The sequence below is a fragment of the Homo sapiens genome, chromosome 13 (genome assembly GCF_000001405.40).
Source record: "Homo sapiens chromosome 13, GRCh38.p14 Primary Assembly".
NCBI lineage: Eukaryota > Metazoa > Chordata > Mammalia > Primates > Hominidae > Homo > Homo sapiens.
Window position 1 is genome coordinate 111,110,144 of NC_000013.11, and position 260,341 is coordinate 111,370,484.

At 45.4% G+C, this 260,341-nt stretch overlaps 2 protein-coding genes, 4 long non-coding RNA genes and 1 pseudogene across 67 annotated transcripts, besides 21 other annotated features; 2 read left to right on the forward strand and 5 right to left on the reverse strand.

The window, feature by feature from the left end:
• Positions 1–3,668: 3,668 nt before the first annotated feature.
• On the reverse strand, positions 3,669–5,535 carry ARHGEF7-AS2 (ARHGEF7 antisense RNA 2). Its single transcript, NR_046667.1, has 2 exons — positions 5,404–5,535; positions 3,669–4,775 (listed from the first exon to the last, which is right to left on the reverse strand). It is a non-coding gene; the product is annotated as an ARHGEF7 antisense RNA 2 (long non-coding RNA).
• On the forward strand, positions 4,476–195,591 carry ARHGEF7 (Rho guanine nucleotide exchange factor 7). Of its 60 annotated transcripts, none has more exons than XM_047430722.1 (22): positions 4,476–5,548; positions 43,762–43,848; positions 95,146–95,230; positions 99,729–99,859; positions 107,536–107,737; positions 123,062–123,150; positions 133,729–133,823; positions 134,056–134,151; positions 157,405–157,527; positions 163,671–163,809; positions 164,588–164,647; positions 165,389–165,535; positions 167,444–167,530; positions 170,129–170,207; positions 170,395–170,534; positions 172,996–173,256; positions 176,004–176,097; positions 178,211–178,300; positions 181,975–182,151; positions 190,605–190,704; positions 191,335–191,389; positions 192,848–195,591. In XM_047430722.1, the coding sequence occupies exons 1-22, from the start codon at positions 5,384–5,386 to the stop codon at positions 192,968–192,970; spliced, it is 2,625 nt and encodes an 874-aa protein (XP_047286678.1). In that variant the 5' UTR covers positions 4,476–5,383; the 3' UTR covers positions 192,971–195,591. The 60 variants fall into 60 exon arrangements, 59 of the variants coding, with proteins under 59 accessions (XP_047286678.1, NP_001340977.1, XP_006720019.1 ...); NM_001354048.1 differs by having other exon boundaries at positions 4,476–4,914; positions 172,996–173,220; NM_001354046.2 differs by having other exon boundaries at positions 5,167–5,548; positions 172,996–173,220; positions 192,848–195,589.
• Positions 5,040–5,129: a silencer, noted in NCBI's record as "silent region_5526". NCBI's record gives its function as "represses an Ori minimal core promoter by ATAC-STARR-seq in GM12878 lymphoblastoid cells {active_cell/tissue: GM12878}" and the evidence as "EXISTENCE:reporter gene assay evidence [ECO:0000049][PMID:35858748]".
• Positions 10,360–10,498: a silencer, noted in NCBI's record as "fragment chr13:111772850-111772988 (GRCh37/hg19 assembly coordinates)". NCBI's record gives its function as "represses an EF-1alpha promoter that drives an FKBP-Casp9 reporter gene in an ReSE screen in HepG2 liver carcinoma cells {active_cell/tissue: HepG2}" and the evidence as "EXISTENCE:reporter gene assay evidence [ECO:0000049][PMID:32094911]".
• Positions 19,395–19,444: a silencer, noted in NCBI's record as "silent region_5527". NCBI's record gives its function as "represses an Ori minimal core promoter by ATAC-STARR-seq in GM12878 lymphoblastoid cells {active_cell/tissue: GM12878}" and the evidence as "EXISTENCE:reporter gene assay evidence [ECO:0000049][PMID:35858748]".
• ARHGEF7-AS1 (ARHGEF7 antisense RNA 1) lies at positions 34,162–38,422 on the reverse strand. The gene is made up of 3 exons (NR_046516.1): positions 38,383–38,422; positions 34,542–34,648; positions 34,162–34,433 (listed from the first exon to the last, which is right to left on the reverse strand). It is a non-coding gene; the product is annotated as an ARHGEF7 antisense RNA 1 (long non-coding RNA).
• On the reverse strand, positions 38,054–43,434 carry LOC101060553 (uncharacterized). Its single transcript, NR_120398.1, has 2 exons — positions 39,873–43,434; positions 38,054–38,562 (listed from the first exon to the last, which is right to left on the reverse strand). It is a non-coding gene; the product is annotated as an uncharacterized LOC101060553 (long non-coding RNA).
• Positions 43,565–43,924: a silencer, noted in NCBI's record as "silent region_5528". NCBI's record gives its function as "represses an Ori minimal core promoter by ATAC-STARR-seq in GM12878 lymphoblastoid cells {active_cell/tissue: GM12878}" and the evidence as "EXISTENCE:reporter gene assay evidence [ECO:0000049][PMID:35858748]".
• Positions 65,660–65,819: an enhancer, noted in NCBI's record as "active region_8024". NCBI's record gives its function as "activates an Ori minimal core promoter by ATAC-STARR-seq in GM12878 lymphoblastoid cells {active_cell/tissue: GM12878}" and the evidence as "EXISTENCE:reporter gene assay evidence [ECO:0000049][PMID:35858748]".
• Positions 65,830–66,049: an enhancer, noted in NCBI's record as "active region_8025". NCBI's record gives its function as "activates an Ori minimal core promoter by ATAC-STARR-seq in GM12878 lymphoblastoid cells {active_cell/tissue: GM12878}" and the evidence as "EXISTENCE:reporter gene assay evidence [ECO:0000049][PMID:35858748]".
• SALL4P4 (spalt like transcription factor 4 pseudogene 4) lies at positions 71,968–72,553 on the reverse strand (annotated as a pseudogene).
• Positions 73,997–74,136: an enhancer, noted in NCBI's record as "active region_8026". NCBI's record gives its function as "activates an Ori minimal core promoter by ATAC-STARR-seq in GM12878 lymphoblastoid cells {active_cell/tissue: GM12878}" and the evidence as "EXISTENCE:reporter gene assay evidence [ECO:0000049][PMID:35858748]".
• Positions 74,597–74,726: an enhancer, noted in NCBI's record as "active region_8027". NCBI's record gives its function as "activates an Ori minimal core promoter by ATAC-STARR-seq in GM12878 lymphoblastoid cells {active_cell/tissue: GM12878}" and the evidence as "EXISTENCE:reporter gene assay evidence [ECO:0000049][PMID:35858748]".
• Positions 74,827–75,086: an enhancer, noted in NCBI's record as "active region_8028". NCBI's record gives its function as "activates an Ori minimal core promoter by ATAC-STARR-seq in GM12878 lymphoblastoid cells {active_cell/tissue: GM12878}" and the evidence as "EXISTENCE:reporter gene assay evidence [ECO:0000049][PMID:35858748]".
• Positions 87,883–88,088: a silencer, noted in NCBI's record as "fragment chr13:111850373-111850578 (GRCh37/hg19 assembly coordinates)". NCBI's record gives its function as "represses an EF-1alpha promoter that drives an FKBP-Casp9 reporter gene in an ReSE screen in K562 erythroleukemia cells {active_cell/tissue: K562}" and the evidence as "EXISTENCE:reporter gene assay evidence [ECO:0000049][PMID:32094911]".
• Positions 92,553–92,602: an enhancer, noted in NCBI's record as "active region_8029". NCBI's record gives its function as "activates an Ori minimal core promoter by ATAC-STARR-seq in GM12878 lymphoblastoid cells {active_cell/tissue: GM12878}" and the evidence as "EXISTENCE:reporter gene assay evidence [ECO:0000049][PMID:35858748]".
• Positions 95,721–96,222: an enhancer, noted in NCBI's record as "H3K4me1 hESC enhancer chr13:111858211-111858712 (GRCh37/hg19 assembly coordinates)". NCBI's record gives its function as "activates a minimal SCP1, AML or CMV promoter by ChIP-STARR-seq in naive H9 embryonic stem cells {active_cell/tissue: H9 hESC(naive)}" and the evidence as "EXISTENCE:reporter gene assay evidence [ECO:0000049][PMID:30033119]".
• Positions 96,223–96,722: an enhancer, noted in NCBI's record as "H3K4me1 hESC enhancer chr13:111858713-111859212 (GRCh37/hg19 assembly coordinates)". NCBI's record gives its function as "activates a minimal SCP1, AML or CMV promoter by ChIP-STARR-seq in naive H9 embryonic stem cells {active_cell/tissue: H9 hESC(naive)}" and the evidence as "EXISTENCE:reporter gene assay evidence [ECO:0000049][PMID:30033119]".
• Positions 101,545–102,072: an enhancer, noted in NCBI's record as "OCT4-NANOG-H3K27ac hESC enhancer chr13:111864035-111864562 (GRCh37/hg19 assembly coordinates)". NCBI's record gives its function as "activates a minimal SCP1, AML or CMV promoter by ChIP-STARR-seq in primed H9 embryonic stem cells {active_cell/tissue: H9 hESC(primed)}" and the evidence as "EXISTENCE:reporter gene assay evidence [ECO:0000049][PMID:30033119]".
• Positions 103,726–104,261: an enhancer, noted in NCBI's record as "H3K27ac-H3K4me1 hESC enhancer chr13:111866216-111866751 (GRCh37/hg19 assembly coordinates)". NCBI's record gives its function as "activates a minimal SCP1, AML or CMV promoter by ChIP-STARR-seq in naive H9 embryonic stem cells {active_cell/tissue: H9 hESC(naive)}" and the evidence as "EXISTENCE:reporter gene assay evidence [ECO:0000049][PMID:30033119]".
• Positions 104,797–105,331: an enhancer, noted in NCBI's record as "NANOG-H3K27ac hESC enhancer chr13:111867287-111867821 (GRCh37/hg19 assembly coordinates)". NCBI's record gives its function as "activates a minimal SCP1, AML or CMV promoter by ChIP-STARR-seq in naive H9 embryonic stem cells {active_cell/tissue: H9 hESC(naive)}" and the evidence as "EXISTENCE:reporter gene assay evidence [ECO:0000049][PMID:30033119]".
• Positions 169,768–170,967: an enhancer, noted in NCBI's record as "BRD4-independent group 4 enhancer chr13:111932258-111933457 (GRCh37/hg19 assembly coordinates)". NCBI's record gives its function as "activates an origin of replication core promoter dependent on BRD2, P300/CBP, MED14 and CDK7 cofactors, and independent of BRD4, by STARR-seq in HCT116 cells {active_cell/tissue: HCT116}" and the evidence as "EXISTENCE:reporter gene assay evidence [ECO:0000049][PMID:35650434]".
• Positions 185,983–186,482: an enhancer, noted in NCBI's record as "H3K4me1 hESC enhancer chr13:111948473-111948972 (GRCh37/hg19 assembly coordinates)". NCBI's record gives its function as "activates a minimal SCP1, AML or CMV promoter by ChIP-STARR-seq in primed H9 embryonic stem cells {active_cell/tissue: H9 hESC(primed)}" and the evidence as "EXISTENCE:reporter gene assay evidence [ECO:0000049][PMID:30033119]".
• Positions 194,111–194,180: an enhancer, noted in NCBI's record as "active region_8030". NCBI's record gives its function as "activates an Ori minimal core promoter by ATAC-STARR-seq in GM12878 lymphoblastoid cells {active_cell/tissue: GM12878}" and the evidence as "EXISTENCE:reporter gene assay evidence [ECO:0000049][PMID:35858748]".
• Positions 194,261–194,320: an enhancer, noted in NCBI's record as "active region_8031". NCBI's record gives its function as "activates an Ori minimal core promoter by ATAC-STARR-seq in GM12878 lymphoblastoid cells {active_cell/tissue: GM12878}" and the evidence as "EXISTENCE:reporter gene assay evidence [ECO:0000049][PMID:35858748]".
• Positions 205,476–206,031: an enhancer, noted in NCBI's record as "H3K27ac-H3K4me1 hESC enhancer chr13:111967966-111968521 (GRCh37/hg19 assembly coordinates)". NCBI's record gives its function as "activates a minimal SCP1, AML or CMV promoter by ChIP-STARR-seq in primed H9 embryonic stem cells {active_cell/tissue: H9 hESC(primed)}" and the evidence as "EXISTENCE:reporter gene assay evidence [ECO:0000049][PMID:30033119]".
• TEX29 (testis expressed 29) lies at positions 206,042–234,105 on the forward strand. 3 transcript variants are annotated; one of them, NM_001303133.1, is made up of 7 exons: positions 206,042–206,114; positions 210,714–210,805; positions 218,040–218,150; positions 229,151–229,295; positions 229,720–229,789; positions 232,613–232,788; positions 233,940–234,104. In NM_001303133.1, exons 3-7 carry the CDS (start codon positions 218,058–218,060, stop codon positions 233,978–233,980), a joined length of 525 nt encoding a protein of 174 aa, NP_001290062.1. In that variant the 5' UTR covers positions 206,042–206,114; positions 210,714–210,805; positions 218,040–218,057; the 3' UTR covers positions 233,981–234,104. The 3 variants fall into 3 exon arrangements, with proteins under 3 accessions (NP_001290062.1, XP_016875876.2, NP_689537.1); XM_017020387.2 differs by lacking the exon at positions 229,151–229,295 and having other exon boundaries at positions 233,940–234,105; NM_152324.3 differs by lacking the exons at positions 206,042–206,114; positions 229,151–229,295 and adding an exon at positions 210,499–210,619 and having other exon boundaries at positions 233,940–234,105.
• Positions 208,799–209,549, reverse strand: LOC105370365 (uncharacterized). Its single transcript, XR_001750031.3, has 3 exons — positions 209,433–209,549; positions 208,956–209,071; positions 208,799–208,861 (listed from the first exon to the last, which is right to left on the reverse strand). It is a non-coding gene; the product is annotated as an uncharacterized LOC105370365 (long non-coding RNA).
• Positions 234,106–260,341: the final 26,236 nt, after the last annotated feature.

The following is a 260,341-nucleotide window of genomic DNA, read 5'->3' on the forward strand; positions in this document are numbered from 1 at the left end:
GGGTCAGAAACAAACGACCATATGAACCCTGGCTGAGCAGGCAGCATGGGCTTCAGGTTCATAACAGGCTCCTTGCTTCTGAGTCCCATGAGGCCATGCAGAGGTGGCCCAGGGGAAGGCTGCAGGCATGGTGGGCTTGTGTCACAGCTAAGGGACTTCAAGCTTGGGCAACCCTAGTCTTTAAAGGCACTGCAAGCAAACCTGCTCAAACTCTCCCAGAGACAGACATTTTTTAAATCTACTGGTTGGCAAGCAAATTTGTCCTCTTCCCAAAAGGGGAACAGTATATCTACTTTCCAAGGCTGTTTGCTTTAAAAGACTTTTGAAAATATAGTCTGCAACAAAAGCTGTCATTACCTCTGCTCAGATATTCAGAAGTGGAAGAGACTCATGGAGAAAGGTCTCCCAAGAATTCCAAAAAGAGAAATTAAGAAGAGGGAAATAAGAAATTGAAATGTATCAAATGTGTTTTTCAAAGTCTGTGAATTCATAATGGTATTCAGAAAAATCACTGGTCTCCTCTGCAGGATGCTGGAGCACCAACTCGTGATGCTGAAAAGTGGTAAACAATGGAAAATGAGTGAGCATTTATCTTGCCTTTCCTGTAGGAACTACGTTTCAGAGTACACATATAGCTGATAAAGAACAGTACCTCTTGCAGAATTCTAGCTGAAATATAACTGAAGGACTTATCAAGATATGGCAATTCTGAATGAAACACTGAATCTAGTAGGAATTATGAATAGTTGCTGAAGCAAATAGATGATGATGGGTGGAATCATAATGGATGGATCTGGATAGTAACACCAGAATGCACCAATCGATCCTGCATCACAGAGATCCCAGGACACCACGTTCCTTCTGAGTGATGATAGTAAGTTCCACTTCCCCTTCCTCTCATGTAATATTTCTGGGGCAGGGTCCTGATTTCTCAAAGGGCACTATTGGGAGTAAAATTGTCCACCAAAAGATATGTTGAAATCCTAACTCCGAGTACCTGTAAATGCAACCTTATTTAGAAATAGGTTCTTCACAGATACAATCAAGCCAAGATGAGGCCATCCCAGATCAGAGTGGGTCTTCACCCAGTGACTAGCATGCTTATAAGAAGAGAGAAATTCAGACACTGACACAGAGAGGGAGAAAAGTCCATGTGAACACAGAGGCAGAGATTAGGGCGATTTATACCCAGTACAAGGAGGTTCCCTTGGATGGCTGGCCACCCACAGAAGCTGGGAGAGAAACCTGCAGCAGATTCTCCCTCTGGGCCCCAGAAAGAACCAATCCTGCCCACACCTTCACTTCAGACTTCCAAACTTCAGAAATGGGAGAGAATATATTTCTTTTTATTTGAGCCGCCCAGCTTGTGAGACTTTGTTACGGCCTCTCCCAGAAATGCATAGGCCCCAGTAGGACTGCAGCCCAGGTTCCCGTAGCAATAACCTGCCAACAAGGCAGCCTTGTGTTTAGCTTCTCCCCTTCCCTGTCCCATCGTCCCATTTTCTCCTTTGTGCTTTTCATGGTCACTTCCCAAATAGGCAGCCTGCACTGAAGCCCTGGCTCAGGGTCTGCCTTCGGGGACAGGAGGGGACAAACCAAGGCAGATGGTATCAGAGGGGACCTTGGAAAGCAGATGCCCAGGGGGAGAATCCCAAGACACATCTCTCCCCAGCCAGATGGCACGGCCTTAGGACACTGTGTCAGTCAGCGTTCTCCAGAGAAACAGACCAATAGAATCTCTTTCCATTGACCAACTGATCAATTGGGAGAAAGGGAGACAGAGGGAGGGGAGAGAGACTTATTACAGGGAAGCAGCTCATGTGACTATGGAGGTGGGCACATCTGCTCTGCAGGGGGCCCACAGGCTGAAGAACCAGAGAAAATCCTCCCTTACTTGGGGAAGGTCAGTCTTTTTTTCTATTCAGGTCTTCAACTGATTAGATAAAGCTCACCACATTGGGGAGGGCCATCTACTTTACTCAAATGTTCATTACATCCCAAAACCCCCTTTCGCAGACACACCCAGAATAATATTTAACCAAATGTCTGGGCACCCTGTAGCCTCGTCAAGTTGACACATAAAACTCACTGTCACAGATGCCATTGTTGATGCGCCATGAGTGGCAATCTCCCACGCCCATTCTGCACCATCACAGTGACTGTGCCGCTCACCTGTGCGGAACTGGCATGTGGAGCAGGTGCGGTGGAAGCGCTGGCTTATGAAATAACGCTAATGCCTGCAGTTGAATTGTCCCCCAAAAGATACGTTGGGCTCTGCTGAATCAGAGGTCACTGGTGGGGGAGCCCTCAATCCAGAGTCCATGGGTAAAGTCAGCCTTCCTGCCCTCTGGCCAGAAGGTGCTGAGACCTGTTCCACTTGTTTCTCAAGGGCCCCCCAGGGGAACAGAGCCCTAGTGCTCATTTTCACCCCTTGACTCCCTTACCTGCTTCACTCCCCTTCCTCACTGTCCTTCCTGGGGTCACTCCCTAGCAAGCCACTTGCACCCAATTTGTGGGCTCAGGGTCTGCTTCTGGGGGAAACCCAACCAGGAGAAGCGTCTTGTTGGCATCATGTTTCATAATATACTATACTGGTCAAATGCTTTCTGATCCTGCATACTCCTCCAGCCATATGTGTTGATAAATTAATGTTTCCTGCCTTGCATCTTTTAATTTTAGCATTTGATCATATTTATCCCAAATGAACAGGACCTTGTTTCATACAATAACACACAGCAGATACAATGAGCTGCATAGAGCCACTTCGTAGTGCATTCTCCAATCTAGACAGGGTCCAGTTGGATAAGGGTAGTTCTACAGGGAGTGATTACTACCCACTCTAGGTAAATGGTCATCTGATTGTCCAGCTTAAGTTTGGAGTGAATTTTGCCTTATTTTTTAGATTTTGGCATTTTTATAGTGACCCCACACACGCTGAGTTGGCAGGGTTCAGCTGAGCTTTGGGTGGTAACTGGTTTGCAGTAGGGTTTGTGCGTGAACTCCTAACAGTGATGTGGAAGGTGCCTACCAGGCACTAGCAAGCAGCCAAGCTGGGTGTGAGGCTGACATTCTCTCATTAGAAACGAAGGAAGCGAAGCCACAGGCTTGCGTGGAAAGCCATTCTCCACCTCTTGAGGCAAGTCCAGAGGAGAGCCACAGAAAGGGCTAAACTTCCCCTTAGACAATAGTCTTAACTCGAGCTAACCCAATAGCCCAAAAGTGATGGGCACCAGATTGCACTCCGCGTGGCCTCTGTAATAGGAACCTGGAAAAGTGCTAAGGAAAGTTTAACCAAAATGCCCACTTTGGATACTAAAACAACTCAATTAAGCACCTAAAAATATCTAGCTTTGAGCAATGTTACTTTCTAAAATCCCTTCCAAGTAAACTCTTTTTCTGAAATTAATAAATACCCAACATAAAAGAACGCAACTAGTAACCATAAAGTGTTTAAAAGTCTGGGCTTCTCCCCACCAAGAAAAGACGAGTTGTAATACCTGGACTGTGGGTCTCCAGTCCGACAAGAATTGGCTCTCTGCTTCACTGGTCTCGTAAGGTCACTCCCTAGAATTGGCTTTCTATAGGACCATTTAATTGAGTCTATTTGAATCTTACTCAAGTCTACCACCTTATAAGTATCAAACCGAATTTAGTAGGATTCGAAATGGTAAGGACTGCATTAAATTATTTCTCTAATTCAGCAGTAAGGAAAGTGAACAGAAGTCTCGGTGTACAACCACGCCCCGGGTTGACATCTTTCCTTCCACGAAGACACTGGGTACAAGCCTTGATGTAGCTGTTAATTGCCCTCCTGTTTCCTAGAAAGCTTATAGGGCAGCAGTAGGAAACGGGTTAGGTATGCCTTTCCTGGTAGGAGCCGAGCTTTGGGTCTTATCTCTGCCACTTGTTCGGCATCTGATCAGTAAAAGGGGACCATGATGGGAGGCGAGGCAGTAGACAGCACTTTGTGACGGTTCCTAACCAGTCGCTGTTATCACTGAGCACATTGTCCTCGTAATCCAGAATTCATACTGCCATTTGAATATTTTTTGTATTTGCAAAGAAAATTTTAACCACTTAACTCAAGGCTAGAAATAAAAGCAATTAGTGATTGCAAGAGAAATCCACCGGCAGAAGGCAGGGGGAGACGACTTAAGCCTCTGATTATTTTTGGAAGCTTTATATGCTTTCTAGCCTTTGTCATTGAATGGATTAATGTATGTGCCTGGCATAGACTAAGTGCTTTGCTTGTTAAACTGCCCGCGGGTCATAGCGAGCAAACTGGGGGAGCGCCCAGGGACAGTGGATGGAGTGAGTGGAGACTCGTGTCCTTTTAAGAAGAGGCTCCATTTCTTCCTCGCATGTCAATGTGTGCGTGTCATCAGTTGTTCGAGGAAGCTCGCGCATGACGCGACACTTGCCGTCTGGGCTCTCCAGGTTCGGCCTGCTGCTTTCACAGCCCAGATCTTCGGCGTCCCCGAGACGCAGCCAGGCGCCCGGCCCGGCCCGGCCCGGCCCTCTGCACAGCCCCACTTCAGGCCACGCCGTTTCCTTGACCTTCCCCCGGCAGGGTCTGAAGCGTCACCGTCCGTCTAGAGCAGAGTCGCGCAGGCCCCTGCCCTGCCGGTGAGGTCGGCGCCGCGCTCCGGAGAGTCGGTTCCTCCCGATTCAGACCCATATGGCTTCAGATGGAACCATCATTTCTGTTCCGTCATGACCGGCTTGCAAGGTAGCAAAGCGAAACAAACGTCTCGTTTTCAGCCTGTCCCCGCCACCTTGAAATAAAACCGGCAAAAATAAAAAGAGCATTCTGGGAAGTACTTCATCATTTCAACGCTCACGAATTCAAAACATAAACAAAGGCTTCCGAGTGCCCCGGCCAGGGGCGCGGGGCGCACGGCGGGCCCGGGGCAGGTAAGCGCAGGTGCGCGCCCGCCCCCACCCCCGGCTCCCTCCCCATCCGCTCCCCGCTCCCCTTCCCCTTTCCCTTCCCCGCCCGCTCCCAGCCGCCGCCGCCGCCCCGCGCACGGCCTGGAGCGGAGGCTGCGCAGGGCGCGGGGCGGCGCGGGCCGGGCGCGGGCCGGGCGGACGGCCGCGTCTTTCTTCTCCTGGCGGTGATGTCATTGGGCGACGGCGGCCGAGGCCGGGGGGCGGCGGCGGGCGCCCGCAGGTTCCCGAGCCGCTCCTGAGAAGGCGCCTGACAGCGGGCCGGGGCGCACGGAGAAGCGGGCCGGGCCGGACCTGCTGGGCCGCGCCGAGCCAATCGCCGGCGCCGGCCGCTCGATGGGCGAGGCGGCGGCGGCGGCGGCGGGGGCCGCGGGCCGGGCCGCCGCTCCGAGGTGAAGGCGCGCGCCCCTCCCCGCCTGCCTCCCGGGCCGCAGCGATGAATTCCGCCGAGCAAACCGTTACGTGGCTCATCACTCTGGGGGTGCTGGAGTCGCCCAAAAAAACCATCTCGGACCCGGAGGGCTTTCTGCAGGCGTCGCTGAAGGATGGGGTGGTCCTCTGCAGGCTGCTGGAGCGCCTGCTCCCCGGGACCATCGAGAAAGTAAGTCCCGGCCCGCGCCCCCGCCCGCGCCCCCCGGTCCGGCCCGCTGCGGCCCGGGATGCGCGCGGAGCACCTGAGGCCGGCCGCGCTCGGGAAACCCGTGCGCCCTCCTTTGTGCGCGGAGCGGCGGCGCGGCCGGCGCCAGGACCGTGGCGGGAGCTCGGGGGGCGCCATTGTGTGCGGGGCAGGGGGAGGGGGCCGGGGAGCGGGGTCGGGGGGAGGGGCGGCGCGGGCGGCGGGGGTCCCCGGGAAGGAGAGTGCACCGCAGCGAGGAGACGGGGCTTCTGCGCCGCCCGAACGCTAAGTTGCCCCTCCGCGTGGGGGGCCGGCCCCGCTCCCTGGCAGCAGCCGCATCGGAAACCGCGTTCCGACGCGGTGCGGCTCACTCCGCTGGCTTTGTGTGGACAGTTCTTGCCGGTGGCGTTGCGTGAGTTTCGCCTCCCAGGTTAATTGACCGGTTGCTCTGTATTTTTAAAGAGGCACGCATCTGTAGCTGAGGGCTGCGCTGTGAAACGATCTACTACTTTCCCCTCGAGAAAATTCCCCACCTATCCGAGCCGAGAGGACGGCAGACACAGGGTCTAAGTCCTGGCACTCTTCAAGGCTTGTTAAAATTCTAGATTTCGTTCTCAGGTCCCTCCCTCGTTCTGAACAGAACCTTTAGTCCTGCAGGCACTGCTTCTCCCTTCCGGCTGGTGGTTCCCAGGCTGGAGCGTGTGAACCCTGACCCGAATCTCTGGAAGTGATTAAAGTTTGTTTTCATCGCCCACAAGCCGGCCAGCAGGGCCGAGGAGGCAGGAGAGTTTCTAAAAACGATGTCTCCCTGTAGCTCAAAATACTAAAATCTTATTCCCAGGGTGTTTCTTCGGGGGGTGGGGTGGGGGTGGGGGTGGCCAATATATAGCGTTAAGATCAACAGTTATTTAAAAGGTGTTAAATATAGAAATTGAAGTGTACCATAATTAGGAAGAAGGATTTCAGTTTTTAAGTGGGGTGTATTGGCCCCCATACAGGATGACAACAACTTGTAAATAAAATGCCACGTAAGTGACTTGAAAAAGTAAAATGTTTAATTTTTTTCATTCACATGTACATATTCTCTTGCTACATTTTAAATGAGGTCAGAAAACATTTTATTTAATATGAATTTGGCTTGCATTCCACTTTTAGCTATTTTTCTTACTTGGAACATCTTTATGAAAACAGAATCTGCATATTAGAGTGAATGGCTGCCTGCCTGTCCATGAAATAAAAATGTTCCTTAAAAATGAACCTGATGTCACAGTGAAATTATGATTTAAGACAGGAGGACTGAGGAGCAGGAGCTGACTTTCAAGGCATTCAAAATACTTTGCTGTTTGGATACTGGTACCTCTGGTAATGAAAGACAGATGTTGAAAAGTGTTGAAATGCATGCAAAGTTCACCAAAATAGGCTTAAATAAAATTCTGTTCCATCCCTAAGAGCAAAGCTTTAAGAAGTGTCATATGCTGTATTGATAAAAACATGTCGCCATCAAAGAATATGTTGTTTGGCATATTAACTGTATTAATATTGATTGGCCGACTTCAATAATCATTTTCTTTTAAATTATAGAAAGATTTTCCTAGAAAACCGTAGCGTTCATTTCATCTCTAAAACAACAAAGAGAAGAACGAATAAAATGTTGAGCTTGCAGAAGCCAAGTTGAAACAACTCAACATATTCTAAAACTACAGTCATCTGGAAATTTCTTAGGTCAGAGCTGTTTTTGATTCCCCCTGAGCTCCAGTTGGTTTGTGTTAAACTGACTCTGTCACAATGAAAGTTTAATGTGAAGGCAGCGTATTGTAGACACAGTTACTGGTTCTCTGGAGTTCAAAGGTAGGTTTTTGGAGTAAAATATTAGCCGTTTTCTGCCTCTGAGATCCCTGTGTTTCAGAAGTTTTGTGAGCTTTTTCCATTTGCTAGGCAGAGTTATCTGGGTTTCTTTCTTTCTTTTCTTTTTCTCTTTCTTTCTTTCTCTCTCTCTCTCTGTCTCTCTCTCTCTTTCTTTCTCCTTCCTTCCTTCCTTCGAGATGGGTTCTTGCTATGTTGGCCAGGCTGGTCTTGAACTCCGGGCCTCAAGGGATTGTCCCATCTAGGCCTCCCAAAGTGCTGGGATTACAGGCGTGAGCCACCACGCCCAGCCAGTTATCTGGGTTTTTGGTGTTTTCATGCTTACCAGATAATCTATGCCACAAAGCACACATGCTGAATAACTTTTACTTAAATGTGGGAATGTGAGTCTGAGGATGTTTTTTCCTTAAAAAGAAGCATTTGGAAACTTAACTGAATGTTCATGTGGACATGACAGGGGCTTCGCTTGACCTCTGCTGCAGGAGTGCCCTGACAGCCAGTGAGCGGAGGGCAAGTGGCCTGCAGCCTTCGCCTCTGCAGGCTCACAACCTGGCATGGGCCATGAGGCTGGGGATGAGGGCAGAACTAAAACGTGGCTGGGTGCCTCGGGCTTCCCATATGTCTTTTATTAAGAAACCATGCCCTAATGTGTTTCTTCCATTACGCTCATTTGTTCTGTTTCAGAGTTAGGAAGAGGGTGGAGGGAGCAGAGAGGACGTTCACGGCGTGTCAGATTCTTCTGCTCATTTAAAGGAAACTTTCCACCCAGGTTCCCGCTTTGCTTTTAAGGTGGAAGGTTAGACAGTGAGAAGATGGAATTATAAACTTTACATGAACAGTTCAGAAAAGAGACACTTTTCATTATACTGGACAGATGTTTTCTGCTGTAGGGGAGAGGAAAATGGGATTAAAAAGTTTTCGCCTTCTCTGTATCTGGAGATCCTGCACTTTGGTTTTCTCCAGGAGGGGTCAGGATGTTTGGCTGGGCTGCCCATGTCTTCGGCTTCCCACACTCCTCCCGTGAGCAGAGGTCATGACGTCTAGGGAGCCCTGGAAGCCCTTTTCTCACAAATTCACTTTAAACATCCCTAGGGTATTTAGTCAAAGGAGGTGAAATCAAGATACATGAATTGTAGAGGATGGAAAATTTCTATAAGACTAATACAACACATTAAAATCATGGAAATCATGAAATGCTCTTTTAATTTCACTTGTGAATGCAACAAATGAAGTCTCTTAACTCACTATAAAAAACTCAAGGAACTTGGTTCTTTCTCTGTGTGTCCCAGGAGAACAGAACACAGAGAACCTTCCTGTGTAATCCATGTGATGTGCTCCCGAGAACCCTGGCTAGGTGTTTGTGGAATGTAATTGAAAATCAGACGCTGCCTCGGGTCTTAGTGCTGGATGTGGAGGCATTTGTCTCTCAGCTCTGGAGGCCCAAAGTCTGGGATTAAGGTACCTGCAGGGCCTCGTGCCCTCAGAAGGCTCCAAGGAGGGGTCTGTCCCAGGCCACTCTCAGGCTTCTGGTAGTTCCTGGCTTGTGGCAACACAAGTCCAATCTTCACATGATGTCCGTGCTGTGGTTTCTTCTCTGTGTCCAAATTCCTCCTTTTTAGCAGGACATCAGTGGAATTGCATTAGGGGCACCCTACCCCAGTATGGCCTCATCTTAACCGATTACATCTGCATTAACTTCATTTCTGAATAAGGCCCCATCCTGAGATACTGGGGGTTAGGACTTCAAAATACGAATGCTGGAGGAGCACAGTTCAGCTCATGACAGGTTGTTTCTACATTTGAACCAGATCAGTTTATTAGCTATTGATCTGATTGCACAATGCCAGGTGCTAGGGGAGATTGCAAAACCTAAATAATAGAGTCTTGGGGGTTCCAGTACAGAAAATGTAACTCGAAAGACAAGAACAGCATGAGGCAGAAGGAAGTCAAGAGTCGTAATGTCAGATATGGATGAGAAGGAGCAAAAGAATCAAGGAGCTAAAAAGACCAGCATTTGAGCAGGTCAGACCCAAGACTTTGCTGACGTGTGGGTAAGAATATGGTTTGCATTTCCCAAACTGTAACCTGGCAGCCCTAGGTGATTTTCCACAGGCTTGCAGAAAATCAGCAAATCTGATGTTGCATAGGAAAAAAGGAAATACTTTTTTCTAGGTAAACTGGAGACTCACTTTCTGCTCAGTGTCAGGATTCTGGGGTTGGTTAGGGGCTGGGGTGAGGAGAAGCAGAAGTGCTCACCTGCTAGAAATGTGCCTTTTCTTAGGTCCTTTGGCCCTAAAAAGAACGTGATGAGTGATCACATGTGGTGGTAGGGTAAGGTTCTCACTCAGGCCCGTGACCTGTAGCCGTCATAAAGACTTGTTGATTGGCTAAGTCACTTATAGAGAAGTTATAATATGGTATCTCCAGACTGTGTTTTTAAGGAGACTTCTTTAAACCCTGCAAACTGAATAACTGGTTATATCAAGTTGCTTCTAACTAAACTACCCTGAATATGGTTCCAGAATAGTGAATTTTGCAATAATAAACATTTCCTTTTGAAGCATGTGACTTTATAGTCCTGTCTCAACCCTGAACCAGTGTGATTCTTGTTTGGGTTTCAGGCCTAGGGAAGAAGGTAGCTGGAACTGCATTTGCTGGCTCACTAAAAAGAAAGCAAACAAACTGAAATTCAATTTAAATCAGGAGTGCCTGAAGAGATTTCCTGAGAACCAGACTAGAAACTAGTGTTTATGTTGGCATCACACAGACACAGGAGAGCACACACACAAGCATACACACACGCATACATGCACACTTGCACATGCATGTGCACACACGAACTTATGCACACACGCATGCATGCCTGCACAAACATGCACATACGTAAACACATGCATGTAAATACACACACACACAGACACATGCGTGTACATAGACACGCACACACGCACACACAGACACGTCTGACGGGGGTTGAGGGAGTGGGGGAAGGAGTGCTGGCACATGTGGCATTCCATTTTCTCAGGGGCAGCTGCTCTGTGAACTCTCCAAGCCCAGTCCAAAGGATGCCATCTCAGGACCCGGCCCTCATTCTATTAATAGAAGTCACTCCAGAATCTGCCTGCTCGCCTCCTTTCTTTAGGCACTGCCTGCCTTTCTATACATCTTAAAAGAGAATAAGATGTCTGCCCAGCATGGCAGGCAGCATGCTCCTCTCGTTTGCAGGCGCTGTCCCTCGCAATACCCATACTGCAGATGAGGACCCTGAGGTCTGGCAGTTAGCTTTGCCCCAGGTCATCTGGCTGCACTCGGAGGCGGAAGATTCCAGCTCAAGACTGTGAGCTTTCTCATGGAAAACAAGACTGATTCTGCCACCTATACTGAACTTAGGGGAAGATTCGCAACCACTGCCTTCAGAAATTTACAAACCAGATCAGGAAAGGAGACGGAGGCAGCAGTGTAACTGAGCACCCAGGGGGGACAAAAGTGAGGACTGGAGGGGCTGGCTCAGGTCACCGGCCACAGGGGCAGAGTGGGAGCCCTCAGGAGTGCCTGGAGCCACTGCAGGTGTCTCACTTCTCGGGACATCTGGAAGCAGCTCTGCCCTTCAGTAGACAGACCCCAAAGGCACCCAGGGTAGGGCCCCTTGCCCTGGGGGAACCTGCAGAAGCTCCTGCAGAAGTCTGTGTCTGGGCCTTTCTCCCCGGCCGCAGAACGTGTGTTCCGTGTTCCTGTACCATCCAATAACTCACTGTAGTTTCTGGGCTTCCCTACTCTGTAGGGCTTACCAGATTTCCACTTAGTCCAAGATTTCAAACTGTGTGCATCTACACCACACACACTTTTAAAATTCAAGTACTATGTACACACGAACATCTCTCTCCCTTTAGAGGCCACTGATCACTCTAAAATGTAAAGAGTGGAGGCGATGGGGGCTGTGAGGTGAGTGGGGGCAGAGCCGTTTGTTCTTGTGTAGGGTGGATTTTAGCCGTTTGGATTGGAGTCTTGTGTAGGCTTGACGCCCACGCGTCTCTCACTGCACGAGGGAGGTGGCAGAGGCACATCATCCCTTTGGGCACGCAACTCTACCACGTGCATCGCTGGGAGATGGGAGGACTGGCATCCCCCGAACCCACGGGTCCCTGCCTGGAGACACTGGGAGACCCGGTCCTCTGCGTGCTTCAGAGTCAGGCACACCTGGCTTTGTTCCCGCAGCCATTTGCTCTGTGACTTCCGGCACCTGTCTAACCTCTCGGAGTCCTAGTTTCTTCCTCCTAAAAATGAGATGAATGATATCCACTGGTGGGGGCAGTGAGGTCATTACCAGGGTAAATGAGTAGATGTGCTGGGCACAAAGTCATTCCTCAGTACGCAGTAGTTACTGTTTTGTTGATTGACACTGAAAACCTTCCCCATCGTGTCCAGAAGACTGTAAGCCAAGATTTGAACCTCAGAGCCATCCAAATCCAGGAACACGGGTTAATTCTCACAACAGGGCAGACTCTTGCAACTTTCGGGGGCTGGCAGCCTCTGCATCCCACTCTGGACAGACCACCATTGTCTGGGTTGGTGGGCCTGCTGAACGTGGCTTCCAGGGCCCTCTGGTCAGCGCCAGATCTGGGCGCAGCTGCTGAGTGCACACAGCTGCTGGTTGGGGAGCGGGAGGGCTGAGCGGGTGGACTCAGGTTTCGCTTATATAAAGTTTCATGCATCAGCAGGGCCGGGAGTCAGAGATGGGAAGTGAGGGCCAGCCTGCCCCACCTGGTGTCTGCAGAGAGAGGGCTTTGGGGCCGCCCCGGTCCGACTGCTTCCCGGGTACAGCTTCTGACTTCTCCCTCCTTTATCAGTTCTGTCAAGTTAGGGTAGGAGAATTAATCTCTTGATGTTTTTATATTTCTAACTTTAGCTTTGAATTTTTAAGGTTTGATGCACCAGGCTGGCAGTTCTCAACTCTGTTTTTGCAGGATGGTGTCATGTCTGCTGGGGTCTCAAGGCGAGGCGGTGAGGGGAACTGAAATGGAATGTGTGCACAGTGTATTTCAAACACATGTATGTGAATTCATTTAATCATCCCTTTTACCAGGTTCCTATTGTGTGCGTGCTAGTGACCCAATCACACGCATGGAAGCGCACGCATGGATGCCAGCCATACCACCTCTTCAGGCAGGTCAGAAGAGAAATGCTAGGATCTTGGGTATAAAGTATTTGTGAGTTCTCAGGATGAAGGAATGTAGAGTCATCCAGCCCAGACGCCTCCTTTTGCAGATGGCTTCACTGAGGGCACCTGCATGTGGTTGTGTAAGCTGTGTACTGCCCGGTCTTGGGAGAACCGTTCACACTGTAGTCTAAGCAAATGGCTCCAAGGCCTGTGCTGGGAGGCGGCCCTGGGATACTGTGTATAGAGGTCAGCCTCCCAGGACACAAAGCAGAGTGGAGAAGGGTTGGGGTAGACGATAGAAGTGGCCCCAATTCTCCAACCCTCCCATGCCCCTGGCAAAGTGACCTTGTAGCGCCTCCATCAAGAGGTAGGAGTCTGCTTCCTCACTTCTTGAATCTGAGCTGTGACTTGTTTTGGCCAATGGACTGTGGCAGAAGTGGCCAGTGTTAGTTCCTAGCCCAGGCCTTGGAAAGGCTTGCACTTTTCTGCACTCTCTCAGGCCCTGTGTCTACCTCCGAGGAGACCCCAGGGCTTGGGTGCTGGTGGGGTGTGATCACATGGAGGAGAACTCAGTTGTCCCTGCTAGGCCATCCTGGACCTATCCACAGCCAGCCAACCTCAAACATTGAAGAGAGCCCAGCCAGGGTCAGCAAGCTGCCTGCCCTGCCCAGAGCAGGCACAGCTGCACCAGCAGGCCCGGACCAGGCTGACTCAAGCCAGCCACTGAGGTTTACCATGGCCATAGATAACAAATCACACACACACACATACATGCCCGTGCCATTCTTAACTAGGGGACATGCCGATATATGTAAATACAGTCCATCCCAATCACAAGAGTGCTTGTACCTTTGTTTAAAATACCCTCTATATCCTTTATTTCCTTGATAATTTCCTCTCTAGTATTTTCTCTATTCTCATTTTTTAGAAATCTTATTAAGACTAATCAGAGATAATATCTATTGAGTGCATACTGTATGCCAGGCACTGTTCTAAGGACTTTGCCCATAATAATGGATTTAACCCTCCTCACCACCCTATAAGGGAGGTGGTGACAGGATCGCCCCCATTTTCAGATTAGGAAACGGAGCTCCAGAGCGGCTGGTAACTGGCCATCGTTGGCTGGTGGGCTGCGCCCCCCCCCCCCGGCCCCGCCCCCTGCCCCTGCGGCTGCCAGGCCTGCTGGGTTGAGTCTCTCATTTGCTGACCTTTCCACTTGTATGTTTCTTCTCCTTCTGAAAGACATTTCCTTGACTTTATCTCCCAACTTTTCTACTAACATTTTTTATTTTGACCTACTTTGGCTATTTTTTTTTTAATTTCTAAAAGTTCTTTTTTCTCGTTATCTGGTTTCTCTCTGTTTCTTCCCTTTCAGTCAGTCCCTTCCTGTTTCTGGGAAGATTCCTCTCTTCCTGTGAACATTCATTACAGTTTCCTTGAAGGGTGCTTCCTTCCCTGCATTCACTGTCTCTGTTTCCTCTGAGTCCTCTTATGCAATTCTTTTTTTCCATGTTGGAGATTTACTGAAACATCATGTGATCTTTCAAGTGTGAGGCCCTCAAAATGACCAGGAAGTCCTGTGTGACTGCTGGGGCCCAGGGACATGCAGGTCTCGCCATGGGGCAGCCTGGTGATGCCCAGAAGTCTGAACCTGTTGGTCTCTTCTCCAGCAGCCGTGAGTCTCTCCAGAGACTCCTCCATCTGCTGCCTATCAGAGCAGTGTCCATCCTCACCTTGGCTCCTGTCCATGCTGGCCCTCTCCATGTTCTGGCCTCTTTGGTTCACTTTTCCCCAGAGAATAAGCCTCGGACCCCTGCAAGGATGGCAAGAGGGGTGGCCAGCTGTGATGGGGCTGGGGCCCCTAGGCCTGCATCTGACTCTCAGACAGGTGGCTTGTCTACCACCTGGGAGGGTGCACTTGCCACTGGCTACTGGGATGGGACCTTCTAGTCTCTGCTGAAGCCCCACCCATCCTCCGTCTGCTCCCTGCCTTCATAATGGTGGCCTGGGGATAGGTGTCTTCTAGTTTTTTTTGTTTTGTTTTGTTTTTTAGACAGAATCTCACTCTGTCACCCAAGCTGGAGTCCAATGGCACGATCTCGGCTCACTCCAACGGCCGCCTCCCGGGTTCAAGTGATTCTCTTGCCCCCGCCTCTCGAGTAGCTGAGGCTACAGGTGTGCGCCACCATGCCCGGCTAATTTTTGTATTTTTAGTAGAGACAGGGTTTCACCATGTTGGCCAGGCTGGTCTCAAACTCCTAACCTCACGTGATCTGCCTACCTCGGCCTCCCAAAGTGCTGGGATTACAGGTGTGAGCCAGTGCGCCCAACCAGGTGTCTTCTAGTTTTATTGAAGATGATGCTTGTGTTTCTTGTTCTCCTGGCTGTTTTGGAGGGATTTTTTTTCAAGAGAAGTGAGGCTGAAATAATTTTACTGTACTGCTTTGGACCTGGAATCTTTCCATGATGAGAAAAAGAGAGAGAGTGAGAATATATGAATGAATATCCATGTCCTATGCCCTGGGTTTCATATCTCTTCTTCTGAGTACTTTAAAATTACTAGAGAAAACAAAACTGGAAGCTGGTTATTTGAAATGTTCTTTTTTTTCTTGTTGCTTGGTATTTTGTGCATAACTTTATTATTACACTTGGAGCAGCTTTTTTTTTTTTTAGGGGCTGGTGATCATCCTATCTTTTCTCTATAGAAGCTATATATAATTCAGAATCCCAAAAAGTGTATATAAAAGAAACGTAAGCCTCGTCCAGTTTATATTAAATTGCCTTTGTCTAAAATGGGCATCCACAGCTCCAAGTGTGTTTGGATTTGCGTGTTCTCTCGCCATGAAGCCTTGTTCTGACAGTGTGATCTATTAGCAACGCCTTTAAAGTGGCCTGGTTTTGATTATTTGTAAATATTATGGCCAGTGATGGCTTTTCTCCCTCAATTCTGAGTGTCTCACTACTAATTTCCTGTGCCAGAATACTTTTTCACCAATGTCCTGTCCTTAAAGTAGCTTAAGTTCATAAGGGACTTTTAAGTACCCATTTGTAGTTAGCAGATTTTTCAGATGTCTTTTGTTAGGAATACAGATTTTCTGAAAAAGCCTTTTGCTTTCTGAACACATGCCAAAAGATTGTGGCTTTGTCATTCACTTTAAGGAAGAATGCTACAGTGATTTTGATAGGAAATTGGGAGATTCAGAGGATATTCCTGGTTCTGATTGTGTCTGTTTGGCTCCTCAGGAAGAGGGAGAGCCTCACCTGCCCATGTGGAATCAGTCCAGGCCTCTGTTTACCTTGAGCAATGTCATTGGGGCTTCCTCTGTGGTGCTTAGGAAAGTGCCTTAAGACCTGGGTTTGTCTCACTGATCTCATAAAGCACTGGTGCTGGTGACAGATGTCTTCTGGTGGAAACACATTTTCTGGTTATAATCATCCCTATTTGTTAAGGATTTTTGTTTCTTTTGAAAATAGGCTTTAAGGCTGGGCGCGGTGGCTCACGCCTATAATCCTAGCACTTTGGGAGGCCGAGGTAGGCGGATCACCTGAGGTCAGGAGCTCAAGACCAGCCTGGCCAACATGGTAAAACCCTGTCTCTTCTAAAATACAAAAATTAGCTGGGCATGATGGCGGGTGCCTGTAATCCCAGCTACTTGGGAGGCTGAGACGGGAGAATCACCTGAATCCGAGAGACAGTGGTTGCAGTGAGCCGAGATCGTGCCACTGCACTCCAGCCTGGGCAGCTGAGCGAGACTCCATCTCAAAAAAAAAAAAAAAGCCTTTAACAAAATAGAATATGGCCAAATTCTTGTGACTTGTGACAAAGGTTAAACTTCCAGAAAGTGCCCTAGAAGCCATAATTTTCCATGATAAGAGACTAGAATGGAATGTCTTTCAGACTTTATCAATTGATGACAAATGGAGAAAAATAAAAGTTCATTTATGGCACTTCTGACCAAGCTCATTTCCCTAGATTGAATCTGAGTAATTGCAATGTCAGCTATCTAGGGTTGGCTCTTCAAACAAATAACCTGGAGTCATAAGCACACTGTTTATGAATTCCTCAAATGAAATTCTGGGAGTGAGACACCACTCACCCTGCACATAGTCAAATCTTTTGTTGCCTGTAATGGAGCTTCCACCTTAAGAAACTAGAAAAATAAGGGCAAATTAAACTCAAATTAAGTAGTAGGAGAAAGAGAATAATAAAGAACAGAATGGAGATTAGAAAATTACTAGCGAGAACAAACAAAACTGAAAGGTGGTTATTTGAGAAGAATCAATAACATTGATAAACCTGTTTGTGGACTGATTAGGAAAAACGGGGAAAAGACAGAAATTACCAACGTAAGGAATCACCACAGATCTTACAGATATCGAAAGATAATAAGTGGATATGAAAACATTGTTATGCCAACAATTTCTACAACTTAGATGAAATGGATAACTTTCTTGGAAGACACGAAGCTCACTAAAGAAGAAATTGATAACTTTAATAACCCTACATCTATTACAGAAATAAATTTGTAGATAAAATTCTTCTCATAAAGAAAATTCCAGGCCAGATAGTTTCACTGGTAAATTCTACCAAGCTTTTAAGAAAAAAATAACTGTAATTTTACACAAGCTCTTCTAGGAAATAAAAATTGGGCCAGGTGCAGTGGCTCACATCTGTAATCCCAGCATTTTAGGAGGGAGGATTGCTTGAGGCCAGGAGTTTGAGACCAGCCTGAGCAACATAGTGAGACCCTCCCCCCATCACTACAAAAAATTTTAAAAATTAGCTGGATGTGCCTCTGGTCCCAGCTACTTAGGAGGCTGAGGTGGGAGGATCACCTGAGCCTGGGAGGTTGAGGCTGCAGCGAGCCGTGATCACACCACTGCACTTCAGCCTGGGTGCCAGAGTGAGACTCTGTTTCAGAAAAAAAAAAAAAAAAAAAAAAAAAGAAGGAAGGAAGGAAGAAAGATTAATAGTGAGGTTGTACTTCCCAAACCATTCTAAGTGGTAAGCATTATCCTGGTAACAAAACCTGACAAAAATATTATAAGAAAAGACTATAGGCCAATAACCCCTATGAACATAGATGTAAACCTTCAAAAAATTTAGCAAATCAATTTCAGCATTACATGTAAAAGATAAGATATCATAACCAAGAAGCATTTATCTCAGGAAATAAAAATCAATCAATACAATTCATGATATTAACAAACTAAAAGAGAAAAATCCAGAGGATTATCTCAATGGATGGCAGAAAAAGCATTCAATGCAATCCAATCCAACGTAAACTCTTGGTAAACACTCCCAGTGATCTAGGAATAGAAGGAAACTTCCTCAACATGCTAAGGGGCATCCATGAAAACCTACAGCCTATGTGAGACTCAATGGTGAAAGACTAAAAGCTTTCCCCCTAAGATCAGGAACAAGACAGGGGTGTTCACTCTTACCACTTCTGTTCAACCTTACACTGGAGGTCTCACCCAGTACAATCAAGCAAGAAAAAGAAACCAAAGCCATCTAGATTGAAAAGGAAGAAGTAAAGCTGTCTTTATGTGTAGACTATATGATTGTGTAGGAAATTGTATAGGATCTACAAAATAGCTACTAGAACTAGTAAGTCAGCTGGATGTGGTGGCTCACACCTGTAATCCCAGCTACTCAGGAGGCTGAGGCAGGAGAATCGCCTGAACCTGGGAGTTGGAGGTTGCAGTGAGCCAAGATTGTGCCACTGCACTCCAGCCTGGGTGACAGAGCGAGACCCTGTCTCAAACAAGCAAACAAACAAACAAACAAACAAACAAAAAACCAGTAAGTCAGTTTAGCAAGGTTGAAGGGTTAATATACAAAATCAGTTGTATTTCTATATATTAGCAACAAATGATCAGAAATTGAAACTTAAAATACCATTTACAATAGCAAAGAAATGAAAGAAAAGACAAATGCTTAGGAATAAATCTGACAAAAGATAAGAAAAACATGTACACTCTCAGCAACATATATTGCTGAGTGAAATGAAAGATCTAAGTAAATGGGGCTATACATAACATTCTGGGTCAGAAGTCTTGCTTTTAAGCTGTTCTATTCATATTGATCTATAGATTCAACAGAGTCACAACCAAAATCCCAGAATTTTTTCAGTAGAAATTGATAAATGATTCTAAAGTGTCTATGGAAAGGCAAAGGGCCTAGAAACAACTTTGAAATGGAAGAAGAGAGTTGGAGGACTTGGTTTCCAGGGTTTTCATAAAACAACAGTAATGGAGTCAGCACAACGTTGCAATAAAGATAGAGAAATAGATCAACAGAACAGAATAGAGGTAGAATTAGATCCTTAAAGACATAGACAACTGATTTTCAACAAAGGTGCCAAGACACTTGGCTGTCCAAAGGACACTCTTTTCAGTAAATGATACTGGAACAAGTAGATACCCATATTTTTAAAGATGAACTTTGATCTATACCTCTTAGTATACAAAAATTAACTAAAAATGAATCATAGATCTAAATGTAAAGCCTAAAACTAAAAAACTCCTAGAAGAAAATATAAGAGAAAACATTTGTGACTTTGGACTAGGCAAATATTTTTTATATATGACACCAAAAACATGATCCATAGAAGAAAGAATTCCATAAAAGAAAGAGTGGACAAATTGGACTTAATCAAAACAAAAAGAACTTCTATTATTTAAAAGACGCTGTTAAGAGAATGAAAAGACAGTCTATATATTGGAAGAAAATATTTGCAAATCACATGTCTGTTTAAGGATTTGTGGCTAGAATATGTAAAGAACTCTCAAAACTTAATAAAGAGCCTAATTTTAAAAATGGGCAAATGGTTTGAATAGACATTTCACCACAAAATATGTACAGATGGCAAATAAGCACTCAAAAAGAAGCTCAACATTATCAGTCATTAGGGAAGTGGAAATGAAACCTGCAAGGAGATAGATACCACTACACACGTATCATCACGGCTGAAATCTAACAGAGTGATCCTCCCAAGTGTTAGCGTGTATGTGAGGGAACCAGCACTCTCATGCACTGACAGTGGGAAGGTAAAATTGTACAACTGCTTCGGAAAACAGTTGATCCGTTTCTTAAAGGAGTAAACATACATCTACCAAATGTTTCAGCTATTCTACTTTGAGATGTCTGCCCAAGAAAATGGAAACGATACGGCCATACCACGCCTTGCACACAAGTGTTCATAACAGCTGTATTTTTAATAGCCACAAACTGGAAATAATGCAGATGTTTTACAGTTGGTGAATAGATAAACAGATTGTGGTATATTCCTGTAATGGAACACGGCTCAGCAATAAGAAGGAATATTCCATGACATGGATGATTCTCAAAATTATGCTGAATAAAAGAAGCCAGACAAGAAAGTACTTAATGTATGATTCCATTTATAGAAGATTTCTAGTGACAGAAAGTAAATCAGTGCTCGCTTGGGGACAATAGCTGGGGTAGGAGAAAGTGATTGTGGAGTAGCTCAAGGAGACCTCTGCGTGAGGGGCAGAGTCATTACCTTGCCTCTTGTGACAGTTCCATCAGGTTGCACTATGTCAAAACTTATCAAAGTGCACAGTTTACATATGAGCAGTTTATTGCATGTCAGTGATACCTCAATACGGCATATGACAGTCTTTACCCTGAGCATAATTACGTTTTTGTTGAGTGTAATGGAGCTTTAACTCATGTTATTTGCTGTCCCCTACTTTTGAACCTAATCGTGAATTTAGAAAATGTATAGAATTTTAATGTGCAATGGTAAATTGTGTACTTATGTTTTATTAGGGGAAGTGATTTATTGACAGTTCATTTATTGATTTATTTGTTTATTTTCTCATCAAATCTTTACTATGTTCCAAGGATAGTGCTAGGAACTGGAGATTTCGCAGAAATAGACTCGCATACTATTTAGTGGGGGAGAATAACGTGAAAAGAATTACACGAACTGATTGTATCACACATGAGCTATGTGCGCTGAAGGCAAGAGACAGATTTCCAAACACGCAGCAGAAGAAACTATGCCCCTTGGCAGATGGGGCCCCAGTGGCGGTTTGGGGAAGGCTGTCCTCAAGAAGTGGCATTTGAGTTGCCCTCTGACTGATGCATAGCTGTCGTAAGAGGAGGGGCATGCACCCCTACACAGAGGGGCCCTTCAAGGCCTGGGGCAAGAGGAGGCCTGCTTTGCTGGGAGTGGCGAGGAAAGGCCTGGATGGGTAGTGCTGGAACCGAGGGGACGCGGAGAGACAGGCAGAGCCAGGCAGCACAGGGCTGGTGGGCCCTTAGTTTGCAAAGGTTTTGATACTTTTCAAATTTTTAAGGGAAGAATGATATGATCAGTTCTGTGCTTTGAAAACAATACTCTAGCCATAGCGTGGAGAACAGATGAAATGAGCCCAGGATGGAGGATGTGAAGATGGTTATGAAACTCCCACGGTTGCCCATGGAGAGCTGTGGGAGCCTGGGCTGGAGTGGAGGCAGTGCTGACAAGGAGATGGGGATGGCACCAAGGGAGCCCAGGAGGGTGCGGCGGCGGGCAGACAGGGGGACAGTGATTTGGGTGACTCCTGGGTTTCTGGTTGCACAACAGGATAGATGGGGCGGTCGCCTGTGCTGGAGCCCTGGGCGAGGCTTACCTAGGTTTGGGGCAAGGAGATCAGGAATGGATTCAGGGTTGGGTGTGTCGTTGGAGGCATCCGCATAGAGCTGTTGGAGCTTAGAGGCCCCCTGGACTGAAGCATACACGTGGGACTCGTAGTACAGAGATATGTACTGAAGCTGAAGGACTTGTGAGGTTTCTTACAGGGCAGTTAAAGTGCGAACGTGAGAAGGCCAAGGGCCAGCCTTGGGAAGGGTGGAGATGAATAACCAGGTGGTGCTGATGAGCCTGAAGAGAGAAACTAAGGCAGGGTGGTCAGAGGCCATTAGGAGACGGGCAGTGACCTGAGGTCAGGGGACGAGAGTGCTGGTGTGTTTCTGAGAGGTCAGGTGAGTGCAATTCAGAAGATTGTCTGCTGGCTTGGGCCTGTGCTGGGTGGGAAGGAGGGTGCTATTCCTAGCTGTTCTAGGACAACTGGCCAGCACACACCCAGAGCCCACATACTGGAGCAATGCAGGCATGCCCAGGACTGAAGAGGGGGCTGGGAGGGAGCCTGGCAGTCGCAGAGGGGAGTGGAAATGTTGGAATAGAGTTGTGGAGTATGAGAGAGGGGTGGACTCAGTGAGGGGGTGGACCGTGAGCCCTGTGGAAACCCACCCATGGAGGGGTGCATGCACCTGTAGCAATTGGCAGGGAACTGAGCGGGAGATTAGGGCACTCATTAACTGTCTTGAATGTTTGGTTAAGAGGAAGTGATCTTCAGTGAGGGTCAGCGTGTTTTTCTTGATAAAGGAGGCTCTAGCAAACTGTATCCCTTTCAACCGCTTTAGGGGAGAATGTCTGATATTTTTTCTTTCCTTTCCCACATTTTAAAGTGTGTTCTTTTCCTTCCTGATGGATGCATCTGGTGGTTTAAGGCCAATAAGTGTTGCGTTGAGCCTGAACAGTTGTTTGTTACTCTCAAAATGTCTAAGACTTTCATCTCCAGCTTATACATGTATTGATGTCAGGTGTTTAATATTTCCCCTTTGATTCATTTGATAGTGAATGGCTTCTGAGGTCAGGATGGGGACACTGCCAAAACTAGCTGCTCTCTGCTGAGTCTCTGTTTTGCAGGTGACATTTGATAGTCTAGATTTGATATCATTAAGGTATTTTAGGGAAGTCAATGTATAAGTTTTAGAAAGTTCAGGTGCATGTTGAGGACTATTGTTGTGAGAATGTTATGAATACACTTGTGTCTCTCCTGGGATTGACTTTTTCTTTCCCTTTAGAAAACGCTCACAGTGTATTACATATCATGCTAAATGGATGGAGATGAAGCAAATCCAGGGGTGCTCATTGGGAATATAGTTCCTAAATAACTGCAGTAAATGTAAGTCATGTCCTGGGGAATTATTTTTCTAACTCAAAGCATGAAAACATGAACAATTCAGTTCTGTCTCCATGTGTGGGAGAAGTAAACTCACCACTTACTTTTTTCTTTTTAATCCTTTTTTTTTTAGAGGAAGGTGGGTAGAGAGTGTTATTGGGAGTAGGGGTAGGGATATTGAGGGAAGGGAGAATGATATACACACACACATACATGTACACACATAAGTACACACACATCTATGCATATACACACATGCATCTGTACACACATGTATATATACACGTATATGCATACATATTTATATATACACATGCACAGATATACACATGCATATACACATATGTATGCACACATATACACATGTATATACACATGCATATATACACATATACATACATGCTATCTACACATTTATACACGTGCATATGTACACATGTGCACGTGTATATATGTGTATATATGTGCACGTGTATGTATGTGTATATATGCGTGTATATGTGTATATATGTGTGCATTATATAATGCACACATATGCGCATATATACATACAGTATATACACACCTCTATATGCACGTATCTATAAACACATATGCCTATACACATGGATATGCACATATGCAGACATACACATGCACACACATAAACATACTTGAACACGTGCATATCTATACACATGTTGATACACGCATGTATATGTATGCACATATATACATACGTTTCAGCTTATGGGCGGAAAATATCTGGGTTGGTTTGGTTTTCCTCCTTTTATAGTCAGAAATGGCAGAGCTGCTCAACACGAACTTTTGTCCATCACATACAGAAATGTCAGTGATGTCACTGACATCAGAATTGGCAGTACATGTTTTTCCAAGTTGTCTTCAAGTAAGATGGTTCTTCCATCTTTTTTTTCTTTTGTCTAGGTGGTTATATGGTTTGTAAATTTGGGTGTATGTGAGACTGCCCAAGGACCTGTGGAAATTGAGTGCTGGACACCACCCCCAGAGTTCCTGATTTCGTAGGACTGGGATGGGGCAGAGAATCTGCTTTTCTTTATATATATATATATATATATATATATATATATATATATATATATATATATTTATTATACTTTAAGTTCTAGGTACATGTGCACAGTGTGCAGGTTTGTTACATATGTATACATGTGCCATGTTGGTGTGCTGCACCCATTAACTCCTCATTTACATTAGGTATATCTCCTAATGCTATCCCTCCCTCCTCCCCCCACCCCACAACAGGCCCCGGTGTGTGATATTACCCTTCCTGTGTCCAAGTGTTCTCATTGTTCAGTGAGTGAGAACATGCGGTGTTTGGTTTTTTGTCCTTGCGATAGTTTGCTGAGAATGATGGTTTCCAGCTTCATCCATGTCCCTACAAAGGACATGAACTCATCCTTTTTTATGGCTGCATAGTATTCCATGGTGTATATGTGCCACATTTTCTTAATCCAGTCTATCATTGTTGGATATTTGGGTTGGTTCCAAGTCTTTGCTATTGTGAGTAGTGCCGCAGTAAACATACGTGTGCATGTGTCTTTATAGCAGCATGATTTATATTCCTTTGGGTATATACCCAGTAATGGGATGGCTGGGTCAAATAGTATTTCTAGTTCTAGATCCCTGAGGAATTGCCACACTGTCTTCCACACTGGTTGAACTGGTTTACAGTCCCACCAACAGTGTAAAAGTGTTCCTATTTCTCCACATCCTCTCCAGCACCTGTTGTTTCCTGACTTTTTAATGATTGCCATTCTAATTAGTGTGAGATAGTATCTCATTGTGGTTTTGATTTGCATTTCTCTGATGGCCAGTGATGATGAGCATTTTTTCATGTGTCTGTTGGCTGCATAAATGTCTTCTTTTGAGAAGTGTCTGTTCATATCCTTCACCCACTTTTTGATGGGGTTGTTTGTTTTTTTCTTGTAAATTTGTTTGAGTTCTTTGTAGATTCTGGATATTAGCCCTTTGTCAGATGAGTAGATTGCAAAAATTTTCTTCCATTCTGTAGGTTGCCTGTTCACTCTGATGGTAGTTTCTTTTGCTGTGCAGAAGCTCTTTAGTTTAATTAGATCCCATTTGTCAATTTTGGCTTTTGTTGCCATTGCTTTTGGTGTTTTAGTCATGAAGTCCTTGCCCATGCCTATGTCCTGAATGGTATTGCCTAGGTTTTCTTCTAGGGTTTTTATGGTTTTAGGTCTAACATTTAAGCCTTTAATCCATCTTGAATTAATTTTTGTGTAAGGTGTAAATTTTGTATAAGGATCCAGTTTCAGCTTTCCACATATGGCTAGCCAGTTTTCCCAGCACCATTTGTTAAATAGGGAATCCTTTCCCCATTTCTTGTTTTTGTCAGGTTTGTCAAAGATCAGATAGTTGTAGATGTGTGGTATTATTTCTGAGGGCTCTGTTCTGTTCCATTGGTCTGAATCTCTGTTTTGGTACCAGTACCATGCTGTTTTGGTTACTGTAGCCTTGTAGTATAGTTTGAAGTCAGGTAGCGTGATGCCTCCAGCTTTGTTCTTTTGGCTTAGGATTGACTTGGCAATGCGGGCTCTTTTTTGGTTCCATATGAACTTTAAAGTAGTTTTTTCCAATTCTGTGAAGAAAGTCATTGGTAGCTTGATGGGGATGGCATTGAATCTATAAATTACCTTGGGCAGTATGGCCATTTTCACAATATTGATTCTTCCTACCCATGAGCATGGAATGTTCCTCCATTTGTTTGTGTCCTCTTTTATTTCGTTGAGCAGTGGTTTGTAGTTCTCCTTGAAGAGGTCCTTCACATCCCTTGTAAGTTGGAAGGTATTTTGTTCTCTTTGAAGCAATTGTGAATGGGAGTTCACTCATTATTTGGCTCTCTGTTTGTCTGTTATTGGTGAATAAGAATGCTTGTGATTTTTGCACATCGATTTTGTATCCTGAGACTTTGCTGAAGTTGCTTATCAGCTTAAGGAGATTTTGGGCTGAGACAATGGGGTTTTCTAAATATACAATCATGTCATCTGCAAACAGGGACAATTTGACTTCCTCTTTTCCTAATTGAATACCCTTTATTTCTTTCTCCTTCCTGATTGCCCTGGCTAGAACTTCCAACACTGTGTTGAATAGGAGTGGTGAGAGAGGGCATCCCTGTCTTGTGCCAGTTTTCCAAGGGAATGCTTCCAGTTTTTGCCCATTCAGTATGATATTGGCTGTGGGTTTGTCATAAATAGCTCTTATTATTTTGAGATACGTCCCATCAATACCTAATTTATTGAGAGTTTTTAGCATGAAGGGCTGTTGAATTTTGTTGAAGGCCTTTTCTGCATCTATTGAAATAATCATGTGGTTTTTGTCTTTGGTTCTGTTTATATGCTGGATTACGTTTATTGATTTTCGTATGTTGAACCAGCCTTGCATCCCAGGGATGAAGCCCACTTGATCATGGTGGATAAGCTTTTTGATGTGCTCCTGGATTCGGTTTGCCAGTATTTTATTGAGGATTTTTGCATCAATGTTCATCAGGGATATTGGTCTAAAATTCTACAGAACTCTCCACCCCAAATCAACAGAATATACATTCTTCTCAGCACCACATCACACCTATTCCAAAATTGACCACATAGTTGGAAGTAAAGCACTCTTCAGCAAATGTAAAAGAACAGAAATTATAACAAACTGTCTCTCAGACCACAGTGCAATCAAATTAGAACTCAGGATTAAGAAACTCACTCAAAACTGCTCAACTACATGGAAACTGAACAACCTGCTCCTGAATGACTACTGGGTACATAACAAAATGAAGGCAGAAATAAAGATGTTCTTTGAAACCAATGAGAACAAAGACACAACATACCAGAATCTCTGGGACACATTTAAAGGAGTGTGTAGAGGGAAATTTATAGCACTAAATGCCCACAAGAGAAAGCAGGAAAGATCTAAAACTGACACCCTAACATCACAATTAAAAGGACTAGAGAAGCAAGAGCAAACACATTCAAAAGCTAGCAGAAGGCAAGAAATAACTAAGATCAGAGCAGAGCTGAAGGAGATAGAGACACAAAAAACCCTTCAAAAAATCAATGAATCCAGGAGCTGGTTTTTTGAAAAGATCAACAAAATTGATGGACCGCTAGCAAGACTAATAAAGAAGAAAAGAGAGAAGAATCAAGTGGACGCAATAAAAAATGATAAAGGGGATATCATCACCGATCCCACAGAAATGCAAACTACCATCAGAGAATACTATAAATACCTCTACGCAAATAAACTAGAAAATCTAGAAGAAATGGATAAATTCCTCAACACATACACCCTCCAAAGACTAAACCAGGAAGGAATTGAATCTCTTAATAGACCAATAACAGGCTCTGAAATTGAGGCAATAATTAATAGCTTACCAACCAAAAAAAGTCCAGGACCAGACGGATTCACAGCCAAATTCTACCAGAGGTACAAGGAGGAGCTGGTACCATTCCTTCTGAAACTATTCCAATCAATGGAAAAGAGAGAATCCTCCCTAACTCATTGTATGAGGAGAATCTGCTTTTCTAACAAGTTCTCAGGCAGTGCTGGTGCTGCTGGTCCTGGGGCCATGATTGAGAATCACTGACCTAGCCCACTGAGCTCATTAGCCCAGCAGCACCATGACCTGGACCAGCCAGATGGTGTGCATGACCCTTGAAGCAGACAGGAGGCCACGGTGTCCTCACCTGGGCGTCTTTTCCGTGCGTGGCACAGGCTGCTCACTCACCTTGGTGTGCCCTCCCCATCCTCATGCTTAACAAGTTTCCTAACTAGTACCTTCTTAGTTCAAGACAGAGCAGACCCCGAGTGCTGCTTCCTCATGGGCTTTTGGAGTATTTAAGCATGGAGGCAGAGAGACAGAAAGGACATCCTGCTTGGGTTGGAAGGGGACTCGGAAATTTATCTGAAAAATTGGAATCCCATTTGTTTCTGTGCATAATTTTTTAAAATAAAAAAGAATATGTTTTTTTTTCATACAACAGAAGAGAAACAATCTCCATTAAGAGGCCAAGCTCAGGAGGTTTGTACAAGATTTGATGAAATATGTTACTTAAATTGAGGCATGTATGGAGACATCAGTGAAATATTCAAATTAGGGTTGGGAAGAACTATAGCTAAATAAGATATTGAGTCACAAAAAATGAACAGAAGATGAAGTCACACTGTTTTAGGTAAAGATGCTTTTTAATGCTGAGGCTTTTAAAGAAGAGTAAATCAACCATGTTGCCTGGTTGTGGGAACTAAGGGCAGCCTCAGGGAAGAGTCTGGGTTGCCAGTTCAAAAACACAGCTGGGGCCAGGCACGGTGGCTCACGCCTGTAATCCCAGCACTTTGAGAGGCTGAGGCAGGAAGATCACTTGAGGTCAGGAGTTCGAGACCAGCCTGACCAACATGGAGAAACCCCATCTCTACTAAAAATACAAAATTAGCCTGGTGTGGTAGCACATGCCTGTAATCCCAGCTACTCGGGGGGCTAAGGCTGGAGAATCGCTTGAACTCGGGAGGCAGAGGTTGCAGTAAGCCAAGATCTCACTATAGCACTCCAGCCTTGGCAACAAGAGCGAAACTCTGTCTCAAAAAAAACAAAAAAAAATTAGCCGGGTGTGGTGGCTCATGCCTGTAATCCCAGCTACTTGGGAGGCTGAGGTGGGAGGATCACTTGAACCCAGGAGGTGGAGGTTGCAGTGAGCCGAGATCACACCACTGCCCTCCAGCCTGGATGACAGAGCGAGATTGCATCTCAAAAACAAAAACCAAAAAACACAGCTGGGCGAACGGCTGCTCATCAAGGAAGCAGTTCATGTTGTGGAGTTCAGCTGAGCCGTAGCCTCTTTCTAACTCGAAGGGGTGGTGGGTTTTGCCATCCTTAAATTGAGGATGCCCTTGTTTTCTGAAGGTCTGAAGCAGCCTGCACCGCTCGCACCGTCCTTTCGGCAAAACCAAAGACACATTGCTCAATTTCAGTCCAGCGTATGCTTTGCAATTCAGTGGCCAATTGAGGGTCCATTTGTAAAAACTGAATGTGGAGAAAATGATGACAATTTTGACAACACCCCACCCCAAGTCTGGCCATAGGAGAAAACACTGCATCATGTAGAGAAAGAGCTGGGTCTGGAGAACCGGCTCCAGCTGGCACAGAAGCTCCTTTTCTAGATGGTTCATTCCCTGTGGCTTTGCTGAAGCCTTTGGTGACCGTGGCTGCTTTCATGAATGGCGCTGGAATCACCTGACAAGGATTTCCAAGCAGCCATCATGAAAAGGGCTCAAAAAGCAATGACAGGTTCTCTGGAAACAAATGAAACAATGGAACATCTCGGCAAAGAAATAAAACTTATGAAAAGGAAATTAAAAGTATAGAACTGAATAGAATAATGGAAATAAAACACTGGATGGGCTCAAAGGTACAGTAGAGATGGCAGAAGATTGATTAGTGAACTTGATCGAGGACTCATCAAGGGAGGGGCTCAGTGTAGACAAGAGAGAAAACAGACCTCAGAAAGCAAGGGCTGCCCAGGGCGGCACACACTGCAGGACAGCAGACAGTGTGGGAACGACAGCAGGATTCTTCCCTTCCCTCGCCGGCTCCTTGTCTCTCCCTCTGTGTCTCTCTGTGACTCTGTTTCTCCCCTTTTTGTCTCTCTGTATCTGTGACATCCTCTACCTCTCTGTCTCTCCCTCTCTGTGTCTATGTCTCTGTCTCTCTCATCTCTGAACTGTCAGAATCACAGGAGGCCTCCAGAGCGTGTTTTGTCCCCCTTGGTTGAAGAATGAAAGCCACCCTGTGAAACCTGTGGCTCTTGTGGGTGCCTGCGTGGAGCACTGGCGGGTGCCTGCGTGGAGCACTGGCGGGTGCCTGTGTGGAGCACTGGCGGGTGCCTGCGTGGAGCACTGGCGGCAGACAGGGGCCTGATGTGGGCTGCAGGAGCAGGCCAGCTGCTTAGGGGCAAACCCAATTTGGGGCCTGCGATTTTCCTTAGTGATAGGGAGGCAGGAGCTGTAACCAGAGCTTGCTCTGGACAGCACTGGCTGAACTGATGCCCATGCACAGAGGAAACTGAGCCATGGGCCTGCAGGTGGGCAGTCCTGGGAGAGCACTGGGAAGCCCATGGGCAGCTGGCCGCAGGCAGAGCCAGTGGCAACAGGATGCAGCCATCAATCTCAACAGGGAGGGTTGAAACTTTTAAGGTAAAACTAAGACAATCTTTCATTTGTCTCTCACTTTGTCTACAGTGATCATATTTCCAGGTCTTTTTCGGGATAGTTCCTGTCTTAAACATCCAATTCTCACATTAGACCAACTATATTACTTTTTGGTATATTACTTTTTGCCATGTCAGCATCACTGAACTTCACTTTTGGTAGCCATAATCAAGTGATTTATTAGAGTGTCACAGGCACAGGTCCTTCGTTCATTAATTCACAAATAATATACCAAGTGCCTGTCTGTATATGCCATCTGTTAAGATTCAACCGTCATCCAAACAGACCAAATATGCTGCAGCTGGAGCGTGTATTGTATAGTGCAGGGAGAGATTCTGTAAACATCACACAGAAATCAATGAGACATTTCATTTACCAGTGATATGTGTCATGGAGGAAAACAGCAGGTGGCGGGTGGGAAGTGCCAGCACCTAGGGCGGTGGTGCAGGTTTACATCAGGTCATCGGGGAGGTGTTACTGAGAAGTGACATGAACAGAGACTTGATGAATGGGAGCAAAGAAAGGAATGATGTGAAGATCTGGGAGGATGGTGTTGCAGGCAGAGGGAACAGCTAGTGCGAGGTCCTGGGGTAGAAGCCTGCCTGGCGAGTTCCAGAACAGCAGAGGCCAGTGAGAGTGGGGAGGGTGGTAGCTGGCTGACGAGGTCAAGGAAGGAATAAGGGAGCGATTGTGTAGTACCTGCTTGGCCATTCGAAGGACTTGGCCTTTTATTATTAACCTTTTTTTTGTTTGTTCGTTTGTTTGCTTTTTTAGAGGCAGGGTCTTTTTCTATTGCCCAGGAGGGAGTGCAGTGGCAGATCACAGCTCAATGTAGCCTTGAACTCCTGGGCTCCAGTGAACCTCCAGAGTAGCTAGGACTACAGCATACGTCACCATGCCCAGCTAATTTTTAATGTTTTTATAGAGACAGGGTCTTGCTATGTTGCCCCGGCTGATCTTGAACTCCTGGTTTCAAGTGATTCTCCTGCTTTGGCCTCCCAAAATGTTGGGATTACATATAAGTTCTAGGCATGAACTACCACACCCAGCCTGGACCTTATTTTTTAGAGCAGTTTTAGGTTTCCAGAAGAACTGAGCAAAAAGTACTGAGTTCCTATACACTCCCTTCTTTCAGCCCACCCACTTTCCCCCATTATTAACACCCTACATTAGTATGATGCACCTGTTACAATTGATAAGATGATACTGATACTTTATTATTAACTAAAGTTCACAGTTTCCATTAGGGTTCACTGTGTGTTGTATGTTCTGTGGGTTTTGACAAGTGTATAATGACATGTAGCCACTGTATAATATCATGCAGAGTAGTTTCACTGCCCTGAAGTCCCCTTTACTCCGCCTAGTCATCCCTCCCTCAACTCAACCCCTGGCAACTGTTGATCTTTTTACCGTCCCCATGTTTTTTTTTTTTAAATTACATTTACTGGTTTATTATAAGAATATTGCAAAGGCTACAGATGAAGAGACATGTAGTGCGAGCTATGGGGGAAGTGTCGCACAGCTTCCATGCCCTCCCTGGGTGTGCCCCCTTCAGGAACCTCTACGTATTCAGCTGCCTGGAAGCTCCAAAAGTTTTATCTTTTCCAGAATGTCATATAGTTAGAACAACACATTCTGTAGCCTTTCTGATCGGCTTCTTTCACTTAGCAATATGCATTTAAGGTTCCTCCATATTTTTTTTTTTTATGGATTGATAGCCCATTTCTTTCTATCACTGAGTAATCCCATTGTATGATGTACCACCGTTTTTTCTCCATTCACCTATTGAAGTACATCCTGGTTGCTTCCAAGTGTTGGTAATTGTGAAGAAAGTTGCTATAAACAAATGTGTGCAGGGTTTTGTGTGGACATACGTTTTCAGCCCCACGTGGGTAAATATAATACCAAGGAGCACAATTGCTGGATCATATGGTAAGCCTACATTTAGCTTTGTAGGAGACTGCCCAACTGCCTTCTAGTGGCTGCACCATTTTGCATTCCCACCAGCAATGAATGCGAGTTCCACTGCTCCACATTCTTGCCAGCATTTGGTGTTGACAGTTTTGTGGATTTTGGCCATTCTAATAGGTATGCAGTGGCATCTCCTTGTTTTAATTTACATTTCTTTTATAATATATGATGTTGGATATCTTTTTATGTGCTTATTTACCATCTGTGTATCTTTGTTGGTGTTTTTTTCAGATCTTTTGCCCATTTTAAAAACTAAGTTGTTTTATTAATGAGTTTTAAGAGTTCTTTGTATATTCAGAATACCAGTTATTGATTAGATGTGTTTTGCAAATATCTCCTCCCTGTTGGTGGCTTGTCTTCTTGTTCTCTCAAGGACTTCGGCTTTTCCTGAGTGAAATGGGGAGGTTTTAATGGTTTTGAGTGGAGGAGTGACATTACAGGCAAATTATAAATAATGATAGTAATATGAACCAAATGGAAGATCAGTTTATAAGTGGTTTTTAAAAAATGCATTTCCCAAGTACAGATTGCTACACATCTTATTCACAACTATGGCCCTATTGATTTCAGCCCACCCTGCTGATACTTGAGTTTTGGGTAATAATGATCTTTTTGTCAACCTTTTTATTACTCACAGATAATATGAAAGTCCCAACTGGCCCATCTTTCATGCAAGAGGCTTTTATAGCCCACAAGTGTCCTTGGCCAATGCTTCCTGCCCTCTCTTCCTATCCTCTCACCTCTCTCTCTAGGGCAGCCCCAACTGCTATTTATAGAGAGATGTGCTTAACTGTGGATGTCCTCAGCTGTTTCCAGTCCCCTTATTTCACTTTCTTCCTCTGGGTGAATGGCTCCCTCCTGCTTCACCATCTCCTCTCCAAAATGAGCCTGCCTCTTTGCATGCCTTCAAATCCCCCACAAGTTAACATGTGGATGAAAACAGTTTCTTCCTAGGTGGCCGGGTTCAGTCTTCTCTTAGGTGGCTCTGAGACTTGAACTTGCATTAAACACAGCTTTGAAGCAAAGACTCTTGAGTGGGAAAGGCCAGGAACAAAACACTGCATGACTGCGGAGCTCCCACTCTTGCCCCCTGACTTCACTGTGTGTGGAGCTGGGTGGCAGTAGGACACTTCAGAAGCAAATCTGAGTGGTGGAGGCAAACAAAGGCAGGGCCGCCATAAAAAACCCTAGACGTCTGAGAACACAAGTATGAACAGCGGAGTAGCACTCGGGACTGCAGGGACAGGAGCTGCCATTCTCACCAAGGTGCCTTGGTCAAGAATAGGACATTGGGTTATTGGTGAGGCAGAGTAGATACAGGAGGCAGCATCCCGGCAGAGAACAGACTGCTTGTGCTGAGGGTGGACATGACCCTGCCTCATTTTGAAACTCACCCAGACAATGACTACACAGCTAGTACCCACCTTGGATTCACTAGCACATTTCCGTCAGAGGCCACAGCCTTCTCCATAGGTGTCTTTAACAATGGGCAATAAGAAAATAATCACCAGCCATGCTGAAGTGCACTCAGTGGGAGAGGGAACATGCCAAAGGGTGGGAAACAATAGAGCAAGGGAGCTTAACAAGAAAGTGATGGGCAGCTCTGATTCACAGAATGCCATGCCATCATTTACAGTCTGTTTCCATTAGGTCACAAGCATGAAGGTGAAAGAAAAAAGACAATTATTCCACGTGAACAGGTGAAAGAACAATCTTCGACCACCAGACTCAACTTGAGTTGTCTTATGAATCTGTACTGCTCTCAGTTTTCTTGTACCCAGATTCTTCAAGGGCACATGGAATGGTGGCTGCCGATGGAAGTGGCGAGACCTCAACGGTGCCCACCCCAGCTGCACTTGCTTCCTGGGGATCTGCATCGCTGCAGCCTAACCTTGAGGGGTGGCAGGGCAAGTGCTGTTTCCCAGCTCACTCTCATTCAACAATTAAGATACAACTGCTACGTTTTCATCTAACAATACTGGGAGAACAAAATACGACTCAATGGTGAAATGTATTCTGGGTTATCTGATGAAGTTTTATCTTTAAATATTTTGTTATCCATTTTTGGCATTGCTATGAATTTGGGACTGTTGCCACCAACTCTGAGGGATTTTAAACTGCTTTTAGAGTTTGTGAGAACCAAGCCTCAGGGGATGCATGAGTCAGTTGAAGCACTGTAGTCTTGTTGGTCTCTCTTTGACATTTCATGTCTCTGGCATATCTGAATTTAGGTTGGGAACTGGAGGTTTGGTACACTTGTATCTATTACTACCCTTCATAATCTGGCCAGTTCCATACTCATGGAAAACAATTTGTTTGTTCCCAGATGGCTGCAGCATTTCATTTAGAGTTGGGCTTTGGGATTTCTTGAAGAAGGAATGCAAAAGAGAAACATGCTTTAAAAAAGGTTTAAATTTCTTCCAGTAAACGACTTGCTTAGTATGCTGAAGACTTTTTGGGGGAGCAGCTTACTTATCTGGTATTTAGCAGTCAAATCCTTGGCATTTCTGCCTGTTGCTTCATGTTTTCCAATGGATTTGGAGGAAGAGTTGTCCTGGAGACTTCCAAGTTAGCTCCACTGACCTACATTTTCACTCCATTTAACATTATTGACTGTGGAATGAGCCAGAGTGCCGTGGAAGAGCATAATTCCTGATCAGAAGACAGCTGCAATTTAATTAGAATAAAGCAGTGACTACCATGTAATTAAAAATTAGATGAACCATTGAATGCTAAGCGGACTTCTAGAAGGTGAACTTAGGATTTCAAACCTACCACTGCATCTCTGCATGACATGGTGGAGATCTGCCCTATGAAGACCCCAGCACGCTGGCAGCCCATCTGTCTTGAGGACTGTTTTGTGACGGGGGAGTCACGTTGGCCTGAGGGGAAGAATAATAGATTGGGAGTGGTCATCGTCTTCTTCTCTAATGTATTTAATAATACTTGCACATGGGACAACATTCAAAGGGTACAATAAGTAGAGAGAGAAAAGCAAATTTCCCTTGTTCCCTTGTCCTCCATGCCCAATTCTCTTTCCCCGTAGGGAACTCTTGTTAAGTGGCATATGCTTGCAGAGACAGCTCCATGCATTTCTAAACACCTACATACATTTTCTTCTTGCTTTTTTTTTTTAAAAACACAAAAGGTAGATATTATCCACGGTGTTCCCCACGTTCCCTACCACACCAAACATAACTTGGAGATTGTGACATATCAGGATATAAAGCTGCCCCTTTTTTAAAGGCTGTATGGTAGTGGTGATAGTCTGTTTGTGGAAGCATTAGAATTCATTTAATCTGTCCTCTAGATTGTTTCCAATCGTTTGCCATTACATTGTGTTCTAATTTTAGATGCCGCCAGGAAGCTCTCCAGGTTAGGGCCAGGCAGAAAACAGATAGATGGCACACTGAACAGAGGTGGTTTATGAGACGATTTATGAAGTGAGGGCAGGAAGAAGGACAACCTAGAAGAGATGGGTTAATGACAGAAAAGTCATTAACTCTCCCTGACCCCGAAGCGAAAGGTCAAGGGAAGGAGGGTTTCTCCAGCCAGTGAGAGCTGTAGTTACAGGAGAGGCTGCCTGACAGGAGCCATGGTCTTCCGCGAGTGGTGTGTTGGTAAATGTTAAACACCTGGCTGTCTGGGAGGGGTGGCCCTGGCGTGTACCGTTTGCTGATTTCTGTGCCGTAGGTACTTACACCAGGGCTTTAAAGGCACCAGTGTGACGGGGTGACACCCATACAGCCCACTGTGAGCCAGCTCCAGCATCTACTGCTCTAGGCCCCTGCTTCCTGCCAGGGCCTCCTATTGGCTCAACCCCACCAGAAGCCAGAGAGCAGGGAAGCCTGGTTGATGCAGTCCTCAGAGGCTGGTGCAGGTTGGTGAAATCCACGGGCTGTGTAGTTTTGGACCTGACATTTCAGCTGTCTGAGTCCCTGTTTTCTCATCTGTAAAATACCAGAACTACCTCAAAAGTTTTCTGTGACCCTTTCAGCTAAGGTTCTTTGTTTCACTTACTCCGTGATGAGTGGATTTGGTGACCTAAGTGAGTTAGGTCATTTAGTGCACAGTTGCTGACTGTTTAACATGAGACATCGGTGGGCCCTGCAGTTAGGGAGCTTATGTCTAATGAGGGAGATGAGATGTGCACAAGTAGGTCCAGCCGTGTTGTAGGTCTAGCTGTGGACAGAACCACATGCATTCAGAGGAAGTGATCTTTCATACCTGGGGTGTGAGATTTGATGGCAAAGACCTGGGGTGACCTTCATTCTGTGGTTGGGAGTCTGCATTATTCTCCAAGTAGGAAAAAAACAGAACACTTCTAGAGTCAGTCTATATATACCACTAGGTTCTCTAAGTATGGTCCTGATACCATCAATGTCTACAGGGAACTTGTTGGAAATCCAAATTCTTGGGTTCCACCCCACCTTCTGAATCTGTGTTACTCCAGGTGATTCTGATGCATGTAGATGTTTAAGAAACACTGAGTTATACCATACCAGTGGTTCCCAAACCTGGCTGAAAATCAGAATCAGATGAAGACTTTAAACATACACACACATGTGCACACTGACGCTAGGCTCCTGGGCTGTACTTCAGATCTATGCAGAATCAGAATCTCCCTGGGGAGATAAATACTTCTCAGATGTGACTATTTTCTACTGGTGATCTTAATTGTTGAGATAACATTGAACCTGTTTAATTATTTGCCTTGCTGATACTGCTTGTTCTTCCTTCTGTAGTGGTTTTTTTACTCAAACTCTTTCAAAGTTTGAGAGTCTTTAAATTCTGAGAGGTGGCAGCTGTCTTAGTCGGCTCTCTGCTTTGGTTGAGGGTGGAGATGATTGTTCCTGCCCTGGAGTAGTTGGTAAGGACTTGACATGAAAACTGGATAGCTGTGGATGCTTCTGAAGTCTGACCTTAATGTTGCTTTGTGATTAATTTGCAGCAAATTTTCATATCACACACACTGCTTATCAAATATTAAGTACAAAAGGCATACTTTGAAGGAAAATTGTAATGATTCTGGGACTATGTCTCTGCCTGGTTAGAGTTCTTGATGGAAAAGCCTGGAGTTTATTACCACGGAGAATTTGGCACAGGATTTCTGAAAAGTGAACTGGGCAGAGTTGTTGGTCACTTGAGGCCTGAGTTTTCTGAATATTTCTGGAGACTACATGAGAAAGCAGACTTCCCCACCCCTTTGAATTGTGAAGGCTTTGCTGATTATAAATAAAGCTATGAACATTGCTGTACATGGCTTTCAGTGGACCTATGCTTTCATCTCTCTTGGGTAAATACCTAGGAAAGGAATTGCCGGTCTTAGGGTAGATGTATATTTAACTTTGCAAGAAACGGCCAGTTTTCTAAGCATACCATTTACACTCCCATTAGTCGTGTCTGGGAATTCCAGTTACTTTACATCCTTGCCAACACTTGATATATTGTCAGCCCTTTCCATTTGATCCATTCTGGTGGGGTGCAGTGTTATCTGTGGTTTTAATTTGCATTTCCCTAATGACTAAAGAGATTGAACTGTTTTTCACGTGCTCACTGACCATTCGTTTGTATAGCTTCTTCAGCGAAATATTAAAGGGACTTTCAGCCATCTTGTTTGTATCACAATATTCCAAACATGTTTTTCCACCACAGCTTCACCCATGATCTCAGCTGCCCTTTTTTACTCGCCATCCTTGAGAACACCCTGGACTGCCAAAATGGCACACCTTTGAGATGCAGTTCCATTTGCCTCTTCACCCTTCCAACTCAGAGGTCACCTTTTTTTTTTTTTTTTTTTTTTTTTGAGACGGAGTCTCGCTCTGTCGCCCAGGCTGGAGTGCAGTGGCGGGATCTCGGCTCACTGCAAGCTCCGCCTCCCGGGTTCACGCCATTCTCCTGCCTCAGCCTCCCAAGTAGCTGGGACTACAGGCGCCCGCCACTACACCCGGCTAATTTTTTGTATTTTTAGTAGAGACGGGGTTTCACCGTTTTAGCCGGGATGGTCTCGATCTCCTGACCTCGTGATCCGCCCGCCTCGGCCTCCCAAAGTGCTGGGATTACAGGCGTGAGCCACCGTGCCCAGCCGAGGTCACCTTTTATGCTGGTTAAGCCTCTAGCCCTGCCCTATCTCTGCAGAATTTAGGTTTCCCTCTGCCATGCTTCTGTAGTGCTGAGTCTACATCTCCGTGGCCACACTTGCCATGCTGTGTGCAAGCTTCTGTGCGTCTCACTCTTTGCATTCACCGTGCTTATGCCATCATCTGCCATGGAGTCTAAGCCCAATATTGCTGGATTAATTTATTACCCATTTCATCCTCCCAGCCACTCTGTGCAAAAAGATGTGTTAGCCTTAAATCAGGGACAAAGGCATAGACCCAAGGGGTCAAGTGACTTGTCCAGTGTGACACAACATATTTGTTATACAGCCAGGCACTACTTACTATAAAGTTTTGACTCTTTGACATTACAGTTTTCCAAACAAGTATGTTTTAGGTACAGTGTTCTTTGACCTAGCTTGCTACAGGTACCCATGTACATGTACAGAAATATTTTTCAAGGGATATGCAGGCACAGGATGGTTTTAAGGGAATCCACTTCCAGACCCTCAACTTACATACACAGTCACCTAAAACTGACTAGCCTTAGAAGGTGCCAAGCCATGGAAGACATGAAGCTGGTTGGGCCGTCCCATCTCCTCTCTCATGATGGCCATTCTCCCAATTCATACAGAAAGGCAGACTTTGCACCTGTCATCTTCCTGAGGTGCACTGCTGCAAGATGGAAAACTTCCAGGCTATGTAACAAAGAGACAATGAGAAATATTGATGGTATTAAGAAGTCAATGACTTTAACGACTGAAATGTTGCTACTCAGGGGTTTCCACTTCTTAGCTTTCACAGAAATCAAAGGAGACCTAATCAAGATGTTAATAAATGATTTAAAATATTTTTAACTTACGAGAGACCATATCTGGACTTTGTCCATGTAACTCAGAAGACTTCAAAGAGTTAAGATATATCATGACAAATCTCCTTGCGTTTTCAAGTATTTATTTTTGTGAACAAAGTTTTTCCGGGTTTGCATAAAAATCCTCCAAGACAGGAAAACAAGCGATGCTGGGCCATACCTCACTCTAGCAAAAAGTGATAGTCATTCAGGGGTAAATTAACAAACTAAAAAAAAAGCCCTATACATTTCATTAAAAAAACCATTTCTGTCCGGGTGCGATGGCTCACGCCTGTAATCCCAGCACTTTGGGAGTCTGAGGCGGGCAGATTGCTTGAGCCCAGGAGTTCAAGTCCAGCCTGGGCAACATAGTGAGACCACTATCTCTGAAAAAAAAAAAGAAAAGAAAAGAAAAAGAAATACACTTCCAGATAAAACTTTGCTTTTTATATGTAATAATTTATAAAAATGGTAACATATTGTTTTCATCATTTGTGTACTCATAATAGTTGTGTTAACTCAGTTCAGAAAAAAATCATAGCAATTAGATTCTTATGGCTTAATACTCTTAAATGTAGAGTCAATTATCATTATTTGTGGTAGTTATGTTCTAGAAAGTTACCTTGATCATTGAATTACTGACAAATGCAACACTGCTCTGAGGAGAAATATAGCGTTAGGATCCACGAAGACTCTGGCCAGAACATTTTGCCAACCAATCAATACATAACCTTGTTTTATGTGTATTTTTGTTTGAAGATAGCTTATTTAATATAAATTTCTTACAAGTACTCATATGCAGTATTTCTTTATAATAAACACTGTGTTTCAGTTACAGCATTATGTACTCCTATGACTGTACTAGTTTAATTCTCAGTCATAAGTACACACATGCACACAATACACATACATATACAGTACTCACATAACACGGAATACTGTGAACATGCTTTATACTGTATAGCACAGTAATAACAAATACATAAAGTCCTGAAAAAAGCATTAAGTGAAGATTAAGCATTTAAAGTTTTATACACATTAACTAAAGTCTTACTGTAATGGAGCTGCAGGATGTGTGATGGTCAGTGAGTGCACTGTGGTTTACCCTATCAACCTTAGCTTGCCCCATGAAAATCAAAAGAGGCTGGTGGAACTCACCCTGCACAAGAGGAAGATGTCAGTAAGAGCAGCACATTGTGATCTGGCAGAGCTACCTTAGGAGTTTGTCTTTTGCAACTTGTTGATGGTGTTGGCAACTGTCTCTCAAACTGGCTAGAAAAATTGGTTCAGCCTTGTCTGCCTGGCTTTTTGCCTCAAATCTTTAAGCATCTCAGAATAAGGGATAAATGCAGTGGAAGTGAGGTGCTTAAATGTGAGGCCACGTTCAAGTACAGGGTCACATTCTTCCATGTCATTGAAAATGTTTTCCAAGGCAGAATTCTATTCTGATATTTTGGCTGCTGTGAGAAGGACAATTCTTGGAGTCTTAGGGTGACTTTCATCCCTGACTATGCTCCCATGTTTTGCCATCTCATCCAGGTTTTTGTTTGTGGGTTCTACTGCCTTCTCTGACAAAATTTCCTCCACATCTTCTTCCTTCATGTCATTGAAACCTTCTCCACTTATTTGCCTTGCAATATGCATTGTTTTTTTACATTGTTTTTTATATTTTCTGAAACACCTTCAAAGCCTTGAAAAGTTTTCACAGAGTCTGGCCAAATGTTTTCCCAGCAGTTATTGATAGTAGCCTGCTTGATGCTGTCCCACGCTGTGCCAACATAATCAATAATGCTGCGTATAGTGAGTGATTTCCAGTAGTCTGTCATGGTGGCTTCCTTGTTGGCGTCAAGAGCCTCACAAGCTTTACAATAAAGTTCCCTCGTGTAGTGTGCCTTGAAAGTTTGTATTATGCCCTGAGGGGCTGGACGAGAGATGTAGTATTGGGGGCATGAAAAGAACTTCTTTGTTGGGGTGAGCATTTTCAAGTTCATCGTGCAATGAACTGGGGCATTATCCAAAATTAATAAGACCCAGAAAGCAAGGTTTTTGCCCTAGAGATATCGTTCAACTTCTGGAATGAAGCAGTGGTGGAACCAATCCCAGAATATTTCAGATACCAGCCATGCTTTTCTGTTCTACCGCCAATGGACTGGCATGCAGTTCAGATTTTTCCCTTTAAGGGCTCATGGGTTTTGGGCTCTGTACACCATCAGAGGTTTGCACTTAAAGTCGCCCTTGGCATTGGTGCACAATAGCAAGGTTGAATGCTTTAAAGTCAGGGGCTCGTGTGACCATTTACATTACATAGGTTCATTTGCCAACATTCTTATAAAACAAGCAGTCTCATCAGCATTGAAAACCTGCTCTTTACCATAACCCTTTAACCCTTTTCACGTATAACACTTAGCAGACATTTTAAAAATTCTTCCGCAGCCTCCTTATGGCAGAACCTGCCTTGCCTGCAAGTTTAAAATTTGATTTCATGCTGTACCGCCTTTTGAAACGTGCCAGCCAGCCTGCACTGGCTGAGAAGGGTTTAATATTTTCCTGACCTTGGGTAACATGGCTGTAAATTTCTTTGGCTTTCAGCCTCACAACAATACTGCTCACTACACTACAAAAGTCCATATATGACTTTTTTTATTGGTTGTCGTCTCATGAATCCACAATTTTAGCTGCTTTTCCATCTTTTCCATAGCTTCATCACACACTATAGATGTTACTTTAGCACTTTCTGGAGCAGCCTCATGTACAGATGTGAATGCACTGTATTGTTGATTCATTAACATTGAACTCATGGCCAACAGCACTATAACTCATGCCCGAACAAAGCTTATCTAACACATGTATTTTCTCTGTTAAGACACATCACAGCCTTCTTGCGCTTAGGGACATTAGACAGCATTTCAGCACTACGTTTGGGGGCCATTTGAAACAGAAATCACCATCGGAAAGCATAGAAATTTGAAAAATGTGACACTAAGTAGAGTGAGAAGAGGACATATGTTTACAGAATGAGAACTAAAAAAAAAAGGCAGAGCATGGCCTTATTCAAGCACAGCTGGGAACGTGTACATAAGGTGATCCAAATTTTTCACTGTTCTGCTTGTGTCCATATATGACTGAGAGTGCTTCAAGTATTGATTTTTGGGTTACACATAATTTTTAGCCAAGTAGCTGAGTTCATAAATACAGACTCTTTGAATGATGATTGACTGTATTTGTAGAGGTTACTTGCCAAAAAAGAGTGTGTTTCAAGCATAAAAATAGACTATATGAGGATACAACTTTTTGGGTGAAGTGGAATGAATTAAAGGAGAAAGAATTAATGTCTGACTTGTTCAGAAACTTTTTAGATGGAGAAATGGGTATTATGTTTCTATTACACTTAGATTCTATTGGATATATTTTTTATAAAGGATGCAATGGTTTAATTTAAAAATGTCATCAGAATGTCAGAAATTACATCCTTTACAACTATTTAAAACTATGAAGAAAAAAATTAGGTATTACCTAGATATGTGATAATTTTTGAAAATTATTTTAAAGAGCAAAACGGATTAGGAAGCAGCTTTGCTTTTGCCATTCCACTGAAAAAATGTACAGTTTCGATGGAAACATGTCAGCACTTGCTTGAAGGAATTTTTCAACTATAGAAAGAAAAAAGCTTCATTTCATCCCTTTTGGCATTGCTGAACACTTGGTTTTGATGTATAATTTTAAAACACCTGAGCACCATAAAATGAAACCACAGTATTCCTGAGTAGCCTGGTGAAATGTCGTGATTTTCTCCTACAGTACAGAAGGACAAAAATGCCTTTAATGTCCTCAAATGCTAGAGTTCTAGATGACGCATTAGTTTAAATGTCAACGCTTAATGTCTTCACATGTAATTTGGAACATAAGTTTTCTTACAGTTAAAATAATCCTTAGAGCAAAAAACAAAATAAAGTTTTTCGTATGCCTCAGGCTTCTTAAAATTTTCTAGTAATTGGTACTGTTTCTGGTTTCCTTAGTTTCTTGCCGTGGGTAAGGTCCAAACACCTTACATGTGTTGCTGGTGGCCCTCACAATTCTACCTTGGACTAAAGCACTAGGGAGTCTGTAGGCGCCTTCCTGCGCTCCTCCACTGCGGTGGATCCACAATTTCTTCTCAGCTGACTTACTGGTTTTCATGTTAACTATTTCGGTTAATCATTCATGAAGCGCGTGGCTTATATTTGGGAAAACATTGCACCTTAATCCCAACATGCATAATTTATGTTGCTTAATTATTTTAAGTCATTGCATTAGAATAGTAACTGCGCTCTCCATGAGCCTAGGCTAGAAAGAAGGGAAAAAATCCCAGGTTCTCTCCCAACGATCAGGGGTTACTCAAGCCGCCCGAGTTCTCTGGGGCCCCTCTGGGCCAGGCTGCGTCCACTTGGGAGAGGCCGAGGACCTGGCGCCAAGAGGCGGCGGTGTCTGCGCTAGGGGCCGAGCGGGTGCGCTGTGTCTGCGGGGCCAGGCCAAGGACCTGGAGCAGGGAGGAGGCCGAGCGCGGAGCCGGGCCTTGTCGGCTGCGTCCGCGGGGCTAGGGTAGAGACCGAAGACTGGACAGGAGGAGGCGGCGGTGGCCGCGCGCGGGGCCAACCGGTGGGCTCCCTCTACCGGACCGAGGCCCAGCACTGGGCCAGAGGAGGTGGCAGCTCGCCGGCAAAGCAGGGTGGGCTGCGTCCGCGGGGGCGAACACCCGACGCTATCCGAAGACGTCCCGCGCGGGCCGGCGGGGGCGCGGTCTGAGGACGTCACTTCCGGCGCCGGGGCTCACTTCCTGGTGCGGGAAGGGGCAGAGATTGGTGCAGCCCCGGAGGAAGAAAAAAGGGTGAGGAGAAGCAGCGGCTGAGCGGGTTGGCATCTGGGGCAGCGGGCTCGCTCCAGGCCGTCGGGGGCCGCTCGCCAGCGTCGCCCGCTGTGTTGGGAGCGCGGGCCGTGGGCGTCGCTCGGCCTTGTCCGCGGCGTCCCCGCTGCCGGCCACGGCGCTCAGCGCTTGTGCTCTGTATTGCAGGTCTACCCCGAGCCCCGGAGCGAGAGCGAGTGCCTGAGCAACATCCGCGAGTTCCTGCGCGGCTGCGGGGCTTCCCTGCGGCTGGAGGTGAGCGCGGGCGGCCACGGGCCGAGGGAGGGGCCGGGAAGACGGGGTTGGGCCCGGGGTGGGTGCTTCGCTCCAGCCGGACCTCCTGCCTCCTCCGCGCCCGGATCCGACCCTCCCCGGCTGCTCGAGAGTCCGGGATGTGTGGAACGGGGCGTTGCGGGTTTGGGTAATGGCCGGGAGGTGGCGGCGCGCGGGCCACCCCCAGGGCAGGGTGGAGTCTGCGTGTGGAACCCCAGACATTGCTCTCGTTCCAGTGAGGAAGAGTGGTTCTGGTCGCTGGTGGTGCAGGTGACACACATTTTCAACAACCGTTTATCAGGGGTGTGAACCGATTTCTTGGCACCTGCCTCAGCATGAACTCTGCTTTTAGAGATTGTCATCTAAGGGCTGGCATCTAGGTCTGGGTCAGGCCTTAGAATCCTCAGCAGGTGATCAGGCAAAGTCGTGCAGAAATAAAATGGGCCAGCCCTCCGCCTGCTTCTCCCAGCCGCACTCCTTTCTCTGCTTTTTCTTCCTGAGACCAGAAATTCGGTGGTTTTTCCGTACCCTCAACACTTAATGTCCAGAGAATTCACATTAACCAGTATGTGACGTTTATAAAACATGCTGTCGGGGAACATACTGGGCGGGGTCTCGATTCCCTGTTGTAAAATGTTGTGTCACTTTACTAAACATTGTCTTTTCAGTCTTTCAGTGGCAGTTTCTGGGAATTTAACTCTTTCATTTTATTTTGCTATTGCGATTCTTCCTACACTTGGGGTAGCACTTTAAATACAGAAATCTAGCTTTGCTTTTCTTGGGATCTGCTTAAGTGGTTGCAGTCAGTCCTGTACTTAAGTCCTGCCGTTTATGTTGCCACTTTGTCACTCTTAACCTTAGTTTTCTTATCTGTAAACTGAGATGGGCAATATCAAGCTCCCAGATAAGAGTACAGTCGGCCCTCCGTATCCAAGGTTACCCACCCGTGTATTCAGCCAACCTTGGATTGGAAATACTGGAGGAGGGGGAAACCAATTAAAAAAAAACAATAAAAAACAACACAGTATAATGATTATTTACATATCATTTATAATGTACTAGGTAGTGTATGAAACCTAGAGATGATTTAATGTTTACGGGACTATGCCATTTTATATAAAAGACTTGAGCATCTGAGGGTTTTGGTATCCACCGGGATCCTGGAACCAATTCCCTGCTGATAAAAAGGGACAACTGTATATGAAAGCATCTTTGTAGAACCTGTTATGTAGGATAACCCAACAGAGGTTTCCCTTCCCGAAGAATATTTTGCTATAGGTTTCTCGGAAAACCTAGAACATCAAATCTGTGAGGGCAGGTTACATGGAAAGTTTATTTAATTGAATTAGACATGTAGGAATTCATAGATTAAAGTATTACTGGCGTTGTTTATGATTGTAAACACAAAGAAATTTATTGTTGGTAGTATTTCATGTTGGCAAGGAAATTATTACACGTAAGTGAAAGTGCTAGGGGAGATTCCAAGAAACTTAGGGCCTTTTCAAAGGGGAAAAAGACAGTGTTTCAGTAGTCTTTCCCTGATACCCTTTGTCGTATCAGCTTTGTCATTTGTAATCCAGCTGCCTTATTGGCTGTGATAATATGCCTTGCTAGTGGCAGGTTTTACTTTTTCTTCACCTTTGTGAGGGATTTTATTATATTATCCTCTTGAAACTACTGAGTTTTGTTTACGTTAACATACTTTTGAAACTCAATTGGCACATTAAGATTATCTGACTTTAGTGTAAAACTTTTTAAAAAAGTTTTGTTTTAAAGTAAATTGAGGCTGGGTGTGGTGGCTCACGCCTGTAATCCCAGCACTTTGGGAGGCCGAGGCGGGTGGATCACATGAGGTCGGGAGTTCGAGACCAGCCTGGCCAACATGGTGAAACCCTGTCTATACTTAAACAAACCCAAAAACAAAAATTAGCCCGGCGTGGTGGCGTGCACCTGTAGTTCCAGTTACTCAGGTGGCTGAGACAGGAGAATCCCTTGAACCCCGGAGGCAGAGGTTGCAGTGAGCTGAGATTGCCACTGCACTCCAGCCTGGGTGACAGAGCAAGACTCCCTCAAAAAAAAAAAAAAAAAAAAAAGTAAATTGAATGTTAAAAACTTACCGTTTTTAGTTTTCCAAAGGTTGCTGACATTTCATACAGTAACTATTGTTTTTATAATTAAGAGTTTATTTGAAGGTTTTCTGGAAGAGAGTTTTCACTAACATATTCCAAGCATCTACAATAGTGCTTGGCACATAATAGGCTTTCAATAAATATTTGTTACTAATAGAATGAACTTGAGGTTGTAAGTGATAGCAAGTGAGTTTCATTTTAAAGTAAAAAATTAGTTTTGACTTATTTTGTGCTATTTTTAAAGAGTAAATATCTCTTCCAGTAAATTTAAGCAAGAGGCAAATGTTAGCATTCTTCAAGCTTAGTGTGAGTCACACTTGTAATTACCTAGGAGATAATAAAAATGAAAATATGAAAACAGCACATGAAAAACCTGATAAATTGTTCAGTCATTGTGTTTTTTGGGAAGTTACCCTGAGAAGTCATTTTGTATGCTATGCATCCAGCTCTGGCTTCCAGCCTTGTAAGGTGATGTGAAGGGACAGGGCTGGGCCCTGAAGGACTTGGTCATCTCCCATGCGGGCCACAGTGCAGCAATTTCCCAGTGTTTAAGAATTGCTTAGGGAGTCAGGAGGGAAGGGCCTTGCACTTGTGAAATATGTTGTGGGATTTACACATTTCATTTTCACAAAATTCTGAAAGGTGGGAAATTGATAAGAAATGTTTTGAAACTACAGACACAAAACTTAAAACTAATAGCTTAAATTCTAGATTAGCTTTTGTTCTATAGTTGTAAATGTCAAGGTGCTTTTCTTCCAGGGGTTAGTTTAGACTGAATTGTGTTTGTAACAGATTGTTTTTGGTGTATATATTCTTATTTACTGTCAGTTTAAGCTCTGCTAAGATTTGTTAAAGGGAAAAAGGAAGTAAACTTGGTTAATATGTCAGCTGTTTTGGTGCATGCCCTCCTTAATTACCTGTAGAAAATCAGATATTATCCCCCAATTGTTTTGATTATGAAAATATTTTTATAAATTGGTTTTAAAGGAATATTGTGTGAGTCGCATTTATTGGTAAACTTTGAGAAGCACTGGGTTTTAAGCTGGAAAACTTTGAAATTTGGAAAATTAAAAAAATTTAATTACTGTTGGAAAGCAGTGCAACTTGGATGACTTCATTTTCTTATAACTTTTTTACTTGGCATGCTTAAATTTTTTTTTTTTTTCCAGTTAGGGCAAAAAACCCCTAGGCACACAATTTCTATTTGTATCTCAAAAGCAACCAAAATAATAATTATTAATAAGAATAATGATGATGTTGGCTGGGTGCAGTGGCTCATGCCTGTAATCCTAGCGCTTTGGGAGGCTGAGGCGGGTAGATCACCTTAGGTCAGGAGTTTGAGACCAGCATGACCAACATGGTGAAACCCCATCTCTACTAATCACGCCACTGCCCTCCAGCCTGGACAACAGAGCAAAACTCCGTCTCAAAAAAAGAAAAAAAAAATGATGATGATGATGATGTTTGTAGAATTTCACTTGAGGATAAGTAACTTACTGAGGCAAACCAAGCAAGTGATAGGACATTTCTTTGCATTTTCTTAGGTAAACAGCTACAGAGAAATTCAGAGTGATTTCTGTTTCCAGTATTTTGCTATGTTACTGTGGAATTCTGATTCAAGTGTTGTAGCTACTGTAGGATGTGTATGTGTGCATGTGTGTGTGTGCACATGCTTGTTCACTGAAAAGGTCACAATGAATTAGCTTCCAAGATGTTCCCACCCTATGCAACATTGTCTGATTAGGCATCTGACAACTAGGGAAGCAGGTGAAATGTAACTGGCAAAAGCAGATTTTATGTTCCTAGGAGAAAGCTTGTTTGGTTAAAGCCATCACGCCTGTAACATGTTTACCAGTTTTTTATTTCAAGAGCTGAAAGTTAAGGATATAAGATTCCAGTTAATTGATACATTATTAAGCTCACATTAATAACGTGGTTTCAGGAATATTAGCAACAAAATTATTATAATAAAGCTATGGATTTTAACTTAGTTCTGTTTGAAAGAAAGATGTCTACTGTTCTTGATACTTAGCTATATTCATACATAATAGAAAAGGGTAATCTTGATGGATAGTTTGATATTAATGAGGCTTTTTTGCTTAAGAATTGACTGTGGGCTCACATACAGTGTTACCATCACTACTTGAAAGGAAAACAAAACATTTCAGATGAAACTGGGTGAGCCTGTTCTCATAGTTGCCAAGAGGGAATAAAGCCAATTTGTCAAGTGTAAGGAAACCACAGCTCTTTCTTGTCATAGACCATTTCTGGAATAGTTATGTTTGATATGATAGGGATGGTAACCCTAATATATTAATAATTGATCTTTCCAGCTCCTTGGCACTGCAACTAATACTAAAATTATCTGCAGGTTTCACAGTTGCTGTTCATTTATTTAACTGTTTTTCTGGAAAAGTGGAAAGCATCCAAAGGCCCAGGTGGTTCAGAACAGAAATCTGCTCTTTTCTCATCCTCACCCTTGGAAGTTTTTGGTTGGCTTTTGGTCTCTCAGATCAACAGAGCATGAAATGTAGACCAGCTAGTCACATAAAGCTTGCCTCATATCCAGTTTCTTTTCTTTAATTCTTATATTTTGTTTTTAAATTGACAAATAGTTGCATGTATTTATGGAGTAACATCATTATGTTATGGTATATGAATGCATTGTGGAATGATTAAGTCGGGAATGAACATATCCGTTACCTCACATACTTCTTATTTCTTTGTGGTAAGAACATTTAAAATCTAATCTTTTAGCAATTTTGAAATATACTTTAAATTATTGTTAACTGTAGTCACCTGCTGTACAATAGATCACTAAAATTTATTCCTCCCGTCCGACTGAAATTTTGTACCCTTTGACTAACATCTCCCCTTTCCCTGTCTAGCTCCTGTTTCCTCCTTCCCAGCCTCCTCAGCATCTGGTAACCACCATTCTCTTGTCTGCTTCTGTGAGTTCAGCTTTTTTACACTTTACATATAGGTGAGATCGTGCAGTATTTGTCTTTTTGTGCCCTGCTTTCTCTTAGCACAATGTTCTCCAGGTTCATTCATTGTTGTTGCAAATAACAGGATTTCCTTTTTTTAAAAGTCTGACTAGTATTCTATTGTGTATATATCCCACATTTTCTTTATTCTCTCATCTTTCAGTGGACACTTAGATTGATTTTATATCTTGGCTGTTGTGAATAGTGCTGCCATGAAAATGGGAGTGCAGACATCTCTTCAACATACTGATTTTAGTTTCTTTGGCTATATACCCAGTAGTGGGATTGCTGGATCATATGATAATTCTGTTTTTAGATTTTGGAGGAACCTCCATACTGTTTCCCAGAATGGCTTCAGGAATTTACATTCCCACCAACAATGTGCAAGGCTTATCTTTTCTCCACATCCTTGCCAACACCTGTCGCCTTTCATCTTTTTGATAATAGCCATTCTACAGTTGTGAGATGCTCTCATGATTTGAATGTGCATTTCTCTGATCATTAGTGATGTTGAACATTTTCTAATCTGTTGGCCATTTGTATGTCTTTGGAGAAATGTCTGTTTGGGTCCTTTGCTCATCATTTTTTAATCAGGTTTTTTTTTGTTACTGAGTTTTTAAATATATTTTGGATATTAGCTTCTTATCAGATGTATGGTTTGCAAATACTTTCTTTCCGTTCTGTGAGTTGTCTCTTAATTCTGTTTTGCTGTGCATAATCTTTTCAGTTTGATGAAATCCCATTTATCTTATTTTTGCCTCTGTTTTCGGTGCTTTTGGGGTCATATCCAAGAACTCATTGTCCAGACCAATGTCTTGGAGCTTTCCATGGTGCTTATTTCTGGTAGTTTCATAGTCTCAGGTCTTACATTTAAGTCTTTAGTCCATTTTGAGTTCATTTTTGTATGTGTTGTGAGACAAGGTTCCAATTTAATTTTTCTGCATGTGGATATCCAATTTTCCCAGCACCATATGTTGAAGACTGTCCTTTTCCCATTGGGTGTTCTTGGCACCTTTGTCAAAGGTCTATTGACTGTATCATGTGAGTTTAATTCTCAGCTCTCTATTCTGCTCTGTTGGTCTGTGTGTCTGCTTTTATGCTAGTGCCATGCTGTTTTGGCTGCTATAGCTTGGTAATACACTTTGAAATCAGGTAGTGTGATGCCTCCAGCTTTGTTCTTTTTACTCAAGAATGCTTTAGTTATTGGGGTTTTTTTTTTTTGTGATTCCATGTGAATTTCAGGATTGTTTTTCTATATCTGTGAAGAATACCATTGTAAATTTGGTAGACATTGCATTGAATCTGTGGATCACCTTGGATGTTTTAACAGTACAGGTTAAGCATGCTGACTGATACGGTTTGCCTGTGTCCACACCCAGATCTCATCTTGAATTGTAATCTGCATAATCCCCACGTCTAGGGAGAGACCTAGGGAGAGACCCAGGAGATTATGGGGATTACAATTCAAGATGAGATTTGGAGTTAGAGATCAGCCTGGGCTACGTGGCAAAACCTCATTTCTACAAAGAAAAAAAAAATCTATTGGACAGTGCTGGATCCAGTAGAATCCTAGGAGATGGGATCATGGGGGTGATTTCCCCCATGCTGTTCTTGTGATAACGAGGGAGTTCTCAGGAGATCTGATGGTTTTATAAGGGGCTCCTCCCCCTTTGCTCCTCACCCTTCTGTCTCCTGCTGCCCTGTGAAGAGGTGCTTTTCGCCATGATTGTAAGTTTCCTGTGGCCTCACCAGCCATGTGGAACTGTGAGTCATTTAAACCTCTTTTCTTTATAAATTACCCAGTCTTGGGTATGTCTTTGTAACAGTGTGAACGTGGACTAATGTACATGCCAAACCTGAAAATCCAAAATGCTCCAAAATCTGAAATTCTTTGAGTACCAATGTGACACTCAAAGGAAATGCTCATTGGAGTGTTTTGGATTTTCAGGATTTGAGATGCTCAACTGATAACTATAATGAAAATATCCCTAAATCTGAAATACAAAACACTTCTGATGTCAACTTGTGTCACTTCTGAGAATGTGTACATGATGCTGAGTAGCACAGAGCATGCTTGTGGCATGGGTGCTAAATGGTTAGCTTGGCACACTCACAGCTAGTAATTGTGACTTTGATCTTCAGCTGATTTCTCCTTTTTTGATTCAGGGTTATTGCTCACTCCTGGTAGCTGCCCATGATTATCAGGTATTTGCTTTGCGGGGGACGGTATAGGGGGAGGGAATGTAGTGCCTGACCCCAACCCCTTTCCTGGGTTGCTGTCCTGTGTTGCCACTCGCCAGCTGTGCCATCAGGAAAATGGGTGTCACACGTGCTTGCCCTTTGTGTCTGTCGTGAGGATTACATAAATTCATGCAAAACTCTTAGAACAGTGCCTGGTAAGTTGGAGGTGCCAAAGAGACAATAGCTGTTATTATCATTTGCATTATTATTCTTTCGTGTAGTTGGAGCCATATGGTATATTTTAAATCTTTACCCAGGGTTCCATATTCATTTTTTAAACTGCAGTAAATAGAGCTATGTAAGAAGAAAATGAAAAGCTGTATAATGCTACCGTTTAGAGATACCAGTGTTAAAATTAGTATTTCTTTTTTGGTAATTTTTTTTTTAACCATTGCAAATATGTAAATATATTTTTAAAATATCCATGACATCATAGATACATGTAATGTTTTATAACATGCTTTAATTTGATCCAGTGTGAGTCTTTTCCCATGTTAAATAATTATTTTACTACTGATTTTAATGGCTGCCTCTTAGTTCCTGGTAATAATCCCCATTTTTGGATACAGAGGTGGATTCTAAGTTTCCACGGTTGTGAACAGTGGACTGTGCAATGGACATTTCTGTACCACACCCTTAATCCTTGATTTTCTTTGTAGGACAAATTCCCTGATAGGGCACTGCAAGGCCAAAGGTGGGGGCTTTCAAAGGCTTTGAACACCTGCTACCATACAGCTTCCAGAGAACTTTTGCCAGTAGCAGTACATGAGAGTACTCCTTCCTGTCCTATGGATGTCCTGTGGACAGCTGTCTTGAATCTTTTATATATTTTCTTTCCCTTAGGAAGATGGAAAACTTGTTATGGATAAACATTTTGGCTTTTCTATCTTATATCTTCCACAGTGCTTTATATTTCTGGGGAGATTGCAAACTAAAATAAATGTAAGTCAGTCAACATTTCCTGCATTGGACTTTTGAAAGAGGATGTGAAAGAAAAGCTGCTAGAATTGGAAATAAAAGTTGAAAACCCTAGAAATTTGCAGTGTTATCAGCTGTTGCACAAGTAACCTTGCATGGCACTGGGTGGGACATTCTTGGGCCACTCTGTACAAGCTGGAGTTCTGGCTGTAAATGCATCTTGAGACGGTCTGCAAAGGTGAGAGGGCAGGTTTTCATTTTCTCACTTTACAGTCGAGAGACTTCAGAAGGAGTTCAGGTGGGCAGTCCAGCATCGTAAGGAGCTGGGATAATTTAGTGAGTGAGAGGTTTTGGAAAAGAAATTGCCTTACCTGTTTCTGAAACACTCATCTTCCCTGTGTATTTCTGAAGGACAAGTTCTTTTATTATACTGCTCTGCCTAATGCTCAGTTCTCTTTTAGATTTTTTTTAGCCAAGATTGTGATTAGGATTTCACCCACAAGAATAGTTAAAAATATTAACACTTTTGAAAGAATTAAAATGTGGGAACCACTTACTGAAACTCAAAACTTGTTGATGCAGGCTTAATAATTAATTGCAATAAAAACAGAAGTAAATCTATAGTCTGGGATGGGACGCCCAGCCAAGTGTTGTCTTTGTTCTAGATTCAGACAGATGAGGAGGTAAACTGTTTATTGAAACTTGGCATTGAAGGTTTATAAGCACCAAAGATATGTTTGAGGCATTCTTTTTAGCTGGGCACCCTTCTATACTGTTGATACCAAGCGTGAAACGGTTGGTCACAACATAGTGTTTATTGACTGATTCATTGAATAAGCTGTTGAAGCTTATTCCTGTGTAGGACTTTAGTTAAGGAAGTTAAGTAAAAATATTGTTTGGGAGAAGAAATGAGTAACTATTCCCTGAACATTTTGTAGGTAGTTTAAAGAAAGACAGTTTCCATTCAGATACTGTAATTGTGTTTTAATTTCACCTGGCAAGAAGTGTCAAGAGATGGCCCTCTGTCTTGTACCTTAGTGCCTTGCTGTACTGTCTTGCTGGGTGAACATGAAGTGTTCTGGTTATCCAGGCTGCTTTTCTAGTGTAGACAGCTAGACTTCCCCCTTCGTTTCAGATCTTTGGAATGTCTTCTTTGTCTAGATCAGCACTGTGCAGTAGGAATATACTGGGAGCCACAGATGCGATTTTAAGTTTTTTAGTAACTACTTTAAAAAAGTGAAGCAAAGTTAATTTTAGTTTTCATTTTTAAATATTTATTTATTTATTTATTTATTTTTGAGACAGAGTCTCACTCTATTACCCAGGCTGGAGTACAGTGGCGTGATCATGGTTCACTGCAGCCCCCACCCCACCAAGTACCTTAGACTACAGGCATGCACCACTATGCCTGGCTAATTTTTGTATTTTTTTGTAGAGATGAGGTTTTGCCATGTTGCCCAGGCTGATCTCTAACTCCTGGGCTCAAGCAGTCTTCCCACCTCAGCCTCCCAGAGTGCTGGGATTATAGGCATGAGCCGCTGTACCTGGCCTAAAGTTAATTTTAATAATGCATTCTATTTAACCCAGTGTATCCATAAAATTATTTCAACATGTAATTGATACATATTAATGAGGTATTTTAGTTTCTTCACATTAAGTCTATAAAATCGTGTTGGAATTTGTTATGGCCACAGCACATCTCGGTTTGTATTAGCCACATTTCAGTTGCTCAGCAGCCCATCTGTGAGTGGCCCCCGTATTGCGTGTTGCGTTTGGATTATTTAAGAGGCTGGGGAAATACGGTGATCTTTGAAATGAAATGGGACCCAGGTTTGTTGAGAACAAATTGTGTGTCTAGGCATTTTCCTTGTACTGTTTTGTTGAAACCTCACGATGCCCTGCAGAGAAGATGGCAGTTCCCCACTTAGCAGATCAGGAGGCTGAGACTTGAAGTGGTTCAGAAGTCACAGGTCCCGGCTCAGCCAGTGAAGAGATGCGGAATTTGAACTGAGATGCATCCACTCCACTGGCTGGGTTCTTCATACAAGCATGCTGCTGCCTAGTGTGGCATTAGGTGAGGTGTTTGACAACATCAAGGCAATACTCTTAGGCTGACTCCTGGCAAGGCCCATGGGCAAGTTCTCAGGAGAACTTACCTGGTGACAGGGCCTGCCTCGTGGGTGTGCGACTAGTGTTGCCACACAGGGCCCTGTGCTTGGTTTCATGCTCTGCTGTTGCCATCAGAAACTCTTAAGAATTTTTTGATAAGGAGCTTTGCATTTCCAATTCGTGCTGGACCCTGCAATTGAGTACTTGGTCTAGCCTGCTGGTATTGTTCTTAGAGGTCTGTGATCAATAACAGGATTAAACAGCATTTTCTGAGTGCCTATTATGGCCTAGGCCCCATTATGAAGTGTGTGTTAACCCGGTTTGAAAGTAGCTGTCTCAAGTTGTTACCACCATTTTCCTCACACGATTGCATCCGTGACCCCAGGCAAGCGGAATCGGGATAAGAATAACCCTCAACAATCCCTGCTACTAAAGAATTGCTTAAAGTACTTCCTCCTGATAGGAAGTTAAGATAATTTGTTGTCTCTCATGCATTAAAAATTGCCACAGCTTCCAAGGCAGCCACCATTTTACCTGTCAGTGATAAGGACCCGTGATAATATTGGCTATGGGTTTTGTTTTTCTAAAGGATCCTTTTGGGAAAGCCATCCTCTCCAGTGTTGGGATGATAAAAGGATGGGAAGTCGGAGTCAGCTTGAACTTACCAATCAGAGAACATGTAGGGGTTGAGTGGAGGGGAAGATCCTCTCCAAGGAATTGGAGAGAACTTTCTACTCACATTACGTCTAACTAGCCAGAGGATGGGCACTGGGACTGTATACTTGTAAGGTTCCTTCAAAGCCTGAATTGTGTGAGTCAGTGATGCAGCTACTTTCTAGATGAGCTACCAGTTTAATAATAGGACTTAGCCCCAGATTCCTCTCCCTTTTTGGCCCTTGACATGGGACACAGATCCCTTAGTAGATGTTCATGCCTGGCCCATGTGGGCAGCCGGGTAAGTCTTTCCAGTGCAGCTGGTCAGTTGGTCTCACCCAAGAGTTGCATCACTTGTATCTCCGCTGGTTGTTCAGCAAGTACTGGCAGCACTTAACACGTGCAGTAAAGCAGTGAGGCTGTTTTGCCACCGTGACAATGCAGTTGAGTTTTGCCTAACGTGAAAATACTAAGTTTCTGTGTATTCTCTGCTACCCACAACCAGAAGGCTTGGAGGAACAAGCGTTCTGGTTTGTTTATCTGCATCCCTTCCCCTTGATAAAGCAACTGTGAATTTGGTCTTCATTAGCTGTAGTCTGTTGAACCGACTCAGTATAGCCAGGGTAGAGGCAGAAGGAAGTGTCCTGCACAGCGGTACAGCTGAGGGCTTCGTGCTCCTGAGTTCGTGGCACAAGAGAGGGATTCAGTGGTCAGCTCTGCATAGTCTCTCATTTTCTAGCAAATAGAAACCAGAGTGGATGGCCTCATATGTGTAAGTTCTCATGAGACTCAAATGGAAATTAGTTGTCCCTGAGGTTCTTCATGCTTGGCTGATTGAACTAGATGGTTTGAGAGGGATATTTTGTAGATTAAAGGGTGAGATTAGGGCTGGGGAGAACAATGGTGGTAGAGTGGCCTTAAAGACCAGCCTCCAGGAAAGCCTCTGGCAGTTGGAGTCCCCACTCCCTGCCATTAATCATCTGTCACATCTGGTTCATCTTCCTTTTACTAACCCCAGAATCTTGGCTTTTCTCTTTGCCCACCACCATTAGCCCAGGCTGTCCACATCCCTCACCTGGATCACTGCAGCAGCTCCTGGCCAGTCTATCCTTGCTTTTCTCCAGACTGTTTTTTTCTGAAACGCAAGGCTGATTTTGGTCATTTTCCTCCTGACTCTGATTTTACCTAATGTCTTAGAATGAAACCCATGACCCTTGGAAGAGATGGGGAATAATAGGAAGTGAGGCCAGGGAGTCGTGGGGAGCGAGATCAGGTGGTCCTGTAGGTCCTGTCTTTTCCTCCAAGTGATATGGAGCCTCTGAGGGTGTTTGGGCAGAGGGGAGAAGGGATGTGATGTAAGTTTTAACAGGATCATTTTGGCTGTGTTTTGAGTATAGACTGAAAGACTCAAGGGCAAAAGCACGGAAACCAAAGAGGACAGGATGGCACCAATCCGGGTGACCTCCCAGGTGATGGTGGCTGGAACCACAGTCCCGTCAGCATAGGTAGCAGGAGAGACTGAATTCTAGTTTTTATCAAGAGGGTAGAGATGAGATGATTTACAGATGGACTAGATGGGGTATGCAGGAGAGGAGTCAAGGAGGACCAAGGGTTTGGCCTGAGCAGTTAGAAGAAGTTGTCTTTGGGATGGGGAAGTCTGGCAGGGCCAGATGTGGGCACTCAGCTTCAGACATGCTCCATCAGGATATCTGTGAGATGCCTCAGTGAAGATCAGGTCTGGACTTCAGGGATGCGGCCTGGGCTGGGATATCAGCTTCAGACTTCGGCACAAGCAGGTTCTGATTGTGTAGAGTGATGTTCCTGTTAGTCTGTATCATGTGGAAGAGTGTCTTAAACACATATTGTGGGCAGGTGCTGTGGGGAGGAGGACATCCATGCCTCAAAGAGAATGAAGGAATACCTGGTGAAGGGCTGGGGGAGGAAGTGAGGAGATGTTAGTCCCAGAACATTTTAGGCCCGCTAGACGTGCGTACTGACGTTGCTCATTTCCTGGCCAAGCTGTAACCACCTGAGTAAACGGTTGGTTTGTTCTTGGGTCAGGTGTATCCACAGCAGTCATTCAGTGCGAGGGTACTTAGGTCCTCTTTATCGTCAGAAAATCACAGAGAAGCACCATGCAAAAATAGGTTTGTGGTCATATAGCGTGAAAGTTGGCAAAGATATGATCTCTGGGCTATTTGTACGTGAGCTTAGAAGAAACTGAGGACTCGTCATCAAGTTGTATTTTATATTTCTTTTATCCAATAAGACTTGTACATAGCTTAAAAGATAAACAATACTTAGAGCCTCAAAAGGAAACACAGTCCTCCCGCACTCTCCTTATCCCAGAAACACACTCTCAGCTGGTGTTTCTTCTTGGTCTTTACTTCCTCCTTTCCATATTGTATCCTGGCACTGTTGTTTCTTATCAGTTTTAGTTAATAACTGTCTAAGATGAGGGTGTAGCTCTTTGTATCACTCCTATCCCCCAGTTCAGGAGAATCATTCTTTGCCCTGCATGTGTGACATGATATCCCTTGGTGCAATGTTAGTTGTTTTAGCCAATGTTTTTTCTTAGTTATAAATGACATGTGTGCATTCTGAGCAAACAGAGTGTTACAGGCACACGTAAAGGGAAATGTCCACTCTTCTCTCTCCCTCCTAAATACCCTAACCCTGCTTCCTGCAGGAGCCACTGTTGAATGCTGAGGCACACACGGACTCTTTTTCAGGAACTGAGGCCATGCTAGGAATGCTCTTGTGCAGTTTGCCTATTTCCACTGAGAATGTAGTGCCTTTCCTGGGGGCACCACTGTGGTGGGCAGCACACCAGAGCGTGACAGCGACATAAGGCGCTTTCCGGAGGACAGAACACCAGAGCCACCCCTTCCTCACAGGACACTTGAACAGTAAAACTGAACCTTCTTGCTGTGACAGTGTGGAGTTATGGCAGGAGAGCAGGGTGACTGTCCAGCCTCGATAATGTTCCCTCCTTGGCAGAGTGAGGTCCTTCTGCTCAGTTTGCCTCTTGAGGAGTTGGGTACCAGGAGCCTGAGGAGAGGGTCCTGGCTTACCTAGGTTTTTCCTCTCTCGTCCAGGTCATAGGGAGACTGTCAGGGCTGAGATGGCCAGGGTAGCTGGTGGAAGGTGCTAGCCCTCCCCTGTGCCTGCTTCTCTGCCTCTGCCGCTCTCCCGCTTGGTCTCATCTACTCTGTCTCTGCGGTGTGCGACAGCTGTGTGAGGCCCCACTGTGCGACAGCTGTGTGAGGCAGGGGTGTGGGTCCCCTCCAGGCCTGCCCAGCCACCTAGCAGCTGTTGCCATTCCAGGCTCAGAGTCCCCGCCTCCTGCAGATTTCTTCAAGCTTCATGCTGCCTTGAGGATAAACACGAGTGGAGAGTTGACACTTTTCCTTCCATGTCTTTATGTTCTCAGAATGTTCCAAGAACTTGGAATATTAACAGGGAAATACCAGGGTTTCTGCATAGAGGTGGATAAAATAGGCAAGAATTGTTCAGGTTCAGTCTTGAAAGGTAATGATTGAAAAGGGATATCCTTATAGATTATACAGTTTTGAAGGCTATGAAAGGGTTTCAGTAAATTGTCCATTCCCACCCCCAGAAAAAAATCACAGAATCACAAAACTTGGGTTTAGTTTTTTGAAGCTTGAGAGATGATTTTTGAAACTAAACAAAGGAAATATTAAAGATGTAAAAATGGCATAGTTTTGTGGTTTTGATATGTTGACTCCAAGAAAGTGATGCTGTGTTGAGAGAATAGGTTCCTTGATGACTGATCGCCAGTGAAGTGTTTATGGAAGCCAGGAGTGTTGGATGACATGAGGAGGGTAGGTGACATTGCTTCTATAATATGTTCTTTGATGCCTGTGCCAGAGAGGATGCAGACAGCAACTCAGTATTCACAATTTGAAGCAGACCTTATCATTTCTCTTTTAATCAGTAGTTCTGAACTTTTTGGTGTTCAGTAATTCGGGAAGTTGGCTTAGGTAACAAATAATGACAATAGTAGCGGTTAAGTTTGGGGATGCTTACTGTGGGGTTGTGCCAGGCAGAGGCAAATCCGTTTAACATGTACTAGTTTACTTAATCCTTAAAAAAGTCACTTGGCATTGTTGGGAAGAGAAGAAAGTCGTGTGTTAGGAGAGAATTGCAGAGGTCGTTAATGCCACTGTATTAGTCTGTTCTCACATGGCTATAAATACCTGAGACTGGGTAATTTATAAAGAAAAGAGGTTTAATGGGCTCATGGTTCCACAGGGTGTACAGGAAGCATGATGTTGTCATCTGCCCTGTTTCTGGAGAGGCCTCAGGAAACTTACAATCGTGGTGGAAGGCAAAGGGGAAGCAGGCTCGTCTTAACTGGCCGGAGCAGGAGCAAGGGAGTGGGGAGGTGCCACACACCTTGAAACAACCATATCTCACCAGCACACACTCATCATCACGAGAACAGCACCAAGGGGAAATCTGCCCCTCACGATCCAGTCACCTCCCACCAGGCCCCACCTCCAACATTGGGGATTATACTTCGACATGAGAACCAAGCCACATCAGCCAGAGGCTTCTTCCTGGTCCTTGCGTTGGTAACCAGGACCTTGCTTGTGAGACATTATTGGAAGATTTTTTGGTGGAATTATATTTTTAACTTTGGAGTCATTCTTACTGTAAAATATATTTATGCTGTTACAGTAATGAACATTTAATGATCACCTCTGTTTGCTAGACACCGTTCTAGTTGCTGGAGGTGGCTTGGTGAGTAAGGGAGGAGGGGCCCTGCTCTTAGGGAGTGTAATTCTAGTTGGGGAGACACTTAAGCAAAGGAATGAGCGTGTGAACAAATAAAACTGTCATGCGCAACAACTGCAGAATATCAGGGGGTGAGGTGAGAGAGCACCTGAGTGCTGACTTAGATTGGGTGATCAGAGCAGGCCCCTCTGCAGAGGTGACGCTTTTAGAGATTGGGTGATCAGAGAAGGCCCCTCTGCAGAGGTGACGCTTTTAGGATTTGCTCTCACAGCCAACGTGATACAAGCTAGCCACTCTTCTTTTTTTGTAGACAGAGTCTTGCTCTGTTCTCCCTGCTGGAGTGCAGTGGTGTGATTTCAGCCCACTGTAACCTCTGCCTCCTGGGATCAAGCAGTACTCATGCCTCAACCTCTCGAGTAGCTGAGATTACAGGCATGTACCACCATGCCTGGCTAATTTTTGTATTTTTAATAGAGACGAGGTCTTGCCATGTTGGCCAGGCTGGTCTTGAACTCCTGGCCTTAAGTGATCCACCCGCCTTGGCCTCCCAAAGTGCTGGGATTATAGGCGTGAGCCACCGTGCCTGGCGCAGTTAGTCAATCTTCTGAGGAAGACCAAACGTGGACGTCAGAATTGCTCTTCTGTTGACCATTTTCTTCCTTCTTACTGGAATTTCTTCTTATTTTATCTCTTATGTAGGGAAGCTGGGTGAGAATTGATCATGTTACTGGCGTTATCAACGGCCTTGCACAAGGCTGCTCACTCAAGCCTTCCTGCCTTTACTGAATGCAGTGCTAAGTGGCCGGGGAAAGTGCTGTGTGTTACCCTTAGGCCAGATTCACTTTCTGGAAGGTTCTAGAAGGTTCCTTGTTGGGAGATGATGGTGGCTACCCCAAGGGTCTGGCTCCGCTCTGGGAGGACTTGGGAGAACTCTGATGACGGATGGTGCCCAGGCCCCTGGAAGCAGAGCCTGCTGCTGTGTGTTTGAGGTAAAAATGGGAGACCTGCTTGTTGGGTACTTGGGACAAGAAGTTTGATTTGGGAATTTAATTTATGGCAGATAACAGATAATCAGTCTCAGTCTTTTCTGTTGCAGATATAAAAAGCAGCAGTGGTTATCTTTAATTTTTAAAAGCATTTTATCCTTTTTCTGTTGTTTGTGTCCATAAGAAAAATGCATGCATACCAAATATCCATCATAAAATAGGGAACTAAGAATTTTGTGTGCACTGGATTTTCTTTTTTTAAAATTATTGTTTGAAATCTGTTAAACAAGGGCTTGAACTCAAATGAAAGAACTGGCTTTTACTTTAAGCTTAAGCTCACCAATGCACTCTTAGAGTTACTTTTGTTCAGGGCTCTGTATAACCAAATGGAATTAGCCTGAGGAAGGTACGGTTTTTTCCACAGCATTTTGTTTGTGATGAGGAGGCTAAGATAGTTTAAACTGTGTGAGCTGGCACTGTTGTAACCATAAAGATTTGAGGTATTTGGGTTTTGGTTGTAGCCAAGCCTAGCTTGGGAGCTGCGTGTGCAGGAGTACAGGTGTCTGAACAGAGTGTGGCTGCTCAGTGCTGGATGAGGCTCTTTGGTGACAGTCTTTGAAAGCAAATTAAAAAAAATAAAGTGAAAAGCATTAAAAATAATTTCACTTTGTTTATAGAGTTACACTTTAATATCGCTCCAGGTTACATGCTTGAATCTACAAGTCCTTTCCCTTCATGCTTTGATCTTTTAGTTGAGGAAGTTGGCTCATTATGTATGTGTTCAATTTGCATGAGCAATTTTTATGTGATGGAGTAAACATCAGTGTGATCTTTGAAGTTAGCTTGGTGAATGCTTTTCTAATTGGGGAAAGCTGTTAAAGTTTGATTTCAAGAGAAAAAGGAATGAGCCTCTAAAAACAAAGCTCTTCTGTGGCTGCCATGGTCTGAATGTTTGTGTCTCCTCCCCAAATTCCCATGTTGAAATCCTAACCCCCAAGGTGACAGTATTAGGAGGTGGGGCCTTTGGAGGTGACTAGGCTCATGAATGGGGTTAGTGCTCATATAAAAGAGGCCTCAGAGAGAGACCTCTGCCCCCGTGCCATGTGAGTTTGCAGTGAGTTCATCTGTGAAGAAACAGGCCCTCACCAAATACTGAATCAGTCCATGCCTTGATCTTGGACTTCCCAGTTCCAGAACTGTGAGAATACATTTCTGTGGCTTATGAGCCGCCCAGGTTATGGTATTTTCTTACAGCAGCCTGAACGGCCCAAGGCAGTGGCAGAGAGCATCAGTACACGGTACCCTGAGAAAACACGTTCGTAATCTTGACGAGGGGCTGGTACTCTAAATACGTAAGTAGCTCTTACAAGCCAGTAAGGGAGATTGTAACAAAATGAATTCAGTTCTTTAAATGGAAGCACTCACTGATCAGTGCTCTAGGGGCCTTTAGAGCATAGTCTCTTTGGAAATGTGGTCCTGGAAGTATATATTCTCTTAATATCCCTAAACGAAATAAATTCAGTTCTATAAATGGAAGCACTCACTGAATCAGTGCTCTAGGGGCTTTTAGAGCATCGTCTCTGTGGAAATGTGGTCCTGGAAGTATATATTCTCTTAATATCCCTGAAGTCATGGCATTCTCCAGTTCCAAGTCACGTGGTGGTGCCGCTCTCTAAGGCTGCAGGTAAGTTGGTGATCACCTCATCCTGTGACAGTGTCACATCCTCTCTGACTGCTTCTGCCCTTCACACTTTTTGGGAACCATTTCCTCAAAGAAACTCAAGCCATAATAAAACTTGGTTTTAAAAAACCAGCCTCTTTTCTTGCAGTAAATTTGAACTGTCATTTGCACACTTAGTAAAAACACCCTACAGACTGGGTTAATAGCAGAGAGAGGGGTCCTGGTGCTGTAAACCAAGGCTTGGCAGTTTTCTGTAAAAAGCTAGACAGTAACTATCTTGTGGGGGCTGGGGTGGGGCAGACCTCTGTCACAATTATTCTGCCGTTGTTGTGCGACAGCAGCCAGAGTTGGCATGTACAAACTAGGCATAGCTGTTTTCTAGTCAGACATTACTGATGCTGCCTTTTTCTCCCGATTATAGTAGCTATGTGTGTAGACAGGTTGAGCATCTCAAATATGAAAATCCAAAATCTGAAACGCTCCTGGTCCCAAGCATTTCAGATGAGGGATGCTCAACCTGTGTATAGAAATAAAAACTGCAGAAAAGTATATGAAAAAACCATTCCACTTGTATCATTAATAAGTTACCTTTATTAACGTGTTGCTGTATTTCCTTCCAGCATTTTTTAATGCCATTTGCTCACTCTCAACCCACACCTTTTTTCTTTTCACAGAGTTGGTGTCAGAGTGCACACAGATCCTGCCAGTTACCTCCCCCAGAGCATGTTGCGTTTCTGGGCAGAAACAGCCTAGCCATGGTTGGGGTGGAATGCATACTGCCTGGGAGGGCTGGCCGGTCTCAGAGCCTGGCAGCCTGGAGGGGTGGTGTGCTTGGCTAGCTTGTCTTGATATTTTGCCCCCTTTTAAAGTCTTCCAGTCACTTTTATCTTCACAGAGTAGCAGGGTCATACTGGGGAGTCAGAACCAGGAAAATTACCAGGAGTTTGACCAATTCCAGGCCTCTGTGTCTGTCTTGGGAGGATGCTCCACCTTCGTACCTACTTTGTGGCATCAGTTGGAGATGCTCTGTAGCGTAAGCTCAGCCCCAGGATGTGGAGGGACAGGGCAGAGTGCTCACTGGGGACACAGTGTATTCACTGATTGGAAGCCTGTGAAATTTCATCCACGGATTGCTTTCCCAGGAGGTTGGCAATTTGGAAAGCACATTTTGGATGTGCTGTTAGGGTCAGCTTTAAGTCGGCTTGTGTTTCATGGCTGCCAAGTGAGCATGGAGACCACTGCCTCTCCCCACATTGAATGGAGATGTCTCGTGTTTGAGGATGTCATTTGCTACCTGCAGCACCTGGTCTTGGAGGGTTGGGAGGTCAGGGGGTGGGTGGGGTGTGCCCGTGAGACAGGTGCGGGTGTCTGTAGAGGGATGTGGGTGTCATTCAGTTTTATCAGGCTGCTTAACTGCTTGTGGTGGTGTTTGCATTGCACTGACTGGGTCAACTTGTGTAGTGATTACTATGATAAAAAATTTACTTAATTTTCAAGACAAATTTGTGATCTCCGATTGGTATTAATAATTCATAAGGTAGATTTCCCTCCTTTGTCTGGCACCCAGCCCTCCCCCTGTACTATTCGGATAAGATTAATGAAGCGCCTGAGGTAAACAAGGTAGAATCCGTGTTAGCTTATTTCAGTGTAAAAGGTTTGTTTTGAAAAAAGGAATGATATTTGCTGCTATTTAAAATCTAGGTAATATTTTATAGAGACTGCTGAGATATTTTGGGATTGAGGATAATTAAAATTGGTTACTCTTATTTCTCAGAGCTTATACTCTAAGATCATTTACTGATTTTTACATTTAACCACACTGTTAAAATGTCCAGACGGCAGTGCCTGTGGAATCCCTCTGTTGGCACCTGTTGTGTATTGGCATCTTCATGTCTTCCGAATTCTTCAAGGCTTTTTTCTCCCCCTTTGGTCCTTGACAGATTTCTGCCCACCCAGCAAGGAAGAGGCCATCTTGCTGTCTTCTGTCATCTCCTTGTCTGTCTCCCTTTCTTGCTCTTCCTTCACCTTTCTCGCAGTCTTGCTCTTGCATTTTATGACTTCCTGGTCATTACAAGGAGCTGGGAAATGCCATGCATTATCTGGGCATACGTGGCTTAGTTCACTAAGTTTTCCTGTAGTGCTATTTTGAGTTCATTGTCTTGCCTTAGTTAAAGTAGACATCTGGAGGGCCACTTTGCTCCAGCTTTGTGAAAACACACCTTCTGGGTTTGCCCTGCTCTGTGTCCACACCCCGTGCCTCAGCTGTGCTAGCGGTCTGGTCCATCTGTACGCTGGGGGTCGTAAGCAGAAAGGAGAGGAAACACCGGGAGGTCCTTGCAGCTCCTAGGAAGCAGTTTGCTGATAACTCAGCTAGGCGTGCGAGGACTAGAAGTTGCTGACAGTCCTCGGGTTGGTTTTGTGCAGCACATGTGCTTGTGCGTGTCGGGTGAAACCTAAAAGCTCCATCTGTTGCCTGTGTCTCGGGATCTTGCTGTCTCCTCCTCAACCGTCCTCCTGTGTTGGGAGCATACAGCAGTGTGAATTTGACTCTTCCCTGTTTTAAGTTGAATTAAATTAGATTGTAGCCTTTCCACAAGGTAGATCTGCCTTCTGGGAGTGGGACGAGCTTCTCTAAATTGAATATTTGTTTGTGGTAAGCTGCTTATTTCTTTTCGTAATAGTTCACTGAAATAGCCACTAAGGAGTTGATGGGATAATTCAGCAGCTGTGCACTGAGGGCCCCTGTGGGTCCCACACTGTCTTAGAAGCTCTAGAGTCAAGGCCCACACTTGTATGGTTCAGAATGTACAGAGGACAGACATGTTCACAACAGAATTCCTGGCGCTGATGGAAGCCATGAAGAAGACAGAGTGAGGGGAGAGTGAGGGAATGGGAGAGGGTGAGAGAGCAGGGCTGCCCTGTGAGACTCAAAGCCTGGGAGCACCTCTCTGGGGGCCCTCTCAGTCAGGGTGTTGCCATGTGAGTGTGGGGAAGGGCACCCAGGCAGAAGAGTGCCTGGGCAAAGGCTCTGAGATGGAATTGAGCCTGCCTGCTGCAGGCTGGAGCCTGCAGTGGGGTGAGTGAGCTTTTGGGGGAAGGACTGGAGGCCCCAGGGGCGGGCCTCCTAAGCTGCTGGCTCCTCACTGGGCGTCCTCTGCTCCAGGCGCTTTGAAAGGTATTGCCTTGGACGTCCTCATAGCAGCCCTGGGAGGTGGGACTGCCCACTTCTCTTTGTGGATAAGGAGACTGAGGCACAGGGGTTGAGTCTTTCTGAATGTGTTAGTCTGTTCTCACACTGCTATAGAGAACTGTCTGAGACTGGGTAATTTATAAAGGAGAAAGGTTTAATTTACTCACAGTTAACACAGGGCTGGGGAGGTCCCAGGAAACTTAACAGTTGTGGCAAAAGGGGAAGCAAACACGTCCTTCTTTACATGGCGGCAGGAAGGAGAAATGCAGAGCGAAGGGCAGGGAAAAGCCCCTTATTAAACCATCAGATCTTGTGAGAACTCACTGTCACGAGAAGAGCATGGAGGTAACTGCCCCATGATTCAATTACCTCCCACTGGGCCCTCCCATGACACGCAGGGTTTCTGGAAGTAGAAGTCAAGATAAAGAGTTGGTTGGGGACACAGCCAAACCCTATCAGCCACACAGGTAGTCTGTCACCAGCACCATGCTCTGCCTAGGACTCTGAGCCCCCTTCTGTAGGTTGATGGAAGTGTGGATTTTAGTCTAATGATGGCCAGAAGCTGCTGGAGGATTTTAAGCCTGATCTTTTACCCATAGAAAATGCGACCATTGCTGCTATGTGGAGAATGACTGTAGGTGAGCAAGATACTTTTTGATGTCAAATTGCAGTGTTTGAGGTGTGTAAGGCAGTTTCTGTTTCCTGAGAATTGTGCGTGATGTGCCTCTCCCCCTCTGGCATCTGGCTGCCATTTGTGTGGTGGATCTGGTTAGATGGCCGGCCCCTGGAACTTGTGTTTTGCTTCCTCCCCAGTTTCTTCCTAGGTCCCACTCTCTCCTTTCTCTTCACTGTGTGCTGTGCCCTGTGGGGTGACCCACGTAGCCCCTGCCTGCCACCTGTCACTGCCTAAACACCCTCCCTGGGAAGTTTCCCATCAGGTAGGGTCATGTCCAGGAGTGTAACCATGATGAGTGGGACCCCCGCGTGCGGACGTTTGTCCTCCTCTTGTCCCCCATCTGCTCTTGAGCTTTCCATTTCAGGCGTGTCACATGATCTGAGATGTCCTTAGGTAGTATTTGCTGACTGGCTTATTTATTTATTTATTTTTTTAGATGGAGTTCACTCTTGTCACCCAGGCTGGAGTGCAATGGTGCGATTTTGGCTCACTGCAACCTCTGCCTCCCGGATTCAAGCGATTCTCCTGCCTCAGCCTCCCCAGTAGCTGGGACTACAGGCGTGTACCACCACGCCCCACTAATTTTTGTATTTTTAATAGAGACGGGGCTTCACCATGTTGGCCAGGCTGTTCTTGAACTCCTGACCACAGGTGATCCACCCGCCTTGGCCTCCCAGAGTGCTGGGATTACAGGCGTGAGCCACCGCGCCCGGCTGACTGACTTATTTTATAAATAAGTGGTGTGTATTCTGTGCTAGGCGTGGTTCCAGTGACTTCACCGAATTAACTCATTTAAACCTGTACCAGTGCTGAGGAAGCAGGCATCGCTTTGCGGGAGAAACGGAGGTATTGAGAGGCCTGGGAACTGGGCCAGGGCCACACAGCTGGTGCATTGTGGCCGGGGCTGAGGCTGGGCCTGTTGTGATGCACTTCCTGTCTCTGTGCCTGCGTGCATATTGAAGAAACACAAATGATGTTGTGTTATCGTCCTTTTGTCCCTCTACTCTCAAAGGAGTCCACATTCTTCCTGTTGCAAACTGGTCAAGGCCCATTGGTCATTCTGGGAGCTGAGCTCAGGCGGGGTGTGAGATGTGCTATCAGTGGAGTCAGTGTGTTCTGAATGCGGCTGGAATCTAAGGAGCAGGTCTGTGCTCACTGAGGAGGGGAGGGTCACACCCCCTGAGAATGTGTTCTCAGTATCCCTGAGCCGTGTTGGTGAGTTTGCAGGTTCTCACACGGTCCTGCTGGCAGTCCCATTAGGCACTGCTGCCCCGGTGCCACTTGTCTGGACTAGCTCAGCTGATGACGTTTGTCCTTGGGACTGTCACTGGGAAGGCCTCTCACTAGCCTCAGACAGAGTGGCCCAGACTGGGTAAAAGGCATGTCTTTCTGGGTATGAAATATGTGCTATCTTGAATATATTAGCTCACGTGCATTTTTCAACATGCTATTGAACAAGGATGTTTGATGTTGGCCAGATGGTGGGGAAAAAAGTGTTAAGAAGGGTATATGTTGTTATTTTCTAAAAGTCCTTGTGAAAAATGAAGCAGACAGTCATGACCAGTGAGTGGGAACAGTGAAGCTTGAACTCGCACGCAGTGTGGTCCCGAGAACCCTGGAATAGCTCACCTCCTCTTCTCCATGCGCAGGGAATTCTGTGTTCACTCAGTGCCTGTCCTTTGACCTCCTTCCTCTCTCCTAAACTTCCTGTTTCTCAGCTTGACTGAGGCTAGTAAAGCAGGGTTCTTTGATCATCTTTTAGTCATTGCTTTTCTATTTTCATTTAAAAATAAAGCAAGAAAATGCCAGCTGATCTTGTAGGGATGGGAAGTCCTCCTCTCTCTTTTTCTTGACAGGCGCTTGCCCTGAAGCACTCTGAGTTCCTGAGGAGTTCCCTTATGTCCTGGGAACCAGCGAGAGAACAGGTTCCCAGTGAGTAATTACAAAAACACAAAACCCTGAGTTCTTTTCAGACCATATTTAGATGTGCAGTCTACATTTAATGTGTTTTTAAAAATAGCATTCTTATCCAAAATATGTGTTTTTGGCCAGATTTTTGTCAGTTTACCTTGTATGTTTTCTGTGATAGTTTAGAGAAAGGGAGTGGTCTTCAGTTCAGAGGTGATACAGTATTCAGATGGAATGTTCACTCTTGCCCTTTAGGGAAGGTTTCAAGGTTAGATTGGGTGGTATCCACTTGGGATTCTGAGTATGCGAGTGTTTTTAAAAAATGCTGACCCCAGCATCTCTCTGGAGAGTTTCTGACTGAGTTAGCTTGGTACTTAGCGCTGTCCAGCTGGGCATGGTGAGGAGTGCCAGCCATCTGTCAGGGAGGCAGCTGCCGGTACCCACCCAGCTTGGAAAAGGCAGGGAGGAAGCCACACTTTTCTCTAACTGTCTCGTTGTAGAATGGGCCAGCCCAGCTATGCTGAGAGTTTGAGGGGAAGATTAGTGTGGCAGTGACTGAGATCTTTAAGAAATGTCGGGCCGGTCAGAAGGATTGTTCATGTGGGTGTTTATTTGCACGAAAGCCCCACAGATGATGAGTGAAATGCTTTATTTTCCTCCTAGGCTACGGATGGTGAGCGGATGCTAGAGAGAGCCACTTAATGTGCCGTCCCCCCCCTTTTTTTTTGTTTTGAAAACTTTAAAAGTAACAAAGGTTGGGAGACTAGAGTTCGGTGAACATCCGTGTGCCCTTCTCACAGGTCACCAGCATTCTGAGTTCAAATGCCTGTTCTTTTTTTTTTTTTTTGAGACAGAATCTTGCTTTGTCACCTAGGTTGGAGTGCAGTAGTGCAACCTCAACTCACTGCAGCCTCTGCCTCCCGGGTTCAAGCGATTCTCGTGCCTCAGCCAGCCTAGTAGCTGGGATTACAGGCACGTGCCATCACTCCCAGCTACTTTTTTTTGTGTGTTTTTAGTAGAGACAGGGTTTCGCTATGTTGACCAGGCTGGTCTTGAACTCCTGACCTCAGGTGATCCTCCCGCCTTGGCCACCCGAAGTGCTGGGATTACAGGAATGAGCCACTGCACCCGGCCTCAAACGCCTGTTTCTGTTTTATTTTGCCAACTGTGTAAGTCATGTTGTAGATCCCATGATCCTTACCTCTGAATACTTCAGCATGTGTATCTTAAAAATAAGAACATTCTCCTACATAACCATGGTGTCATTATCACACCCAGAAATTTAACGTTGTGTTGCCGTATGCTATATCCTATAATGTTATCGCTTATGCAACCCATATTCAGATATCTCTGGTGGTCTCAGAATGACGTTTATGGCTTTTCTTTCTGTTAAATGTAGGATCTGAACAAGGGTCATGCATTACATCTGGTTTGTCTCTAGTTTATTTTCCTGTAGGATCGTTTTTCTGCCTTTATCGCTTTAACGTTAGGATTTGACGCTTTTGAAGAATCCAGGCTTGTTAGTGTGTAGCATGCCCTACAGTCTGGACATGATTTGGTTCAGGTTAGACATTTCTGGCATGAATTCTGCATAGGTAATACTCTGTACTTCCCATTGGGTCCCAGCGGAAGGCACTTACTGTTAGTGGGCTCCGTCACTGCTGGTGCCACAGTTGGTCACTAGGTTAAAGTGATGTCCACCAGATCTCGGTTATAAGGGTGCCTTTCCCTTTGTGCTTAATCCATGGATGATACTTTACCCCCAAACGTTTCACTGATGCTTCTAGCATCCACTGCCTACGTGCCTGAATTACTTCCTGTTATGGTGGTTCAGGTGGTTCTCAGGCCCTTTGATTTGAGGCTTTCTTTAGGGCCTCAGGCTCCTGTTGGCACTGGAGGGTGGTGGTGGGCATCTAAGCCCGCAAGTTGTGGGATGTGGGAGAGGAGAAAATGTTACTTTGCTTTCAAGAATCCAAAGATTCTATAACATTTGTGAACTTAGTCATTTACTTCTGAGGTCTGTTTTACTTCCCTTACGAGCTTTTCATTACCAAGCAAAAAATCAGTCTTTGACTCAGACTGAAGCCATGAACTGAATTTTATCCATGTGAGCTTCAGGAGTGAATAGAAGGAAGTTGATTGACAGGGAAGGAACACATACAGATAGGATATTTTCCATTTTATGAGAAGTAACGGTGGAAATACAGAAGAGGTAGAAATGTAAGATTCTTTAAAACATGCATGACAACAGCTTAGTAGTAACAGCTGCTGCTTCCAGAGGAGCTTCTCAGTACCAGAAGCCCCAGAAGGCTGTGTTGTAAGGCAGAGATAGTGATCACACTACAGGAAGGAGAAGCTGAGATGTAGAGAGGTTAAGGAAGATGCCCAGTGTCTAACATTTACTAGGTGGCAGAGTTGGTATTTGAATCCAGGTTTATGGTGATTTCAGAACTTCCAAATTGAGAATTAAAGATCAGCTCCAACAAGAGAATGAGAGCAGTACAGTTGGTGGAAGATTATAGACACCTGGAAATTTAATCTTTATGGGGAACTATATACTGTAGTGTCCATAATGTTCTGCATTTTGAATTTTTAATACGTGTGTTTATATAGATAATATACATAATCTGCATCATGCAACTGGAAGGACATTTAAGATTTAAGATGTCTGATTGCAAAAATGTTAGTGTTCAAAATGCCCCCCATCATTCTGGGCATGATGTGTAACTCAGTGAAGGCCGTTGAGTGTAGTGAAAGACTTACTACTTGGAAAATAAATTGGAGCAGGTGAATGGCCACTTTAAAATTTGAGTAGCTCCTGTCCCTGTTGTATTTGCTAATTGTTTATCTCTTAGTGGTGAATTTATTCAAAATTCAAACTTCAACAACTTTATGGATTCTGTGTGTATTGGTTACATTGTGAAATACATTTTTTAGTGTGGATCATGGTCAAGAGTTTGAACATTGATCACATGGGGGTCTTAGAAGGATCAGGACAAGGGAACTTTGGAATTGGTAAATTTGTGTATTAAGGGTTTCAAGTTGTCCCAACTTCAAATTTTACATCCCTTTGCTGAGAGAAGACCTGGAAACCTACTTTTGTCTTGTTTATGGCAGTTGATTGGAATCTTAGTTTAGAACTGGCCCCTGGAAGAGGTGGAGGTCATTTTGTAGGACTTGGAGCATGCCCAGAAAGAGATGGGACAAAGTCATGAGATCCTTTGACTGGGGCATTTCTTGGATAGATCATGTTTTTTTTAAACAACAACAACAACTGGGGAGCATAGTCTGGATTTCATTGTGGTGGAGAACTTGGAGTATTTCTCCAGGTGCTGTTCATCAGTTTGCACTCGGTTCTGAGGAAGTGTCTTGAGCTGGGTGCCTTGCCCTGAGGGAGTATAGAGGTGAACAAGATATCTGTGCCCTGAGGCATCATGGAACAGTGCACTGAAGTGGAAGGAACCCATGTAACCTGAATAGGGGGCAGCAGCTGTAAATGCTTCAAGAGAGGCGCAGCTGTCATGGGGTTGGGACTCAGAGAGGGGAAGAAACATTCCAGGTGGAAACAGGAAAGAGCTTCAGGTAGGAAGCGACCTTTGAAAGGGCAGAGGGGCCAGACATCATGCAGGTAATGCTGCTGCTTGGTTGGCCTGTGAGCTTTTCAGGTTGATGTGTTGAACTGAACCAACAAAGCGTTGTGGATTTGGTGAGCTGTCCTAAATGTGGAGTCAGGGGAAATGTGAAAAGCCTGCAGCATTGTGCATCTTGACTGCTAGGGGATGGAATAACTTGAACCTGATGTTTGTTCAGAGGAAGCTGGGAGGGTTTTATTCACAAGAGTGGCCTTAATTCACAAGAATTGGAGACCAGGAGGGTGAGAACACCGCCGTTCTGGATCGCAGCAGTCTCGTTGATCTTCACGGTGTCGAGCGTGCTGGTGTGCCGCCTCCATACGACAGGTCCCTGTTCGCCGGAGGGTTCAGGACTTCCTTGGGAAGCATTTCTGAGACTCTTTTCCTCTGTACCTAATGGAGCCCCCGTGTTCTCTGGCCAGCTTCCTTCCACGGGGTGCTGAGTTACTGCCCCGTGTGTCATACAGTGGACCTTCAAGCTGCCTTTGGTGGTAAAAGCTTGTCTGCATGTGTTGCATACAAAAGGCTTTTCTCCAGTGTGACTCCATCCGCCTTTAAATCTGAGGAGCCGGAGAGGATGAGAAGGTCTTCCCACACCTTGTGCATCTCTGTTGCTTGGCTGTGGGCATGGCTGGGCCTCTTAACAATGGTGTCATGCCCAGGGGTGGGGGGAACGTGGCCTGGGGTCTGACGAATACCAGGAACTTCAGCTTTGATGGAGTTGGCTGGGCTCTGATAAACTTGGAGACTGCTCCCACCTTCCATCTCAGCGTGGCCGCTCTCAGCTCTGCCCCCGCCATCGGGAGACTTGGACTAGATGTTTAGAAAGCAGTTTTAGGGTTCAGAGAAATTGGGCCTAGCATCTGTGGGCTCATACAGATATGGTTCGTCATCTCCAGTGGTTCAACTTACATGTTTTTTTGACTTTGCCATGGTGCAAAAGCAATGCACATTCAGTAGAAACAGTGCTTCGAGTACCCATACAGCCAGTTTTTCAGTATTCAGTACGTCACATGAGCTATTCAACGCTGTGTTATAAAATATGCTCTTGTGTGAGATGATTTTGCCCAACTGTAAGCTAATATGAGTGTTCTGAGCAAACTTAAGGTAGCTAGGCTGAGCTGTGATGTTGTGTAGGTTAGGTGTATCAAATGTATTTTCAACTTCACGATGTTTTTCAGTTTACAGTGGGTTTAACAGGATGTACCCCATTGTGAGTTGAGCATCTGGGTGGCCCTACAAGGTAGAACCAAGGTGTAAATAGTCAAGAGTTAGAGGAAGGCAGATTACTAGCAGTCACATTGCACGCACGCTATGTCATTGTACTCGTGCTAGCAAGTTTTGTTAAATGGCGCTTATTTTGAAATACATATGCAGTGGACATGTACTGGGAGTTAGAAATTAAGTGCAGAAGGCAGACAGCTATAGCATTCTATAGCATTTGGATGGGAGTATTGGCACCTTTTTTTTTTTTAAACAAAAATGTTCTCAGTGAAAATGTGGTTATAAGCTTATTTTTTTCTATTTCTCTCAGAAGCTGTCTGGCAAATGTTTTGATTCTTTGGATGTTTTTTGATGGGGTCTACCCTCAGGTCTCACACCTCCGGCATCATCTGTGGCTTCGTCTTTTCTAATCAAACCTCCTTTGAACTTTTCATGTTGTCTGCTGAAAGTTACATTTGCATAGCATCAAATAGTGCATAAACTACATGTACATTGTCATTTTATCAATTATTATAAAGTCCTGTGGATTTTTACCTATAAACCCTCTTCTAATCCATTTCTTCTCTTCCCCATTATGGCCTCTTTATGAGGGAGGGAATTTAATATACTTGCTCTGTCTCTCACCTTCCCCACAGCCCCTCTAAATCCCAATTTTTGCTAATTGTACCGGTTTTATAATTTTCAATTTTTTAGTAGTCACCTTTTAACTGTATTTCTAGTATTTCTTGACTTGTCATCTTAGACTTCTCTCCTGTGTAAAAGATGAGGAGCTCTGTAAGTCTCCACCAGGACTTGTGGGGAAGGGTTGACGGGGGTCACTTGCTTATGGCCGGGTGCGGGTGGGACTGCATTTTTTAACCCTCTCTGTGTGGTTGGGGTAGGATGGTGTTATGGTGTGACTCTGTCCCCACCCAAATCTCACCTTGAATTATAATAATCCCCACCTGTCAAGGGCGGGACCAGGTGGAGATAATTGAATCACGGGTTGGTTTCCCCGCCGTTCTCATGATCGTGAATTAGTTCTCACGAGATCTGATGGTTTTATAAGGGGCTTCCCCTGCTTTGCCTGGCACTCATTCTCTCTCGTTGTCCTGTGAAGAGGTGCCTTTTGCCGTGATTGTAAGTTCCCTGAGGCCTCCCCAGCTATGTGTAACTGTGAGCCAGTTAAACCTCTTTTCTTTATAAATTACCCAGCCTTGGGTATTTCTTCATAGCAGCGTGAGAACGGACTAATACAGATGGTTATTGTTGAAGTTTTTTGACCTACTAGGCTGCCCTGTCCTGGTCCTTTGGCTAGAGAGGATAGGTCTTTCTTGAGGCTTTTCTTCTGTACCTGTTGGTGTTTCTGGGTTGCTGGCTTGTTTAGCACTCAGTTTGGAGCATTTGAGGCAAAAAGAAAACCCAGAGAACCCGCTGGCATGGTTCCCAGCCCTGAAACCCTTAGCCGGTCTGCCTCCTCTCTCACATTCTGAGGCTGACGTTTGTTTTATAGGCAGCATCCAGGGCTTTTAGCTGCATTCAGCTGGAGGGAGGGGGAGATGTGTCTTCTCCATCTTTTTGGGAGTCATAGGTCAGTTCTCTTTGTGCTATGCTGTTATTTCCTATCAGGTGTGGCCTTGATGGGTTCTTCCTGTTTGTGAATAAAAGCCCAGTTGACTGGCATCAGAGCGGAGGGGACTGTGCAGTCCTGTGTGTGGGTTACCGGCCCCGTGGGCTTCACTGTGCGGGTTGTGTGTCTGGGAGCAGGTGGGGAGAACCGGATGGAGGGCTCTAGAAGCAGCTACACGAGCAGAGCTGAGGGAGACACTTTCTCTGCACCTGTTTCCTGTGTCACACTTCAGATGGGGGATAGTCCAGGCTGGTGGTGGAGCTCCCAGGGGATTTCGCTTCTGGGTAGAATTGTCATTTTTTTTTTTCCTCAGAGACTGTTGTGTGGGCCTAGTGGTGCATCAGGTTCCGGTTAGAATCCAGTGCAGGCCGCAGGCTTCTCTTTAATTAGAGAGGGTCACTTCACCTCCGGTTAGAATCCAGTGCAGGCAGCAGCTTCTTTTTAATTAGAGAGGGGTCTGGGTGCTGAGCTTCCCATCAGGAAGAAGGGGCTGTCGTGCTGAAGTCCTGAGGTGGGTCACGTGTCCCTTCCTGTGTTAGAAAACCGTCTTTGGTGCTCCTGGGGCTCCCTTACAAGTGCTGTTCTGAACTGTTAGGTCATTCAGAGTCCATCTGCGTCCTGTCCCCAGGGATCTCCTCAAACCCTGTTTAGACTGCTCATAGCCTTTCCCTTTTTAGCACTACAGCGGGTTCTTTCTCTGTTAATTTTTTGAAGCTTTTTCTTTCTCTCATTTCGGTGGCACCTTGGGAGGGATGGGAGTTAGATAGGTGTTTGCAGTGGGCCATCTTGAGAAACTTCTCAAAACTGGAGTCTTGTAACTGCTTGCATTTTGAAGTTAATGGAATGGGCGCATTGCCTTTATAGCTGTAAATGTTACTGCTTCACTTACTGTTAGCCCAAGCCAGTGTGTTGCATCTGCCCAGATCCTTCTTTGTGGTATGTGCTCACTTTCTGGCGACAGCCAGGCTGTTCTTTGCAGGCATGTGCTCCTAGCAGTCGAAGACAGAAGTTTGGGGGCCTGTGTAGGCTGTATGGGCTGCTGTGTGTGTGTACGTGGTGAGTTGTGTCTGAGACCACCCCTCCTCCCCTGGGTGCTGCCTGATCTGCCTGCATGACCGCTGTGGGACACCACTGTCTCTGGTGTCCTTTCCTGGCTGGCAGTGTGGTGGTGTGGGCAAAGCCAGGCTGGTGGGCTCCGATCTTGGTTCTGCCTTTGTAAGCTTTGTCACACTGTCTTTTGGGAGCTCGTGTGTGTGTGTGTGTGTGTGTGTGTGTGTGTGTGTGTGTGTGTTTTCGTTTTCTGCCTGTAAGATAAACTGGCATGCAGTCTACACTGAGGTACGGGCTGTGTGGGCCAGCACAGCATGCCGTGGTCCTAAGCAGGGAGGTGTCCTTCCTTTCCCCTGCCTGTTGGGGCTGCGCTTCCCTGCCTCGTGTGGAGGTTGCGCCCGGTCTGCAGAAGGCAGAGAGCATCTTGTTGGGAAGAGCCCTGCCTGCCTTCCCGTTGCTGTGCTCCTGCCTCCCTGCTCTGCTCCTCTCACCCCTTCCTGGAAACTACCTAAAATACTTGGTTACTTCTTTTTTGAAGATGTATTCTCTGTCCTAGTGTTTGGGTGTTGATACAGTGGAATCCACAAAATTGAATAAGATTTGATTTTCATTTTAAAGTGAAATAAATCATTTGGGTGCATGTTGGGTGAAAGTGCCGTAATTGATAGCATCCGTCATCAGACTTTAATTTTACCCCTGGGGTGTAGGAGTGGGTGGGATTAAGTACAAAATCTGCAGAAGCCAGGAAGTGAAAACGTACTGCTGGATTTCTGTTTTTCACATGTCCCCAACAATATGGACCATTTGCATTAAACTTAAATAGCACCACTTATTTAAGATTCATTTTTTACTCTTGTTCTGAAATCACAAGTTCCATTTGACAGTGATAGGACAAAATTATATTTTTAAACTTTGCAAACCACACTCCAGAGCTGTGCTAAAAATAACAATTTCTTGTGTCAAGAATAACTTTCTCAAGTTCCTGGAGGAGGCGAGCTGACTGGTGGCAACGCAGACCACTAAAGCTTCAGTGAGCCCAGAAAGTGTGCGCTCAGTCCCACATTGCAGAGGCCTCTCCGTCAGTATTGAGATGGTGGAAAGTGAGGAGAAGCAAAAAGACGACTACTTCTTTCCCCATTTCCCGGTCTGGTCTTTTTGGGGTCTACTACGTAGAGGTGCATCAGCCAGCGCTACCATGGAGGCAGGAGGCATTCTTTTGCTCTCGTGTCAGTACTGACGGGGTTGATTAAGGTTGCTGTGCTTGTTGGTGTGGGTATTGGGAGGGTGGTGTGAAAGCAGTTGGGCTGGAATAGAGCTGGTCAGTGTGTCCTTTTGCGTGCATTTGTGTGGCCCTAGTGCTACAGTGGTGTCCCTTAGCTCTGGGGGACTGTCTGAATTTTTGTGCTCTAAATTATTAATACATGTTTATGTGTGGGTTTGCCAGAATGCTGTGTCCGTTATTGTTGGCTCCTTGGACAGCTCTCCTTGTTCTGCTTCACTGGCTGTGAAATTGGTTCACGTGGTGGGCTCTGGGTCCAGCGAGATGCATCTGAGGTGTTGACCTGGTGGTGTGGGCCTGGGGCTGCCAGTGGTCCTGTTGCCTGATGAGGGAGACCGTTCCTGAAACTGTGGCGCACACTCAGGAGAGTAGGAAAGAGAGCGGAGAAAGCCTTCCGGTTCTGAGCTTGTGGCTCTTGCCATTCCTGACTTGTTTGTTGTGCGAACCAATAATTTCCTTTTTTTGTTTAAGCCAATTTGAGTTGGGTTTACTTGCTTGTAGTGGAAAGGTTCTGACACAGGATCTTTATTATATGAAGTATTTTCATAATGTACATTGTGTTATATATTAGACATATCACACGATCTATTTTGTGATGTAGTTTGCTTTGCTGTTTTTATTCTGTGGAAGATATTCCTGAATTTCTACACTTCCTATGAATTTGGAAGTGGGGTGAGGCAAAGTCACTAATATCGGGGTATCAGTAGGGGAGCCTTTCGAATCCCAAACATTGGAGTGTCCTTCTGTGACCCGTTTCTTTGTCAACTTTTGTCCGCTAGGCAGAGTGGCTGTGACATCTGACATCCAGTGTGAAGGTGTGGTCACTCAGCTGGAAGAGAAAAACCTAGCACTCTGAGAGTGGGTGGATCTGCTGGTGATTTTCAAGCAATGTCTTCCCGTTTTTGGATGCTCATCCCTTCTGTAGTTGGAGCCTTGTTCTCTTTTCCTTGAGTACAGGTGGGGCTGATGACTCATTTCTTATGAACCGAGCACAGCCTGCCTGACTGCTGAGGCTAGCTCATAGGATTCCTGAAGCTGCAGGCCCTGCTTTCCTTCCTGCGTGTGCCCTGGGATCACTCGCTCTGTGGAGTCCGTTGTCCGTTCTCTGAGGACTCAGGAACTGAGGCCTCCTGCTCACAGCCACGCTGTGGAGCTGTCTTGGTAGCACCTCCTCAGTCCCTGCAAGGCCTTAGGCTGCCAGAATCCCACAGCTTCAGCTGACATCTCAACGACCTCCCCTGAGACCCAGAGCCACATTCACCCAGCTAAGCTGCCCTGAACGCTGACACGCAGAAACTGAGATAACAGATGCTTGTTGTTTGGGCCACTGAGTTTTAGAGTGAGTTGCCTGTAGAAATGGATGAGCAGCATCTGTGCCTGGAGGTGAAGGGTGGAGCCAAGTGCATGTCTGTCAGAGTCCACTGCTATCCATCCTTTCCCTGCCTGCCTTCCTCCTACACGGTGCTGGATCCCCCAGAGGATCAGCAGCCGAGAGGCTTCTGCGAAAGAATGTGCTCCTTCAGGGCCGACTTGCATTTGTGTCTTTTTTTCTTGGAGATTTCTGTAAAACAGCAGCCGTTAGCAGTTATGTGATTACTGTGTTTAGAATTTGAGAAGAAAGGGAAAACCTTGTTTGCCATGGAATACATACTGTGTTGATAAGTCTTCCTTATTTTGAATAATGGAGAATTCTCTGTGTCTTAGCCAGCTAAGAGCTACTTACTTTTATCATGTTGTGTTAAAATGATAAAAGTTACTCTTCGGTGACCTAACTGCTTCACTTAATGAGTTTTGATTTTGTTTTTGCAGGATGCATTTCCTCTCCTTCAGGAATAAGTTCTGTTGGGGAAATTATGAAATATGGACATGTTACCACCTCCTGCTAGATGATGGCGTATTAATAAACAGTTCCTACATTTCAGTGTTTTGCACCCCCAAAGGTTTATTATGTCAGTTATGTGTTAGCTGCAGATAAGGTGTTGCTCTGCTCCAAGTGTCTTTCTTCAGCATCCAGGCTGATAGAACAGCTCCATTTTGAGCCTTGCCATTCTCATTTAAGGAAAAAGGATAGGAGGTTGGCTGGAACACCTGAAGGCTTCCAAGGCTTCTGCTTAGAACCAGGGTGCTTTCTTTCAGCTTGGAGCTGGTGTCTGCCTCTTCTGTCATATTTTGTCCGGAATTGGTTCCTTCTGGTGGGTTCTTGGTCTCGCTGACTTCAAGAATGAAGCCGCAGACCCTCGCGGCGAGTGTTACAGTTATTAAAGATGGTGTGTCTGGAGTTTGTTCCTTCAGATGTTCAGATGTGTCAGAGTTTCTTCTTTCCGGTGGGTTTGTGGTCTTGCTGACTTCAGGAGTGAAGCCGCAGACCTTCGCAGTGAGTGTTACAGCTCTTAAAGGTGGCGCATCCGGAGTTGATTCTTCCTCAGAGTAGGTTCGTGGTCTTGCTGACTTTAGGAATGAAGCTGCAGACCCTCGTGGTGAGTGTTAACAGCTTATAAAGGTAGTGAGGACCCAAAGAATGAGCAGCAGCAAGATTTATTGTGAAGAGCGAAAGAACAAAGCTTCCACAGCGTGGAAGGGGACCCAAGTGGGTTGCCGCTGCTGGCTCGGGTGGCCAGCTTTTATTCCCTTATTTGGCCTCGGCCACATCCTGCTGATTGGTCCATTTTACAGAGTGCCGATTGGTGCGTTTTTACAGAGTGCTGATTGGTGCATTTACAAACCTTTGGCTGGACACAGAGCACTGATTGATGCATTTTTACAGAGTGCTGATTGGTGTGTTTACAGACTTTTAGCTAGACACAGAGTGCTTATTGGTGTGTTTACAATCCTTTAGCTAGACAGAAAAGTTCTCCAAGTCCCCACCCGACCCAGAAGCCCAGCTGGCTTCACCTCTCAATCCGCCCTCTAAATAGGAGACTCCAACTGCTGTTGGGAATTGGGCAGTGACCGCTCTAGCTACTTCCTGCTGGATAGGGATGAAGAAGGGGCCCTGAAGTTGTAGTGTCCTCCAGAGGAGAACTATTTAGGCTAGTGAAAGGGCCAGTGGGTTTGTCCAGGGGCCCTTGGTAGAAGTTGTTAGTTGAGCTCATTTGGGGTTCCATTTGTAAGACCATCTGTAGCTTGATAGCCTTGATTCTAGAGGAAACACATTTGAGGAGGTTAAAAATACAGGGCCCGAAGGCGAGTAATAGCAAGATGGCTGCCACGGGACCTAGAAAGGGGAGAAGCCATGTTGCCCAACTCCAGAGGTTCGTATAAGAGTTTGAAAGGCATTGTCTGACTTCAGAAGCCTTTTCCCGTAAACACCGGGCAGCATCTCGTACTATCCCTGACTGGTTAGTGTAAAAACAACACTCTTCCCCTAAGAAGGTGCAGAGTCCTCCTTTCTCAGCAGTGAGGAGGTCTAGGCCTCGGTGGTTTTGGAGAGTCACTGCTGCCAAAGAGTCTATTTGGGATTGTAGAGTAAGGATAGATTTCGTTATTTCTTGCAAACTGAGAAATCCTTTGAGAGTGTGTGGTAGTAGGATAATGAAGTAGATAAACTGGCTACTCCGGTTCCTGTAGCAGTAGCCATTCTTAACCCTATAAGTAGGGGTATTAGTTGTATGGCTCTGCGATGACAGACTTGAGCTTTGAGGGGTACTGATAAAGTCTGATTTCCTGAGGCAATGTTAATGTTGGGACTTAGAAAGACTAAGGTGCAGGTGCCTGTCCAGTTGGTGGGGAGGCAGATATAGGTCGATGTTCCACATAAGAAGAATACATCTTGGCTGGGTAGACAGAACTGGTTGTGTATGTTAAAAAGGTGTGTGAGTTTGTTGTTTTCATTTTCCCATACTCCTAGAGTACTTGCCAAGGTAGCTCTGGTGAGTGGCTGGAAAGGGGTGTTGGGAGCAAACTGAGTGGCTCCCTGTGTTCTGTTTTCCCATTGGAGAAAAAACTGTTTTGTATCTACTAGGAACCATTCATTAGAGAGAGTGATTGAAAGAGGGGATGAGAAAGCATTCACTAGTGGTGGGGGCGCTGCTGCAGGGGGTCCAGGGGTGAATGGTCATGCAGGGAGTATGTTTGCCATTACAAAACCTGGACTGTTTAGGGAGGAGGTGATGATTTTGGGGGGCCCTGAGAAGTGGACAAGCCGTCCGCATGGAGCTGTTTGGGTGACTTGGAAGTTACTATGATCAGTTGGGGCTTGAAGTTGTGAGGTGTAATTACACTGATGGGGTGGTAGGTGCCCCAGGGGCAGGCCTGATAACAGGTTGCATTGGATGCATAAAGGGACATGGAAAGTTAAGATGGTATTCATAGTAACAGGGCCGTGTATGCGCTTTTCATTGCTTGTGTAATAGATGAGGTTGGAAATGTAAGAACGTAAAAGTTGGATTGCACGTCCTGTTAGGGTATTCTTGGTCTTATCAGAGATGGGGAAGTTGGCTAATGATTGCATATTTAGAAGTTGGAAAGGGTCTTTTCCTTCATAATGAGGGTGATAGGTTAAGTTGGTAGAGACCCAGGTTTTTGCAGGAATGGGAGTGGCTACGTAAGCAGAGATTGATAGATACAAAGCCAACAGTCATTTGTGAGGGAAGGATTGGACTGGTTTAACAGAGAGTGGGTTGAGAGTCTTGTAGAGGTATTTAGGAGCTAGTGGAAGGGGAGGGGTGATTGTATGAGGTATCCAAGGAAGCAGGAGGGATAGATAGTCAAAGAGTAAATAGGAAGGTAAAGAGGGTGCTCTGGAAGACGAGATCATTTTATCCAGGCTGAGTTAAAGGTAGGAGTAAATTGCTGTCAGAAGGAAGGAAGATAGAAAGAAGGTTGATAAGATTAGGATTTTCGTCCTAGCAGGAGCTGTAGTATATAGCCCTATCACAAAGAGTATGGTTAGTATGCTGCTTAATCATATGATGAAATAGTAAAAGGATTCCATTAAAGGGTTAAGGAGAGGTGTTAAAGATTATGTAGGTTTTCACTTATCTTTTTTAAGGAGGAAGGGGTTTTTCTTCAGGATCAGTGGTAGGAGCCTTTTTAGTCTGGGATATTTCCTTCCAAAACAGGAGATGCAAGTCCTCCAGTGGTTCGCAGGTGTATCAAGGCTGGTCTGGCTGATCTTGGGACTCCTGAGCTGATGGTCCTGCAGGTTTCTCAGCGGGTGTCCAAAATTTAACTCGGGTGTGGTGAATCCAAGATTCCACTCCTGCCACCTTAACTGCAGTGGGGGTAGAGAGGATTACCGAGTGTGGTCCTTCCTACAAAGAGCCCATGGATGGGGAGGTAGAGGGGAGAGATTTGACCAACACTAGATCTCCTGGTTGAAACAACTCTGTTCCCTTTTCTCTGTGACATCCTTCAGGTAGGATTTTAAGGTTTTGTTGATATTTTGCCAAAGAAGTTATATCTTTGACGAAGTTGGCCGTTTCCTGATGAAGTAGGACGTCATTTGTGAGAAAAGGTCGTCCATACAGCATTTCATATGGACTGAGCCCCATTTTGTGAGGAGAATTTTGGATTCTCAACAAGGCCATGGGCAAAAGAGTAGGCTATGGGAGATGAGTTTCTTGTGTTAGTTTCCTTTAGTGCCTCTTGAGTGTTTTGTTTGCCTTCTCGACCTTCCCTGAGGATTGTGGCCTCCAGGCGCAGTGAAGGTGATATTGTATCCCTAGCGCCCTGGAAGGGTACCGAGTTACCACGGCTTTAAAAGCTGGACCATTGTCGCTCTGTAAGCTTTGGAGAAGCCCAAATCTAGGAATTATTTCATGAATTAGGACTTTAATCACTTCCTGAGCCTTCTCTGTCTTGCGAGGGAAAGCCTTTATCCAATTTGTAGAGGTATCAACACACACCAATAATTATTGAAATCCCTTCGACTTAGGCATATGGGTGAAGTCTAAATGCCAGTCCTCTCCGGGCTAGTGACCTATTCTTTGTTCCCTTAGAGGGGACTTATGATGGACCAAGGGATTATTCCTTTGGCACACCTCACAGACTTTGACTACCTGTCAGATGGTCCGGAGGAGATTTGGCCCTGTAAATAGGGATTTGGCCATTTGATGAGTGTTTTCAATACCCATATGAAAAGTTTGTTGGAGGGTTTTAAGTATTTTCCACTGGATGGCTTTGGGTATAAGTACCTTTCCTCCTTCTGTCATTAACCACCCCGAGGGGAGACAACTATGCCCCCGTGAAAGTCCCCATTCTGTTTCAGTTGGGGAATACTGGGGCTTAATCTCTTGGAGGGGGTTGTTCCATACCAAGGGTCCTTCCGTAGGTATTTCTAATGGGAGGTTCCTCCTGGCAGCAATTTTGGCCTCAGCATCTGCCCTGCGGTTTCCTTCTGCCTTTTCTCCTTCACTTCCTTCTGCCTTTTCTCCTTACACTTTGGCAGTGTAAGACTGCCACCTCCTTGGGTTTTTGCACTGCGTGCAATGACTCCATAATTTCCTTGTGGTATTTAATGGGGGTTCCCTCAGAGGTTAGGAACTCCCTTTCTTTCCATATTGCAGCATGGGCATGTAGGATTAGATAAGCGTACTTGCTATCTGTATACACATTTATTCTTTTTCCCTTTCCCAATTCCAAGTCTCGGTTAAGTGCCACTAGTTCTTCTAACTGGGCACTGGTCCCTGGGGGAAGAGGCTTACTTTCAAGTGTCGTTACATCACTAACTATGGCATAACCTGCCCTTTGTATTCCATTGTCCACCAATGAACTTCCATTGGTATACAGGTTAAGGTCAGGATTAGTTAAGGGGACTTCCAAGAGATCATCTCGGGCAGCATAAGTCTGGACTATAATTTGTTGGCAGTCATGCTCGATTGGTTCGCCATCCTCTGGGAGAAAAGTGGCAGGGTTGAGGGCCACGCATGTACATATTTGAAGCACTGGTCCCTCAAGGAGTAGTGCCTGGTATCTGAGTAGGCGGTTGTCTGATAGCCATAAACTTCCTTTGGCACCTAGTATGCCATTTACATCATGAGTAGTCCAGACAGTGAGATCCTTTCCTTGTGTTATTTTGATAGCCTCTGACGCTAAGACGGCCACCGCCGCAACTACCCTTAAACAGTGAGGCCAGCCTTTTGCTACTACATCGATTTCCTTAGTTAGGTATGCCACCGGTTGTGGGGTTGTCCCACGAGTCTGAGTAAGGACTCCAAGAGCTATTCCTGCTCTCTCTCTGATATATAAAGAGAAGTTTTGTCCTGTGGGAAGGCTTAAATCTGGAGCTTGTACTAGGTTCTGCTTTTTAAGGTTTTGAAGGCTGTTTCTGTCCCTGGTTCCCATTCTACTAGATGAATATTTGCCCTCTGGGTCTCCTTGATTAGAGTATGGAGGGGCCTGGCTATCTCGCTGTATCCGGCAGTCCATAGTTGGCAAAACCCAGTGATTCCAAGGAACCCCTGCAACTGTTTTAATGTCTTAGGGTGAGGATAAGCCAGTATAGGCCGTACTCATTCCTTTCTGAGGGCCCTGGTCCGTCTGGCTAAGATTAGGCCTAGATATTTGACCTGCTATAGGCAAAGCTGGGCCTTCAACCTAGATGCCTTGTTCCCTTGATCAGCTAGAAAGTTCAGGAGATCTAGAGTAGCCCACTGACATGAGGCTTCTGAACTGGTAGCCCAAAGTAAATCATCCACATGCTGAAGGACCAGAGTGCCTGGACTTGAGAAGTGGCCTAGATCTTGGGCCAATGCCTGACCAAACAGGTGAGGGCTATCCCTAAACCCTTGGGCCAAGACTGTCCATGTAAGTTGGGATGTGTGGTCTGTGGGATCCTCAAAGGCAAAGAGAAACTGTGAGTCAGTGCAGGGGAATACAGAAGGCGGCATCCTTGAGGTCCAGAATAGTGAATCATTCTGCTTCCTCTGGTATTTGAGAGAGCAGGGTATAGGGGTTGGGTACAACTGGATATAGAGGAATTACTGCCTCATTGATGAGTCTAAGGTCTTGCACTAGTCTCCACTGACGATTGGGTTTTTGTACCCCTAGAATTGGGGTGTTGCAGGGACTGCTGCATTTCCTTACTAAGCCTTGAGCTTTCAAATGTTTAACAATATCCTGTAATACTTTATGAGCTTCAGGCCTTAAGGGATATTGCCTCTGATAAGGAAAAGTGGTGGGATCTTTTAGCCTGATTTGGACTGGGTGGGCATTTTTTGCCCTTCCAGATTGTCTTTCCAATGCCCAGACTTCAGGGTTGATTCCCTCCTCAAGTAGGGGACAACAAATGGGTAACTTGTTCCCCATATTCGTGTAGATAATAGCTCCAGCTTTGGCTAATATATCCCTCCCTAATAAGGGTGTGGGACTTTCAGGCATAACAAGAAAGGCAAGTGAAAAGAGCAAAGTCTTCCAATTACAACTGAGGAGGTGGGAGAAATACCTGGTTACAGGCTGCCCCAGGATTCCTCGGATGGTAACAGACCTTGAGGATAGTCGTCCAGGACTGGAGATTAACACTGAGAAGGCCTCGCCAGTGTCCAAGAGGAAGTCAATTTCCTGGCCCTCAATGGTTAAATGTACACGGGGCTCAGTGAGGGTGATGACAAGAGCTGGCGCTTGCTCTGGGCACCGTCAGTCCTGTTGTTGGATCATCTGGTTGGGGGCTTCTGGCCCAGAGAACCATTGCACTCTGGGGCAGTGCGCCTTCCAGTGATTGCCTCGGCATAGCGGACATGGATGAGGGGGTGGCTTCTCGTTGGACAGTCTTTTTTAAAGTGTCCTTGTAAACCACACTGATAACAAGCCCTACTGGGTGATTGGCCTTTTCCATTTTCTGTCTTCTCTGAACCACCAAGGTTTGTCTGTCTGAGGGCCATGACTAAGGCTGCTGCCTTTCTCTGATCTCGCTTTTCCTTTTGGGCCTATTCCTCTTGGTCCCTATTATAGAACACTGAGGTTGCCAGGTTTAGTAATGCCTCCAGATTTTGTTCAGGGCCCAGGGCTTGCTTTTGGAGCTTTCTCCTGATATCTGCGGCTGATTGGGTAATAAACTTATCTTTTAGGATCAATTGACCCTCTAGGGAGTCGGGTGACAGGGTAGAGTATTTTCTTAAGGCCTCCTGTAGCCAGTCGAGGAAGGCAGAAGGATTTTCTTCCTTTCCCTGAGTTATGCTAGACATCATTGAATAATTAATGGGCTTTTTCCTAACTCTCCTTAGTCCTTCTAGAACACAGGTCAACAGATGTTTATGACTCCAGTCCCCATGATCTGAGTTGAGTCCCAGTGGGGATCCATACTGGGGACGACTTGCTGACCGGTAGGGAATTTGTCCCTTTCTTCGGCTGTCATTCTGTCATTTACTTGACTAAGATACCAGGTATCACCAAACTCTCGGGCTGCAGCTAAAGCTGCATTCTTTTCATTAAAGACTAGGGTTTGATCTAACAATAGCATGACATCTCTCCAAGTGAGATCGAAGGTTTGCCCTAGACCCTGTAGGAAATCTATCAGGATCATCTGAAAACTTCCCCAGGTCTGCCTGGATCTGCTTTAAATCAGAGAGGGAGAAGGGGACATGTACCCAGCTTGGGCCAAATTCCTCTCCCCCTACAGCTTGAAGGGGACATAACCGATAGCCCGGGGGTTTTTGTGGTCCCTTGGAGATTTCTTTGCTTATTTCCTTCTGGGCAGGGGAGATTAGAGGAGGCTTATCATTAATAGGAAGGGGAGCTATAGGGAGGCTAGGATATGGGGGTAAGCTGAGAGGTCCTCCTGTGGGACATAAATTGCAAGCTTTGCATATTCTCCTTCAATGAAAAGAAAGCTGGACATAAGGTATTTCAATCCATTTGCCTTCCCTCTTACAGAAAAGGTCAAGCTGCAGGATAGTATTGTAATTTATACTTCCCTCAGGTGGCCATTTTTACCCATCAGAGAGAGAATACTGGGGCCAAGCCATAGTGCAGAAAAAAATAAGCTGCCTCTTTTTCAGGGTTTCTGGGTCAAATTGGTCCGAATGGCTTAGGATGCATTTCAAGGGTGAGCATGTTGATGCCTGAGTGTTTCCCATCTGAAAGACAAAACCACCTGCAGTTTTGGTTTGTTTTTCTCCCCCTGCCCAAGAACCTATAATGGTCCCTGGACCCTGCTGATCGGAATAGTTGCGCTCACCGACGCAGCAGCAGAAACACCTCTTGCCCAAGAACCCTGGACCCTGCTGATGGGAATAGTTGTGCTCGCCGACGCAGCAGCAGAAACACCTCTTGCCCAAGAACCCTGGACCCTGCTGATCGGAACAGTTGCGCTCACTGACACAGCAGCAGAAACACTAGTTTCCCTCCTAGACCACAAGGAGGACTGAGGAAGGTTGGATTTAGTGGCCCTTACCGACGCATTCTCGTAAAACCTGCACCTTGCCTGTCCTCCTAGACCACAAAGAGGACTGAGAAAAATCAGATTTAATGACCCTTACTGACGCATTCTTGAAAACCTGTTAAGAGTCCTAAGCGTTCTCCTGTTAGTATTGGGACTTTACTTGTGTCCTATAAAGATGTTATGCCCCCAAAATGAAGTGGAGGGCCATACCCTGAGGGAGAGAAGGGATCTCCAGGGTTGGAAGAGTGATGCCTTTTGTCCTCACTTATATGAATAGGAAGGATACAATTTCTGAGGCTCCCCATATCCTAGCTTCAGGAATAGCTTTTGTTAGGCCTGCTTGTCTGAGTAGGGGTGCTAAAATTCCAGATAGTACCCCCTATGACAGGGCTTTGGGCAAAAATTATGTCTTTCTGATTGGCGGGCCCGGGTGCCTAAAGAAGGGAACAGAGTCCTGAAACTAGAAAAGAACTAGAGACAGGGAGTGGTTTTTAGAAGCAGGACTAGCCTCAGAGAAGAGAGGTGAGAGGACGTTTGTCTGACAGGCATTAGGACCCAGGAGGCAAGGGTCAGGATGGATAGGATAGATGGGCGAGTCTCACTTGGGCGACATAACTTTGAGAGTTCCGCTCATGGCCACAGGGTCAACCAGCTTGTTGTTGGGACCCCGGAGTTGAATGGCTTTCCTCTCTGTTGACCGTTGGCTCAGCCTGGAAGTACAGGAGAAGTGGAAGCTGGTACCAGGCAAACCACCGCTCCCAACTCTGAAGAGTCGGGGGTTGTTAGCCCTTTCCCAGAAAGCCTGACACGCGTGTCTTTAGTCCGGTGGCTGTGCTAGTTGCTTTTAACTGGCCGACAGGTGCCTGGTATTTAGCCCCCGAATTCTACGGAAAAATAGGACAGAATAGCAAGCAAAAGGGGTCCGATGATACTCACTGCTTGGCGATAGTCCCATCTGGGTCGCCAAAATGTGTCCAGAATTGGTTCCTTCTGGTGGGTTCTTGGTCTCGCTGACTTCAAGAATGAAGCCGTGGACACTCGCGGTGAGTGTTACAGTTCTTAAAGATGGTGTGTCCGGAGTTTGTTCCTTCAGATGTGTCCATTCCTTCAGATGTGTCCAGAGTTTCTTCCTTCCGGTGGGTTTGTGGTCTCGCTGACTTCAGGAGTGAAGCTACAGACCTTCGCAGTGGGTGTTACAGCTCTTAAAGGTGGTGTGTCCGGAGTTTTTTGTTCCTCCTGGTGGGTTCGTGGTCTTGCTGACTTCAGGAACGAAGCTGCAGACCCTTGCGGTGAGTGTTACAGCTCATAAAGGTAGTGTGGACCCAAAGAGTGAGCAGCAGCAAGATTTATTGTGAAGAGCAAAAGAACAAAGCTTCCACAGTGTGGAAGGGGACCTGAGTGGGTTGCTGCTGCTGGCTTGGGTGGCCAGCTTTTATTCCCTTATTTGGCCCTGCCCACGTCCTGCTGATTGGTCCATTTTTACAGAGTGCTGATTGGTGCATTTACAAACCTTTAGCTAGACACAGAGCTCTGATTGGTGCATTTTTACAGAGTGCTGATTGGTGTGTTTACAAACCTTTAGCTGGACACGGAGTGCTGATTGGTTCGTTTTTACAGAGTGCTGATAGGTGCGTTTACAAACCTTTAGCTAGACACATAGTGCTGATGGGTGTGTTTACAATCCTTTAGCTAGACAGAAAAGTTCTGCAGGTCCCCACCCGACCCAGAAGCCCAGCTGGCTTCACCTCTCAATATCTCATTGGTCAGAGAAAGTCATGTGGCCAGGCCTGCCCCTGCCTGTAGGAAGCTGATGGGCATCACTGGGCTGGATGTAGACTCCTCCTCGAAGGGCAGGGGGAGTGAATGAAAGCAGCCATACTGTCTGCTGCAGTGAGCCTGGGTTAGAGAGGCAGAGGAAGTTGGAACATAGTGTACTGAATGTGAAAATTTAAGTTTGGGTCAATATCAGCTCTTAGAACTTTTGTCTGCTGAAGCCTTTTTATTTTAGAATAATACTCTTTTTGATTGAAGCTGTCCTGGAAACCACTGTGGATATTTCTGCTAGTAGTCGTCCTCTGGTCAGAGGTTTTCATATTTGGGAGCACAGGTGACTATAAGCTCCCTGATGTTGCCTGTGCATACTTGTAAGGTTACCCTAAGGGCCTTAGCCTGCCAGATGCTTGCTGGTGACCAGCCGAGCCCCATCTTCCTCATGTCCAAATGAGTCCTCCTTTTGTCAGGTGTTAGTTCAGGAGGTAAACTTAATAATAAATGTGGCTGCTTTGGTGTAACCATAAAATGAGGAATATGCTAAAATAGAATTCCTTTGGAGGCATGGCAAAAATTAAGGCTGGAAGTTGAGTCTGGGCCAGATTGTAGAGCCTTTGATGACTGGTTCCAGCATCTTTGGCTTCAGTTTCTTCTGTGGGGTTAGGAGTTGGAGTGCTGGGTGCCCAGGAACAATCAGCCTGGGCCTAGAGACTGGACAGCAGTGGGGAACGGGCACCAGACAGTGACCTCCTGATATGCCTGTTACAGATGGTGGCCTTAGGTCCACATTTGCATGGGCTCACCCCTCTTCCTTTTTTCTGCTCCAAAGTCTGTGCCTCCATTGGGAGCACATACAGTTGTCACCCACTCTGTGAAGCCCTTTCTGACTCATGTTACGGGTACTTGCTTTCTGCCGCCGTGGACTACTCGGTGACTCCTCCTCCTCTTCCTCAACACCTAGGGCGACTTTTCCCTACCATCTTTCTGTGTCTGTGGACATCACCTCTCTCGGCCCCTAGATGGGAGGGGTCCTTACCAGCCTTGGGCTGCGGCCTCTCTGGGGAGAGCCCAGTGCCCTCCCTGCTGCATCCTTCATTTTCCTCCCGGTCATCTCCAAGCCGAGCCTCCTTTCTCTGGAACCAAGTGTGGGAGATGCAGTTGTGGTACAAAGGAATGAATGCCCACTTGCCTTAACTCATTTTTTTTTCTCTTATTGTCCTGTAGCCAGCTGCTGAATTCCTCACCACTCACCTTCACCTTTCTCTCGTTTTCTGTTCAGCCAGCTCTCTTGACCCTGGTGCTTCCTTGCTCGAAATCATGTCTTTTTTTTTTTTTGACAATACACTGTGTCAGAGGAATCCTTGAGTTTTACAACTGGAAGTGACTTTAGAGGTTAGCTGATTCAGCTTCTCTCCCTTCCCAGGTGAGGAACGGGACACCCACAGCTGTGTGGAGACTTATCCACCCTGCAGGTGCCAGCTAAATCCTTCAAAATGACCTTTCCAAAATTAACGCCATGTTCTGACATAGCCAAAACTGTAATGTCTGTCATACATGACAAGGTTAGTATTGATGTCTCAACACCATCTGATACGTAGTCTGTATTTACATTTCCCCAGGTGTTCCCAAGTACACTTTGTAGATGGTTTATCCAAAACGGTCCAGTGCAGGGCCCCTTCTGGCATCTGGAATCTCTTGATCCAGAGCAGTCTTGTTTTCCATGGCCCAGAATTGTGGACAGACTTAATGTCTGGCTTTTGTAGGTGCCCAGAAGCTGCTTGTTCAGTGAAGACATGGTAAAGACAATGGGGATGAGATACTGAAGACATTTTTTTCTTCTTTGGCTCGGGGGGGATTTCCCTCAGTCTTAAATATTAATGAAGTTCGGCCTTCAATTAAAAAACCATGCCCTTGGTCGTCCTCCATGCCATTGTCTTCTGAACCTAGGACTTGATCCCCAGGCTTGTTGGCTCCTTCCAGTCTCTCCCCAGTGTTTGTCCAAATCCCCATCGTCCCCCTTGTTCCTGTGGCTGAGGTTCTCCGACCTACGATTGCAGAAATCTTCCTCAGATAGTTTCTCTGCGTCTCACTATTTTCTTCTATGGTTTGTATAGTTTAGCACCTTCTAGCCATTCTATTTTATGCCCAAATCGCTTTATATATGGCCTGTGTATTTCACAGAGGGCAAGATAATTTTCCTAAACAGTGCCAGCTACAATTCAGCTTCCTAAGAAGCAATTTCTGGAAAGCACTGCAAGAGAAACGAGGTCCAGTAAACATACTCTATGAGAATAGAGTTGAGAAAGTCATTGTACTTTGGGGCTTCATTTTATCTCTAAATGAGAGGGCTGACCTGTAAGTCATGTAGATGATTCTTCTCTCTGTTCAGTGGGCTTTTTCTTGTGGTTATTTTGCATTTTTAAAAGTAAGAGTTTTCCTTGGCAGAATGGAGTTATCTGTAGGTCTGTTTTGATAAGTGAGATTTGGTGTGCCCTTTTCTTTTTGAAAGTGTGGGGCATTCCAGTTGCTGCTTCCTGTCCTCAAGCATGTTCCCCTTTCCCTGGTGAGGATGAGAAGTCTGAGGTCTAAGGGGCCCAATGCAGGGCTGTAGCAAGCAGGTGGTCAGGGAGGCTCTGCTCCGTAGTCTCAGCCCTCTTCCTTCTTCCAGCACCGCCGTGTCCTTCCCACAACGTGCCGCATTGTGTTGTGCGGTTCAGTGTTAGACCATGGGAACTCCCCTCCCCGCCACTTTTAAGAAGGTATTTTTCTATCCTTGTTTGAATACTCTGGGCTTCTTTTATCCCTGATTTGGTATTGTATTTGATTATGTAGTTTCTATTGAGAGCAAAATACCAAAAATAAGCTAAGGAATTTTAATGTTAGTTTTCTGGTGGAAAACTGGTAGGATGATTTCATTTTGGGAGTATCGGATCATTCTATTGCACATTTAATTCACTTAAATGTAAAAGTAAGGGTGAGTGTTTGAAATACGCTTTTTCAAATGGATAGATCCTAAAGCGTATTATGGTGCGAAGTGTGTCTGTGCAGCCACCCTTGTCCCCAGCATGGTGCCTGTGTGGGGTAGTGCAGGTGGCAGGAAGTGTGCCTGTGCTGGCATTGAGGCTTCAGCTGGGCAGGATTCCTAATGACCTTCCTTACCTCACCAGGAGCGCTTCTCACGCTTGGCTGTGTGTTGGAGTCACTTGGAGAGGGTTGGCATTTTGATTTGAGTCTCTGGACTCCAGAACACTGCTGGAGTATCCTGCCCTTTTACAGCCCCCCAGGAGGTCTTAACATGTAGCTCCTGCTGAGAATTGCTGCTCCTGAGGCTGAGGCTTCCAAAAGGAGGCCTGGAGACAATGGAATATGGTTTGTACTTCCTTCCCTCCTGCTGCTCCTTGCCATTGCCAAGAGTGGAAATACTGCTAAAGCACCCAGCAAGTCATGGTGGGGAATGAATGAATCCCGTCTAAGACACTTGTTTTAATAACCCTAGGGAACAATTTAGTGTGCTAAATGTCATGGTAATTCTTACATACACACTGATTTACTTTTTGCAGAGAGATTTCTATAAAAGTTTTGAGACTTCCCTATTATTCCCATAGTACAAAATTTCTCTGTACTCAGATTTTTCTGTTTCTGTTTTTTGTTGAATAGATTTCTATTTTAGGAAATAGTCTGTTATCTTTCTCTAGAGAAGCACTTCAATCGAAACATTTTGTTGGCTGAGAATGTGCATTTTCCCCCTCTCAGGGGTAAGGATTTGCCTCATCTCATTGTCTAGCTTCCTGTTGAGAAGTGTGGTGTGTGTATTCACTTAAACTCTGATGTCATATTGAAGCCCATTGGTGGGCAGTTTCAGCCAATCAGATGCTTCCTGGGTATCCAAGTAAGAAAGATATATAGTTCTGGAATAACAGGAAACTTCACATTTTTCACATCCTGTTATTCTGGGTTTTGTGACTTGCTGCCTTGCCACTATGAAGGTTAGTAGAAATTTATGTATGTATTTCTTTTTGTAGTATACAAAATTGACAAAATAAAAAATGACTTGAATTTTCAGAGCACTAAGATTAGATCTGTAGAGCTGAAAGACATTCAGATCTCCTATTTAAAAATGTTATGATGAAGAGAAATTTTATGTTTTGCATATAAGGAAGCTGAGGCCTATTTAATTCCTTTTAAAAAATGCAGCTTAACCCGTATTTGTTATAGGTGGTTATGTCAGCCTAGATGCTGCTCTCATTTGAGTTGGGATTTCTTCTTAAATAATAAATATTACAACAAATGTATTCTGTATGAAAGATGATTCTAAAGACTATCTGTTCTAAGGACTGTTTTTTAAAGGAAGGATTTAGCTTCATGAAATCAGTTATATTTTGTGCCTTTTGTTAGAAATGGCATCGGTAAGCACATAGAATGCTTAGATGTGTTCACAGCTTTCCTTTTACGTTTTGTGGTTCCATCTGATATTTCCTTGTGAACTTTAAGAAAGTGACCTCTGGTTTTCAGCTCCTTTCTTGACTCTTTTAGTGATTTGGTGGGTTTTTCTCTTGAGGTAGTTTTTCAAAGTCTGGTTCTTCTTTATTTATGTTTAAACATCTCATGACTATTTTTACTTATTTGGAAAATTATAGACAGAAGGCCTTTAGCTGCAGATGAATTTTGAATAATACAGCAGGACTTTTTCACATTTGGTGTCACTTTTCTTAGCTTCTCTTGGCGTGAGCTTCATTACAGCAGCATGCGGTGCCTGCAGGGTGGGTGGCTGGTTGGATGCTGGTGCACGTCTCCATTCGGATGCCTTTTCACTGTGCACCGGCCCCTGTGCTGGGTGTTGGGAGATGTACAATCTGCCACTGCAGATTTTTAGTCTAGGGAGGCCTGTAGACATCCACCATCAAACTATCATGACACGTGTTCTGGGGGAGCCTGGCTGGGGACCTGACCGGGTGTGGTGGGGGCAGCCAGGCTGTCAAGGCAGGGCTGTGTCAGGAAGCAAGATGAATAAGGATTAGCCAGGAAAGGGAAGGGACCGAAGGCAGGAAGAGGAAGAAGTGGGGCTTCTGGCAGGGTCTGCTAGAGGTGTGGGGAGAGGGCAGGACTGACAGGAGGAGACGACAGCCCTGGAGAGAAGGTGGGGCCCTTGTCCACTGATGCTTATTTCCGGTAATCTCAGTTAGAACATATGGCAACAGGATACACGTTTTGGTTTTTAAATGTATCTTTCTGTTATTGGCACCTCTGAAAGAATTTTTTTCTTAATTTTTCTGGAACATAGTTGTGGACGATTTGACTGTTTATCTTTGCTTGAGGTTATTTGGTGATCAGAAGCCATATGTAGTCTTTGGGCAGTATCTGAGATGAGAGCTCTGTTTGTTTTGACATGGCTGTGTGTGTGCACACGCGTTCTAGACACTAGTTGCCACATACCTAGGCAAACCAATGTGCTTTACCTTTCCAAGCTCCAGGATGGTGGTGGGAAGTGCCTGCCAGTGGCAATGTGACCAGCTCCATCGTGGTCCCAGGGCTCTAGATAGCCCTGGACTGGAGGGGATGCGGTTGTGGGCTTGCCTGGTTCTGGCCTCAGAGCTCTGAGGGTGGTGGTCTCTTGTCCCTGCCCCTTTCCTATCTGGGATCTGCTTCTCCTGTCTGTCCTCCTTTTACCCTCACATCCACTCTGCTCTCTGATGTCCGCATTTTCTTTTGCTGCTGTTAGCTTTGGAATCGACTGTCATTTTCCCTTATTTTCTGTGGCTAGGAAAGAACATCTGTAGCACGCCTTGCCTGGGGCCTCTGTGTTAATCTAAGGAGAGGAGGATTGCGCAAGCACCGTGCTTGCTTGCTGAATGCCAGCAGCCCACCCCCCCACCCCGCCCCGCCCCCGTGAATGAGCTCACACTCCAGAGGGGCAGGGGCGGGTGTTGGGTAGGGAATTGGCCTAATGCCGAGGGGGGACCCTGCACCTAAGTAGGAGAATTTTGATTGGGTTCTTACCTCAGGACTGAGAGACTGAGCGTGCTGGTCTCCCTGTCGCAGGTTGTGCGGTCTCCTTAGGATTTCAGGCTGAGCATCGTCGCGTTGCTGGGAGAACTTAGTTCATCCTGCACCCAACATAAGACTCTACTAATTTTGCTTGTTTAATTTTTCCTTTCAGACGTTTGATGCAAATGATTTGTATCAGGGGCAGAATTTTAACAAGGTCCTCAGTTCCTTAGTGACTCTAAATAAAGTAACAGCAGGTAAGACTCTTTTTTATTGAACTCGAGGGGGTGGGAAGACATACGGGCTGACACCTTTGGTTTTCTTGTTTTACCAAAGCCAGGGGAGCATTACTGAATTTAAAAAATAAGCTTTTGTTGCATTACGTTTTGATTGTTCCTTTTGCTGTGATATTTTATTTGCCTTGTTAGAATAGAATCTTCTTTAAATGTTCTGGTATATATCAGGTGTTTTCCTTTCTGTGGGTGGAGAGATTTCTCACCTGAACGTATAGCAGGAGAAAAGTGTCTAGTTCTTATGGGAAGGCTCATGGGCTGTGTTGGAGCTAGAAGCACCTTTCTCTCAGTTTTTACTGAGTGTATGCTGGTTAAAATTTGTATCTAGTGGGCAGAAGTTTTGAGCTGTGACCATGATAAGGGAGTGGCTCGTGGATTGGCCTGTAAAGTCCACACTACCTGTCCAGGGCTCCTGAGGGCTGTGGCACCCAGGTACATGGTGTGTGTGGTCCTAGCCCCCATTAGTACTGAAGTGGAGAGGAGGTTTTGGGGACATGGTGTGCCCCTCTCATGGGCCACAGCGAAGACAGGAGTTGTTCAGACAGGTCCTCTGAGGGAAGGTGCATGTTGTCCATGATGCCAAGGTCCCCGGAGGAAATGCTCCATGAGCCCTGAGGAGCTCTTTCTTGGATTTCTGTGTGGCTCAAAAGGAAGGAACTTTTTAGTTGCTTTTTTGGTCTTATTAGAGTAATTTTTTTTTCCTATTTACCTTCACGGATGTTAAATATCAGGTTTGTGGGGGAAAGTGCCGTGTCCTTTTCAAACAGAAACCTCCTGAGTTGATTTTGTCGGGGTCGCTTCTCAGCTTCGTCTGGCCCTTCAGAGGGGGGGGTGTACTTGCCTCACTGCACATTGAGGAGAGACGGGGGTTATGCATGCTTTGGGGCTGCAGTTCCTGGCTCCCGGAGGCTTCATCGGTGGTGCAGGGACTGTCCTTGGTGCTGCCTCCCAGCGCATGTGTGCTCTGACTGCTGTCTGGAAGCTGATGCTGCTGCTGCTGATGCTGATGCCCCGGCGAGAGGCACTGGCCCCCATCCCTGGGAGCAGGGGCAGACCCCAGGCAGAGGTGTGGCTGTGGCTGCGTGTTCACAGCTTGACTTCTGAGGTTTAAAGGACTGTTCAGATGAAAGCATCGAGGAAACAAAAATTTAAATGGCAGGATTATGAAGATGGATGTAACTAATGAAAATTGTCACATTATTTAATGCCTTCTCTGTCTCTACAATCTAAAAATGATCCTTTTAATATGAACAAACAATAAGAAAATCACAGCCGGGTGTGGTGGCTCATGCCTGTAATCCCAGCACTTTGGGAGGCCGAGGCGGGCGGATCACGAGGTCAGGAGATCGAGACCATCCTGGCTAACACGGTGAAACCCCGTCTCAACTAAAAATACAAAAAAATTAGCCAGGCGTGGTGGCGGGCACCTGTAGTCCCAGCTACTCGGGAGGCTGAGGCAGGAGAATGGCGTGAACCCGGGAGGCGGAGCTTGCAGTGAGCCGAGATCGCGCCACTGCACTCCAGCCTGGGCGACAGAGCGAGACTCCATCTAAAAAAAAAAAAAAAGAAAAAGAAAAAAAAAGAAAATCACTTATCTAAAGTTATGGATGACATTGAAAAGGACATACATTTAGAGTGGATCACTGGAATTTAATACAAGAAATACTGCAACAGGTGATGTACAGAAGTGGCATATTCATGTGTCCTGACCACATGGGGGAATCTGCCTGCAAACTCATATTCATCCATGCCTCAGAGTTTTGAATTATTTTTTATGGAGGCAGGGTCTTGCTCTGTCGTCCACGCTGGAACACAGTGGTGTGATCTCAGCTCACTGAAGCCTCAGCCTCCTGGGCTCAGGCAGTCCTCCCACCTCGGCCTCCTCAGCAGCTGGGTCTGCAGGTGTGTGCCTCTGTGCCTGGCTAATTTTTGCATATTTGTAGAGATGGGGTTTCGCTGTGCTGCCCAGGCTTGTCTTAAACTCCTGAGCTCAAGCTATCTGCCTGCCTTGGCCTCCCGAAGTGCTGAGATTACAGGCTTATGCCACCATGCCTGTCCTAAATGATGTGCCTTATAATTAACGTAGATCTCTGTGGCAGATGGGGCAATAGCACAGATATGTAAAATCTACAAGTAATCCTTAATTTGACTCTGCTCCCATTGAATACTTTTTTAGAGGTTGCTCACAGGAGCAGAAGATAGTAACTTTGAATTTCATTGTAGATGTTTTCTCTGCTTTTGCTGTAAGTGGGGGTGCTAATTAGGACGAAGTGGCTTTAGAACATGGCTTTAATTTGTACACTCAGTCTTGGGATTGTCAACCATCTAGGTTTGAGACGGTAGGATTTACAAGTAAATAAGAGAAGTCAGAATCCAGTAGCTCTCAGGCTATTAGTTTTTACCTCTACCTTATGGAAATGTATTTTGTATATGTTCTTGGTATCATTGGCTATGTGTTGGATGTAAAATAGATAGCTTTGTTCTTTACAAAGACAAATTTGGAAGTTACCACATAAACTTGGTACTTTTAAGCTTTTAAACTATAGGAATGACCCCTCCTAGATGGAAGGAATGCTTTGCTTTTCTGTTTGCCCTTTGTTTTTGTTTTTGAAGTCAGTGGGAAGGCAATACCCGTACGTTTTCTTTTTGAGACAGAGTTTCGTTCTTGTTGCCCAGGCTGGAGTGCAATGGCATGATCTTGGCTCACCGCAACCTCCGCCTCCTGGATTCAAGCGATTCTCCTGCCTCGGCCTCCCGAGTAGCTGGGATTACAGACACGTGGCACCACACCCGGCTAATTTTGTATTTTTAGTAGAGGCGGGGTTTCTCCATGTTGGTCAGGCTGGTCTGGAACTCCCAGCCTCAGGTGATCCACCAGCCTCTGCCTCCCTAAGTGTTAGGATTACAGGCATGAGCCACTGCGCCTGGCCTCGTTTCTTTCTAGATTTCAGCTTTCCTTGATTGGCAAACAGTAAGACAACTGCAGCAGCCACAGTTACTGTGGACATTCTTGGGAAAATTGTCATTGTCTTTCTGCTTCTGTCTCTTAAAATCATATGTGTTCTCAAGGCATTTAGTTGACTGTAACTGGCCTTTTAATTGGATAGAAGAAAGCTTGGTGATGGGGAAGTACAGAATGTCTTCAGGATGGCCCTCCTTGTATGAGAATTTCCTGGAAGGCTGTGGCCAGCAGAGCACTGCAGACCATGGCCGGGAGCCCTGTAGAATTTGCTGGAAATGCCCTTTTAGCTGGTTTTGTGCTGCGGGTTGCCTGAGACCCCTGTGTTCTCAAGCAGAATGTGCTCTATAGAGATTACTCGTAACCTGCCCTCAGCAGGTCCTGGGAAGTGTAGGGTGAGGGGGTGACCTGAGAAGAATTTAAGATCGTTGGAGTAGCAAGCCCCCATCTGTGGGGTCAGGCAGGTGGCGTGAAGGGAGGAGCTGGATGGAAGGGCATGGGTGCTGGGTCCTCTCAGGACAGCCCCTGCCCAGCTCTGAGCCAGCTTTACCTGATGGGATATAGACCTGGTGTGGCCACATCCTAAATGTGTCAAGAGCAGTGGGGAATCTGGGTTTTTGGTGATACCTTCAGACTTTTCGATGTTGACCGTTTAATTCAGAATTTTATAAGATACGTGCAAGCCAATCCAAACACCTGGGAGGAAGCTGGGACCTGGAGACTTAGGGTTGCTTTCATGGAAGCCTCCCTGGAGTTTAGGACATGGCCGGGCACGTGCCTCTCAGAACAGCGATTTTCCCAGCAAAGTTTTTCACAGCCTCATTCTCTCTTTTTTTTAATTGAGTCACTTTTAAGAATAAATTGCTATTATTTATTTGTTGGATGGCCTGTGTGGAGTGTCTTATGAAGGGAGATCCAGAGAACAGAACTAAGCCTCTTACTGTCTGTTTACTTTGATTCTGTCAGCAACTTCATGAGGTGAGTAGAGCCTGTGCTGCCTTAGTGTTGGGGAAATAATCCTCACAAGGTTCTCTCTGGCTGAAAAATACACTGGATTTTCTCTTTTAAATAAGAGTCTTTTCCTTCTGTTGCTTATTGCATGACACATCGTCCTGGAAAAGTGGGCATGTGGTGGTGATGCTTTGGAGAATCAGTACTTGGTTGTTCTCCGCTCCATAATCAAATTTGAGAGGCTTTTTTTTCCAGGTGAAGGGAAAATCTTTAAAAGTTATAATACATTTCACAAACTTTTGAAAATTATATTAGAGAAGAACTGATTAATAGTTATCTCCAGATAATTTCTGGAAAGGTAGTTGGGGAATGAATGCAAGTCATTTATGTAGCAAATAATTTGTTCTTTGTTTTCTGCATAAATGGGCTGCTTTGTTGTGGTCTTTTGGTGTGTCCCTCTGTGCTGCCCTAGTTTTAAAGTCTAGTGTGTAGTGTGGGTGCGTGGTATCAGGCGCTCTCAGCTCTCTTTTTCTGTGTGCATGCTCTTTGCAGACATCGGGCTGGGGAGTGACTCCGTGTGTGCCCGGCCCTCGTCTCACCGCATAAAGTCTTTTGACTCCCTTGGATCACAGTCTTTGCACACTCGGACTTCAAAACTGTTCCAGGGCCAGTATCGGAGTTTGGTAAGTTTGAGAGATTTTGTTACTTAAATATGTTTGGGAAGGATATGAGTGTGTATGGATATATCTGAGAAGATACGTATGCCTCCATTAATGGTGTTAAACAGGGCAAAGGTAGCTGGACTTCGCCTCCGTTGTGCCTGTAATCTGGTTTGGCATTTGCTCATTACCAGATGATCCAGATATTATGCTTAATGATTGCTTTTGAGAAACTCATTTGTTTTTAGGTTGTATTGCAAGACTCATGACTCGATATCTGGAGTGATGCTGCTTTAAAAAAACACACCCCTTGTCATTTGCATGGCATTATCAGCTATGCACATGTACAGAAATATTGAGAATAAGAAATATGTATGGAAAAGTACTCAGCTCCGTAAAGAAGAGATGGTTAAAACTAAAGAATCTGGCCTTTCTTCTCTTCATGAAAGCATGGCTTAGTGTGCTTTACTAAGTCAGGATTTAGTTTACAGGGGAGGGAATCCCTTAGAATGACTGATTGGGACGCAGAGAAAGAAACTTAGATGATCGAACAGTTGTCGTGGAGAGTGAAAAAATACTCGTTTAAAAATGCTCAGGATACAGGCTGTGAGTAAAGCCCATGGAATGTAATAGTGAAGTTGAAAATGAGAAACTCAAGCAGGGTTAAACAGGGCTGCCTGTAGAGTGTTGGGGCAGAGCCAGGGCTGCCACTCTGCAGTCCTGCACCCTTCTCTGAGCTGCAGCTGGCGGGCAGTGACTTCGATTGGCTGCTGGGGATACCACTGCTTTCTCGCGACAGTACATACTTTGTTAGAAACATAGTGATCTTGTAACGTGAGTCTAGAGAGAACCCTATTCTAGAGTCATGAAGGGTCCATGGATTTTCCTCTGCCTTAACATGGGGGAGTATTGCTAAGTAAGCTGATGGTGGTCCTCAAGAAATAAAAGTTAATTTAGATAGAGTCGTGATTTGTAGAGGGAAATAAATTACAGTGGTTTATGAAGCATGTGTGAAAAATGGAAAGATATGCGAGGAATGTGATTTTTATGTTTCTGAACTTTTTGAACTCAAGCTCGCTATCATTGCTGTGTCTCCTCTTAGAGGATCCCCGAGGGGTCTGACTGCTTCAGGCGTGGTGGGCGGTGGGCTGCATGGCCTGAGTGCTGCAGTCCTCACAGCAGCCCCGAGAGGCCTGGCTGTTGCTGTTTCCTGCTTTGCAGGAGCCTGTTCTGGAAGAATTCTGTGGACTACCATTGGGAGCATTAGGATTCCAAGTTAAAGAGGACTAAACAAACCACTTTAAACACACTTGAAATGAGCTCTGTAAAACACATGAGGAAAACATAAGAGAAATCAGCTCGCCTTGGGTAAAGCTGTGATTTGCTGTCTCACCCGTTCACTGGTGGCAATTTTCATCTGATTTTTTTTTCTTTTTGAGTAGAGGACTAGATTACAAATGTATAATTTTAAGTAAAATAAAGTTAAATGTAATGTTTGTTGGTAATGTTACTGAGATCATAGTAAGTATTGGATTAATTTTTCATTAGCTGCTGAAATTTCGTTATACTAGAAATAGACTTGCGCTCTCTGACCTGTGTGAAGTCTTTTTGGGCTGATGTTTTGATTGGGTGCTAGAGAGCTGCTTTCTCTTTGATGGAATGTGCAAGACCTCTCTCAGCCATGCTAGGTAAGAATGAATGTTTCTTTACCCTTAGGTTTTTCTGTGTAGTTTATCGATAGCACTTTGTAGTAGTTTTCTTGGATTAAAAATTAAGAACTTATCTTGAAACAAGAATGGCCTAACATTCCTTTGAAGCTGGGCAGTGGATGCATGGAGGGCCACCTGTCACTCTCTCCTTTTGTGTGCATTTGAACATTTCCATGATAAAAAGTTAAGCTAAAAGGCAACTTGCAGTTTCTTGAATGTCAGTTTTGAGATCATATTAAACCTAAGCTTTGAGATTGCGTAAGACGCTTCCATCCCCCAGGCGAGGATCTGTGTTCTGAGGGGCTGGTGTTGTTTATGCCCCTTTGCTCTTGTGTTGCTCCTTCATTACCTGCCTCCCTTTCAGTGTAAGAATGTGTCCTCCAGCCACCACTGCAGTTGCTGGTTGTTTTTATAAGCTTGTTTTTCATCTGTGAAACCGTCAGCCCCCTGCCTCGGGACAGATTTCCTGTCTTGGGATATAGGCAGGCTTGAACAGTTTGATGTTGCGTTTACTGCTTTGCACTGCAGTGGAGGTTTTCACTTGTCTGCGGTGCCCCTCCACCATTCCAAGGAAAGAACAGTCAGGGGAGAGTTCTTACCCACTTCCAGAGGCTGAACTAAATCGAGCTCTTTATCCAGTTCGGCTCTGTGATGGGCCTCGGTGGTGAAGAATGTGGTAGGCGCCAGTTGTAGATTTAGGTATGGTTTTTCTCATAGATAAGGCATGAGTTCATACTTCACTCTTTGTTCGACACCGCTGGAATTCCTGGTGACTGCTGTGCTTTTAGTCTTCAACTGCTGGCTGCTGATTGGTACAGCCTTGAGTGCTGAATGCTGTTCTCAGAGTTTGGGGATGGCGTTTGTGAGGTGATTGTCCCCATCATCCTTCATTTCTGGGAGAGGTGACTTGATTTCTTAAAGTGCTGCTTCTGCTTCTGGAAACCAGGGACCTGTACGTCTGGCACAGTCCTGATGCTGGCAGCTAACCTTGGCTTTGGACCAGTCACCGAGTGTATTTCCAAGACATGCAAGAAATTATATCCAAATGTATTGTACACATTGTTAAATATTTTCATATACCATATTTTGTCAATTCAAAGACTTCTCTTTTTAAGTCATTTTAACACATCTGGAAGTACGTGTATCTTACAGTTGATGGTATGCCATAATGTAATTGACAGTATTTGGTGGAATATAAAGGCATTGTCTAATTTTTGGCATCTTATATTGGTTGACATGAGGAAACTGAAGCTTAGAGAAGATATTTACCCAAGATCACAGCACTCAGAAATAGTAAAGTTGGAGTAAAAATTGTGTCTCCGTCCTTTGGCAAGCATTTCTCCTTCTGTAAAGGAAATTATAGGTGCTCTTAGAGAGCGGAGGAGAGGGTATTGTTGGTGTGAAGCAGCACTCCAGAGTGTCCTGGTTTTGGATTGTTAGGGTAATTTCAGAACATGGGATACAATAAAGTAATCAGGTGATTAATATCCAAGATACTGATGGGTGGTGCTTTGGCTCCAGGCATCAGAAAGAGGCCGTTAAGGAGCATGGTGGGCATAGATGACTGTGCCCGGCCAGGTCGTGTGTGCCTGGATGGGGTCTCTTCTCCCTTTGGGTTAGGGCAGTGGGGGAACTGTCTTCACTCCCCTCCAGTTACTAAATTTTATTGACACGTAACGTACATAGAAAACCAGTTCATGTATTGTGTGCATACAGCGTGATGTATTGCATGATGAAGTTTTATACATGGAACATTCCCGTGTAAGCACCCAGATGAGGAGGCAGAGCATGACCAGCCTCCAACTCCTCGATGGAGCTTGCGTTCCCCAAGGTATCTGCTGTCCTGATGTCTGATGGTGAAGATGAGTTTTATCCATTTTTGTATTTTTTTTAGCAATGGGATTCTGTGGCATATCCTTTTGTTGTTGTTGTTGTAACGACTGGCTTGTTTTTCTCAACTGAATGATTTAGATTCCCTTAGAGTGTCATGTTGAGTCCAGACAGGTAACAAGCTACAGTTTCAGGAGAGCTTTTTAAAAAAGGGAAAAAAACCCCACAATGATAAAATAGTGATGAAATCCATCTCTTCCAGCTTCCTGTAACACTACTGACAGTGAACGGACCCCTCACTCAGCTGCCGTGATTTTAGGCTGAACGTGGTAGTATAGAGTGTGTAGTTGGAATATAGCCTTTTCTAGGACACCCTTTTCCAGCCAGTCCCATGCATCTTGCGCTCTGATGGAGCACTTCTTGGCATGTTCTAAGTAACCTGTCTTGAGAGTAATAGGCAGAAAGAACATTACAGAGCCCACATGTCCTTCAGTGTAATGACTGCTGAAGAATGGAGGTATGTTGCGACGTTTCACCTGGATACCTGGATCTGAAACAGCTGCCTGCCCCCTGTACCCTTCCTTGGATTCCCCGCTCTCTTAGACGCCGCCCTTTCTTTCTGGGGTGTTGCATTGATGAAGTAATGTCAGTAGGCGTGCCTCCCTCACCCGTACCTTAAGTGTAGAGCGTGCATGCATTTGCACACTCAAGACTGAGGTGGAACTCCGCTGCCTCTTGATCATACCTCATCTCCCCTCTGCTTCCATTCAGGCCTGCCCTGGCCTCAGCCCTGGTGCTGGCTGGAGCCTCAGGGCTGGCCAAGGGTGATCTCGGGCACCTGACCTGGGAAGGGGCCTGCTGCGCCTGCGTTGCTTTGCTCACCACAGCTGTGTTCTGGCATTGGAGCTGATCACCAGGGTGCATGCACTGTGAGCCTGTTTTCCACAAGGCCGGCGTGCCCAGGTGACGTTGGATTACTTACAGGAGAGCATGGTCGCGATCACAGCAGACAGCTAGTGAGTGGAGATGGTGGTTTGCAAAAAGAGAACTTGACATAGCACAGTGAACTCGGGTCACGTTTCACCACACAAGAGCAAGGAACACGTGACAGTTTCTGGATGGGATCTTCAGTTGCAATGGCAAACTTGACCCTGCCCCTTGTTGGTCACAGGGCCCAGAGAGCTTTGTGTCTGCGCTGGTAATTGTTCGCTGGCGCTTTTGTTGCCAAACACTGAAGAGAGGCTTCTTGATTAAATATGAAATATGCATTAAGTATTTCACTTATGAATTTGAATTACTAAATACATATTTATAATTAATACTTAATCTGTAAACACATTTAAATAGATAAGTATTAAATATTTTTGGAATAATATTACAGCTACTCCTTATTGAGGATCTGTTGTGACCTCTTTGCTTTGATGCTTTACCTTTTAAAAATGTTTTTTTTTTCAGTGATTTATACATTCACTTAAAGTCAGGTGATTCGCTGAGACCTGCTATTAGGAAAAAACAGTAGGGACGGCCACTTTTAATTTTTTTCCACTAGTTCTTTTTTTGTTTTGATTTTTATGGTGCATAGTTCATCTATATTTATGGGGTACACGAGCTGTCTTGATACAGACATACAATGCGTCATAATCATATCAGAGTAACTGGGGGCATCCGTCCCCTCTAGCATCCATGACTTCTGAGTGCTGGTTCTTAAGGAGTGCTTTCTAATGCGGATAGTTGTTAAGTTTGGTGTCCTGCGGGGCTGAGGGGGCGATCTTGCTGGAGGATTGTATTTGGCTGTCCTGCTCCTCCGTTGGTGCTTTGTAGGTATTTGCCTGTGTGTCTCTAAATAAAGTGCCCTTTTTTTTTGTTTTTCCTTAATTTGGGGTGATATCAATGTGGACTCCCACAGAGAAAGAGGGGCTGGTGCTGTTTTCCTCCCCTGGCCCCTTGACCTGCATAAATGCCTAGGCCTGTCGTCCCCATGGCTGAGTTCCACCCTGGTTTCACTGAGATCGGTGTTCAGGGTAACATGACGAGGCGAATAATATTTGGAGCAGAGCCACGTTGTATGCTATGACTGTTCTTACCTTTCTAATATTTTGTTTTCGAGAATTAGTAATTCTCGTTTCTTTGTTTAGTTTTCTGTGTATGTTTTGCAGGTTGCAGATCTAGTCTTTTGCGTATTTCTAAGGGTCTCTTTGACATTCAAACACATTAATTTTTCTCTTCTCTTCCCGATTAACTAAGCTCTTGGAGCCTGTGCCCTACTTGAATCTCTCTTGGTTGTGAGCCAGGCTGGCCGCACAGCTGCTGCCTCTGAGCCGCCTTCCATTGTCACCTGGGACACTCCCCCTGACTGTGTAGATCTCCTCTGCCTCTTTCTTTTCAGTTTTTTTGTTAATTCCCCTGTTTTGGAGAAGCACATTTTTAACTCCTTCAGAAAGTGGTGCGTGGGAGGTAAATTTTTGAGATCTTGTATATCTGCAGGTGTCTGTTTTATTAATAACTTTTTTGTCTTTAGTTTTCAGAAGTTTAATTTATGGTATGAATTGGTTTGAATTTCTTTAGGTTTATACTAGTTGGGGTTCACGCAGGTTCCTGGATTGGTATATTTATGTCTTCTGTCAAATTTGGGATATTCTGAGCCATATTTTCTTACCCTGCTTTTCAGCTCTGCCCTCTTAGACTCAGCTTCTGAGACTGATACCAGTGTTTGAAGTTCTTTTATTTCCCACAAGTCCCTGGGACTGAGTGTTGCTGGATGGGGGGGTGATGATTGGCCTGCTAGTGGTAGAGCGGGGGCTGTATGTCAAGAAGTGTGGGTGGTCTCAGGCCTTCCCTGTGGCTGGGTGGAGGGCAGGGAGAAGCCAGTGTGGGCAGATGGAATCACCTGCTGCCACCTGGTGGGGATAGAGGCCTGGACTCTGCTGATGTCACTGGTGGGGATAGAGGCCTGGACTCTGCTGATGTCGCTGGTGGGGATAGAGGCCTGGACTCTGCTGATGTCGCTGGTGGGGATAGAGGCCTGGACTCTGCTGATGTCGCTGGTGGGGATAGAGGCCTGGACTCTGCTGATGTTGCTGGTGGGGATAGAGGCCTGGACTCTGCTGATGTCGCTGGTGTTCCCTAGAGCTCTGAACGTTCTGTGCAGTCTGTGGGACACTGCGTTGCAGGTGGGCTGGGCTCGCTTACCATCAGTGGTAGGGAAGAGGGGTGGGCCGGGGCTGAGGTCTGCCAGGCGGCCCTTTTCTTGCTCCTGTGCCGGCACGAGCAGGCTTCTCCTAGGGTTGTCAGGCTGTGCGCTTTGGTAGTTCTGCATCTCCAGCCTCCAGAGCTCTGTCCGGGGCAGATGGAAATCAAACAGGCCCCAGCCCCTCTGCCTTCCTCTTTCTGCCTTTCAGAAATCTGAAAATATGCACAGTTTCTGAGAAAAATGCGAATTAAAATACGAGGTACTGTTTCTTGTCAGTTTGGCAATATTGAGTGTTGGTGGAAGTTTGAAATGAGCACTTTTAGATACTGTTGCTGGGGATGTTGCTTGGTGTAGTTTGTAGAAACTTTTTGGAGGACAATTTAGAAAGATGTATTAAAAAGTTAACTGTAATAAATATGTCTTCTGACCAGAATTTAATGTATAGCTGGTTTACAGGTATATTCAAAGATAGACATACAAATATTTTTAATGCAGCCTTGTCTACACAAGGAAAGTACTGTATATGGTATCTGGAAATATACTGGAAATAATCTAAAAATCCACTAATGGAGAGTGGGTTCCATAATGAGTGGTATAGTCATATAGCATAACATTAAGTGTTATGTAAGCACCAGTAAGTACTGCCAGATAAATGACATGTTGTCTTAACTTTTGTGACTTGTGGAGAAGTGCGTGTAGTGTGACTCTGTCTCTGTCACATGGATGTGTCTGATTAGGCATCACAGTGGCAGACCAGGACCTTTGAATGCTGTGAAGAGGGTGTCCTCTGGGGCTGGAGTGGTGCTGGTGGTGGTCATGGGGCACTGGAAGGGAGGAAACTGAAATTTCTCTAAATGTATTTCTACTGTTGGGCAATTATGCTACCTTTGTACTAGTAAAGTATAATCCATTTTATAATGAAGTAGACTGTTCTTGGTATAATTTTTCTCCCACTCTTCTTCCCCTTTTAGGACATGACCGATAATAGCAACAATCAACTGGTAGTAAGAGCAAAGTTTAACTTCCAGCAGACCAATGAGGACGAGCTTTCCTTCTCAAAAGGAGACGTCATCCATGTCACCCGTGTGGAAGAGGGAGGCTGGTGGGAGGGCACACTCAACGGCCGGACCGGCTGGTTCCCCAGCAACTACGTGCGCGAGGTCAAGGCCAGCGGTAAGTGGCCGAGCCTGGGCTGTGTGTGGCTTTTTGCGATGAGCAGAAAGAAGTAAATGTACTTGACATAGTGTTTACTCTCCAGCTGGACCTGTGCAAATGACCTGGTCTTAGGATACAGTTTTTTGTTAGATGTAATGGATTTTCACCTCAGCCCCACATTGGGGCCCTGGCATCAAGGGCTCTCTAGTTACTAGCCAGCATTTCCTTTCATCCTGGCATTTTCCAGACGTGAAGAGAAACATCTCGAATCTTTATCATTGCAGTTTTACTGTGAAAGAATTGATCTTTTTTTTTTTTTTTAAGAGCTAGTGTCAGGACTTGGAGTTGGCAGTCCGCAGGCTGTGTTTAATTTTTGTGACTATGGGTGGTACTTTTGGCAGTGGTGTGCAATGAAGTAATTTCTGTCATTCTCTTTGTACTAGTGATAGTATTTTACAAATGCATTGCTTCCTTATGTTTTGTAGTTGTTCACATTGTTTCACTGACTTTCCGATTTTGAGGCTTGTGTTCTTATGAAAGAATAGTGATCCTCGGCACATGGCTATGGCTGCCGGGCTGTCGTGCTTCTTGTGGAAGCGTGTGGGTGGGTGGACAGAGGTGGGGGGTGGGATTTGTGAAGGGAACAATCATGTGTGTCACTTTACTTGCATCCTGCCCTGTAGTTGAAAAACACCGTTGTATACTACAGTTCCTCAGATTCTGCTGGGGAAAGAGTGACTTACAGAGAATAGCTGATACACAGGGAGCTGTGGAAAGGACATGATACAAAATTGTAGCTCTGCTCTAGGGCTTGGGTGACTGAGCCTCAGAGCCACAGGTGTTTCATATGGAAAATGAGGATGATAGTTCTCCCTTGTGCGGTCTTGTGGGGTTGAATTGTTAAGGTTTATACTATGTGTATGGAGTCTGGCAGAGTAGGAGCTCAGGGAATGTTAATGGCTGCTATTGTTTTTCTAAGGTAGCAAGAAAAAAAGATTTACAAATGGGAATATGACAATTTTGATGTAAAAATATTTTCTCAGTGACCTCAGAAAACAAGTATTTTAATAAGGCAGATGGCAGCCCTTATTTGTAAACTTCTCTGGTGTTGGAATTTTTAGGAACAGCACCTGCCTGTTCTTATTGTATGTATATGTATACATATATGTAAAGCAGTTCGCCATTTTTACCAGTTCTAAGTGTACTGTTCAGTAGCACTAGGTACATTCACAGTTTTATAACCATCACCACCGTTTATCTCCAGAACTGTTTCTTCTCAAACTGAATTCTGTTCCCATTAAACAGTCCCCATTCCCCTCCCCAGCCCCTGCCCTCTACCATTCTGCTTTCTGTCTCTGAATTTGATTACCGTTGGTGCTTCGTGTAAGTGCAGTCATTTTGTCTTTTGACTGCTTATTTCATTCAGCATAAAGTGCTGGAGGGTTTTCCATGCTGTAGCATATGACAGAGTTACCTTCCTTTGTAAGGCTGAATAATATTTCATCATATGTATGTACAACATTGTGTGTTGATGGGAACTTGGGTTACTTTCACCTCTTGGCTATGTGAATAATGCTGCTAGGAGCATGGTTGTGTAAGTATTTGAGTCCTTGCTTTTCAGTTCTTTTCTGTATATACCCAGAAGTGGAATTGCTGGGTCAGATGGTGGTTCTGTGATTAAGTCTGGAGGAACTGCCACGTGGTTTTCCCCAGCGGCTGGACCATGTCGCATTCCCACAAGCAGTGCACAGGGTTCTGCTGCTTCTGTGTTCTCGCCAACTTGTTTTTTTTTTTCTTAAAGTAATAGCCATCCTGTTGGATGTGAAGTTGCTACTGTTTTTTGTAGTTGTTAATAATGATAATTTAAAAGGCAGTATTTTTTATTATAATAAATCGACTTGGGCAGAATTTTTTTCCGGCTGCTTGTTATGTTCCAGTTAATGTATAAAGTACTTTCCATTTGCAACTTCAGTTCTCCTCATAACCCTTGAAGACAAGTATTGCTGGGATATTAAGAAGGGGGTGGGTTGCAAGTACATGACATCCTTTAAAAAAATCCGTTCATGTGTAGAGCCCACTGAGAGCGCGGCACTGGCACCATGCTGAGGCGTGGAAATGTCAACTTGATAGACATCACTGTTAGGAGATGCAGTTTAGTCTGTGACTCAGTTGGATGGCACTGGCCTGCATGAGCCTTCCTGGAGACCTAGGGCTAGGGCAGGCCCGGTCCATCCTGTGAGCCCATCTCCTAGCCCAGCCCCACCAGTTGGAGAGATCTTTTTCCTGGGAACCAATGAGAGCAGCCCTGGGCCGAGAGGCCTGAGGTGGCGCCAGTGGACTTTCCAGGAGGACACTTGAGCCAGGGCAGAGGAAGGAGGACCTCGTTCGTTGCTCACCTTTGCCAAGGAGAGTTGAGGTTACAGAACTGCTAAGTGGGACGCACCTTTGGAGTAGGGACAGACGCTTGTTCCAGCTGGTCTTTCTGACTTTCTTTAATTCTTAAGTGAACTCCTCCTTTAAGTGTGAATCCTGGACTGACTCTGAACCACCACAGTAAGAGTGCAGGTGAGTGGGGTTTTACTTTTCATGTATTTCTCCTTGTGGATTTTTTAGAAGTAACCCAGAGCAAGGAAATTACGCTGAAAAGATGGGGTTTGTGGATCTCAAAATCCTCTCCAGTTGGAAGTGATTTTCAGACACATTTGAATGTCGTCAGTGTCATCTGCCGTGGGAATTTGTCTTGCAGTATGCTGTTACCCCTGATAGCCCACAGGAAGGCATCGTGAGCCCCCGCTTTTGAGTGGACTGTGGGCCCTTGAGCTGGCAGCAGCAGAGGACGCCCTCCAAAGGACCGGCAGGGCGTGTTTAGAAACATGGCTCTCATGAGGAACAGTGCTCTCACTTTGTTCTACCCGAAGCCACTACTCATGTCTTAGGCGTGTCTGAGCGTGTGTGCGTGCCCGGTTTCAACGTATGTGCGTGTACATGGTGTGTTGCCATCAAGGAGCTCTTTGCAGGGGCCACACGGAATCCATAGGTGTATTAGGGTGCTTTAGAGGGACAGAACTAATAGTATTCTCCTGTTAGTTATATATATAGATATAGATAGATATATAGATATGAAGGGAACTTTATTAAGGGGAGTTTATTATATATACATGTTATATATATATAAAGGGGAGATATATATATATCTACATATACATATATACATATACATCCCCCTATTGTGGGACCTTGTGATCATGTAAGTTAATACCTAATAAACTCCCTTTCATATATATATAGATATATATGTCTATATATATCTATATAGATATATATGTCTATATATATCTATATAGATATATATGTCTATATATATCTATATAGATATATATGTCTATATATATCTATATAGATATATATGTCTATATATATCTATATAGATATATATGTCTATATATATCTATATATAGATATATATGTCTATATATATCTATATATATGTCTATATATATATCTATATATATATCTATATATATAGATGTCTATATATCTATATATATAGATGTCTATATATCTATATATAGATATATATATCTATATATATAGATATATAGACATCTATATATATAGATATATATAGACATATATATATCTATATATATAGATATATATCTATATATATCTATATATAGATACATATCTATATATCTATATATATAGATACATATCTATATATATCTATATATAGATATATATCTCCCCTTTATATGTATATATATATGTATCTCCCCTTTATATATATATATAACATGTATATATAATAAACTCCCCTTAATAAACCCCTTGATATATCTATCTGTATCTATCTATATATACAGCTAATAGGAGAATATTATTAGTTCTGTCCCTCTATTACTTCTGTCCCTCTAAAGAACCCTCATACACCTATGGATTCATATATGTATGTATATGTGTACGTGTACGTATATGTGTATATGTATACAAGGTCCCACGATAGGCCATCTACAGGCTGAGGAGCAAGGAGAGCCAGTCCGAGTCTCAAAACTGAAGAAATTGGAGGCTGATGTTTGAGGGCAAGAAGCATCCAGCATGGGAGAAAGATGTAGGCTGGGAGGCTAGGTCAGTCTCGCCTTTTCACGTTTTTCTGCCTGCTTTATATTTGCTGGAAGCTGATTAGGTGGTGCCCAGCAGCTTAAGGGTGGGTCTGCCTTTCCCAGTTCACGGACTCAAATGTGAATCTCCTTTAGCAACACCCTCACAGACACACCCAGGATTAATGCTTTGTGTCCTTCAATCCAATCAAGTTGGCACTGAGTATTAACCATCACAATAGGGTTTGTGCCAAACTGAGACCTAAGTAACTTTGGAAAATTTCCCTTTTTTTCCTGTTTATTTTTTAAAATTCAAGAAATGTCATTTTTGAGCATATTAGTGATGCATTTGCTAAACTTTATCTGATGGTTGAACCAAAGGAATAACCTTCTGTCCCTGTTGTTCTCTAATTACCTAAGCATATTGTATGGAAAGTCATGCTAGTTTTATTTTAGTTTATTTATTTTTAATTTTATTTTACTATTTTATTTTGAGATGGAGTTTCACTCTTGTTGCCCAGGCTGGAGTGCAGTGATGCTCACTGCAACCTTTGCTTCCTGGGTTCAAGCGATTCTCCTGCCCCAGCCTCCCGAGTAGCTGGGATTATAGGCACGTGCCACCATGCCTGGCTAATTTTTGTATTTTTAGTAGAGATAGGGTTTTACCATGTTGGCAGGCTGGTCTTGAACTTCTGACCTCAAGTGATCCACCTGCCTCAGCCTCCCAAAGTGCTGGGATTACAGGCGTGAGCCACCACGCCCAGCCCAGTCTGAGTTTAACCGTGGGCATTTGAGGCAAGTGTGAAACCACATTTTTTACCGTGTTACTCTAGAGCAGTTAAGAATAAAACTCTAGGATCACAATTACATTCAGTACAGCAGACTTCCCTCTCACCTCTGGCTTTGCGTAATGTGGTTACAAGTACCTGCAGTCAACTGTGGTTCGAAACAGGTGAGAACAATACAGTAAGATATCTTGAGAGAAGAGACCACATTCACATAACTTTAGTTATAGTATATTGTTATAATTGTTCTATTTCATTATTAGTTGTTGTTAATCCATTATTGTACCTAATTTCCAGATTAAACACACATAGGTATGTATAGATGGGAAAACATAGTATATATAGGGTTGGTATATATACAGAGATATAGCTGCAGTTTCAGACATCCAGTGGGCAGTCTTGTGGGTACCCCCGTGGATAAGGGTGGGCGGCTATATTGCATTTTTTCCAGTAGTTTATGTGGCTTTCTGATTTTGGAATTAGGTTTCCTTTTTTGAAGAGTGTGTTAAATGTATTTTGATTTATAGTTAATTAGTGCTTGATTTTTCTGAAAACAAAATTGTGCCAGGTTCCAAACTTAGAGACTTCTCTGACCATCATGTTAGGATCATTTCTTTATTCATGAAAACACTGACTTCCTTTAAATTGAGGGTTTCTCTTCTGAATTATATTTTAATTTGATGTACAAATAGTTTTACTGAGTAAACAAGAACTGAAGTTTTTCTCTAAATGGCACTTTTTTAGGCTGTTTATCTCCAGATAAATTGACCAGATGGTCCAATTCACCTCTCCTGCTTCCCTGGGGAAGTGTAGCCATTGGTGGTTTGCCCTCTTGTGGTCGGAGATGGAATTGTTCTTGTCAAGGTTCACCGTTGTGTTGGTGCTTTTAACCTGTGGTGTAGGATTTCTTGTTTGAATAGTCCCTCTTTGAAGACAGATAAAATGTTCTAGGATTCTGTAATAACGATCTTTCTAATGCTTGTGTCAAAAGCATTGTATATTATTCCTGAATATGTACAGTACAGTCTTATGGAAGGTAAATAATTGTCACTTAGCATTTATTTTCTGTGCACCTTTTTTGGTTAGGTAAAACCCATGGATTTCTATAGCATTTTTTTTTTTTTTTTGAGACAGAGTCTTGCTCTGTTGCCCAGGCTGGAGTGCAGTGGCATAATCTCAGCTCACTGCAACCTCCACCTCCTGGGTTCAAGCGATTCTCCTACCCCAGCCTCCCAAGTAGCTGGGATTACAGGTGCCCGCCACCACGCCCGGCTAATTTGTGTATTTTTAGTAGAGACAGGGTTTCACCATGTCAGCCAGGCTGGCCTCGAACACCTGACCTTGTCATCTGCCCGCCTCAGCCTCCCAAAGTGCTGGGATTACAGGCATGAGCCACCGCAGCCAGCGTCTACAGCATTTTTTACAGGCTGATATGTATTTGTGTTTCACACCCACCCACCCACCCTCACTCTTACTCCCTTGCTTCAGAATTTCCTAAATTCAAGGGAGAAGTTAAGGAGAGAAGCAGCAAGGTCCATTCTGGAAGTGAGTGGTGATGGTGGTTGCTGTGATTGGATAGAAGTGGAGGCACTCAGCTGCATGTGGCACACACGGTTAGCAGCTGTGAGAACACACCTCGTGCTCTGTGTGCTTCCAAGACCAGTTTTCTGTGTGTGCATGTGGACTCAGGCTTTTTTAGATGATTATTTCTAATGTGCTGACTTTAGTCATTCTCCTATTTCTGGACAGCTTATTATCTGTTGTAAAGACATTTCTTTTAAATGCTGTTTTGGGGGCTGGTTAGCTTGAGATGATGACTGTCTGTGTTTGGCAGTGATGTGAGAGCTTAAATGGGACTGTCATTTGCTGATCCACAGATCTTTAACGACATTGCCACTTTTTAAGTTGGTCACTTTTAAATATTTTTTACTTATTTTTGACATAAAGCAACACGCAGCTGAATTTTGGATGTCGTTATTAATTTAGCTGTGGAGGAACAGTGTTTGATGTGAGTATAATCTGTGCGGGGAAAAGGACAAAAGTACCCCAGAACCTTGCCTTCCTTCGTGCCACTGGATGTGAGCTTGTGCTGTAGTCCTTCCTCCTCTCCGGTGAGGATTGGGTTTGGATGGGACACATGAGGCTGCATTACAGGATGGACCTCTCAGCACTATTGTTTCAAGATGTAATTGTTTTTAAACAAGAGAGAAGAACATAAATTAGAAGATATGGGCCCCCCGAGGCAGGCGTAGGGAGCGTATTATAGCATTATGTACAAAGGGGTCTTGGAGTAGATGGTTTGGAAATGTTTCTGGCGTGTGAAAGTGAATATTTTCCTAGATTGGTATACCGAGCATGTCCTCACTGCAATGTGGCTGCCTCCCGTTGTCGGTGATGATTACACATCTTCCGTTTCAGGAGCACGTCCCATAGACCAGCTGACTTAGAGTAATTAGGGGTCAGGTTGTTAGTCTTCCAGTATTAGAGCTTCTCTTTTTTAAAAAAGTTTTATTTGCATTTATGCTTAAGTAATTGTATTACTTACATGCCACATGCTTGTAGCATGTGATAGCCAGTAGACGGAAGAGCTCATGTGGGGAAGAGCACAGGCCACCCACTCCCACAGCCCTGATCCAGGGAGAGGCGTTACTCACCTCCTCTCCTCTCCTACGTAGCTGCCTCGCAACTCTTCACAGTATGCAGAGACTTCTCTGCTTAGATTTATAGGGCGTATCTCACTTTATTGCACTTTGCTTGTTTTTTTGTTTTTTTTTTTTTCTCTTACAAATGGAAGGCTTGTGGCAACACTGTTGGTGCCATTTTTCCAGCACCATGTGCCCACTTGTCCCAGTGCTTCATTTGGGTAATTCTTGCACGATTTCACAGCTTTTCATTATTGTATCCGTTATGGTGATCTGTGATCAGGGACCTTTGGTGTTACTGTTAGAATTGTTTTGGGGTGCCATGAACCATGCCCATGTAAGATGGCAGACTTAATTGATAAATGTTGTGTGTATTCTGACTGCCCTACTGACCGGGAATTCCCCATGTTTTTCCCCAGGCCACTCATTCCCTGAGACACAAAAATACTGAAATTAAACCAGTTTATAACCTTACTATGGCCTCTTAAGTGTTCAAATGAAAGGAAGAGTTGCATGTCTCTCACTTTAAATAAAAAGCTAGAAACGATTAACCTTAGTGAGGAAGGCATGTAGAAAGGTGAGACAGGCTGAAAGCTAGGCCTGTTGCACCAGTCAGTCGTGAATACAAATGAAAAGCTCTTGAAGGAAATTATAAGTGCTACTCCAGTGAACACATGAATGATAAGCAATGAAACCACCTTATTGCTGATATGGAGAAAGTTTGAGTGGTGTGGATAGAAGATCAAACCAGCCACAACATTTCCTTAAGGGCAAAGCCTAATCTCTTCAATTCTATGAAGACTGAGAGGTGAGGAAGCTGCAGAAAAAGAGTTTGAAGCTAATGGAGGTTAGTGCATGAGGTTGAAGGAAAGAAGCCGTCTCCAGAACATGATGAAAGTGCAGGGTGAAGCAGCACGTGCTGACGGAGAAGCTGCAGCAAGTCATCCAGAAGATCTAGCTGACATCATCGGTGAAGGTGGCCACACCAACAGGCTGACTCTCTGGTCTGGGGTTAATGTAGCTGGTGACTGAGTTGAAGCCAATTCTCATTTACCATTCTGAAAATCCTAGTACCCTTAAGAATTATGCTTAACCAACTTTGCCTCTCTGCGCTGTAAGTTAGAACAACAAAGCCTGGATGGTGGCACATCTGCTTGTGTCATGGTTTGCTGAATATTTTAAGCCCACTTTAGAGACCTCCCACTCAGGAAAAAAAGATTCCCTTGAGCATGTTACTGCTTATTGACAGTGTACCTAATCACCCAAGAGCTTTGAGGGAGACATACAAAGAAATTAATGTTGTTTTCATGCTGCTAACACAGCATCCATACTGCAGCTCATGGGTCAAGGATTAATTTAGATTTTTGGGTCTTAGCATTTAAGGAATACATTTTGTAAGGCCATAAATAGTGGTTCCTCTAATGGATCTAGGCAAAGTAATTTGAAAACCTTCTGGAAAGGATTTACCCCTTTAGATGCTGTTAAGAACATTTGTGATTTATGGGAGGAGGTTAAAATATCAACATCAACAGGAGTTTGGAAGACATTGATTCTAACCCTGATGGATGACCTTAGGGCCTCAGGACTTCAGTTTAGGAAGGAACTACCTGTGTGGTGGGAACAGCAAGAGAACTAAAATTGGAAGTGGAGCCTGGAGATGTGACTGAACTGCTGCAGTCTCATGAGAAAACTTGAATGGATGAAGAGTTGCTCCTTATGGCTGAGCAAAGAATGTGGTTTCTTGAAATAGAATCTACCCTTGCTGAAGTGCCGTGAACATTGTTGAAATAACAAAAGATTTAGACTGTTGCAAAAAGTTAGTTGATAAAGTGGTAGCAGGGTTTGAGAAGATTGACTCTTAATTTTGTAAGAAGTTGTATGTGTGTAAAATGCTACCAAATAGCATCTCACGCTCCAGAGAAATCTTTCATGAAAGGAAGAATCAGTTGATACTGGCACACTTCATTGTCTTGTTTCAAGAAGTGTCCATAGCCACCGCAGCCTTCTGCAGCCACTGATCAGTCAGCAGCCATCCATATCAAGGCAAGACCCTCTACAAAGAGATTACAGCTTGCTGAAGGCTCAGATGATTGTTAGCATTTTTTTAGAAACTTTTTTTTTAACTAAGGAATGTACTTTTTTTAAAGACAGTGCAATTGCAAACTTAATAGACTACAGTATAGTGTAAACATAGCTTTTATATGCAGTAGGAAACAAATTTGTGTGACTCACTGTATTGCCATGGTCTGAAACCAAGCCCTCAGCAACTTCAGGGTCTCCCTGTGTACCCCGTTTGACTTACCTTCTTCCTCCTACTTTCTTCTAGGTTTGTTCTTTGTGATTAATTTGTTCTTCTGTTGGTTTCCTCTGTTGGTGTGCTAAACGAGATGCTTTAGTCTTATTTGTATTTCAGTGACATTTGGCAGATACCTCCTGATGCCCCATTTTGTTCCGTGAAGATTCACCTTGACCCTTTTCTCTATCCTCCCACATTCTGCCTTTACTCACCTGTATCTTCCTGTTGCATTGTCAAGGTTGTTCACAGTTACACCAGTTACACTTGGCTCTAAAGCCACACCCAGCATCCATTCCCCAAATACTTACTTTGGTGAGCACTGTTGTGGAAACTGAGAAACACAGCAGTGGGAAAACCAAGAGTGTCTTCCCAGAAGTTATGAAGCACATCTGAGGTGTCCTGCACGGCACATGAGGTAAGCGTGCAGGTCTGTGCTCTCTGCTCTCTACTGGCATCCAAAAAAGAGGAGGGGGCGCTTTTATAGAATGAAAGAGACTTTAGTGGCACAGCAGCCAGATGTGCTGCGCAGACTTCATTTGGTTCCTGATTCAAATAAGCTGACATCAGAAAGCCATTGTTTTGACACACAGGAAGATCTGAATATAGACTAGGCATTAGATACTATTTAAAAATTATTAATATCGTCAGGTGTGATAATGGTCTGAGGTTAGGGTTTTGAGTTTAAAGAAGAAAAGCTCCCTTTGCTAACACTGAAGTGTTGGTGAGTGGAGATGACCTCATCTCTGAGACTTGCTGATGGTGCTTCCAGCAGAGAACACGGCGGGAGCGGATGAGGCAGGCTCGATGCTGAGGACTGCTAACACTGTTAAGAGTCTATACGTGGTCATTCTCTGTATGTTTATGTATATTTTTAAGTTTCTAAAAGTTTGGGAAAAAGTAATGGCACAATTATAACATTTTCGAACAAAGATCGAGCGTCTTAGCAGATCATCCCTTGAACAACTCGGAGGACGTCACCTGACAGGAGGGTGCATGTGGTTCAGGAAAGCGGCAGGCAGACACTGCTGAGCACGGGCAGACACACACAGACATTGACTCTGTGAACTCTGAGTGCGTGAGTAACAGCCAACAAACCACGCACAGAGCCCCAGCACAGAAGGTCGGAAGAGGACGTGGGAATTCCGAGTTTTTCAGGGCCATGTCTGCTCTGGTGGTTGAAGCCAGCGGTGATGATTAACTCTGGACTTTGCTGGGTTGGTGACACGTCACAAATGAAAGCGTAACCACTGAAACAGAGGGAAGCGGCTGGGTGGCTTCCAGTCAAGCGGAAGAGGCAAGTGAGGACTCACAGAAGTGTGTTCTTCTCAAAAGAGGCAGAAATTCCCAGCCCTGTGATGGTGGAGCTGCCTCGGAGTGGGGAGGGCATTGCACCTGGCTCCCCGGACCTGGCCCTCGCCCAGCTGTGCAGCGTTCCTGTGTGTCTTGGTGGACTCTGGTTTTGCTCGGGGCTGGCTGTGCTTCCTCAGCCCAAGGAATCCAGAGCTCTTCAGTTCCAGAAAGGATCTTCTCAAGGACTACTTCCAGCTCACTCCCTGATTTTTCTCCTGAATATCTTACTAGATGTCTTATTTTGCCCTCTGTTTTAATCCGCGTATTTTAATCTACTTTGCGTATCTGTTTGTTTCACTGTGCTGTATTATCTATTCCTCTGCCTGTCAGTTCATTAATTCCCTCCTCACGGTGATACTAACCTGTTTGTGGAGATTTCCATTTTAGTGACCATATTTATTTGTAGAAGTTTTGCTGCGCTTCAGATGTTTTCAGTCTTCATGGCGCCTTTTTTATTCGTCGTGATTGGTCCTAATTGCGTATCTCTCCTGTCATTTTAAACGACAGATTACATTAGGTCTTGATTTTCCTCTTATTTCTACTTTGGGGAACCTGGTCCCTTTATATGCCACATCCACTCACACCCTCCTGGTAGCTCAGTACCTTCTGTGGCTGATACTGTTTAATGGTGGGCTTATTCCTGATGGTGGGTTCCTGTGTACCCTGGGTTGTAGAAATATTTCTACAGAGAGGAGTAACATTTGCTTCTTAGGGGTTCCCGGAGACTTTTTTGTCCCAGGCAGGTACTGGTAGTCCTGCAAGAGGAGAGCATAGGTTGGAGTGGTCCTGCTAAGCAGGTGCGGGCTCTGGGTTTTGGTTTCTTCTAGGCTGTGCCCCCGTCTGTGAGCAGCCTGCACACTTCCTTGCTATTTCTCTAGACCAGTGCATAGAAGCTTCCAGACATCTTTGCATCAGCTGTGCGGGTTACTAAGGGATCCAGTTTTATTTGCTTGGGTTGGAGCAGGTCTGTTTTCTTCCTGCGTTGGGTGTAGCCCCAGCTGCTGGAGCCTGGAGACAGGTGTGTCTCCCCTCCCCTAGTGAGAGGGTTTCCTCTTTGCTTTTGGCATGTCATCCCCTCTTTTTCTTTTACACGTCTATATTTAAATTTTCTTGTTTTCAGCATTTTTCGAGTTTATTTTAAGAAAGGGAAGACTTGCTGCCCCAGTCAGCCCTTGGAAAGGTAGCACTAAGCTACATTCTCTTGGTTCCCCACTCCTCAATACCAGTGAATTTTATTAATTTTTAGCTACCAGATGGGCCAAAAAATGCTGCTTTTCTTAGGATAGTAGGGCAGTTGAGTATTTTCTAATCTATTTCCTGGCTGTGTGCTTTTCTGTCTGTTACGAATGGCCGTAATTTAGCCTCTTTTAATTTCAATGCTGTTTTTTGGTAGAAGCTACTAGAAGGCTTCCTAGGCTGCCCGGGAGTTACCTGTGCCCCTGCTGCCCCGCACCCCTCCTGTTGATGGCACATTTCTTCTGGCGTGACCGCCCCAGGAGCCTGGACAGTGGTGGGGCAAGCAAGGAGCTTTGCATCAGAAGCCAGGAGTGGCCTTGCTGGGGTCTGGCAGCCAGGGGCTTCCTGTCTCCCCTGCAGGGTCTCCTGACAGCAGACCCACCTTGGGCGTTTGTGGAAATTACGCTTCCTGATTGGAAGCAAGGGCACGTTGTGGGTGGCACACTTCAGCAGTGCCCTCTTGTTGAAAACGAACCACAGGGTGTTCTGGGGAACGTGATCTTGACACCTTCCATTCAGCAGCCAGCAGAATTGGGAGCTCTTTTTTCCTAGGGGAGAAAAGGCAACCTGCCTGGACTTAATCTGATTTGACTGGGTTTCTTCTGCCTGTTTTTTATTTTTATGTAATGTTAGTAACCTGAAGCTTTTTCTTTTGAAAACTTTTTTCTTACAGTTCTTATAGTAAATTAATTGAATTTTATTAACTGTGGTGTTGAGTTGTGAGGTATGTCTTAAGTTTAAAATAACACAGCTGGCAAAATCATTACTTTTAAAATAATGCAGATTCAGGGTCACTGTTACGAAGTTCACTTCACCGGCACACATGCTGACGTGCGGCTTATGATCGCAGTGGCTGTGATTGAGGTGTGGACAGTCTCCCCTGCAATGTTGTTTTCTATCCTGCCTCCAAATTGTAGATTTCAAAGATGAAAAAGTGTTGTTTTTCCTCAGATGAAAACATTTCATAGTGTTTTCTTCTACAATTAAATTCTTAGCTGTAGAAAAGAGATTGAGTAGGTAAGTGTGCTAGCAAGAATAGATTGGTTTTCCTCCTTGTAGCTCTTACAGTGTAGAAGGGATTTGTTTCCTGTGGAGTTTTGTTTTCCATCCTGTGGGCAGAGAGAATTCTTGCAACTTGCAGCGGCACCTTATTTTGTTGTTTTCAACCACCTGGAAGTACTTAACAGTGAGGCATTGAAGGAAGATTTAGAAACTTGACAGTGAGGCATTGAAGGAAGGTTGAGGTAAACGGCTCCACAGGAGGAGGATCCAAAGTTAAGGAGCATGAGGTTGGTTCGGGGCATTCTGGGTTTCTGTTGCCAGAAGATGGTGCAGATCCTGAGGAGGCAGTTGACGTTAGGGACCTGAAGCCTTAGAGTGTTTGGGGTTGAAGGCACTGTTTTGGGATATACTACCTCAGACCCCAGGACACTGAGATTGTGGATGGGGGACGCATGGGAGGAGAGGAGAGCAGAAGGCATGGACTGTAGGCAGGTGCTGCTCACACACCAGAGGGGAGGAGTGTGTTCCCGCCCAGTGAGGGGGTTCACATGGCAGGATTCTTGCAGTGGAGGTGAGCTTTGAGGGAAAACTGGTAGGGACTAAGTCCTCTAGGAAATGCTCATCAGAATTTCTTGGGGAAGAATGTGGGAAAAAACCTCTCCCTTTCCTTTGTCCCCACTAGCCCCAATTTGATACACTGCTCTGTAGCCCTGGAAAACCAGTGGTAAACAGAATCCGTAGAACCAATGTTAGATATACAGAACCAATGTTAGATGTACAGAACGTAGAATCAATGTTAGACCTATCTGCCCACCCCCTAGAACTGTTGGTAGATCTACCCCATGGAACTATGATATACACACAACCATTGATAGACCCACCCTATAGAATTGTGATAGACACACCCTATCCATCTAACCATTAATAGAAATACACACATACCCATAAAACCATTGAGAGACAGAGGGACCCACCCCATAGAACCAGTGATGGACGCCATACACTGTCTGCAGAACTAATGGTAAAGACACAGACACTGTCTGTAGAACTGATAATAGACACACACCACCCCATAGAACTATGGAGAGACAGACCCACCCGCACAGCCAGCGATGGACACACCCACACTGTCCATAGAACCAGTGATAGAGACCCCCTCCCGTAGAACCATTGGTAGACAGGCCCACCCCATAGAGCTGATGACGGGCATGCATGGTGCCAGGTTTTGTTTGGCAGGTGTTTCTTCGGCAGGTGTTTCTTCAGCACCTGTTATGCAGAGTAAGTGTGTGTTGAATGGATGTGGAGTGAAAGCGGTGCTGTTTTAAAACATCAGAATCCTTGCTGGAGTCAGGACTGCTTTAATGGTTTTGCCTGGTGTGGAAGTGAAGGCGGTGTGGGTTTTTCTTGTTTTTGCCCCTGCTTGAGATGACTTTTCTTTCTCCTCCTTGTCTCCTGTGAGTGATGGTTATTTCAAGCCCTGAGCCAGATCTTGCTTGTTTAGAGAGACTTTTCCATTCTGAGGGATCTGAGTCCCTAACTTTTAGCCCTGATGTTTTAATATTGTTATGTATCTGCCAAAATGCCTTTTATTTGGGTGACGCTTTATATTTACCACACTATGGAATTGTCCTTGTAGCTAAACTGCTTTGGTTTTGGCTGGCATTCGTGGAGCAGTCTCTTAGACGCCTTCAACTTGAAACTGGGAGAACAGGGTGGGGATGGGGTGCTGTGATTGGCCTTGGTGAGCCGAGCCTGAGGGACTGGGTTTCTGGGGCACTGAGGGTCACTGTGGATGGCCTTTTCCTTGGCTTGCCATTTGGCTTGTTAATTCAGTGAGGCTGCTGGATGAGTATCCTTGGCCTGTGTGAGGGGCTGGAACTTTTGTCATCTTTAGTACTGATCAGTAAAACTATGTTACATTTTCATTTCAGAGAAGCCTGTGTCTCCCAAATCAGGAACACTGAAGAGCCCTCCCAAAGGATTTGATACGACTGCCATAAACAAAAGCTATTACAATGTGGTGAGTAATTGCAGAACATTTTTAAACTAACTGGTTTTTGACTGCCTGTAAAACTCAGCAATGTAGAATGTAGTGTAAAGTACCTAGAATAGGAAGAAGGAAATAAAGTTCATTCATCTGCCACACAAATGTAACCACCATTAAGGTTTTGGTCTGTTTCCTTCTAATCTCTGTATTTTTGTAATTGTATGTTTTTGTTTTAATATCATGTATATGGAAATGTCCCTTGCTCTTGTCCCGTAACATAGTAATGTGCGTGTTTCCCCATGCCATAGCCAGTCTTCAAAAATGATATTTGAAAAAATGTATAATGTGATTTGAAAATTTTATATGCATTGAGTGCCATTCTGTTTGTATTCAGAGTAGACTGTAAGTACTTTAGACATAAGGCTTCTAATTTATTTTTTCTCTTAATATAGTGTTTCCCAGGATTGATGTGTACATATCACATGGCGTAGAATTAGGGGAGCATGTCTAAACGCTATACGTGTTAAAGACAGGTGTTTCTGGATCCTAAAATTTGCTGCTTAATATGTTCAGTATGTGATACTAAATCTGTGTAGTCTAATGCTATTAAATCAAATGTATAGTCTCATGGTACTAAATCTGTGTCGTCTAAACCTTCTTTGTACCTAAGCTTATGTAGCAATTGCATGTTCTATAGAAATGGAAAATAATTTATTTTAAAGAATTTATTAAAATTTTAAACCACTCAACATGATAACAACAAAGTAAACCCTCTAAACATGTGTATGTTTTGAATTCTGGGGAAAATGCGCATTTGTTTTGTTATTTCTTCCCCTACTCCCAATCTTCATTTTCTTCTTGAGTAGATATAACTATGAACCCACGAGACCTTTGAATTGTTGGTGTGAAACAGCAGTTGATTGGTGTTTTTGTGCAGCAGTCATTTTCTTGTGAGCATTTCATTTTCTGCACCTGTGTTGGGAAACGGTGAAAAGGTGTGGTGCAATGGAGTCTGAGCAGCTCCACCACGTGGAGCTGTGCCACCGTCTTGTGCTGCGGGGCTTGCACTCTCAGCTTCCTCCTGAGTGCCCACCTTCCATCTGCCCCAGCATCGTACTGCAGGACAGACTGGCCTGGGGACCCACTCATTAATAACTGTTTATTGGGCGCCTGCTCTGTGCAGCTCTGTTAAAGGCACCAGGATGCACAGTGAACAGAATGGCGGGTGCCTCTCCCCTCGCTGAGCTCGCACTTGGGTACGGGAACACAATGGTCTTTTGTTGCCTCCATTTTTACTGCTTCTTTTTCATAATTTGACATCTGTGCACCTTCTTGTGAGCAGGTCTCCTCATGCATCATGCCACTTCTCTTACATTAGTGGCAATCTTTGACTTATTTTTCCTTGTATTTGGTCAACTCCGGATCCTTTTCTGCCTTGGAAACCCTTTTCTTTTGCTTCCCCTCTTTCTTCCCTTTTTTTCATTCATCTTCATTTGGCTGCTTGGACTCTGCCTTCCATCTCAACTTTGTGGACTTTGAGAAGATCAGACTCCTTTTAGCGCGTCGTGTGGCCCACATTACCCGAGACACCTGCTTTCTGTCATCTCTCCTAGTGCTCTGCATCGCCTTCATCCCTTGGCCTGTTGGGCATTTACTCCCAGGATTTGGCTCTACTAACCCATTCGCTTTTTAGTGTGTAATGTAGCTTATGTGTAGTTTTGTGTACGTAGCTACAGAGACAGTAGATGGGTTTTATGGGTTGTAGGAAAACTTGAGTTTTAACTCCTGGAGCTGCCCTTTCCTCTTGCATTCTTGTATAAGACACTGCTTTTTTGGGGAAGGCTTCATGTGGTGAATAACACAGCCACAATCCACAGTGAGATTCCAAAGGGTGTGTTACCTTCTGTTATGGTTCAGGTCCAGATAATTCTGTTAGAAAAAGTGGTCAGCAGTGTTTAAATTGGTGCCAAGGGCATTCTTTAGTTTCTCCATTAATCTTGCTTTCATTAGGCACTTTATAAAACCAGGCAACCATGCTTTTTTAGAAATCCTGGTGGGTTTTTCTTTGCATTATATATTCTGTAATACTTCTCAGATTGAAGCATAGTCGATACCTTTTTCGTTTTCCTTCTCTAACTGTCCTTTTACAGAGAGAATAGCCTGGGTATTATAAGTGCTCTTTTCTTCAAATCAGCCAACTCTTTCATACAGAATGATGGAAAACACCTTGACCTCAAAATCACATCTAAATTGTTTTCTATATAAAGCTGCATTTATAAATAGCACATGGTAAAATTACAGTTGTTATAGAAATAAACTCATAGAATTCATAGAGAATTGTCTTTTGATGTAGTACTCTCATTTTACAGCAGAGAAAACAGAAGCTAAATGCCTTGTCCAAGGTTATACACTGGTTACTAAGCCAGGAATCAATTTCAGCTTTCCTTAATTTTATATTTGTAAATTGTACATAAAAATAGAGAACAGAATACAACACAGAACAAAACATGATAGATAATGTGTTAGGCATTTCTACACCCCCTTTTGTAGTTTCGTTTTCACAGAAAACTATAAGGTCTGGGTGTTTTTAACCTCACTGAAAGTTGAAAACTTACTAAAGGGTAAGACTGGTGTGGACCAATGGTGTTAAGGAAATTTACATGAATGACTTGTCTTAACTTGGGATCAGTATAATGGAGTTGAGAGAAGAGTATTCCATGCGAAAGTACCAACATTTTGAAATTAAGAGACAATGAGACAGGTATGAATGGGATGGATATGTGTTTTCCTGCTATTGTATAATAGTTAAGATGAACACCAAAAAGACACTGGAAAGTAAAACTCGTAGTAATTTATGTCTGTTATTATGAACCATTCAGTAACTATTTCTCTCTCCTCTCCTTCTGGGACTCCTGTGGTGCAATTAGTCAAATATAGACAATATTTGAGCCATTGTCTTCATACTGTCCTTTAATTTTTTAAACATAGTTTCCTTTAGTTCTTTGGACATATTTATAACAGCTGCTTTGAAACCTTTATCTCCTAAGTCCACTATCTGTGCCCCCTAGAGACAGTTTCCATTGACTGCTTCTTTTTTTCTTGTGTGCGTGTGTGTGTGGTCACACTTTCTTGCATGTCCTATGATTTTTTAAATTGAAAACTGGATATCTTAGACCTATTTTAGCAGCTCTGGATGCTTGAAATCCACCTCCCCTGGGTTATACTGTTGCTGTTGCTGTGTCTTGCTCAGTGACTCACCTAGAGCACTTCTGTAGTTTATCTTCCCATAGTCACTGATGTCTATTTTTATTTTTTTATTCTTGTTTTTATTTTTAATTCTGTCTTTCTAGGATTCACTTTTGGGTAGCATAATTTAGTATTCAGCCAAAGATTCACCAAAGATTGTGCTTAAACACCTTTAACAGTTCAGGTATTACGGCTCACACCTGTAATCCCAACACTTTGGGAGGCCTAGTAGGGAGGATTGCTTGAGGCTAGGAGTTTGACACCAGCCTGGGCAGCATAACAAGACCATGTCTCTAGAAAAAACCAAAATTACCTGGGCTGGGTGGCAAATGCCTGTAGTCTTAGCTACTCGGGAGGCTGAGGTGGGAGGATTGCTTGAGCCCTGGAGTTTGAGGCTGCAGTAAGCTATGATTGCACCACTGCACTTCCAGCCTGAGCTACAGAACAAGATTGTGTCCCTAAAAAACCAAAAAACACCTCTGACGGTGAGGTTTCACTCTTGCCAGTGATCTGTATGGGGTTGGGGAATGCATTCAAAGAGAGGGCTGGGGAGGAGCATGACTTTTTAAAAGTTAAAGGCAGTGGATGAAATGACAAAGGAAAAGATAAATCTTTTAGGCTACCTAATGAGAGTTTAATATATTCCTTGCCTCAAACAGTATAAGCCAGATCACAAGTTAATTGGAATGTTATTTGCATCAGGTATAATACAAGGTTATCCTTAATGTCTGAAGAGCTCATTAAGACAAATACATGAAGATTAATAGACAAATGGGAAAGGTTGTGAACAATTTAAAAAATGGTAAACACTAAGGCTTTGAAAAAAAATAGTTAAACTCACCATAAAAATTTTAATAGGCATATTTTCTGTAATCAGTGAGCAGAGATTTAAAGAGAGAATCTTTAGTTCTAATGGTGGAAATGTAAATCCATACAGAGTTTCTCAAAAGTAATATGGCAGTTATATATAGAATTCTGGAAGTGATCAAGTTCTTTAATTTAGGGCTTTCTCTTTAATTTCTAAATTTCTTGAAATCCATTCCAGAGAATTAACCTGAAATATATTCAAAGATGCTTGTGTAAAGGCATTTTCAGAGGATTATTTGTTATAGTAATAAATTGCAAGCAACCCAAAATAAACAGTATGAGATGAACAGTACCAGAATGATTAAGCGATCAGTGGTTTGTCCATTTGTAGTTACTAAAGTGTACATGAGGCTTTAAAAATACAAAAAACATATATTTTCATGTTAAGTGCAATAACAGAATATGAAATTACACAGGTGATATGATCTCATGGTATTACAAAGTTGACATAGAAGATAGAAGACATTGTGCTAGAGAATGGTTTCTTTCCAGTGGAGGAATTTTAGCTTCCCACTAATGTAAGGGATAGTGATTATGGGGGAAGTCTTTGGCACCACAGTCCAGAATGTGTTGGAGATAGAAACGGGCCTCTGAGGCTAGGGAGGAAGCCAGCGTGGAACATGGCAGGCACACAGGCCTTGGGCTTGGAGAGTGACGGGGAAGGGAGAGGAAATCAAGATCTCTTAAATGCAGATCTTTTAATTTCAATTAGTTTTTGTGACACAGCCAGCCACTACTCTTGCCTCTATTTTCTCATGTACGTACTGTTTGAAATCAGTCTGTTAGCTGTGCTTAGGGTGCCCTTGTTGTGTAGGTAGTTCAGATAATTAAGATCCGGGCGGCTTGATGCAGTGGAAGGTGTACAGCCTTTTTGTTGAATCGTCCATGCTGCTTAGCCTGGGTGGCCAGGAGCTTTGGCCCTAGCTTCCTGAGCCCAGTTATCTCATTTGTAAAATGAGATTGGTAATGCTGGCCCTGACCTGGTAGTATTAAGTGGACTGGCAACTGGCCTTAAGGCCTCCAGCAAAGTGCTGGACCTTAGAGGTTTTTGTGTGTATTAAGAAGAGTATTTAAGAGCATTGGGAACAGAAGGCATCACTGAGGCCACCATACCATTCTGTTTGTAAACTGGAATCCCCGTAGATTTTGAGGGTGACCTGTGAAAGCTGTAGCCAAGGTGGCCTGATCATATAATTAAAAGAGACAGGTTTGTGACCTGATGTGCCCGAGCTTGGTGGATTTGACAGTGAAAGCACACTCGTTGCCCCCATGGCATGGTGACTGGCATCTTTCCTGATGGGGATCAAAGGAAGGGGTTGGATGCCTAGGCTGGAGAGAATGATGGTCTGGAGTTGCCTCTCGGGGGGATGAGGAGCACCCCGCTCCGTCATTAGAGAATGAGGTTTCTTAAGTCGCTGACTGGGAAGACACAGTCCTTATGGCCTTCCCTGCTCAGCGATATACACTATGGTTTGATTTTTTAGGCTTTCTGTATTAGTCCGTTCTCACGCTGCTGTGAAGAAATACCCGAGACTGGGCAATTTATAAAGAAAAGAGGTTTAATTGACTCAGAGTTCCGCATGGCTGGGGAGGCTTCAGGAAACTTACAGTCATGGCGGAAGGCACCTCTTCACGAAGCAGTGGGAGAGAGAATGAGTGCCAACAGGGGAAATGCCAGATGCTTATAAAACCATCAGATCTTGTGAGAACTCACCATGAGAACAGCATAGGGGAACGCGCTGCGTGCCCCTGCTCCCCCACACCCCCGTGCCATGATTCAGTTACCTCCACCCTGTCCCGCCCTTGACACATGGGGATTATTACAATTCAGGGTGAGATTTGGGTGGGCCATAGAGCCAAACCATATCACTTTCCCTGTTATTTAGAGCATTATTATAATACTGTGAATATAATGTAATAGGTAGCATCACTCTTTCTAATCTGTAAGTGTATAAAACGGTTATGTATCCTTAGATGCCATCACACACATCCACGGGCCTTTCCTGTGCTCCAGAGAAGCCGCACACCTGTCTTTTCCTCCCTGCTCCTTTAGTTTGCGATGGCCTTCAGATGCCAGGCCAAGGAGGAAAACCTGAGCCTCCTGGTGACAGGGTGTCTTCGGTCTCCATCCATCAGCAGTGACCCTAAACCCTGGCGTTGCTTCGTCTCTTCATCTTCTGCTTTGCCCTTGGCTTTTCTCCACCTCAATGAAGATTTCTGTTAAATCTTTTGACTCCTGAAGTCTCTGCTTGGGGCCCGTAGGTGGAGATGGTTAATGATGAGGGGCCCTGAGGTATCAGGGAGGGTGTGCAGCTTGTGGGATCCCCTCTTTTCCTGGGCGGCGAGGTGCCTGCTGGCTTCTTTCACACCTGGCTCCCATTGTTTTTCATGGGATTTCCTTGCTGTATCTGGACTAAGATGATACAGATGAAGGTTGTCAGGTAGGCACTAGTGGAATGCTGACACGGAGAGGAGCTCAGTGTTTGGGAGGATTGAGTGACTTAATTGCAAGAAAGGCTGTCTTGTGAAATAATTACCTCCTGACTGAAGGAGTCATTTAAGAAGCAGCTCCAAGTAAGACTCTACATTGGGCTGGAAGGTCGAAGGGTGACTGGCTAGATGCCTTCCTACTATAAGCCAATGACTGGCACTCTTGAGTAACCATTATAACCTCGTAAAACCCCTTTTTGTGAAAAAGGGAAACAGACCGATAGACTTGTCCAGCTGCAGACAGTCAGTGGTGGAGCGCAGCTGGGAGCCCAGGTCCACGTGGCTGCAGAGGCCGGCTCTACCTGTCGCCATGCTGCTGTGCAGGTGCCATTGGTGGTGTCTGCTTCCCCCTGTGTGCTGGAGGCTTTGCAGGAGCCATTGCCTATAAACCTTTAACATTTAGGAGAAACGTACCCCAAGACCTGTGAATCTCCAAATTTAAAAGTAATAGAATAACATTTATTTCAAAAGATACAGCATCATAAAAGCATTTATGTGGTCTCTCCAAACTTTTTTTGAGAACTAACGTTCCGAGGTATTGGTAAGGACCAGCAGTGCTAACACACCACATTAAATCAGCAACCGTGTGGTCGGGGAGCCACTGACTGCCTCATGTCATTGTGACCCGTAGAGGAGCCAGCAGGAGCTTCTGGGATTTCTTGTCAACACTCCTTCCTCCTCCTCCTCCTCCTTTCCGTGGAGTCAGATGTTTATTACAGGCCACATTGTGTGGTGAACTACTGTCTTGTAATGTACTTTTTGAAAATTTACTTGAAGTGTAAATAGACTGGAATGGAGAACATTAAATGATGATCTTGTTTCTCTGTAGCAGTGGACAGGGAAGGGCTGATTAGGTAGGGTGGAGGTAGATTTGGAATAATTGTGCCACTTTTTGGTTTTTCTTCTTGGACTTATACATTAGGATTGGGATATGGAAATACAGTTGTATGATGATAAAAATCTTTTATACAGATGAAACAAAAAAAATTAATGTTCTTTGTTCTCTTATGTAAATCAGTTATTTGTTTTTAAAGGCTGTTGATGACATAAACATATAAAACACCTACCGAGATTGGCAGTGGAAGTTGTAACCCATTTGTAAAATCAGAAATGCTAAGTACTCCTTTAATGATGCAACGAATAAAGTGTCTGTGTCTGCGAGGCACAGCAGTGAGTCCTCTTTGTTTTGCTGTGCTCTGAGGCGGGCAGCATAGGGATTGAGTGGCACCAGTGTTTGACTGCACTTGCCTCTCCATGCCTCGTGACCCCCGGGAAGCTGGCACTGGCTGAGCTCAGCTCTGTGGGCCTTTCTTCAGCACTGTGGGTCGTAAAAGCTGCCTTTTCTTTGAAAACTGCCTGCGTCCTCTGGGTTCCCAGCGTTGGTGGGATGGAGCTGTGGCGTCCAGGCTGTGAGGTCTCATGGGGTCCTGCAGCAGCCAGAGCGTGCAGAAGACGAGGAGGGGAAGAAAGGTGGTAAGTGGCACCCCCGGCTGCGCCCCGAGGTCAGGAAGGCCAGCAACCTCCTGGCAGAGGGAGTGGGCACCCCAGCTGGAGTCAGGGAGCCAGGCCTGGCTGTGTGTTTGAGGAAAAGTTAAGTGTAACTTGCATTGTTTGGTTGGGAGTAATACAGGAATTGTGTTTAGCACCCTATTTGAAAATAGTGTTTAAGACTATTTGTTGAATTAACCAACTTAACTATTTTAACAAATGTAGCTTTTTGGCAGAGGGCTCTTTCAAGTAGTTTTTGGTGCTTATGGGAAGCTTTCATTTCTACAACCAGCGCTTAGTGCTGTGACGGACAAAAGGTCATTGTATTTTATTCTTCTCATATTCGTGCTAGTGATAGTTTCTAGTGGCTGCTTTCTTATCTCACATAGGAACATTTTTCTGTTTGAAAATAAGTATATAGGTCTTCAGGTGTGCAGTGAGCAGTATTGGTAAGTTGGTATCCAATATTTGTAATTAGGAAGCTAAATCATATTTCCTATCTTTAACATTGAAAAGGACTTTTCTGATACGTCTGTGACAGATCTTATTTCATCTTATTTAGCTCAAGATCTCATTATGCTTGGCTGGCTTCCCCTGTTGTTCTGGAGGACAGGCCTGGTTTCGAGTAGCGTCTCTGGGGTGTGGTGGCTGGCATCACGGTTTACCTCTGCTCACCAGACCTTTGACATTTGTGTTCGACGGGAATTTCGTAGAAGGAAGACATTGTGGTTGTGGGGTCAGCATTTCCCATGAAGAGCCAGCTCCCTGCAGGGCCCCTCGCTCTGGCTCTCCCACGGTCGTCTCCCTTGAATAGATCCCTTCAGGGATGAGCCTGAGTTCCTTGTCACCAGTGGAAGAGCCTCTGTTTTTTTTCGCCCAAGTAGTTTAGTAAGTGATTTAATCAGATTTGCATTTACTCAGGAATGACTGTATTCCTTTCTCAGAGTTTACAGTCAACAGTAGGCAAACAGAGTAACGACCCGGGTTGTCTTTACTAAGGCTGAAATTTAAATTTAACTTGATGACTTTTTTCTTAAATGTTTAAATTTACATTTGGATTATCAAAAATGATGGGGACAGACTGAGCATGTTTAATATCTTTATTACTTCTGTACAATTTCTTTTGTATGAATAAGTGAGAATGTATTGTTAGCTCTGGGAGACAAATAGCACATCTTGATGCATGTACTAGATGCGCAGAAAATACGTGTAATGTGATTTCCTGATTTAAAAAGCACTAGCTCTGTAACAGACTCGGGTGAAAAAGAATGGAGGCAGGGATTCCACTTTCTTCACTTACGTCAGGTCCTTCAGGATCCTCAGCGTGCTCCTCAGTCTCATGCCAAAGAAGACAGTGTGGTGCGGTGCAGTGGCAGGAGGACCTGGGGCCGCTGTCTGGCTCTGCTTTTCTCAGCTGTTTGAGTTGGGAGAAGTCAGCTTCTCTAAGAGGAAAAGTTTTGTGTGCAGAGCCCCTTGCTCGGTGCCAGGAGTGCGAGGAGCACCTGCAGTTCACATCCAGGTGCCTTCTCGTCCCACCCTGGGCTGGGCCTTTGCTGCAGTGATAGCTGGTGGAAAGCATTCCTACTTGGTTTCATCAGTTTTGCACTTTATATTTATCTGTCAGTTTTTAAGACTTAAATTATTTTGGCTAAATTTGCTACACTAGTACAGGGTATTGGGAAACATTTTAATTTTAAGGTTAATTTATAATTATTCTGCTATCTTTAAATGAAGTAGTAAAGATTGTTAACATTGATAAACCTTTAGTTTTTAATAAATGTGGTAATAAGGTGTCTGAGACTGTCATATTCACTAGGGAAAGTCTGTAGTTCCCAGAAATTGATTTCAATTTTTAGATGCAATCTAAAGAGTAAACTGTTTTTTTAGTTGAGAGTAATATTACATATGTTAAAATACATAGATTTCAAAGGCACAGTCCAGTGAGCTTTTACAATGTATATATCTGTTGTAACCGCTACCCAAATCAAAATACAGAACCTATGTATCACCTTAGACATTTACGTCATTCTCCTTTCCTTGTTGTCCACGCCCCCATCCTACCCTTCACCTCTTCTCTGATTTCTGTCACCATAGATTAGTTTTGTCATCTCTTAGACTTAATACAAATGGGATGATGCAGGATGTCCTTTTGGGAATGGCTTCTTTTGCACCACACAGTGTCGTAGAGATTGATCTGTTTGTCCATGCAGTTGTGATTCTTGGCGGCTTCTCCTTTTTATCTAAACAGACATGGCATCTGATGATGGAATTCATGCTAGGTATACCTGTCAGATACGGTTGGCAGTAAGATAAAGTCAGTTGTATGGCCTTAGTAATAATTCATTACATGGGTTTAACAGTCAATAATTGCAAAGAATGATGATGATACTCAACACTTTAGTATTACATAGAAGTAACAGTGTGAATTGAACAATGGCGATGAACTGTCCAAAGTGTATAAATCTTAGTGTCAAATAGCAATTGAAATGTCAAATAACACTTATTCATCATTTATTATAGGTGCTACAGAATATTTTAGAAACAGAAAATGAATATTCTAAAGAACTTCAGACTGTGCTTTCAACGTACCTACGGCCATTGCAGACCAGTGAGAAGTAAGTTAGATGATAAATTGCATTAACTGTAAAATAGTCTAAACCTTAGGCTGTTCTCTTCTATTTTCAGAGAATAGAGGGTTAAATAGTGAAACAAAATTTAGTGTACCAGTTTGCCTTAGACATCAGCTGTTTATTAGGTTAAGACTTCAATAGGACATTGGGATGGCAAAGGAGAAGAATATAAATAAAACTGTTTACATATGTTTACTGTTATTTTTCTTGGCTCTAGGTTAAGTTCAGCAAACATTTCATATTTAATGGGAAATCTAGAAGAAATATGTTCTTTCCAGCAAATGCTCGTACAGTCTTTAGAAGAATGCACCAAGTAAGTAAGATGCTAAAAATTTGCAACACTCAGGTTGGTATAATTGGTATTTAAAGGATTAAGTGTGAAGTAATTTTAGAATTCACATTTCTAAAGATGCAAACTTAAGTTATTTTAAATCTTTTGGGTAAATCAGCTTTTACAGTAAAAGCTGTATTTTAGACTGTCTAGTTTGTATAGCAGGAATCTTCAGAGAAAGACTCAAGAATGGTGATTTTTAAGGTGTTCCATGGAGGAAGAGTCGGGATGAAGAGCCTCTGGGAGAGAAAGGAGAATGGCCTGACACCAGGACCACTGAGGGGACAAGTGGCTCAGCTCCTTGTGTGCCCTGAGTGCTGCGCAGGGGGCCTTGAAGGCCAGGTCTTTCCCCAATATCCTGCAGCTTGCCTGCTGTTTCTGGCCTTCCAGAAGCAGATACAGTGCTTCTAGAAATAACATATTAGGTTGGTGCAAAAGTAATTGTGGTTTTGGATTGTGAATTTTAAATCATAACTAGGCTCAGACACATCTTTATTAATCAAGACCATTCCAGTCAACACATTTTCACCAGTGAGAAATAAGTTTTATTCTTGTAGCGTAAAAATCTGTGCTTCAGGATTTGACAAACTCTTGGAAAGCACTTTCTGCATCCTGCTGGTTGTGGAAGCGTTTTCCCTGCAAAAAGTTGTCGAGATGCTTGAAGAAATGGTAGTTGGTTGGTGAGAGGTCAGGTGAATATGGCAGATGAGGCAAAACTTCACAGCCCAATTTGTTCCACTTTTGAAGTGTTGGTTGTGTGACGTGCGGTCAGGCGCTGTTGTGGAGAAGAATTGGGCCCTTCCTGTTGACCAATGCCGGCTGCAGGCATTGTAGTTTTCAAAGCATCTCATCGATTTGCTGAGCATACTTCTCAGATGTAATGGTTTTGTGGAGATTCAGAAAGTTGTAGTGGATCAGACTGGCACAGACCACCAGACAGTGACCAGGACCTTTTTTTGGTGCAAGTTTGGCTTTGGGAAGTGCTTTGGAACTTCTCGGTCCAACCACTGAGCTGGTTGTCGTATAAGAACCACTTTTCGGCGTATGTCACAATCTGATTGAGAAATGGTTCATTGTTGTGTAGAATAAGAGAAGATGACACTTCAAGATGATGATTTTTTTGATTCTCGCTCAGCTCATGAGGTACCCACTTACCGAGCTTTTTCACCTTTTCAAATTGCTTCAAATGCCGATCAACTGTAGAACAGTCAACGTTGAGTTCTTTAGCAGCTTCTCGTGTAGTTGTAAGAGGATCAGCTTCAGTGATTGCTCTCATTTGGTCGTTGTCAACTTCTGATGGCCGGCCACTACGCTCCTCACCTTCAAGGCCCTCATCTCCTCTGCAAAACTTCTTGACCCACCACTGCACTGTGTGTTTGTTAGCAGTTCCTGGGCCAAATGCGTTGTTGATGTTGGAAATTGTCTCCACTGCTTTACGACTTACTTTGAACTCGAATAAGAAAATTGCTCAAATTTGCCTTTTGTCTAACATTTCCATAGTCTAAAATAAACAGCAAGTAATAAGTCGTTAGCAAAAAAACCATCAAGCGAGAAATACGCATTAAAATGATGTATAACCACATTTATTTAAGAACATGTTCCAATATCAAATGGCAAATTTCAACAATGCAGAAACCACAAATATGTTTGCAGCAACCTGATGTAACATGCTATGCTGATGAACTAGGGCTTTGAGGCTTTGTCACTTTTCCAAAATTTTCCTTTGGAGGGACAGAGGCATGTTCTGAATAATCAGCCATCAGTTTTTTTCTGTGTGACTATTTTATTTTCTTGGTTTACATCAGACATTAAAGGATATTTGTTAATTTCCTGCCAGGTGACTTAGAACAGTAGTGCACATGGAAGCTTTTAGGTTTCAGTAGTCTATCAGGTGAGGTTTCTTTACTTGTGGGTTTGATGAAGGTGACACATTTTATTTTTAAATTATCTTTGATCTTTATTCATATAACCCCCAGAAAAGACTACAGTACATTATTTCCTTGGATTTCGGTTGGTCTCTGGTCTTCCCTTCAGCTTGTGCCTATTTAGGTTTTGAACGTGGTGAGGGAGTGGCCTTCCTTCTGTGCCACTAGTTCTTGCAGTTCATGACAGTTTACCAACCATGATGAAAATACTTTGTTCCCTTACCTTTTTGGCTGGGCTTTGAGGTTTTGTCAAGGCACTTTATACTGGACTATCGATATGGCAAGGAAAGCTGAATGCCAGAGTAACAGAATATTATTAGAAACCGTAAGTGAATATTCTATAGAACTTAAGACTGTACTTTCAACCCATCTGCAGGCCATTGTTTTTACTTTTATAGCATTTTTGGTTTGCATAAAGTGGCATTACTTACATGACCATGAAAGAATAGCTTGGGAATCACTTTGATTTTCTTTTGGTGAATGAAGGTCATTTGCTGATAATTCAAAGTCTTTGTAAGAGTTCATATTGTGCTCAAGATGGAAGTAAATGCTTGCCTCTGTTTTTCTCATTGGCTGTAGATAATGTGGTCTAACAAATTATTACAGTATATTTTAAAAATACAGTTTGCAGTACCTCTGTTGGGCATTATATCAGCCCTGCGAATTATTATCCTCACATTACTCGTTAAAAAGCTGAAATAAAGGCAGTAAAGTAATCGCTTGAAGCCATGTGTTTACTAAGGCTTCAGTCCTTATGTTATCTCAGAATTTGGTATGGCTTAGGTATTATTTTGATCAAGTTTCTCAAATTTTATGCTACATGTATACGAGGTGTTAGAGTTCCACGGGGAAATGGAATGTACTAGACGAAGTTTTCTTTCTCAGCTATTTCTCTTCTTTTTATTATGAATATTCTGAAATTTTCATCATTTCCATTTTAAGACTTACTTTCGTCTTTTTGTCCTATATGTGAAATTTCTGTACCATTTTACAGTTTACCAAATGCCATATATATGTAGCAGTTTCATACTCATTCTTTTTTTTTTTTTGATACAGAATCTTGCTCTGTTGCCCAGGCTGGAGTGCACTGGTGCGATCTCAGCTCACTGCAACCTCTGCCTCCTGAGTTCAAGTGATTCTCCTGCCTCAGCCTCCCGAGTAGCTGGGATTACAGGCGTGCGCCACCATGCCCAGCTAATTTTTATGTATTTTTAGTAGAGACGGGGTTTCACCATGTTGGTCAGGCTGGTCATGAGCTCCTGACCTCAAATGAACCACCCGCCTCAGCCTCCCAAAGTGTTGGGATTACAGGCGTGAGCAACCACGCCTGGCCTTCATATTCATTATTTCTTTTGATTTTTTTTTTTCGTCTCTACACAGACTTGATTCGTAGATGTCCAGGCCCTTTCACAGCTGCCTGTTGGTTAGACCCAGGAGTTGGCAAACTATGGGCTGGGTCAGATTCCGCCTACCACCTGTTTTCTATAAACAAAGTTTCACTGGCACGTGCTGTACTTTTTCATTCACCCATTGTTAATGGCTGTGTTTGTACTACAGTGGCAGCAGTGGAGTTGTGATAGAAACTGTCTGGCTCACATACCTCAAATATTTACTCCTTGGCTTTTTATAGAAAGTTGGCTGACCCCCAGGTGAGATGTGCTTTCTTCCTTGGGGCCTCGACCTGGCCCTAACCTCTCCATTCCCTGTGCGTTCTGAGGCCCATGTTTGTTTTCTCAGTATTTTTGCCATGTAGGACTTCTGTCTTCCGTCTTGAAAACTGAAGTTTCTATCTGGTGTCATTTTTCTTCAGGCAGAGGAACACTTTAGTTTTTTGTAATTCAGGTGTGTTACTGACAAACATGATCTTGGATTTTGTTGTCTGAAAATTGCTGCCTTCGTTCCTGAAGATTTTTTTTTTTCCCATGGATACTGAACTCTGGGTAACAGATTTGTTGTTTCAGCATTTGAAGGATATTGCTCCACTGTCTTTTGGCCTTCACTGTATCTGTTGATTGTATCTGATGATGACCTCCATTATATTCTGATCAGCACAATTTCAGATAGTTGTTCCCCGTCCGCTTCCTAGATTTTTGCCTTTATTTTAGGTTTTTGGCATTTTGACGGTGATTATCTCGGGTGTGGTTTTCTGACTTCTCGAACTTGAAAATTTATGTCTTTTACCAAATGTGGGGAATTTGCGGGCATTATTTCTTCAAATATTTTGCTGCTTTACTGTTTCTACTCTGCCTTGGGGCTCCAGTTACACCCATGTAGACCTTTTGCTGGAGGTCCTGGATTTGCTCGTTGCTTTCTGACCTGGTCTCTGCTCTGTTCTTCAGGTTGAATGGCGTCTGCTGTGTCCTAAGTGTTCACTGTCTGCCTCTCTACTCTCTTGTTCGTCCCCGTGCAACAAGTTTTTAGTTTGAGAATTTTTTTCAGTTCTAGAATTTGTTTCGCTTAAAAAAAGTGTTTAGTTCTCTGCTAAGATTTTATATTTGTTCATTCACTACAAGAATATTTTTCTTTATATCCTTTAGCAATAATTAGAATAACTGCTTTAAGGTCCCATCTGCTGATTCTTTATTGTGAGGATGGGTTACGTCTTCATGATTCTTTTTATTTCTAGTGACTTTGAATTGTGTCCTGTTTACTGTGGGTTGTAGACTCTTGATCATGTTAGGTTTCCCTGAAGAGTATTGATTTGCTTGTTTGACAGGCAGTTAACTTGGTCAGGCTCAAATTGCCAACTCTCCCTTTGGCAGATGCTCAAATCTCAGTCCACTTATTTTAGACTCAGCTGATCTGAAGTTGGCCTTGCAAGTTCTGTTCTGCCGTCAGCCAGAGATTTGGGCAGAATTTAGAGACAGAATTCAGGGTCACACTCACCGTGGGTTTCCCCCAGCTTCCCAGCAACTCTGGTAGAACCAAACCCTGTGGATTTTTGTTGGAGTTTTAGCTGTTCCACATAACAAAGTTGGCTGCCATTAGCTTAATAGTTGAGAAAGCAGGAGGTGCCCTGCCCGTTCTTTTTTCCAAATGTCCATCCTTCCCCAGAATATACCTGATGCTAACTAAAAAGTGATTCAGGCAGGTCTCAATCGATAGAGGTTTACGTAGCTGCAGTTGAGGACGTGCCAGGTAACAGGAGCATTTGTGCTTTTTCCAAAGCTTTGAGAAGTTCAGTATTTAAAGGGGAAAGAACAAGCAGGAGGGGAAAAAAGGGAGGCTGGGGAGCAGTGAGGCAGATGCTTAAACATTGTTGTGAGCCTCCGATTGGCCTCAGTAAGCCTGCATTTTACACGGGAAAGGGGGAGTAGAGGAAAGTCAGTTGTGCGTTTTTCTCAGGGTTCTCTTTCACGGGAAGGGTGATTTCTGCTCTTGTCCTTGTCTGTACCTATGAAGATAAGCTGGTACTTGACATTGCCAGGGTGAGATACAATAGAACTCGGTTTTAGGGCTAGTTTTTAGTGGGGGACATATGTTCTGATAGATTTAGGGGCTCACAAGAAATCTCCTTGTGAGCACTTTGTGAGGAAGGCCATCTGGGGAGCTATGTGGCCTTCTGTAGTTGTGGGCACCTGGCGTATGGATGAGGCCATGACACAGGGTTGTGGAATGACAGCTCTCTGTTCGGCAACAAAAGGCAGACAGTGTTGCACAGTTCAGTTCCCAAGCTTCACTTTCCCACTGGCATAGTGAGTTTGGGTCCCAAGATTCTGTTATCTTTCATGCTACTTTTGAGTGCCTCTAGGCAGTTACTTTCTATATGTTTTTTAAAGTTTCGATGTTATTTGCAGGCGAGTCAGTTTGATAGGAGTAATTTGGCTATAGCCAGATTTATAGAACCCATTTCCTTTTAGTTTTTCAAATCACAGTTCTTCCTTTCATCAGCTGTAGAGGGCTCCTTGCAAGCATGCTTTGTCTAGGCTTTCAGTTCAAAACAATAGAAACTGCAATCTGCCTTCCATGCCCTTGTGCCATTTGCTGCATTAGTAGCGGCACACTGTCATTTGTGTTGTGAGGTTGTGATAGCTGGAATGTGCCCAGTTTGCCTAGAGCAGCTTTCTCAGGTATGCGTGCATTCGGCGCTTGTGCACACGCTGCCACCACGTGCGTGATGCTGGCTGGCTGCTGATAGAGCCTGTCCTGGTGGAGCTTATAGTCTGGTGAGGGAGACAGATAATTGAAAATTGTATAAATAGTTAGAAAGCTACAATTGCAGACCTTCTTACGAAAGAAATCATATCAGGCACCAAGAGCAAACTTCAGGGGAAGATCACTGAGCACTGAGGGGTAAATGGGAGGTAACCAGGCAAAAAACGAGAGGAGGTTTTTCCTCACACCAGCACTTCGTCAATTGTCTGACACTGAGTTTCCAGTGGTTCAGTTCTATTCGGACATTTGTCTCCCACGAGACTGCCACATTTCAAACCCAGCTGCAAATGGGGTGCCCAAGCTATATACTCCTACCTGACTGAGTACAGATTTGAGGGTTCCCATGACTCCCTTCAGGTTTGATAATTTGCTGGAATGACCCATGTATGTAACTCAGGAGAGTGCTTGACTTCCTGGTACCAGTTTATTATGAAGGATGCAACTCAGAATGAGATGGATAGAAGAAAGATGTAGGGTAAGGGATGGGAGCAGAGTTTCTAGGCCCTCTGGGTGCAGCACCTCCGTGCTTTCAGCAACCCAAAATCTCTCCAAGCCCTGTCCTTGGTGGTTTCTAATGTAGGCTCTGTTAGGTAGACATGCATGATTGACTAGATCACTGGACATTGCTGAGTGGCATGATCTCCAGCCCCTTGTCCTCCCTTTAGGTTGCTGGTTGGGGCTGAAAGTTCCTGTGATCATGGTGGTCTTTGTGACACCTAGCCCCCATCCTGTAAGCTGTCTAGGGGCCGACCCAGAGTTACCTCGTTAGCATAGACTCGGGTATGACGGAAAGGGGTTCATGATGGGTAACAAAAGACACTTCTGTCACTCAGAAAATTCCAGGGGCTTTGGGAGCCAGGGACAGTTTATCTGATATCACAGGAGAGAGAGCACCCTGAGGTGGGCATTGGCTGTGGCTGGAGCCTGTGAATGGAGAGGAGTGGAACAGTAGGAGCCCGGACGGGCAGGCGAGATCAGGTCCTGGAGACTTTGATTGGATCTTAGGTGACTGTCAAGAGTAGTTGGAAGCCGCTGATGGATTTGAAGCTTGGCAGTATCATAGTCGGCACTCTTCTGTAAAAGGAACCGTATGCTCTGTGATGAGTGGTCTGGGTGGGGCAGAGGGCAGGAGGACACAGAGACTCCAGAAAGGAGGATATTGAATTTTGTCGAGATTCTTTTCCGTGTTAAATAAATATCCGTTACCTTAAAAGCCACTGACTTATAATCATTCAGTGGTAATTTTGTGGAGGTGTTTATAAAAGTTACTTAGCAAGTCTGTTTTTGCTTAGGCATTGTAGTTAGTGCTTCTGGGATCCACGGCTGGTTGTAGGCAGCGTCTTCTCCCAGAACCACTCTGAACCAGGAAGTAGGTCACTACTTTCACATACACTCATGCCTGCATGCATTCATTCTCCCGGAACCACTCTGAACCAGGAAGTGTGGGTCACCACCTTCACATACACTCATGCATGCATGCATTCATTCTGTTTTTGTTTTTCCCCCAGAATGACCCTATGCCTAGAATTCTTTTGTAGCTTATATGACTTTTTCCAAGCATTCCTTTATCCCCAAAAGGGATCTCTTTGTCTGTGGTTGCCACTGTAGTTGATACTTCCAAAGTGGGAGGAGTGCCCTGGGGCCTTGTCCTCCTGGGGTCCTTGTGTGGTCCTGGAAGGTGCAGCGGGTGATTTGCTTAGCACTGGGGCAGAAGCCTAGATGGCATTCCATAGAAAGCACTAGTTAAGATGGCATAAAAGAGTTAGTCTCATTATAAAATATCCAGAAGCTGTAGAATAGGACAGAGTGAAAAACCACCAATAAACTTTTTACCCAGATGTAATTATTGTTGATACTGCCTTCCACTTCTCTAAGCTTTGGTGTATGGGAGAACACATGCATAATTAGGGCCAGGATTGAGGGCCTGCCTCTAGTTAAGATAAGATAGTGAGTGCTCTCTCAGGAGAGCCTGCCTGTTGCATTTGGGCAGTGAGGTAACCTGATTTGACCTCAGTATGGGGCAGGTGTGAATAGCACAGGCAGAGGCTTCTCCTTCCTAGATGTCCAGTACAGAAGACATTACATGTTTTGCTGCAAATTAAATGATTGCAGATGTGAAAAGAAGTTATCCCAGAAGAGAGCTGTAGAAGAATTCTAACCACTTTAATGTCATTAGGAGAGTTTTTCAAATACTTTAACGGCAGCTCATGTCTGTCTGATGGCTGCCTTACTATAAATATGTACAGTGAACTTCCATGTACAGACCTACTATTTATTGAATTCTTAGTGTGTTCCTGGTATTTTTTCAGTTATTAACTCATTTTATCCTTTAAAGGACCCCATGAGGCAGGTGTTTAAAGATAAGAAAGCTAGGACACCAAGAGGGTGAGGGATGTGCCCAAGGTTACACAACTGGTAACTGGGGCCTCAGATTTGGAGACAGGTTGTCTTCATTCGAGGTATGTATGTGAAAGGTTGATTCTGAGAGTCCCTGATTCATAGTTCCACCTCTTTCAGTTGGCAGTGCTTTTCGCAGGCCTGGCAGCTTCTCACCCCACCCTCTGCTGCCCTAAGGCAGCCCCAGCGAGAGCCCCCAGCCAGTTAGGTTCCTCTCCCAGGGCCAGGCCCAGCAGCAGCTGGAGCCCAGGCCCCCTTCTCCTGTTGGGGGCAGGGCCCCTGCCTCACTTTGGGACAAGAAAGCCTTAGTGGGGAGAAATAAGATAGTGAGTGCTCTCTCAGGATAGCATTTGAAATGCAGTTTTCCTTCAAACTATTGTTCTATGTGTCGGAGAATTCCCTGTACTACATGATTTACTGTAGACCCTGTTACAGTATGATTTAGAGAGTCTTTGGACTAGTCTGGGAATGTGGAACAGTGGTTTGTAAAAAATTGCCTCTATGGGAAAATGAATTCTTGGAATCTAATAGTATCTTTTAAACGAGTTTTTAAAATAAAACTGATAAGTTGGGAATTTGCTTCTAGTTTATGATAGAAAGGAGGTTAAATTCTGTTGAAAATAGAACCTCAGAAGCCCTCTTATGGAACATCCTTGTTGTACCAAATTTTATTCTTACTTATTTTGATGGTGACTCAGTGGTGTTGTAATACTTCCCCTAAAGAAATACTAAAATACCCAGTAACTCTCCGTCTCTTTGTTTAGATGCCAGCGCATGGGCTGGCAAACAGTGGAGATAGCAGGATTTGCCCTGTTCCCGTCTCAGATGTACAGCTCTTGAAATAGTGAGGGTGCCTGGATCACTGTACCCCAGAGTCTCCACCAAGCCTGGGACTACCACACTAAGCTTGTTGTGTGTAACTGTTGCTTGGGGCAGCTGCGACCATTTCACCATTCCTGCTTGAGTGTTCTGGGTGCTTTCCCCACCCCGGGTCCCCAGCCTCCCCCGATCCCTATACTTTGTGCTGCTTTGGCGATGTTCAGGGCCACCCGATGACCTCTCGCAACCCAGTTATCACAGTTCAAATGTCTCAGAGCATTTTGGCTCTGCTGCATGCCACCATGTGATACATGGGACGCCTTTTCCTCATGGAGTTTCACATAGGTTTCTGATGGTTCTGCCGTGTTCTCTGGCTACCTGGGAGATCACAGGATGCCACGCCTGTGGAGGACTGTGAGGGAAGCCTACCCTTCTTGTAGCTCAAGTTGAACCATTGTGGTGCTGGTTCATGGGTGCTATTAGTTTAGAGGGCAAGGTGGTGGTGAATTCCATCTCCAGTCCTTTACTCAGATTGTTCTAATATGTTGTACATTTTCTGTAAGATGATAGTGAAAACAGTACATCAAGAGAAAAATTTTCTTCTCTAGAGACTCATTCTCAGCATATTTGTTGTTTGAACTGTTTTTAAATAAATCGGTTAACTGCAATGTTTGTAATTTTCAGTTTCTATTCTGGTGACAGTTTTTTTAAAAATGTGATTTTGAGTCAAGTTGTTTGAGAGGATATGGGTGCCACTAACATGAAGGCCGGGCTCAGAAGAGGATTCGGGCTAAGGCGCTGAGTCACTAACATGAAGGCCGGGCTCAGAAGAGGATTCGGGCTAAGGCGCTGAGTCGCTAACATGAAGGCCGGCCTCAGAAGAGGATTCGGGCTAAGGCGCTGAGTCGCTAACATGAAGGCCGGGCTCAGAAGAGGATTCGGGCTAAGGCGCTGAGTCACTAACGTGAAGGCTGGCCTCAGAAGAGGATTCGGGCTAAGGCGCTGAGTCGCTAACGTGAAGGCCGGGCCCAGAAGAGGATTCGGGCTAAGGCGCTGAGTCGCTAACGTGAAGGCCGGGCCCAGAAGAGGATTCGGGCTAAGGCGCTGAGTCGCTAACGTGAAGGCCGGGCCCAGAAGAGGATTCGGGCTAAGGCGCTGAGTCGCTAACGTGAAGGCCGGGCCCAGAAGAGGATTCGGGCTAAGGCGCTGAGTCGCTAACGTGAAGGCCGGGCCCAGAAGAGGATTCGGGCTAAGGCGCTGAGTCGCTAACGTGAAGGCCGGGCCCAGAAGAGGATTCGGGCTAAGGCGCTGAGTCGCTAACGTGAAGGCCGGGCCCAGAAGAGGATTCGGGCTAAGGCGCTGAGTCGCTAACGTGAAGGCCGGGCCCAGAAGAGGATTCGGGCTAAGGCGCTGAGTCGCTAACGTGAAGGCCGGGCCCAGAAGAGGATTCGGGCTAAGGCGCTGAGTCGCTAACGTGAAGGCCGGGCCCAGAAGAGGATTCGGGCTAAGGCGCTGAGTCGCTAACGTGAAGGCCGGGCCCAGAAGAGGATTCGGGCTAAGGCGCTGAGTCGCTAACGTGAAGGCCGGGCTCAGAAGAGGATTCGGGCTAAGGCGCTGAGTTCCGTTTGGGGTTGCTGTGCATTTCAGTTGGAGATGTCACAGGGGAGGGTGGAAGCGGATACTGGGAGCTGCAGACTTCCCACCCGGCCTACTGCATGTGTGGGAAGAGGTGTGGCCCAGGTAAAGGTTAGGTTTGGATTGACAGCTCTCCTGGTCACCTGCCTCATGTTGCTTGCCCATGTCTGTCCCAGTGTCCTCATCTATAAAGCAGGGGTGCTGGTGTCACCCACCCAGAGTCTTGCGGAGGTAAAGTGGCCTGGTACTTACGGAACCATCTGCAAATGCTCGGGGCCCTACTTGGCGTCTGGAGCTGAGTTCTCCTGCAGCCTCTGTTCTGCCAGGGCCCTCCCTGTGCACCATTTATAACTTCAGTTGTGAAAATGTAACTTCGCACTGGCTTTGGAGGGCCCTGAGTGAGCTGGCTGGTGTTCGTGAAAGAAGATCTGTTTTCAGTCACATTGGTGAGGGACTTTTTTCCTCACCCTTCCCATTTCTGCAGCTTTGTCTTCACTTGATTTCACTTTCTGCCCTTAAACTCGGGGACATTTTATGACTGTCTTTAACTGGGGGATATTTTTCCTGTGGAAGGTGGGGTCATGGTGCTTTCTTTTCAGTGCTGCGTTTCTCTTGGCTCTGTCGTTTGGGGATGTCTGACAGGCAGTTGACTAGCCATGGAATCAGGTTGGAAGTAGAGAATGATTTAATGAACTTCATGAATGGTGTAATGAATTGGTATGATATTTCATTCGTTGTCTGGATCTTTTTAATGTCGATATTTTAATTATTTTTTTCCTAAAATAGCTGGAGGCAACTTATTTTTAACCGCCAGCTAGTTAAGCCATCATTGCCTGTATTTGGAATGGTAGAAAACAACCAAATGTGTCTTTAGTCTTATTCTTATCCTACACTAATCAGTTCCTTGATTAGTAGGCTGTAGCTATGGAGGAGGCGGTAGCTACGGCATAAACCAAAGAAGGCAGGAAGGTTTCACTTGGAAGGCGATGGAGAAATAGACCAAACGTTCAGGAAAGAAACATTTTGGATGATTAAGGAAGCTTTATAAATGGCATGTAGGGAGGCACAGTGATTGGAACTGCGGGCGCTTTGATGTTTTTAGCCACCATGCCTTCTTTCATAGAGGGTTACCTATGGCATGTTCTCCCTGCCCACACTCAGGTTCTGTCCTGAGCCTGCTCCGGTTCTCAGTTGATGCAGTATGGGCTCCACCATCCCTGGTCTTTCAGTGTCACAACCAGTTGTTAGCTCCTGCCTCTGAAGTCAGCCTTTCTGGATCAGATCTTTCTTGATTGTTCAGCTTGTCTTTTCGTGTTTGTGCCGATCTCTGTGGAGACCTTTAGTTGGCGTGCTTCAGGAATTCACTGGCATCTCCTCCTTCCTCCTCTTCCCTGCTCACTCGCTCTCTTCGTATTACCCACCTGTTGATTTCTTTTTAGAAACCTTTAGTGTATCTTTAACTCTTCCTTTTCCCCCACCTTGAATCATTTGCCGAGCTACCTCTTCTGTGCCTGACCTGTCCTGAACGCTGTAGTTCAGGTCTTGTGGGTTTTCATGGTGTCTGTGCGCTAACCTAACTGGGCCCTGACTTCTAGTTGGCTCCTGTTCTGTCCAGCTTCTCCACCAGCACTGGTCCTCCTGAAATGGTTCATCCCAGAAACTGGGGGTGACACCGCTTTATTCATTTATTCACCAGCTGGTCTTCAAGACGTTTGGACAGGACCTGTTAAAATTGTGGCAATTTTTGCTTCTTGAAAACAGCTAATTTAGATTGGTTCCAAAGTTGTAATAATCTACAGATGTCCCTCTACAGATTGGACCTCCTTTTTGGCCTCTGTCCTCAGGCCTTGGCTTATGAGCCTTTCTTGTTGCTGCCTGGTGGGGCTGAAAGTGGGATTTTCCCCCCACCCAGCTCTCCTTACTATTCCCTTTGTTTGGAATCACTTCTGCTTATCTTCTTACTAAAATCCTACTTAATCCTTCAGTCCCAGTGAACATACCAATTCTTAGTACAGCCTTCCCTTTGTCTCTTGTGTTTTGATTGAATGTATGTCTTGATTTTATTTTAATGGTAAATGCCTTTCAATGTATTACAGACATCAGTAGACTGAGTTCCCATTTGTTGACTTGTATATGATAGGACTTCAGTGTAGTGTATCAAAGAAAATATCCAATGTGTTTATAAGTATTTAATGTAATTGTTATAATAGTTAAATATCATGTAATGATTTTGTTCAAAAGTTAATTATAAAGCCTAAGATAATAGGGAGGAGGTGGAGCAAGATAGCCAAATAGAAACCTCCACTGATTGTCCTCCCCACAGGAACACCAAATTGAACAACTCTCCACACGAAGAAATACCTTCTTAAGAATCAGAATCAGGTGAGTGATCACGGTGCCTGGTTCTAACTTCATATCACTGAAGGAGAAACTGAAGAGGGTAGGAAAGACAGTCTTAAATTGCTGATACTACTGCTCCCTCAACTTCGGCAGCAGCCACGTAGCACAGAGAGAAAACCTGTGCACTTCGGAGAGGGGGAGGGCTCAGTAGTTGTGAGACTTTGTATTGGAACTCAGTGCTGCCCTGTCACAGTGGAAAGCAACATTGGGCACAGAGGTAGCATTTAGACCAGTCCTAGCCAGAAGGCTAGTCCCTGGTCCCAGCAGTTGGAACCTGAGTTCTGGCAGGCCCCGCCACTGTGGGCTAAAATGACCTGGGGTTCTAAATAAACTTGAAAGAGAGTCTAGGCCACAAGGACTGCACTTCCTGGCTAAGACCTAGTGTTGTGCTGGGGCTCTGAGCCAGTGGCCTTGGGGGGCCTGCAACCTAGTGAGACCTCAGCCGGGGCAGCCAAGGGAGGCCTTGCACCACCCTCCCACAGCCACAGGCAGTGCAGCCTGCAGCTCCAGGAGAGACTCCTCCCACAACCACAGGCAGTGCAGCCTGCAGCTCCAGGAGAGACTCCTCCCACAACCACAGGCAGTGCAGCCTGCAGCTCCAGGAGAGACTCCTCCCACAACCACAGGCAGTGCAGCCTGCAGCTCCAGTGAGACTCCTCCCACAACCACAGGCAGTGCAGCCTGCACCTCCAGGAGAGACTCCTTCCTTCTGCTAGAGAATAAGAGGAGAGGAAAGACGGCTTTGTCTTGCAGCTTGGATACCAGCTCAGCCACAGCAGGATAGAGCATCAGGCAGAACCCTGAGGCTCCCGGACGACATTTATAGACATACCTTGGACCAAAAGGGAACCCACTGCTTGGAAGGGAAGCACCCAGTTCCTGTCAGGATCCATCATCTGCTGACTAAAGAGTCCTTGGGCCCTGAGTAATCAGCAGTGGTACCCAGGCAGAACTCACCATGGGTCTTGCATGAGACTCAAAGACGAGCTGGCTTCAAATGTGACCCAGAGCACATTCCCAGCTGTGGTGGCTACAGGGAGGGACTCCTGCTTGAGAAAAGGAGAGGAGACTTTGTCTTGCAGCGTAGGTATCTGCCCAGCCACAGTGAGGTGGAACATCAAGTGGGCTCTTGGGAGTCCCCAGTTTCAGGCCTTGGCTGTTAGACATGATTTCGGGACCTGCTGTGGGCTAGAAGGCAGCCCACTGCTCTGAAAGGAGAGTCTCAGGCCTGGTGGCATTCACCACAAACTGACTGAAGAGTCCTTGGGCCTTGAAGGAACATTAGCAATAAACAGGCAGTACTTGCTGCAGGCCCGGTGGTGGCTACAGGGAGAGGTTTCCTGCTTATGGAAAAGGGGAGTGAAGAGTGGGAAGGACTTTTTCATGTGGCTTGGGTGCCACAAGAAATATTCAACTGCAGTAGAATAGTGCACCAGCTAGATTCCTAAGGTTTCAGCTTCCGGGCTCTGGCTCGCAGATGGCATCTCTAGACCTGCCCGGAGCCAAGGAGAACTCACCGTCCTGAAGGAAAGGACACGTGCCCATCTGGCTTTGCCACCTGCCGATTGTAGTGCCCCAGGGTCTTGAGCAAACATAGGCAGTAGTTAGGAAGTGGTTACCATGGGCCTTGGGTGCAGTCCAGTGCTTTGCTGGCTTCAGGTGTGAACCAGTGCAGTCCCAATGGTGGTGACTACAGGGGTATTGTGTCATCCTTCTCTAGCTCCAGCTACTCATCTCACACACACACACCCCTCTCTCTGTCTTTCTCTCTCTCTGTTTGGGAGAGAGTAAGGGAAGAGAGCAAAGAGTCTCTGCCTAGTAATTGAAAATTCTTCTGGATTTTGTTCAAGAACACCGTGGTGGTTCCTATGTGAATCAGCAAGAGTCACAGCATTACTGCGTGTGGGGTGCCCCAATTTAATGCAGATACAGCTGCAGTGAGACCAAAAACTTAAATTGCAACACCCAAGTCCCTTTGAATACTGGAAAGCCTTCCCAAGAAGGATGGGTACAAACAAGCCTAGGCTGTGAAGACTACAATAAACACCTAGCTCTTCAACGCCCAGTGCCCAGACACTGACAAACATCCACAAGCATGAAGTCCATCCAGGAAAACAGGAACTCGCCAAATAAAGCTACCAGTAAACAATTCTGGAGAGACAGATATGTGACCTTTCAGACAGAGAATTAAAAAGTAGCTATTTTGAGGAAACAATGAAATTCAAGATGACACAGAGAAGGAAATCAGAATCCTATCAGATAAATTTAAAGAGATTGAAATATGAAAGAATCAAGCAGAAATTCTGGAGTTGAAAAATGTAGTTGACGTACTGAAAAATGCATCAAAGTCTCTTAGCAGAATTGATCAAGCAGAGGAAAGAATTAGTGAGCTTGAAGACAGGCCATCTAAAAATACACAGAAGAGACTAAAGAAAGAATCAAAAACAATGAAGCATGCCTACAAGATGTAGAAAATAGCCCCAAAAGGGCAAATCCAGGAGTTATTGGCCTTAAGGAGGAAGTAAAGAGAGACATAGGGGTAGAAAGTTTATTCAAAGAGATAACAGATAGCTTCCCAAACAGAGAGAAAGGTATCAATATTCAAGTACAAGAAGGTTATATTAATAAAACACGAAGTAGATTTAACCCGTAGAAGACTACCTTATGGGATTTAATAAGCAAACTCCCATAGGTCAATGATGAAGAAAGGATCCTAAAAGCAGAGAGAGAAACAAATACCATACAAAGATGCTCCAGTACATCTGGCAGCAGACTTCTCAGTGGAAAGCTTCCAGGCCAGGAGACTGTGGGCCTGACATATTTAAATTGCTGAAAGCAAAAACCTTTTATCCTAGGATAGTATATCTAGCAAAAATATTCTTCAAACATGAAGGAGAAATAAAAACTTTCCCAAACAAAAGTTGAGGGATTTTATTAACACCAGCCCTGTTCTACAAGAAATGCTAAAGGGAGTTCTTCAATCTGAAAGAAAATAATGTTAGTGAGCAATAAGAAATCACCTGAAGGTACAAAACTCACTGGTAATAGTACTCAGAAGAATACAGAATAGTATAACACTATGTGTAAACTACTCATATCTTGAGTAGAAAGGTTAAAAGATGAACTGATAAAAAACTACAAGTTTTCAAGACAGTACAGTAAGATATAAGTAGAAACAACAAAAAGTTAAAAAGCACAAGGACAAAGTTAAAGTGTAGAGTTTTTAATTAATGTTCTGTTTCCTTGCTTGTTACATTGTTTACACAATCAATGTTGTCATTTAAAAATAATGGGTTTTATTATTTGGAAGTCCATGGTAACCTCAAATTAAGAAACATACAATAGATCCATAAAAAATAAAAAGCAAGAAATTAAAACATAAAACCAGAGAGAATCACCTTTACTAAAAGGAAGACAGGAAGGAAAAAAGGAAGAGAAGATTGCAAAACAAGAAAACAAATGACAAAATGGCAAGAGTAAGTCCATGGTTATGAATAATAACATTGAACTTAAATGAACTAAACTCTGCAATCAAGAGCCGTAGAGTGGCTGAATGGATTAAAAAAAACCAAAAAGACAAAAAACCCAATGATCTATAAAGACACCTATAGACTGGAAATAAAGGAATGGAAAAAGATACTCCATGCAAATAGGAACCAAAAAGAGCAGGAGTAGCTAGACTTATATCAAACAAAATAGATTTCAAGACAAAAGCTAGAGACAAAGAAAGTCATTATATAATGATAAAGGGGTCAATTCAGCAAGAGGATATAGCAGTTGTAAATATGCATCCAACATTGGAGCACCCAGATAATATAAAGCAAGTATTATTAGAACTAAAGATAAACCCCAATACAATAATAGCTAGAGATGTCAACACACCACTTTCAGCACTGGACAGATCTTTGATACAGAAAAGCAACAAAGACACTTGACTTTATCTGTACTTTAGAACAAATCAATCTAAAGATACTTACAGAACATTTCCTCTAGTGGCTTCAGAATGCACATTCTTTTCTTAGCACATGGATCATTCTTAAGGATCATCTATATTAAGCACAAAACAAGTCTTAAAATTTTTTTAAAAATGAGATTCATCTCTTAAAAAAATATAATTTTATCAAGATTCTTCTGACCACAATGGAATAAAACTAGAAATCAATAATGAGGAATTTTGGAAACTATGCAGACACATGGAAATTAAACAGTGTGCTCCTGAATGACCAGTGGGTCAATGAAGAAATTAAGAAAATTTAAAAATTTCTTGAAACAAGTGATCGTGGAAACACAGCATACCAAAACCTATGGGGTACAGCAAAAGCTGTATTAAGAGGAAGTTTGTAGCTGTAAGCAACTACATCAAAAAGTAGAAAAACTTCAAATAAACAACCTTAATGATGCATCTTAACAAGAAAAGCAGGAGCAAACCAAACCCAAAATTGTAGAAGGAAAATAATAAAGATTACAGTGGAAGTAAATGAATTTGAAATATTACAAAAGATCGATGAAACCAAAAGTGGCTTTTTTGAAAAAATAAAATTGACAAACCTTTAGTCAGACTAAGAAAAAAGAGAAGACCCAAATAAATAATTTTTCTTTTTTGTTTCTGATTTTAAAACTGATACTGCAGAAATTCAGACTCACTAGAGGCTACTGTGAACAACTGTATGCCAGTAAATTGGAGAACTTAGAAGCTTTGGTAGTCAACAAGAGAGACCTGCCAGAGGTCATGTGGTTACAGGGGCCCCGTGTCCCTGTGTGTGTGTGTGCATGTGTGTGTGTGTGTCTATCTCCACCCTGAGTGGGAGCAGGAGGCTACTTGTGAAGTCTCATCTCTGAAGGCCATCTGTTGATCACGACAGGCTGCTGGGTTCCTTGCGGCTGGAGATGTGTATGGAGGTTCCCCCAGCACATTGCTCTGTCTTCATGGGCATCTCAGTTTCCATCTGAAATCACTTGTTGATGAACTGAGAACCATTCCTCTGTCTAGTTAGCAGTATCACTAGGAGTAAACATGTTACGGGGGAAACTGCTTAGCATTTGATTTCTCAAGTGTTTTTTCTGAGACCCAGTAATCTTCTGGGTAAGGAAAAAAAACCCTTGGGTACCCCCTTTCACCTTGTGCTGTTGCTGTTACTGTGAAGATGTAGATGGTATGTGTGACTCTAGCTGTCATCAGATCATTCATGGACACAATGCAACATCACACCTGTTAGATTATGGCTTTGGTTCTGCCAGGAGGCCTGGTGGGAGCAGCTGGCATGATGCGTGCTGCCTCTCATGACTCATGTGCACCATCCTGCTGCCCAAGGCCTTGATGTAGCCCCTGTGGGGTGCCCTGTCTGCATGTTATCACACTCTGAAGAGCAGCCTATGGAGCACAAGAGAGAACCGAGGGGAACATCCCCTCCTTTAATTCTGAACTCATATTCTGTAATGGTGATTTCTGTGAGTCTGGCTGGTTGTCGTGTGAATTCAGGTGTCTAGGCAGCGTTATGTGTGGAATATGTTGGCACGTTATGCTCGAGTCCTAGGGCTCAGCTGACCTTTATGAGCTTTATCTGCTACTGAATTAATGAACAAGGGCTTTATCAGCCATGAAACTTTGGTGATGGCAGTGACAGAAAATTCTTGGGAGAATTGGTCTGGGACTGAAAGAGGTAATAAAAATCTAGAGCCTAGGCTCAGTGCGGTGAATTAAATAGGAAAAACCACTCGTACCGTGAATTGTTCGTTTATAAGCTATGCTGAAATATGACTTAATTTTCATTAATTGATGAAATATCAGAAATGAAAATCAGTTTATCCAGATTTCCTTTTCTGAATGGATCGGGGCTGTGGCACTGGACCAGGTAGGAGATGAAATCTTAGCATAGCCCATGGCCCAGCACTGAGCAGTATTTCTGCAATCCTAAGAATTTAACCCATTGTGGGTAGCACATATCCAATAACTTTCCTGTGCCACATCTCTGGCAGTGTTTTCTGTGCGTATACCTTTGGCATTCCATCATTACCCAGTGCTCTTCAGTCCTCCTAGTGAGGCATGCAGGGTCCTGTCATTCTAGAAGCCCGCCTCTTCCTGATATTTCACTGTGTCTCTGAGGATGAACATCACCTGCTCAGATGTCAGAAGATTCTCAAAACCTGTGTGTCTTAAAGGGCGTGTTCTTCCTCCTCTGTAGGCTGGCAGCAGTTTGTAGCTCCTGTCACTGAGACTACATAATTGTCTTCAGTTTACTTCTGTACAAAATGATAGAACTCACTTTAAGGTAGAGACTGTTTCTTACCCTGTTTTTAATCTGTTCCCAGTGCCTTGTAATGGTGCTGCATACATATAGTAGTTGAAATTAATTTGAGTCAGTGACTACCCTGCAAATGGACAGAACTGTGGCTAATCCCGGTAGGTTGTGGAAACCCCGCTTAGCTGTTCACAGTTGGAAATGGGTCTGCAGCAGTGCAGATGCTAGCTTACTTTGCCTTCTGTTGTGTTTTAATAAACTAAACAGTAAAGCACCATAATAACTGCATGACACATTCAGGATTTGGAAACATGGCTTGGATGAATTAGACCAGTGTTGTTGAGAGCTTGCATTGATGGAAACATGCTGTATCTGCTAGACAAATTTCAGTAGCCTCTAGCCACGTGGGGCTGTGAAGCTCTGGAAATGAGATTAACGCAACTGAAGAACTGAATTTTTAATTTTTTTAAAAAATTTAGTTAACCTTACTTGAAATAGCTGCAGGTGGCTAGTGGCTGTTGGATTTGAGGGTAAAGAAGCATGGTAGAGAAGGCAGGTGGGACAGCCTCCCATCTGCGCAGAGATCTATATGTCACCGCCACCGACAGGAAGACTTGTGCATCCTAACCCTTAGCCTCCTTGTGCTGTGGGCAAGGTCCCTGCTGTTGCAGACCCCACTAAATTCCCAGTCCGTGCAGGTAACTGTTGTGCTTCTGTGAGCCCCCGCCAGTACTCTGGGTGGGGACATGTCTTGCTCAGACAGAGATCAAAGGAGAGCTAAGAGAGGGAGAGAGATGGACAGTTAAATATTGAAGGAGGGCGTTGGCCTTTTTTTACACAGCACAGGGAAGAGACTAGTATGTGGAGGGAGCACTTACATTTGGTAGATGTTCTTACACAGATCAGCCACCTGAACGTGTGTGGGATATTTTTATTACCTATATTTTACATTTCTATTGTCTGTATTATTTACCGTAACTACATTTGACATCTACATATTGCTATGTTTTAGAAGCAGAGGTTTATTTTCACCTCTTTCCTGAAGGCCATGTTTTATAAAACTGACATGTTATCTAGTCTAGAAGGGAAGGCCCAGCTGGGCATGGTGGTGCATGCCTGTAATCCCAGCTACTCGGGAGGCTGAGACACGAGAATCGCTTGAACCGGGAAGGCGGAGGTTGCAGTGAGCTGAGATGGTGCCATTACACTCCAGCCTGGGTAACAAGAGAGAAACTCCATCTCAAAAAAAAAAAAAAAAAAAAAAAGAAGACCCATTGTGCTGGGAATGCTTGAGTCTGAGGAGAGAAAACGGTGGGTGGTGGGATTTGGCACCTCTGTCACAGCGTTACTTCCTGTGCTTTTCTGTCTCCACAGCTATTATAGGACGTACTGATAACAGCTCAGTAAATTTTCTTAAATTGATGAGAACAGGAACAGTCTTTTTGAGCCTCGGTTAACAGTTACTAAGAAATGAATAAAAAATGGTTGAAAAACAGGGAGAAGACCAAGTTAGCATAAATTTTGAGTGCTCTGTGTTTTGAACATGAGGTTTTTCCTAATACTTGTGACTTGCTGATTCTCCTGACTATGACTTTCTCCAGCCAGTACTTAGCCGCGGAGCGGAAAGCAGTGCTCATGAAGGTGGAGGCACACCCAGAGACTGCATGGAGGTGGAACCGGGAAGTCCGGGGTCTGAGGTCCTGCCTGCAGGGTTGAAAGGCATGCCTGCCAGCAGACACATTTGGGAGCCAGAGTGTGCTGTGGTCTGAATGTGTTTCCCCAGATCATCTGTTACTACAGATGATCACCAATTGGATGGTATTAAAAGGTGGGCCTTGGAGGTGGGTAGGTTGTGAGGATGCAGCCCTCATGAATAGGATCAGCAGCCTTGTAACAGCTGTGAGGGAGCTGTTTTGCCCCTTCCCCGCTGTGAGGATGCAATAGGGGACCACCTGCGGGTGCCTTGATCTTAGGCTTCCAACCTCCAGAGCTGTGGGCAGTGCATTTCTGTTGTTGGAAAATTACCCAGTCCGCGGTGTTCTGTTCCCAGCAGGGGCGGACTGAGGCCGTGTGCTTATCGGTGGGGACAGCAGAGCAGAAGCAGTGTCCCCATGAGTTGTAGGCCTGGACCTTAGACCCAGGCTCCAGCCACCTTTGTGTTGGATGCTGACGTCTTTCATTTTTTTTTGCATTCCTCTGTCATTTTGGTCACGTACCTGCTCTGGGAACTTCCCGAGGAGCAAGTGCATGCCAGGCAGTTAATCCATGTGAATGCTCACGGTTGACTCAGATGGAGACAGTTAGAGGAAGCGATTTCCACCCCCGTTTCAAGGGGTGCTTCAGTGTTTCTGGGCTCTGGTGCTGAGGAGCCCCATGCTGTTCCTCATTCTCGGTGTGAACAGGTGTTTCTCACTCAGAGCTCTTCGCATCCTTGTTTCTGGGCTTCTGAATGACTCTGCTGTTGTCTGGGGCCTCGGTCTTCTTTTGGCCTGTGTCGACGCTCGTGGACACCTTCGCTCTTGTGCCTTGCACTCTTTCTGTTTAGTCGTGTGATGATTTCTTTGATTGACTTCTGCTTATATTTTTGGTTTTCTGTATCATGAACTTTTATTCTGATGTGGAATGACTATCATATTTCCTTTTTCTCCTTTGCTCCTTCATTCCCCTTTTTTTAGGCAAATGTATTTGTCCTTTCATGCCTTCTTATAATTAAGGTTGGCACACTAAAAGCACTTTGGAAGTGCTGTCCGAGAGTTGGGACTGGTTGACTCTTGTTTTCTGTAGGAATCCCTGGTGTTCATGTTTTTGGTCACTTTTTCTCTGGCTCCCATTCCCTAGGTAGGAGGATGTAATCCTTCTGGTAATATTGTGGGTATCTGGGGAGCAAAGACACCCTGGGGTGCAGGGAAGGTGGTAAGAGTTCACGTGGTTCTCCTGTTTTCAGCACACGTGCCCCTGCTCCGGGTTGTTGCTGTTGTCCTTCAGAAACTCTGAGGTCTGGAGAGGTGAGCGTGTACCCCGTTAGGCACACCCAACACTGAGGCGGCACCACCAGGGGCCCTGATGCCCACAGCTTGTGCCGACTTGTCACCCCTCATGCAGCTTCCAGTGCTGGTTCTGGTAGTCTCTTCCTCATTCTTTTTGTTCTCATGAGTTTATGCTTCTTGGAAAAGCCTGTTAACTGTCAGGATGCTGTGGATCTGGGGAGGAGAGGCACCTGATAGGTGGGCTTGCTTTCTAGTCTCTAACCTGAAGGGAAAGGCGGTTTTTGTATTTTTTGTTAGTCTTGATGTTGCTGCTTTGGTAGAAAACCTCACAGACTGAATAACCACATTCAATAATTCTCCTTATTTTATGCAAAGCTGAAGGCTCTGTGACATCTGTTTTTCTCACTGCCCAAAGAACTTGGGCCTGAGGGTTGGTTGGGATGCTGTGCAGTCTGAATGCTGCTGGAGAGGACCTGGCAGCACAGCTGCTTTCTGGGCGCCCCTTCTCCTTGCTAGACTCAAGGCAGCAACACATGTGTGCTGGGATCGGGGCCTCTGGTTTTCACAGATGGGTGCAGAGGGAGGTTTTCCTTACTCAGAGTATTATATGTCTGTCAGTTAGCAGTTGTCCTGTCTGTAAAACTGATGACTATTTCCCTTTGTGTCGCATTTCTCCAGGTTGCCCGAAGCTCAGCAGAGAGTCGGAGGCTGCTTTTTAAACCTGATGCCACAGATGAAAACCCTGTACCTCACGTATTGTGCCAATCACCCTTCTGCAGTGAATGTCCTCACGGAACACAGGTGCGCTTGCTAGGCACCTTGGCAACAGGGAGGGTGGATGGCTCTGTGTCCTTCAAATAGTGCATGAAATAGTATGATGCTAATAGTCCCTTGGTTATTAAAGGGTATGAATTTTAATTACCCCTCAAAATTAGTGCTTGAGAAGTACTGGTAAGAAGTCTTTAAAATGATGGTGAGTATTTTTGTAAAAAGACAAATCTTTTCAATGTTTTCCCTACAGCCTGAAGCCCTTTGGCTAATAGGTTGAAGGGGTTAGTAAGTGTTCTGGGGTGTAGCCACAAGCTTAGTCAAGGGTCCTGGAATCATATTTCAGTTCTTAAAACTGGAAGTACATGAGTCCGAGTTACATCAGCTGTAACAGAAAGTATCTCATTTCAGATTAATACAGGTTTTATACACAAAACATTACATTGGAGACCCTTAGCTTTTCATCCTGAAACTAAAAACAAGTGCAACAGAGAATGCACAGACGTTTTGCTTATTTTATGAAGCAAGACAGTGTCTGCTTCCTGCGAATTGGAGGAAGATGTTTCTCAGCTGTTTCAGTTACTGAGGAGGATCTCAGTCATTAGTGAGTGTTAAGAATTGATTTGTTTGAGGATTGGCTTGGAGGAGACCACACCGGGGCTTAGAGAGCTCAGAGGCTCACTTTCTGCTTCTAAAAAGATTTATATTAATGTTTTACAAAAAATTAATACAAAGATTTGTATTAATATTTTACAAAAAATTTCATAATTTCTTTTGAAAACAGAAATTCACACATTTTCAAAACCATAAATGGAAAAGTATTGTTTTAGTAGCATAAAGATAAATGCCATTGTCTTTCTAACTTAAGTATTTAACTTCAGCTTAACCGAACATTTCCACTGAAAGCCTCGTCAGTGAACAGGTGTTGGTTGCCTCTTCAGAAGCACATTTGGGGCTCAGGTGTGGCGCTGCGTGGGTGTCCTAGGACAGCTCAGACATGGCAGCAGGGTGGACTCGGCTCTGGCTGTGGCTGCTCCCTTCAGGCTCTGCAGCCTTGGGCAGATTTCCTCCTGTCTCTGGGTTTCAGCTTCCTTTCCTGAAGGAACTCATTCACAGGGGTGTTACAAGCATTCAAGCTAAAACTGTCAGCAGGTCAGGTCAGGGTGAACGCACCAAATGCTCAGTGAATATTCTGTTGTCTTCTATTGTTTCTTCATTTTTTAATTTTTTTATTTTTTAAAAAAGACCCTGGATAGTTACTGTTTCCTGGGTGTGCTCAAATATAAAAGGATTAAGATTTTTTGAACTTCCTATTTGTTACTAAAGCATCTGCAGCCCTGAAAGGAAACAGCAGCCTTGAACAATGTAGTGAAAGGAAAGGAAGTTAGAACTCACAGCAGTGGCAGAAAAGGAAAACCCAAAGAACCCTCCCTCTGCACGTCCCGCTTGGGAGCGTGGGCCATGTCCGCAGCATCTCCAAGCGTCCAGCATGTTTCCAGTTATGTGCTATGCCCCTACCCCTGGGCTGTGTCCACAGCGTCTCCAAGCGTCCAGCATGTTTCTAGTTATGCGCTATGCCCCTACCCCTGGGAATTTATACATTGAATGAGATTTCCAGAAAGCGCAATGCAAGTGTTAAATTTGTATCTCTGGAAATTCTTCAAGAATTGTTGATGGAGTCATGAGGAAGATGAACAGAAAGTTCATCTTTCTGAGGACCTGTCCTAAAGATGACATTGAAAGTCACTAGGACTGTTAGTTTCCTAAAATGCGAAGCCATTCAAGAGCAGTGCTTGCGGGCGTGTGCTGTGTTGATCCTCTTCTCTGTTATTACCTTAATGAGTGTGTTTGTCAGGTCTTAATGTACGTGTAGCATTTTCCTGAAGTAACTAGAAGAAAGAATACAGGTGGGTTTTTGAGTCAGGAGGGTCTTTGTGCCTCCTTCCCAGGGCTGCCCAGAGAGTGGAGGGGCAGGCTGAGGCCCGCTCGGGACAGCAGCCCCGGGGCAAGTCACCATTGCTTTAGTGCTGGGAGTCAGAGCTGCGGCGAGAGGAAGGTCCCCCGAGCCAGCAGGTGCCGCCACTGTGGAACATGAAGCTTGTGTGCCCTCCCGAGGTCCCTGCACCACGAGAGTTCCCGCTGTGTTGGCCACAGATTCCTCCCCACCCCAAAGACACAGCAGTGAATTGGGGTCAGGCTTCCCTGTGCCAAGGCTCCTTCCTACCTCCTGCCTTTGTACTTGGATTCTTTCTTGGTCCTCTTGCCAGCTTTTCCATGTGTGTGACGGTCTTTAAGCTGCCACACCTGGGGTAGACTAATCTGCTCATGCTGTGGAGTAATTTTTAAGGATTGGTTCAAGTGCAGTGGGTTGAAGTTTAAAGTCTTATTTGCATCCTCACTGTCCTTGTGTTACTTGGGTTTAAGTTCTAAGTGTGAGCCCTGCGAGCGCAGAATGCCAACTCTGACCGTTTTAGCAGCTCAGACCTTCTGCAGCGTCCAGTGATGGCAGCAACACTTGTCCATGGCCAGCTATTTTGAATGAACTATGGGTGTCATAATTTAGCCTTTGAAAATGATTTTTTTCCCAGCAGTTTGTTCCTCTGCACTTGGCTCCATGCTTGCATGTGTTTTGTGGCTGCCGTCAGCCCACAGCACTGTGTCGGTAAGGACTGAGGAGACCCACTGTGTACGGGCTGCTGGCATCAGCAGAACTGAAGCTGAAAGAGCAGTCTTTGGTCAGAGTAGCTGTAACTAGCTGTTTTGTTTTATTATGGCACTACTTTTTTTTTTTTTAACTTCAAACTGAAACTAAAACGATGATCCACAAACATTTATAAAATTTCATTTCCTTTTTAACTGTATTTGTTCTGGCATTGTAAGAGTGTCTTGTGGATATTAGAAGGAGTTTTGCTTGCACATGTTTCACTTTTTTGGCTTCTGGGCTTTTTTTGAGGGAGTGGTGATGAGGGTAACTGTTTAGTTTTGTTAGTTTTTCTCTGCTGTACCGTAGTTAGGAAATTTCACAGGTAACCCTGAAATATAAATAATGACCTGAATGGATTTTTCCTTGATTCTTATTTTGGTGGAAAAGGTACTTATGTGGATTACATTTAAAGGAGTTGAAATATATTTTTAGTATCATAAAGTTTGATTTTCATGGGACTGCCTGATAAATTCTCCAACACCTAGAGAATTGTTGGTAAAATATAAATTGCTCCTGTCTGAAGCCCTCATGTCACTCTATTCATGCTTTAGGAATGGATAGAGTGAGTAATGGGAAGAGGAGCACTTCTGAGTAAGAACTGGGCGGAGGGGAGGGATGTGTGTGTGCGGAACAGGCTGCCCGTGGTCAGAGGGGCCGGCCATGCCATCCACATAGCAGGGGTCCGCCTGGGGTGCAGAGCGTCAGCTGTTCTGCCGGCAGTGATGGTGTGGGCAGTGGCCTTCATGCAGGCCGTCGTCTGTATCACTTGCAAAATTGTAGGTCTGCCCCACCCAGTGATGTTTGGAGCATTGATGTCTGTGAGTGCCTGCCCTGGTGCCTAGCATGGTGAGCAGTCCTGTGGCTCCTCCTCTGTCCTTGTGGTCCTGCTGTCCACAGAGTGCTCACAGTTGCCCCAGCTGAGAAGGGGCGGGGGACAGTGGCTGTAGTGGCTGCAGCAGATGGGAGTCTGTCCTGGACCCTCCTCAGTTCCCCACCCATCTTCCCGGGGAAGGTGGATGCTGAGGAAAGAAGGCAGAGGACGTGTGCGTGTTTAGAAATGATAGGAACACATGCGGTGTGCTCATGGGCTCATGTCAATGCAGCCTGTACGGTGAGCAGGACACCTTGCTGTGCAGGTGTTACCCACAGCAGGCCCCTGAAGATGGCACTGTGCTTTATTTCAGTAATCTCCAGCCTGGGATTGTCTCAAGGAAATGATTTTTGGAAAGCACAAAGTTACAGACAAAAGATGTTGAGTTGTCTGTTGCCCACAAAAGTGCACTTGCTCTCGTGCGTGCGTGCTCTCTCTCACAAAGACAGACACCACGTACACACACTCGGAAGTACTCTTGACAGTCTCTGTGCTACTAATTTTTAAAACAGCATCAACACGATGGGCAGCCTTACAGAAATAATTATGAAGCCTTATATATGGAGTTGATAAAATGTTTCTTGTCTTAATTTTTTTACAAGTGGATATATGCAACATTACCCTTTTTTATAATTTGCTTTAGTATTGATAATATCTGTTAAGTGTGTATATGTATGTGTTTATTGGAAGTATTTCTTGTTGGCAAGGGCAGACAGAGGTGCCGCACCCACATCGTTACTGTTTTTACACAGCATAGGACTGCACCCTGGCCTTGGTTAATGAGACCACCCTGGTTTTGTAGAAAGCGTTGAGATGTAAGTGGCCTTCTCAGAAGGTCTTACGTGCTTAGGAAGTGGAAGGCTGGTTTCCTAATGACTGTTTGGTTTTCAGCATGGTGTTTGAATCGGTTTCATTGGAGGACATTCTCCCTGGCTGCCCTGGCAGGGGATCCACATGGAATAAGGAGGGTGAGAAGCGGGAAGGGCTGGCACCACCCTGGCTCTCAGTCCTCCTTATGGGAAGCTGTGTTTAGGTTGAACTCTCTGAAACTGTTAATGTTCACTATTTGTGGACTCAGTTTCCTCTGGGTTAGCCAAAACACTGTCTGTCTTTTCCCCGGGAGCCCTTGATGGTTCTGGTGTCCCCGAGACCTCTGGCAGTAGCCAGCTTGGCTGGGGTGGTGCGGTGGGAGGCTCCTGTGAGACCAGAACCGGAAATTGGCTTGTTTCTCAGTTTTGCTGTTAGGATTTTCATGTTTATTTTAGGACATCGTTTACATAATGAGGATATAAAAGTATCTTTTCCTTTTAAGGGAAAACCTCTAGACTAGGAAAATTTGTTCCTAGGATTTGTGCCATGGGTATCATTTGAACCAAGCTCTGCTGACTAGAGACCCCTATCTTCTAGGATGGGGCGTGGTGATGGGGCGGGGGTCACCTGGGTCTCCTGGATGGGATGTGGTGACTGAGAAGTCATCCTGGTCTGGACCTGGCATCGGCTGCCAGCGCTGGTGCTGCCTCCCCTCCTTTCTGTGGGCTGTACACTGTCAGATGTGTGGACTGATGGCACATGCAATTTGAGGGACAGCAGACCCAGGGCCTGACAGAGACCTCAGAGATCGCCAGTGAAGGGGTGTTGCGGTCAGGTGACTGTCAGCCTTAACAAACGTGTGGGTGAAGAGCTGGACCCCCCACAGAAGCCTGCCCGTGTCCTCTGCCACAGCCATGGGAACTCTGAGGACAAAGATGACACACATGAGGACCCACTGTAGGGAAAGATAGGCGAGGCACTGTGAAGGGGATGGTTGAAGAGGAATACAGAAAGTTCTAAAACTTGTTTCTGACTCTTTAATTTTGGGATATGCACTGTTTCTATGTCCATACACAGGGACACCTTCCTTCCTTACGTGTTGTGAGGATTGAATGTAACAATGCTTTTGAAGTTCTAAAGCGTAAATCAACATTCGCTGTCTGCACACAGGGACCCCTTTCTTCCTCACGTATTGTGAGGATTAAACTTAAAGCTTTTGAAGTTCTGAAGCCTAAATCAGCGTTTGCTCTCTTCTCTTGCTGCTTCTCGTGCTCCTCACCCCAAGAGCCATTGCCTACTCCCAGGCTGAGTGCTGGCAGCACATAGGTGGGGCCTGCTCGCTGGACGAACTCGCATCTGGGGATGACTACCATCAGTGTGCTCTAGCTCTTTACCGGAGCAGCTCGGTCCTTGTTCTACCACCTTGAGACTCTGAGATTATTGGAATCCATTCTGGCTCTGAGTGTGCATGTTTCCATTGGATATGTCTGCATGGCACTGATGTGCTGGAGGACCTCGCCATCAGTAGGATCTCATGGAGACCCACATGTCCTGTGCTGTGTATAGTTATTGTTGCTCATATGAGAGCAGGAACGGGACCCCTTAGGGATGGGAGTCCCCTTTGGCATTTCCAGATAAGCAGCGCAGATTTGGGATAAAAGCTGGAGCCTTCCAGATGTTAAAAGCAACACTTATGTTTCATAAATTCTGGCTGTTGCTCATGGAGATGAGAGAGCCACCATTGTCTCTCATTGCTAACCACGAGTGTCTCTCTTGCCACTTGCTGCCCAGTGAGGAGTTGGGGGAGTTCATGGAGACCAAAGGTGCCAGCAGCCCTGGGATTCTCGTGCTGACCACGGGCCTGAGCAAACCCTTCATGCGCCTGGATAAATACCCTACGCTGCTCAAAGAGCTCGAGAGACACATGGAGGTACTGCGCTTTCATTCTCTTACTTGGAGTCCTTACCAAGGGTTAGTGGCATGGTCAGACTTACTGTGAAAGAAAGTATTATTCATGATTTATTTTAGAAGCCAGAACCAACAGAGTTTACAAAGAGTTTTGTTAAATATTATGTTTTTCTCCTTATTCCAGCTCTATTAGAAAACATTTACCCCTTATCTCTCTTTTACCCACTGCTGCTGATTGAAAAGTTTCCAAAAGCTGAAACATGAGAACTGATTTTCAGATAGTGTTGAGATGTCTTACCTGGATCATCCAGCTACAAACAATGTGTGCATAGGTTATAGGGTAATACTGTACTAATCATTTGATGAATGATTGTGCTCTTTTAATTTTGAATAACAGGTTGCAGCCTAGCAGAAATTTGGGTTGAAGTTACTCTCTTGGCTTGAGTTGGCAAACCTTTTCTATAAGGGGGCAGACTGTAGGGTCTTCTTCACGGCTACACAGCTCTGCCATTTTAGATACTGTATGTGAGCCGTGGCAGTGTTCCAATAAGACTTTATTGATGAAGCAAGTGTTGGCTTCCCCACCCCTGCTGCTTGTGACTGTTCTCTTCCAACTTATATTTCCCCAAAGTCTAATGGCTTCGTGATTTGCTGAAAGACTGACACTTTAATGCTGAGGGAAAAAGGGAATGTTAAGGGTTGAAAAGTGTTAGAAAAGTTTCAAGCTGGTCTGTAGAAAGTACCTTTTTAAGAAAAGCTTTTCCTTATGAAAGCTAATTGTATGTTTCTTTTACTCAAAGGATTATCATACAGATAGACAAGATATTCAAAAATCCATGGCTGCCTTCAAAAACCTTTCAGTAAGTGATTAAGCATATTGTTTTCCCCCCCAGACATTATTGTGACAAATGAATGTAAAAGAATTATCAACTGAAAAAGTCAAATGATTAAAAAATGACTTGTGCTGACATGAAAGAAAAACAGAGTCGGCATTCTGTGGCTGGTAAACTCCTTTTAGTGGACTATGATAGAATAATTATTTAAATTTTTTAAAGTCACTGTGTAATTGATGTTAGATCTACTTTAAAATTGTTTAAAACATTTTTTTACCCTTCATTCATGTTGTCTTTAATGATTTATTGCAAAACAGAACAATGGTGGTTCCATTTTCTCTGCTGTTGTGTTGTCTTACCAACTGCGTTTTGGAAATATATGGCCTTATTTTATAGCACAAGTTATACTTTCTGTTTCTTCTTTTCAGTCTTCCATATTGGCAAACACGAACAAAACCAGAATGAAAATACAGTTCTTGTCCTGTCCACATTTCTTTTTTGTACAAGTGGCAAAATGTGCTCTATCTTTCTAAAATAATACTTAGTATTCCAGAGCAGTTGTGTGTGTTGCTTCTCTTAACTTGGTTTCATACTTCTAAGCAAATACTTTCAATTCCCTATAATTAAGCAAATCGCTCAATAAATTATCTGTCTGAAGAAGTAAGATATAAAGCAATAATTGTCTTAAGGATGATACAAAGCAATGTGGCCGGAACTTAACATTCTGAAAGTTTATGTCTGTTAACAGTGTTGTTCTGTGTCTGTCAGGCCCAATGTCAAGAAGTCCGGAAGAGGAAAGAGCTTGAGCTGCAGATCCTGACGGAAGCCATCCGGAACTGGGAGGGCGATGACATTAAAACTCTGGGCAACGTCACTTACATGTCCCAGGTCCTGATTCAGTGTGCCGGAAGTGAGGTACTGCTGCCCACATGCACGCACCAGGGTTTCTGTCCCACTCTTAGGAGCTCATAGCAGAAGATTTTAAAGGCATCTCAAGCGATGAAAAATGTCTAATAGAAGCTCTATCTTATAATTTGTGAGCTACTTTTTATTCTTGACACAGGAGAGAGGCTTATGGCATGTTAGAGAGGCTTAGAGCTGAGTGTGGACTTGTTGATCAGTTTGATCCAGCTGAAGTCAGTGTGGCCCGAAGCCCACGTGAACTGAAGGATAGATAGTGTGCAGAAAGACTTGCAGGAGTCCTGTGCACACATCCGCATGGAGCTGTATGCGCTTATCTGGCCAGCAACTTTGTACCAAGGCTCACTCTCACAGGGACCTGCTGCTCTCAATGCTTTCGGGTCATTATACTTTCCTGTGAAAGTATGCTAGCTGACATATGCTTACAGGAGTCACAGTTTTCTTACAGGTTTGGTTTAAGTGAGAGATCAACCCAGATTTTTGGGACATACCCACCCACACAGTGAAAATCGAGCAGTTTGTTTCATGATTCACATTGACATACATTCAATGGGTCACTGAACAGGCACCTCTTTCTGAATTTTATTCTACCTTTGCAAAAATAACATGATCAAAACATGCGAAATGACTCATTTTTGAACACAAGACTCCAAGGAGAATAAGAAAACTAAAACTTCAAACTTATATAGTGTGTTTTCCTTTCCACCTGTAAAATATCACCCCTTCTACATAGTCTTGTAGTTTGGGTACCATAAGAAACCATGATTATAAAAACTTCACATCTTTTCAGAAGAAGTTTCTTTTTGAGTCATGCTCTTTTAAACTTTAATCTGTGGAAACATTTCCCAAAGTGTGTTCTTTATAATATTAGATCTATACAGCACTGGTGGGTGTTACTCCAAAATGCTTCAGAGTGGTTCTGATCACGACTGAACGTAATTAGTGGAAAAGATTCTTTATGATAGAGCTCCTCAGAGACTTGGCTGTGAATGTTCCCAATGTATGTTGTGATTCTTCAAGAGGGGAATATAGCAAGTCGTTCTCAGTGACTTCTTTAAAGTACGGAAGACTCTTTTCTCAAGGTGCTTTGCATAAGCCTAATGTTCTGAGGAATATACTTGGGGAAACTAATTCCTAGGACTGATTTCACTTTTTTGGGCCGTAGTTTAAATGTCAACATGTGAAAAGGACTGTGGCATTTTTTTGTCTCTTTTTGGATTCTTAGGAACTTTTTTCTTTCACTTATGGTCTCTTTGGCTTTTATCTTACTGAAGCAAATGATTTTTAATACATAAGTAATACTTTTAAGTCTGATGTAAACCAGGTGATGTTTATGGGGTGGATGAAAACAACACTGAGTCGACATTTGGGAGGTTTGGGAAGTGCCAGGAATTACTAGTAGACCAAAATTGATTTTAACATTTTATCCTTTCTTTAGCTTAAAGACTCCACCTGTTCCCCCTGACCCCATTAAAATTTATAGGTTCTCTCCTTTTTCTCTGAACCAGAAAAAGAAAATTTTAGCTTACCTGAAAATAGTTAATCACAGAGCTGAACTCTTTAACCAAATATAGTTTCAAGATGTTACACAGGCTAATTGTGAGTCCAGGATCTTTTAATCAGTCCGTTTACTTTCTTACCTTTTGTTTTTTGAAGAATTTGGAAGTCCTTCTCTTTACCTATATGTTAAAGCTCTCTCATAATCATATGTTAAGACTTAATACAGAATTTATCATAATTGTTTCCATTTAATTTACCTGATAAAACTTGATAGAAATACCTAAACGAGAAATATCATGTAATGTTTCATAGGGCCTAGTATAAATAAGTGAAGTATTTGTGCTCACATTTGTTAAGTAGATGTTTTTTAAGAAATGTTTTGGATTTCTTTTTTTGTATTAGGAAAAGAATGAAAGATATCTTCTACTCTTCCCAAATGTTTTGCTAATGTTGTCTGCCAGTCCTAGGATGAGTGGCTTTATCTATCAGGTAAAACACAATTTAAATTTATATTTTATTGTGGATCTGAGGATAATTTCAAACTGGCTTTGAATTTTGTGTTAAATATTACGTGTATCTATCTGTGTATGTGCTGTGTGTGTAGTGCTGTATATTCAGATATGGACGTACAGCTCCTGTTTGTGTTTCGTTGTGACTGCAAGCATATCCTATGTTAATTTCAAAAAAGGAAAGAAGTGTAAACTGTAGAGCAACCTCATAAGGACACAGACTACTGTGGCACAAGTCAGTCTCTGTCATTGCCTTCTGTCGTTTCATGCAAAATACCTTGCTCCTCCTTGCTATGGTTTTATTCTGTGAAATTGGTTCAAGTAGGGCTTGTGGGTTAGTGGGGTAGTGTAGACTAAGATCTTGTGTCAGTGGCACGGCACCGCCCAAATGCATCAGCAAACAGAAAGTGATGTAAGGGTGTAAGTAGCAGTGTGTGATCGTTGAACCTTTTTAATTTTTGTTTCCCTGCTTCTCTTTGAGAAAATGTGACAGCAGATTTGGGAAGGAGGTGCAAGGGTGAGCAGGGCCTTTTCTGTTGCGACAGTGGTTTATAGTGGTGGTATATGAAGGAGCTGGTATTTTCGCTGTCTGTCTAGTAGATGCACTTGGCAGGTTTCATTCTTCTTTTTCTGGGAAGTTACAGAGGCTCATATCCTTCCCATCAACTTTCTGAGGACTGGCCAGTCACCACGTAACCACTGCAGCAGAAGCCGCCACTTCGTGTTCTCTGGGTTGCATTTCATTGTAGCACGTGTTGTTTTGTGTTGGCGCAGCAAGGACGTTCAAGATCCCTAAGCAGACACTATGCCCTCACAGAGGCTCTGCCGACACCCAGAGAGGACTTGTGGCCATACGCTTACACCAACACACGTGCTTTAGAATTGGTGAATCACATATGTAGGAACAGACTCAGGAAAGTGAGGCTGTAGTTTGTTAGGCCACTGCTGAAGAGAGGTGATCTGTGGCTAGGATAGTGCCCACTACAGTTTCCCCCAAACTAGCAGCTACTTCTGTGTTAAATGACCTTGATAAACCTAAATCTCTGTCCTTTCTGGTCAGCACTATCTGGCTTCCGATTTTATATCCCCAGAATCTCATTCCAGTGGCTGGAGGCAGGGGCCTTCTCTAACCTAAGGAGAGAAGAGGTTGTCACTTGTGGCAGGCTTGAGTCTCTGCCTGTGTGGCTGGTGCTTACACTGGATTTGCCCTTGATGTGTTGACAGACTGCTGGAGCTCATCTCAACAACAGGATTTTATTTTTCCATTCTTAGCACAGTGGTGACCCATGGTCTCTGTATCATTGGTATCCGTTTCTACCATTAGAACACTGGCTTTGGGGGATGCCAAAAAGTGTTCGGTCCAGCCACAGTCATAGTGTTCTATACACCGATGTTCAGAGGGGCTAGGTTAAACACAGTTGTGCGGTTTCATTTTCTGTAGGACTTACAGCTGTTAAAGTACTTATATGCATTACGAATCTTGGAAAGGAGTTCACAGTGTGTAGCATTTTTTAAATACGCTTGGCCACAGAAGTGTCCAGCAGTCTCCTCTTCCACCGGCCATGCTTTAGGATGAGATTTCTCAGCCTGGGCACTGCTGACGTTCTGGACTGGATCGTTCATGGCCAGGGGCTGGGGGTCTCGGTGAGACTGTCCTGGGCACTGTAGGGTATCAGCAGCCTCTCTGGCCCTTACTTGCTGGAGGTCTGAGCCCCTGCCAGGTTGTGGCACTGCCACCCATTCTCTGTGGGGGCACGTTCCCCACACCAGTTGAGCAGCACTCCGTCTGGAGGTGCTTATGTAGAATCCTGCTCCGCAGCTGATGGAGTGCTCCCCAGGCAGCGCTGCCCAGACGCCCACTGCCTCTTCCTGCGGACTTGGTGGGCCACCATGTACTGTGGTTTCTGTCAGCTGTGCCAGGATGTTTTGTGTTCACTTCTGACTTGTTTGTAATGATCACTTTGTACCCCCTTTCTGGTATCTTTCCATTGACATTTCCTGGTGCAGTTACCGATTTCTTCTGTTTTCAGGGAGCACTGGTTTGCCAACCATTTTGTGCATTGTGTGCAGCATTTAGCACAACTACTTATTTTCTGTTTTACAAAGTAGAATGTTATGAAATTCTTGTTCTTGCCTCAATTTCCCACCCTTATTTTGACTTTAAACTTGGAACTTCCTCTGCATTTCTTTACGAGGAAAATACATGGTTCTTTTCTGCAAAAACATCATTTAAAACAACTGTTATACACGGTAGTTTTTTAAAAATCATAATGTGTGATGTCTTTTGTCCTGGTGTCTATGTTTAGTAGCAGCTCATCAGATACAGTGTGTGTTTGGGCTTGTCACTCTGTCCCTTGTCGCCAGTTGAGTTTCTTGCTTACAGTACAGTATTATAATTTATTATTTGAGATAAAAATTTTTGTATTATACACACATCTGCTACAAATGAGCTTTTTTTGGTTCACAAACACAGTTCCTCCACCAATTCTAAAATCATTTAATATTGACTTTAATAATGGTACCTTTTTCTAGAAAAGCACTAATTGTTTTTTTTTTTGTGGGGGGGGGTCTTTTTTAGGGAAAGCTTCCAACGACAGGAATGACAATCACAAAGCTTGAGGACAGTGAAAATCATAGAAATGCATTTGAAATATCAGGTGATAGGCACAAGCTGTGTGAGTGCTGTGTCTCGGGGAGGAGAGGCAGCTTGTCCCCGCGTGCAGATTCTTGCTTGCGTATTTCAGAAGGTGGTGTTTAAGCGCTGAGTGGAATTCTGGGGGGTGTGCACGCACGTGCTTTTTACCTGTGTTTCCACTCGGCCTATTTTTTCCTTCTCTCCTATAGGGAGCATGATTGAGCGGATATTAGTGTCGTGCAACAACCAGCAGGATCTGCAGGAATGGGTGGAGCACCTACAGAAGCAAACGAAGGTCACGTCTGTGGGAAACCCCACCATAAAGCCTCATTCAGTGCCATCTCATACCGTAAGGACTTGGTGCTTCTCCTCCTTCCAGACTCCAGGCGTGGCATCCCGTGGCTGAGCTGTCAGCAAGTGATCAGTTGCTTTAAAACCTAATCAATATTTGGATAAAAAGTGCAAAACACTTGCTTCACATTTCTCTGCAGATCTTTGGCCCTCTTCGTGCAGTAGTGAATTGTTTTCCAATGAGTGTTCTCGAGAAACAACCCTGAATTGTGCCTCCTCACGCACAGTTCAGAGGTGCTTGGGTGGGAAGCTGCTTCTGCTCCGTGTGGCCCTAGAAGACTGATTTAGGGGAGTTTTACACTCAACTATAGATGATTTTTCTGAGAATTTTAACTGTTTATTATGCTTCATTTAAGAAAACAAAAAATAAATGATTATGATGATGAAAAGGGCCAGACTCATGTTGAAGGCATTAAAAGAATTTATGACACACTGTTGATTTTAAGAAATTGAGGTGTCTTTTACTTAGAAAAGCTCAACAAGTCTTTGGATATTTAGAGACTTTTTTTTTTTTTTTTTTTTTTTTTTTTACAACTTTTCAGAATAGATGAACACTGAAGCTTCAGTGTTTAAACCTCTCCTGGTGTTTTGTGCTCAAGAAGTTGGTATCGGGTTGTTTTAACAGTCGTCATCTTTATCAAGTAATACGGAAAAACTGGGCAGAGCTTTTAAAGAATGAATGACGATGACACAGGCGTTTTCTGCTTACAGATTTCCTCACATCCTTATTAGGCTATTAGGATCAGCTCTGTCGTGTGCTCAGTTTTCATGTTTTCTTCTTCATGTGAAGGTTGTAGCTCAAGAAGGATTGCTGTACTCTGATATTCTCATCAGAGTTTCAGAGTCCATCTGATTTCTTTCAGCAGTAAAGATTGTAACTACTCATTGGCTTTTAGCTAGCATTTCATTTTTAATGGCTCTACCATTTTAAAATTCTCCATTCTTTCATGGAGATCAGTTTATCCCAGGGACGTGTGTGTACACGTGTGTTTATAAAGAACAGTGGATGAGCTGCTTCACTCAGGTTTTCAACAGCAGCCTGAAACTCTACTTCATACAATTTTATATCAAGTCAGCTTTTCTCTGTGGCCAGACCCTCCGTCTTAGTGTTTCTTTCACTGGTGGCTGGGAAGGCATCCCTTCAGCGGGGAAGGCACTGTGCCTCATGTTTAAAATGTTCTGCATTCTCCTACAGAGTTTCTTGTGTGGGATGATGTATTCTGTGATCCAACTCTGACCAGCTGAAATCATTTTCTAATTTTAGCATAAAGCATACTTCCTTTGACTTTTTCAAGAAAGGAGAAACAAAACCAGACACTGCTTTGACGTTGTTGCTAGAAGGGATGTCTTACATAATTTTATCCATCTATACATTATTTCCTATGAAAAGATGACCTTACAGTGGCTTCATAGCATGACCTGCATCTCACACAATTCCCTCCCCCATGCAGGGACTAGAATGTGATCGTTGCAGGAAGTTGATGGCTTCTATTCTTGAAATTGTGGCATTAGCTGCCGTCCCTCTCAGCCTGTGTTTTGAAGGTCGCGCACTTCCTCAGAATGCCGGCCCCACTCCGTTTCCAGTTCACAGCGCCACACAGCTTGTTCTCCCATTAAATGCACCTTACTATTGTTGGCTAATTTGAGGTCATTATTGGCTGATTTTGAGAATGACTTATTTAACTTTTCTCATTTAACTGTCATTGTGATGGAATATTTTGGGTTTTCCAGGAATATAAAATGCATTAATGGCACACCGCTCTAAGAAGTTAATTTTTGATTAACTTTGTTTTGATTAAAGTTGAGTTTTCTAAGAACATAATTGGTTTTAATACCAGGGTTTGGCAGTGTTCAGTAAAGATCCAGATGGTAAACGTTCTCTGCTTTACAGGTTCAGGCCTCTTGCAGCTGTACTCTGCCCTTGGAACACAACAGCAGTTTTAGACAGGCACAGGCCTGCCTGTGTGCCAGGAAAACTTTTTTAAAAAACAAAACTAGGCGATCAGGCCTTAGTTTCGCCCAGTACTTTATCACCAGGTGAAGAATAATACGTGGCTGGGGGGGAATCACCTTCCTTCTTACAGCCACATGCCCTGTGTGCTTTTGTGAAATTCTCATCTTTTTACTAGATGAAGTACCTTTTTTCTATAAATGTTACTCCGTAGCTAATAAATGTGGCTAGTGGATGTCTTTTGAGTGCTGGGGCCCCAGCTAGAGCTGCCCCTCCTGTCTGGGGCAGACGCCGTGAGGAGCCCCACGCTCGGCCCAGGTGGCGCGAGCTAGTGTTTGGCCCCAAAAACTGACTGCTGAGAGCCAGAGATACGAATGAAATGATAAATCCTGAGGTTTATTTCACATGGAGTGTTTAAAGAGCAGAAGGAAGTGCGTGATAAGTGCCCTTTCGCGGTGAGCACGCGAGTCTCATGTTCTCTGCCCTTCCCGCTCTGTGCCCTTGGCAGCTCCCCTCCCACCCGGTCACTCCGTCCAGCAAGCACGCAGACAGCAAGCCCGCGCCGCTGACGCCCGCCTACCACACGCTGCCCCACCCCTCCCACCACGGCACCCCGCACACCACCATCAACTGGGGACCCCTGGAGCCTCCGAAAACACCCAAGCCCTGGAGCCTGAGCTGCCTGCGGCCCGCGCCTCCCCTCCGGCCCTCAGCTGCTCTCTGCTACAAGGAGGTGAGGTCCCTTGACCACTCAAACAGCCAGATGACGGTGAGCATGCCTCGGGCCCTGGGTGTGCCCACGTGCTGGGCCTTCTGTGTACAGCAAAATGCACCCTAACTCCTAGAGAACTGAGAAGGGGGGGTCTGCCTTGGTTCTCTGGTTATCTGCTCTGCTGCTGAGAGGCCCGTGGTAACCTGTGTGGGAAGGCGATGTGCAGGGTCCCCCTCCTTTCTGCCATGCACAGGGGGGCCTTTACTGCACTTGCCGGAGGAGTGTGCCGCCAGGGGCCAGGAGCTGGAAAGGCGCTGAGCCCAGGTGGCTTTCACTCCCTGTGTGTGAGGCCATCGCTCAGCATCTGCACGCTGTCTGCTGCGTCTAACGACCCCTCCTCTAGGTTGGGGATCCTGTCCAGGAGCCCTGCATTTTGTCATCCAGAAGCCATTTGAGATGAAGAGAACATTTACTAATACAAATGAAAAACAATCACTTAGGCGGTTTCCCCCTTTGATGCATAAGAAATCATGATGCGGTCTTTGCTTGTCTCTGTTCTCATCCGGCATTTTTATATTTGCTAGGCGCAAATAAAGTACGATTCCAATGAATAAATAGAAGTGTTAACACTTCCTTACACTTTTACCTAAACCAGCTTGGATGAGGAAAGGAAGTGTCTTTAGAAATCTGTTCTGAGAAGTACTTTCACCTGAGGAAGCTGATAATTGAGATGAGAGTTGTTTTCATAAGCAGTTGAGCGTGCATGGTGGTGAGGTATGAGGAGTGGCGGTGAGAGTGTGGGTATCGTGCGCGTCAGTGTGAGCAGCAGTGCCCGTTGGTGGGGTGTGAGTGAGCGTGAGGATGGTGACACGCTCTTGCCTGGCATTGTGCCTCTGTGTCTGGTCAAGGCCACATTTGCCAAGGGAACTGGAGCAGACTTTTTCTACATTCTTGCCGGCAGCCCTGGGGGTTTTAAGGCCCACAGGAAAGTACTGTATGAGAAATTAGGATCTGTGCTTTTCATTTTTTGTTCTGAGTCTTTGTTTTTATGATATCTTTCAGGTAATCATGTGTGCAAGTCAGAATTTCCATTTTCTATCATGGGAAGTTACTTGAAGAATGTTGCTGTTCCTTATTGTATACTTTAGTGTGCACAGTCTAAAGAAAAAGTGAGCTACTACAAGAACTGGTGGAGACTGAATTACTAGGGAAGAAAATTGGGATAAAACTGTTGGGCAAAGAAGTAGAAAGGGCAACGGAAGGGGTATTGAAGTGAAGATAAACAATTTTTTTTGATAAGTCTGGCTGCATTTGCTTTGCCAACTCCACACTGGGAGAGAAGGGCTCACACCGAGCAGCTGCCGTCCAGTGTTGCTGAGCACCGCCCAGCAGTAGCGTGGAGAGTGATCTTGCAGGGTGTGAGAAGAGGACATGGAGGCTCGTGGAGGCCGCTCTGCAGCCCGCTCTGCCTGGCTCTGGCTCAGGTGTGCTGTGTGCTCTGTGACCCTCTGCGCCTGCAGGTGCCCTCGGAGCACGTGAGGGGCGGGCGTTGGCTCTTCAAGGCTCTCCATCTCAATTTGCTTCGAATTAGGGAAGCCATGAGCACATGTGTATAAATGTGTCTTCTGGAACAGATTGCTGCTGCATTTCTAAGAGCTTTCCAATTTTTTATAGAAATACTTTTGTTTAACTTTTTGAAGGCTATTTTAGATTCAGAGTTTGTTACGTGGCTGTATTGGGTGATGCTGGGGTTTGGGCTTCTGGGGTACCTATTACCCAAATAGGAAACATTGTACCCAATGGGTAGCTTTTCAAAACTCACCCCCATCACCTTCCGCCTTTTGGAGTCCCCAGGGTCTGTCATTTCCATGGTCATGTCCATGTGTACCCATTGTTTAGCTCCCAAGAAAAGACTTTTAAAGATAATTTTAAAAACCAAGCTTTGTTTCCTCTGTTTCCAGCCTGGTTCATTCCATAGCACATCTCATCTTCTGAGTCTTGGTCTCGCGTTTAGCATTCGTGATGGTTTATGTCGTTGGGGTGATGCAGAAACCAGCCTTTTTTTGATATCGGTATTTAACACGTGCTTGACAGTTGACACCTTACCTGCTCTGTTGGGACTTGCTTTGCTCACTTTGTTTTTTGCCGTCGTCTTCTGTGCTTGTTTGAAAAGCTGTTTGAAGAGGTAAGGGGTGGGCCATTCCGTTGTGAACACTCTGAGCTGGTGTGCATGTGGCCCCTGCACAGCAGCCCTGGCCGAGCTTGGCTGTGCTCCTGGCACTCAGAGTCAGGTAGCTGAGCACTCGCTCCCTTTTCTTCTCCCTGAAACTTCAAATATTTTCTTAAAGCAATTATTTTTTACTTATCTGTCATTTAATGACAACCTTAGTTTCCTCCTCTCTTTCCAGTTAGCTGTGCCAGGGGATAGGTCTGTCCTAGGGAGCAGCTGCCCCCTCCTCTCCTCCTCCCTCAGGAGCGTGCAGGATGTCTGTGCACACCAGCGCCAGCCTGCCTCCTGGTGACACCTCTCATCACAGGACTAACAGGACCCAAATGACACGAGGGGTTTTATTAGAATTAAAAAAAAAAAATTAGCCAATGACTAATACTGAAAATGCCCTATTGATTTTTAAAAATTAACGTTCAGAAGCTGGTAAAGAAAAATCAAAGTAGGAAAAGGCGAGAAGCTCTTATCAGTGGCTATAATAATTTGGGGTTTTATACCTTTACAGCAGCCTTTCTGATATGCCAGTGAAAATGATTGGCTTTAGAGTATGTTAGCATTTTCTTTTGTCTTTCCCTAGGATCTTAGTAAGAGCCCTAAGACCATGAAAAAGCTGCTGCCCAAGCGCAAACCTGAACGGAAGCCTTCAGATGAGGAGTTCGCGTCCCGGAAAAGTGAGTACCTGCGGTCCGTGTGGTGGAGGACGTGGCCTCCTGGTCACGTAGGCCATGGCTTTCCTGGGATAGAGGGAGGCTTGGTGGCTTTCTGAAGACTCCAAACAAAAGTAAGGTCTGCCCCTTGAGGCAGTGATAGGAATAAGCCACGTAACATTTACCCAAGCAAGCAGGAGAAGCGCCTTTGTGTCAGTGGTGAAGCCTCCGTGCCAGTCCCGGCACCACTGCCTTATAGCCCCTTCCTCATCCAGGAGCTGGGGCCGGACCTGGAGGGCTCTCCTGCTCTTCTGGTTCTCCCTCTCGCCTATAAGATATTCCACCCACACTTCCTGAAGTGCCAGCATCTCCCAAAGCACCCTGTGTCTGTTAGAAGCGTGACCTGCTGTGTTCTCCTGTGGGTAGCACCCACCCGTGCTGTTCTCTTGCTGGTCTCTCTGCTGTTGGACCTGTCCTGTCTGCTCCTCAGGCCTAGGGGTCTGACTCAGCTCTGGGTTCCTATGTGGCCTCGCAGCAAGCACCTGGCACCTGTTAGGTGCTCGGTAGATAGCTTTTGAATAAGTGGAGCTCTTTTCAGAAGTAAGTGATTTTCCTGGGGGTGACTGCTGGGAAGGGGTGCACGTGAACAGATTGCTGTGGACTGATGGGTGCAGCCCAGGGAGAGAGAGCCAGCTCTGGGAAAGTTGCAGGATCTGTCCTACAGGGCTCTGCCCTGCCCCGCCCCTGTGTCTGAGCTCAGCCTTTGTTGGTCCTTTGCCTTCACTGCTCACTTCCTCCAGCCTCAGGAGGAGGCCCAGCAGCCGTCCCACACGCTCACTGTGCCATGCCACTGCTGGCCTCCCCTCACCGCCACCTTATCATCAATCAGCCCAGTGAGGTGACCGTGCTGGGGTGTTCATTCTTTTCTTGTCCTTGTCACCTGATGTCCATGGCAGTATAAGTCACCATCCTGACTGTCCTTCTCCTTAGGTAGTCCAGGTCCCTGACCACCAGGGCCCCTGATGAGATGGTGAGGCCCTGGGGTCTAGTGATTGAAGTGGAGCTGGTGCTGGATGCCTGCTCTGTTGCTTACTGGCTGTGCCGGGGCTTCTCTCTGAGAGGGCTGTTCTGTGGGCCACTTCCTTCAGCAGATCCAGGGGCAGCACTGAGCTGGGCCGGGGGCCGGCTGCAGCTGAGACCATCGTTCATGGACGCGTGCTTCATCAGCACCTTCGTGGGCTGGGTGGGAAGGATACAGTGTGGCCGAAAGAGATCCCTGTTCTCATAGAGCCTATGTTTTAGTAGGAGGATACAGACAAGAAACAAAACAAGTGAACAATGTGTGGGCCATGGAGTGCTGCAGAGACCCAGTGGGGAGGACAGGTGGGAGATTCGGTGCCAGGGCGCCATTTGAGCAGCCTCCTGGGGCTGAGGAAGCAGGCCAAGCAGGTGTCTGGGGAGGAGCTCTCCAGGCCTGGTTGCAGAGACCCTGAGCAGGAACCCCAGGCTGTGCCCAAGGGACAGTGCGCTGTGTGGGCCCAAGCTCCCCTGGCAGAGCGGGAGGTAGCACAGCACCCTGAGCAGCAGGCAGCCAGAGTCCGGTTCCATAGACAAGATGATGGGCCCGGGTTTTCACAGGACCACGGGCTGCCGTGTGGGGAACAGACAGGCACGGATGGCCACGTCGACACTGAGAGTTGTCGGCCTTTTGTTTTCATCTGGCTGGCGTGTGGAAACACGAAAATGTTTTAATTTTCATTTCTTGTTTTAGCGAGATTGGACATTTTTTCTTAGAACTCTTCTTGTTTTGTGACTTCCTTATTCCTATCTCCTGCCCTTTTTTCAGTTTGAGAGTGGGGATACTAATTTTCTTACGGGTTGGTAGGATAATCATTATAAAGTTAGGATGTTCGCCGTTTTTCCAAATGTGTTGCAAATATTTTTATTTGCATTTATTTTATTTTATTTTGAATATAACTCATGAATTTTGTAGAAAACAGTTATCTGACAAGAAAATCAAGGGCAGATTATCTTACTTGGTCACTTTGGTCGAGTTGATGTCTGCATTGCATTCGTCTCGCCAGTTGCCCTAGAGGCCTTTCAGTTCGACTGTGAACTGTTGCGCATCTCTTGACAGGCACAGCTGCTTTGGAAGAAGATGCTCAGATTCTGAAAGTCATTGAAGCTTACTGCACCAGCGCCAAAACAAGGCAAACACTCAATTCAAGTAAGTTTAGCAATAAGGCCTGGGAAGTGTGGTGGTTTATTCTGTTTAGTTTCAAATTACAGTCTGAAGGAACCTGTTGTGGTAGGCCCCTTGCACAGCCCATGCGCCTGACCTCCCAGTGAGTGATGTTTCAGTCAGGGGTGGCAGGCAGGACAGCAGCTGAGCTTCAGGTCCCTAAATTCATGCAGCTGCGTCTGAGCTGTGGGCACAATTGCTGTGTGATTTTCTAGATAAAATTATACTAGGAAATATTTAAATAGAAGGTATTGCCAGAATTCATAATGCTTTTGCTAAGAGAAGACGTGTTTAGAAGATAGTGGAAGATTAGTTCAGTTATTTCAGCTATTTAAACTGTTGGTGTAGTACTGGAATTTTTGGTTTTTATTTTGTTATTATTTTTTAGTTTCTTAGAAATATCCAAAATACAAACCTTGAGCAAGGTTTCTTTTAGCCTTTCTAAAAAATAATTGCTTTTAAAAATTTTTTGGAAATTTACAACTAATTTATTCAGCAGATTTCAGAACCACAGGATTTACGTGTGTCTGATGTACAGTGTCTTAAATGAAAAACTTTTTTCTATTAAGGTGGCTTTTTTTTTTCTTTTTGGAGACGGAGTCTCGCTCTGTCACCCAGGCTGGAGTGCAGTAGCGTGATCTTGGCTCACTGCAACCTCTGCCTCCTGGGTTCAAGTGATTCTTCTATCTCAGCCTCCTGAGTTCCTGGGATTACAGGTGCGCACCACCACGCCCGGCTAATTTTTTTGTGTTTTTAGTAAAGATGGGGTTTCACCCTTTGGGCCAGGCTGGTCTTGAACTCCTGACCTCAGGTGATCTGCCCGCCTCAGCCTCCCAGAGTGCTGGGATTACAGGCGTGAGACACAGTGCTCGGCCCTAAGGTGGCTTTTTTTCTTTAAATTTTTCCTCCGGTGTTGCCAGTGAAGCACAGCAGGGTGGCGGCTGATGCAGCGTGCCTGTCATTTACCCTGCTGGCATCTGCGTGCCCACAACAGCTGACATGTGGGCACGTGCTGCTGGGGCCTCGGACACCACAGGTGGTCCTTTTGAGAACTGGATGATTTCTGTATTATCTCAGCATAGAAACTGATGTATCCTCAAATTTAGGACTTGGTGCCCTTTCCAGCTCGACTGTCACTTAATCTCACTTGCTCGTTTTGTTAATCACCTGCAGTGTGGTGGTTCCAATTAGTGTCATGTATTGTTTAATGCTGAGAAAAGGAGAGAGAGGGAAGAGGACTTCTCAACTGCTTTAGCTTTTATCAAAGACGGCTGCAGCTGTGAAGATAGGATGAGCAGGGTAAATCCTTCACGGAATCTCGATTATCCAGAAGCTTCTTTTTTTTTAACCATTTTCAGTATTTTACTGGTGTCGTACCATATCCCGTCTATGACATTAAGACTTTTTGCCAAGGGTCAACACTGTTGGTTTTTTTGTCCATACTTTAGTGAAAAATATCCATTTGTAGTGACTGCTTATCAGAATAGGAGAGAAATAGAGAAACGGAAAGGCCTGGGTAACCCATCAGAAGGTGGAATAAATATGTGTATAATCACACAATAACGTCTAAGTACAAATTGTTGTGATGAAAGGTACTACATTTTTATAATTTGATATTGATCATGTTTTAAGTAATAGGCTGTAAAATGTGGCCATAAATTTTTGGATTTTGAATTTGAGATTTTTTTGTCATCTCAATTTCAGTTACTTGAAATAAAATTTTAACCAAGTAGTCTTAGATGAACAGACCAGGTTCAGTTGGCCACCCAACCGTGTCTGTGAGTTCTGCATTTGTGAATTCAACCAACTGCAGATAACTACTCAGAAAAAAGAAACAATAAAAAGTAACAATATAACAGTAAAAAATAATACAAATAAAAAATAATTATACTTATAACAGCTATTTATATGGCATTTACATTGTATTAGGTACTATAATTTAGAAATGACTCAAAGTATATGGGAGGTTGTGTGTAGGTACAATGCAAACACCATGCCATCTTATATCAGGGACTGGAGCGTCTGAGGATTTTGGTGTCCAAGGGGAGTCCTGGAACCAATCCCCTGTGGGTGAGGGCCGACTGAGGGCTGAGCTTTGTATGTGTCATAGTGCCCACCACATTTCTTCATGACCAGGGTCCTGTGATACGCTGCGGCTTCACGGCCCCTGGCTGCCTAAGGGGAATGGCCCACAATTCCTTTTCTTTTCTTGTCACATTGCCTGTATTCTGTACTTCCATTTCTCCTGTGCAAGAAAAGCATTGAACGATACATTGATTTTTGTTTTTAATTCATATTATGGGCAAACCACTCTGGGGCTTCAGGGAGCTTGCAGTCATATATGCCCTTTAAACCTAACACTCAAAACTAGGGAGTAATAGGAGAAATTGCTCGCTTGTGCTGGAAAGGTGGTATACTTACTCAAGGTGTCTGGAAATGGGATCATAGTGAAAGCAGCTCTTTTTACATTAAATGCTTAGTAAAACGGGTTTTAGAAGGATAATATATTTTACCTAAAATGCAGCTCTGTTCAATACACACATTTGGATGCCAAGAAGATTTTGTAAACCAAACTTCCTTGGTATTGATTTCTAACTCCAGGAAGTAACGGCCCTCACAGTCTGTTATGATGTAGTTCTCGCAGTCTGAGAACAGAGGTCAATTTGATAGAAGCAGGAGTAGGGAGGGGCCAGGGCTACTGTGATTTGCCTTCACCTAGCGAGGGGCATCCCCGCCTCTGCATGGAGGGAGACCCTGGCGGCCCAGCCTGCCTCTCAGCCCAGGTGCCTGGCCATGGGCAGTGCTCATAGTTGCCAGCCACTCGTGATTATTTCTCTCCTGACATGTTGTGCCACTTCCTCTGTCATTCTCCTTTTAACACTGGGACGTTGCCAGTTCATGTCTCTCTTCCTGACAGCAGAGGGTCTGCATTGGGGTGGCCGGTGTTGCCAGCAGACCCAGCTTCCCACTGCACCCTGCCTGCGGGCTAAGCTCCAGCGCGCCCTGGGAGCAGGGGGTGGGTTCTGGGGCTGTGGGCCCTGCCCAATCCTTTTCTGCCCTCTGAGTTCTCACAGTGGTTATTGATTGATCAGGTAAGTCCAGACCCACTCTCAGGTTTATGGTCTTGGCAAAGAGCCAGCTGAAAAAGCCCGTCAGAATTCCTTTGAAATTATTTTGCATTTGATACATCTGTTTATTGATAGGAAACAATTTTTAATTAGCCACATAAATGGCACCTTTCCCAAATGATGTCCTAAATGAGACTATTTGTTAATTGAATGTGGAATAGAATTGATTAATTGCCACATGTCTATAGAATAATCTTTTGGACATGGGTGTGATTTGTAAAAGATTTCTTAAATGAGGGCTTTAGAGCAATATCTTTTTTTAAAAAAGCAGTTTGAAACATTGTATATTAGGTTTAATTAGATAATAATCGATCTAGTTTTATTCTAAGGGTTTTGCTAAGTTCGTTATTGTGAAACCCAGCCGTATATAAGGAAAAATATGCATTGTTGCCAATTTTTAACACTATTTTCTCTTTTCCTTCTCTTCCCATCACCTTTTGCTTTTGTTCCATGTTTTGGTTGTGGCTCTTCCTGTCGTTCTCCTCCTCACCCCCTGCCTGTCGCGCCTGTCCCTCCGCCCGCCCGTCTTAGCATGGCAAGGCACTGACCTGATGCATAATCACGTCTTGGCTGATGATGACCAACCAAGCCTAGACTCCCTGGGGCGTCGCAGTAGCCTTTCTCGTTTGGAGCCTTCAGACCTCTCGGAAGACTCTGACTATGACAGTATATGGACAGCCCATAGTTACAGAATGGGTTCTACATCTCGTAAGAGCTGTTGCTCATATATCTCTCACCAGAACTAATGCACTTCTGAGCTTTTCTTAACAAATGCTTGTTGTATCGCAGCCTGCTTTTCTTAGATGTTTTCTTGCTGTTCCTTGTCTCTTTTATGTGATATTTTAACAACTTTTGAGAGTGTTCCTGATATTTCCCATTGTACTTTGTGGAGGCTTAACTGCCGATGCGAGTATACATTCGAATGACTGACTATTGGAGGGAGGTGGTGTGTTCACGTGAGCCTACATCCGAGGGTGCTCTTCGTAAGGGGTAGTTGTTGTTTTATAGCTCCAAATGGTTTTTTTATTCTCAGTGTAGCAACTGTTTGATTTCTTTCTGGATACAGCTGTATGAACACTTTTCTATTTTATACTGAAATCACACAGGTTTGTGATCTAAGTGCCAGAACCATGGAGGAGACTCTGGCCTTATCTGTAGGGACCTAAATTTTTTAAGTGCTATGAACACTGATCAAGTAGTTGTGGAGAGATGAGAAGAATATATGCAGCAAAGGTGCTGTGAGCCCAGTTCCAACGGCTGTGTTCTGGTAATCGTGCAGAACAGCATGTGGGCTCTGGGCCTTGGCAGGTGCACAGACGGGCGGGCGTCACGTGTGTTCAGAGCTTGTCTCCACCTCACGGCTCTGTGCTCTTCTGTGTGCTGCGTTGTGGCCGTGAAGTGGGAGCTCTCCTTTCCAAAGGCAGAGCTTACTGTCATGGCTCAGATGTTCACTCGCATCTTCACCCCAAACTTCCCTGAATTGCAGTGATTTCTGTTATAAGGCACATAGCAAGCCTGTACCACTCTACAGTAAAATCTCTACACTAACAGTTTAAAGCCCGAAAGCTGAAGCATTCAGCCTCTGCAAGTGTAGACTACTGGACTGTAGTAGAGGCATTTGGAATACTTACAAAGTCAAGTGCTGTGGCTTCAGTTCCCCCGGCTCCCCACCCCTGACATCCATACTTATGTTGTCTGGAAGAGCCATGGACACATCATTATTTTCAGCAACCAGCTGCAGTGAAACTCCATTTACAGCAACCCCATAGTATAAAACCACAATGCCTCATTGTAATGGGATATTGAAGTTCATTGAAGAATTACTAGGTTGCCATGTGGCTCACTTATTTAAAAAAAAAAAAAAAAAACTCACCCGTTTTCCTGGGATTTGTTGTAAGGAGTTTTCACTGGCCTCACTCAGACCAATTTCTGCTTCAAAAAGCACTGAATGTGACCTGTTGCATTCAGTTGTAGCATCAAATCCACACCTAGTCATTGCTTGAGGGGCCAAATTGTGTTCTGTCCCATGCACGCTCTATTTGGTGTTAAAATGGAACCTTACGGTTGTGTTTTAAGTATTCATTGAAACCAGCTTCAGAAAACAAGATGCCATAGTAAATTGAGAATAACATTTTTTCCTTCTTCAGGGTGGCTGTAATTCCAGGTGGCCGTGATTTCTTTCTTCCCCACTGCCCACTCCTTCGCCAAACCCACGTATTCAGTGTTCTGATCTTGTTTGTGCAGAGTGAACTCTGATGCAGTATCAGTCTTGTCCTGGGAGCCGGGTCCTGCTGCTCACAAGCCCAGAGCTGCCAGGGAGCTCCTGGCAGTAGCACGTTGTTTAGAAAGTTGGGTGGCTTCATTCAGCATGGAACAAGCTAATGGCACAGGAGACATCAGGGCAGCTGTTAATTCCAAATATTTGTTCCCAAGTAGCTACTGAACTGCTCACACCATTGGAAGATTTTGTATTTTCATACCAATTAGTAAAAATAAGAACATTGAGGAGCAGTCAGAGCCCAGTGTTAATCTCCGGCAGAGATGGGGTTTATGTATGTTCAGCCAGATAGTAAATGGGATTTTTGGAGAAATAAGATAACTACAAAGTTTCTATACTTACTATAAGTGGATTTAGAAGCGATTTTGGTTTTGTATTACATACGGTAGTCCTCTGCGTCAGGGAGCACTTTTTTGTTTGCCTCGAGACTACTCATTAGCGCACTGGCTAAGCTGCCTTTGCCTTCTCGTAGGCGTGGGTTGCCTGTGTCATGGGCTGTGTAGACCACAACACTCAAACACAGTTGCTGCACTTGGATTTTCCTTTAATACCAAGTATCATTTGGTTATCTTACTGGGACATTTTCATTGATATTCTATACACCAAAGTTTTGACGGTTTACCATCATTCCATTTTGTACCAGTTAAAGGCATTTTGATGATGCTTTTTCTTGATGCTAAGATCACTGCAGAAGAATAACCTGACCTTTTCTTTGCATTTGTTTTGAATGTCTAACACCATTAGCTTTTGTGATCTGGTTAAGAAGTATTAGTGCCACAAGCCTGAAAAGACAGTTCTCCTGTGGCAGTGGCGATGTGGCATCCAGAGGGCCATTGTTTCTACTTTTGTGGGACTTCAGTCATGCTGATAATAGAATCTTCTGTTCATACAATTCTGTAATATTTATTTGTACAGTTAGTATTCTAATGAAAGGATGAAGAGTCTGAACTAGAAGGTAGGTTTAAGCCATCACCAGGCCTTTGCAAATGGCCTAAATGGTGTTCCCTTTGAAATAACGCTTGCCACAAGTATATAATAAGCTATATTAATTGTGTTTTGCATAAAATTGCCAAAACACAGTAATGTGTATATAGTGGTATAAGATCTTGAAAAAAATCTCTATAATTGTGCTCTTTATCTGTGAATGGGAAAAGCCATTTTTAGTAGGTGACTACCATTTGAAAAACTCAATTGGATGTATATCTGAATGTTGCATTGTATTGTACAGTATGCATATTATTGTTTGTGGTTGCATATGGCAATGAAGTGTTTGTTTTATATTAAAAAAAACCTGTTATGTACAGTTGAAATAAATTTTGCATTTGCTAGCCCGTGGCTTTTAATATTTGTTACATGGGGGAGGGGAATAGCATAGTTTGCAGTGTAATATAATTTGGCTCTTCTACCTGAACGGAACATCTTCCAAAGGCAGGCAGGTGATAGATAGAACCCTTCTGTCTGCCCTGATAGAAAAGCTTGCACTCTCTTAGATTAGCCGTGTTCTGGACAAGACGAAGTCACTCCTTGTACATTTCTTATTTCATCTCTTTCCCGTTTCTTAAGAAGCTTTCAGTCACTGGCGGGTTTGTCTTCAGAAAGAAGCATTATTTTTTGTGTGTGCGCATAAATGGGAAAAAGCACAACTTTAAAATGTTTTTATTTAGACTAAGGCCAGTTTTTAATTTTTGTTTTATAAAGTGCTTATCCAGCTAAGAGAGTAATGAAGCAAAATAAAGGGAAAGGAAACGAAGTACCTGGTGGCAGGTATAGTGATAGGACAAGGTGCAGACAGTAAATGTAGAAAACTCTCTCAGCACAAGTTGGGAGTTTTCCTAAGAAAAGTAAATTAGACCCTTAGAGCCATAAATAACAAAATGGCCTAGATGACTTTTGGAGAGAGATTACTAAATCGTTTTTAAGTGTAGTTGTATTTTGCTCCACTGTGAATGTTATTTGATTTTCAGTTGATTAGAGATGCAGATTTTAGAAAAGATAATGAATTTAAGAAGGTGAATTATCCTGCACATGTCCTGGTTCACTGGCCAGATAGACAGGTGTTCTCTTCTGATGAACTTACCCTGTTTTTAGGCTTTTGGTACAGGCAGGCTTACACAAGCATGCATGCACACCACACTGGTGCCTGGGCTGGACAGTTGCGCTGCGTTGCTCCTGGAGCAGTTAGTTGTGTGTCGTCAGATAAGGCCCCAGAGTGGTGTCTAACAGCCAAGCGTGGTGGTCGCGAGCTGGCACTCGGGGCCCCAGGGGTTGATCAGCACTGTGTTGCTGCTGTAGCCAGTCATCTCGTCTATGAAATGGAAATGCTGGGTTAGATCTGTGTTTCTTAAACGAAGTTCCATAGTTCTCTAGAGATGTGTGACTATTTGGGGTGGGGGAGGGGCAGGGTTCTCAGACATCCCTAAAATGTTAAGTTTTGTGCTCATGTTAACACACATGTGTACCAGCCTTCTGTGGCTCACACCTCTGAGTGTTGCTGTGGGGTCCTGGTGCCCCCTGGGGTCTCCAGTCGTGTGGCACACAGCAGCCCCTGAGAGTGGAATGCTTGCTGCAGGATTTTTCAGCACTGGGCAGGCAGACACCGAGCATCTACAGGCACATTCTTGGAGTCCTCGAGTTTGAGAAGTGCTGGATTGGTGTTAAGTATAAATTATTTCATTATATTCGTGTTTTTCTTACTCCCACCTCCATACGGAAATAAGAACCAACCAGCTGTTTTGTGTATGTGGTTATAGAAATAGATTATAAGCTGATCTAGCACTTCTCAAAATGTTAGCCACAAAACCACAAGATGTTAATAATGATATTTAAAAGAAAAAAAGTTCAGCACTCAAATGCATTTCAGAAATGCTGAATGAAAGTTAAGTGAGTATTTTTATGGCAGACTTCATCAGAGCCTGTACTGTGCTAAGGGTGCGCTGTGATTCTCCGAGAAGTGTAGCCCACAAGATTTCCCGAAACGATGTGTTGTGGAACCCCTCTCATCTCCCAGAAACAAAACAGTTTGGGAAACACAGATCTTGACTGTGCTAGAACCATCATGAATGTGTTCATCTCTGTCTGAGCCTCTGTTATGGATTTTAAATAAAGCGAGAGAACATTATCGGATCATTCTGCTGTTAAATTGTTTTTCCATTCTAGGTAACTCAGGGAATAATGTGCTATGATGTCTCTAAAAACACTTAATAATTTCTGAGATAACTTGTTAAATCTGCTTTCTAAAACATCGTTCTTTAAAGAAGTAGTCAACTTACGTAAACCTGGCTAGAGAACATTTCTTTGTTGTTTTTTGAAAGGTAGTAAAAACTTTTCAATCATTTTAGAAAAACTGTATGTTGAAAACTAGGCAGATTATTAGAATTGCATAATTTCTAGGCGTGTTAATAATCCTCATTTACAAGCTTCCTAGTTCGCCATCAGATCCGTAAATGGCATTTTTCACATTGGTGCATTTCAGGAATCAAGCAGTACATCCTATCTGTGATACAACATTTTCCACCTTACATTTGTGTATCCCTAAATCCTTCTCGCATGCTTTAAGTGTAGCTGTAGAAATAAGACCTGTGCCGGGCACATACAGTAACCGTACCAGTTCTTAGAGGCTTAGTTCCTCCAATCATGCTACATAATGGAATGACTTTTACCTTTATGACTTCATCTGTTAAAAGATATTTACAAAATGTAATATTTAAATCCTCAGAACAGCTCCAGAGAATTAGTTTTGCCGTGCTTTGTAAGTCATGAAATTGAGACTCAGTGCTTAAGTGCTGTGCCCAGGTTAACTGAAAAGACTCACCACGAGGGGCGTCCTGGTTCTGGCTGGAGGCAGTGGACACGTGGCTCATGGCCTCACAACTCCCGTACGGAAGTCGACCCCGTGTCTGACCCATTTCTTTACAAAGTTGACATTCTTTGTGATCCTATTTTATGTCATTCGAAAATGTTAATGTTGGAAACAGATGATATAAACAGGTTGTCTAGGAAGCTAGAAGAGACAAAAATAATTGAAATACAGAATTTACTTTGCCTGATCCGCAGTTACATAACTTTTTCCAGTGTGTCTCATTAGTGAATCCATTTGAAGAAATGTGTAGCAAACAATGTGAGATACACAAGTGATGCTTTTGTGAATTTGACTCTGAAACAGTCATCAACTGTCTGGGCTCAAAGCAGGACAACTGGATAATTGGTGGGAAAATTAGTTGACTAAAATGTGCGATGTTATCAGTGGACTTCTCTTTGCAGGGAAGAGTAAGTGAAGCCATTTGATTTCTTCACATGTGGTATAAATATCTGAATCTTTATGAATATTCTGGATTTTCTTTGTTTCATTTTTTATTTTCTATGAAATTTCTGTATCTTTTGGGCAAATAGCACATGAATTAACATTTTCTGGTAGAAACATGGGTACCCTTTGTATTTGTATGAGAAACACTGGCAGCTTCTCCACCTGGCTGGCACCCCATGCTCTGCTGTAATATCCCTCCCACATCAGTTTCCTTCCTAAGCAGTATCTTCCCGTGTGGCCCACGTGTCTCAGCAGCATTACCCGTTAGCCAGGAAGGGCCCACCAGAAGGCAGCCCAGGGCCCACTACCCTCAGGGTCCTCTCCCGTGGCCTCTTGGAGCACAGGCACCTGGAGTGTCAGGAGTCCTTGCAGCCCAAAGGGCTGTCTCCGTCCTTGTCTCCTGGACCTGTAGAGATTCCTAGGGCTGATACTACCAGCCTAATGTTTTAAAAAACGTTTTTCTGAAATCATATCTTGCAGTCCTGTCTGAATCTTCTGTCCGAAAAGTTATTCCCGAGACATAGGTCACCGTGTGTGTGGGTGGGTGGACTGTGGCCCAGGGGACGCATGTGAGGAGCTGGGCCCTCTCCTTCACTCCCTGACAGTGTCAGGTCTGCTGCTGCCAGCTGGTAGCACAGTGGAGACACAACAGCATGAGGGGGAGGGAGGGTCGCCTTTGAAGGGGCATTTGGCCCACTTTAACAACAGCCGCAGGTGTGCCAGCCATGGCTTGTGACTGAATTTTAAGTGCTACATTTGATCCTAAGATCCTGCAGTTACCCTCATTTTCCATTATCGGTGTGGCAAGTGTCTCCTGAAGCTTGTGCCAGGTGACAGAGCAGCACTTGGTTGCTTTCCCAGGACGTCATCTTATCTTCTTATGCCCGCGAGGATGAAGGAGCAGTGTCTTGATTTTGTTCAGTCCCTGAATTTCCAGTTTCCCAGGGGTTCCATTCTGAGGAGTGGAGCAGGTTTTGCAGACGCACAAGGGGCAGCACCTGGCCAGTGAGCTCCAGGCCTGGTTCCTGTTGCACGCTGCTGTGGAAATAACAGTGGTGCCCTCGCGTGTCAGGAACGTCTTATGAGACATCTTAAGCTTTGGCATCATCCTTAACCTTGTTCTGCTCAGGGGAGCCTAAGCGTGCAGTAAAATGCTGGTGAAGCCATTCATTTTTTTTTTTTTTTTTTTTTTTGAGACGGAGTCTCGCTCTGTCGCCCAGGCTGGAGTGCAGTGGTGCAATCTCGGCTCACTGCAAGCTCCACCACCAGGCTTCACACCATTCTCCTGCCTCAGCCTCCCGAGTAGCTGGGACTATAGGCGCCTGCCACCACGCCCGGCTAATTTTTTGTATTTTTAGTAGAGACGGGGTTTCACCATGTTAACCAGGTTGGTCTCGATCTCCTGACCTCGTGATCCACCCGCCTCCGCCTCCCAAAGTGCTGGGATTACAGGCGTGAGCCACGGCACCCGGCTGAAGCCATTCTTTAAAATCCCGTCTTCATAAAACATTCGTATTGTACTGAGCTTTCCTGTGACAGTGAGGCTGCACAGCAAGTGCCTTTCTTATGATCTGACAAACTTTTAGGAACAAGCAAAAGGCGGGCCAGAAGAAAGACCCAGCAAGCGGAAGCACTGTAGTTTCCATAGTTAGCGAGCGTGTCTCCAACATGAGTGTCCCTTCTTCATGGAGAAATGTTTCTCATGGTACCGCTTGCAGGTGCTTGTGTTCTGTGATAGATTATAGCCTTCTGATTTGCATCTGGCATAATTTTTCAAAAATATAAATGGTACACGTTGTACCATATAATCTTCAAGAAAATATTTTCTTTAAGAAAAGATTTTCTCCCTTGCATCATTAAATACAATTTGATTCTCTTCCTCACCTTTTAAAATGAGTATTTTGATTTCCTAATTTCTAAAGTACATATTTTGCAACATTTATTGAGGGCCTTTCCCATATAAGCTCTTGTGTAGGTGTTGGTTAAATGACAGAAATGTTCTGACATTGTGAGCAGTTTGCTTTCATTTAGAAAAATGTTTATATTTTAGGAAATATAAAGTTTTCATAAAGGACCAAATAATGTTATTTTTTCTAAACCATGTGCTATGATGCTGTAATATCTTGATTATTAAATGTTGCTGTAGAGTAAAATGTTTTTATTGCCAGATCTTTGATGTATAAACACTCACTGTATATGTTCTGATTGGTCTCATATGTCTTTGCTGAAACTCTTGGAATAATGGCTCAAAATGGGATGAATATCCAGAGCAGTACAGTCACAACCTTTAACTTCCTCCCTGTTGAAAATGCTGGGGTTTCAACAATCCGTAATTCCGATTTGAAAAGGGCTACAGTTTCCTTCCCTCTCTGGCTTTGGTCATGAGGAGGCCTGGGCTCGGTAGACAGAGGTGAAGAGAACTGGTAAAAGATGCCCTCCTCTAGCTTGCCTGGATGAACGTTTTTAAATGCATAATTGCTAGAACTTAATATTTAAGTGACATGGTATAGTCAAGTTGTTTTTCTTCATTCTGCCATGGTATTCGCCTGAGGTTTATTTATTATTTTTTCATGATCCTAGGTTCACGCAAAGAATCTGCTCCACAAGTTTTGCTTCCAGAAGAAGAGAAAATTATAGTGGAAGAAACTAAAAGTAATGGTCAGACAGTGATAGAAGAAAAGTAAGATGTCTTCCGGTATTCTAAAGCAGATGTTTGACCTCTGCGGTGGGGTAGTAGAGTCCAGACAACTCCCTGAGGGCGGGGGTATGGCTTCAGAAGCTTCACTTTTTTTTTTTTTGAGACGGAGTGTCACTCTTGTCACCCAGGCTGGAGTGCAATGGTGCGATCTCAGCTCACTGCAACCTCCACCTTCCGGGTTCAAGCGGTTCTCCTGCCTCAGCCTCCCGAGTAGCTGGGATTACAGGCCTGTGCCACCACGCCTGGCTAATTTTTGTATTTTTAGTAGAAACGAGTTTTCACCCTGTTGGCCAGGCTGGTCTCAAACTCCTGACCTCAGGTGATCTGCCCGCCTCGGCCTCCCAAAATGCTGGGATTACAGGTGTGAGCCACTGTGCCTGGCCAGAGCTTCACTTTTAAAATGTCTTCATAGGCTGAAGTTGCCCTTGACTAGGCTTGAACCTGCCATGCACAGAGGTTGGCAGTTTTTAGTTGTGAATGTAGACAGTACATGGGTAAGGCAGAGCAGCTCCGTGTCCTCCTCTCAGCATCGTAGTGTCTCCTGGTAAGTTTTCGTGTGTCCTCTCCATGCCTCACCTTGTTCATGTGTGTGTGTTCTGTTTCCTGTTTCAGGAGTCTTGTGGATACCGTATATGCATTAAAGGATGAAGTTCAAGAATTAAGACAGGTACGTCATAATCCATCTTTAAATCTTTTTTTTCTTTTCAAATGGGAGAAAAGAAGAAAATTACATTAAAAATAAGCTGGCTGGGTACGGTGGCTCACACCTATAATCCCAGCACTTTAGAAGGCCGAGGTGGACAGATCACCTGAGGTCAGGAGTTCAAGACCAACCTCACCAACATGGCAAAAACCCATCTCTACTGAAAATACGAAAATTAGCTGGGCATAGCGGCAGGTGCCTGTAACCCAGCTACTTGGGAGGCTGAGGCAGGAGAATTGCTTGAACCTAGGAGGCGGAGGTTGCTGTGAGCCGAGATTGTGCCACTGCACTCCAGTCTGAGCCACAGAGCAAGACTCCGTCTCAAATAAAAATAAAAAGCTGATTGTCCATAAGCAAAAAACTAAAAGGAGGTCATGTCTTTGAGAAGTCCAGCAGATAAAATAATTGGTTGTCTCTAAAGTGACTTGTTTAAACTCTTTTTTTTTTCTTAACAATACTGATTTTGATGTCATAAAACATCGCAAATTCTGTTGGAAGAATAATTTAAAATATCGAAAGTTCTGTCTGGTGACAAATCCTGCGAGGCGCCCCTGAGATTAGCCTCTGCCACTGCATGGTCCTTGGCTCCCGAAGCCAGGTTAGCGAGCCAGAAGTGGCGACTAACCAAGGGTGTTCTGGGTATTGCACGGAATGTGAGTATGAGCAGCTTTGGTCCTCTGCCCAGCTAGGCGAGGGAAGGTTGGGGTGTTCATTGCACGGAATGTGAGTACGAGCGGCTTTGGTCCTCTGCCCAGCTAGGTGAGGGAAGGTTGGGGTGTTCTTTTGGCCGAGGAACAGCCTGAGAAGAGTTGTGGTCTGGGATAGAGAGCTGAGAGCAGGTTGCTGTGTGGAACTGGACATGTGCTGTCATTCTAAGCAGTGTCCGCAGGTCTTCCAGGTACACCTTTGCCTGGCTGGCAGGCTTCCATGTTCACGCTTTGCCCCTACCGGCAGCAGGCATCTGTTTGTGCATGCCTCCTACGTCCGAGACATGCCTGGGTTCAGCTGCACAGAGCAGGTGCTCGCCCACTTGCTCCTGCACCTGTCAGTGGCTGTTACTTCCAGTCCTTTCTGTAACTCTGGAAGGTGGTTATAAATGGACAAAAAGGCTGGATAGGAGCTGTCTCGTCCGCAGTTTCCAGCTATTTTCTTACGGTATGTTCTATAGAGATTCATTCATGGACTTAATAAGAGCCATTAGGACCATTTCCATCCCGGGAACAGCAGCACAGTCAGGAGCACCGCTGCCACCCTGTCCAGGTGTTTGACCTTCGTGGATCCCCACGACCTCAGAGCCCATAGGCAGCTCACGTGGGATTTCATGAATCGAGGCCTTAGCTCCTCAAGGATACACATTTGGGGAAAGGAAGCCCTACGCGATGCCAAAGATAGTGAACACCCTGTGGTCTGCTTAATTTACAGGACAACAAAAAGATGAAGAAATCTCTAGAGGAAGAACAGAGAGCCCGCAAAGACCTGGAGAAGCTGGTGAGGAAAGTCCTGAAGAACATGAATGATCCTGCCTGGGATGAGACCAATCTATAAGGGATGTCCTCAGTTCTTTCTGTTGAAGACCAGTTCTGAGGTGAAGCTGGGCACCCCTGACCCAAGTCGGGGTGCACTCAGGACCACAGGGCAGGGCTGGGTGGGGCGCCACCTTGCTCTCTGTATATAGAAAAGCTGGAGCTTATTCTGCGAATGGAGACGATCAAACCATGACTGATGAATCCAGACAGGAGGGATTGACTCTGAGGACCTGAGCTACATCAATCCACTCTGTGAACATCTCAGTTACCTCATTCTGCAATAAGTTCAGTGACTGACTAAAAGTCTTGTTTTTCCAGACTTTGAATTGAATATATAAATATTATATATACATGTTTCTTGTAAATATCCCATTTTGAATGCATACCTGTGGTGGTTCTGTCCGGGCTAATCCCCATGCTAGAATGTCCTTTCCAGCTACGTGAATAAGAAGTCCCATGCCCGCATCCACCGGAAGCAGAAGCCTGGTGGATGCCTGGTTCGTTCCGCAGCACCAGGGCCTCCACCGTGCTGTGGCAGCACCCCCCATGTCGGTATTTCTAAATAACCTTATTTATACCTGCAGAGATACACTTCAGTCCCATTCAGAAGTCTTCTCTTAAAGCAGCATTACAGTCCCAGACCTGCGGGTTTCTGAGGGCAACTTGCTGGCTGACAGACTCAGTCTTGACCTCAAGGAAGGCCCATACGGCACTGCCGCATCCACCTAGAGGTGTTTGCTCTTGTCCGCTGTCTGAGTACTGTGATTCTCAGATGAGTTTGCTGCGTTTTGGGAGGACACAGACGGTTCTGTATAGGCTAGTTCAGTAACAACAAAATACACTGTTTTGTCTTCCCTCAAAGAGAGATCTTACTAGAACCTGTAAATAGAATGTATTATTTATTATAAGTCACTGCAGCTGATGAAAACAGATGGAGGCCATGCTGCAGGCTGATACTGATGGGTGGAGTTTTGTCATCAGGCCAGCCTCATCCCGAGGTCTCCTCCACCATTGGCCGTAGCCAGCAGGCTTCAGTGCTCACCGAAAGTAAAATCCCCTCCTTCAGCAAGAATAAAGCAATATACACCTTAGGTTCCACTAAGTAACATAGGCATAAGCAGGGAACGTTTCCCCCACTGTGTTCCAGTGCAGAGGAGACGAAGCCTGTCCTCACCGCGGCTCGCTGGGCCCAGGCTGGCTCTGGAAAGCCTGTGCGGTCCTGGGCAGGAAGCCCGGCCCGTGGAGCAGGTTTTCGTTCTGCTTCAGCAATAAATAAGGGTGACCACAGGGACTTTGCTTTTGGTTTCCTTTCCTGTGAAAAGGTTGGTTTTAAAGTGAGATACACTTTTCCGTAGAACAAGTGTTCTATCTTTAAAAACCCAAATTGCAGCACCGTGGATTACTGGTCTCAGAACAACTCATTGCGCATCAGATTTGACTCTCTGATTTTCTGTCTATTGGCCAAATTGCCCTTTAACTGCACCTGAATCCTTTGTGTACTGATGCCTTTGAGCTGGGCACCTTGGGAGAGTGTTGTGTTGCTGTTTACGGTTCTTCCTTGCCCTTGCTAATTACAGTCTCTGGTGCCCAGCAAGCCCCTTTGGCTTCCTTCCGTGACTGGTCACGTTGTCTGCCTGGGCTCAGCGTGGACCTGCCCCATGCTGCAGAACCTGGCCTCACCTGGACTTTTCACTAGAATTGCCAGCTTCCTCAACTTAGCAGATCATTCACTCATGCGGGCACAAGCAAAGATCAACACTTTCTTTTTTGGTAAGCTTGAGTTTTACAAGTTATTTTTTGGTGATGCGTAAGACATTGCAGTGGGAAACCATTCAACTTGAGTTTATTGGAGTTTGCTGTTGTAGCAGGTTTTAACTCAGGAACAACTCTTGTCTGATCTCTCCGCCCCTCTGCCGGGAGGCGACATTAACTGTCCTCTCGGAGCCGGTAGCGTTGCTGTCCGAGTCCCCAGGACGGATCTCCTGCAGACCTGCCTTAATGCTCAGATCGAAGTATTTCACAAGAATACTTGTGTTTTTAACAGCCCTTCCCCTGGACGGTGCGGCCATGAGGGCCTCATGTTACGGCATTGCCTTTTCTTTCTGTGGATCCAGTATCTTCCTCGGCTTTTTAGGGAGCAGGAAAAATGCGTCTGAGAGCAACTCTTTTTAAAAACCTGCCCTGTTGTATATAACTGTGTCTGTTTCACCGTGTGACCTCCCAAGGGGGTGGGAACTTGATATAAACGTTTAAAGGGGCCACGATTTGCCCGAGGGTTACTCCTTTGCTCTCACCTTGTATGGATGAGGAGATGAAGCCATTTCTTATCCTGTAGATGTGAAGCACTTTCAGTTTTCAGCGATGTTGGAATGTAGCATCAGAAGCTCGTTCCTTCACACTCAGTGGCGTCTGTGCTTGTCCACATGCGCTGGGCGTCTGGGACCTTGAATGCCTGCCCTGGTTGTGTGGACTCCTTAATGCCAATCATTTCTTCACTTCTCTGGGACACCCAGGGCGCCTGTTGACAAGTGTGGAGAAACTCCTAATTTAAATGTCACAGACAATGTCCTAGTGTTGACTACTACAATGTTGATGCTACACTGTTGTAATTATTAAACTGATTATTTTTCTTATGTCACAGAATGTGTCGCTTCGTCTTCTTTGATGTGTTTTCTGTGTGCTTGTTAGCTTTACAGTTTCTTTGGGCTGTTTTAGATTTGAAAATTCTGTCTGTCTTTGATACTGAAGATAACATGTTTCCTTTAAAGTCTAGAGTTTGAGAAAATTTGAAGATTTTTTTTTAAAAGACAAGGAAAGAACACTGGAAGTCTTAGGAACAAAAGCTGAAGTAACAGGTCACGCTGGTAGGCACAGCCCCCAGGTCCTCACCCATGCCTGGAGGAATGACCTGCATTCTGGAAGGCGCTCAGGACACCGTTTTGTGGGATCAAGTAAGCGAAACTTTCTTGAAGATATCTGTGGGGTCCCTTTTAGGAGCTGTCATAAGACAAAAGGAAATTGCTCGTGTGTGTCCCTGTGTGGCGGTGGTGCAAACGAGGGTGTCTTCCGGAAGGGTGGCCGGGAGGACCAAGCGGGGTCTCCTGTCCATGGTCCGTGTACCTGGCTCAGGTGTGTCTACAGCTCCGCTGCATGTCATTTCAGCCAGCCAGAGGTCAGGTAGCCACACGCAGTGCCCAGCCCACTGGCTTATTGTAGGAGCTCAAAAGAAGTCAGGATCTACACTTTCAAGGACTTTAGTCATTTCAGGTTAAAACAAGTAGGCGTTCAAAAACCCATTTCTGTTGATTTGCATTGTGACAAGAACGTGCGATGCATAAGACACCTAATGTGAATTGTTCATCTTACTGGTGGAGTAGGTAGGCATTTGTACTTGATACCTCACCAGTAATTAAAAACTAGGATGTACCTGAGCCATGTATACCGTTTTTTAACTGTACACTTTTTAAAGGTATACTGGGCCATGTATACTTCATTTTCTTGCAGAACTATTTATATTTTTCCCATAAGCAGGTATTATTTTCCTAATTAAAAACTAGCATGTACCAGAGTTTTTAATTGTTAAAATAATACCTGTTGATACGGAAAATAGAAACAGTATACCAGGATACAAAGTAAAAAGCATGTATTCTGCCTCCCAGCGCCCTGACCCTGTTCCCCAGAAGTAGCTCCTGTTCTGCGTTTAGGTTCTTCTGTTCATTCTTCTGAGCAAATGCCAGTGTGTGGTGTCTGTGTTTTAACTTTTTTCCCAGCAAGTGAGATTGCATTAAGTATATTCTTTCCTAAGTTGCCTCTTTGAACCTTATCTTTCCATATGGGTATATGTAGTTTGAACCATTCATCATTTTTGACCACTGCATAAATATTCCCCTGATTGAGTGCCCTGCAGTTTGTCACCTATGAGTGGATATTTGGGAGGGGGCAGTCGCTATTGCAGAAATGCTCTACTGAATATCCTTATGTATACAGCTGTGCAACTGTGCACATACAGCTAAATGATTAACTTCTGGAAACGTTTGTGCATTTTTAACTTTGATAGAATTTGCCATATTTTTACAAGGTGTTTTGGAAATGACAGCCTTGGCAATTGTACAGTTCTAGTTTCTCAAAGAAGGAATGGGGCCATGATGGCATGGGAAGCATGCTCTTCGTTGTGATGCTTTCCCATGGAAGCCGTTGACTCCGAAACATGCTCTTCGTTGTGATGCTTTCCCATGGAAGCCATTGATTCCAAAACATGCTCTTCATTGTGATGCTTTCCCACGGAAGCCATTGATTCCAAAACATGCTCTTCATTGTGATGCTTTCCCATGGAAGCTGTTGACTCTGAAACATGCTCTTCATTGTGATGCTTTCCCATGGAAGCAGTGGACTCTGAAACATGCTCTTCATTGTGATGCTTTCCCATGGAAGCCATTGATTCCAAAACATGGTCTTCATTGTGATGCTTTCCCATGGAAGCCATTGATTCCAAAACATGCTCTTCATTGTGATGCTTTCCCATGGAAGCCATTGATTCCAAAACATGCTCTTCATTGTGATGCTTTCCCATGGAAGCCGTTGACTCTGAAACATGCTCTTCATTGTGATGCTTTCCCATGGAAGCCATTGATTCCGAAACATGCTCTTCATTGTGATGCTTTCCCATGGAAGCCATTGATTCCGAAACATGCTCTTCATTGCGATGCTTTCCCATGGAAGCCGTTGACTCCGAAACATGCTCTTCATTGTGATGCTTTCCCATGGAAGCCGTTGACTCCGAAACATGCTCTTCATTGTGATGCTTTCCCATGGAAGCCGTTGACTCCGAAACATGCTCTTCATTGTGATGCTTTCTCATGGAAGCCGTTGACTCCGAAACATGCTCTTCATTGTGATACCTTCTCATGGAAGCCGTTGACTCTGAAACATGCTCTTCATTGCGATGCTTTCCCATGGAAGCTGTTGACTCCGAAACATGCTCTTCATTGTGATGCTTTCTCATGGAAGCCATTGACTCCAAAACATGCTCTTCATTGTGATGCTTTCTCATGGAAGCCGTTGACTCCGAAACATGCTCTTCATTGTGATGCCTTCTCATGGAAGCCGTTGACTCTGAAACATGCTCTTCATTGCAATGCTTTCCCATGGAAGCCATTGACTCCGAAACATGCTCTTCATTGTGATGCTTTTTCATGGAAGCCGTTGACTCCGAAACATGCTCTCCATTGCTGACGCCTTCCCTTGGAAGCCGCTGCCCCCACACGAGCATGGCTTTGAAAGTGGGGAAGATTGGGGTGGGTGGTTCTTTCCTGTGCCAGGCTCCTTGCTCATCTTTCTAAGGCATATCAAACTCGCCCTTGTCTAGGGTCATGACTTCCTGCCTAACCTGGCCCCTTCCACTCCACGCTGCTCTAAAACGTGGCAAGTGGGCAGGGCCTTCCTGCTAACTCCTGGGTGCTTTTAGAAAATGTCAGTTCCTGTGCCCCCCACCCCCACCCCCCACCTAAGGAGCTGATTTCTGAGGGTGGGATCCAGGAGTCTGCCTTTTTGACGCACCCCAGTGCTGTTAGTGCCTGTAGTAACAATGTACTGATGCCCATTTAGGTGGGCTGCTCAGTTGAGGTCTTCTGCATTTCTGTGCATGATGGTTACTTAGTGTCTGGGCAGCCAAAGGAGAAGGGCGTGTGACCAGCCTGTGTGCAGGAATAAGCCCGGCACCCCCAGCACTGCCACATCCTAGTTATTCTGGAGGCCACACCTTCTTTGCCATATCACTAAGAGCAGTTGCTGCCTGTCGTAATTGGAGAGGGTCATCCATTCTAAAACATGTTCAGGTTTTACAGCTGTTAAAGTGCTTTGAGAATCGGGGGAGTTGAGATGAACTATGGCATTGGGGGTCAGTCCTGTCTCCAGCTCTCCACAGTGGCTACATGGGGTCTCACAAGTGCAACCCCACTTCCTCCTCCTTGGCCCTCAGAGGATGTTGGACTGCTTACAAAAAGGTGCAACCTGCTGCGAGGGAACTGCCTCCACCTCTCACCACACTTAAAAACCTGTCACCATCTGTCCCGCTGCTCTGTCTTGTTTCGGTGGAAGAATTCGCCCGAGCCCCCAGCCCCATGGCTTCCTTGCAGGCCTGGGAGCCTGTGTCTCTTCTCCTGCCTTCCTGAAAGCCAGACCCTTCTCTTGGCCGCTATGTCTGTTGTGTTTGTTTCTTATGGAAAATGTCAAGCTTGTATAGAAGTAGGATAATGAGTGATGATTGCTCTCTGAGATTTATGAACATTCCAGGCCCTGTGACTGCTGGTCTGTTCTAGAATGAAGGAAAATGGCTGTGCAGTCCCAGGAGAAAAATGCTATGATCATATGATTATATTAATACATTTAGTTACAGTTCAGTATCCATTTGTGGAGATGAAACCAATTGCAGACCAGGAATAAAAGGGAATTTCTTCAGTCTGATTGAGAACAGTTACCAAAAAACCTATCAATATACATATAAGAAGGCTAGTAACGCTCACCGGCTATTCCCCAGGCATGCTGGTGGAGCAAGGCAAGGAAAAGGGGGAGGGGAACAGAGGTTGTAAAGAAACAACTACAATTGCCACGACTTCCCAACTATACTGTTGTTTATGTAGAAAATACAAAAGTATCCGCAATTAAATAGAATTAATAATGCTGCCAGATACAAGATGTAGCAATTTTCTCTAAATCAGGAACAAATGGAAAATATAAAAATCTTTTCAGTAGCAAAGATGTCAAATAGGAATAAAATGAAAAATATGTAAGACCTTCATGTAGAAAACTACAAAACACTGTTGAAAGAATTTAGGGAAGGTCTAAATTAACAGAGCGATGTGTTGATGGTTAAAGGACTGCATGGAAAGGCATCAGTTCTCCTTGTTGATTGTTGGAGGACTGCATGGAAAGGCGTCAGTTCTCCGTGTTGATGGTTAAAGGACTGCGTGGAAAGGCCTCAGTTCTCCATGTTGATGGTTGGAGGACTGCATGGAAAGGCATTAGTTCTCTGTGTTGATGGTTAAAGGACTGCATGGAAAGGCATCAGTTCTCCGTGTTGATGGTTAGAGGACTGCATGGAAAGGTGTCAGTTCTCCGTGTTGATGGTTAAAGGACTGCATGGAAAGACATCAGTTCTCCGTGTGGATGGTTAGAGGACTGCATGGAAAGGTGTCAGTTCTCCGTGTTGATGGTTGGAGGACTGCATGGAAAGGCATCAGTTCTCCTCTGTGTTTATGGTTAGAGTGTAGAAAGGCATCAGTTCTCTGTGTTGATGGTTAGAGGACTGCATGGAAAGGTGTCAGTTCTCCTCTGTGTTGATGGTTGGAAGACTGCATGGAAAGGCGTCAGTTCTCCGTGTTAATGGTTAGAGGACTGCATGGAAAGGCGTCAGTTCTCCATGTTAATGGTTAGAGGACTGCATGGAAAGGTGTCAGTCCTCCGTGTTGATGGTTAGAGGACTCCATGGAAAGGCGTCAGTTCTCCTCTGTGTTTATGGTTAGAGGACTGTGTAGAAAGGCATCAGTTCTCCTCTGTGTTGATGGTTGGAAGACTGCATGGAAAGGTGTCAGTCCTCCATGTTGATGGTGAGAGGACTGCATGGGAAGGCGTCAGTTCTCCGTGTTGATGGAAGACTGCATGGAAAGGCATCAGTCCTCCTCTGTGTTGATGGTTAGAGGACTGCGTGGAAAGGCGTCAGTCCTCCATCTTGATAGTTAGAGAACTGCATGGAAAGGCGTCAGTCCTCCATGTTGATGGTTGGAGGACTGCATGGAAAGGCGTCAGTTCTCCGTGTTGATGGTTAGTGGACTGCATGGAAAGGCGTCAGTTTTCCTCCGTGTTGATGGTTAGAGGACTGTGTGGAAAGGCATCAGTTCTCTGTGTTGATGGTTAGAGGACTGCATGGAAAGACATCAGTTCTCCTCCGTGTTGATGGTTAGAGGACTGCATGGAAAGACATCAGTTCTCCTCCATGTTGATGGTTAGAGGACTGCATGGAAAGGCATCAGTTCTCCTCCGTGTTGATGGTTAGAGGACTGCGTGGAAAGGCATCAGTTCCCCTCCGTGTTGATGGTTAGAGGACTGCATGGAAAGGTGTCAGTTCTCCGTGTTGATGGTTAAAGGACTGCATGGAAAGGCATCATTTTTCTGTGTTGATGGTTAAAGGACTGCATGGAAAGGCATGAGTCCTCCGTGTTGATGGTTAGAGGATTGCATGGAAAGGCATCAGTTCTCCACGTTGATGGTTAGAGGACTGCATGGAAAGATGTCAGTCCTCCATGTTGATGGTTAGAAGACTGCATGGAAAGGCGTCAGTTCTCCGCGTTGATGGTTAGATGACTGCATGGAAAGGCGTCAGTCCTCCGTGTTGATGGTTAGAGGACTTCATGGAAAGGCATCAGTTCAATTAATTGCTTGGTGGACTCCGTGCCAGCCATTCAATTCCTGTGAGTTTTTTACCGCTTTTCTGGATCTTGAAAAACAATTTATGTAGAAGTGCAAAGTGCCAAGAACAGCTGAGAGCCTCGTGCAAACGCAGAGCAAGGCGGGAAGACATGCCGTGCAGGATGACGAGGTTTAGGCAGCCAACCCAGGGGTGGTGCCCAGGGAGGGACCGCTGGAGATTACACCAGGGGTCTTGCGGCAGAGCAGTGGGGAAAGGACAACGTTTTCAGTCAGTAGTTCCTTTTAGCCAGCAGTTTTTCCACGGGGGTGAATGTGAACCTTGACTCCTCCCTCACACTGTGCCCATTAATCTTAGGTGGATGTTAAATGTAAATGTGCAGGCGAGGCCGAGCGTGGTGGCTCATGCCTGTAATCCCAACACTTCAGGAAGCTGAGGCAGGCGGATCGCTTGAGCTTGGGTTAAAGACCCCATCTCTACTAAAAATACATGCAAAAAATGCCAGGCATGGTCATGCGTGCCTGTGGCCTCAGCTGCTTGGGAGGCTGAGGTGAGAGGATTGCTTGAGCCCTAGGGGCAGAGGTTGCAGTGCGCTGAGATCGCACCACTGCACTCCAGCCTGGGCAACAGAGCCAGACCCTGTCTCAAAAACAAAAATGTGCAGGGGAAGCGAGAACCCTTTAGAAAATAATGTAGGAGAACATCTTCATGACCTGAGAGTTAGGAAAGACTTTTTAACAGGACACACAAAGCTCCGATCACAAAAAAAGATTAATAACTTTGACTAAAATGAATGTAACCAATGATAAACTGCTTAAACCACAGAGAAGATGCAGCCGTGCCATCTTCTCAGTGGCTGAGTAAGAGCACCGCACACCAAGGGCCACACCCAGCCTATGTAGCAAATCAATAAGAAAAAGACAATTGAGACAAGGTAAAAGATTTGAAAGACATTTCACAAAGAATATAAAATGGCCGGTCAACATAAAAGGTCTTTGATCTCATTTATAATTGGTGAAATGCAAGTTAAAGGTAAAAATTACACTATTAAAATACCACTAAAATGATGAATACTGTCAAGTATTTTCGAAGGTGTGGATGCTGTTGGTTGCAGAGTGACTTGGTATAAGCACTTTAGAAAAGAGCCGGGCATCATCTGCCGCAGATACTCCGCTCCCACATGCATTCGTTTGCTAGTGCTGCTGCTGTGACCGACTGCGTGCCTCACCTAGCATCCCGAGTGTGTCTCTGTCTCTGTGGGTCAAGAGTCCAGGCATGGCAGAGCTGCAGGTCCTGCTTGGGTCCTCCCAGGCTGACATTAAGGTCTCAGAGGGACCAGGTTCTCTGAGCTCGGGGCCTTTTCCAGGCACTCACACAGGTGGCTGGCAGCATTCGCTCCTTGTGGTGGAGGGATGGAGGCCCATTTTCTTGCTGCCCATTGGCCAGAGGTTGCTTTTGCTCCTTGGCTGCTAGTCATTCTCTCTGGTTCCTGCCCCCTGGCCCCTCACACATTCCAAACCCAGCAGGAGAATCTCTGACTTCAGCCAGGACAGAGCTCCGAATTTCATGCCATAATCACAGGAGCCAGGATCACACCGACTTTGCCTTACGATGCAGCCTGATCCTGGGGGTGACCCCGCCCTATTCACAGATCCCAGGGGTGACTGCGTCCTAGTCACGAATCCTGGTGGTGACCGCATCCTATTCACTGGTCTTGGGGGTGACCCCATCCTATTCACAGATCCCGGGGTGACCCTGTCCTAGTCATGGACCCCGGGGGCAACCACATCCTAGTCACGCGTCCCAGGGGTGACTCAGTCCTAGTTACGGATCCCAGGGGCAACCCCATCCTATTCACGAACCCCAAGGGTGACCCTGCCCTATTCACAGATCCTGGGGACAACCCCATCCTACTCACTGGTCTTGAGGGCAACCCTGTCCTAGTCATGGATCCCAGGGGTGACCGTGTCCTGTTCACAGATCCTGGGGGTGACCATCCTGATCCTGCCTGGACCTCACAGGGTCGGGGGCAGACACCGGGGGCAGGAATCCTGTGGCGTCTTTGAATTCTGCCCACCATACCATGTAGTGTCACTCCTAGGAGTATGCCCCACAGAAATGACCCAGATAGTTTGAATGGATAAGTGGTGAAAATGCACATGTCAAACCAAAGCTCTGCTCCTCAACGTGGGTGATGCTCTGAACGTAACATTAAATGAAAGAGGCCAGGTGTAGAAATACACTAAATTATTCAGTTTATGTAAAGTGTTAAAAAAAGTTGAACCATAGCATATAGGGATGCAAGCTTAGGTGGCAAAAGTGTAAAGAAAAGAATGTGATTCCCCTAAACACCAGGCCTGTTTTGACCAGGTGGAAAATGCCCTTGGGATGGAGTTTTCTGACTTGGAGAGGTAAGGGAACATGGCAGACTCGGGGCTCATGGGCCTTCCCTGTGTCACGGGGGGACCTCCCACCCCAAAGGGCTGCCACAGTTAGGATCCTTTAAGCTTTTCAAGAAGGCGGGCGCATCTCCGGTGCCGTTCTCTGAGTGAGGAACACGTTGACAGAAGTGGGTTGTCCAGATATGATCAAGGCAGGGGTCGAAATGGACCTCCTGATGGGAAGTCCCTCTGGGAGGAGTGTCAGCTCCCAGGCAAGGGCTCGCTTTGCCCCTCCATGGCACTGACCTGCTCAGGGCCTCAGCCACCGTGAGTGCTGACTCATGGGAACTTTGATTCTGGGAATGAGGCTGTCAAGGCGCAAGAGCGTTGCTTTTGTTTATGGATTTGGAGAGAGTGCTGGGCTCTGAAACTGTGTACATGAGAGCCTCCTGGAGCATCCATGGCCCCAGAGGAGCCACACGCATCCGTGGAAGGGTGGAGAGGACACTGGGGCCCCAGAGGAGCCACACGCGTCCATGGAAGGGTGGAGAGGACACTGGGGCCCCAGAGGAGCCACACGCATCCATGGAAGGGTGGAGAGGACACTGGGGCCCCTCTGGCTGAGACAGCAGAACAAGAAATGGGGAGAACAATCTCAGATTTGGTTTTTTGGTTGTTTTTTGAGATGGAGTCTTGCTCTGCACTCCAGGCTGGAGTGCAATGGTGTGATCTCGGCTCACTGCAACCTCCGCCTCCCGGGTTCAAGCAATTCTCTTGCCTCAACCTCCTGAGTAGCTGGGACTACAGGCACTCGCCACCAGGCCTGGCTAATTTTTGTATTTTTAGTAGAGGCGGGGTTTCACCATGTTGGCCAGGCTGGTCTTGAACTCCTGACCTCAGGTGATCCACCTGCCTCGGCCTCCCAAAGTGCTGAAATTACAGGTGTGAGACACCGCGCCTGGCCCAAACTCAGATTTGAATTTAATTTTATTTCTTTGGGCCTCGGCTTGCAAAAGCAGGGAGATTTAACTTGCAGACATTAATTTTCCCAAAAGTTCATCAAGAAAGAGTTCGTATTAGGATATGTGGTGTCTGCGTGTTGATGACACTGCATCATCAGAACGTCTGAGTCTGCCTGAGTTGTCACGTCCTTGTGGTTAGAGAGGGCCCCACATACATGCCAAGTATCCTGTATTTGCCCCTAAGAATGAAAAGGGGTTACTCTTGTTCCCTGGTGTGTCTCATGAGTTTTGTTGAATACTGGACACTTCACATCAACTCTGGATTCCAGAGGGCAGTTATTGGAGTTTTGTTTGTTAAATAACATGTCTGGACAAAATCTGTGATGTCTGCTCCCTGTCAGTGTGGGGCACAGATGTCGGCACTCAATTTTTGCTGGGGGCAGAGGGGGGATTGTTTTAATTCTGAGTTTTGGTGGGTTTTGCTCTTTGCCTGCAAGATTGAGCTGGAGACTGGGCTGAGGCTTGGCTGGAGCTGCTGCTCCCTACACAGCATGGCCTCCACTCTGCTAGGGCTCTGTGGGTGGGCTGGGAGCACATGCACCTCTTCCTCCAGCTCTCTGAGTGTGCCCTCTGGGCATGTCCCAGCAGCACCTGGCCAGGGAGGCAGGCTTGGGCCCTCCAGTGCACCCGCCTGCGGCCTCCCCCAGCCCCTCCTCCCTGGCCCCGCCCTGCTGAGTCCTGCAGGGCCCCCGTGCTTCACTAGCCCCGCTTTTGGACACCCCGCAGGGAAGCACCCCCAGTGGAGAGCTGGGCTCCACTGTGTTTCCACCCCTCAGAGTCCTCGGCTGTGCTGTCTTCTCTTCAGTGCCTAGAAGCAAGAACCATGCTCCTTCCCTGGGTGGCCCCAGCAAAGCCCCGCAGACTGCATGGCCTAAACTGCAGAAATGTGTCGTCTCCTGGCCTGGAGCCCAGGGCCCAAGCTCAGGGTGTCAGCAGGGATGGCTCCCTCCGAGGCTGTGCAGGAGAATCCGCCCAGGCCTCTCCTCCAGCTCCTTGGTTCGCTGCCGTCTTTGAGGTTCCTTGGCCTGTAGACGCCTCAGCCCTCTGCACTCTGTGAGGCTGGCCCAAATCGCCCCCTTCATAAGGACACCAGTCACATGGGATTAGGGGTCCGCCATCTGACCTCACCTTAATGCAGCACATCTGCAAGACCCTCTTTCTAGACAAGGCCATGCTGAGGTATAGGGGTCAAAGTTCCAGCATATTTTTGTTGGGGGCAGACATAACCAATAACACCAGCCTCATACATTTGCTCAATTTTACAGGTGAGTTCTCCTGGAAGAAGAACCTGATGCCAGCCATCTGTCAAGGAAGACAGGAAGTAACAGTGCAGGCTCAGTAAGTATCTGTTGGATGAATAAAGGAAATTAGGGATGACATCCTACAACCTGAGGAAGGTGTGGGGCATGCACACGCCTCCCGCCACCCACACCACCCTCTGCTGCCTCGTGGAGCCCCCGCTGTCTGCCCTGAGGCTGTCCCATGCGCAGCTCCTCAGATGCTTCCTGGAAGGAGTTCTGTGCACTGTGGGCTGTGCCGTTGCTGCAAGACGGTGGCATTTCCTGGCACTTCTGAGTTAGAAAGTGCCAGTTATTTCCAATGTTTTCCAGACATTGCTGGAATTCCATGACCAAAGGGCAAGGGCCAGGGAGTGTAACGCTGGGCCCGGGTGTCAAAAAGTGCTGTCCACAGTGGCTGAGAACAGAGTGAAACCAGTGCTGCCGCACACACAGAATCCTTCAAGGACCCTCGCTTTTCCCTTTTCCAAATACCGGATGCACATTGTCTGGGCTCTGGCTGGGCTGAAATTGATGCTGTTTTAATTTCTTTCTTACTGTATGAGTCTGTTTCACACTGCTATAAAGATACTACCTGAGACTGGGTAATTTACAAAGGAAAGAGGTTTAATTGACTCACGGTTCCACATGGCTGAGGAGGCCTCAGGAAACTTACAATCATGGCAGAAGGGGAAGGGGAGGCAAGGCACCTTCACAAGGTGGTGAGAAGGTAAGGAAGTGCCACACTTTAAAACCATCAGCTGTATCATGAGAACTCACTATCATGAGAACAGCCTGGGGGAAACCACCCCCACGGTCCAATCACCCCCCACCACGTCCCTCTCTTGACATGTGGGGATTACAATTCGAGATGAGATTTGGGTGGGGACACAGAGCCAACCCAGATCACTTATTTAGATGCAATATTTAATTAACGTATTTTATTCGTAAAGAAAGGTGGCTGGCATCTAGTAGCTGGGAGGAGGCCTGTGGGTGGTGATGCTGCCGTGTAACATTCTCCGCCAACAGCTTCACGGAGTGAGGAATCATCCCGGGAGCCGTCCACTCTGAGGCCGTAGGGGTGAGGGTCTGCCTGTGAAGTTGGTGGCCTGCTGTCACCCCATGCTGTGGCGAAGGATTTGGGTGTAAATGGAATCAGCTGTCTTGTGTGGTTGGCAGCAGCATGTAGGGAATGCAGGAAAGCCAGGCCTGAGATGGCGTTGCCCTCTGGTGCCCTGGTGCTCAGGGTGGGGGCCACAGGCTCTGGTGTGTCCCCAGGCCCACCTCCAGTCTACAGTGTGACAGACCTGGCGTGCTCCTCCGGCCTTCGTGTTGTTTTATTTGGGGTTGCTTTCTAATGGGAATACTGGACAGGTGTTGAAGATTTGGAAGTATCTTTGCTCGGTTTATTGTCCCAGCGAAGTCATCAACACGGGCGTGTTTGCTTCCTGCGGCTGCTTTCACACAGCAGCACCGACATGGCGCCAACAGCAGAGCTTTCTTCTCGCTGGCTCTGCGGCCACAATCTGAAGTCAGGACGTGGGCCGAGGGTTCTGGGGAGGGCCCTCCTGCCCCTCCCACCCCAGGGCTGCTGGCAGTCCTCCGTGTTCCGGGGCTCGCAGGCGCCTTGCTCCTTCTTCACCTCTGTTGCTGCACAGCCGTCCGTCCCCTCCCCGGGCCTCTGCGCCTGCACTTGACACCCTCCCGGTGTCTCTCTCTTCTCATCTTAATAGGACACCGGTCCTATTGGACAGGGCCACGCTTACAACCTCAGCTCGATTACATCGGCAAAGACCCTATTTCCAAATAAGCCCTCATCCTTAGGTCCTAGGGGTTAGGACTTCAACATCTCTTTTTTGAGGAAACACAGTTCAGCCTGTGGTGATGGGGAAACTGGACTCACACCCCTGTCTAGGAGCCCCCCGAATCCCCTGCTCTCAGCCTGGCTGAGCTGCTCTGCTGGGAGTCAGGTCTGAGTGCTTTGCTCAAGTTGTTAGCCAAGTCCGTTACAGGGTTAATAGCTTCATAGTTAGGGGTCCTCAGAGGTAACGGGTCCCCGTGGCACTTGTCCTATTTCCAAAGAACCCCACGGCAGCTCCACACATTCCCATGGGAAGACTGCACAGTCTACCCCTGCAAACATCTTGCTCTTAGCTAAAATTGTGTCTGTCAGTGTAGTCACTGGTTATCACGTGGGAACGGGACTCAGGACCCATATAGACAGAGCTGAGTCCATGCTGGCTGCTCCGTCCTGTGGCCTGCTGGGTTTCACTCTTCCACGGCGTGGCCTCTCCCTAGAAGCCCTTGGTGAACACCCCTCTCCCTGTGAGTCTGGGGCAGTCCCTGCCGCCCCCAGCCAGTGGCTCCCGCAGCTTCCCGGTGCTGGCTCAGTCCTGGCAATGACCACACTGCAGGCTCATCTGTCTCCACTCCTTCCCCGGAAGCTCATTGATGACGTGGTTCTCCAGCCGACTGCTGCCCAGGTTGGTGCCTGCTGTAGGTGACAGTTCCCAGGAGAGAGAAGCAGTGTCTCTGCCTGGGAGCCTGCACGCAATGCTGGTGGGAACGTGAAATGGTGCAGCCACTTTGTAAAATAGCCTGGCAGGTCCTCAGAGGGTGAAACAGAATTCCTGTATGTCATAGCCCATCTGGACTGTAACAAAAATGCCACAGCCTGGGTGGCTTATAAACAGCGGACACTTTTTGCTCACACTTCTGGGGGCTGGAAGTTCTAGATGGAGGTGTGGCAGATTTGCTGTCCTCCGAAGTCCCCTTCCTGGCTCATATCCGGCGCCTTCTCACTGGGTCCTCATGTGGAAGAAGAGGCGAGGGAGCTCTCTGAGGCCTCTTTAATGGGGGCACGATTCCCATTCGTGAGGCTTCACCCTCACGACCTCCTCACCTTCCAAGGCCTCGCCTCCTAATCCCATCATCTTGAGGGTTGGGATTTTGACTTGTGCATTTTGGGAGGACACAAACATTGGGTTCTTCCCAGCGTGTGACCCGGCAATTCCACTCCTAGGGATATACCAAGGATAAGTGAAAATCTACGTCCACACAGAAACTTACATTGAGTGTTCCCAACAGCATTATTCATAAAAGCCAAAATGTTGGCCCAACCCAGTGCCCATCCACAGACGAATGACTAAGCGAAATGTGGCATGTCCCTGCAGTGGGATATTATTCAGTCGTGAGAAGGAATGAAGCTCTGACACGTGCTACATAGCAGGTGAACCTTCTGCAACATGAAAAATTCAGACACATCAACCCAAATTGCGTGTATGTGTATGCTTCCTGGGCGTGTCCCCTAGATGCCTCCTCTGTCCACCTGATGCCCACAGCACCAGCCTCCAGCCCCCCAGCAGCGTCCTCGGCTCACCATTGACTTTTTCTTCTCTTGCTCTCCACATCCAAGCCGTCCGCCACTCTTATTAATTGATTAGTTGATTGACACAGTGTCTCCCTCTGTTGCCCTGGCTGGGGTGCAGTGGTGCAATCACAGCTCACCGCAACCTTGACCTCCCAGTCTCAAGCGATCCTCCCGCCTTGCCCTACCAAGATTCTGGGATTACAGGTGCGCACCATTATGCAAGGCCCACTCCTTCAACTCAAACCATGAAAAGTAGCAGCCCCCTCCGGCAGTTGCCTGCCTTCTTCCTCATGAGTATCCCGTCCTTCCTGCTCACAAACCTCCCGACAGCCGTTTCCAGCACAGCAGAGTGATGCTGTGAAAATGATTCCATTTCTCGCACAAAATCTGCTAGTAACTCCCTACTTTGCTCAGAATAAAGGCCACCATCCTCACCATGACCCATGTGGTTTCATGCCCTGCCCTCCTGCGGCATCTCGGCTCCTTGTGTCTCTCAAGTCGCCACACCAGCCTCCCCCCAGGACCTCTGCATGCTCCCTCGTCAGCCCCAGACACACCTTCCTCCCTGGAGGCCGCCTGCCCACCCTGTGGCAAGGGGCAACCCCTGCCCTGATCCAGCCTGGCCCACGCCCTGAGTTTGCCTTCTCCCCACGGCCCGGGCCTGGTCCGAGGCAGCTACGTCACTCTGTCCTCTCCCCAGGAGGGAAGGGATTTGGTTTTGTTCTCTGCTGCACCCAGTGCTGGCTGGCAGAGAGGGGTGTCCCAGGAAGGACCGGGACACAAAGGAAGGGAGGGACAGGACTCAAGCACCTGTGCCCACAGGCTTGGTGGGCAAGGGGCGGGGGTATCCTGCAGGGAAGGTGGGACTCAGCCCATGGTGTCCCCAGCAGCGTCTTGCCCCTGGAACTCCCTCCCTACATCTGTTCATCTGAGTGGCCTTCGTCCTCAATGCAGCCAGTGTCAAGGTGGACACGCACACGGCTCCGAAGTCCTGTGTGACGCCCACGTGACCTCATGAGGCTGTGTGATGTCACAGCGGGCGGGGTGGTGTGTGCCCAGCCTGGTCCCACAGTCCATAGTGAGCGGCAGACAGAGGGGTGGCCAGTTTGTTGTTTTACCTAAAAGGTGTTTTCCACGTGGAGTGGGACTGAGAGGCACAGGTGGCTGAGGGGACCCGCCTGGGATGTGAGGCGCAGGTGAGTCGATGAACGCCCCCTCCTGGTGTGAGCCGCCCGCTCCCCAAACGACGTCCCCAGGGCCCCGCCCGTGCTGACCTCTCCTGTTTTCCAGGTGTGCTCGGCCCCTTCATCTGTCAGCTGCAGCAATGGAATACGTGCTGGAAGTGAAGAACTCTCCGCGGCACCTCCTGAAGCAATTCACAGGTATGGAGGGAAGGCGCCAGGGGGGCGGGTGGGGTGGGGGAGCAGTTGGGGGGGGGCACAGGGAGGAGCTGTTTGAGCCCCTGGCGCGGACAGGGGGTCCTGGTCCCAGACCTGGCTAGGAGGGCAAGGCAGCAAAATGTGTGTTCAGGAAATAACCTGGGAAAACGCTGTGAAGACTTCATTTTTGAAAATTTTATTACAAAATACACCCGAACCTGAGGTTTTCTAGATGAAGAAATACATTTAACTATTTCCAGGGCTTTAACAGGTCAAAGGCATTTTGTCCATGAGGCGCTGAAGATCCACTTCAACTACTTCATAACTTTTATTGCAGGAGTGACTTTTTTAATTAAGGAAAAATATTTATCAGCAATGAAGAAGTTCCACCTTCCCTTTCCCCACCCGGGCAACTGACCCGGAGGCAGACACTCACCACTGGGACTGGAAGGAACCACCGGTGTGGGATGTGGCTTCTCCCACAGGTGCCGTTAATGTGCATAGATGGGGGATGACAGTGACTTATGGTCAGGAAAAGGAAGATTCTGGAAGTTTGCACCTCCCCCGGGAGGCAGGAGATGCCACCTTCCATGGCTCAGGTTTACCTGCTACTTGAATGTTTTTTTCTCAATGGATCTTGTGTTCATGCAATGCTTTTATAAAACAACAACAACAAAAACAAAAAAAAACCCAAGAAAATCGGATGGGCGTGGTGGCCTGTAATCCCAGCACTTTGAGAAGCCAAGGCAGGTGGGCCACCTGAGGTCAGGAGTTCCAGACCAGCCTGGCCAACATGGCGAAACCCCATCTCTACTAAAAATACAAAAATTAGCCGAGCGTGGTGGCGGGTTGCCTGTAATCCCAGCTACTTGGAAGGCTGAGGCAGGAGAATCACTTGAACCCGGGAGGCAGAGATTGCAGTGAGCTGAGATTGTGCCACTCCACTCCAGCCTGGGCGACAAAGCGAGACTCCGCCTCAAAAACAAACAAACCAAGAAAATGGAAGAAAAAGAAAACAAATTAGATTGTTTTGGGTTGTTACCTTTGTTGGGAAGGTAGGCTAGGGAGCACCTCTCAGGCTGGCCAAGATGCTGGCAGCCACTGAGCACCTGCCCACAGCAGCACCTGGCCCTGCAGCTCTCGCAGCGGGACAGGGCGGCCCAGGTGCCAGGAATGTGTGGCATCTGCCAGACTGCGAGGCCTTCCAAGGCCACCAGGCCACCAGACTTTGTCACACCAGGGGGGCAGCTATCTCTTTGGACAGGAAGAGGGGTGTCCACAAGAGGGGTCTTTGCAGTTCCCTATCCAGATGCACCCAGGGTGGAGTGGGAGGCCTGCGCCTGGGGCCCCGAGGGAACGGGCCGCTCTTGTGGACGGCTGGGGTGGCCCCTCTCATATTCTGGCAAGATGGCCTGTAGCCAGGGCAAGCACGGGGGAGAAAGCGCTCCCTCTTCCAGGCCCTTGGGGGCCACCCTCCTGGTTTCTGCTTCAGGGCTGTAAGCAGTGCAGCTGTTGTGTGTACAAGCTGCTGCTGCTGGGCCTGGCCACCCCGTCTGTGAGGGGCTGTCAGGGGCTGCTGGAGGCTGGTGCCACTTCTCAGGGTGCATGGGACTGGTGGGGGTCATCTCAGGTGTGCCAGGTCACCCAAGGCACTGCCCAAGCTGACCCTGGGCTGGAGTCATCTCACCTTGCCATGGCCATGCCCAGGACCCAGCTCCTGGTGTCTGCAGGCGACACTCCTGTGTGCTCCCCACACAGCCTGTCCTCGTGAACTGAAGAACGCATGCAGGGGCGTCAGCATTGTCTTTATCATTCTTTGCACACTGTGGCGTGGCTGTTTTGCAACTGTTTCTATTCCTTTAGGGGTGTAGGGAGGCTGTGAAATGACAAGGTCAGGGTCTTCCTGGCTTGGAGTTGGCTCAGGTGTCAGCACCACCGGTGGCCTCAGCGGGCAGGTGGGGAGCTGGAACCTTTAGCCACAGTGGCTGGCCCTGGCCCTGCAGCTCAGGCCCTCTCTGCCACCCACCCCTGGGTCTGAACCCAAGAAGCAGCCTAGAGGAATTCCTCCTGTCCTTCTCTGCGCAACTTTGCAGATGTGGAAGAGACTCTGTGGCCGGGTGCAGTGCAGACTCTGGCCTCCAAGCCCACCCACTCTGCAGCCTCTTCCCATGTGGGTGCAGAGCCCTGCACGCCTCCCCTTCCACGCAGCCCTGCTGGGCTTCCCCATGTCCACACTCACTCATCCGGGACAGGAGGCAGCTGGGCCTCCAGACAGCCCCCTAGCAGGTGATGGCCTGAGGCTGGCTCCCAGGGCACCATGTTCACATGGCCCTGGATGGCGGGTGACCTGGGGGTGAAAGAGCGGAAATGAGGATGGGAGGATGACAGGTGGCCCCTGGGGAAGAGGCGTGTGTGGGGCCACTCAGCCCTGGCTGGAGGCTCTGCCTTACTGCGGGGATACAGCCTCGGCTGCTGCCTGTCAGCTGCTGCCTAAAGATTAATGTCAATTCTCTCCCTAAATAAAATAGTTTCTGCAAAAGTGCTTTTAAACTGTGACACACTTTCCACACCGGTGTGAGTTCTTCTCTGAGTGGCTTGTATGAAAGAGTGGGGACTCGAAGCCACTGCTTCTTCTCCACAGGCTCGGGGGTCTGTGGACATATTTGGACTCTCTGTGTCCGAATCCCCGGGATCTGTGGTCCTGCACACCCCAGATCCCCATCCGTGGTTCACACGTGCTCCAGGCAGGAAGGCCACACACATGAGCCTCTGCACACACAGGGATCCGTGGCCCTGCACGCCCCAGATCCCCATCCGTGGTTCACACGCGCTCCAGGCAGGAAGGCCACACACACGAGCCTCTGCACACACCATGCCAGCTCCCTGAACCTGCTGTGATCCCTGCCCAGCTTCCTCCTCCTCCTCCTTCTCACCTCTCCTTCCGTGTTCTGATGCTCAAACTCCGGGAGAACTGGTGTCTTCTGTCCAAAGATAACTTGACATGCAGCTTCAAGCTCAGTGTCAAGAAAATGGGTCTCCAGGTTCAGAGATTTTTATGTTGTTTATGACATCTGCTGTGAAGACACATTCAGCCGGATTCCAGGTGGTGTCACAGCTCACAGACAGAAAGGGGTGTGCAGTCTGGGCCCGCTGAAGGTCCTGGGGGTGCTGGTGGCAATCGTGACCGCAGGCACGTCTCTGGAGTTCCCACACATTTCCTGTCACCACTGTACTCAGAATCTTGTCTTCTCTTCCCGCCTGGACCATCTTTGGAAACCTGTCTGTGGTTGGGTCTTGCTGTCCGTGGCCACGCTGCCAGGAACCCTCAGCTGGGACATTCTAGTGGGCCGCCGGGCAGTGTGGCTTGGAGGTGTCCCCTGGAGGCCAGCCTGATGCCTGCCTTTCTAGGGGAGCAGCTCCCAGCAGGGAAGCTGAGCCTCAGAAGTGCTGGAAGCCTCCACGGTGCTGTGAGGTCATGGCTGCTGAGTCTGCCAGCTGCTTCTCCAGGAGGCGACCATGGTCTGTCCCCTGCTAATTGACTGCTTCATCGGGAAACGAGGTGGCAGAGGGACTTGGATGGGGAGTCACACTGAGGACCCGGCGCTGCCCTGAGAGAGTCTCTGGGCTTGACTCCTCCCCTAGGAAGAATTCCTGCAAGTGTGCGTTTCACAGAGAGAGGGCAAGGGAGGTGGATGGAGCACAGGAAGGAGAAACGCCAGGGAATCGTCAGCCACACTTAAAATGGTGACGCCTCCCCACCTGGATCATCAGCCACGTTTAAAACGATGATGCCTCACTGCCTGGGTCGGAAAGCCCTGGCCTCAGATCTGCACCTCTCTAGGCACCATGCCCCTCCTGAACCTTTCCTCTCCTGCTGCAGAAGCAGCAAAATGCAGAGTGAAGAGACTTTCCATGGCCTTGGAGAAAAATAACGGAACGTTTACCACCGTGCTGGCGTGGGCGTGTTAGAAGCCTCAGGAGGTGGCTGGCGGGAAGTGGGATGAGCGAGGGAATGAATGGCAGCCCCACTGTCCCTGGGGAGCGGTGGCTTCCCTGGGCTTGCTATCCACGCAGACGGGGTGACGGGACAGATTCATGGGATGAGCTTTGAAACCTCACTCCACGGGCCCCCATCTCACCTGGCACCCCTCAGCCAGGGTGGCTTCTCCCAGGAAGCACTCGGCTCATTTTAGATTGATTGGTTTAACCCCAGTCTCGTTTCAGTAGATCAGGAAGAACGTGGTTGCCCCGCCATCCTGAGGCAGCGCCTCCCCGTTCCCCTAGCCTGGCCCAGCCGATGGCTCCTCTCCCTCTTCCCAGCCACGCTGTCATGACTCTGGGAGAGCACAGGGAGAGAGCCAGGCAGTGAGCCCTGCGCTCCAGCCGTCCTGGCTGTGGTGTGGGGGGTGTGGAGGGCCTACTGGAGATACCACTGCTGGTGCCAGTGGCCGGGAGTCCAGTACCTGTGCAGTGGGCGAGCTGCCAGTGATGTTTCTAGAGGGAGCAGGGAGCTGCATCAGCCCTGCCGATCCCCCACCATGTGGGAAGCCCACCTCGGCCCCCTTGGCAGCTGTGACCTGGTGCCTGCCCAGAAAGCCTCAGCTTACTCCAACCTCAAAGCCTGTTAGGGGTTGTGGAGGAGGGTGGAGGGCCGGGCTAGGAATGGAAATGCGTGAGAGACTTTTCAGGGTCTACTGGATTTTTAAAATGCATGGCGACATTGTGGAGGTGCGTGCAGGAAAATAACGGTGGGTGTGGAGGGAAAATGGGACACCGGAGGAGGCGCGGGAGGACTGCCGGGATTCGACGGCTGGGCGGTCAGATGCGATGGGGACTGAACTTTTAAAATGAGAAAGAATGTATGAACGTTTGTGTAGTGATATTGAAGAGAACAAATCACTTTATGAATAAAAATAATGCTTCGTTCAGTGGCATATTTCCTGCCCAGTCTGTTTGCTGAAATTAAACATCCGCTGTCACCTGGAGCAAGTCTTCAGAAACCTTTGTTCTCCTGGCTCTGTGAGCAGATGCCTCTGTGCTGCTGGGGCTTCTCCTCCCGTGTCTGGGGACGGTGGGGAGGGCGCCTGGCACTGTGGAGACAGCAGGACCCTGAAGCCAGAGGTCTCTGTGGATCCCGGCTCCGCTGCGTCCAAGCTGGTGGGATCTTGGGTTTCGTCTGGATCTTCCCAGATGGGGTGGAAGAGCGTTCGGGCATCACGAGCTGGGTGCTGGCTGGTGTCTGCTGGGGTGGAGGAGACTGCGGGCAGTGTGAGCCTGTCTGGTGGGGTGGAGACTGCGGGCAACGCGAGCCTGGCGCTGGTGGGTGTCTGGTGGGGTGGAAGAGACTGCGGGCAGTGTGAGCCTGTCTGGTGGGGTGGAGACTGCGGGCAACGCGAGCCTGGGGCTGGTGGGTGTCTGGTGGGGTGGAGGAGACCGCGGGCAGCGTGAGGCTGTCTGGTGGGGTGGAGGAGACGGTGGGCAGCGTGAGCCTGGCGCTGGTGGGTGTCTGGTGGGGTGGAAGAGACTGCGGGCAGTGCGAGCCTGTCTGGTGGGGTGGAGGAGACCACGGGCAGCGCGAGGCTGTCTGGTGGGGTGGAGACTGCGGGCAACGCGAGCCTGGTGCTGGCGGGTGTCTGGTCGGGTGGAAGAGACTGCGGGCAGTGCGAGCCTGTCTGGTGGGGTGGAGGAGACCACGGGCAGTGCGAGCCTGTCTGGTGGGGTGGAGACTGCGGGCAACGTGAGCCTGGCGCTGGCGGGTGTCTGGTGGGGTGGAGGAGACTGCGGGCAGTGCGATCCTGGCGCTGGCGGGTGTTTGCTGTGCAGCTGCTGTCATCACCTGCGTCAGAAAGTGGAGGCAGTGGCGGACTCTGTGGGTAGTGTTTGTGAAGTTCTGGCGCTGTGTCCACCCTGGAATTGCACTCCAGGAAAAAGGCCGTGGTGCCTGGATGCCCTGGGAGCAAAGCCCTCCTAGTCACCCACTGTAGACACATGGGCTGCTGCATAGAACGTGGGGGACCATCTGGCCAGCCACAGCCCGAGACCAGTCACCCACCCCAGGCCCCTCTGAGCCTGGCTGTGCAGTACCTGCCTGCTGCTATGGGGCCTCTTCCGGCCTCCCCCGACCTCTCCCTACATGGTAGGTCAGCTCAAATCACACACAGCCACCCCATGCAACTGAGGGAGGAGAGGGTGGCAGCAGCCGGTGACTTCAGCCTGCCCTGTGCACTCTGCCTTGGCAGGTGCGGCATCGCCTCGGCAGGGCTCCCGTGTCCATGATGCTTCTGACAGAGGATGAGGGCTGCAGCCGCAGCATTTGCAAACCTGGAATGGGGGTGTCTTGAGAAGGGGAACCTGAAAGACTAAATCAACCCTAAGGAACACAAATGGGGCTCCTCAAGGGTCAAGAAGGCCGGGCAGCTCCCCTCCCGGCCCCTGTCCCAGTGGAACAACTTACAGAGGGGCCAGGGAAGACCCCCAGTGGCTTGGGTGCAGCCTTGGCCTGGGGCATGGAGCCTGGCTTTGTGGGACTGCAGTCCACCCAGCAAAGGTCTCTGCGGGCACCCTGGGCCCTCACCTGCAGGAACCCCCTTCATCATCCAGCCCAGTCCCTCGGTGGCCCATGGCCGATCAAGGCAGCCACATCCCTCGGGGCTGAACATGTGTGAGGCTGCTGAACTCCTCTGGAAAGGGTCGTCTGCCAGGAGCTCTCCCCGCCCTGCTTCCTTTACCTCCCACGGCGCGCCGCACACTCATTGTCTTCCCTTTTTCTCCCTTTGGGTCAAAACTGGCATTAAACTTTCTGTCCTTTTGATTCAAGTTTTAAAATTCTGAAATAATCCTCAGGCCATGCTGCTAATTCTAACTCCTGTATGCTTAAGTGTGAAATAATTACACGTTCCCTCCCGAACTCCCAAGCAGCCATTGTGTGAGCCCCGCGCTTCTGTGGGCTCTGTCGTGCGCCGTGCCTGGCGCTGCTGCGCGGAAATGTATTATCTCCTAATCGTTAGAGGCCCCTGCATTATTCTGTGTAATTAACTTGACATTATTTTGCTCAGAAATTTAATTCATTCTGGATCTTAGTTTCAAATAAAGATTTGCAGGATGCGTAATTGAGAAAATAACAAAACCACAACACAAACCCACAGCTGCTCCCCACACCGGTTCCCAGGTTCTTTAGCGGAGAGCAGAGTGGCTTTGTTTTCGGGGGTGACACTTGTGTATGTCTGTGCTTTTGCAGTGTGTGACGTTCCTCTGTATGACATTTGTGACTACAACGTCTCCAGGGACCGATGCCAGGAGCTCGGGTGCTGCTTCTACGAAGGCGTCTGCTACAAGAAAGCGGTTCCCAGTGAGTAGACGCCCCGGCCACCCCGTGGCGGAAGCCGAGGTAGCTGGTGACCATGCCGACCACTGCCCTGCCTGTCTCCCTTCCTCGGGGTCTCTGTTTGCTGGAAACACCTTTGTATTGTTCTCTGGCCAACTCTTCTGCTCCGTCTTAGTGGGGACAGTAGACTTGGAGTGGGGTTTGGGCTGGAGGGCCTGTGAATGTGACGTAAGCCACCATAGGGGTTCCATTCCCAGATGGGCTGAGCAGGGCATGGACGGGGACAAATGGAGGCCCCCTTCATGGAGGAATTTGGCCATTCTGGGTGGTTGCAGAGGCTGGATTTGGGGAAATAGTGCTGCAGAAACATGGGGCGCCGGCAGGGCCCGGGCCAGTGGCCGGGTGTGGGGTGAGCCCATCAGGGTGGAGCGGACCTTGTCCACCAGGGGCTCTGTGAGCTTGGCCCTGACTGGGGATTCCGTGGGCTGCTTCAACGTCAGACTAGAAGCCAGACCAGACGTGAGGATCTGCTGGAAGCCCCTCAAGCAGCACGGGGTGAAGTGAGGACAACAGGCAACCAGTGGGTGGGTAAGGGCGCCGGAGGCGTTGCCACTCCCCATCCCCGTGAAGGCTTCCGGAGGGAGGCGCGCCCTTCAGAGGACCATGGCTAGTTGTAAAATGTGTTCGAAGGGAGGTGGGAGAAGGTTAAGAAACCAGGATGGCCTGCGCGTGAAGGGCGTTGGGCTCCCACCTCCTCAGCATATTCTCGCCTGTGAGTGCACTGGCCTGCGCCGCTGAGGTCTTCTCATTTCCAAACCCTCATCAAGGTCCACGTGAAGCTTCATGTGTTTCCTTGTCCTGTGGAGGCCCCTTTTGGAAATGAGGGTAAAGGGGCTCTTTGTGCTGCGTGGGGAGGGGTGGACAGCAGCACGGAGGGGAGCAGCCTGCACAGCACGCCCTCGGGAGGGAACAGTGCAGCCCTTACCGGTGGAGATGATGGACGTGGCTGATGAGCTCTCACAGCTCTAGGCTTCCTTGGAGATGAGTTCCAAACCCTCCCTGTCCTAAGCCACTCTTTTCTCCACCCCCACCACCCCAAAGTGAGTAAAGGCCCCTGGCTTTGTGCAGCTCAGGGCCACTTCTTCTTCCTTTTACTTCTTTCTCCTGCATTTCCCGCTAGACTGAGCCTTCAGAGACCAGGCACCAGGTCCTCTTCGTTCCCTGTATCTAGTAGGGCTTAGAAAGTCGGGAAACGTTAGTGACTGATGGGAATGAGTGACTGATGGAAATTTCCAAGTAGTGACCTGCTGGTGGAACCTAGCACAAGCTTGGCTGCTCACCGCTTGCAAAGCCTGTAACAAATGAAGGGAAAGTGACTTTATTTCCAAAGCTAGCAGTGGGGAAGTGGCTGACTTGCGCTTCCAACTTTAGGCTGGGAAGAGGGGCTTAAAAAGAGGCACTCAGAATGGGAGGCACATGGGAGGGGTGCTTCTACAAGGTCTGAGGGTCTCGTTCCAGTGGCTGTCGCAAGCCACAGCCCACCTGGAGCGGGAGGTGTCATCATCTTGATGGCTGGTTGTAGACTCACCGCCTTCAGGTGATCTCTGGCATTTTGCAGCTGGTTCTCTATGCTTGGTCTATCTCAAGATGAGCCCCTAGAACTTGTAAGTAAGCCCATAATTAAATACCAGCACACAGTTAGATAAATGTGCATGGGGCTAGGGGGCGCGTGGTGAGAAAGGGAGACCATGGTGTTGCAAAGAAAGTACATTTCAAGGCTATATTTTAAGACTAAGGAGAACAAAAGTTTTTTGCAGTAAGCTTTCTGCATCGTGAGACTAGGGGAAGAAGAGAAAAAGGAAAAAAAAAGTTTTAAAACTCATTTTCAGGCTACACTGTTTGATTACGTGGGGACTGCCCAGTCCTACAGACGTAAAGCCTTAAGCCAGCTCCTCTGAGATGAAAGGGATATTCTGGGCACAAAATCAGTCAAGAAAGAAAGTGCTGATGGGATTCTGGCTTGCTCCAGAGAGGGTGTCTGTCCTGCTTCGTGGTGAGGATTTGGCACCTCATCAAAAGAAGATGAATTTTCGCTCCTCAGAGACAAATGAGAGGTCACAATGGATACCACTGATAGTTGGGAAGGTTTTCTGATGACGACGGCTCCTGCAGATCCTGGCTTTAGAGACTCGGGACCAGACCCCTCGCTGTCCCAGCCTCCACTTCCAGGAGCCTCTGGGATTCCCAGGATCTCACGCCTTCCTCTGACTACAGATAAAATCGGTTGGAAATTGCTTCAGCTATTATTTTTACCAAGATACTATACCATAAAATTCACCTTTTAAAGTATACAATTCAGTGGCTTTTAGTATATTCACAGTTGTACAGTCATCACCACTAACTCCAGAACATTTGTACCACTCCAGAAAGAACCCTCACGCCCATTAGCAGTCGTGTCCTATCCTTCCCTCTCTCTGGCCCCTGGCAGCCACTCATCTGTCTATGGACTTCCGTATTATGGACATTTCATATAAATGGAACCACATGATTTGTGGTTCTTTCACTCACGTAGTTCTCAAGGTTCGTTCGTGTTGTAGTAGCTATCAGTACTTCCTTTCTGTTTATTGCGGAGTCATTGTCCACTGTATAGGTATGCCGCATTTTGTTGACCCATCTATCGGTTTATAGACATGTGGGTTGTTTCCACTTTTTGGCTATTATAAATGATGCTGCTCAGAACATTTGTATATAGGTTTTTGTGCAAACATGTTTTTTATTCTCTTGGGTATATTCCTAGGGGTGGAATTGCTGGATCATATGTTAACTCTATGCTTAAATTTTTAGGGAACTTCCCAACTGTTTTGCAAGGTGGCTAGATCATTTTCCAGTCCAATCAGCAGCGTATGCGAGTTCCAATTTCTCCACATTCTTGCCAACACTTGTTGTGGTCCTTTTGTTTACAGCCATTGTAATGGGTGTGAAGTTGTATCTCATTGTGGTTTTGATTCATATTATTCTAATGAATAATGATGTTCACCATTGTTGCATTTTTTTTTTTTTTTTTTTTGGCTATTTGGATATCTTCTCTGGAAGAAAAGTCTATTCAAGTCCTTTGCCCAGTTTTAAATTGGGTTAATTGTCTTTTTATTATGGAGTTGTATGGGTTCTTTATATATTCTAGATATTAAACTCTTATTAGAAATGTGACTTGCAAATACTTTCTATTATTCTCTTACATGTCTTTTCTTTTTCTTGATAGTGTCCTTTGAAGCACAAATATTTTTAATTTTTATGAAGTCCATTTTATCCATTTTTCCTTTTGTTGCTTGTGCTTTGGTGTCACATCTAAGAAACCATTGCCTAATCCAAGGTTGCAAATATTTATACCTGTAATATCTTCTAAGAGTTTTATACTTATAACTCTTACATTTTGGTCTTTTTATCCTTTTTGAGTTAACTTTTGTATCTGGTGCAAGGAAGGTTTCCAACTTCATTATTTTGCATATGGATATTCAGTTGTCCCAGCATCATTTGTTGAGAAGATTCTTTTTCCCTGATTAAGTTGACACCCTTGTTGAGAATCAGTTGCCCATAAAAATGAGAGTTTATTTCTAGATTCTCAATTCTATTCTGTTCATCTATATGTCTATCCTTAGCCGGTGCCACAGTTTTGATTACTGTAGCTTTGCAGTAAATTTTGAAATCAGAATGTGTGAGTGCTTCAACTTTGTTCTTCTTTTTCAAGATTATTTTGGCTGTTATGGGTCCCTTGCATTTCCAGATCAAATTTAGCTTGTCAATTTCTGCAGAAAAGAGGTCCTTTGGCAATTTGATTGGGGTTGTGTTGAATCTGTATATAATTTGGGAAGTATTGCCATCTTAACACAATATTAAGTGTTCTGGTCCATGAACAGGGGTAGTCTTTCTATTTATTTCGGTCTTTAATTTTTTTCAATATTTTATAGTTTTCAGTGTACTGATCTTGAGCTTTTTAAATTAAATTTATTCCAAAGTATTTTACTGTTTTTAATGTTACTATAAATGGAATTGTTTTGTTCATTTTCAGATTGTCTATTGCCAGCATATAGAAATATAATTGATTTTTGTATGCTGATCTTGTATCTGGCAACCTTGTTGAACTTGCTCATTCTATTAGTTTTCTAGTTGATTCCTTAGGATTTTTTGCATACAAGATCATGGCATCTGAAAATATAGTTTTACTTCTTTTTTCCTAATCTGAATGCCTTTTAGTTCATTTTCTTGCCTAGTTTCTGACTAAAACCTCCAGTACAATGATGAATAGAACTAGGAAGAGCAGAAGCTTTGTCTTGTTCCTGATCTTAAGAAGAAACTTTCAGTGTTTCACCATTAAATACAGTGGTAACTGTGGGTTTTACTAGATGCCATGTATCTATTAATAGTAAATGCAAGATACAACTTGGAAACACACGAGTTGAGAAAGCTCCCTTCTCTTCCTGCTTTGTTGAGTGTTTTTATCATGAAAGGGTGTTGGATTTTTTTTTCAAATTCTTTTTCTGCATCTATTGAGCACCTTAATGGTGCTCTTTATTACTTCATGTGGATTTGACTTACTGTCTACTTTTCTTTCATTTCATCCTAAGAGACTCCCTTTGGTATTTCGTATAAAGAAGCTTTGCCAGAGATGAATATCCTGACTTTGTTTATCTGGAATGTCTTAATTTACCCTTCAATTTTGAAGCATAGAGTTGCTGTATATAAAATTGCTGGTTGATAGTCTTCCTGACAGCCCTTTGAATGTTTTATCTCATTGCCTTCTGGCCTGCATGGTTTCTGATGAGAAACTGCTGTAAATCTTAAGGCTCCTTTGTATATAATGTGTCACTTCTCTTATGCTGCTTTCAAGATTCTCTCTTTGTCTTTTGCAGTTTGCCAGGTGTCTGGGTGTGGATCTCTCTGAGTTTATCCTACTCAGAGTTCACTGAGCTTCTTGGATGTATAGATTAATGTTAACCAAACTTAGGAAGTTTTTACCATTATTTCTTCAAATATTCTTTCTGTTATCTTTCTCCTCTCCCTCTGGACTTTCATTATGTGTATTTGATAGACTTTATGGTATCCCACAGACCTCTAAGGCTGTATTAATTTTTCTTGGTTATATTTTCTTCCCTTCTGTTACTTAAACTGGATAACCTCATTGACCTATCTTCAAGTTTACTGATTGTTTTGCCTGCTCAAATCTGCTGTTGAGCATCTCCAGTGAATTTTCATTTCTGTTATTGTACTCTCAACTTCAGAATTTCTTTTTGGTCTTAATAATGTCTATATTTCTATTGATATCTTCTATTTGATGAATGTATTAGTCATTTTTTACACTGCTATAAAGAACTACCTAAGACCGGGTAATTTATAAAGGAAAGAGGTTTAATTGACTCACAGTTCTGCATGGCTAGGGAGGCCTCAGGAAACTTACAATCATGCCAGAAGGCAAAGGTGAAGCAAGACATGTCTTACGTGGCAGCAAGGTTGTGGGAAGGGAACTGCCAAACACTTTTAAACCATCGGATCTTGTGAGAACTCAGTATCATGAGACTATCATGGAGTAAACTGCCCCCATGAGCCAACCACCTCCCACCAGGTCCCTCGCTTGACATGTGAGAATTACAATTCGAGATGAGATTTGAGTGGGTCACAGAGCCAAATCATATCAATAAAATATTTTCCTTTTACTTTTATTTAGTTCCTTAGACATGATTTCTTCTAGTTCTTTGAATATGCTTAAAATGGTTGATTTAAAGTCTTTGTCAAGTAAGTCCAATGTCTGTGCTTCCTCAGTGATGATTTCTATTAATGGCATTTTTTATGTATATGGCCATACTTTCTCATTTCTTTGTATGTTTGACATTTTTCTTTCTTGAAAATTGGACATTTTAGGTAAGATAATATAGCACCTCTGAGAATCGGGTTCTTTCACCTCCCCAGGTTTTATTGTTGCTGCTGTTTGTTGTTGTGGTTGTTTGATGACTTTCCTGAACTAACTCAGTAAAGTCTTTATTCTTTGTGGTGTGTGACCACTAAAAAGTCTTCTTGGGTAGCTACTAGACAAAAATTCCTTAGATGCCTGGAAACACAAGCCTCTCAGACTTTGCATAGGGGTTCTGTGTGCGTGCTGAGGCACACCTTCAACAAAGTCAGAATATTTCTAGCTCTGCCTTAGCTTTCACTTCCTGCTTATGCAGATCCTTAAGTCAGCCAGAAGTGAGGTCCCAGGGCCACCATAGGTCTTTCCTTGCAAAGCCCACAGCACTGGACATGTCCATGGCCCTCTAGATTCCCAGGAATGTGACAGAGCATTTCAGAGCTCTCTATGCACATCTCATTTCCCAGATTTTCATGCTAAGCTTGTTAGTTAGCCTCTTGTTTTCCCTCAACTGCTAACCAACACTTTAGCCAGTAAAACAATTTTCAGTTGCTTCTGATTATTTATAACAAATGCCTGGGGAAAAAGCTGTTCTCACCGAATGAGCTCAGATCAAATAAAGCTGATATTCCAAGGAAGCACCAGACAGATCAAATAATGACAACTCTCCGACGATGGGGCTTTGAAGGAGGTCCCACCCTGTTCTGCCCGCTGCAGTGGCTGCCAGGCTGCTGGCTTTACCATGATTACAGGCTGTTGATTTTCAAGCTACCATGGAGCTGGAGGGTGGGCAGGAGAGATGGGAACAGGGCTAGATAAAAGGTCCAAGCTTGCTCTTTTACTGAGATTCAGCTGTTTGCCTCAAACAAACAGATTTCTGCAAGCTTTTGGTTAATTTCCAGACTTCTGAAAAACTTTCCTCTGGTGATTTTTGCCAGTGTTCTCATTGTTTTTATGGAGGAAGAAATTGGCAGGGGGGTTCTCGCTCTGCTGTTTTTGCTGGTATCACCCTGAAAGTTAATTATGGGCTTTACTGAAGCCCTAGTCCGGTTGTACATAATCAGTTAGTGAGAGTTACAAGATGTAGTGCTTTTTCCCGAAGGAGTCCATTATCCTTCACCTGACTCACCTGTCTCATCGTAAAACCCATGCCCTTTAGCCAGAATCTTACTTGAGAGATCTTTTTGGGTTCCAGGCCTTCCAGTGTTGAACGGCCTCTCATATGGCTTCATTCCAGCAGCTCGTCCTCTGAGGCATGTGGCAGTACTCCTGAAGCCAAGCTCATGGCAGTGGGTGCTGACTTGGCCATGGTTTGCTGCATTGGCACTTGTCATCATCTTGTTTTTGTTGTGTGAAATTGAGGTTTGCTGCTCACGTTGCACATGCAGAGAGCAGCAGATGCTCACAGTCGTGCTCAGTTCATTTCCATCATAGAGTTGGACTTCTTACAGAACTCCAGTTTCCAAGGCACTTATACCACTTAGTTTTTCTGAGAAGTGTACCATGTAAGGCTCCTGAAAGTGGCAATCGTTAGCATCCAAAAGGTATTTAAGTTTATTCTTTCAATCTTCTCCATATAATGATTAGTGATCCCAATTTCCTCACATCCCAATGAAGCAGAGATCCAACCGTGTAAAGTGGTGTAAATGCATCACTCCAGGAAGATCACAGCGAGGAAGGGAACTCACGTCCAAGCTGCTACTGCCGCTGCTTTTGCCACCTCTCCCATCCCCTGAGCACCTTTTTATCTGTACCGTGCAGGTGCTGGCCTGTTTGTAAGTGTTGGCATGTATGTCGAACATGGCTTAAGTTAGAACAATCGCCGCATGCCTGTCATCCATTTTAAAAGTGAGCCTTAATCCCTATAGCAGCTTCATGACTGGTGTTATAAGGAACCCAGAAGAGAACACAAGCTCTCAAGAAAGTTTTTGACTTGGAGAGGGCTCACTGTTTTGCAAGGGGGTATATCATTTTTGCATGGAAGCAACCATTAAGTTCTTTCCATCATTCTAACTTTAACAGCTGGGTTGTGTGACTGTGCTTTTCTTGACTCCTGGTTTCTTTCGGGCCTGTAGGAAGAGCCTGGGCAGTGGGCCCTGCCTTGGGGCTCTCACTGTGCCCTCACATTACTTTTCATTTCTTTGACATCTTTCTCATTCAAAACGACGAATGAACCTTTGTGCTGTGCAAGTTGTAGTATTCAGTGACAGGGTATTATGAGCTCTTTGTGCACATAATTCCATGTTATGAAAACCTTTCACCAACTTCTTAAATTGGCTGGTTTGAAGTGCACATTGTGTTATGGCATAATCTGTATTATTAAGAATATGAATTGGGAATTAGCATTAGATCTTTCAGAAAGAATTGGGAATTCAAAGAGAAAGACTTGCCTTCATTCTTCAGTCTTGATTTAGGGTATGTTATTTAACATGTCATTTCTTCCAAGTATCTGACTTCAGTTTCTTCATGGGACTTGCTGAGATGATTTCAAAACTTTTGTTTAACTATATTTTGGGAACATTTACCAAGACGTTTCTTAAAGAAAATAATCCTTTCTTCAATTGCTGCTGTTCTGAAAGATAAACCAGACTTTGTGGTTTATGATAAGCCAAAGATATGGTCTGTAATAAATAGTGTTGCTAGACAGACACTGTACGGAGCGCATCATTGAGGTTGAGTCTCCATCTTTAGGAGCTTGGCATCAACGACAAAGAACGTGAGCACGTAGGAAGATACGGGAGATGTACTGACGGTGAAATACTAAGACGCTGACTAATATGTGTGTCTCTTTAACAGGACTTCACTCACATAATTTTGAATTTATTCCATGAGCCAAGACACAAATTCATACTAAGGAATAAAACATTTCCTGGAGTTCAAGAATTTCAGGGTTACCTTCTTGCCTCATGAACGCTCTTAATTCACCCTTTCACTTTATTTGTGCATTTCAATTCGATCGATTCTGTTTGTTGAACAGCATTTAAGTGCAGATTCTCTGGGCAAGCTCTAGGCTACCTCTCAGATCCATCCTCTATTGCTGTGTGACAAATTACCCCAAAACTTAGTGGCTTAAAGCAACTTAGAGGCTTTGCTGGGTGGGTTGGGTTTGGCTGTCTCATGAGATTGTGGTCAAGATGCCAAGTGAGGCTGCAGTCACCTGAAATCTTGGCGTCCCAGATGATTCACTTTGCTGGGAAGTTGATACCAGATGTTATAGGAAGATGACTCACTTTGCTGGGAAGTTGGTACCAGATGTTATAGGAGGCCTCTTCTCCTCGCATGAGGGCTGCAGTCTTTCCCAGAGCAACTGGCCCAAGAGAGATCAGGGCAGAAGCTGCAATGTCTTTTTTACCTGGTCTCGGGGGTTAGACTCTGGCATCTCCTTTGGCTCCAGGGATCAGCGTTGTTCAGTGTGGGAACATCTATCTAGGGTGTAAATACCAGGAGGTGAGAATCGGGAGGCCATCCTGGAAGCTGGTTATGGTAGCCCCGGATATTTGGAGGTGAGTCTGCCCCACTGTTTCCCCTCCTCAGGTAAGCAAGTTTCCACGGGACAGTCCTCACTTAAAGAAATAAGGCAGCTGATTGGAAGAATGTTTGACAAGCAGTTTCCCAGTGTGCTCCTCGGTACATGCACATTCCTGTTATCTGACAGCTTGCAACCCCAAGCCTCGCTCCCTTCCTCCAGCCTCTCTGTGAGGAACTCTTATCGAGCGCCCATTGGGTACTTCACCATTCCTTACTGAGGTCACCTCGGTATGAGGAAAATCGAGGATGTGGGTTACCCTCACAAGCTGGCTTCAATCCCCTCTCAGTTTTCTGACTTCAGTCCCCATGGAAAGAATCCTGGGCACCTCATCCATTGCTGGTGGCCCTGTGATGAGTCCAGGGAGTGCGGATCCCTTCGGAAGCTGGCTCATGTGCCCAGGAGGCCACTTTCTCTGCACCTGCGGCCTTGCTTCTGGGGTGGGTTGAATTGTGTACACCCAATGCATATGTTGAAGTTTAGATCCCTGGTACCTGTGAATGTGACCTAATTTAGAAAAAAGGGTCTTTGCAGGTGTAATTAGGTAAGATGAGATCATAGTGGAGTAGAGTGAGCCCTCCATCCAAAATGGCTGGTGTCCTTGTAAAAAGAGAAGAGACACAGAGACAGAGGAAAGACAGCCACGTGACAATAGGGGCAGAGACTGCTGTGATGCTAGGAGGAAGCCAGGGAGGACCCTTCCCGGGAGCCTTTGAAAAGAACACGGCCCTGCTGACAGTTTGTTCTTGGACTTCTGGCCTCCAGAACCATGAGATGATCAATTTCTATTGTTTTAAGCCCCCCAGTGCATGGTACTTTCTTACAGCATCCCTGGCAAACTGACACACCATCCAGGGAAATTACATCTGATGGTGTTGTTACTGCTTCACGACTTGGAAGCAGTTTAGCAGGAGGGGAGGTATGGGAATTGAAGCAAATCGTGTCACCTGCACTTGATATTTGCAAGTCAGCCAGTTTCTTTGAGAGAGTAAGAAAGCAATTAGAGAAGAGACTAATATTGATAATAATAACAACAATAAGAATTACTCTGTATATGTGATTAGCCAACCACTTAAGAACTTTACTTGCATTCATTAAAAAATTCCTTACATCAACCTGACGGAAGGAACATAGAAGAACAAACAGTAGATGAGGATATTATTTGACCAAGGACTCTGAGAGGAATGATGCTCGTGTACAAATGTTAGGACTTGAGGGGTCCAAGTCCTGAACCAATGAGCCGACGGAGATCCAGATATCAGCCCTCGGTGCTGGGCGGTGCTGCGCCCCTCAGGCCTCTTGCACAGACAGGGCCCTGCCTGCTGAGCAGTGGGCAGTCTCTCAGAAAGAGGCTCAGGAGGGGGCTGAGCAGTTCCTCCTCCCAGTTACCCCCGTCTTGGAGAGGCTGGGAGTGCACTCACGCAGGGAAACCCAGGGTGGCGGGGCTGCCCCTCGTGGCCACCTGGGGAGGCTTGACTTTTGCTGAGGCTGGGTTGGAGAAGGCACGGGAAACTTGGGGATTGCAGGAACCCCTTTTAATACAAGGAAGCCCAGTCAAGGATTTGTCTATGATCCAATAAGTGTTTTCCTTGTATTCAGTTTAGGGGAGGAATTGACCTGGGCATTGAGGAGCCATTTCCAGGGAGCTGGGGAGCACAGCAGGAACAGAGGGGCCAGCGCCATCTCTCCACGCACCCCCAGGGGTCAGGAGCCAGCACCATCTATCCTCCACACACTCCCGAGGGTCAGGAGCCAGCGCCATCTCTCAGCACAACCCCGTGGGTCAGGAGCCAGCGCCGTCTCTCAATGCACCCCCGGGGGTCATGAGCCAGCGCCATCTTTCCATGCACTCCCGGGGGTCAGGACCCAGTGCCGTCTCTCCATGCACTCCCGGGGGTCAGGGTGGTCACAAGGTGTCCTCTGGGTGGCACTGACTACCACCTGGAGCTGCCTTTCACAGGGAGCCCTCGCCTGCCTGCGGGGGCCTTTGGAGATGTCCACAGAGCTGAGTCTCCAGGAGACGCTGGGGAGGGTGGGTGAGGAGTGCTGACCATGGGCAGCCGCGCCGGGAGGGCCCGCACCCGACTCTGGGAGGGTTGCCTTTTCTTCATCTTCTTCCTTTTCTATTTACCTGGATCGAAATGACTTCAAATCCCACCATTTTTCAGTTTACATCCACGTGTTCTCTGCCTTGATTGTGATCATCGCTGGGGCCTTCGTCATCACCATCATCTACAGGTCGGTCCCTTTGTTCTTTACTGGGAGGGTGGGGAGGAGGGGACTCACCTCTCCTGGCCGCAGCTTCCTGCCTGCCTGGGCTCCTTCGGGCTTGGTGCTGCTGGGGTGACTGAGAACAGCTCTCCGTGAGCCTGGGAAAGGGAACTGGCCAGGCTCACGGAGGGCCCCACTGATTTTCTCCAGAGTGCTTGTTGATGAAAATCATAACCCATGTTTAGTGAGCACCTGTGCTTGTTGATGAAAATCATAACCCATGTTTAGTGAGCACCTGTGCTTGTTGATGAAAATCATAACCCATGTTTAGTGAGCACCTGTGCTTGTTGATGAAAATCATAACCCGTGTTTAGTGAGCACCTGTGCTTGTTGATGAAAATCATAACCCGTGTTTAGTGAGCACCTGTGCTTGTTGATGAAAATCATAACCCGTGTTTAGTGAGCACCTGTGCTTGTTGATGAAAATCATAACCCGTGTTTAGTGAGCACCTGTGCTTGTTGATGAACATCATAACCCGTGTTTAGTGAGCACCTGTGCTTGTTGATGAAAATCATAACCCGTGTTTAGTGAGCACCTGTGCTTGTTGATGAACATCATAACCCGTGTTTAGTGAGCACCTGTGCTTGTTGATGAACATCATAACCCGTGTTTAGTGAGCACCTGTGCTTGTTGATGAAAATCATAACCCGTGTTTAGTGAGCACCTGTGCTTGTTGATGAACATCATAACCCGTGTTTAGTGAGCACCTGTGCTTGTTGATGAACATCATAACCCGTGTTTAGTGAGCACCTGTGCTTGTTGATGAAAATCATAACCCGTGTTTAGTGAGCACCTGTGCTTGTTGATGAAAATCATAACCCGTGTTTAGTGAGCACCTGTGCTTGTTGATGAAAATCATAACCCGTGTTTAGTGAGCACCTGTGCTTGTTGATGAAAATCATAACCCGTGTTTAGTGAGCATCTGTGCTTGTTGATGAAAATCATAACCCGTGTTTAGTGAGCACCTGTGCTTGTTGATGAAAATCATAACCCGTGTTTAGTGAGCACCTGTGCTTGTTGATGAAAATAATAACCCGTGTTTAGTGAGCACCTGTGCTTGTTGATGAAAATCATAACCCGTGTTTAGTGAGCACCTGTGCTTGTTGATGAAAATCATAACCCCTGTTTAGTGAGCACCTGTGCTTGTTGATGAAAATCATAACCCGTGTTTAGTGAGCACCTGTGCTTGTTGATGAAAATCATAACCCGTGTTTAGTGAGCACCTGTGCTTGTTGATGAACATCATAACCCGTGTTTAGTGAGCACCTGTGCTTGTTGATGAACATCATAACCCGTGTTTAGTGAGCACCTGTGCTTGTTGATGAACATCATAACCCGTGTTTAGTGAGCACCTGTGCTTGTTGATGAACATCATAACCCATGTTTAGTGAGCACCTGTGCTTGTTGATGAAAATCATAACCCGTGTTTAGTGAGCACCTGTGCTTGTTGATGAAAATCATAACCCGTGTTTAGTGAGCACCTGTGCTTGTTGATGAAAATCATAACCCGTGTTTAGTGAGCACCTGTGCTTGTTGATGAAAATCATAACCCGTGTTTAGTGAGCACCTGTGCTTGTTGATGAAAATCATAACCCGTGTTTAGTGAGCACCTGTGCTTGTTGATGAAAATCATAACCCGTGTTTAGTGAGCACCTGTGCTTGTTGATGAAAATCATAACCCGTGTTTAGTGAGCACCTGTGCTTGTTGATGAAAATCATAACCCGTGTTTAGTGAGCACCTGTGCTTGTTGATGAAAATCATAACCCGTGTTTAGTGAGCACCTGTGCTTGTTGATGAACATCATAACCCGTGTTTAGTGAGCACCTAAGACTCTTAAGAGCTCTGCTCAGCCTTTTCAGCCCTTGAAGCCACTGACGATGTAAGTGAACTTACTGTCCCCGGACTGGGATGATTGACGCAGCATCGAGGGGGTCCCGAGGCTGATGGATGGGGCAGTGAGGCTCTAACTCAGGCTCCCAGTTGTCTCAGAGTCCCTGAACCCAAGGCTGCCTGCATCTCTTGGCCTGTGGCCTGCGTCCTCATTGCAGGGTGTCAGGGTTTGGAGGTGTCTCAGAGATGAGTCCACTCCCTCTCATTTTAATGGTGAGGAAATGCAGACCCGGGGGGCCAAGGAAGCAGGTGGCTATTCCCAGGGCAGGGCTGGAATCCAGCATCTCACTCCCCGGCCACCACCTTCACCATGAGCCCACTCTGTGTGCATACAAGCCCCTGAGATTATTTGAGTCTCTTTGTCCAGGAATGAGTAAAGCCATTTTCCTACCATGAGTGGTGCTGTATGCTGTCTTATGTGTGTTAATCATGAAGATGAGCCGGCAGTAGCCTGCAGTGCAACACACACCTTCCCCCTGCCCGGAGCTGTCTTTGGGAGTCTAGCTGCCTCATACAGCCATCTGTTTGGAGCCTGCACAAGAAACTAAAATGAGGCTGGATGTGGTGGCTCATACTTGTAATCTCCCAGCACTTTGGGAGGCTGAGGTGGGAGGATTACTTGAGCCCGGGAGTTGGAGGCTGCAGTGAGCCGTGTTTGTGCCATTGCACTCCAGCCTGGATGACAGATCAAAACTGTCTCAAAAAAAAAAAAAAAAAAAAGAGAGAGAGAAAGAAACGAAAATGAGAACTATTACATCAAAGCATTTACCTTAAAAAATAAGTATGCATGATCAGGAACCTGTGTTTTCAGAGGGATGTCCTGGTGGGTGGGAGGGAGGAACTGGAGAGTTTTCCATCTGTAACTTCCCTGACTGTGATAAAACCCTCTTCCCATCAGAGTCATTCAGGAGAGCAGGAAAGAAAAGGCCATCCCTGTGGATGTCGCGCTGCCACAGAAGTCCAGCGAAAAGGCGGAGTTGGCCTCATCCAGCAGCAAGTTAGGGCTGAAGCCTGCGAGTCCTGGGCCTCCAAGTGCTGGGCCCTCGATGAAGAGTGACGAGGATAAGGATGATGGTGAGAAGCTTCTGGAATGATCCTCAGCCTAAGGTCAAGGGCGTGGCTCTGTTCCCTCGGGAGACCTTCCCTGGGAAGGGGCTCAACATCTACACAGGCCCTTCAACCTCAGTGATCAGTGTTGCAGTTTGTTCAAAATTGTAATGTACCCAACATTGGAGGTTCAGGTTTGCAGGGTGGATGTGGCTGTCAGTGTGAGTTTCCTTCTGTGAGTCTTGTCCTCCCCCTTCCCATCCCCTTTTGCCTCCCTGTCATTTCACCCTCTGGCGGGGCCCTCATTGTTAGTGTGGGAAGCTCCTGGGGAGGGGGCAAGAGTCCTGCAGAAACTGCACATTTGATCAGGTGACTTCCTGTGGGGAGGCTGCAGGGCTGCCATGGGTACTCTCTGTGGCACCCTGGCCACGTGGTGGTCTTGGTTGTGCAGGGAGGCTGCCAGGCTGCTGTGGGTATTCTCTGTGGTGCCCTGGCCGCCTGGTGGTCGTGGATGTGCGGGGAGGCTGCAGGGCTGCTGTGGGTACTCTTTGTGGTGCCCTGGCCACGTGGTGGTCGTGGTTGGAGAGGTGGACGATCACTCTATGCCTGCTTCGGTTTCCAGGAAGGAAAGTTTCTCATATGTTGGTTTACCTGCTTTGGGGGCCCTTGGAGGTTGCCGGTTGCTTTTCCTAGATCAGCACCTTGCCAGGTTAGAGAAAGAAACATCTCAAATGGTAATCCTTATCTTCAGAGATGTTTGTACAGGATACAAACGGCCTGGCCTTACCCATTGTTACCAAATAGACTTGGCTTTACAGGGACCATCAGGAAAATCAGGAGGCAGGGTAAGAGGGCAACCCACACTTGATTTCAGATCTGGAATGCCTGGCCCCTAACTGAGGCTGCGTCTGTGCAAATGAGGCTTTCCTGCAGGACAGATGTTTGCCTGGTTAAGGGAGCCTCCTGTGTAGAGAGATGATGTGGGAGGAAGAGTGTTTTACTGTCCCCTAGAATGCAATGAGAAACATAGGAGGATACGGCCATCCCCAAAACTGGCTTTTGAATCAATCATTGCCAATCAGACACCATGTAGATGGGTTCAAAGATCCTGATGAAATCTTTTCGGGACTGCTGAATATTCCATTTGAAAAAACAATTCTTCTTTTCTAAAAATCTAGTAACAGGGACAATAACAGAAGCCGAAGAAACTGAGGACTGACTGAGACGCATGAAGAAGTGGAGATTGTCAGAATTATCCAAATGAAATGGTACAGCAGGTGCACTGTTAACAGTGTGATGGAATGACCACCCAAAGAGAAAAAAATAAAGGTATTTTGAAAATTGCTTCTCGTCCGATGTTGCTTATTCATTGCTATATTTTTATCTTAGGAGAGAGAAAGCCTGTGGGGTAGGAGAGTGGGAACCTGAACTTTCAGTTTTTAATGGCACTGCTTGTCACTAATATTAACACTATGGGGGCTCACAGCATGGGCTCAAGGTGGTGTCCTCGAGGTCTTCTTTTCAGAAGGCAGGCTGCACTTTCACCAAGAGTGGGCTGCCACACAGACACAGGCGGTTCAAGACTCTGGCATTTGGCTTTGCTAGGACTCAGCCGTGCTGCGAGGGAGGAGCAGCGTCTGGATCTGGATCTGAGAGGCCCCAAAGCATAGGCCGTAGCTGCCTGAGAGCCCCTCATGCAAGGCAGTGCGCTCAGTCCCAGAGTGGCCGACAGATGCTCACAGGCACGCGCAGGCCGGCCCAGGGCAGCCCACGGATCTTGGAGGCTCCGTTTTCTCACCTCAAAAATATGCATTCTACCCAGGAACTGTGGCCCTTATGTCCATGCATTGCAGCTTTAAGAAAGGATAATAAACAATCCAGATAGACCAGACGCATCCTGCTCCAAGGATTATTTAGATGAGAAATCAGTTTGCGTGAGCCCCTGGAAGCCCCTCGTCTGCTTTCTGGCTGGTAAACCTTGTCAGCTGCTCATGGGCTTGGCCCAGCGTCTGCACTGCTCTAGGGCTTCCTGCAGGGGGAGGTTATGGGCCTGCTGTTAGCCTCTTTCTGCTCACGGGCACTGACTGGCTGGCCTTAGGCCAGTCGGGCTCTTGTATTGGTGTAGATCAGGTGTCAGCACACTTTTTGTAAAGAGCCAGAGAGCTGGTATTTCAGGCTTTCAGTTCCGTAAGGTCCCTCCGCTGCTTGGCTCTGCGGCTGTAGCGTGAAGGCAGACACCGACGATGCCTCCAGGAAGGACGTGGCCTTGCTCCAAAAAGACTTTCTTATGGAAGCCAGTGACGGGCTGGACGCTGCCTACAAGCTGTAGTCGGTAAACCCCCAGGCTAGAGATGTTAGAAATGTGTTTTGGGGCCAGGCGTGGTGGCTCGCGCCTGTGATCCTAGCACTTTGGGAGGCTGAGGCGGGTGGATCACCTGAGGTCAGGAGTTCGGGACCAGCCTGGCCAACATGGCAAACCCCGTCTCTACTAAAAATACAAAAATTAGCTGGGCATGGTGGCACGTGCCTGTAATCCCAGCTACACAAGAAGCTGAGGCAGGTGAATTGCTTGAACCTGGGGGGCAGAGGTTGCAGTGAGCTGAGATCATGCCACTTCACTCCAGCCTGGGCGAGAGTCCATCAGAAAAAAAAAAAAAAAAAAAAGAGAGAAAGAAAGAAAAAAAAAAAGAAAAAAATGTGTTTTGGAGGTCAGTCACCTGGGATCTGAGCACTCCTTAGACTGTCTTCAAATAAAGCCTTGGCCAATGACTGGGAATGGGTTTTGGCAAGAACCTAGAGCTGTGCAGATGGGGCTCAGCGGCCCTAACTGGCAGAGTCTCTTTGCACGATGTTTCCAGCGTGGCCCGGACCATCCCTTGCAGAGGTGAGGCAGAATGGATGACCCCACAAAATAACACTAAAAGCCAGGTTTGGCCGGAGGCACGCCTACTTCTTAGCTTTCATCCTCAGGAGGAAGCGGCACACAGAGCGGCCTCCCGGCAGCCACGCTTTCTGGGCAGCTGGGTCTTTGCTGCCTGTGGCTCCTTTGGTGACTCCTCAGTCACTAGAGAGCAAGTTACTGGTGGAACACGTCCACCTTTGTGGGCCCCTTTGCTGAAGCCCTCAACCCTGCCCCCTTCCCTGAAAACAATCAAGATCCAGCCTGAAAAAAGTGCCAGGTTATTGGTGGACTGGATGCTCGTCAGAGACGTTAGGGGTCACCTGGGGCCTCCGGTTTGGGAAGCCCCTGTGACTCACTAGGGTGTGGGTCGGGGGAAGGGCTTCCCCATGTGTGGTTTGGGGACTGGCCTTGCTAAGGGCAGTGGGGTAGGGAATGAAGGAAGGGAAGCAGTTCAGTGTGTAGCTGGGAAGAGGACCGGGCCCTGGGGACTGCTCCGGCCAGGGCCCCCCAGGAGAAGGGCCAGAACTCCTAAGTACAAGTGAGGCCGGTGGGCACGTGGCCCCATCAGGGACAGCCAGCCATGGCCCGGATGTGTGACAACCCTGCACAGGCCGGGGCCTCTGCCCTCGCGCAGTTGGTGCCCTGCTGAGCGAGGCGAAGGCCAGACAGAGCTGCCAAGGAAGCGCTTCCCAGGCAGTGGCTTCTCACAGAACCCCTGGCCGGCAGCCACGGGCACAGCTAGTCGTGGCCAAGCTCAGAGTCAGTTTGGGAGAGGACAACCCAAAGACACAAACAAGCAGGCATGGTTTGTTGCGGTCACCAGATAGGCTGCCATAGCCATAAAATGTGTCTCTTGGTTAGAGGTGACTTCGCTGGTGTCAGCAGAAGTACTGTGAGCAGGGAAGGCAAATACACACCTGGGATATTGTCTATGGCTGCGAAGATTCAGTGTTGTTCCTTTCATGATGGAAGGGCCCAATGTACTCAACCTGCTAACGGGTGGTATCTGCCTACCCTGAAAAGTGGTGCCACATTGGTCTCTGTTGTTGGGAAAGGTAGGCAGTCGACTGATCAGCCCTGGTCAGAGGAAGGTCGGGCCATTGAGCCCATGCACAGCCTTTATCCCTGCTGCTGCAGCCGCTCTGTGCATGAGCCCTTCCAGCAAGCCTCAGGGTAGCCGAGGAAGGGCTAGTTGACATTCACGGGATATCAGATTGTCCATATAATTATTAAATGCCTGCCGGCAGTGGACATCTTGTGGTGGACATAGGTTCTGAGAAGTTCACACACGTGTTTCTCACTTTGACCCCTGATAGAGTTTGGATCCTTGTCCTCACCCAAATCTCATGTTGAAATGTGATACCCAGCGTTGGAGTTGTGGGACCTGCTGGGTGGTGGGTGGATCATGGCGGCAGATCCCTCATGAGCAGCTTGAGCCATCCTCTTGGTGACAAGTGAGCTCTCTCTCTGAGCTCACAAGAAATCTGGTCGTTTAAAAGTCTGAGGCACCTCCCCCAACACCCTCCCTCCTGCTTCTGCTTTCATCATGTGATGTGCCTGCTCCGCTCCCGCTTCTCTTTCTGCCATGATTGGAAGCTTCCTGAGGCCTCACCTCAGGAAGCTGAGCAGATGCTGGTACCATCCCTTTGCAGCCTGCAGAACCGTGAACCAACTGAACTTCTTTTCCTTATGTTACCAGTCTCAGGAGTTCTTTGTAGCGGTGCAAGAACAGCCTAATACAACCCCCTTGACACTAATTTCCCAGTCTTATTCTCTTCAAGCCCATGGCCAGCTGGTCAACCCATGAGCCACTGCCCACAAGTTGATGTGAATCAGCACCCCAGGGCGTGTCTTATTCCATAGAAAGTGGATGGTGGATCATGCCACACAGTTTGCTCACTGGGAGGGTCTCCTTTCATTACTGGGTTTCGTGTGAGGCCACAGCACAGGATCTGCCTACTTGCTGCAGTGCTGGGGTAGTGTGCAGGTCCACCCACGAACCTACACTTGCAAGAACTGGTTTCTACCGGACCCTAATAGCAAGCCCAGAGCTGCTTTTGGAAAGGAGATTTGCCAACAGAAGAGGGGATAACCTAACTCAAATCTTCAGAGATTTGTGCAATGATTCTCCTATTAGAACTTGCCAGATGGGTCCCTACAGTTTCTCAGTATGATTCAGACTATTCTCGAGGTCTTAGGCCTCCAGGACAATGCAGGACAATGCAAAAGACTTGGCCTTGTCCTGAATAAGGTGATTGTATAATTTACAATCCAAACCTGGATTTTGAAAGTGAAAGGAAGTGCTACTGATAATTCTGCCAGAACAACAGGTGTACCTGGGCCTTGGCAACGAAGCAACTCATCAAAGGCACATTGCCGTTGCTGCTACATGAAGGCAGTTTCTTATTTTTCTTTATGGATGCACTGGAATAAAATATTTTTCAAGTTGACAGCTGCAAACTGGTTGCATACCAGCTGATTTATTCTAGTAAAGGTAAATGTGTAATTGCACCTGCCACTGTCATCAACACCTCACTAAATCTGCGCGATTTACTGTTGCTCTCCAAGGCCCATGTGGCTGTTGTACTTGCTAAACAGGTGAGTTAGGTGAAGAGTGTGGCAGGAATCATCACTATATTCGTCCATTTTCACACTGCTATAAAGAACTACCTGAGACTGGGTAATTTATGAAGAAAAGGATTTAATTGACTCATAGTTCCACAGGCTTAATGGGATGCATGACTGGGAGGCCTCAGGAAACTTACAATCATGGAGGAAGGGGAAGGGGAAGCAAAGACCTTCTTTACATGGTGGCAGGAGAGAGAGAGAGAGAAAAAGAGACTGAGAGAGAGAAGAGGGAAATGCCACACACTTTTAAACCATCAGATCTCATGAGAACTCACTGTCACAAGAACAGCAAGGGGGAAATCTGCCCCCATAATCCAGTCACCTCCCACCAGGACCCTCCTCCAATTTGACATGAGATTTGGGTGGGGACACAAATCCAAACTGTATCAATCACCCAGGCACCAGGTCTTTAGTGGAGGCACTAATATTTGAAGTCTCTTTGGGATAGGATACCACTTTTTCTTCTTAACAACTTTATTGAGGTATTATGGGCCTATACCAAAGCGCACATATCTAAAGTGTACAATTCTGTAAGTTTTGGCGTATGAATACACCCATGAAATCATCACTACAATCAAGTTAATGAACACATCCATCACTCAAAAGTTGAGTCAGGCTCCTTTGTGATCTCTCACACCCGCCCTTCTTCACCCTTCCTGTCGTGCCCAGCAACCATGGATCTGCTCATTGACACCAGAGATTAGTTTTTATTTTCTATAAATTGAATCATACAGTATGTATTCTTTTTTGTCTGATTTCTTTCACTTAGCATAGGTATTTTGACATTCAGCCATGTTGATGTGTTTATCAATGGTGCATTGCTTTTTACTGCTGAGTAGTATTCCTTCATGCATATACCACATTTGTTTATTCAGTCACTTGGTGATTGACATTTAGATTATTTCCAGTTTTTGCTTATTACAGATAAATCTTCCATGAATATTCACATACAAGTTTTGTGTGGACATATGCTTTCATTTGTTTTGGGTAAATACTTAGTGAAATGGCTGGTCCACATGGTAGATGTATTTTTATTTTATTTTATTTTATTTGAGATGGAGTCTCACTCTGTCACCAGGCTGGAGTGCAGTGGTGTGATCTCAGCTCACTGCAACCTCCTCCTCCCGGTTTCAAGCAATTCTCCTGCCTTAGCCTCCCAAGTAGCTGGGACTACAGGTGTGCACCACCATGCCCAGCTAATTTTTGTATTTTTGGTAGAGACGTGGTTTCACCATGTTGGCCAGGATGGTCTTGATCTCCTGACCTCGTGATCCACCCACCTCAGCTTCCCAAAGTGCTGGGATTACAGGCATGAGCCACCACGCCCGGTCGTATATTTAACTTTTGAAGAAACTGACAACCTGTTTTCCATTTGCAATTCCTACCAGCAGCTGAGAGTTCCAGTTGCTCCACATCCTTGCTGAGATTTGGTCTGGTCAGTCTTTTTAATGTTAATTATTTTAACGGGTGTGCGCTATCATCACATTGTGATTTTAATTTGAAGTTCCCTAATTACTAATGATATCAAACTTATTATGTGGATATATCGAACTTATTATGTGGATATAGTTTGTTTGCTTTTTTATTTTTTGAGATGGAGTCTCGCTCTTTTGCCCAGTATGGAGTGCAGTGGCACTGTCTCGGCTCACTGCAAGCTCTGCCTCCCGGGTTCATGCCATTCTTCTGCCTCAGCCTTCTGAGTAGCTGCCACTACAGGCACCCGCCACCACACCCAGATAATTTTTTGTATTTTTAGTAGAGATGGGGTTTCACTGTGTTAGCCAGGATGGTCTCAATCTTCTGACCTCGTGATCCACCCACCTCGGCCTCCCAAATTGCTGGGATTACAGGCGTGAGCCACCATGCCCGGCCGCTTGTTTGTTTGTATTAGTAAAGTGTCTATTAAAATCTTTTGCCTATTTTTTATTGAGCTGTTTTCTTATTATTGAGTTTTGAGAATTCTGTACATATTTAAGTACAAGTCATTTTTTTCAGGCAAACGACTTGCAAGTATTTTTTTTCTCAGTATGTACCTTGTGTTTTCATTCTCTTAACAGTGTTTTCCAAAGAGATGTTCAAAATTTGGATGAAATCCAATATACTCATTTTTCATTTTATAGATCATGATTTTCTGTCTCTCACTCTCTCATAGTCTAAGAGGACTTTTCTGAATCCAAGGTCATAAAGATGTTGTGCTTTGTTTAATTCTAGATATTTTATAGTTTTGCATTTTATATTTAGGTCTATGATTCATCTTGAGTTAATTTGTCCATCAGCTACAAGGTGTGGATTGAAATACAAATTTTGGATGTGGATATCCAGTTGTTCTGACACTATTGAGAAGTCCATTCTTTCTTCACTGAATTCCTTCTGCACCTGTGTTGGAAATCACTTGACCATATATATGTGGGTTTATTTCTGGACGCTATTAGGTTTCATTATTTTGTCTCTATCTTGATGATGCCGTCTTGCATTCTCTTATTACTGTAGCTTCGTGATAAATCTCAAAGTCAGGTAGTATAAGTCTTTGTGAATGTTTTTCAAAGGGCTTTTGGCTACTCAAGGTTTTTGCATTTTCATATGACATTTAGAATCAGTTTGTCTGTCTTGACAAAAAGCCTGCTGAGATTTTGATTCAGTTTGCATTTAATTGATTGCATTGTGCATTGATTTGGGGAGAAATGGCATCTCAACAATACCAAGTCTTCCAATCTATGAATACAACATAGCCCATTTATTTAGATCCTCTTTAACTTGTCTCAGCAATGTTTTATAGCTTTCAGTGTATATATCTTGAACATTTATTTGTACATACATTTTATATTTTGATGCTATTATAAATTGTATTGTTTTTAAATTTTTCTGATTGTTTATTGCTAATGTATAAAAATTGATTTTTGTGTAGTGATTTTGAACTCACAACTTTGCTAAGCTCACTTATTAGTTCTAGTAGCTTTTTCTTGTAGATTTTGTTGAATTTTCTACAGAGACAATCATGTCATCTGAATAAATACAGATTCATGTTATCTACATAAAGACACCAATATGGGTGTCTCTTATTTCTTGTTTATGCCTTAATGTACTGGCTGGACCTTCCAGTAAAGTATTGAATAAAATAGTGAGAGTGGGCATTTTGCCTTGTTCTTGATGTTAGTGGAAAATCATTCAGTCTTTAATCATTAAGTAAACTATTAGTTGCTCTTTATCAGGGTAAGAATGTTTCTATTCCTAGTTTACTGAGTATTTATGTCAGAAATAGATGTTGGCAATCTGAAAGAGCATAACGAGGAAAAAAACTCAATGGTAAAGTGAGTATACAGGCAAATTCAGAATACTCTAATACTGTCATTGTAGTGTGTAAATCACTTATATCTTTAGTATAAAGACTAAAAGACAAAACTATTAAAGACAAACATAACTACAATAATGGGTTAATAGATTGGCAATATAAAAAGATATAAATGGAGACATTATAAAATTAAAATGTGGGAGGGGAATGGTGTTAAATTGTAGAGTTTGTTTTTGTTTCTTTTCTTTTCTTTGCAATCACAATTATCAGTTTGAAATAACTTGTTGTAACTATAAGATGGTTTTTGTAAGCCTCATAGTAACCACAAAGCAAAAACCTATAATAGATACACTAAAAATAAATAGCACAGAATCACAACATATTACTACAGAAAATAACCACAAAGGAAGATGGTAAGAGAAAAAAAAAAAAAAAGGAGAAAGGCTTTAAAAAGCAATCAGAAGACAAATAACAAAATGGAAGTAATAAATCCTTACCTACCAATAATAACCTAGAATGTAAACAGATTAAATTCTCCAATTAAAAGACATAGAGTGACTGAATAAAAAAAAAAGAAACCCAACTATATGCTGCCTACAGGAAACTCACGTCAACTATAAAGATAGACATAGACTGAAAGTAAAGGGACAGAAGAAATTCAAACGGAAATCAAAAAAGGGTAGGAGTGGCTCTACTTATATCAGATAAAATAGACTTTAAATCAAGAACAGTAAAAAAAGACAAGGCCATTATATAATGATATAGGGGTCAACACAGCAAGAGGACATATCAATTGTAAATATATATGTACCCAACACTAGAGCACCCAAACATACAAGCAACTATTAATAGACTTAAAGGAAGAGATCAGCTGCAATATAATAATAGTAGGGGACTTCAACACCCCACTTTCCACAATGGACAGGTTATTCAGATAGAAAATCAATGAAGAAACATTAGAGTTAAACTGCACTCTAGACCAAATGGACATAACAGACATCTATGGAGTATTCCATTCAACAGCTACAGAATACATATTCTTTTCAACAGCACATAGAATATTTTCCAGGATAGACCATATATTAGGTCACAAAACAAGTCTTAACAAATTAAAAAATCAAAATGATGTCAAGTATTTTTTCTGACCACAATGGAATAACACTAGAAATCAATACCAGAAAGAATATTGGAAACTCTACAAATACATGGAAATTAAATGACACACTACTGAATAACAAATGGGTCAATGAAGAACTTTAAAAGAAAATTTAAAAATTCTTTGAGACAAATGAAAATGGAAATACAACATACCCAAACCTATGAGATATAGCATTCTAAGCAGGAAGTTAATAGCTGTAAACATCTACTTCAAAAAAGTGGAAAGATCTCAAGTAAACAACCTAATGTTACATCTTAAGAAATTAGAAAGCAAGAACAAACTAAATCCAAAATTAGTAGAAGAAAAGAAATAATAAAGATCAGATCAGAAATAAAATGGAGAATTTTTAAAAATATAAAAGATCAAGAAAATGATGAGTTTTATTTTAAAAGATAAAATTGATAAACCTTGGCTAGACTAAGATGAAAGAGAGAAGATTAAAATAAAGATGAAAAATGAGACATTAAAACAGATACCACAGAGATACAAAGGACTGTTATGGACAACTATAAGCCAACAAATTGAAATATTTATAAGAAATAGATAAATGACTGAATACATAGAGCCTAATAAGATGGAGTCGTAAAGAAATAGAAAGCCTTGATATACTAATAATGAGTAATGAGATTGATACAGTTATAAAAAGTCTCCCATCAGAGAAAAGCCCAGGACCTGAAGGCTTCACTGCTGATGTTCTTTTTTTTAAAAACAGGGTCTTACTCTGTCACCCAGACTGGAGTGCAGTGGAGCAACCACAGCTCACTGCAGCCTCAGCCTCCTGGGCTCAGCTGATCCTCACACCTTAGCCGCCTGGGTAGCTGGGACTACAGGCAAATGGCACCATGCCTGGCTAATTTTTTGTGTTTTTAGTACAGATGGGGTTTCGTCATGTTGCTCAGGCTGGTCTCAAACTCCTGGGCTCAAGTGATCTGCCCACCTTGTTCTCCCAAGGTGCTGGGATTACAGGCATGAGCCATCATGCCTGGCCTGAATTCTACTAAACATTTAAAGAAGAACTAATGTCAATTTTTTTCAAACTCTTCCAAAAAATTGAGAAGGAAGGAATACTTTTAACTCATTATACTAGGTCAGCATTTCCCTGATAGCAAAACCAGACAAGAACACAACAAAAGAAGAAAACTACAGGCCAGGATCACTGTTGAACAAAGATGCAAAAATTCACAACACAATACTAGCAAAACAAATTCAACAACACATTAAAAAGAGCATTCACCATGATCAAGCAGGCTTCATCCCAAGGATGCGGGGACAATTCAACATATGCAGCCTGGGTGCGGTAGCTCATGCCTATAATTCCAGCACTTTGGGAGGCCACGTTGGGCAGATTGCTTGAGTCCAGGCATTTGAGACCAGCCTGGGCAACACGGTGAAACCTCATCTCTTAAAAAAAAAAAAAAGTAACTGTTATAATGTGGTTGAAGAAAATCATTAACACCATTGTATTATAAATGCGGGGAGAATGAGGATACAAAAAGGAGGTAAGATTTCTACACTTCCCTCACACAGGTACAGCTGCTCTGGAAAAACAGTTTGGCAATTTCTTAAAATTTTAAACATACAGTTATTATATAATTAACAATTGTACCCCCGACATGTATTGCATGGAAATGAAAACTTATGTTTGCACAAAAACATGCACATAAATGCTCGTGTCAACTTTCTTCGTATTAGTAATAGCCAAAACTTGGAAACACAGCCCTACAATAGCGAATAGTGAAATAATGTGTGGTACATCCATGCCAAGAAACACCACCGAGCAATAAAAAGGAAAAAGCTATCTATGCATGCGATAGTTTGGACAGATCTCAAAGTCATCAAACCGAATGAGAAAACCAATTTCAAGTCACATACATAAGGTAAGATTCTCGAAATGACAAAATTGTGGAGAGGGGAAAAATCAGTGGTTGCAGGGTGAGGAGTACTGGGGGTGAAATGGGTGGGGCATCTCTGAAGGGTGGCACAGGGAGGTGCCCATGGTGACGGAGGGTCTGTGTCTTGATCTTGGAGAGGTTGTGGAATCTGCATGGGTGATGAACAGTACGGAACTCAGCACACACGACAGGCAGTCTCTTGGCTTCAGTACGAGCTGCAGTCACGGGAGCTGTCACTGTTGGGAAGACCCTGCTGCACCACGTGTGAAACTTCCTGTGAACTAAGGTTGCTGCAAAATAAAAAGTTAAAAAGTGTTAAAAAAAAAAAAAAAAAGGCTTTCTGATGTAAAACAGAGCCAATGAAATGCCCATCCTACTCCAAAAAGTCAGCGAGCACAAGCCTGGTGTGTAGATATTGCAACTGTGAGTGTGATGTTCCTCTTGAGCATAAACAAAAGTTCTAGTTACTGTGCAGTCTGAGAGATGCTGGTTTGAGGAGAATAATTGTACTATGATAAAATACAGACCAGCACCATAATTCCAATAAGTTACATAAACGCACTTGGTAGCTATTCCATGTTTCCATGCTTTCTGGAGTGGAGTTCTGATTTTCGCCCTGCCCACGCAACCCTCGAATTTCTTTTAATCAACAATGAAAATCTTTAACAAGACACTGGGCTTTCTTCAATAGTTTAAGGTTTCTTAGTTATCCTGCATCTTTTCTTTTGTGTTTTCTTTTCAGTATGATCCAATTTTGCAAAAAGAAAAAAGGAAAGCCTTTCCACGTTTATGCCTATGACTATTGTGCCAATTATATTTGCGCTATCTTTTCATATTGATGAGACGGATAAAAGGAGAAGAATTTAAAAAGACTCTTATATCAAAGACTGAGGACCTCCTGTGTAAAAGTTCCTTTGTCCTATGGCCTTTTCTCTCCCGCAGGCTCATTAACACAGATGATATCTTCATGCCCAACGATAGAAAAATCTTGCATATCCCTTTTTTCAAGTCCTCTTTAGTTTCTTCCATATCACCTATGTAACAATGGACATGTATGTCCTTACCTTGCCTCTGCTTTCACTAAATTTGTGATGAAAATATCAACCTCTGCAGGGTGTGCTGAAGGTTGGCTGCTCTTTCTTTTTTCTTTCTTGGGCTGTGAATTGTGGGTTCATGATACGGAAGTTCCCCCAACTTGTTGATCCACCCTTCCCCTATGGCTTGATTCAGATTCATTCTAAGCCCAACTCAGGTGGTTTATCTTTCCCAGCTTCCAAAATTATTTCCAAATATTTCAGAATAAGTGGACTTTTCTTTTTTCTTTTTTCTGAAACAAATTGCTTTAGGTAGTTTACTAATGAAGCATTAACTTTGCAAACTAATATCTGCAAAATGATGGCAAAACCGTAGTTGCTTATCCAAAAAAACTAGTCTGTAAAACGACACCACGTATGAAAAAAGTATCAATAAAGATGGAGACAAGAGATTTTGCAAAGCCATTTTATTTGGGTGGACACACTTTGATATAGAAGTTTGCAACATGGAAATTTATGTAATAAGGATAAAAGAATCACTAACAAGGAAACATGCAGACTTCCTTGTGGGCGACTGGAAAGGTGGGTAGAGAGGACAGCAGCCGCTTCAACTTGTCATCCCAGAAGACTGGGGGAGTGGAGACAAAGAGCTAGAACCTCATTGTGCTCCAAGAGGTATCCGATGGTTGGAGAAGGAAACTATAGCCACAAAATACCGTATGTGACCAAATTTCTGAGTGTTTGGGGAGTGGGATGATGAAGAGTTTTGTAAATTTTTAGAATGAGAGCAAAAGTTGGCTGGATAACATTTCCTGGGCAGCAGTGTGGCTCTGAAGGTTGACTTCCTAGGTGTCCAGGTCCACTGGTCATGCTGGCATTTGATTCTGGATGGTGGAACATCAACAGTAGCCCTGAGGGTCATGTTAGATCACCTGTAGGATTAGGAAGGACAGCAATTCCTCCCAAAGGTTGGAAATGTCTTGCAGTGTTTCATTTCCCACCTTGCTTTGATTGGTGCTTACTCAAAGCCAAGAGAGAGTTCAGCTATTTGAAGGATGGAGTGGCCAGTAAGCCACTTTATTCATTCGACAGAAGAGCAGGAGGCTTGTGCAAAATGTCGCCTAGCCCCCTCAGCTTTCTCTGATGCAAGGAATGAAAACAAGATTGATTTGATCCTAGAGTGTGATGTGAGCTCTTACAGCTCACCTCCAGGACCTTAATATGCCCTTTTCGTAACACAAACGCCAGAAGCTCTAGAGGTGTCAAGATTGAATTGCATCATTGGCCTTGCAAACCCCAAATCCATAAAGCAATATCACACATCACACAAGCTAGAAAGAATGATTACAAAATAATGTGTGGCCAGAATAAGCTCAGTAGGAAAGATGTTCCTTGATACAGGAAGAAAGCAATGTCTGCTTTGAAATATTTTCCATGATTTTAAAAACATTTAATTTTCTAATTAACTTAGATTATTACTATGGCTATGTAAATTTGAACAAGTTTATATTCATATTGGCAGTAGGAGGTGGAATGGAGTGAATTGATAATGCAATGGGGACTGGATAAAATTAAGACAAAGTTCTTACCCTTTTTGAACTCATAACCTAGGGAAGAAGGCAGAAAAGTAAACAAGAGATTCATAATTAAAACCTGATAAATACTGTAATAAAGGTGTGGATGAGATATGGTTTGGGGAAGATAAAGCAATAATTCCGATGGTCATCTACTGGCAATATGTGAAGCTTGATCTTCTCCTTCTCCTTCTCCTTCTCCTTCTCCTTCTTCTTGCTTTTGGAGACGGGGCCTTGCTCTGTCATTCCAGGCACCTCAGCCTTCCACTCCTGGGCTCAAGCAATCGTCTCGGACTTTTATCCAGAGGGAGGTTCCCTAAGGAAGCTTAAGCACCAGGGTTCTTTGTTAGATTTGAGAGTGGCCCTAGACATTTTGTACTCATAATTTTGTATTCTGCTTCTCAGAGAGGGCTCCCATATTGTAAAGTTTTTGGTCCCACAAACCTGGTCCTCTCCCTGCCACCCAGCAACTCTCACAGTCCTCTCTAGAGGAGCCGGAGCTCGGCGTTCAACTGGCTTTCCTCAGTTTTGCTTCTTAGTGAATTGGAATATCTATTATACTTGTGGGTGCAGGAAAGTCCCGGTGGATGAGTGTGTGTGGTGTGTGTTGCACATGTGCTCTATGTGTTGTATTGTTTTGTGTGTTGTGTCTATGTGTTCCGTGCTTGTTGTAAGTGTTGTGTGTTCTGTGTATGTTGTATGTTGTGTGTTGCATGAGTGATATGCATATGTGTTCTTTGTGTTGTGCATGTTGTGTGTACTTTATGCATGTTGTATGTGCTTGTGGTATTGTGTGGGTGTGTTGGGTTGTGTGCATAGTGTGTGTGGTGTGTGGTGTGTGTTCTGTGTGTCATGCATGCATGTATCCTGTGTGTGTGTGTGCATGTATGTTGTGTGCTGTGTGTTGTGTGTGTGTGTGTGGTGGGGAATAGGGGGTCTTTGTAAGAACCCAGCAGTGTGTGCAGCGGGTGACCGTGGACCTCGCAGGACAGTCACTGGGCTGACTCAGACCCCCTTTTGGAGGAGCACGTCTCTGTCCTTATTGCCCCCACTTTTGTAGAAAAGACAACTTAAACTCTTGCTTTGTTGGGAAGGTGGATCAGCCAATCAAAACTGAGCCACAGATGTCAGCTTATGAGACTGTGCGGCTCCTTAAGTGTTTATCTCCTTCTAAAAAATCCTCTATGCTATAAAAAATGATGAGTTCATGTCGTTTGTAGGGACACGGATGAAATTGGAAATCATCATTCTCAGTAAACTATCGCAAGGACAAAAAACCAAACACCGCATGTTCTCACTCATAGATGGGAATTGAACAATGGGAACACATGGACACAGGAAGGGGAACATCACACTCTGGGGACTGTTGTGGGGTGGAGGGAGAGGGGAGGGATAGCTTTAGGAGATAAACCTAATGCTAGATGACGAGTTAATGGGTGCAGCACACCAGCATGGCACATGTATACATATGTAACAAACCTGCACGTTGTGCACATGTACCCTAATACTTAAAAGTATAATAATAATAATAAATAAATTAATTAAAAAAAAACAAGTTGAAAATGACCCTTGCTCCTGTCAGATCTCCTTTCTTAAACAAGCATGCTCAGGGCAACTACTGGCCTAACTTGATACTTCTTGGCTGTCCTGAAAGAGCATCTTTGTCCATCAATGCCCTTGAAATTATGCACCGATTAAATAATAAAATGAATCTTTCACATATTAAAAAAAAAAGAAAATGTGAAAAATTCAGAAAAGAACAGAAAAATAAGTTGTGCCTGCTCCCATGATCCAAATGGCCACTGGTTTACATGGTGGGAGGTGGCATTTCCTTCCCATCCTCTCCTAACTGTACAGCATTTGGAGTCCAGCCTGTCCTGTGGGACAACAGACGCTTCTGCTTTGCACCCTGTGTAACAAGAAATTTGGTCTCAGCCCAAAGAGAGATCTGGCCTTTGTCCCCAGTTCCTGGGAGAGAACCTCTAAGGCCTTGGAACTTCCCCAGTGGCAGGAATGTGTTTGTTATTCGTGGTAGGTCCTGGTGGTTTCTGCTAATGAGGTGACTCGTGGTGGGCCCCCAATGGCTATGCTAATGACTCAGGATGGGAACAAGCCAGGCCAGAAAGACCGTTAGAGGGCTGGGGATTGGACGTCTGTCAGTCCAAACTCTGACCTCTGAGGAGGGCACAGGGCTGGAGCTCGAGTTCAACCACATGGGCAGTGCTCCCCCAGCCATGCCTCTGTAATGCAGCCTCACTACGAACTCTGGACACAGAGACTCAGGGGTGCTTTCCCGGTTGGCAACACACACTGATGTGTTGCGGGGTGACGTGCCCTGTGGGGTGACACACTCTGAGGACACAGAAGCTTCACATTTGGGACCTTCCCAGACCTCACCCTGTGTGTCTCTTCGTGGGTTAGTTCCAGCCTTCATGCATTTGTTAGAGTAAAAGTGTGACTGTAAATGAGGTGCTTCTCTGAGTTCTGTAAGTCACTCTAATGACTTACAATCTAGTCTGGGAACCCCAAATTCATGGCCTCTCTCTGAAGTGAGGGCAGTCTCATACGCACTGTTCCCACAGGCACAGTTTGCAGCCCCCTCCCATGGAGGGGTTTTTGCTGCCTGGCCTCACCTGCTAGCTGGGGTGGGAGAGAGAGTTACAGGCTCTTGTGAAGACCAGCTCTGGTGTCCACAATGGGGAGAATCGAATCCACTTTCTTCGCGGCCCTCACCATGCTGTGAGGGGACAGGCCCAGGTGTAATCACCTCTGGTTTGTAAATTCACAGAAGAAGTAAGTGTCTTGGCCAAGGTCATGCCGAGGTGGGGGAGGACGAGGTTCTTGTGTTGGGGGAGCCAGGCTGCTCTGCTCCTGAAGGAAGCCTGTGCTCTGGCCAAGAGCATCCCGTCTGAAACACACACTGGCAGCAAATGTTTTCTCTTTTACAGACTGCATTTCTGACTTGTTTTTGTTCTTCCTTGCTGAAGCCTGTTGTGCTTTTACAATGGCAGAAACTACTCCATACCCCTCATTGCAGGGGAAAAATACCCTTTCACAATGGGGCTATACAGTACCTGACAGATTATGTAATAATTTTCATTGTCCTCACTTGTGAAAGAATAAAAACATTTTCTTCTGAAAGTGAGGCGGCGTACACTATAATCTGATCTTTTGATGAAGCAAAGAAAAGCTGATTTATTTTTAGATAATGAACTTGCTGATAAGCCTTAATTTGGACCCAGCGTGTTTGACTCCGCCCTGAGGCAGCGCAGCCCCTTCCCCCTTCCAAGGGTCCACAGGGACTGATGTTGCCCGTGGGCGCCACACCCTCCTGAACCCACCCACGAGTTTGCTTTGAGTCTCACGAGGAACAGTAAAGTCAGAACATTTTTGGGGGCTCAAAACTCTGCCTTCCCTCCCATGACAATTTCAAGTGTTTTCTTTTTTTCTTGTTTCTAGGTTTCAAGCAAATAGATTTTTAGAAATGATTCTTGATCTTTTGCTTTCATAGAGTGATTTGAGACGTTAAATATGGGTGCTTAGAATAAAGGCCACCAGGAGCTGGGGTCCCTCTGCTGGGGAGGGTCCGTCTTCCACATCACACGGGGGCTTTTTTCCTCCAGATAGTGGGTGGGAAGTGGACAAAGCACGATTTATATCTTTGGGTTGACAGATATATCTAAATAGAAAGAACGACCTGGACAAGTGGACCAAGTATGGGACCGGGGTGGGAGGGGAATGGTGGCTCCAAGTGCTGCTTGGTGAAGATTCTCCTGGCCATGGGACGTTGGTGGCATTGTAGAAGGGAGTGGGCAAGGCCATATGGCCACAGCTGGGAGGTGGGGGCGCAGCCTTTTGTCTGGCCCGTGGAAAACAGCCTACTTCATGCTGTGTGCAAGCAGCACCCAGTCCGCCCTTTTGGATGAAAAAGTGAACCAGCATCCATGCAGTGCTGGCTACGTGCCTGGGACTTGGTAAGATGTGCGTGATGCACAGGGCACACCCAAGTGTGCAGGTGAGGGCGAGATTGCCAAAATCCTGCAGGTGAGCCAAGGTCATCCATTGGAAGAGAGGATGGGAAAGAGGCTGTTACAACAGAATAAAGGCCCCCAAAGACATCTGCATCCGAGTCCCCAGGACCGGTGAACATGTCAGTCACCTTACAGCTGTGACTGAGGGACAGGGTCTTAATGGAGAGATTATCTTGGATCCTCCAGGTGGCACCAACCTAATCACATGGGCCCTTAAAAGTGGAGAGCCCCTTCTGGCGGCACTCAGAGGGACGTGACTGTGGAGGAAATGTAGAGGAATGCAGCGATGGTGGCTTTGGAGACAGGGAAAGGGCCGAAAGCAGCGAATGAAGCTCTAGATGCTGAAAACGGCACAGAATGAATTATGCCCTAGAGTGCCCGGAAGGACATACAGCCCCGCAGGCACCGTGATTTTAGCACTGTGGGCCCTGGGTTGGACTTGGGACTGCAGAACTGTAAGGTACCCCTCTGTGCTGTGGTTTTGCCATTAAGTTTGTGACTTGCTATCGCCACAGCAGGAAGCTGAGGCAGTGGCATGGAAGGTTTGAGGAGAGGAGCCCATGTGGGACCTCCCTCCAGGACCTCCCTCCAGGAGCTCAGAGTGCCAGGTGTGGCCTTGGGAGCTTGTGAGAGGTGCAGTGACCTGTGCCTCCCCTGACGGACTCAGTCAATGCTCTATACTAGCAGTGTCCTCAGGTGCTTGCCCGCTCAGATCTAGGAGAGTAGAGCCCTAGGTGCCCATGGGGACGTGGCTGTGAATTTAAAATGCAACTGATCTCGGAAGCTGCATATTCTGTTGCCCAGTGCTGCTGCATGGGTGCAGGTATGGCCAGGTGGGGAGCTTGGTTGAACCTGGGCCGTAGGTTAGCCAGTCGAGTGTGATGCTGGGAGGTGGGGTGGGGGTGAGGGGTGCATGTCAGGACATTCTAATAAAAGGAACATGAAAATAACCTGGGTGCAGAGGAGAGGAGGCCACAGCATGGGCGAGGAACCTGGGAGGAGGTAGGTCCTACGGAGAGGAGCTGTGAGTGGCTGGGGCTGAAGGGCAGAGGGCATGTGCAATGGAAATTATGGGGAAGTTGAGGTTATTGGTTATGACAAGGTCGAGAACCAGAACCAGCTGCCTGTTTGAGTTTAAGGTGAAGACAGGCTTCCTTTACTGCAGAAACTTCCTGAGGGCACGATTAAGTCTGACCCCACTGCTGTGATCAAGGATGTCACTACTTAAACATATGTGGGCAACTGTGTCTGATTGTGTAGCCTCTAACTTGACCCTTGTGGTTTAATTTAATTCCATCCACAAAATAATACCTTGAAGTATGATCGTACCCATTTTTACAAACAAGGAAACACAAGTTCAGAGGGGCTAAGTAATGTCACCAGAGTCACACAGATGGGATGTGGCTGAACTGAGGTGGAACCTGCCACCCTCATCCCCTGGGATCCATGAGTAAGGTGAAAATCCTCCAGCAAAGTGGACAAGAAATAGAACGATGTAAAGAATGACTGAAGACAAGGGAGGTGGGGGGGAAGACAAGAAGAACGGGAGAAAACTCTGTGTTGGCATTCCTAAAAATTACCCTCCAGCCACAGGACATAATCCGAGTGATTCTGGTTGTCAGCAGCCACGTGCCCAAGTTAGCTGAATTCCTCTCTCCCGCGGGACAAGGTGCCTTCCTTGCATCTTCCATTCAGGGCTGCAAAGTGTGGAAGCTCTGGGTGATTCCGTGTCAGGTGGTGGACTGAGTTATGTTGCCATCCCCAGAAGTTAAGAGTGAAGGTCCCAGGAGGGGAACTCATCTTGTTCCTGAGGTCAGCACGGTGATTGGTTCCCTTGAGCCTCTGTCCCCCACGTCAGGACTTCCCTGTACCTGCCCTTCGTCTCATGCCTTTCCCCCTATGAGGAGGAGGACAGGTTTCCCTCCCAGCTTCTCTGGTCAAGTCCACGGGCAGCACTGAGGATGCAGGCAACCGGGGCCCACACCTCCACGCTGTGCATAGATGGTGCTTGCCAAATTTGGCCCACCGCCTACTTTTGTAGACGACGTTTTATGGGAACACAGACACCCCCGTCCGTGTACTTCCATGGCTTCTTTCACAGGTCAGCTGCAGAGCTAAGTAACTGTGACAGGGACCACTTGGCTAAGAAAGCCTCCAGTATTTACTCGACTGCCCTGTGCTTTGGACTCAAAAGAGCTCCTCTCTGGCCCTCTGGCCACGATCGTCTCCATGAGACACGGAAGCTACGATGCTTGGCAGACAGGCTTGTGAGCCCACACCCTGCCTCCAGCCCAGGCTCCAGGTACCTGCCCCAGAGTTCCCTGCACAAGTGGCCCCAAGCTTGTGCTGGTCTGTGGGGGTTTCTTCCCTGGGCTGTTCTCCTGGGCATGTGCAGTCCTCAGGCTGATGGGCAGCTATGGGAAGGCTGGTCATGCAGGCTGGGTATCCACACACCTGCACACGTGGCTTCTCCTAGTGCAGTATGGAGTCAGGGATGGGCCGGGAAGGGCAGCCCAGCTGTCTTGGATCCTGCACACGTTAGAGGGGAGCCTGGTCTTCAATCTAGTCTTCTTTCCTGCTGCAGTTCGTTGCTCTATGAATAATCTTCTCTCGTGTTCCTTAAATCTCTTTCCAAACATGCTTGAGTCTCCCTTCTCCTAAAACTCTGAGGTAGAAAGACAATAAGATGAGGAGAGAAGAATCTTTTCAACAACGAGAACTGGGAATGCTGGAGGCACATATGCAAAAGAAAGCAGTGGACTTCAACACACTGTCCCCAAAACTCACCCAGAATGGACCATAGACCTGGATGCAGGTGTTAACACTAAACAACCCTTCAAGAAAACATGGGAATGACACTTCATGAGGTTGCGTCAGATGACGGTTTCTTCTTAGATACAGCACAAAAGTCACAAATGACAAAGAAAAAAATAATACGCTGGACTTCACCAAAATGAAAAACTTTTATGCTGCAAATTATATCATCAAGAAAGTGGAAAGAAAACTCACAGAATGGCAGAAAATATTTGCAAATCACATTTCTGATAAAAGACTTGTATCTAGAATACATAAAGAAATCTTACAACTCAAAAGTAAAAGGACATATAACCAAATTTAAAAATTGACAAAGGATCTAAGTAGACTTTTTTTTTTTAAGAAATAAGTGAATGGACAGAGTGAGAATGAGTACTAATGGGTATGGAATATATATATATATATATATATATATATATATATATATATATATATATATATATACATATTTTTTTTTTTTTTTGGCAGAGTCTCACTCTGTTACCCAGGCTGGAGTACAGAGGTACGATCTTGGCTCACTGCAAACTCCGCCTCCCAGGTTCAAGCCATTCTCCTGCCTCAGCTGCCGGAGTAGCTGAAGTTACAGGTGCTCACCACCATGCCGGTTAATTTTTGTATTTTTAGTAGAGACGGGGTTTCACCATGTTGGCCAGGCTGGTCTCGAACTCCTGACCTCAGGTGATCCACCTGCCTTGGCCTCCCAAAGTGCTGGGATTACAGGTATGAGCCACCGAGCCCAGCCTATGGAATTTATTTTGAAGTGACAACAATGTTCTAGAATAAAATGGTGGTGTGGCTGCCCAACTCTGTGAATTTATGAAAAACTATTAATTATGCACTTAAAACAGGTGCTGTGGATGTTCTAAGAATTCTCTCAATAAACTGTGAAACACACCTCTGTAGCAGATTGTTTTCCAGATGTTTTCACAGCCATGTTTCTGGTTTGCATCTCTTCCAGAACCTTCTCACTCCCCTAGCAAGAGGCGACATGTATTTGCTCTCCTCCTGGAGGCAGGTGAGCCTTTGGGCTTATGTGGTGACAGGATTCTCTGGAAGCCATGCTGCGCGTCTTCTGAGGCTAGGTCACAGGAGAGGCTGCCTCTTCCCCTGGCTCTCTTCCAAGAGCTCTAAGCCAACATGGGGGGTGGGGGCTGCCTCCCTGTTGCAAAGGCCTTATGTCAAGACTCTGGGGAGGCTGGGGGATGTTGGAGGAGCCCAGCTGATTCCCGCAGCTATTGTGCCTTCCCAGCCCAGGGCAGGCATGTGAGTGTGGGGCTCCAGATGACCCTGCCCAGTGAGGTTGCAGATATGAGGGGTCCGCACCAAGCCCTGCCCAGACTGCAGGTTTGTGAACAGAATAAACGTTGTCGTTGTCAGTGACTACATCTCGTGGTGGGTGAGTACACAACACTAGGTACCTAATGCAAGTGCCCTGGCCATGACAACCCAAAGCCTTATTTCTCCCTAACTTCTCAAGGGAGTGCCCTCTCCTTCTCACTTCCTTTGCAACCAAAGCACGTGAAAGAGCAGAGCATGGTCCACCCCAATTTCTGACCGCCCAATCTGCTCATGGTCAGTTCCTTGCTTTCTCGCTCTGATGTGCTGAGCTACACCCGGAGGATGCCCAGACCTCCATGGCCAGGTATGGTGGTCACGGGCAGTCCTAGCCTCTTCCCCTAGGTGTGAATTTCAGTGCGTCCAGCTGGCTTCCCTTTTCCTGGACGCCTTCTTCCCTCCCTGGGGTTCACCGACCGTGATTATGTCTAGAGTATATTGAGGCTTCTTTTATGGGACTATTCTATTTGAAATTTGAACTTGGAAACTTATAAACCTAGTGGGAAAAAAACCACTCTGCATTTGCCTCTAGACTGTTTCCAGTGGAGACTGGCAAGAGGGCCAAAATGACTTGGAACTCAGGGAAGAGGATGAATAGGAACCAGACAGCAGGGGAGGAAGAGAGGCGTGTGGAAATTGCCAGGGAGCACCGAGCCAGTTTCAGCAGCTACAGGTTAACAGGTTCACCATTTTCTGTAAGGAGCCATTGGGAGTTACCATCAGACTCCTGATGTATCTGGGCAATCTAACGAGATCATGCTTATGTAATAATACCAGGTAATTGTTTGTAACTTAATGAAGCTTCAAGTTAAGAGCCTCTCCTGTCCTTGTAATGAAGGAACCCTGGCCTTTGCGTCCTGATTGTACAGTGAGCTTTTAAAGGAAGACGAACTCTATCCTTGGGACACGTTCATAAGGCCCAAAACAGAAGCAGAATCAGGTGTGCGTGCAAGGATGTTCCTTGAAGCGCTATTTCCAATGGCAAAAATCTAGACGCGGCCATAATGTTCAACAGCATCCACAGTAGAAAAATAATATTTGTTACAGCCATACAATGAAATGCCTGCCAGCTATTGCAAATCATACTTTCAAAAAGTTTAATGGGAAACTGCTTATAATACCTCAAGTAAAAAGCGGGGTGGATGCAGGACTATATAAATGTTTCACCTTTGTTGCATTTACACAAAATAAATGCAGGGAATGAAAACACAGGGAGATAACACACAAAACTCTTGTCCATGTTTATCCTTGGGTGGGAGGATTGCCGGAAATATTAATTTTCTTATGTATTTTCCAAACTTTTTATACTTGTTTATGCCTACCATTGTCAGGCATTTGAGGTACAAGAGCACAAATAATTATAATACACTTCGACAAAATAGAAATGTAAGTTATAAAGTAGGTGCCAGCAACCCAAGAATGAAAGGGATGGACCAGAACTCCACCATGGTGGCCCAGCCGGTCCACGCCAGTGTGTGATAACAGAACAGGAGCCGCTTGAAAGGTTAGAGGACAGTGACCTTGGTGTGGGGGTGGAGGGGCCAGTCAAAGGCTCCACCTAACACTGAGGTTCCTGGTAGTCAAAGAAAAGAAGAAAATGTAGGGTCCTTATACAGTGATTAGTGGCATCAAACAAATTCATCTTGACAGACTCATGTTTTCCTGTCTTGCTTTCAAGGTATAACTTGCTCTGTGGACTTTTACCCAAGAGGCATGACTTCAATTCATGCAAAAACAACCAGAAATGTTCTTCCCATGGGTATGGCTCTTTGTTCGACATTGCATCACATCAGAGGTGCAACCCAGGGGGCTGAGCTCTGCTGTGAAGTTTGTGAGCCTGACTGGTGTGGACTGAAGGGAACCAATACATGGCCTGAGTGGAGGGCTAGCCAGCACCCGTGGGTATGAACTACTTTCTCCTCCAAAGGCATCTGACTGTGCTAAGCATTTGGACAGGTGCTTAGATGTGGAGGCAGAAGTTTTGGTGAGAGAGCCTATAAGAGATGTTACCTCATTGTGGTTTTGATTTGCATTTCTCTGATGGCCAGCGATGGTGAGCATTTTTTCATGTATACATATGTAGCTGGCCTGCACATGGTGCACATGTACCCTAAAACTTAAAGTATAATAATAATAAAAAAAGAATGTGATGAAATGTGCAGATTGTGAATAATAATTAGCCTAAAAAAATTATTCAGCCATAACTGTATATCAATTAGTACAATCCATCTCTACTGTTCAGGTTTCTCAAGAGGAAAGTTTTTGTGTTTCAAAACAATGAAGTATTTAAAAATAAATCTTTTAACTTCCTTAGATAAAAATGTTGGTATCTCAAAAGTAATAAAGTGTTTTTAAAGTAAAAAAAAAAAAAAAAAAAAAAGAGAGAGAGATGTTACCTACCGGCCACTTACTTCCATGTTCCTCAAAGTTAAGTTTGGTTTTGGGCAATGAAGATTTTTGGGTAGAAATATAGGAATTAAGTCAAGGTGTGTCCGCTGCAGCTGAAGCAACCCATTTTTTGGATGGGAGATTTCAGAACTGCTCATTTAAACACTCAAGAAGCTCTGCCCAGTATATGGTGATTCATTTCAAGGACTGTCGATGCTGGCTTTTCTCCCTGAGTGCAGTGCACAGAGGCTAACTCACCTTGCTGCTCTCTGCCAGTCACCCAGCAGATGTGCTCACCTCTCTCCACCTCTCCAGGTCCTCTGGATTGAGAAGGCCTGCCTTCTTGAGGAAGGCTTGGATGCTGGTGTCCAAACCCGGGCTATGAATCTATCTTACAGATGGCAACGAGGGGCTGACTTCTGTTTTTTGGTAACTAGCTCTCAGTACCAAGTGTGTGGGGTAGGGGGACGGGGAGGACTCAGCCCTTTTGTTATCAATTTTCTCACCTAAACACCTTGTCTTTGCTTTGCCAAAGCCATGTCCTCAGCCGATAGGAGATAGAAGACCAGTGTCTTATTTGTACAGAAGGGATCAGAATTAGAAACACTGTAATAAAGAAAGGCTCTTTCTTTACTGACCATTCCAAAGTTGGGTGGTTCATTTGAGCACCTGTCTTCCTCTCTTAAATCTATTTCTTGAACCACTTTCAAACTTATAGAAACATCGCAAGTTTTGATAAGTTTGGGTCCTGACTCTAAAATGAACTTCTAAAGGAAGACAAAGACTATACTTGGGATGGTGTTCCATGTAACGCTTGGGATAGTGATAAAGTGGGCAATCTTAGGAAGTCTCATCCAAAAAGTCAGTGCCTTCAGCTACAAAAGTTTTTCCCCACTGAACCATTTCAGAATAAGCTGCTGACATAATGCCCTTTTCCCAAATATTCTAGCGTATTTCCAATAAAGCAGGACATTCTCTCATATAACCACAACCCCACTATCAATATCAGTGTATGAATCCATTTTCACACTGCTGATAAAGACATACCCGAGACTGGGAAGAAAAAGAGGTTTAATTGGACTTACAGTTCCACATGACTGGGGAGGCCTCAGAATCATGGCAGGAGGTGAAAGGCACTTCTTACACGGTGGTGGCAAGAGAAAAATGAAAAAGATGCAAACACGGAAACTGCTGATAAACCATCAGATCTTGTGGGACTTATTCACTACCACGAGAACAGTATGGGGGGAAACCACCGCCATGATTCAAATTATCTCCCACCGGGTCCCTCCCACAACACGTGGGAATTATGGGAGTGCAATTCAAGATTAGATTTGGGTGGGGACAGAGCCAAATCATATCAATCAGGAAATTAGCATTGATATGTATTACCATCTAATCCTTAGCCCCTGCTGTGATTTGAACAGGCTCCTCAAATTTCACATGTTGTAAGCTTAGTCTGCAATGTGGTAATATTGAGAGGTGGGGGCTCTAAGGGGTGACTGGATTATAGCCTCCCTGAATGGATTAATCCATTCATAGATTAATGGGTTATCACAGGAATGGGCCTGGTAGTCCTGTAAGAAGAGAGAGAGAGACACCAGAGCCAGCACACCCAGCCCCCTCGTTAGATGATGCCCGGCATGGTCTCAGGACTCCCCAGAGAGTCCCTACCAGCAAGAAGGCCCTCACCAGACTTGACCCTTGTCCTTGGAATTCTCAGCCTCCTTAAGAAATAAGCTTCTGGCAGGGTACAGTGGTTCACGCCTGTAATCCCAGCACTTTGGGAGGCCGAGGTGGGTGGATCATGAGGTCAGGAGTTTGAGACCAGCCTGGCCAACATGGTGAAACCCTGTCTCTACTAAAGATACAAAAAATTAGCTGGGTGTGGTGGCACACGCCTGTAATCCCAGCTACTCGGGAGGCTGAGGCAGGAGAACCACTTGAACCTGGGAGGCAGAGGTTGCAGTGAGCTGAGATTACGCCATTGCACTCCAGCCTGGGCGACAGGGTGAAACTCCGTCAAAAAAAAAAAATTCTTTTCCTTAGAAATTATCCAGTTTTGAGCATTATTTTATAAGCAACAGAAAGCAGACTAAGATTGACCCCATTCAAGTTAAAGACAGACCCCATGTTTCCAGTTCAACCAAGGATGCCCATGTGTCCACAGGGCCTGGGTAAGAAGTGCACTCCGAGGCGGCTCCAGGACCCTCAGAAAGAACCCGGGTGAGACGTTCACCCTAATGCAACTCCAGGACCCTCAGAAAAGGCCTGGTGAGAAGTGCACACTGACAGGACTCCGGGACCACCAGGCTTCCTCAGCTGGGAACATTCCTTACACCTCCCTTCATGGGAAGGTCACTCTGAGGATTGCAGGCCAGTGACTTAGTGCAATGTCCCCTGTGTGGGTTTGTCTGGTGTTTCCTTGGTATAGACTCAGGCTCCACTCCTCTGGGATGAGGAACTGGAGAGGGTGATGTCTCCTGGCTGCCTGTCCCTCTGAGCAGCCCTGTGGCTGGTGACAGTCACTTTCC

Bases quoted from the DNA above. Each gene is read 5' to 3' on its own strand.
- TEX29 (XM_017020387.2), top strand. From the start codon at position 206,068: ATGCCAGCCATCTGTCAAGGAAGACAGGAAGTAACAGTGCAGGCTCA. The intron at 218,151-229,719 runs GTGAGTAGACGC...ACCATTTTTCAG, and splicing joins CTACAAGAAAGCGGTTCCCA to TTTACATCCACGTGTTCTCT. The intron at 232,789-233,939 runs GTGAGAAGCTTC...CTAAAAATCTAG, and splicing joins TGACGAGGATAAGGATGATG to TAACAGGGACAATAACAGAA.
- ARHGEF7 (XM_047430722.1), top strand. From the start codon at position 5,384: ATGAATTCCGCCGAGCAAACCGTTACGTGGCTCATCACTCTGGGGGTG. The intron at 134,152-157,404 runs GTAAGTAAGATG...GCATTTCTCCAG, and splicing joins TCTTTAGAAGAATGCACCAA to GTTGCCCGAAGCTCAGCAGA. The intron at 157,528-163,670 runs GTGCGCTTGCTA...CTTGCTGCCCAG, and splicing joins AATGTCCTCACGGAACACAG to TGAGGAGTTGGGGGAGTTCA.